The sequence below is a fragment of the Coenobita brevimanus genome, chromosome 56 (assembly GCF_032717465.1).
Source record: "Coenobita brevimanus isolate Jiangsu-jjx chromosome 56, ASM3271746v2, whole genome shotgun sequence".
NCBI classification, from domain to species: domain Eukaryota; kingdom Metazoa; phylum Arthropoda; class Malacostraca; order Decapoda; family Coenobitidae; genus Coenobita; species Coenobita brevimanus.
Genome location: NC_137009.1, coordinates 28,018,444 through 28,306,801, shown reverse-complemented (window position 1 = coordinate 28,306,801; position 288,358 = coordinate 28,018,444). Strand labels below are relative to the sequence as shown.

General features: G+C 39.6%; 1 protein-coding gene across 1 annotated transcript; it reads left to right on the top strand.

Annotated features, from left to right (window-relative positions):
* The first annotated feature begins 150,583 nt into the window (after positions 1 to 150,583).
* Positions 150,584 to 269,781, top strand: LOC145401678 (UDP-glycosyltransferase UGT5-like). The gene is made up of 10 exons (XM_080273865.1): positions 150,584 to 150,733; positions 155,684 to 155,953; positions 157,591 to 157,784; positions 161,600 to 161,695; positions 171,765 to 171,858; positions 177,241 to 177,332; positions 246,096 to 246,229; positions 246,440 to 246,659; positions 265,631 to 265,774; positions 269,646 to 269,781. The coding sequence occupies exons 1-10, from the start codon at positions 150,584 to 150,586 to the stop codon at positions 269,779 to 269,781; spliced, it is 1,530 nt and encodes a 509-aa protein (XP_080129991.1).
* Positions 269,782 to 288,358: the final 18,577 nt, after the last annotated feature.

The window sequence follows — 288,358 nt, the reverse complement described above, 5'->3', positions numbered from 1 at the left end:
GTGTACTGTAACACAACCCATTATTCTTTTCTTTAAATTTAATTAAGAAGCTCAAAATACCATTTTACATATAGAAAAAAAAAAAGAAAATCCATTCTATCTCTATTTTATTCATATTTTCTGGCGAACCGTGAAAAGAAACTTATTGTTCCAAAAACACCACGTGTGAAATGATAAAATTTTATTTGCTACTTGACCTCCATTTATCGGTGATAATTTTTAGGACTGCATTTTTTTCCTCTGAAATAATTTCCAAAAATTTAAATACAATTCCATGTTTGAAAATAAATTTATTGCTGCATATTTTAAGTTTTTACCAAAAAAAAAAAATTATCAAAAATGTTTTGAATTACTCATACAGGGGTTTCCTTCACTCATAAGTGCAGGGAGGCGATCGTTGTATTAATATAAACTACTATAACTGACCATACATAAAAAGAAAATGTAAATCTGAAGGCAAAGTAGATGTCAATGCTTTTACAATCTGAAGTTTTCTTCTGTATGTAGTGCACGAAAAATCTGCTGTCATCCAGTGAGGTTTTGAAATGTCTATTTCATAATTTTTTGACTACTATCGCCATACTATATCATTTTCTTTACACATGTTATCACTATGGGGGAAAAATTAGAAAAATTTAGAATATACCCCTGGTAGTGTCGTAAATATTTAACTGGCTAATCACTTGCACTAAACAAGACAAAAATAGGCCTACAACACTACATAATTTGTTCGGATATATATGTCTTACTCCCAGGACTCACCTGGATCGTAATGACGTGTAGGTTGTGTTCCCTACTAAGCAACTAAACGATCTATTTAAGGATCCTCAAATAAAAGCTGGAAACCCTGGTGAAATATTATTCGCCCAGTCTTTCGCCACTAAGGGTCATTTAGTTACTTAGCTTAAGAGTAGCAATGGAGAGGCTTGTAGGTTGTTGCCATATGGTCGGAGTTGTTGAAGATGTTGCTTGTTGCTAGTGCTTGGCGGATTACTGGAGGTTACGGCCTGGACCAAATACGTACTTTTTACGTAAGCATTACTATTTACACTATTTATAAATTAAAGTGAATTGATAGTGTTCATTCCCATCTAGGAGGAAGCACTGTCGTAAATTAATTAATCAGTCCAGTCTGTCCCAACCGAATTCTCTCTCAATACCACGAGAGTGGTTAGACTGCTTCCAAGCGTGACTAAAGCATGACTGGGACTGCCCCTGACTCGACTCGAGATCATCTGAGACTAAGAATCAATGAATTAGGACTGAGAGCGTGGGCGAGAGCCCGAGCAACTGAGGTCTCGAGACTCGTAATTGACCGAGGCCTAGCCGAGACTAAAACTTAGACCTCTGGAGAGAAGAACAGAGGCGATCCACCAATCAAATAACTAAAAATGCATATGTGCACATTCCATCCATGGCTGAGAAAGACTAAATTATAAACCATAGTATAAATATACGTAATCCTATATACCCATCACCCTGGGTTACGTATAATACATTATACCTCCAAAATACGACTGCCCATCACCAACTAAAATAGAAAATGGGAGGAATTATTCCTAAATTTCCGACAATCACGGCTTTTATAAGAAAATATATCTTATGGTCTCTCACGACATTTTATCGTGCAGAAATTTCTCTTTTTTTCCACTTTAACCTAGTCTCGGAATGCCATAGTACAGATTGAAATGAAATATGTTCTAGCTCTAAATTTTTCCCTTTTTTCGACGACGAAACTTTTTCTATAAACACCTCAGATGCCAGCTTTTATCGGTTGAATCGATTTAATTGCTATGCTGCTTCACCGTTCTTTAGCTGCAAGATCGTTTATTTTTTTTCTTGGTCTCATTTTTTTCATCGTCATGTTTTCTCAAGTTCAGAAGGAATTGGCTGTGTTCTGCAACAGGTTATGTGAACATTTGTCGAAGGCGCATATTAAACATTTTCACCCATCTAGAAACGCGGCTTTTAACATCACACCAGTGGAATTTTTTTCCCCCCCAATGTTTAATAATTACATATCTAGTTATCTTAAAGGTTTTGACAGTCGGTCATTTTTATTTGCTCGTCAATACTTGTTTAATCTTATTACTTCCGCCAAGGAGTCCGTTTGTTTGTTTGTGAGCAAGATTACACTAAAACTACTGGTAGAAGAATGGGCGTTTTCCCAGAATAGACAATTAAAATTTGGTGCGGATCAAGGTAAAGATGTTTATCCAAGATTTTTTGTTAACATTGCGAGACTGGAAGTTTCTAGCATTTTCGCAATATTTTCAGTGAATATTACATGTATCTTGATGAAAGAAATCAGGCATATTTAGGATACTGGTATCTATGAATTTGTACAGTTTGGCACGGATCCACATACAATTTCGGATCTATCGGATTTAAATATGCTTTAATAGGGGGGCTGTTGGGCCTTGATAGAGGTACTGGCTCAACTGTGCCACTCTAGTTATTACGATTCGGAGCGATTTTTTCTCAAACGAAACATTCTTCAAAATTTCGTTCATTAAAAACCTCAAATGTCAGCTAATTTCACAGGTGATTGGATAGTATTTTATTTGCTACGTCACATCCAATGGCATTTTTATTTTTTTTAATGCTGCATTTTTCCATCCACTGAAATGTCAGAAGTTTAAAACAACTGAGTTTGTTTTCTGATAAATATTACCGAAGATGCATATTCAGGTGTCTCGGTGAAAGAACTTTGGCTTTAACATGACTAGTAGAACCGTTTTGAATTACTTGAAAGGCATATGCAATCTCTCGTTACAAGTTCACACACTGAATTTTTCTTTTTTACTATCGTTGTATTTTTAAAAATTATACATTACTTCCTATGGTAAAACTCCAATTCTTTTCCAGCCGACATTTATCAAACATGAAAATGTGTTTGAAATCAGTAACTTTTTTGCCTCTGTCATGCATGGAAACCAGGGGACTTTCAATATTTTTTTTTTTTTTGCTATATCGAAATCATTTTAATTTGATCTGCGAATATAATCAATTTTTTTTGTAAAAGATTTGACGGATGGATTTTTTTTCAAACAATAATATTTCTTAGCGACTAACAAGACCTACTATTATGTACAGGAATTGCTCTTTCTTTTATTTTTAATCAACATTCTCAATGTCATTTGAAAGCCTTGATCGTGCATATGGAAATAAAATCCCTTTCAGCCCCTATTTTTTTCAATTTTCTCAACGACCTTATGAAACAATTTTCATTGAGCAATAAACACCCGGAGTCCTAGTTTGTATGACGTAGGAATCGATTTTACTTTACATGCAACTTCACCTCTCCACAAAAAGATTTTTTTTTTTTTTTTTTGTTCGTTTGCATTTTTTTTCTCAAAACTTTTCTGAACGTTAGAAGTATTTGGTTCCCAAAAATTTAGACTACATTTGTTGAAATGGATTATTATGTGTTTTCACCCAAATATACGTAGCTTTCAGCATCACTGCAATAGAATTGTTTAAAATGACCCCTATAACGGTCCTGTTAGGCTTAACAAATTCCCTCTTGGAATTATTGTTTTCTTTGAGATGATAAGGCAATATAATTATCATTGTCTCCACCAACTGTGAAAAAAAGAACAATCCTTGCCAAGTAAAAATTCCAAAGTATCAGATCAGGTGAATCCAATTTTTTTGTTTTAAATGATTATGCACGAAAAGTTCTTAGGGTTTAATTATTTCATATCTCGATGTTTCAGATTTGTTTAATCTTTCTCGATATCATTTTTATCTGACTGTCAATAAGATCTATTATGATGTGGTCGGGCACTGCTGCTGCTGTCACTGATTGCACTGCGCAGTTGACGTTCGAGCGTTGTGGTGAGGTGAGGATCTGTCTTTTCTCCCCTTAGGGGCTAAGATGCGAATGAATGTATTTGTATGGATGAGTAAATGGGGAGTGTGTCGTCCTGTCTCGGCTATCTCCCTTTCCTTTGGAGAAGCAGCCTAGTTATATAGATATAGTCAATACTTTTTTTTAATACGAGTTATGGTTGTTGTTTTTTTATTCTGGGTCAAATGCACTCTATTTTAATGTAAAAAAAAAATTAAATGAAAGTCATTTTAAATCCTTGGTCATACAGATGGAAATAATTATTTTTTCTTTCTTATTTCTCGACCCCCTCTTCAAACGAACCTCATCGGTCAATAAACACTTCCTTTTTCACATGTGGATAGATAACACTTTTTTTTTTTGTTACTTCACCTCTACAGCACTGTAGCAGTTAGAATTATTTTTTTCCTGACGGCATTTTTTTCGCCCCTGAATTCTCAATAAATTTGGGATACGTTTGTCGAAGGTGAATACTCAGTATTTACTGAAAACCCATAGTTTTCGATTAATCCTCAAGTGGTTGCTTTCAGTTACAACGTTCACCTTTGGTCTAGTTTCTATCATTTTAATGAGACCACCGTGGAAGGAAAAACGACGTTTTACAGTCCTAGTATTTCGATTAGAATAATCCTATTTCTTTGCGACCTTAATAAAACGCAACTGTTTACATACTCACGAAAAATCTCCGAATGTCCAATGATTTTTTACTTTCACCGCCATTTTTTTTTTCGGTCAATAGCATATTTTTTTTTTAAATCGAGTAATTGCAGTTCAAAGTGATTTTACTCAAAAAAAAAAAAAAAAATGTATTACTAACATGACTATTTCCCTGTGCAGAAATTTCTCCAGTTAACAATTTAATAAAGAAATTCAAGGTGCCAATTCAAAGCCAAATTTATACAGCTGAAAAGAAAATCCCTTGTAGCTCAAAAATTTTCAGTTATCTCCATGACCTCCTCATCAAGCAAAAAGCACTGTGCAATAAATACACTAAACGGCAGCTGGTTTAATGAGTAAATTGTAATTTATTGCTCCTTCATATAAGTAGAATTTTTCTTCATCAAATCTTTTAAAAATTTTTGAAGCAACCGGGTATGCTTTCAGACACATTTAAGGACACTTCTTGAAGTTGCATATTTAATGATTTCCCAAAGATACACAGTTTCTACCTGACTGCAGTAGAATTGTTATGAATTACTCCAATAACGGTTGCTTACAATGTTAATCATTTCCCATTTTGTAATACTTTTATCTCGGAAGTGGTCACTGCTTTGAATTAAAAAAAAAAATCAAAGAAAGGTTCCAAAGATTTTATGGGAAATTTATCATAGATCGTATCAATACTCCTGCGTTTATTTTTTTTAATGGACTTTTAAAACTTAATTATACAATTTTAGCAACTTCATATATCTGAGGTTTTCAAAGGGAAATGCTCATTTTTATCTAAATATAAATATTTCGTCATTTTTGTAACACTATTTTATCACAGTTCACTGTAATTATACCCACAGAAGTATGTATTATGTTATAACGCACCCTATATTTTTTGTTATACAAGGGGCTCAAAATTCCATATGAAATCTTTAACAATAAAAGTATTGAAATCCCATCTAACTATACCTTTTTCACATTTTTCAACAAACCTCATAGAAATGAGCTTATTTCTCAATGAAAACTACTTGCCAGCTGATTTTACGTGTGAATAAATAATTTATTTCGTACTTAACTCCTCATTATCTCAGATTTTTTTTTTTCTAGGCTGCTTTATCTTATCCTCTAGAGAGCCTTCTTAATTTAAGATATAATCGAGTGCTTCTAGCTATAAACTGAGAGATATTACTCCAAAGTTCAATATTCAGTGTTTTCAACGAAGAAACACGGTTTTATGTTTTGAATTAATTATAAAGCGGTTTCCTTCACAGGTGGCAAGTTCAAACTAGCTTTTTTATTTTTTCTTTAATTCGTTTAGTGAAATCGTTGTGTTGGAAGTAAAGAAAAAAATTAATCCCTGCCTGTAATGATAATGTAATCAGTCTCATGTATAACACTCATGCTTTTGAAATCTGCAGTTTTGTGATATTTGTCCTGCACAGGAAATCTGCTGTTTTTAAGGTTTCTACGTGATTTTCATCTAATTTGATACATCGTGGGAGGTGACTGGCCGACACACTGTTTTTTAATACGACTTATCACTGACAAGTGATTTTACCCGCAAAAATATTTCCTAGGTCTAAAACAGGGATTCACATCCTTTTTTGCATGGCAACCCCCTAACCCGTGGTCCACATATTCACTCTCTCCCCCCGCAAACACGCGAACCCATCATCGTACTATGAACCCTCCATCAATTATAATCCACAGATTTAATTTATGGCTACATAAATGATTCCCACAGGTTCAAGTGGACCTTAACTCTGTTGATTTCAAACTGCATAAGCCTGTCTCCGGCAAGCCACTGTCCTCGTTTTCAAGGAATAAGGGGGGAGTTGAGGAACATACATATTTAAACTGTGTTGGTGGTTTGTGTTGCAGAAGAAGACATTAGTTTCTTATTTTTCCTTGAAACAACCAAACTGGAAAGTGAAAAAAAGCAAGGTGATTGTGAGAAGCACACAAATAAAGTTAAATGAGCTGTGCTGGCTGAAGCAGACAAAATATGATCACTGAATATTAATCAGTGCTTTGTAGGGACACACACACACACACACACACACACACACACACACACACATTCAAACCATTCACAATTTTCTCTCTGAGTAGTCCAGTCTCCCTCGAAAGGTGTTCATGCCCCACTAGGGAAGAGGTTGTAAACCACTGCTCTAATACAACACTTATTAATCAAGAGACTCAAGATGCCATTTCAAAGCCAGCGTCGGACAACGGAAATGAAATCTTTTTGTGGTATAATTTTTTCACTTTCCTCAACGACTCCTTCATCTGGCGACCAATTCTGCAATAAACACCTGAAATGCTAGCTATTTTATCGTGTGAATCGATTATTACTGATTTATTGCTTCATAGCTCGTTGCAGGAAGTTTTTTTTTTTTTTTTGCTTCCATTTTTTCATGTTTTATGATTTCTAGAAACAATTGGCTATGTTCTCCAGCAAGTTTTGAGTACAATTTCACCTAACTATATGCAGCATTTAACTTTAGTGCAATAGAATGGTCATTTGTTACTCCTTTATCCGTCCTTTCAATCGGAAGATCTCCCTTTTTCTCTTTTTTTTTTTCCCTAGAGATGACGGCTACAATGAATGAGAAAAGTCAATGGACAATGTTTGCACAGTGGAGTAACCAGACAATCATGGTCGACATTTGTGATAGATTATGTGAAAGTTCGTGATTTTTTTTTTTTTTTAGTATATTACACAAGAAAAATATGCGGATGAGTAACCAAATCCTAGTGTTTTAATTATTTCAAAATTAGGTTATTCAAAAACGTTTTTACTTTCCCAAAATAATTTTTTTTTGATCGTCCATTCCAGGTGTTTTTCTTATACGATACATTACAGTTTGGAGTTATTATTGATTTTTTTTTTTTTAAATCAAACGGGACTGAAAATTCCATTTTAAGTTCTCAGCCATCCTTTCAAACTCTAAATTTTTCACATTCTTAGATGACACCGTCATCAAACGAAACTCCAAAGCCAGCTGATTTCACTTGTGAATCAAATTTATTTTTTTACTTCACCTCAAATTTTTCTAGGACGCATTTTTTCATTATCGGAAATGTTTCCTGTTTAAGAAAAAACTTAGTGTTCTAATAACTTTTAAGTACATATATATGAAGGCTTCGTAACTAGCGTCTTCACCGAGAAAGTAACGCCTTTTTTCGCATCGCTTCTGTCGAACTTCTTTGAATTACTCCCAGAAGTTCTTCTTTCACTCCTACATTTTGCTTATTTTTTGTCCTTTCACAATGAATAAAGTCAAACGAGTCATTTAAGTAATCGCACTTTAAGGAAAAAAATATCGATAATATTCGATCTTTATAACCCTTCATATCAGTATTAGTGGAATCTGTACTTTTTTTTTTTTTTTTTTTTGGATAGCGCACGAAAAATCTGCGGACAAAGTGGTTTTTACTTTCTCAAAGTTATTGTTACTTGCAATATTTCTATACGAGTTATTGTTCGAAGTGATTTAACCCACGGAAATGTACCTTACTCATGACCCTACAGAATACACAGATATTCCTCATTATCCATTTCTTTTAAACTGAATCTAGAGACTAAACTTGCCATTTCAAAGCCTTAGTCATACAGATAAAAAGGAAATCCCTTCTAGCTCAAACGTTTAGTCTTTTCTTCACAACTCACCTTATATCAACACCTGAAATGCTAAGACTTTTTTCAGGTGGATTGATAATTGTTTACCACTTCAGCTTTCCTCATAGCAGCATATTTTTTTTTTTTCAGGAGCGCATTTTTTTCTTGCTTTAAGCTTTTTCTTTATTTTAGAAGCAATTGGGTGTGTTTTCAGACAAATTTAGAGTACATTTGACGAAGATACATGTTTTTCCTTGAAACCCTTTGCAAAGTACGATATTCCCTCCACTTTTGTTATTTGGTGGAATGGGTCCACACGCCTCAAAGTCCTTTGTCATATAGATTAAAATAAAATGCCTTGTTAATTTTTTTTAGCCGAAGCCAGTATGAAAGTAAAATGGGCAGTTCCCACCTAAAATATCAACTTATTTCACGCGCGAATTGATGTTTTAAATATATTATTTCAAAACTATTCATAGCAGCTATTTTTTTTCCTAAACATATCACTCGCTGAAGTGTGTCCTGAATTTTCATCCTGATTGTTTCAGAACAATTTATGGTTCAATGAACGAAGTTGCATAAGTTCGTTTACTCCCTTAAGTACACGATTTTAGAATCGGTCCGGAATACTGGCTTTCAATAACTCGTACGTTGGCTAATATAAATCATTCTAGTCGTAACTTCAATATTTTTTTCTCTTATGAGTGCCATCTACGTTCAATGATGAAAGAATCATTTAAAAAGTCTTCCGTGCTTAAGTAAAAATCAAAAGTTTCAAAGACGACATTAATAATAGTTTATGAAAATACTCATGCACGATTGTATCTTCTTTTACTAAAAATATACAGACTAGCAAGAAAATTTATTTGTTTCATATCTCATTACTGGAATTGCATTTTCCGCTTGTCGATTTCATATTTATTACCCTCATGACCTTAGGTATTTTAACCAATTTATCAGAGCACCCAATGAAATAAGTTCTAAAACGACCTTGTATAATTTTTTTTTTTGTGGATGTTATTGTCACTTTAGTGATATAGATTAAAAAAATTCTACATCTACATTATTTAATTTTGTCGACGACAATAATCAATCTAAATTTATTATACAATTCGCACTTTAAATGCAGGGCATTTTCAAAAGTGAATCGATTTCCTTGTATAAGCTATTTCGTCACTCCACATAGCAGGACGTTTTATTTCAATGTAGCAGTTTTTCTTCATCCTAATGTTCCTGAATTTTACCAACAGCTGTGTTTTTCCCGACAAATTTAGATGTAGTTTGACGAAGTTAAACATTATCTTTCTCGCCCTAAGCATTTAACATTTCACGAAACCATCATGAAATTAAAAAAAAAATGTATTTAAACAAATCAAATGCCGGATGATTTCTCAAGTGAATCGACAATATTTTGTTTTGCTTCTCACATTATGGAAGTAAGGGTTTAATTTCTTGGAAGCATACTTTATTCATATGAAATGTTTTCTGAATTAAAAAAAAAAAGATTCCATCAGATTTAGAGTATATGCTTCAGAGTTTTGAAATTAGAGTTTTAGCCAAATTAAATTCTATTTTTTAGCCTCTCTCCAGAAAGATCATTCTCAATTACTTCTCTAATGGTTCCTTTCATCGTACCAGATGCAATCGTGGCTCTTTTTTTTAACCTTTTATTGAGACTACCACTGAAGGAAAAAAAAAATTAATAGCCACTGCTTGCTAAGAGAAATTCTTCCAAACAATCTCAAGGCACCATACGTCAGTACTCCTGCAAAATGTAATTTTCTTGTATCGGTGATGCAAGAAAAATGTGTGAACCTAAAGTGATGTTTTTTGTTTTTCGGATATTTTTTCTGACTTTCAATCTCAATTTTTTTTATACCAATTATCAAAGCTCTGATTCTCCAACGACAAAATTCTATTGCCTAATACATATATATTTTTTTTCAATCTAACCGAGACGCTCAGGATTCCATTATGCAGAAATGGTTCCTTTCATCGTACCAGATGCAATCGTGGCTCTTTTTTTTAACCTTTTATTGAGACTACCATTGAAGGAAAAAAAAAATTAATAGCCACTGCTTGCTAAGAGAAATTCTTCCAAACAATCTCAAGGCACCATACGTCAGTACTCCTGCAAAATGTAATTTTCTTGTATCGGTGATGCAAGAAAAATGTGTGAACCTAAAGTGATGTTTTTTGTTTTTCGGATATTTTTTCTGACTTTCAATCTCAATTTTTTTTTATACCAATTATCAAAGCTCTGATTCTCCAACGACAAAATTCTATTGCCTAATACATATATATTTTTTTTTCAATCTAACCGAGACGCTCAGGATTCCATTATGCAGAAAAAATGAAATCCATCGGCTGGAATTTTATCACTTCTTTCGACGACCTCGAGGCGTGGCTGAATCGGTAGAGAGGCGGCCTGCGGTCCTAATGGTCCCAGGATCGAATCCCGGCTGGGGCAGGGAACAGTTTGAGGATTTGAATTTCCTAAAAGCAGACTTTCCTGATCTACCAGATGACCCGCCGACATGTCGTAAAAATACCCCCGCTTAATACCAATACACCAATCCTGTATGAGACAGCCCTAGCATGTATTCAATATGGATGGTGGGTGTTAGCGCCGAAGTGGTGACATGTGGAGGTGTAGGAGGACTACTGGGCCTTGGGATAGTTCAGTGCCCCCAAGCAATAGGCTCTGAAGCCTTTGCCCAGAGTCGGACAAATAAAAAAAAAAAAAAAAAAAAACCTCGTCATCAGACGAAACTTATTGAGCAATGAGCCCCTGAAATGCCAGCTCGTTTACCAGATAAATCGATTGTTACTGATAATCTAATTTATTTCTTATAGGAACAAGATCGTTTTATTTTTTCCTGGTAGCATTTGTTCATCCCCTGAGATGTTTTCAATTTTTTTTTTTTTTTTTTAGAGAACATACCTTTTTCACCAAAGTATCCACTGTAATGTTCTTATTTCGCGTTACTCCATTAATGGTCATTTCAATCGTCACAAATTACCATTTGGCACGATTTTTATGCTCCTAAGAAGAGGCGCTACGATGAATGAATAGAAAAAAAAAAAAAGATCTTAATGGACACTCCTTGCAATGTCAAACATCTAAATAATGTCAACATTTATAATACTTTGTGAATGGAATTGCATTTGTTTTTATTTATTGTGAACTAATAATCTGCTGACGAGTAACAAGATTCATATTTTGGTGATTCAACCTTCTTTACATTTTCGGTCATTTTCATGATTACAATACCTCGTCAATCCCTGTAATAGTAGTTATCATATCTCAGAGAATTTTACCCACGATAATATATCTTTGAGTATAACACAATCGTTTAATACTTTCAATTTTTCAAGAATCAGGAGGATAAGAATGCAGTTTTAATTTCTTAACCATATAGATAAAAATAACCATTCTAACTCTAAATTTCACCTTATGTGACGGAATCTTCATCAAACAATGTTTTGTTAATTAAACACCCCTCAATATCAGAAGTGAACAAGGTGAATGATATTTTATTGCTCAAGCACTCCCTGGAAGCCCAAGGAAAGGAAGGTAGCCGAGACAGGATGAGACATTCCCCATTTACTCATCCATACAAGCACATTCATTCGCATGTAGTCCCCGAAGGGGAGAAAGGACAGATCCTCACCACACCACACCGTACGAGGGTCAACTGCGCAGTGCAATGAGTGACATTCGCTGCAGAGCCGGGCAGCAGAGCTGGTTTTCCTCTCCCACATCATAATAGACCCATCCCCTTACCCGCACCTGACCTGACTTGCTGATCAGACCAAATGCGGGAGAATATCTCCCCAGGGCTGCGTCATCGTTTATTCATTCACAATTTCTCTCCATTTATTTGTCACGCACCCTTTCTTGCTCATCAGATATCCCTCTCGCATCCAAAGCTCTCGTCACACTATCCATCCATCCTATTAGTCGTCTCCCTCTCAGCGTTACACCTCTCACATCAGATCTAGTTATCTTTTTCACCAATCGCTCCATATGCCCAAACCATTTCAATCAACTATTTCCCGAACAACTACAATTCTCCTTCGCACTTCATCATTTCTCACTCGATCCATACGCTTCACTCCACACACTCCTCAGACACCTCATCTCCAATACATTCAAACTTGTTCTCTCTGCTACACCCTTATTCCATGTTTCAGCCCCATATAATGCAGTCGGTACCATATCACCTTCACACAGCCTTCTCCTTACATCCATTCTAAGCAACGACATCTAAACACTTTTTTTTATTCCTTCCAGCACCTTTCCTACTTCATTAATTCTAAACTTCACTTCTGCATCTATTCTTCCATCCATAGCAACATGTGACCCTAAATACTTAAAACACTACCTTATCTAGCAACTCTATTCAATCCACAAATCCTACCTATCAATCTATCATACGCTTTCTCTGAATCCATGAATGCCCAAAACACATCCTTGCCCTTCGCTAAATACTTTTCACACTTGTCTCACAGCAAACACCTGATCCACGCATCGCATCCCTCTCCTAAAGCCACACTGGTCATCACCCTCTATACCCTTTCTTAGAGGGAAGATTAAAAAAAAAATAAAATCTTGGCAGCATTCTCTTATCATCTGAAATATTTTCTGAGCTTGAAAAAATATATCCAAATATAAGTTTCATATTTAACTTTTTAGATTTGTTTCTAATTACTCCTAAACGAGTTGCTTTCATTTGTACTGAGTGAACACGGCTACATTTTTCATCCCATTATTAAGACCACCAGTGATGGAAAACTAGTCTGTGGTTGATTAGAGAAAAACAATGCAAAGAATGTCAACGAAAAATTATCTATTCATATCAATACTACTGCAATCTGCATCTTTATTTATTTATTTTTTTTTGCATCTATGACGCGCGAAACATCGGACAAATGGATGCTCTCATTTTCTTCATTTCATTTTCATCTTACTATATACCCCCACCCAAGTTTCTTACTAATCATCACAGTCTGAACTGAATTAACCAACCAAAAAAAAAAAAAAAAATGACCCTTTATAATTTTCAGTATTTTTTTTTATAGCTTAATAAACGTCCATTTCTCTTGTTAGTTAGATATTATTTATGTTTTTTCACAGCTTTGTAAGATTTTTTTTCTAGGTGGGCTTTGTTCATACCTTGAAATGTTTTTTTTGAATTTTAGAAGCAATTGTGTTTGTTTCCGAAAGAATTTTTTGCACATTTCTTAAAGGCGCGTAATTTGCATCTTCAGAAAAATATGCACATCTTTTAATATTACCTCAGAAGAAATGTTTTCAATTACTCGTTTAGCGGTTAGTTACAATGGTAACTAGTTCACACTTTACCACTCTTTTACCCTTGACAGTTGAGAAAAAAAAAAAAAGTGAATTTATGACATGAAAAGAATCTCAGGCGACATTCATAATAGTTCATATCAATTCGACCACGAAAAATCTGTCATGAAACCCAATTTTTATTTTTTATTCTAATAATATTTTTAAATCCTCGAAGTTTTTCTATTTGCCTGTCAATACCTCTTTAATTTTGTTCCTCAATTGATCACCATTCGAAGTGATTCACCTCTTTAAGTATTTATGGACGATACTCATTTTTTTCAAATTAATGAAGAGCTCAAAATGCCAGTTTAAATCTTTTGTTAAATAAAAGAACAGCCATGACAACCACTAGTGGTGGCAAACACTTGTGACAAGCATTTTTTTTTTTTATCTTTCTGGTGATATCACCGTCTTACAAAAGGGAAAAGAAAAAAAAAATAATAGACCTCTCATGATAGGGTAAAAAAAAAAATCCCAAGGGGACATTTATAATGACATGTCAATGTACGGGAAATTTGCAATATTCTTGTCAATCACGAAAAGTCGTACCATGTGTTTTTTTTAAATAATTTCTAATACACCTTAATCTGACTGTCATTACCTTCTCAATGATTCTATACAAGTTTTCACAGTCCTAGGGTCTATGAAAACCAATTGTTATGTGTAGAGATAGTTCTTTCACTTTAGCCGAGTCTCGAGATGCCATTTAAAACACATGAAAGTAAAATTTCTTCTGGCTCTAATTTTCTCAGTTTTCTCGAAGAACCCGTCAAACGATTATTGCTGTGTAATTAACACCCGAAATGCTCGCCTGCTTATCGTGTGGTTCGATTATATTTTTCCCTACAGCAGCAAAGAACATTTTTTTATCATTTTTTTTTTTTAAATTTTAGTTGGTATTTTGTGTCTTCCATCACATTTAGAAATCTAACAAAGTGGCATATTTAGCGCTTTAGCAAAATATACGTTTCTTCTAACATCACTGCAATGCCTTCGATCGGAAGAAGTTCCGATTTGGAACTATTTTTATCCTTCAATTATCGGACAAACGAATGAGGGAAAGTTAGTCAGTTGAAAATGTGTGCTGTGAATAATTCGAAGAAACACAGGTGACATTATGCATAGTTAGTGTGAACAATACTTCATTTTATCGTGCCCAATAAATCTACGGACCAAAGTTTTAAACCTCATCAATATTTTTTATTCGAGATATTACTGTTGGGAGAATAACGTGTTTGCGTCTAACTCAAACCTATATATTGTTGAAGAAATGACTTTTTGTCTGATTTAATCATGAAACGTCATTAATCACATGAAAATAAAATCAACTGGCTATAAAGTTTACAGTTTTCTCGACGAACAACTCGTCAAACTATCATTGCTGCACAATTAACACCTGAAATGATAGCTTGTCTAACATGCGAATGGATTATATTTTACATGCAACTCCATTCTTTCAGCAACAAGATACATTTATTGTTTTTAAATTTTTTCGATCCCCTGAATTTTTTCCTGGAAAAGAAATTGTCTATTTTCCAACAAATTTAGTCATCTAACCAAAGCCTTTCACCCAAATATACGTTGCTTTTAATATCACTGCACTGGAATTTTCAATCACTGTTGCCTTCAGTCGGTAAAAGTTCAGGCTTGGAAGTACTTCTATCCTTGAGGTAACTGAAAAATTAATGAAAAATGCCACTCACTGGAAAATGCTTCCGGTGAATAATTCAAAGCATCGCAGGTGACAATCACAATTCATATGAACAATATTTCAATATTTTATTAATTTGTTATGCAAGATAAATGTAGGGACCTTACTAAACGAATGGACCTCATATTTTCTAGAAATTATGTCTCATTATTCTTCATACGAGTTATCACGATTGTGAGTACGTTTTATCGTCTAAACTTTTGTATTCACAGAGAATACCCTTCTTGTCCAATTTTATCAAGAATCAGATGCCGCTATAAATCATTCGTCATTGTGATTAAAACAAACTTCTATCTAGCTTTAAATTTTTCACATTTTTTGTTGACACCATTAGCAAACAAAATTCATTGGTCAATAAACAACTCTAATGAGAGCCAGTTTCACATGACTATTATTTCTGTTATGCTCTCCATAGAGTAGTTTTTATTTTTTCGGCGACACATTTTGTCATTTGTGAATTAAAAAAAAAAAATAAGGCAATGAATTTAGAATATATTTGCAGAAGTAGCATATTTTGCATTTTCATTGGAGAAATGTTAATTTTAGCATCTACAATATAACTTTCTTATTAATTCAATTTTCACCACCACCTTTGGCTCTCCTCTCAACCTGGTGAACAAACCTAAATTTTTTCTATCCTTAATGACTTAGAGCAGCTTGTACAGCACCCTACCCGTATCACTGACCCCCTTGGAGAGAGTTCCAACAAACTTGACCTCTTCCTTGCAACTAATTCTTCTTTACGCTCCTCTGATGACAACCTTATTACCTTAAGCTGTCCTACCTCTCCGGTACGGCCTGCGGACCCTCCAGAGAAACGTCGACTGTGGCACTTTGGAACTGCAGATTGGGACGCCCTCAGGTATTACCTCTTTGATTTTCCCTGGAATGGGCATTGCTTCCGTGACCGGCAGCATATTCACGAAGTCTGGAAAGGTTCGCGTTATGGGGGAAATTAGGACCAATCACAGCTCGAGCTGAGGCAAGCCAAGTTACCAGCTCAAGACGTCATCACTTACTTTATAAACATACAACTACTTTAAGTACTTCTGAACTTATCAGTAAAAGAATTTATATACAAGGCACGTAATTGACATTTAACAACATTATAGGCAGGTGAGGCAAATATGACCGTACTGGAATATAATTGAAGGCTAAGACTACCTAAAGTATCTGGTAACATATCTACACACTTGTACTTTCGGTATTCAAATTATTTAGTTCCTCCTAAAAAAGATGTATGGACTTACAAAAACATAGGTATTACATTATATATCACACGTATATCAAGCGCAGAACTGAATGAAATGGCTAAGCATATCAGTTTGCGTACTCGTGGTAATAATAGTAGCCGAACCGAAAAGCACCTAAGAAGACAATAACACAACGGCCATATTCTTAAAAATAATTCCTTCCCTAAACTTTTCCTTCTCTTCGAAGGATTTTTCTTTCCCTTCAGTATGCGTAAAGATTTCCTTGGAAGGGAAGGAAAAATGTTCAGGTTGGTAGCCCTGTTAAACTAAAATGACCCATCCTGCTGATATTTGGTATGATGGAGCGTTAAATTTATAAACTAATACATCAAAACACGCATATCTCGTGCTGGATAATGAAAGCACAACACATTTGAGACGTGGGAGGTCGCCACCACATCTACAGTATACTATTGGTTTGTATTCAGCCATAAATGCCATTCTGGCCAACACCGCAGCGTGTTCACTCCTCAAGACAATATTTTGATAAATTATATTCGAGGAATATTATTACGCTTAATGTTGTTATTAGTAAGTGTAAGAATCACTTGTTAACGTCCGTCTCGTGTACTCGCATGGCTGCGCTCACCTGTTTTTTTCCTCCTGGAAGACATGAGCTGAACCACACGTGTGACCTTGACGGCAGATTTTCCTTTTTCAGGCAAATTAACAACCAATATGTTTCTTGAAATGAATCCTCGTTTGACCCTGGCCATAATGTATAAGATTTGTCAGTGTCAGATCATAAAAGACTGGATGAATATCGGAGGTAGTACGTCGTCTGCTCTGTTTATGTCTGGCTTATTGTCTCAGCCGACATGGGTAACACTTTTAAAGAGACACAAATAGCGCTTAAACATTAGTATAGCGTTGTAAACTGCATCAATAAAATTATACAGTAACTTCTGTCAACATTTTAATTATATATAAGACAATGAACCACAACAGAAAGCACAAAATTTATGAAGGAATTTTTGAAGAGAAGGGTCAAGGAATTCCTTCAAGTTCCAACAATTTCTGCTGCCCAGAGGAAAAATCTTTCCCTTCGCGAGGCCCAGGAAGGGAAGGATTTTTTTAAGAAAACCAATTCGGCAAAAGATTTCCTTCCCATGCCTCCACAAGGGAAGGAAATGTTTAAGAATACGGTCGTTGCAATGTTATTGTCTTCTTAGGTGCTTTTCGGTTCGGCTACTATTATTACCACGAGTACGCAAACTGATATGCTTAGCCATTTCATTCAGTTCTGCGCTTGATATACGTGTGATATACAATGTAATACCTATGTTTTTGTAAGCCCATACATCTTTTTTAGGAGCGGAACTAATTAATTTGAATACCGAAAGAAGTACGTGTGTAGATATGTTACCAGATACTTTAGGTAGTCTTAGCCTTCATTTATATTCCAGTACGGTGTCATATTTGCCTCACCTGCCTATAATGTTGTTAAATGTCAATTACGTGCCTTGTATATACATTCTTTTACTGATATGTTCAGAAGTACTTAAAGCAATTGTATGTTTATAAAGTAAGTGATGACGTCATAAGGTAAGTGATGACGTCTTGAGCTGGTAACACTTGGCTTGCCTCAGCTCGAGCTGTGATTGGTCCTAATTTCCCCCATAACGCGAACCTTTCCAGACTTGGTGAATATGCTGACCGGCAGCCATCTGAATGTGCCATTATGGAGGTTATTCTCTCGGGCATGGAAGCATTCAATCCTTTCTCATATCCTTTGACAAATGCAAGAAAGCCTTGGTTTAATCGCGCTGGTTCTAATGCTGTCCGCAACAAGGAGAGGACCCATTTCCGGAATCTTGTTAAGTCTGCTCTTCGCTCTGCTGAAAATAAATTCATCCGTACTAAATTCTCTCAACTCTCAAACTCTTATTCTTCCAGCTCCATCTTGCACCATGCCAAAGGAATAAATGTGTTGGGAGAGTTGAATGATTCTTTGATCACGAAGGAGGAAGTGGAGAAGGCAGTAAAGGATATAAAAACAGGGAAAGCTGCAGGTATGGATGGGTGTGCTGTGGAATGCCTGAAGGGTGGTGGAGTGACTATTGTTGACTGGTTAGTAAGATTGTTGAATGTGTGCTTTGTGAAAGGTACGGTGCCAATTGACTGGGCAAGTGCTTGTGTGGTACCGTTGTATAAAGCCAAGGGTGATAAGTATGAATGTACTAGCTTTAGGGGTATGTCTGTTGAATGTTGTAGGTAAGGTGTATGATAGTGTCAATTATGAGAGTTAGAGGGTACAGAGGGAGTGATTGGTGATGAGCAGTGTGGCTTTAGGAGAGGGAGGGGATGCGTGGATCAGGTGTTTGCTGTGAGACAAGTGTATGAAAAGTATTTAGCGAAAGGCAAGGATGTGCATTTATGGATTTAGAGAAAGCGTATGATAGAATTGATAGGGAGGCTTTGTGGACTGTTTTAAGATTGTATGGAAGGGGTGAAAAGTTTTTATGTAAATAGTAGAGCGTGCGAAAGAGTGGGAAATGCTGTGAGTGATTGGATTCCTGTGAGAGTGGGGCTGCGACAGGGATGTGTGATGTCGCCTTGGTTGTTTAATATTTACTTGGAGGTGAATGCAAGAGTTTTAGGTGGAGGTCTGAGTCTGGTGAATGATGATGGTGGAGAGTGGAATCTGAAGCAGCTGCTGTTTGCAGATGATACTGCACTGGTGGCTGATTCAGAGGAAAGATTGAGACAGTTGGTAGAGGAGTTTGGAAGGGTTTGTGAAAGGAGGAAATTGAAAGTAAATGAGAATAAGTGTAATGAAGTGTACGAGGTTGGTAGATGGTAGGGGGATGAATATAGTTTTGAATGGCGAGTTGCTTGAGGAGGTAGAGTATCTAGGGTCACATGTTGCTGTGGATAGAAGAATAAATGTAGAAATGAAGTTTAGAATAAATGAAGTTGGTGTCACGAATCAATTCGCGACATTTCCTTTTTGTGAGAAGCCACGAACTATTAGTGGAAAACTCACTGTGTATCGCTCAGTTAACCGTTTCTCTCTCCATTTCGGGGTATACTTTTCAAATCATTCGTCACCGTTTTCAGGGGTGACCGATTTGATGCACGTCACTAAGTGCGCTACTGAGCGATACTATTGTTTCTTTATCGTTCACCTCTGCTCGCCTAAACCGTTAGCCACGCCTTCTTCTGGTAGCTTGTGCGTCCTGCCTATACATTATTTGAATTCAGTCTAGTGGTGGCATTGACGGAGAGAGGTCCTGTGCTCAGAAGTGAAGAGAGGTCAGCTAGCATCCCAAGCTCCACAGAGTATCAGTTTCTTCAAACTCCCACCCCCTGGGTGATACAAAGTATTCATCGACTGGTATTTCCTTTGTGTATTTCCTAGTTTTAAGAGTTTAGTTAAGGTGTTTTTCCTAGGCGTAAGTATTTAGCTTTTGTGAGAGTGAGTGAGTGCGTCTCATTTAATTGATTTGAAATGTAATGTTAAATTTGTTTTTGTAATTAATAAATTTAACAGTTCTATTTCTTGAGCTTAATGTAAAGTAAAAATCTTGTTTCATTTCTCCATAATTAAGCTTATTTTCCATATAGCTCCTAGCTTGCATAAACATTTACTATTCATAACTGGTACTTAGACCAGTCTTGTTGTATTAACTTAAAATCCGTTGTGCCAGGAGTTAATGCATCAGCAAGAACCTGATGTTATTTTTATTAGTATTAGTTATTTATTGTCAGGGGTGATGTAACTTTCTCCAGAGGCTAACAGTACAGTAATTCAGCAATTGTGAGTAATTAGTCTCTGCTGTGTACTGTTGAGAAAGTTTATAAATTCTCGTTCTTAGAGAATCTTAGCAAATCAGCGTAAAGTAATCGTTGCTTGATGTAGCAAGACAATCATTGTCTCTGCTCTTCAATATTATTGAATATTATTATCAATTTAAATAATATTTAAAGCATTTATATCAAAATTACCGTGATATTATAAAAACCCCGTGACAATTGGCGACCTCATTCCAGGATATTAACTCCTAGCTCTAAAGCTATTCACGAGATAGTGCTCACTCATTCATATTTAGGTATTTATCATTAAAGTTTATAGGCACAAGCTTACTGGTGTTTACCCTTAATTTAGCAAGTGAATTTTGCTTTATCAATCCATAGAGTACTTAACCCTAGTTTATTCTTGGTAACGCCAGACGATTTTATTCGCTCCTGGGAAGTCGCCGTACCATTCTGTTTATTATTGAGTCTTCCCAGTCATTTACATTTTTATTTATTCTTTGCCAGTTAACTGGATAAGACTGGTCACCACTAGCTTGTGTCTGTACTCTTTACTTGTGTTTATTAGTATTCGTCGCTAAGCAGTCAGTACTCAATTTCGGTTTTGCTTAATAAATTAGCGCCATGGCTACTACTGTATTTTTACAGGAAGCCAAAGAAATGGGTCTTTCGGACCCAACCGAAATTAAAGTATATACTCTCACGGCATAATCAGGAGCAGCAGCGCGAGAATGATGCCCGTGAAGAGCGTAAGATTCAGCGCGAATGCGAGCGAGAACAGCGCGAATACGAGCGAGAACAGCGTGAGGAACGTGAAAGAGAGCGTGCATATGAACAAGAGCAGCGTGAGAAAGAGCGCGAATACGAGCAGAAACAACGCGAGCTCGAGTTAGAAAAAGAGCGAGAACAGCGCGAATACGAGCGTGAACAACGAGACAAAGAACGAGAACATGAACTTGAAGTGCTGAAGCTCAAGCGAGATTCCTTGGCTTCAGACACGTCTGGTGCAGTTGGTCAAAGCTCCACGAGCGTTCTCCCTGCACATGTCCTGGCGACCCCACGCATCAAGCTTCCTTCATACAAGGAAAGCGAGCGAATCGAGCCGTACATAGCTCGTTTTGAGGACATGGCAGACTTATATCAACTGGATGAGGCAGCTAAGCGGCTTTCTTAGCCTATTTGAGGGCCCTGCCCTCGATATTCTCCACAGAATTCGTGGAGACAATCTCACATATGAGATGATGAAAGCTGCCCTCATTAAGGCGTATGGTCTCACAGTAGACGACGCCAAAGTTCAGTTCATGCGAGCTCGTCTCCAAGACAAGGAGACAGCTGTTCAGTTCCTTGATCGTCTCACAGCTTACTTAAATGAGTGGATGGAGAAAGATGAAACTCCTTCCACGCGTGAGGGGATAATTGACCTTATGCTGCGTACACAGCTAGAGAGGTCGTGGCCTGCTGAGCTCATAGCACAGCTTAAGATCTGCCAGGTGAAAGATGCCAGCCAAATGGCAGAAAAGGCTGACGCATTCTTTACTGCATACGGGTATCAAGCTCGTAAGCAAAACACCTGGATCAGAAAAGATACTGCCAAGTCTGGGAAGCCGTCTCAGACTGAATCCCAGCACCAAGGCCGTTCTCAGAGTAATGGCCAAGGTCCAAAACCACAGAAGGACCAGGGGCAAAATATACAGCAGCCTGCTTGGAAGCGGTACAAGCACCCCAACCAGCAGCAGTTCCCCAAGCAGCAGCAGTACAAGGACAAGCCACGTAACCCTCAGTCAGGTCAATTAGTGTATCGGAGGCAGGAGGCAAATGCAGCCTTCATTCCTCAAGTACCCGGTGGTGTCATCTCTACCAGTACAGGTACTTCCCAACAGTTCACAAGTCCCCCTCCGACCATGAACTCTCCTCAGACACCTAGTTCCCAGGGCGCCACGTTTGCTGCATCGGTTGTTCCACAGTCTCATGAATGACTGGCTGCTACCTCCTCAGACCCTTCCACCAACAACACTGCCTTTCTTGTTCAGCCAGGGTCTGTAGGAGGTGTTTCTGTAAATGTCCTGAGGGACAATGGTTCCTCAGGCTGCTCTGTTAAGCAGAGTTTAGTTCGGCCTGATGAGTATACAGGTCGACAGATCCAAGTTAGACTTATTGATGGATCAGTGAGATTGTTCCCTGAGGCACGTATCCAGGTGGCGTCTCCATTTTTCACTGGCTTGACAGCTGCAGTTGTCATGCCAGAACCTTTATTTGACCTCATCTTAGGCAACATACCTGGCATCAAAAATAGTTGTGCCGTAGATGTTGCTACTCAGACTTCGGCTGCTGCGATAACACGAGCCATGGCCAAGGCTCCAAATCGCGTCACTCCGTTGACCGTCGCAACGCCGCAAGATCTGATTCGTAGTCAAGATGTTGTCCAAGAGCAACAGACTGACTCGACACTTGCCTCAGTGCGCAAGAAGCTGGAGGGTAAAGTGATCAAGTATTCACGGGGAGGACAAGCCAGGTTTCTTCGTAAGCGAGGACGGCTGTACCGTGAGTCACAGACACCCCAGGGTGAGGTTCGAATGCAGTTTGTCGTTCCTGCAAAGTATCGCCGAGCAGTGTTTGAATTAGGTCACTGTTCAGCGATGGGAGGTCATATGGGTCAAAGAAGACCTCTGACCGCATCCATGCTGACTTTTTCTGGCCAGGAATGGGACGGGAAATAACGAGGCTCGTACGTTCTTGTGATGTGTGTCAGCGTACCACTGACCGGGGACGTGTCCGTCCTGCGCCATTGAAGCCAATGCCCATAATCTCTGAACCGTTCGAGAGAGTAGCAGTTGACATAGTTGGGCCAATCTCTCCTAGGGCTAGTGATGGATCAAAGTATATCCTCACTATAGTTGATTTCAGCACACGGTGGCCTGAAGCCGTGGCCCTTAAGAATATAGAGGCCGTCACTGTTGCTGAGGCATTAATTGAAGTGTTCTGTCGTGTAGGTATCCCTAAGGAGGTCTTGAGCGACCGGGGTTCGCAGTTCACTTCGGCAATGATGAACGAAACGTTCAGGTTGCTGTCCATCCGAGGCTTACGAACTACGCCGTATCATCCCATGTGTAACGGGTTGTGTGAGAGGTTCAATGGAACTCTCAAGAAGATGTTGAGGCGCATGACCGCCGAACAGCCAAAGGAATGGCCGCGGTTCATCGCTCCTCTTTTTATTTGCTTATCGAGAAGCCCCACAGCATTCATTGAAATTCTCACCCTTTGAACTGGTGTATGGGAGGTCGGTCCGGGGCCCACTTCAAGTCCTTCGTGAGTTATGGGACGATGAAGAACCCGACCCTGAAGTCAAGACCACCTACACCTACGTCCTTGATTTGGCTGACCGCCTCCAGTCGACGTGCGAGTTAGCTAAGGAAGAACTGATCAAGGCGCGTGAAGTTCAAAAGGCTTATTATGATAAGAAGGCAAAGCTTCGGAAGTTTAGTCCAGGCGATAAATGCTTGGTATTACTCCCCACTGCCCAGAACAAGTTGTTGGCGCAGTGGAAGGGTCCATTCGATGTAGTAGAGCGCATTTCAGACCTCAACTACATAATACAGATGGGGAATCTTCGTAAAAGGTTCCACATTAACATGTTGAAGGCTTATCATGAGTCAGACCCCGAGGAGACTGGCCTACGAGTAGCTGATGATAGTGACCAGCCACTGGAAGAAACCGGGGCAGCTGCGGTGATCCCAGCTGATGACCATGATGACGAGCCCTTAACCGCTCAGTCCCATCAGGAAGAGACTGTCGGAGATGTTTCACTTAACCCTGACTTAGCAGTAGGGGACCAGAATGCCTTATGGTCACTGCTCTGTCAGTATGCTGATGTCTTCTCAGACCAACCTAGACTTGCAAAGGTTGCGTCATAAAATTGAGTTGACCAGCAATGTTCCTATAAAGGTTAAGCCATATCCGATTCCCATGCGACTACAGGGTGCAGTAGATAAGGAAATTGCTGACATGGAGACTGCAGGCATTATCGAAAAGTCCTCATCTCCTTACTGTAGTCCGATGGTAGTAGTCCGCAAGAAAGATGGTGGAGTCAGGATTTGTGGCGACTATAGAAGGCTCAATGCAATCACCAAAGTGGATGCCGAGCCAATGGGTGACCATATTGCCATCTTCTCCAAGCTGGCAGGGTCACGATATTTCACGAAGCTCGACCTAGCGAAGGGATTCTTCCAGATTCCCCTTCATCCTGAGAGTCGTCAGTTCACTGCCTTTGCTACTCCTAGGGGGTTGTACCAGTATAAAGTCCTCCCATTTGGACTTACCAATTCCCCAGCAGTATTCAATCATGCCATGAGACAAGTGCTCCATGGTATTGTAGGAGTAGAGATGTTCGTTGACGATGTCCTCGTTCATTCCGCCACATTGGAGGAGCACCTCAGACTCTTGGAAATTGTCTTCAGTAGAGTCCAGAGTTTCAACATGACTGTGAAGCCTAGCAAATGCAAGATTGCTCACAGTGAGGTGGAGTTCCTCGGTCATATTGTTGGCAACAATCACTGCAGGTGTCAGGGTGACAAGATCAGGAAGGTTAGAGAAGCCCCGAGACCCGTGACCAAGAAACAGGTTAGGGCATTTCTTGGTCTAGTGGGGTATTATAGGAGTTTTATCCCCAACTTTGCTCTCATTGCCCAACCGTTGTACGAAGTGCTACGGAAATATGCTCCAAACACCATTGAATGGGGAGAAGCGCAAGAGAGATCTTTTGCCACCCTCAAGAATATGTTGTGCAAGGAGCCTATCTTGCAGTTGCCTGATTCCAGCAAACCTTTCATACTGCGCACTGATGCTTCACAAGATGGAGTAGGTGCCGTATTGATGCAGGAATCGGAAGGTGGAATCTTCCCAGTGGCATACCACAGCCGTAGGCTAAAACCCGCCGAGAGGAATTATAGTACTGTTGAGAAGGAACTCTTGGCTGTGGTTGATGGTGTTAAAAAATATTATTATTATTTATTTGGGGCATCATTTGTTCTGGAAACTGACCATATGCCACTCACTAGTCTTAGCACGACCAAGACAGCTAATGCAAGATTGACACGCTGGACACTGTATCTACAGCAGTTTAACCTTGTTGTGAGATACATCAAGGGAAGTGATAACGTAGGTGCAGACCTGATGTCTCGCCTACTAACTGCTGACTAACATGGGCAGTTGTTGTATGCTGGGTTCCATGATAGGCATCCTCAGAGATTTGAGTAATCCAAGGACTAGCCTGGTTCCCAGTCAAAAGTGTAGACCTGACGTCTCACTTGTTGGCCCCACAGGACACAGTATGTCCAGGGCCTGTACATACACGTGTACTGTAGGTTAAGGGGGAAGAGAGAACTCCGCAGAGGTGACTTGAGGCTATGGAAGACCCAAGTTTGCACAAGGATTCTCAGCTCCCCGATACTAATATAAGTATTGTAGGTTAAGGGGGAAGTTCGAGAGAGAACTCCGCAGAGGCGACTTGAGGCTATGGAAGACCCAAGTTTGCACAAGGATTCTCAGCTTTCCGGTACTAATAGAAGTACTGTAGGTTAAGGGGGAAGTTCGAGAGAGAACTCCGCAGAGGCGACTTGAGGCTATGGAAGACCCAAGTTTGCACAAGGATTCTCAGCTCCCCGATACTAATATAAGTATTGTAGGTTAAGGGGGAAGTTCGAGAGAGAACTCCGCAGAGGCGACTTGAGGCTATGGAAGACCCAAGTTTGCACAAGGATTCTCAGCTTCCCGATACTAATATAAGTATTGTAGGTTAAGGGGGAAGTTCGAGAGAGAACTCCGCAGAGGCGACTTGAGGCTATGGAAGACCCAAGTTTGCACAAGGATTCTCAGCTTCCTGATACTAATATAAGTATTGTAGGTTAAGGGGGAAGTTCGAGAGAGAACTCCGCAGAGGCGACTTGAGGCTATGGAAGACCCAAGTTTGCACCAGGATTCTCAGCTTCCCGGTACTAATATAAGTATTGTATTGTACGTTAAGGGGGAAGTTCGAGAGAGAACTCCGCAGAGGCGACTTGAGGCTATGGAAGACCCAAGTTTGCACAAGGATTCTCAGCTCCCCGATACTAATATAAGTACTGTAGGTTAAGGGGGAAGTGAGAACTCTGCAGAGGCGACTTGAGGCTATGGAAGACCCAAGTTTGCACAAGGTTTCTCAGCTCTCCGATATTAATATAAGTACTGTAGGTTGAGGCACAGGTTGAGGACCCGTGTGCAGTTCGAGGCTATGGAAGACCCGAGTTTGCACAGGGATTCTCAACTTGCTGACCATAATCGTGTGCTAAAATTAATGGCGACCTCGAGTGTACTTTTCATAGCATGTACTGACTGCTAGCCAGAGAGAGTAATTGTAACATAATAAGAATTTTGTCTCATTGACACTTTTGATGCTCCACCTTGATTGGTTTTGCAGGTTCAGCAATGGGTGTAGCAGTTTTGCTGTGCGGACCAGCTGATCATCTGCCGCACGCTGCTGCCTCTTCTCCTCTGCCTTCGTCGTCGCCATATTATTTACTGTGTCATTTTACACGTAGGTACAGTTACACTACAACTGTCACACCTACACCGTGTATTACATACACCACGCTACACAACAATTAGTTGTCAGTGTAAATGTAGCGAATTTTCGCTCAGTTTGACCTGAGTACAGGATTTTTCACCGTCGTCACGGAGTTTTTCCCTCAAGCTTGCTTCTATTAACGTAAATACGAGGTTTTTCACTCACTGGCGACTGCGATTTTCTCCTGTAGCAGGATAGCACACACACCACAGTGTGAATCTTGTGTGACTGAGTTAGGATTTATATGTATGTATATTGAAATCATTCTTCTGAAGGAAGAAAGATTTAATTTTCATGGGGCGTAATGTCACGAATCAATTCGCGACATTTCCTTTTTGTGAGAAGCCACGAACTATTAGTGGAAAACTCACTGTGTATCGCTCAGTTAACCGTTTCTCTCTCCATTTCGGGGTATACTTTTCAAATCATTCGTCACCGTTTTCAGGGGTGACCGATTTGATGCACGTCACTAAGTGCGCTACTGAGCGATACTATTGTTTCTTTATCGTTCACCTCTGCTCGCCTAAACCGTTAGCCACGCCTTCTTCTGGTAGCTTGTGCGTCCTGCCTATACATTATTTGAATTCAGTCTAGTGGTGGCATTGACGGAGAGAGGTCCTGTGCTCAGAAGTGAAGAGAGGTCAGCTAGCATCCCAAGCTCCACAGAGTATCAGTTTCTTCAAACTCCCACCCTCTGGGTGATACAAAGTATTCATCGACTGGTATTTCCTTTGTGTATTTCCTAGTTTTAAGAGTTTAGTTAAGGTGTTTTTCCTAGGCGTAAGTATTTAGCTTTTGTGAGAGTGAGTGAGTGCGTCTCATTTAATTGATTTGAAATGTAATGTTAAATTTGTTTTTGTAATTAATAAATTTAACAGTTCTATTTCTTGAGCTTAATGTAGAGTAAAAATCTTGTTTCATTTCTCCATAATTAAGCTTATTTTCCATATAGCTCCTAGCTTGCATAAACATTTACTATTCATAACTGGTACTTAGACCAGTCTTGTTGTATTAACTTAAAATCCGTTGTGCCAGGAGTTAATGCATCAGCAAGAACCTGATGTTATTTTTATTAGTATTAGTTATTTATTGTCAGGGGTGATGTAACTTTCTCCAGAGGCTAACAGTACAGTAATTCAGCAATTGTGAGTAATTAGTCTCTGCTGTGTACTGTTGAGAAAGTTTATAAATTCTCGTTCTTAGAGAATCTTAGCAAATCAGCGTAAAGTAATCGTTGCTTGATGTAGCAAGACAATCATTGTCTCTGCTCTTCAATATTATTGAATATTATTATCAATTTAAATAATATTTAAAGCATTTATATCAAAATTACCGTGATATTATAAAAACCCCGTGACAGTTGGAAAGGTGCTGGGAGTGAAAAAAGTGTTTAGATGTCGTTCGCTTAGAATGGATGTAAAGAGACTGCATTATATGGGGCTGAAACATGGAATATGGGTGTAGCAGAGAGGAAAAATTTGAATGTAATGGGGATGAGGTGTCTGAGGAGTATGTTTGGAGTGACGCGTATGGATCGAGTGCGAAATAATGAAGTGCGAAGAACTGGAGTTGTTCGGGAGATGGCTGGTAGAGTTGAGCAGAGGGTGTTGCGATGGTCTGGGCATATGGAGAGAATGGATAATAAGCGATTGGTGAAAAAGATTACTAGATCTGATGATAGGCGTAAGGCTGAGAGGAAGGCTACGAATAGGATGGATGGACAGTGTGAAGAGAGCTCTGGATGAGAGAGGGATGTCTGTTGAGCAAGGAAGAGTGGCTGTGCATGACAAATAAATGGAGAGAAATTGTAAGTGATGACAGCCCTGAGGGGATATTCTCCCGAATTTGGTCTGATCAGCTAGTCAGGTCAGGTGCGGGTAAGGGGATGAGTGTTATGAAGTGTTATGATGTGGCAGGGGAAAACCAGCTCTGCTGTCGGGCCCTGCTGCGGATGTCACTGATTGCATTGCACAGTTGACCCTTATGCGGTGTGGTGTGGTGAGGATCTGTCCGTTCTCCCCTTTGAGGCTAAGATGCGAATGAATGTGTTTGAATGGATGAGTAAATGGGGAGTGTGTCGTCCTGTCTCGGCTACCTTCCTTTCCTTGGGGGAAGCAGCCATGTATACAGATATAGATAGATCCTTCCCTCTTCTACTCTGAAAAGCAGATCTCTTAGCTCAGAATTTCTCCTCTCATTCCACCTTAGACGAATCTGGTTCTGTTCCTCCATCACTTCCCCCCTCTGACTTCTCATGGCTGACATTAAAATACTAACATAGCATATGGGCCTGGTGGCGTCACCTGTTCTCAAGAACTGTACCTTGCCTAAGAAAACTCTTTCGCCTTTATCAACTTGTACTCTCCCTTCTTGCTGGAAGATTCCTCTCATTCAGCCAGTCCCAAAGAAGGGTGACCATTCCTAACCCTCTAACTATCGTCCAATTGCTTTAACATTCTGTCTCAAGAGTTTTCGAGTCAATTCTTAACATGAAAATGTTAAACCTCTTTCCTATCACAAGCTTCTTTCTCATGGGTTCCGTTAGGGACGCTCCACTGGCGATCTTCTCACCTAACGTTCAGACTCCTGGTCATCCTCCTTTCGGGACTTTGGCGAAAGCTTTTCCATCGCACTATACATCTCATAGGTATGGCATAAGTCTTTAATATCCAAACTGCCCTCTTACGGTTTCTATCTTTCTATCGGTGCTTTCATTTCTAACTTCCTTTCTGGTCGTTCTATACCCGCTGTTGTAGACGGCCATCGATCTTCTCCTAAATCTATCAAGTGGTGTTCCTCAGGGCTCTGTCCTATCACCAACTCTCTTCCTTTTATTCATCAATGATTTAAGATACATATCGAACCCTCTTATGCTGATGATTCCACCCTTCACTTTTCTATTAGGTTCCTGCAACGTCCATCCCAGCAGTTACTTGAACAAACAAGGGACCAGGCTATGGCACTCATAGTGTCTGACTTGGTTCGTATCTCTGACTGGAGTAAAAATAATCTTGTTTTTAATGCACCAAAGACAGTTTTTACACCTATCAACCCGACAGAGTTTTCCACAGGAGTACCCACTAATGTTTAATAATATCCAGCTCAAGCCTGGACATGCCTGGGGTTTCATTCACTCGGGATTTATCTTGTAAAATCAGCTTCCAAGACATTAGGTGTGGTAAGTCGACTCCGTACCTTCTTTATCCCTGCACATTTTTTGAATTTATACATGGGTTTTATTCGCCCCTGCGTAGAGTATAGCTCTCATCTGTGGGGAGGCTCCCCACATACAGCTCTTCTCAATAGGGTGGAATCAATGGCTTTTCGTCCCATTAACTCTCCTCTTACTGGCTCCCTTCTACCTTTGTCTCTTCGCCGCACTGTTGCCTCTCCCTCTTTTTTTTTCGCTGCATCCATGGTCACTGCTCCTCTGAACTGTTTCCATCTCTACGACGGGCGCGTAGCACCCGCCTAGCATTAAACTCTCATCTCTTTTCAGTCCAACTCTCTAATGCAAGAGTTAACCATGACTCCCAGTCCTTCATTTATGCAACAGATCAACTCTGGAACTGTCTCCCTCTATTTGTTCTTTTACATCCTATGATCTCCAGTCTTTCAAACACTGTGTCCAGGCATCTCGGAATGAACAGATGTTGAATTTGGCTCACTCTTGAATTGTTTTTTTTTTTTTTTCTTGGAAGGAATTGTTTGTGAGCTCCTAGCCTTTTTGTTCAATTAAAAAAAATAAATTCGAAAGAAGTTATTTCATGTATCATTTTCACACTTCAATGTATTTTTTAATCATTGTCAGTCCACTGTTGAAGAAAAAAAAAAGGACGTAATAGTCTCTAGATGTAATGAAAGTCTCAAGAAAACAACTATCTGTCAGTGCTGCTGAAATCATATATATATATATATATATATATATATATATATATATATATATATATATATATATATATATATATATATATATATATATATATATATAATTTTTTTATATGCCAATGCACGAGAAATCTTTGGATGTCCAGTTATGTTTTTTCTTTCTCGAAGCCATTTTATTTGTCAGTACGTTCTCAACCAAGGGGGAGAGACCTGCACTGTAAACAGGAAAAATCATCTAGTACCAATATGCCGGGAATTTAACCTGCGACACTGTGATGTGAGCCAAGCGGCATATCTGAACATCACGACTGGTAGGCAGTTCCTGTGATTCCCAACTGATAGCCCGAGAGGATGAGACAATCTCGTAAGTGCTGGAGATACTTGTCTGAGTGCCAAGAGGTTCTCATCATCCTGGATTCACGGTTTAAAAACCGTGACCTCGTAGAACTTTCACCTGGTCATGGTGTAGTGGTATACTGCCTGGCTCTCAACTGAAAGGCCAAGGTTCAATTCCCGCCATTTTGGTTAATTACAATATTTTGAATACCGGTAATGATATTTCGAAATGATTTTACCTTCGAGAATGTCAGAGGCTAACACGACCCTTTCTTATGTGAAGAAATCTCTTTTTTTTTTTACATTTAATTATGAAAATTCAAAGTGCCAATTGAAACCTTAAGTCATACAGATGAAATAAAATCCATTCTAGCTTTATTAATTTTTTTTATCGACGACCTCATCAAACGAGAGCTACTTTTCAAAAAATACCAACAATCCGAGCAAGTTCAATGTGTCATGAGATAATGTTTTATGTTACATCTCTTTTTACAGATGATTTTTCCTGTGTACAGTACAGGTTTCTCTCTTCTCTTCTCTTCTTTTTACAGGATTTTTTTTTCTATGTTGCCTTTTCTCCTTTGAAATGTTTTATGAGATTAATGAGAATGTGTGTCTGTTTTCCAAAGAATTTTCGGTATAATTCTCGAAGTTGCATATTTAGCGGTTTCACCAAAACATTTTTTTGATATCATTGCCTAGAATTGTTATGAATTCCTCACATAACTTTTCTTTTGTAACAACTATTTTGGTGGTCCTGTTTAACGTTAAAGTGACTGCTACTTTGAACGGAGAGAAAAAGATGAACAATGCCTTCGAAGGTAAAAACAAAAAATCTTAGGCGACCTTGACGTTTTTTTTTTTTTTTTTATCATAAACGAATAATCTCGACTTTAGTGACAAAATTGTTCGCGTTTAAAACCTAAATTTCTCCTGTTTTTTTTTTTTTCCAGACGTTTTTCTTTCTGGAGGTAATATTTACCTGAATATGAATACATCGTAAATTTTCTATTATCTATCATCGACCGGAGTGATTTACCCATGGAAATATGTCTTTAGGCTACTTTAACACAGCCCATTATTCTTTTCTTTAAATTCAATTAAGCTCAAAATGCCATTTTAAGTCTTTAGCCATATAGAAAATAAAAGAAAATCCCTTCTATCCCTGAATTTTTCACATTTTCAGGCGAACATCATCAAAAGAAACTTATTCAAAAAACAGCACGTGTGAATTGATAAATTTTTATTTGCTATGATCGCAGATAATTTTTAGGGCCAAATTTTCCTCAAATAATTTCTGAGATTTAAACACAATTCCGTGTTTAATATAAATTTATTAATGCATTTTGCGTTTTCACTAAAAAATGTTTTTTTTTTTTTTTTTTATCATTATGACAACTGTTTTGAATTACTCACACTGGGGTTTCTTTCACTCATAAGAAGTGCAGGGAGGCGACCCTTGCATTAATAAAAAATACTGCAACAGACATTGCACACAAAGAAAAAATCTAAACAATCTGAAGGCAAAGTTTATGTCAATGCTCTAAAAATCTGCAGTTTTCTTCTATCTGTAGTGCGCGAGAAATATCTTGTCATGGTTTTGAAATTATTTCATAATTTTTTGACTACTAACGCCTTACTGTATCCTTTTCTTTACTCATGCTATCACGGCATTTACAATAAAATATGTTTTATGATCCATCATGACATGTTATCATGCGCAGGAATTCCTCTTTTTTTTTTTCACTTTAATCTAGTCTCAGAATGCAAATTCAAAGCCTACATTGTACAAATTGAAATGAAATCGGTTCTAGCACTAAAATTTTCACTTTTCTCGACGACGAAACTTTATAAACACCTCAGATGCCAGCTTTTATTGGTTGAATCGATTATTATTGGTATGCTGCTTCACCGCTCGTTTTAGCTGCAAGATCGTTAATTTTTTTCTAGGTCATTTTTTCATCCTCAAAGGTTTCTCAAGTTCTCAAGGAATTGGCTGTGTTCTGTAACAAGTTGGGCACATTTGTCAAAGTTGCATATTAATCGTTTTCACCCATATAGAAACGCGACTTTTAACATCACACCAGTGGAATTGTTTTTTTTCCTAATGTTTAATAATTACATATCTAATTATCTTAAAGGTTCGGACAGTCGGTCATTTTTATATGCTCGTCAATACTTATTTAATTTTATTACGTCCGCTAAGGACGTTTGTGAGCAAGATTACACAAAAACTTCTGGTAGAAGAATGGGCATTGGCCCAGAATAGACTCCATTAAAATTTGGTGCGTATCCAGGTAAAGAGGTTTATCCAAGATTTTTTCTTGTTAACTGCGGGTTTGGACGTTTCTCTCATTTTCGCAAATTTTTCAGTGAATATTACTTGTATCTTGAAAGAAATCAGGCATATTTTGGATATTGGTATCTATGAATTTGTACAGTTTGGCGCGGATCCACAATTTTTGTTCTAACGGATTTAAATATGCTTTAATAGGGGGCTGTTGGGCCTTGGTAGAGGTACTTGCCACTCTAGTTATGTAAGTTATTACGATTGGGAGCGATTTTTCCTCAAACGACATACTTCAAAATTACGTTCAATAAAAACTTCAAATGCCATCTAATTTCACAGGTGATTGGATAGTATTTTACTTGTTACGTCACATCGAATGGTAGAAAGATTTTTTCTTTTTTTATGCGGGATTTTTCCATCCTCTGAAATGTTGTCAGAAGTTTAAAACAACTGTTTGTTTTCTAATAAATGTTACCGAATATGCATATTCAGATGTCGCTCTGGAAGAATGTGGGCTTTAAAATGACTAGTAGAACTGTTTGAATTACTTGTAAGGCGTATGCAATCACTCTTAACAAGTTCACATATTCCTTTTTTTTTTTTTTAACCATCGTTTTATTTTTAAGAATCAGACCTTTCTCCCAAAGGTAAAGATCCAGTTCTTTTCCAGCCGACATTTATCAAACATGTAAATATTATTAAAATCAGTAACTTTCTTGCCACTGTCATGCATGGAAACCAGGGGATTTTTAATAATTTTTTTACAATATCGAAATCATTTTAATTTGATCTGACAATATAGTATCAATTTTTTTATACAAGATTTGACGGATTTTTTTTTTTTCAAACAATAATATTTCTTAGCGACTAACAAGACCTATTATTATGTTCCGGAATTGCTCTTTCTTTTATTTTTAAACATTCTCAATATGTCATTTGAAAGCCTTGATCGTGCATATGAAAATAAAATCTTTTTTTTTTTTTTTTTTTAATTTTCTAGACAACCCCATGAAAAAATTTTACTATGCAATAAACACCTGGAGTGCTAGTTTGTTTAACATAATCGATTTTATTTTACATAAAACTTCACTTCTCAAAGAGAAATTTTCGTGTTTTTATCCGTTTGCATTTTTTCCTCAAAACCTTTCTTAACTTTAGAAGTATTTGTATCCCAAAAATTTAGACCATTTGTTGAAATGGATTATTATGTGTTTTCACCCAGTTACATATTTTTATCCTGTTGGTCTAAAATTCCCTCTGAATTATTTTTTTCTTTGAGATGATATGGCAATATAATTATCAGTCTCAACTGACACATTCGGTGAAAAAAAAAAAAAAGAACAATGCTTGCCAAGTAAAAAAATTCCAAAGTATCATGAGCGTCGTTTATTAGTTCAGGTGAATCTTTATGCACGAAAAGTCTAAGGGCTCTGGTAACCACATTCTTAGGGTTTAATTATTTCACATCTCGATGTTTCAAAGTTCTTTCAAGTTTCTCGAATTTATTTTTGTCAATAAGATGATGGGTCTATTATGATGTGGTCGGGCACTGCTGCGGATGTCACTGATTGCACTGCTCAATTGACCCCCGTTCGGTGTGGTGAGGTGAGGATCTGTCTCTTCTCTTTGGGGCTAAGATGCGAATGAATGTGTTTGAGTGGATGAGTAAATTGGGAGTGTATCGTCCTGTCTCGGCTACGTCCCTTTCCTTAAGGAAACAGCCTAGGTATACAGATAGAGAGATAGTTAATACTTTTTTTTTTTTTTTTAATTCTGGGTCGAATACACTCTATTGCAATGTAAAAAGAATGTTCATTTTATTAATTATTCAAGAATAAGAAAATGTAATTTTCAATCCTTGGTCATACAGATGGAAATAATTTTCTTTTTTTCTTATTTTTCGACGACCCCCTCTTCAAACGAACATCATCGGTCAATAAACACTTCCTTTTTCGCATGTGAATCGATAACTTTTTTTTTTTGTTACTTTAGCTCTACTCTAGCAGTTAGAATTATTTTTTTCCTGACGGCATTTTTTTCGCCTCTGAAATGGTTTTTGAATTGGCAGTTTCCCAATAAATTTGGAATACATTTGTCGAAGTTGCATACTCTGCGTATTTACTGAAAACACATGTTTTTTAACATTACTCCAGAAGAACTGTTTTTGATTACTCCCCAAGTGGTTGCTTTCAGTTAAAACGTTCACCCTGTAATAAATTTTTTATCTTTTTAATGAGACCACCTTCGAAGGAAAAAACGGCATTTTATCGTCCTGGCATTTCTATTAGAATAATCCAAACAATCTCTTTGCGACATAATAACACGCAACTGTTTACATACTCACGAGAAATCTCCGGATGTCCAGAGATTTTTTACTTTCACCGCCATTTTTTCCGATCAATAGCTTTTTTTTTTTTTTTTTAATCGAGTAATTTGAGTTCAAAGTAACTTGACCCTCAAAAAATGTCTTACTGTCTATCATGACCACTTGCCTGTGCAGATTTTTCTCCAGTTATCAATCATATAAATTCAAGGTACCAATTCACAGCCGAATTCATACAGATGAAAACATAATCCGAATTAATACAGATGAAAACAGAATCCCTTCTAGCTCAAAAATTTTCAGTTATCTTGATCTCATCAAGCAAAAAGTATTGTCCAATAAATACCCTAAACGGCAGCTGGTTGAATGAGTAAATTGTAATTCATTTGCTACGTCTTATCTCCTAGCTACATATTTTTTTATAAGTAGCATTTTTCTTCATCGTCAAACCTTTTTAAAAATTTTGAAGCAAGTGGGTATGCTTTCAAACACATTTAAGGACACTTCTTGAAATTGCATATTTAATTATTTCACAAAAGATACACTCAGTTTTTACCTGACTGCAGTGGAATTGTTCTGAATTACTCCAATAACGGTTGCTTTCAACCGCAATCAATTCCCATTTTGTAATATTTTTATCTCGGAAGTGGTCGCTGCGTTGAATTAAAAAAAAAGTCAAAGAACAATGCTTGCAATTATTTTATGAGACATTCATTATAGATCGTATCAATTCTCCTGCGTTTTTTTTAACTGACTTAAAACCTAATTATACAACTTTGGCATCTTCATATATGGGAGGTTTTCAAAGGGAAATGCTCATTTTTTTCTAAATACCTATATTTCGTCATTTATCAAATACTTTTTATCACGGTTCGGTGTGATTTTACCCACAGATATATGAATTACATTATAACGCATCCTAGATTCTTTGTTATACAAGAGGCTCAAAATTCCAAATGAAATCTTTAATAAAAAAAAAAAAAATTGAAATCCCATTTAACTATACATTTTTCACATTTTTCAACAAACCTCATAATGAAAACCAAATGCCAACTGATTTTACGTGTGATTAAATATTTTATTTGGTACTTAACTCCTCATTATCACAGATTTTTTTTTCTAAGCTGCATTATTTTATCCTCTGGAGAGCTCTCTTAATTTAAAAAATAATCGGGTTTATTTAGCGCTAAATTGATAGAAAACACCCCAAAGTTGCATATTCAATGTTTTCAGCGAAGAAACACGGTTTTATATTTTGAATTAATCATAAAGTGGTTTCCTTCACTGGTAGCACGTTCGCACTTGCTGTTTTTTTTTTTTTTGTTTAGTATAATCACTCTTGTATTAGAAGTGAAGAAAAAAAATAGTCCCTGCTTTATAACACGCATGCTTTTGAAATCTGCAGTTTTTGTGGTATTTGTCATGCTTGGGAAATCTGCTGTTTTTAATTTTTCTACATGATTTTCATCTAACTGTCGATATATAATGTTTTTTAATACGACTTATCGCTGACTTAAGTGATTTTACCTGCAAAAATATTTCCTAGGCCTAAAACAACGATTCACATCCATTTTTGAGTGGCGACCCCCTTACCCTTGGTCCACAGATTCACCCACTCCCCCGGCAACACTCGAACTCAGGCTTCCTGCCATCATCGTACTATGAACCCTCATTCATCAATTATAATCCACAGATTTAATTTATGGCTACATAAATGATTCCCACAGGTTCAAGTGGACCTTAACTCTGTTGATTTCAAACTGAATTAGCCTGTCTCCGGCAAGCCACTATCCTCGTTTTCAAGGGATAAGGGGGGAGTTGAGTAACATACATATATAAACTGTGTTGAGGGTTTGTCTTGCAGAAGAAGACATTAGTTTCTTATTTTTCCTTGAAGCAACCAAACTGGAATGTGAAAAAAGCAAGGTGATTGTGAGAAGCACACAAAGAATGAAGGAAACTAGTTTATCACATGGGTAAACAGATAAATGAGATGTGAAGGCTGAAGCAAAGAAAATATGACCACTGAATATTAATCAGTGCTTTATAGGGACACACACACACACACATTCAAACCATTCACAATTTTTTCTCTGAGTAGTCCAGTCCCACTCGAAATCTGTTCATGCCCCACTAGGGAGTAGCGCCCCTCAGGTTGTAAATCACTGCTCTAATTCGACCCTTATTAATCAAGAGCCTCAAAATGCCATTTCAAAGCCAACGTCGAACAACGGAAATGAAATCCTTTCTTGCTGGAATTTTTTTACTTTCCTCAACGACTCCCTCATCAGGCGACCAATTTTGCAGTAAACACCTGAAATGCTGGCTCTTTTAACGGGTGAATCCATTATTACTGATTTACTGCTTCACTGCTCGTTGCAGGAAGATTATTTTTTTTTTTAGCTTGTACTTCTTCATCTAATGTTTTATAATTTCTAGAAACAATTGGCTATGTTCTCCAGCAAGTTTTGAGTACTATTTCACCTAAATATATGCAGCATTTAACTTTTGTGCAGTAGAATGGTTATTGGTTACTTCTTTATCCGTCCTTTCAATCGCAAGAAGATCCCAATTTGCTCTTTTTTTCCCTTGAGGTGACGGCTACGATGAATAAGAAAGGTCAACGGACAATGCATGCGCAATGACATCCAGACGATCATGGTCAACATTTGAGATAGATCATGTGAACGTTCGTGCAAGGTCTTTTTTTTTTTTTTTTTTTAAGTATATTACACACGACAAATCTGTGGACAAGTAACCAAACCCGTGTTTTAATTATTTCAAATTTAGGTGATTAAAAAACCTTTTTCTGTCTATCTATCTATATACCTAGGCTGCTTCCCCCAAGGAAAAGGGAGGTAGCCGAGACAGGACGACACACTCTCCATTTTCTCATCCATTCAAACACATTCATTCGCATATTAGCCCCAAATGAGAGAAGGGACAGATCCTCTCCTCACTACACCGCACAAAGGTCAACTGCGCAGTGCAATCAGTGACATCCGCAGCAGGACCCGACAGCAGAGCTGGTTTTCCCCTGCCACATCATAATAGACCCATCCCCTTACCCCGCACCTGACATGACTTGCTGATCAGACCAAATGCGTGAGAACATCCCCCCAGGGCTGCGTCATCATTTATTCATTCACAGTTTCTCTTCATTTATTTCTGCCACCCACAGCCACTACTCCTTGCTCAACAGGCACCCCTCTCACATCCAGCGCTCTCTTCACACTGTCCATCCTTCCTATTCGTGGTCTCCCTCAGCCTTACACCTTTCACATCAGATTTATTTATCTTTTTCACCAATCGCTCATTATCCATTCTCTCCACATGCCCAAACCATCGCAACACTTTGCTCAACTCGATCAGCCATCTCCCGAACAACTCCAGTTCTCTTTCGCACTTCATCATTTCGCACTCGATCCATACGCGTCACTCCACACATACTCCTCAGACACCTCATCTCCAATACATTCAAAGTTTTCCTCTGCTACACCCATATTCCATGTTTCAGCCCCATATAACGCAGTCGGAACCACAACACTCATACAGACATCTCTTTACATCCATTCTAAGCGAACGACATCTAAACACCTTTTACATTCCTCCCAGCACCTTTCCTACTTCATTCATTTTAACCACTTCTGCATCTATTCTTCCATCCACAGGAACATGTTACCCTAAATATTTAAATCACTCCTCAAGCGACTCACCATTCAAAACTATATTCATCCCCCTACCATCTACCGACCTCGTTCACTTCATCACTTGACTCCTATTCTCATTTACTTTTAATTTCCTCCTTTCGCACACGCTTCCAAACTCCTCTACCAACTTTCTCAATCTCTCCTCCGCATCAGTCACCAGTGCATTTGCAAACAGCAGCTGCTTCAGATTCCACTCTCCACCATCAACATTCACCTGACTCAGACCTCCACCTAAAACTCTTGCATTCTCCTTCCTTACAACACCATCCATGTAAATATTAAACAACCAAGGCAACATCACACATTCCTGTCGCAGCACCACTCTTACGGGAAACCAATCACTTACAGTATTACGCATTCTTACACACGCTTTACTATTTACGTAAAAACTCTTTACCCCTTTTAGTAACCTACCATCAAGTCCATACAATCTTGAAGCAGTCCACAAAGCCTCCCTATCAGTTCTATCATACGCTTTCTCTAAATCCATGAATGCCCAAAAGACATCCTTGCCTTTCGCTAAATACTTTTCACACACTTGTCTCACAGCAAACACCTGATCCACGCATCTCCTCCTTCTCCTAAAGCCACACTGCTCATCACCAATCTCTCCCTCTATACCCTCTCTTAGAAGTAAGATTTAAAATAAAAATTCTGGGCAGCATACTTTTATCATCTGAAATGTTTTCTGAGCCTGAAAAAAAAATCCAAATATAAGTTTCATATTTAGCGTTTTAGCCGAAAGACACTAGTTTAAAAACCATTTCTTTAGATTTGTTTCGAATTACTCCTAAACGAGTTGCTTGCACAAGTACTGAGTGATCACTTGGCTACATTTTTCCACCTATTATTGAGACCACCATTAATGGAAAACAAGTTATTTAATCGTCCCTGGATGATTGGATAAAATAATGCAAAGAATGCCAATGAAACATTTATATCTATTCATATCAATACTACTGCAATCTTCATTTTTTGTTTTATGCATCTATGACGCGCGAAACACCTTAGGACAAAGGGATGCTATCATTTTCTTTATTTCATTTTCATCTTTCTTTAATTACTCCCCCACCCATGTCACTTATAAGTCATCACAGTCTGAATTGAATTTACCGACAAAGAAAAATCACGACCCTTTATAATGAGCAGTTTTTTTTTTTTTTTTTGATAAACGTCCATTTCCCTGATTAATTGATTATTATTTATATGTTTCTTCGCCTCTCCTTTTTTTTTCTAGGTAGACTTTTTTCATTCTTGAAATGTTTTCTGAATTTCAGAAGCAATTGTGTTTGTTTCCGAATAAATTTATAGCACATTTCTTAAAGGTGCCTATTTTGCATCTTAACAAAAATATGCACATCTTTTAATACTACCTCAGAAGAAATGTTTTCAATTTCTCGTTTAGCGGTTTGTTACAATGGTAACTAGTTGACACTTGCCACTCTTTTACCCTTCAAGTTTAAACCGTTTTGATTAAAAAAAATATATAGATTATGAATTTGTAGCACAGCCAGAATCTCAGGCGACGTTTATAATAGTTCATATCAATTCGACCATGAAAAATCTGTCATGAAACCAAATTCTTAATGTTTATTAATGTTATTCTAATAATATTAATTCCTCGAAGTTTTCTATATGCCTGTCAATACCTCCTTAATTTTTTTCCTTCAGTGATCACCATTCTGAGTGATTCTCCTCTTTAGGTATTTATGGACGATACTCATTTTTTTTTTTTCACATTAATCAAGAGCTCAAAATGCCAGTTTCAATTTTTTTCTTTTAAATAAAACTTGTAGCTATGACAACCACTATAGGTGGCAATCGCTGGTGACAAGTTTTTTTTTTCCTTTTTTGTGATACCGTCTTACTAAAAAGAAAAAAAAAATTAATAGACCTTTCATGATAGGGTAAAAAAAAAAAAAAATTCCCTAGGCGACATTTATAATGATATGTCAATGTGCGGGAAATCTGCAATAGTCCTGTATCTGTCAATCACGAAAAGTCCGACTTTTTTTTTTAAATGTCATTACCTTCTCAATGATTCTAAACTAGTTTTCACGGTCCTAGAGTCTTTTACGTCCTGTTGTTATGTGGAGAAATAGCTCTTTCACTTTAGCCGAGTCTCGAGATGCCATTTGAAAGCCTAAGAGTACACATGAAAGTAAAATTCCTTCTGACTCTAAACTTCTCAGTTTTCTGGAAGAACTCACCGTGAAACGATTATTAATGTGTAATTAACACCTGAAATGCAGGCCTGTTTATCGTGAGGTTCGATTATATTTCTACATACAGCAGCAAAGAGATTTCTTTGATCATCAAATGTTTTTTTTTAAATTTTAGTTGGTATTTGTTGTGTTTTCCATCACATTTAGAAATCTAACAGTGGCATATTTAGCGCTTTCGCAAAATATATATGGCTTCTAACATCATCGCAGTGCAGTTGTTTTAAATTACTCCTATAACGGTTGCCTTCGATCGGTAGAAGTTCCGATTTTGAAATATTTTTACCCTTCAATTCTCGGACAAGCGAATGAGGGGAAGTTAGTGAAAAATGTGTGCTGTGAATAATTCAAAGAAACACAGGTGACATTATTCATAGTTAGTGTGAACAATACTTCATTTTTTTTTAACGTACACAATAAATCTACGGACCTTATTAAATAAATGATTAGGGTTTAATAATTTATGTCTCAGATTTTCTTGGAACGTTTTTTCTCGACGTTTTAAACCATCAATATTTTTTTTTTTCGAGATATTGCGGTTGGGAGAACTACTTGTTTGCGTCTAACTCAACCCTATATATTGTCGAAGAAATGGCTTTTTGTCTGATTTAATTATGAAATATTTCATTAATCATGAAAATAAAAACACGCTATAAAGTTTTCAGTTTTCTCGACGAACTGCTCGTCAAACTATCATTGCTATACAATTAACACATGAAATGCTGGCTTGTTTACAATGCGAATGGATTATATTTTACATGCAATTTCACTTCTTTCAGCAACAATATTTATATCATACATTTATTGTTAATAAAATTTTTGGATCTTATGAAGTTTTTTCTGAATTTTAAAAGGAATTATTATTTTTTTTTCAACAAATTTAATCTGACAGAAGAGCTTTCACCCAAATATACATCACTGCACTGGAATTTTCAATCACTCTAACTGTTGCCTTCAATCGTTAACTTGAAAGTGCTTTAATCCTTGAGTTAACGGACAAATTAATAAAAAATGCCACTCACTGGAAAATGATTCCGGTGAATAAGCCAAAGCATCACGGGTGACAGAGTTCATATGAACATTATTTCAATCTTTTATTTGTTTTTCAGCTTTTTTTTTTTTTCCTCGACGACCTCATCAGTAAATACCAATAATACGAGCCAGTTCAATGTATCATGAGATTGTATTTTATGTTACATCTCTCTTTACAGGAGGATTTTTATTTTTTTTTCTAGTTTGCCTTTTCTCCTCTGTTTTCCAAAGAATTTTGGTTTTATTTCTCGAAGTTCCATATTTAGCGGTTTCACCCATATACATTCTGATTTCATCATTGCAATATTGTTATGAATTCCTCTTATGACTTGCTTTCTCTTGTAACAACACTTTTGGTGGTCCTTTTTAACATTAAAGTGATTGATACTTAGAATGGAGAGAAAAAAAAAATGAACTGCCTTCGAAGGTAAAAATTAAAAAAATCTTAAGCGACATTCAGTAGTTTTTTTTTTTTAATTATCATAAACGAATAATCTTCGAACTTTAGTAACAAAATTGTTCAAGTTTAAAACCTATATGTCCCCTTTTTCTTTTTTGGCATTTTTCTTTCTGGAGGTCACATTTACCTGAATATCAATACCTCGTAAATTATCTAATATCTATCATCGACCTGAGTGATTTACCCACGGAAATATGTCTTTGGCCTGCTGTAACAGCCCATTATTCTTTTCTTTAAGAAGCTCAAAATGCCATTTTTATATTAAGCCATATGGAAAAAAAAAAAAATCCATCTAAATTTTTCACATTTTCTGGCGAACACCATCAAAAAAAACTTATTGTTGAAAAAACACATCACGTGTTTTGATAAAATTTTATTTGCTACTTGACCATTTATCGCAGATAATTTTTAGGACAAATTCCTCAAATAATATTCTGAAATTTCAATACAATTCCATGTTTAAAATAAATTTATTGCTACATATTTTGCGTTATCAGTTTTTTTTTTTTTTTTATCATAACTGTTTTAAATTAGTCATATAAGTGCAGGGAGACGTCCGTTGTATTAAAAAATACAACCAATCTGAATGCTCTTAAAATCTGCAGTTTTCTTCTACCTGTAGTGCACGAAAAATCTGCTGTCATCCAGTGAGGTTTTGAAATATCTGTTTCATAATTTTTCGACTACTACCTCCTTACTGTATCATTTTATTTACACGTTATCACGGCTTTTAGAAGAAAATATATCTTTTTGTCTATCACATTTTATCATGTGCAGAAATTCCTCCTTTTTTCCACTTTAATCTAGTCAGAATGCCATTTCAAAGCCTACATCGCACAGATTGAAATGAAATATGTTCTAGCTCTAAATTTTTCACTTTTCTCGATAACGAAACCTTTTCTATAGACACCTCAGATGCCAGCTTTTACCTGTTGAATCTATTATTATTGCTATGTTGCTTCATCGCTCGTTTAGCTGCAAGATCGTTAATTTTTTTCTAGGTCTCATTTTTTTTCATCCTCGGGTACTTTCTCAAGTTCAGAAGGAATTGGCTGTATTCTGTAACAAGTTGAGTATATTTGTCGAAGTTGCATATTAAACATTTTCATCCATATAGAAACGCGGCTTCAACATGACACCAGTGGAATAGTTTTTTCCTGTTTAATAATTACATATCTCGTTATCTTAGAGGTTTTGCCTTAGTGGGCCATTTTTATTTGCAGGTCAATACTTATTTAATTTGATCACTACCGCCAAGGAGTCCGTTTGTTTGTTTGTGAGCAAGATTACAGAAAAACTACTGGTAGAAGAATGGGCGTTTTTCCAGAATAGACTCCATTAAAATTTGGTGAAGATCCGGATGAAATTGCTGATCCAGTTTTTTTTTTTTTTTTTTTAACAGCGAGATTGAACGTTTTTATCATTTTCGCAAATTTTTAGTGAATATTACAAGTATCATATGAAAGAAATCAGGCATATATAGGACATTAGTATCTATGAAGTTGTATAGTTTGGCGCGGATCCATATACAATTTCGGATCTAGCGGATTTAAATATACTTTAATAGGGGGCCTATTGGCCTTGTTAGGGGTACTCGCTCTATTGTGCCACTCTAGTTATGTAAGTTATTACGATTCGGAGCGATTTTTCCTCAAATAAAACATACTTGAAAATTACGTTCAATAAAAACCTCAAATGCCATCTAATTTCACAGGTGACGATAGTATTTTATTTGATACTTTACATCCAATAGCAGTATTTTTTCTTATGCTGCATTTTTCCATCCACTGAAATGTCAGAAGTTTAGAACAAATGAATTTGTAAATATTACCGAAGATGCATATTCAGGTGGCGCTCGGGAAGAATGTAGGCATTAACGTGACTCTAATAGAACTGTTTTGAATTACTTGTAAGGCGTATGTAATCACTCGTAACAAGTTCACACATTCAATTTCTCTTTTTTTACCACCGTTATATTTAAAAAAAAAAAAAAATAGACCCTACTCCCTAAGGTAAAAATCCAATTTTTCCAGCCGACATTTATCAAACATGTAAATGTTATTGAAATCAGTAATTTTCTTGCCTCTCATACCAGGGGACTTTCAATAATTTTTTTGCTATATCGAGATCATTTTAATTTGATCTGCCAATATCATATCAATTTTTTTTATAAAAGATTTGATGGAAGTTTTTTTTTTGTACAATAATATTTCTTAGCGACTAACAAGACCTATTGTTATGTGCAGGAATTGCTCTTTCTTTTATTTTTAATCAACATTCTCAATATGTCATTTGAAAGGCTTGATCGTGCATATGAAAATAAAATCCCTTTCAGCCCAATTTTTTTTTAAATTTTCTCGACGACCTCATGAAACAATTTTCACTTGAAGTGCTAACCTGTTTAACGTAGGAATCTACTTTTACACATGCCACTTCACCTCTCCTCAATGAGAAATTTTCATTTTTTTCCAAATTGCATTTTTTCTCAAAACTTTTCTGACCGTTAGAAGTATTTGTATCCCAAAAATTTAGACTACATTTGTTGAAATGGATTATTATGTGTTTTCACCCAAATATACGTGGCTTTCACCATCATTGGAATAGAACTGTTTAAAATTACCCCTATAACGGTCCTGTTGGTCTTAACAATTTCTCTCGGAATTTTTGTGTTCTTTGAGATGATAAGGCAATGTAATTATCATTGTCTCAACCGACATATTGTGAAAAAAAGAACAATCCTTCCAAAGTAAAAATTCCAAAGTATCAAGAGCGTCATTTATTACAATTCAGGCGAATCCTATTTGTGTGTGTAACCAAATTCTTAGGGTTTAATATCTCGATGTTTCAAAGTTCTTTCAACTTTCTCGAAATCATTTTTATCTGACTGTCAATAAGGGATGTTTCTATTATTATGTGGTCGGGCACTGCTGCCGATGTCACTGATTGCACTGAGCAGTTGACCCTCGTTCGGTGTGGTGAGGTGAGGATCTGTCTCTTCTCCCCTTTGGGGCTAAAATGCGAATGAATGTGTTTGAGTGGATGAGTAAATTGGGAGTGTGTCGTCCTGTCTCGGCTACTCCCTTTCCTTGGGAGAAGCAGCCTTTGTATATAGATACAGTACTTTATTTTTATACTAGTATTTTTTTTTTTTTAAATTCTGGATCAAATACTCTATTATAATGTAAAAAGAATATTTTATTAATTAATCAAGAATAAGAAAGTCATTTTAAATCCTTGGTAACAGATGGAAATTTCTTTTTTTTTTCTTATTTTTCGGCCAACCTTTCTTGAAACGAACATCATCGGTCAATAAACACTTCCTTTTTCACGTATGAATCGATAACACTTTTTTTTTTTTCTTATTTCAGCTCTGCTCCAGCAGTTAGAATTTTTTATTCTGACGGCATTTTTTTCGCCTCGGAAATGGTTTCTGAATTTTAAAATCAATTGGCATTCCCAATAAATTTAGGATACATTTGTCGAAGTTGACTACTCTCCGTATTTACTGAAAACACATGGTTTTTAACATTACTCAAGAACTGTTTTTGATTACTCAAGTGGTTGCTCTCAGTTACAACGTTCACTCTTTTGATCATCGTGGAAGGAAAAAACGACGTTATATAGTCCTGGTTTTTCTATTAGAATAATCAAAACAATCTCTTTGCGACATTAATAACACGCAACTGTTTACAAACTCACGAAAAATCTCCGGACGTTTAACATTGGTTTTACTTTCATTGCCATTTTTTCCGGTCAATAGCGTTTTTTTTTATTCGAGTTATCTGAGTTCAAAGTGATTTTACCGTAAAAAATATGTTTTACTGACTAACATGACCACTTGCCTGTGCAGATTTTTCTCCAGTTATCAATTTAATAAAGTAATTCAAGGTGTCAATTCACAGCCGAATTCATATAGGTGAAAACAGAATCCGTATTCTTATAGATGAAAACAGAAATCTCTTCTAGCTCAAAAATTTTATCTTCATGACCTCCTCAAGCAAAAAGTATTGTGCAATAAATACCCTAAACGGCAACTGGTTTAATAAGTAAATTGTAATTTATGTCCTACGTCATATCTCAGCTACATGTTTTTTTTTTTTATGTTGCAATTCTCTTCATCCTCACTTTTAAAAACTTTGAAGCAACTGGGTATGCTTTCAGACACATTTAAGGAAACTTCTTGAAGTTGCATTAATTATTTCACAAAAGATACACAGTTTCTACCAGACTGTAGTGGAATTGTTATGAATTACTCCAATAACGGTTGCTTTCAATCGTAATCAATTCCCATTTTGTAATATTTTTTCTCTGAAGTGATGGCTGTTTAATTTTCAAAAAATGTCAAAGAACAATGGTTCCAAAGATTTTATGAGACATTTATTATAGGTCGTATCAATACTGCAATTTTTTTTTTTTATACATGCTCGAACAATCAACGGATTTTCAAAACCTAATTATACAATTTTGGCAACCGCATATATGTGAGGTTTTCAAATGTACTTTCATTTTTATATAAATACCAATAGTTTGTTCATTTTGTAATACTTTTTATTAGTTCGGTGTAATTTTACCCACAGAAAATATGTATATATTCTTTATTATACAAGAGGCTCAAAATTTCCATACCAAATCATTAACAATACAGAAAAAAATTGAAATCCCATCTAACTATATATTATTCACATTTTTCAAAAACCCTCATCAAAATAAGCTTATTTCTCAATGAAAACCACATGCCAGCTGATTTTTCGTGTGAATTAATATTTTATTTGGTGTTTCACTACTCGTTATCACAGCGACATTTTTTTTCTTTGCTGTATTAGTTTATCCTCTGGAGAGCTTTCTTAATTTAAAATACTATCTGCTGTGTTTAGCTATAAATTGATAGAAAATACACTAGACTTGCATATTCAATGTTTTCAACGAAGAAACATGGTTTTATGTTTTCAATTAATCATAAAGTGGTTTCCTTCACTGGTAGCAAGTTCGCACTAGCGATTTTTTTTTTTTTGTTTAGTAAAATCACCGTTGTAAAAAAAGTAAAGAATAAAAATAACCCCTGCTTGTAAGGGTAATAATCTAATCAGTCAACATTTATAACACTCATGCTTTTAAGATCTGCGGTTTTGTGGTATCTGTCATGCACGGGAAATATGCTATTTTTACCTTTTCTACGTGATTTTCATCTCTCGATACATAATGTTCTTTAGCACGACTTATCACTGATTCTAGTCATTTTACCCGCGAAAATATTTCCTAGGTCCAAAACAGCGATTCACATCCTGTTTTGGGTGGCGACCCCCTTACCCTAGGTCCACATATTCACCTTCTCCCCCCGCAAACACTCGAACCCAGGGTACCTGCCATCATCGTACTATGAACCCTCCTTCATCAATTAAAATATACAGATTTAATCTATGGCTTCATAAATGATTGCGACTGATTCAAGTGGACCTTAACTCTGTTGATTTCAAACTTCATTACCCTCTCTCCGGCAAGCCACTATTCTCGTTTTGAAGGGATAAGGGGGGAGTTGAGGAGCATACATATATAATCTGTGTTGGGGTCTGTCTTGCAGAAGAAGACATTAGTTTCTTATTTTTCTTTGAAACAACCAAACTGGAAAGTGAAAAAAAAAAGCAAAGTGTGGGAAACACACACAAAAAAGGAAGGAAACTAGCTTATCACATGGGTAAAAAGTTAAATTAGCTGTGAAGGCTGAAGCAGAGACAAAATATGATCTGTGCTTTATCGGGGGACACACACACACACACACATACACACATTCAAATCATTCACAATTTTTTCTGAGTAGTCCGGTCCCCCCCTTGAAAAGTGTTCACGCCCCACTAGGAAGGAGCGCCACTCAGGTTGAAAATCATTGCTCTAATACGACCCTTATTAACCAAGAGCCTCAAGATGCCATTTCAAAGCCAAAGTCAAACAACGAAAATGAAGTTCTTTTTTGCTGTAATTTTTTCACTTTACTCAACAACATCACGCGACCAATTTTGCAATAAACACCTGAAATGCTAGCTCTTCTATCGGGTGAATCGATTATTACTGATTTACTGCTTCATAGCTCGTTGGAGGAAGATAGTTTTTTTTTTTTTTTAGCTTCCATTTTTTCATCTATTTTATGATTATTTTTAGAAACAATTGGCTATGTTCTCCAGCAAGTTTTGAGTACAATTTCACCTAAAAATATGCAGCATTTTACTTTAGTGCAATAGAATAGTTATTGGTTATTATTTTATCCGTCCTATCAATCGCAAGAGGATCCCACTTTGCACTTTTTTTTCCCCTTGAGGTGTCGGCTACGATGCATAAGAAAGGTCAACGGATAATTCTTACGCAGTGAAATATCCAGCCGATCAAGGTAGACATTTGTGATAGATCATGTGAACGTTCGTGCTTGGTCTTTTTTTTTTTTTTTTTTTTTTTAGTATATTACGCACGAAATATCTGAGGACGAGTAACCAAATGCGTGTTATAATTATTTCAAATTAAGGTGATTCAAAAACCTTTTTTACTTTCCCGAAATAATTTTTATTTTATCGTTCATTCCCGGTGTTTCTCTTATACGATACATTACGGTTTGAGTTATTTTTTAGTCCTTTCTTTTTTTAAATCAAACAAGGGGCTGAAAATTGAGGTAAAATAAGATCCCTTCTATCTAACTTTTACATATTCTTAGAATATCCCGTCAACAAACGAAACATTGTTCAATAAACACCTTCAAAACCAGCTGATTTCACTTGTGAATTAAATATATTTTACTTCACCTTCTCTTACAGAAGAAAGATTTTCAAATTTTCTAGGCCGGATTTTTTCGTTATCTGAATTGTTTCCTGAATTAAAAAAAAAATTATTGTGTATTCTATGAAAGTTTTATAACTGGCTTTTTCACACAGAATGAAAAGAACGCGGTTTTTAGCATCGCTCCAGTCCAACTTTTTTGAATTACCTCCAAAAGGGTTGGTTTCACTCTTACATAGTTTAAATTTTGCTTATTCTTTTTCTTTGACCAGCAATGAAGTCAAACGAGTCATTTAAGTAATCTCACTTTAAGGAAAAACATATCCAGACAATTTCAATTCGATCTTTTTAACCCTTCATGTCAGTATTTTTGGAATCTACTTTTTTTCTTTTGGATAACGCACAAGAAATCCGCGGAGATAGTGGTTTTTACATTCTCGAGGTTATTGTTACTTGCAATTTTACTATACGAGTTATCACTTCGAAGTGATTTAACCCACGGAAATGTACTTTACACACGACCCCACAGAATGCGCTGATATTTTTAAATTGAATCAAGAGACTAAAGATGGCCTTTCAAGCCTTAGTCAGATAAAAAGGAAATCCCTTCTAGGTCTAACGTTTAGTCTTTTCTTCACAACTCACCTTATATCAACACCTGAAATACGAAGACATATGGATTGATAATTATTTACCACTTCAGCTTTTCTAATAGCAGCATTTATTTTTTCACGAGCGCATTCTTTCCTTCCTTGAAATGTTTTCTGAATTTTAAAATCCATTGGGTGTGTTTTCAGAAAATTTTAGAGTTCATTTGTCGAAGATACATGTTTTTCTTTGAAACCCTTTGCAAAGTACACTATTCTCACCTTTTCTGTTATTTGGTGGAGTGGGTCCACACGCCTCTTAAATCCTTTGTCATATGGATTTAAAAAAAAATGCATTCTAAGGTAATCTATTTTTTTTTTTCTTTAGCCGAAGCATGTAAATTGGGCAGTTCCCACCTAAAAATTTCAACTCATATCACGTGCGAATTGGTTTTAAATATATTATTTCGACTCTTTATAGTTCGTTTACTCCCTTATGTAAACGATTTTGGAATCGGTCCAGAACACTGTTTTTGAATAACTCGTACGTTGGCTAATATAGATTATTCTGATTCCCAACTTGACTTTATTTTTTTTTTTCTCCAATGAGTGACATCTACGTTCAATGTTGAAAGAATTATTTAAGAAGTTTTCCTTAAGTAAAAATAAAAAGTTTCAAAAACGACATTAATAATCGTTTATGAAAATACTTATGCACGATTTTTTCTTTTTTTAATAGAAACATACAGACGAGCAAGAAAATTTTATATTTGTTTCATATCACAGTACTAGAATTGTAATTTCCGCTTGTCGATTTCATATTTATGACTCTCATGACAGTTGCTTTACCCAATTTATCAGAGCACCTAGGTATTTTTCCCAGAGATATAACAAGTTCTAAAACGACCCTGTATAATTTTTTAAAGTGGATGTTGAAGGTGTCACTTAAGTGATATAGATAAAAAAACACTCCTTCTACCTCTACATTATTCAATTTTGACGTTGACAATTATCAATCTAAATTCATTATACAATTCGCAGGACAATATCGTGTGAATCGATTTCCTTGTATACACTATTTCGTCACTCCACATAATAGGACGTTTTATTTCTATGTAGCATTTTTTCGTCCTTGCTAATGTTCCAGAATTTTATCAACAGCGGTGTTTTTCTCGACATATTTAGATATAGTTTGACAAAGTTACATCATCGTTTTCGTCCTAACCATTTATCATTTCACGAACCCATCATGAAAATAAAAAAAATTATTCAATAAACACCTCAAATGCCGGATGTTTTCTCAAATGAATAGATAATATTTAGTTTTGCTTCTCACATTATTTAAATAAGCGTTTAATTTTTTGGAAGCATATTTTAGTCATATGAAATGTTTTCTGAATTTCAAAAACAACAGCTTCCATCAAAATTAGCGTATATGCGTCAAAGTTTTGAAATTAGAGAACCAAAATTAAACCCATCAAGATCATTCTCAGTTACTCCTCTAATGGTTCCTTTCATCGTACCAGATGCAATCGTGGCCTTTTTTTTAACCTTTTATTGAGACCACCACTGAATAATTTAATGGTCACTGCTTGCTGAGAAATTCTTCCAACCAATCTCAAGGCACAACATGTCAGTACTCCTGCAATATCCACTTTCCTTGTATCGGTGGTGCAAGAAAAATATGCGGACCTAAAGTGATGTTTACAGTTTCTCGGTCATTTTTTCTGACTTCCAATATCTCAATTTTTTATACCAATTATCAAAGCTCGAACTGATTTTTCCAATGACAAAATTCTATTGCCTAATACATATATTTTTTTCAATCTAACCAAGATTCTCAGGATTCTTTTATAAATTTTGATAATACAGTTGAAAATGAAATCCATCTTGTCAATACTACTGCAATCTCCTTTTTTTTTCCTTTTGCATCTATGACTCATGAAACATCTTCTATATTTCTATATTTCATTTTCATCTTTCTTTAATGACACCCCATCCAAGTTTTTTCACGTCATCAAAACCCTTTACACTGTAGATTTTTTATTATTGCTTATTAAACATCGTTTTCTCGGGTTAATCGATTATTATTTATATGCTTCACAAGATTTTTTTGCCTGTAGCATTTTTCCATTCTTTGAAAAGTTTTCCTAATTTTAGAAGCAATTGTGTGTCTCCGAACAAATTTATAGCTTGCATTAAAAAAAAAAAAATCCACATCTTTCATTATTACCTCAGAAGAAATGTTCTCAATTACTTGTTTAGCGATTAGTTAGAATAGTAACTAGTTCACACTTGCCACTTTATCCTTGAAGTTTAGGCTGTGCTGATTAGAAAAAAAAAAAATGGATTATCCTACCTCATCTAAAAATGCAAAGAATCTCAGGCGATGTATAATAGTTTATATGAATTCTTGTACAGGCTGATATAATTTTTCTTGAAAAATCTGAGGTTAAGAAACGAAACATTGTTTATTAGTTATATCTCAGTGTTCTAATAATATTCCTACTTCCTCGAAGTTATATTTATGTCTCTCAATGTCTTTAACTTTATTATTTAAGTTATCACGTTCTGAGTGATTCTCCCCACGGAGGTATGTCTTTAGGTATTTTATGGACTGTTCTTTTTCAGGTTGATAAAATGCCAGTATATATATATATATATATATATATATATATATATATATATATATATATATATATATATATATATATATATATATATATATATATATATATATATATATATATATATATATATATATATATATATATATATATATATATATATATATATATATATATAAGTACAAGCTATGACAATCACTAGAGGTGGCAATCACTGGTGACTAGTTCAAAACTGCACTGTTTTTTATTCTTTTTAGTTATAGTACCATTTTATTAAAAAAAAAAAAAATTAGACCGTTCATGATACGGTAAAAATAAAAATCCCATGGCGACATTTATGAGTACATTTCAATGTTTCTGAATTTTACACCCGCGAACCAAAGTTTCGGTACCCCCCTCGATGGAAGGAAGTGGAAGTCAGGGTTAGAGAGAGGGCAGGTGAACGGACAACCGTGAGTGGTACTTTGGAACTGAGCTACGAGGCGAATAGTGAGAAACCTAATGACACTGGATTCGAAACATTTCCATGCTATTCACCTGCAAAATATTATGCGTTCGTAACATACATACTGTAACATATAACATAGACTACTGTGTTATCATGGTGTCCTGTGATACTGACCCATCTGTTTCGGATCCTCATCACACAAATAAAGCATCGAGCAAGTTGTATATAAGTTGCAACTTGTCAATATAACTGGTCATATTTTTTGTGAATGTTAGCCCTGGATTGTCTATAGCTATAATAAAGAATGATTGTGAATTTAATGTTGATTTTCACAATAGTTGTGCGGATGGTTATAACTGTGGCAATTATTTTATGTAGACTAAACCACATTGTGATGGACAGCGGAGAGCATTCGCCAATAATTTACTATAACCAGATGAAATTAGATGCAAACAACACAAAATATTATGAGACAACGAAGACACAGTTGTGGTATCCTGCTCCGCTTTGTTATCAAAGCCTTAACTGGGGCTTCACCTCATACGTGCATTATTTTCCTTCAGTTTCTGCCTCTTTTATTACTCTTACTTCCCGGTATCCTCTTACAGCGAGTCGTCATATTCCTTGGAGGGCTTCTTGTCGTCCTGTCCTATAGCCCGTACTGTATTACATTATTCCTCGTATCATCACCTCCAAACAAACAACGTTAGCACAAGACTGCTGAATCTGTTAATACCATTATTGCCACTGCCACTACTATTCCCCCTTTCCCCATTGTGTCTACTGCAATTCCCCTCACAGTACTACTACTGCTACTCCTATTACTACACTATAAATCTGTATAATAATACATATGATTGTCCTTATGTCTATCTGTTAATCATATTGTCCCTGTCCCACCGTCGACAACTCGTCACTTACCCGGCACAGCTACCCCAGTTGCACCCCACCCCCCTCTCTCCCACCCGCCATGAGCTCTATTCCTCCCCCACTCCGAACCATTTTACCCCTCACCTCCTGCTTGGGCCACCAGGCCTGTTGTTCACCTTTTACCGGTGAATATACGTGACATGCATTAATAAGAATAATTATAAAATTGACAGCAACAACATACATCTGCAGTATTCCGAACATTACATAATTATAAAAGTCGCAGACGTGCCTATATTACGGAGCTCTGATATATTAACCACAGAACCGACCACAGACCGTTCCTATCATTGCCACTGGACCTTACCTGTAGCACTTCACCATAGTAATACAACCCACTGAAGTCCTTTGTGGGATCACTACACATGTTTGAGAAAAATAACTGCACAAAATGCCTACAACCCATTAAAATACACCTGTGACGTTTCACTGACATCCATTAAATTGCCTAAAAGTTACAAACAAACACACGGCTGGACCGAATGTCTTGCATCGGTATATGACAACTTGACAAAACTATTACGATCCTGCTTTGTAGGTGTCATCATAGTTAATAATAATAATAATAATAATAATAATAATAATAATAATAATCGTAGTAGTAGTAGTAGTAATAGTAATAGTAGTGGTAGTAGTAGTAGTAGTAATAGTAGTGGTAGTAGTAGTAGTAGTAGTAGTAATCACATGTTAATATCCATGATACAGAGGAGGACAAACACCATAATCTCCCTGATAAAACAATTGAAAACAGCTGTGACATAAAACCAAACAGTGCCATAATATCCTGTAATGGTAGGGTTATGGTAATACTAAATTAATGTTTGACCGCAACCCAACCTTCTGTCATTGCAAACATTCTGCATTGCGTCGACACATGCTATTCCAATGTGTGTCCTTCTCAGTATCGTGCCTAATAACGTGATTAATTATTATTATTATTATTATTATTATTATTATTACTGTGATGACACCTGCAATGCAGGATCACAAGAGTTTTGTCAGGTCGTTACATACCGATGCGAGACATTCTGCTTCTGTCTGTGTCCAGTCGTTTGTTTGTTTGTCCACTAACTTCTCCTAGGCTATTTGATGGATGTCAGTGAAACATCATATGCTTATTTTAGTGGTTTGTAGGCATGTTGTGCAGTTATTTTTCCCAAAGATGTGTAGCGATCTCACAGAGGACTACAGTGGGTTGTATTACCATGGTGAAGTGCTGTAGGGAAGGTGCAGTGGTAATGATAAGAACTGTCTGTGGTCGGTTTTGTGGTTAATGTATCAGTGCTCCGTAATATAGGCACGTTTGGGTCTGCAGTTATTAAGTGTAATGTTAGGAACACTACAGTACACATCTACGATGTTGTTGTTATTACTATATTATTATCGCCAACCTTTAGAAGGCGGAGCGATCATGTTTTTAACTGCATCTGTGTGTGTGTTTCTATTATATCTCATGAACGGCTTGAGCTATAAACATGAAGCCTTCAGCGTATCAAGATATGGGCAAAATCTTGGAGGAGTTCGAAAATGGCAACTCGGGGTCACACCAAACTAACTGCTAAAGGTCAACTAGTTTTTATTGCCTGCCTTTAGCACCATTAAATCTCATGAATAGCTTGAGCTATCAACATAAAACCTTCATGGTATCAAAATATGGCCTAAAGTTTGGACTTGGCAAACAAAATATTTTAGAGGGCGATTACCGTTTAGCTCTCAAATGCCTTCTTTTTTATTATTAATGCATGCCACATATTCACCGGTAAAAGGTGAACAACAGGCCTTCTGGGCCAAGGATGAGGTGAAGGGTAATGTGGTGTCGGAGTGGGGGAGGAGTAGAATCCATGGTGGTGGGAACTGGAGTAGCGGTGCCGGGTCAGTGACGAGTTATCGACGGTGGGACAGGGACAATATGATTAACAGATACACACATAAGGACAATCATATTTATTATTATACAGATTTGTAGTGGAGTAGTAATAGGAGCAGAAGTTTTACTGACACAATAGGAAAAGGGGAATTACAGTAGTAGTGGCAGTGGCAATAATGGTATTAACAGATTCAGCGGTCTTATGCTAACGTTGTTTGTCTGGGAGTGATGATGCGAGGAATAATGCAATACAGTAGGGATTATAGGACCGGACAACAAGAAACCCTTCAAGGAATATGACGACTCGCAGTAAGAGGATACCGGGAAGTAAGCGTAATAAAAGAGGCAGAAACTGAAGGAAAATAATGCACGTATGAGGTGAAGCCCCAGTTAAGGCCTTGATAACAAGGCGGAGCAGGATACCACAACTGTGTCTTCGTTGTCTCATAATATTTTGTGGTTTGCATCTAATTTCATCTGGTTATAGTAAATTATTGGTTATAGTAAATTATTGGCGAATGCTCTCCGCTGTCCATCACAATGTGGTTTAGTTGTCTACATAAAATAATTGCCACAGTTATAACCATCCGCACAACTACTGTGAAAATCAACATTAAATTCACAATCATTCTTTATCATAGCTATAGACAATCCAGGGCTAACATTCACAAAAATTATGACCAATTATATTGACAAGTTGCAACTTATATACAACTGGCTCGGTGCTTTATTTGTGTGATGAGGATCCGAAACAGATGGGTCAGTATCACAGGACACCATGATAACACAGTAGTCTGTTATATGTTACAGTATGTATGTTACGAACGCATAATATTTTGCAGGTGAATAGCATGGAAATGTTTCGAATCCAGTGTCATTAGGTTTCTCACTATTCGCCTCGTAGCTCAGTTCCAAAGTACCACACGGTTGTCCGGTCGCCTGCCCTCTCTCTAACCCTGATTTCCACTTCCTTCCATCGAGGGGGGTACCGAAACTTTGGTTCGCGGGTGTACAATATTCTTGTCTCTGTCAATCACAAAAAAACTGGCAGTGATGTTTTTATAATCTCGAATTCACCTTAATGACTGTCATTACCTTCTCAATTATTTTATGCGATTTTTCTCAGTTGTAGGGTCTGTTACGTGCTATTGTTGTGTAGAAATTGCTCATTTACTTTAGCAGATTATCGAGATGCCATTTGATAGCCTAGGAGTACACAAGAAAGTAAAAAAAACTTCTTAGCTTTCTCGACGAACTCCCCGTCAAACAATTATTACTATGTCATTAACACATGAAATGGTAGCTTGTTTAACGTGTGATTCTATTACATTTCTCCCTAGAACAGTGCTGATTATATATATTTTTTTGTATATATATTTTTTGTAACTGATCGTCAAATGTTTTTTGAATTTTAGTAGGTGCTGGTTGTGTTTTCCAACACATTTAGTAATTTAACGAAGGGGAATATTTGACGCTTTCACCAAATATACGTGGCTTCAAACATCACAGCAATAGATTCTTTAATTACTATGTTGTTTGCCTTCGATCAGTATAAGTTCCGATTTGGAACTCTTATTACCCTTCAATTAACGGGCAAATGAATAGGGAAAAGCTAATCAGGTGAAAACGCTTGCTGTGAAAAATTCGAAGAAAAACAGGTGACATTATTGATAGTGTGTACAAAATTTTTTTATTTTTTTTTCATACACGATACATCTACGAACCATAATAACGACATAATTAGGGCTTAATAATTTATACCTCAAATTTTCAATGAACGTTTTTTCTCGAAGTTATAAACCTCATCATTATTTTTTATGAGACATTGCTGTAGGGAGAACTACGTCTTTTCGTCTAACTCTACAATATATATTGTCATGGAAATTACTTTCTGTCTAATTTAATCATGAATCATATGCCATTATTAATCACATGAATATAAAATTAATACTAGCTCAAAAGTTTTTACTTTTCTCGATGAACCCGTCAAACGATCATTGTTGTACAATTAACACTTGAAATGCCAGCTTGTTTACCATGTGAATCGATTATATTTACCATGTAACTTCACTTCTATATATTTATGTTTTTTTAAATTTTTGGATCCTTAGAAATGTTTTCTGATTTTAGAATGTATAGTTTGTATTCTCCAACAAATTCAGTCATCTGACAAAAGCGCCTTCACCATACACGTAGGTTTTAACGTCACTGCACAAGAATTTTCAATCACTCCTTGAACTGTTGCCTTCGATCGGTACAAGTTCCGATTTGGAACTATTATTATCCTTGAATTAAAGAACAGATGCCTCTCACTGGAATATGCTTGCGGTGAATAATTCAAAGACTCACATGAGACATGGTTCATGTGAACAATACCCTTTTATTAATTTGTCACGCACAATAAATCTACTGACCTTACTGACCGGACGATTAGAGTTTGTTTCTCTCTGGAATCGAGCTAAGTCCGTTCTTCACTCTGCTAAAAATAATTTCATCCGTACTAAATGCTCTGAACTCTCAAACACGAATTATTCCAGCCCCTTCTTGCAACTTGCCAAAAACCTTTCTAACAACTTTACCTCATCATCCTTCCCTCCTCTTCTCTACTCTGATGGCTCTTTCTTCTACTGATAAAGCAGATCTCTCAGCTCAAACTTTCTCCTCTAATTCCACCTTAGACGATTCTGGTGCTGTTCTTCCATCACTTCCTCTGACTTCCTTATGGCTGACGTAAAAAGTTCTTCAGCTGGTGTATTTTCTTCCATCACTGACAATATTAACAAGGCACGTGGGCCTGATGGGGTCCCTCATGTTGTCCTCAAGAACTGTGCTTCTGTGCTTACACCCTGCCTAGGTAAACTCTTTCGTCTTTGTGTATCAACTTGTACCTTTCCTTCTTGCTGCAAGCTTGCTCTCATTCAGCCAGTTCCATAGAAGGGATCGTCCAATTGCTTTAACATCCTGTCTCTAAAGTTTTCGAGTCCATTCTTAGTAGGAAAATTTTAAAGCATCTTTCCTATTTTTCTTACGGGTTCCGTCAGGGATGCTCCACTGGCGATCTCACCTACCTTTAGACTCCTGGTCTTCCTCCTTTCGGGACTTTGGCGAAAGCTTTGCCATCGCACTTGACGTCTCAAAGGCTGTCGATCGAGTCAAATCTTTAATTTCCAAACTACCCACTTACTATTTCTATCCTTCTATCTGTGCCTTCATTTCGGGCTTCCTCTTTGGTCGATCTGTAGCCGCTGTTGTAGATGGCCATCGTCCTTCTCTTAGATCTACCAACAGTGATGTTCCTCAGGGCTCTGCCCTATCACCAAATCTTTTCCTTTTATTCATCAATGTTCTAAGCTCCCCACATACAGCTCTTCTCAATAGGGTGGAGTCAATGGTCTCATTAACTCTTACTGTCTGTCTCTTCGCCGCACTGTTGCCCCTTCATCTCGTTTCTATCACTGCTTCCATGGTCACCGCTCCTCTGACCTGCTTGTATTCCTCCATCTCTACGACGGGCGCGTGTCACCCGTCTAGCAACAAACTCTCATCCCTTTTCTGTCCAACTCTCTAATGCAAGAGATGACCGTTACTCTCAGTCCTTCATTTATGCTACAGGTCAACTCTGGAACTGTCTCTCACTGTCTGTATTTCCTACTTCCTATGATCTCCAGTCTTTCAAACTCAGTGTGTCCGTGCATCTCGAAATGAGCAGATCTTGAATTTGACTCACTTTTAAATAGTTTTTGTTGTTTTTCTTGGAAGGAATTGTTAGCGAGCTCCTAGCCTTCTTACTCGCAAAAAAAAAAAAAAAAAAAAAATCGAAAGAAGTTTTACGTAACATTTTCACACTTGGATGTATTTTTTATTCTTTGTCAGTCCACAGTTGAAGAAAAAAAGATGTAATACTCTCTAGATGATGTGAAGAAAATCATTCTCTAGAAAACTTAACTATTTGTCTATGCTCCTAAATTCTGTATTTTTTTCCTTTTTTAAATGCCAATGCACTAGTAATCTTCGGACTTCCAGTTATATTTTTTTCTTTCTCGAAGCCATTTTATTTGTTAGTACATTCTCAACCAAAGGGAGACACCTGTACTGTACAGAGGAAAAATCATCTATTACCAATATGCCGGGAATTGAACCTGCGACTCTGAGATGCGAGCCAAGCAGCATACCAGTACATCACGATCAGGCACAAGTTATCTTGTCGCTGCCTGTTAACCAGTTCCTGTGACTCCCAACTGATGGCCGGAGAGGGTGAAACAATTCCGTAAGTGCTGGGGATAGATTGTGCGTCTAATTGTCAGAGTGCCAAGAGGTTGTCCTATCCTCCCGGACACACGGTTGGAAATCGGAGGACCTCTTTAAAAGACTGTGACAACTTGGGAACTTTTACCTGGTCGTGGTGTAGTGGTATACTGCCTGGCTCTCAATTCCCGTCATTTTAGTAATATGTTAGATTACAAAATCATGTAATAACATTTCGAAGTGATTTTACCTTCGAGATAGAGTCTAACACGACCCTTTCTTATGTCAAGAAATTCCTTTTTTTTTTTTTTTTTCAATTAAGTTCAAGGTGCCAATTAAACCTAAAGTCATACAAATGAAATAAAATCCATTCTATAGTTTTTTTTAATTTTCTCGACGACATCAAAGGAGAACTATTATTCAATAAATACCAGTAATACGAGCCAGTTCAATGCGTCATGAAATTGTATTTTATATCTCTCGTTATAGCAGGATTTTTAAACATTTTTTCTAGGTTGCCTTTTCTCCTGCTTTGATATGTTTCATGTGATTTAGGAGCATATGGGTCTGTTTTCCAAAGAATTTCTGGTATATTTCTGGACGTTCCATTTAGCGGTTTCACCCAAATACAATCTCATTTTATCATCATTGCTGTAGAAATGTTATGTATTCCTCTTATAATTGTTGCTTTCTGTTGTAACAGCTTCTCTTTTGGTACTCTTTTTTAACCTTGAAGAGACTGTTACTTTGAATGGAGAGAAAAAACAATGAACAATGACTTCGAAGGTAAGAGTTAAAAAAATTTTGGGCAACATTGATTGCAGTTTTTTTTTCTCAATTTATCTTAAATGAATAATCTCCAGAGATTAGAAGCCTCTCATTTTTTTTATGCATTTTTCTTTCTGGAGGCCATATTTACCTGAATATCAATACCTCGTAAATTTTCTAAAATCTATCATCGTTGGGAGTGATTTACCCACGGAAATATTTCTTTGGGCTACTGTAACACAGCCAATTATTATTTTTTTTAAATTTAATTAAAAAGCTCAAAATCCCATTTAAATCTTTAGCCATATAAAAAATAAGAAAATCCCTTCTATCTCTAAATTTTTCATTTTTTCCCCCGAACTCCATAAAAAGAAATTTACTGTTTAATAAACACGTCACGTGTAAATTGATAATATTTTATTTGCTACTTGACCTCCATTTATCGCAGATTATTTTTTGGACTGCCTTGTTTCCTCTAAAATTATTTCTGAAATTTAAATACAATGCCGCGTTTAAAAATAAATTTATTCCTGCATATTTTTCGTTTTCACCACCTCTCTCCCAAAAAAACATTTTTTTTTTTCATCACTCTATTACAACTGTTTTGAATTACTCATAAGAAGTGCAGGGAGACGACCGTAGTATTAATAAAAAATGCTCTAACAGACACTGCATACAGAGGAAAAATCTTAACAATCTTAACGCAAAGTTCATGTCAATGCTCTTAAAATCTGCACGAAAAATCTGCTGTCTTCCAGTGAGGTTTTGAAATATCTATTTCATTTTTATTTTACTATTAACGCCTTATCATTTTCTTTATACATGTTATCACGGCTTTAACTGATTTTACACAAGAAAACATATCATGGTGTATCAGGACATTTTATCATGTGCAGAAATTCATTTTAATCGTCTCAAAATGCCATTTCAAAGCCTACACAGTACAGATTGAAATGAAATCGGTTCTAGCTCCAAATTTTTCACTTTTCTCGACGACCCCCTCAACAGACGAAACGTGCAATAAACACCACAGATTCCACCTCATCAGTTGAATCGATCATTATTGCTATGCTGCTTCGCCGCTCGTTTTAGCTGCAAGATCGTTATTTTTTTTTCTAGGTCATTTTTTCATCCTCAGATGTTTTCTCAAGTTCAGAAGGAATTGGCTGTGTTCTCCAACGTGTTAAGAGTAAATTTATCGAAGTGGCATATTAAACATTTTTCACCCATATATAATCACGGCTTTTAATATCACACCAGTGGAATTGTTTTTCCCAATCTTTAATAATTACATATCTCGTTATCTTAAAGGTTTTGACAATCGGTCATTTTTATTTGCTCGTCTATACTAATTTAGTTTCATTACTTCCGCCAATGAGGTTATGTTTTCACCTCAGTCCGTTTGTTTGTGAGCAAGGTTACACAAAACTACTGAAAGGATTTCCACGATACCTTGTAGATGAATGGGCGTTGGCCCAGATAAATTCAATTATATTTTGGTGCGGATCAAGAAAAATAGGTTTATCCAGGATTTTTTTTAACATTACGAGATTAGACGATTCTGCCATTTTCGCAAACTTTTCATTAATATTACATATATCTTGAAGAAAGCAATCAGACATTTATAATATTGGTATCTATGAAATTTTTGTTTGGATCTATTGGATTTAAATATGCATTAACTGGGGGGCTGTTCGACCCTGGTAGAGGTACTCACTCTATTGTGCCACTCTAGTTATGTAACATTACAATTCGGAGCTATTTTTCCTCAAACGATACATATTTCAAAATTTCGTTCAATAAAAATCTCGATTGCCAGCTAATTTCACATGTGAATGGATAATATTTTATTTGCTACTACACATCAAATACAGAAATATATATATATATATATATATATATATATATATATATATATATATATATATATATATATATATATATATATATATATATATATATATATATATATATATATATATATATCTATATATATATATATATATATATATATATATATATATATATATACATTATTCCATCCTCTGAAATGTCAGAAGTTTAAAACAACTGAGTTTGTTTCCTAATAAATATTACCGAAGATGCATATTCAGGTCTCTTGGGGAAAACGCGGGTTTCAACATCACTCTAGTAGAACTGTTTTGAATTACTTGTAAGGTGTGTGCAATCACTCGTAACAAGTTCACACATCCTTTTTTTTTTTTTTTTTTTTTAACCACTTGTATTTTTAAAAATCTGGGGACTTTCATAAATGTTTTTACTACGATATCATTTTAATTTGACCTGCCAATATCGTATCAATTTCTCATGAGATTTCACGGATGGAAGTTTTTCTTGCAAACAAATATTTCTTTGCGACTACCACGACCTATTATTATGTGCAGGAATTGCTCTTTCTTTTAACTTTAATCAACTGTCCCAATATGTAATTTGAAAGCCATTCTCGTTCATATAAAAATACAATCCCTTTCAGCCCCTATTTTTTTAGATTTTTCGACGACCTCATGAAATAATTTCCCCAAAGAGAAATTGTCGTTTTTTTCTAGGTTGCATTTTTTTCCTCAAAACTTTTCTGAACGTTAGAAGTATTTGGTTCCTAATGATATAAACTACATTTTTGGCAATGGCTTAATATGTGTTTTCACCCAAATATACGTGGCTTTTAGCATCACTGCAATAGAATTGTTTCAAATGACCCTTATAACGGTCCTTTTAGTCAACAAATTCCCACTTGGAATTACTTTTTCCTCTGAGATCATAAGGCAATATAATTATCATTGAATCAACCGACACAGTGAAAACAAGAACAATCCTTGCCAAGTAAAAATTCCAAAATATCAAGAGAGGCATTCATTACAATTCAGGTGAATCCTGTTTTTTTTTTTTTTATCTTTATTCACCAAACGTCTAAGGGCTCGTAACCAAATTTTTACGGATCAAATATTTCATATCGATATTTCAGAGTTCTTTCAACTTTCTCGAAATCATTTTTATCCGTCAAAAAAAGGGATGGGTCTATTATGATTTGCCAAGGGTAAACCAGCTCTGCTGTTGGGCACTGCTGCGGATCCCACTGATTGCACTGCGCAGTTGACCCTTGTGCGATGTGGTGCGGTGAGGATCTGTCCCTTCTTCCCTTTATGGCCAAGATGGGAATGTATGTCTTTGAGTGGGTGAGTAAATTGGGAGTGTGTCGTACTGTCTCAGCTACCCCTCTTTCGTTCGGGGAAGCAGCCTAGGTATATAGATAGATAGATAAATATTTTTTTTTTATACTAGTTATGGTTCGGAGTTTTCTTTTTTAATTCTGGGTCAAGTACACTCTATTATAATATAAAAAGAATCCATTTATTTTATTAATTAATCAAGAATATGAAAATGTCATTTTAAATTTTTGGTCATACTGATGGAAATCATTTTCTTTCTTTTTTTCTTATTTTTCGACAACCCCCTCGTCAAACGAACGTCATCGGTCAATAAACACTTTCTTTTTCACATGTGAATCGATAGCTTTTTTCTTTTTTTGTTACTTCAGCTCTACTCCAGCAGTTAGAAATTTTTTTTCCTGACGGCATTTTTTGTCTCTGAATTGATTTCTGGATTTGAAAACCAATTGGCAGTTTGCCAATAAAATTAGAATACATATGTATAAGTTCCATACTTCTCGTTTTTACTTATAACACATGGTTTTTAACATGACTCCAGAAGAACTGTTTTTGATTATTCCTCAAATGGTTGCTCTCACTACGTACACCTTTTGGTCAATTTTTTATCATTTTAATGAAACCACAGTGGAAGGAAAAAACGACGTTTCATAGTCCTGGTATTTCTATTAGCATAATCCAAACAATCTCATTGCGACATTAATAACACACAACCGTTTACATACGAATAATTTCCGGACGTCCAATGATGTTTTTACTTTTATCGCCATTTTTTTCCGGTCAATAGCATTTTTTTTTTTTAATTCGTTGTCTGAGTTCAAAGTGATTATACCCTAAAAAAGATGTCTTACAGTCTAACATGACCACTCCCCTGTGAAAAAATTTCTCCAGTTATCAATTTGATAAAGAAATTCAAGGTGTCAGTTCAAAAGAATCCATTCTAGCTCAAAAATTTTCAGTTATCTGGATGACCTCCTCGGTAAGCAAAGGGTATTGTGCAATAAATACCCTAAACGGCAGCTGGTTTAATGAGTAAATAGTAATTTATTTGCTACTCGATATCTCCTAGCTACATACTTTTTTGTCGCATTTTTCTTTATCATCAAATCTTTTTGAAATTTTTTGAAGCAAGTGGGTATGCTTCAGACACATTTAAGGACACTTCTTGAAATTGCATACTTAATTTCACAAAGATACACTCAGCTTTTACCTGACTGCAATGGAATTGCTATGAATTACCGGTACTCCAATAACTGTTGCTTTAAATCGTAATCAGTTCCCATTTTGTACTATTTTTATCTCTTAAGTGATGGCTGCGTTGAATTTAAAAAAAAAAAAGTCAAAGAACAATAGTTCCAAAGATTTTTTTTTTTTTTTTAACGCGCGAACAATCAACAGACTTTTTAAACCTAATTATACAATTTTAGCAACTTCATATATCTGAAGTTTTCGAAGGGACTTTGCTCATTTTCTTCTAAAATATCAATATTTTGTAATTTCTTTAATACTCTTCATCACAGTTCAGTATAATTTCGCCAAGAGATGTATGTTATAACGCACCCTATATTTTGTGTTATACATGAGGCTCAAAAATCCATATCAATTATTTAGCAAAAGAGAAAAAATATTGAAATCCCATCTAACTACACATTTTTCAGCAAACCTCACAAAAATAAGCTTATTTTTCAATGAAAACCATATGCCAGCTGATATTCTTCACTCCTCATTATCACAGTGAGATTTTCTTTTCTAGGCTACATTTCTTTTCCTCTGGAGAGCTTTTTTGATTTAAAAAATAATTGGATGTGTTTAGCTATAAATTTTTAGAAAATACGCCAAATTCGCATATTCCGTTTTCTTCAACGAAGAAACACGGTTTTATGTTTTCATTTAATCGTAAACTGGTTTCATTCATAGTGGCAAGTTCGCAGTGGCTATTTTTTCTTTTTCGTTTAGTAAAATCACCGTTGTATTAGAAGTAAAGAAAAAAAAAAAATTCATGCTTGTAAGGGAAATCCAATCAGTCTCTACATTTATAACACTCATGGTTTTGAAATCAGCAGTTTTGTGAAATCCGCTGTTTTTGATTTTTCTACGTGATTTTCACCTATCTGTCGATACCTTATCTTTTGTAATACGAGTTATCACTGTTTTAAGTGACTTTACCCGCGAAAATACTTCCTTGGTCTGTTCCCATCCTTTTTTGTGTGGCGACTCCCTTACCCCTGGTCCACTTATTCACCCCCCCCCCACGTAAACACTCCAACCCAGGCTTCCTGCCATCATCATACTATGTTTTCATCAATTATAATCTACAGATAGAGGACTTAAACTCTGTTGATTTCAAACTGCATTAGCCTTTCTCCGGCAAGCCTCTATCCTCGTTTTCAAGGGATAAGGGGGGATTTGAGGAACATACATAATTAAACTGTGTTGGGGTCTGTCTTGCCGAAGAAATTAGTTTATTTTCCCCTGAAGCTACCAAACTGGCATGTGAAAAAAGCAAGGTGATTGTGGGAAACACATAAAGAAGGAAGGAAACTAGCTGATCAAATGGAAAAAAAGATGAACGAATTGTGAAGACTGAAAGAGAAAAATTATCATTACTGAATATTAATCAGTGCTTCATCGGGACACACACACACACACACACACACACACACACACACACACACACACACACACACATTCACAATTTTTTCTCAGAGTAGTGCAGTCCTCCTCGAAAAGTGTTCACGCCCCACTAGGAGCACCTGAGTTATTATTAAAGAGCCTCAAGATGCCATTTCAAAGCCAACATCGAACAATGGAAATGAAATCCCTTTTTGCTCTATTTTTTTTTTTTCGATTTTCTCAACGACTCCCTCATAAGGAAACCTATTCTGCAATACTAGCTCTTATATCGATTGAATCGATTATTACTGATTCACTGCTTCATAGCTCGTTGTAGGAAGTTTTTTTTTTTTCATGTTTCTGAATTTTTGAAACAAATGGCTATATTTTCCAGTAAATTTTGAGTACAATTTCACCTGAATATATGAGGCATTTTACTATAGTGCAATAGAATGGTTATCAGCTACTCCTTTAACCGTCCTTTCAATCGCAAGAAGCACTTTTTTTTCCCTCGAGGTGACGGCTACGACGAATGGAAAAAGTCAAAGGACAGTGCTTGCCCAGTGAAATATGCAGACGATCATGGTGGACACATGAGAAATCATGTGAATGTTCGTGCAATTTTTTTTTCTTACACATGAAAATTCTGCGGACGAGTAATCAAATCCAAGTGTTTTAAATAGTTCAACTTTAGGTGATTCAAAAACCTATTTCCTTTCCAGAAATCATTTTTATTTAACCGTCCATTCCCGGTGTTTTTCTTATACCATACATTACGGTTTGGAGTTATTTTAGAATGTCCTTTCTTTTTAATCAAACAGGGGGCTGAAAGTGCTATCTTAAGTCCTTAGCCACTGAGGTAAAATAAAATCCCTTCTAACTCTAAATTTTTCACATCCTCAGATCACCCCGTCATCATCGAAACATATTCTTCAATAAACAAAAGCTGATTTCAATTATGATTTCAATTGTGAATCAATTATATATTGTTACTTAACCTCCTCTTACAGAAGTAAAATTTTGAAATTTTTCTAGGCCTCATTTTTTCATTATCTTAAATTTTCCTGAATAAAAAAAAAATTATTGTGTATCCTAATAAATTTTAAATACGTATATAAAAGTTCCATAACTAGCGTTTTCACCGAGAAAGAAAAGAACGCTGTTTTTCGCATCGCTCGTCGAACTGTTTTGAATTACTCCCAAAAGTATTGTTTATCACTCCTACATAGTTAACATTTTGCTTATTTTTTGTCTTTTGACCACGAATGAAGTCAAACGGGTCATTTAACAGTCATTGCACTTTAAGGATAAACATATCCAGACAACCTCAATTCGATCTTTATAACCTTTCATGTCAGTATTCTTCGAATCTGTACTTTTTTTTTTTCTTTTGGATAGCGCACGAAAAATCTGGGGACTGGTTTTTACTAGCAAATTTTCTATGCGAGTTATCACTGTTCGACGTGATTTAACCCACGGAAATGTACAGTCGTGGTCATAAATAATCACCTTTCATCCTGTACCCGGTGCCTCAGACTGGCTCCTTTATGCGCGGCAAGTCACATTGGAGTAAGAGGGGCTGAGAGGGATGGGCCAGAGAGAGAAGGGAAGGTGGGTGGGGGGACGAACAGTGGTGCTGGGGGTGGAGTGGGGGAGGGGAGGGAGGGCAGGTAGGGAAGGTAGAATGAAGTGCGAAGTTATGGCCACATAATTTGTCTATTTTCTTTCATTCAAGGCATCATATAAAGGAGTTACCATTCGGTAGATAAAGCTGCATTATTGTATAGCAGCGTCAGATAACAAACCTTAGATACGTGGTGATATCAAGGACTGGCTCGTGAGAGAAATATACTAACGTGACATTAAACATTTGTGCGGAGCCAGATATTTGTGTTTATCCGTGTATTTTGACTTCAGACCCAGAATGGAATCTGGATGGCTTTGACTTTCGTAATGTTTGTGTAAGAAACGTCCTTTACCCTTTCATGTAATTAATTTTTGGAACTAAATATTATATGCAACCACTGACATGGCTGTGTCCACTGTAAATATGATCACCCTCGCGGTATACACTCCCTCTATACAGTCACCATCATGTAAATTCAATAATTATTTAATGACATCTCTATATGAAAAGGCTATTTAAAATAAATGTGCATAAAAGGTAAATAAATTTGATGTCTGTGCTCATGGGTGGATATGATAATGGTATCTCTCATTAACTGTTAGAGGGAAAATGAAATAAGATCTTACCCAGGCTCCCAAAGCATATCTGTCAATGTTTACCGACACTGGCCAAGCCAAAGCAACCAGGAACGCCTTAGTAAGTAGTTCAGTGGCCTCATGCCTTAAAAACCTCATACAGGCTTCGCGGCACCGGGGAAACAATGTTATTGATGGTTTGCTGGTTTGGTCTGAACAGCTCCCACTCTTCTTTGGTGTGCTTGAGGAGGCAGGCCCGTGTCCTTTAGTACCCTGGCATCAACGCCACGTGTTGACAATCTGGGCCCAACTTAATATCGATGGCTCTGCACTAATATTTGATCTATCACGTCAGTATACTTCTCTCACGAGCCAGTCCTTGATATCACCACGTTTCTAAAGCTTGTTATTTGACGCCGTTATACAAGGTGTAATGCAGCTTTATCTACCGAATAGTAACTCATTTATATGATGCCCTGAATGAAAGAGAATAGACAAATTATGTGGCCACAACTTCGCATTTCATTCTCCCTCCCCTACCTACCCTCCCTCACTCCACCCAAGCACCATCGTTCGGCCCCCCCACCCACCTTCCCTTCTCTCTCTGGTCCCTCCCTCTCAGCCCCTCTTACTCCAGTGTGACTTCCTGCGCATAAAGGAGCTAGTCTGAGGCACGGGGTACAGGAGTATAGGTGATTATTTATGGCCACGACTGTACCTTACACACGACCCTAAAGAATGAGCAGATTCCTCATTTTTCATTTCTTTTAAATTTAATCGAGACTAAAGATGCCATTTCAAAGCCTTAGTCATACAAATAAAAAGGAAATCCCTTTTAGCTTTTTTCTTCACAACTCACATTATATCAACACCTGTAACGCAGACTTTTCCCGGGTTGATTGATAATTATTTACCACTTCAGCTCTCCTCATAATTTTTTCTTTCAGGAACGCATTCTTTCCGTACTTGAAAGGTTTTCTAAAATTTAGAAGCAATTGGGTGTTTTCAGATAAGCTTAGAGTACATTTGTCGAAGATTCATATTTTTCTTTGAATCTATATGAAATTAGGGTTTTAATAATTTTCATTTACTCCTATAATGGTTCCTTTCCTCGTACCAGGTCCACTCGTGGCTTTTTTTTTTTTTTTTTACCTTTTATTGAGACCACCATTGAAGCAAAACAAAAATAATTTACTTGCCACAGCTTGCTAAGAAAAATTCTTCCAAACAATCTCAAGGCACCATATGTCAGTCCTCCCGCAATATGGATTTTTTTTTTTTTTGGTATAGGTGGTGCAAGAAAAATGTGCCGACAAAGTGTTTTTTATTTTCTCGGTCATTTTCTCTGACATCCATTATCTCAATTTTTTTTATACCAAATATTGCCTAATACGAGCCTATATAGTGAACATAAGTTCCTTTATATTAATATACAATTATTTTTTCAGTCTAACCGAATGGCTTAGGATTCCATTGTTAAGATTCAATAATGCAGAGGAAAATGAAAAGTATCAGCTCAATTTTTTTCACTTCATTCGACGACCTCCTCATCAGGCGAAACCTATTGTGCAATGAGCCTCTGAAATGCCAGCTCGTTTACCGGATGAATCGATTGTTACTGATAATCTACTTTACTTCTTATAGGAACAAGATCGTTTTATTTTTTCCTGGTCGCGTTTGTTCATTCCCTGAGATGTTTCCAGAATTTTACTCTTTTTTTTTTCCAAAAATTTAGAGAACATTTACCTTTATCACCAAAATATGCACTGTAATGTTATTTCGCGTTACTCCATTAACGGTCATTTGAAACGTAACAAATTTCCATTTGGCACTATTTTTTGCTCCTAAGAAGAGGGGTTACGATGAATGAAAAGAAAAAATAAAGGTCTTAATGGACACTGCTTGCGATGTCAAACATCTAGATAATAAGTCAACATTTATAATACTTAACGTGAATGCAATTGCATGCATTTATTTTCATTAACAAGATTCATATTTTGGTGATTCAGCCTTCTTTACATTCTCGGTCATTTTCATCTATTGGCAAATAACAAGATTCATAATTTGGTGAATCAGCCTTCATTACATTTTCTGTCATTTTCATGATTATAATACCTCGTCAATCGCTCTAATACTCGGAGAAATTTTATCCACGATAATATATCTTTGAGTATAACATGATCCTCTTGTATTTTCAATTTTTCAAGAATGCAGTTTCAATTTCTTAACCATATACATAAAAATAACTCCAATCTAAATAAATTTCACCTGTGACGGACTCATCAAACAATTTTTTATTAATTAAACACCCCTAAATATCAGCAGAGAAGAGATGAATGATATTTTGTTGCTCAAACACCTCAGAATTAAGATTTAAAAAATAAAATTCTGGGCAGCATTCTTTTATCATCTGAAATGTTTTCTGAGCTTCAAAAAAAAAAAAAAAAAATCCAAACATAAGTTTCATAATTAGTGTTTTAGTCGAAGACATTGGTTTTAAAATCATTTTTTAGATTTGTTTCGAATTGCTCCTAAACTATTTGCTTTCATGAGTACTGAGTGAACACGGCTACATTTTTCGACCTATTATTTAGAACACCATTGATAGAAAGCAAAAGTTATTTAATAGTCCCTGGTTGATTTGAAAAAAAAAAAAAAAAAAAAGGGTCATTATATCTATTCATACCAATGTTACTGCAATCTGCTTTTTTTTTTTTTTTTTTTTTTTTTTTTTGCACATGACGCTGGAAACATCTTCGGACAAACATATGTTCTCATTTTTTAAATTTCATTTTCATCTTTAATTTCATCCTAACCCAAGTTTCTTTCATCACAGTCTGAATTGAATTTACCAAAAAAAAAAAAAAAATCACGACCCTTTAAAATGTGCATTTATTTTTTTTTTCATTGGTTAACAAACGTCCATTTCTCTGATTAATTGATTATTATATGTTACTTCACCTCGTTTGCAAGATTTTTTTTTCTAGGTAGGCTTTTTTCATTCTCTGAAATGTTTTCTGAATTTTAATTGTTTCCGAATGAATTTATCAAATATTTCTTAAAGGTGCATATTTTTTTTCTTCACAACGTTTACAAGTACTCGTTTAGCTGTTAGTTACAATGGTAAGTACTGCACACTTGCCACTCTTTTACCCTTGAAGTTTAGACAGTGTTGATTAAAAAAGAAAAAAAAGAATTTATAGGCGACATTTATAATTTGTCTACAGATTAAGAAATCAAATTCTTATTTTTTACTAATGTTATTCTAACAATATTTTTAGTTCCTCGGTTTTCTAATAGCCTCTTAATTTTGTTATTTGTGATCACCATTCTGAGTGATCTCCCTATTTGGTATTTATGGACTCATGATACTCATTTTTTCAGGTTAATGCAGAGCTCAAAATGCCAGTTTCAATCATAGAACTTGTAGCTATTAATACCAAAAGAGGTAGCAATCACTGGTGACAAGTTGAAACGCAGTTTTTTTTTATCTTTCTTGTGATATCACCGTCTTACCGTTTTTTTTTTATCTTTCTTGTGATATCACCGTCTTACCAAAAAGAAAAAAAAAGAAAAATTAATAGACCCTTATGATAGGGTAAACAAAAACAAAAATCCCAAGGCGACATTTATAAAGGCATGTAAATGTACAGGAAATCTGCAACAGTTGTCAATCACGAAAAGTCCGACCGTGTGTGTGTGTGTGTGTGTGTGTGTGTGTGTGTGTGTGTGTGTGTGCTTTTTTTTTTTTCTAATGCACCATAATCTGTTATTACCTTCTTAATGATTCTAGATGAGTTTTCACAGTCCTAGGGTCTATTACGTCTTATTATTATGTGTAGAAATACCTCTTTCACTTTAGCCATCTCGAGATGCTATTTGAAAGCTTAGTACACCTGAAAGAAATATTCCTTCTGACTCTAAACTTCTAGTTTTCTCGAAGAACTCCCCGTGAAACGATTATTACTGTGTAATTAACACCTGGAATGCTGGCCTGTTTATCGTGTGGTTAGATGATATTTCTCCCTACAGCAGCAAAGAACATTTTATGATCATCAAATGTTTTTTTTAATTTTAGTTGGTGTTTGTTGTGTTTCAACTCATATTTAGAGCTTTCGCAAAATATACGTGGCTCTAACATCACTGCAGTGCAGGTGTTTTAAATTACTTCTATAACGGTTGCCTTCGATCAGTAGAAGTTCCGATTTGGAGCTATATTTGTCCTTCAATTACCGGACAAACGAATGGAAAAAAATATTTGAAACTATTTTTATCCTTCAATTATCAAACGAATGAAAAAAAGTTAATCAGTGGAAAATGTTTGCGATGAAAAATTCAAAGAAACACAGGTGATATTATTCAGAGTTATAGTGAACAATACTTTTTTTTTTTTTTTTTTAGTGTACACAATAAATCTACGGACCTTTATAACTAAATGATTCGGATTTATTAAATTTATCTCAGATTTTCAAAGAATTGTTTTTTTCTCGAAGTTTTGAACCTCATCAATATTCGAGATAGTACGGTTGGGAGATCTTCGTGTTTGTATCTGTTGTTAAAGAAATTTCTTTTTGTCCAATTCAGTCATGAAACATATGCCATAAATCACGTGAAAATATAATTAGCACTCGCTATAAAGTTTTCAGTTTTCTCGACGATCTGCTCGTCAGACTATCATTGCTGTACAATTAACACCTGAAATGCTAGCTTGTTTAACATGCGGATGGATTATATTTTACATACTACTTCACTTCTTACAGCAACAAGATTTATATGTATATTCATTTATTGTTTTTAAATTTTTGGTACCTCTGAAGTATTTTCTGAATTTAAAAGGTAGTTTTTATTTTCCAACAAATTTAGTCATGAGAAAAGCGCTTTCAACCAAATATTCGTGGCTTTAAACATCACTACACTGTAATTTTCAATCACTCCTTTAACTGTGTCAAAAACAACTCTAATGAGAGCCAGTTTCTCATGAAAATGAATAATATTTCATTTATGTTACTTCACCTCTCCATAGGGCTGTATTTTTTAAATTTTTTCTGGGGCATTTTTCTTTTATTTTTAAAAACAAGTGGATATGTTTAACAAAGAATTTAGAATACATTTGCCGAAGTTCCATATTTTGCACTTTCATGGGAGAAAAGAAGATTTTAGCATCACCAATATAACTCGCTCTCGGTTGGAAGGAGTTTTTTCACTTACCATTTTCACACGGATGTATTTTTTTATCCTCGTCATTCCACCTTTGAAGTAAAAAGAGGACATTTAACACCTCTGCTTGATGTGAAGAAAATGAATCTCAAGAAAACATAACTATTTCTCAATGCTCCTTAAATCTGCATTTTTTTTTTTTTGCCAATGCACGAGAAAACTTCGAACTTCCATTTTTTTCTTTTTTTTTCTAGAAACCATTTTATGTCAATACTCTCAACTTGTGCACAGGAAAAATAATCTAAAATATCCAATATGCCTGGAATTGAACCTGCGACTCTGAGATGCGAGCCAAGCAGCATACAAGTACATCACGACCAGGTACAAGTTATCTTGTCGCAACCTGGTAACTAGTTCCTGTGACTTCCAACTGATAGCCCACGAGGATGTGGCTATCCAGTCAATGCTTTCGATATATTAAGTGCATCTACTTGTCCAAGTGCCAGGAGTTTATCTCATCCTCCAGGACTCACAGTTGGATATCGGAGGACCTTGTTAAAAGATTGTGACCATGTGAGATCTTTTTCCTGGTCGTGGTGTAGTTGTATGCTGCCTGGCTCTCATCCGAGTGTCCAAGGTTCAATTCCATTTTTTTTGGCAACATGTTTGACAATTTTTTGTATTCGAAGCTGTTTTACCTTCGAGGATGTCAGAGTCTAACACGACCCTTTCTTATGTGAAGAAATTCTTCTTGCGACCCTTTCTTCTATGCACAAATTCCTTTTTTTTTTTTTTTTCACTTAAAAGGTTCAAAGTGCCAATTGAATCCTAAATTTCTGCAGATGAAATAAAATCCCGTTTGATTTTTTTTTAATTTTCTACTAATCAAATGATAATATAATGCAATAAATACCAGTAATTCGAGCCAGTTTAACGTGTCATTAGATTGTTGTTTATGTTATGTCTCCTTTTATAGCAGGATTTCTTTAAAAAATTTTCTAGGTTGCACTTTTTCTTTCAAATGTTTTATGAGACGTAGGAGCATGTGGGTCTGTTTTCCAAAGAATTTTGGATATATTTCTCGAAGTTGTAAATTGAGTCTGTTTCACTCAAATACATATAGGATGATTGCGTTAGAATTGTTATGAATTACTCATAACGGTTGCTTTCAGTTGTAACAACTTCACTTTTGGTACTCTTTTTTAACCTTGAAGTGGCGGCTACTATGAATGGAGAAAAAAAAAGACAAGGAACAATGCCTTCAAAGGCAAATATGCAAAAAAATCCGGCCTTTTTTCTCTCTCTCTCTTAATCTACGGAATTAAGAAACAAAATTTTTCGGGTTTAAAACCAACATATCTTTTTTTTTTTTTTTTTTTAAGGCATTTATCTTTCTGGAGGTCACATTTACCCGAATATCAATACCTCGTAAATTTTCTCATACAAGGTATCATCGTTTGGAGTGATTTACCCACGGAAGTATGTCTTTGGGTCTGCTGTAACACAACCCATTACTCTTTTCTTTAATTTAATAAAGGCGCTGGAAATCCCATTTTGAATCCTAAGCCATTCATTGGTGTACACAATGAAGAGAAATTTACTGTTTAATAAACACGTCACGTGTGAATTGATAATATTTTATTTGCTACTTGTCCTCCTTTTGGACTGCATTTTTTCAACTCAATTTTTGAAACAAAAATAATTGTTAAAAAAAAATATTGCAGCATATTCGGCGATTTTACCCCCTAAAACGGGTTTATTCATCACTCTATTACAATTGTTTTGAATTACTCATACAGAAATTTCCATCATTCATAAGTTCACACGACCGGAGAGACGACCGATGTATTTAAAAAAATAACATACTGCTTGAGAAGAAAAAATCTAAATCTGAAAGCAACATTTATATCAATTCTCTTAAAATCTGCAGTTTCTTCTATCTGTAATGCTCGAAAAATCTGGTGTCTTCCAGTTAGGTTTTGAAATATCTATTTCATTTTTATCTGACTATTAACGTCTTATTTTCTTTATACGTGCTTTAACTTATTTTACCGTCCCCCCAAAAAAATATACTGTATCTTAGGGTCTATCACCACCTTTTATCATGTGCAGAAATTCCTCTTTGTTTCCCACTTTAATCTAGTCTAAAAATGTCATTTCAAAGCCTATGTCGTACTGATTGAAATGAATTCGGTTCTAGCTCTAAATTTTTCACTTTTCTCAACGACCCCCTCACCAGGCGAAATTTGTGCAACAAACACCTCACATGCCAGCTTTTATCAGTTGAATTGATTATTATTGCTATGCTGCTTCACCGCTCCTTTTAGCTGCATGATCGTTATTTTTTTTATTTCCCATTTTTTGATAAATGTTTTTTCAAATTCAGAAGGAATTGGCTGTGTTCTCCAGCGAGTTAAGAGTACATCTGTCGAAGTTGCATATTTAACGTTTTCACCCATATATAAACATGGATTTTATCATCACTCCAGTGAAATTGTTTTTGATAACTCATAACTATTGCTTTCAGTCGTAACAGGTTCAAACTCTGATCTCTTTTCTTATCCAAGCATAGACGGCTGCGTTGAATGAAAAGTCTTGTAATGGACAATGCCTGCGAAGGGAAAAATCAAAAGACTGGTGACGTTCATATCAAATCTTCTTCAATTTTTTTTTTTTCATGCATTACCTTTCGACTTCACTTAAATTCCTAATGTTTAATAATCAAATATCTCTTTATTTTAGAGGTTTTGATTTAATCGGTCATTTTTATTTGCTCGTCAATACTCATTTAATTTTATTACTTCCTTCAATGAGGTTCTTTTCACCCCTGTTTGTTCGTTTGTGAGCCAGGTTACGCAAGAACAACTGAACTGATTTCCGCGAGACTTGATAGATGAATGGGCGTTTGCCCAGAATACTCAATTAAATTTTGGTGATCTGGATGAAGACGCGGATCCAGGATTTATTTTTTTTTTTTTAACATTCCGAGAAAGTTTGTTTTCGGCATTTTCTTAAATTTTTCTGGATTTTGGCGAGGATCTATATACAATTACGGATCCAGCGGATTTAAATTTTCTTTTATAGGGGGGTATTAGGCCTTGGTAGTGGTACGCGCTCTATTGAGTGCCATCTAGTTACGTAAGTTATTACGATTCGGAACGATTTTTCCTCAAATTTTATATTTCAAAATTTCGTTCAATAAAAACCTCAAATGCCAGTTAATTTCACATGTGAATGGATAGTATTTCATTTGTTGCTTAACATCTTAGAGCATACAGATTTTTTTCATGCCGCATTTTTCCATTCTCTGAAATGTCAGAAGTTTAAAACATTTGGATTTGTTTCCTAATAATATTACCAAAGATGCTGTCTCTAGTAGAACTGTTTTGAAATACTTGTAAGGCGGTTGCAATCACTCGTAACAAGTTCACACATCCTTTTTGTTGTTGTCAAAAATTAGCCCCTCCTCAATGAGGTAAAAATCCAGTTATTTTCCAGCCGACATTTATAAAACAAGTGAATGTTCCTGAAATCAGGAACTTTCTTGCCTCTATCATTCATGAAAATCAGAGGATATTCAATAACGTTTTTACTATCTCGGTCATTTGAATTTGACCTGACTACAATATCAATTTTCTATACGAGATTTCACGATTTTTTTTTTTTTTAAAACCCAAAAACATTCCTTTGGAACTAACAAAACCTATTATTATGTGCAGGAATTGCTCTTTAACTTTATTTCAAAGCCTTGATCGTGCATATGAAAATAAAATTCCTTTCAGCTCTTTTTCAGTTTTTTCGACATCCTCATCAAACAGTTTTCAATGTTCAATAAACACCTGAAATGCTGGCTAGTTTAAGGTATGAATCGATTATATTTTATATGGCAATTCACCTCTCCTCAAGGAGAAATGTTCGTTTTTATCTAGTTTGCATTTTTTCAGCAAATTTTTTCTCGATATTTGAAGTATTTGGTTTCCACAAATTTAGAATACATTTTTGTTTGAAATAGCTTTAACATTACTGCAATAGAATTGTTTTGGATGACCCGTATAACGGTCCACTAAGTTGAAACAAAATCCCTCGGCACAATTTTTTCTTTTTGACGATGGCTAGCAATATCATTAATAAAAAAAGAAAAAAAAAATGCAAAGTAATAATTTCAAAGCCTCAGGAGCAGCATTTATTATAGTTCAGGGGCGGTATGCATAAAACTATCTATGACCTCCACTTAAAGTTACTCTTTAATCCCCAGCCAACATCCTTGCTGGGAGCTGGACATACGGCTGATACATAATTGTGGATAGGAGTCCTCCTGTGAGTTTGGAGAGTTACGACCTCTTTTAAGGATGCTAAGAGATGAATCTTTCGCTACAGATAGCAAAGACGTGTGGTAGAAAACAACCCAAATAACTTAAAAGTTTTTTTTTAATGTGCATATTTTCTAAAGATATTATTTTATTTATTTGTGAAAATAATGCTAAATTTGTAATAAAATCACTTAGAATCATTATATATTTTCCACTACATAGATTTCTGGCCGATCACTGGCTGATTGGACGTAAACAATAACATCGATAATTCTTCACACGTGAGGCTTAAAGAAGCAATAATCAACTCAAAGAAAAATGGAGTCATTTCAGCCACAACAAACATCCACCCCAAAACCCAAGCGCCAAAGAAAGGCCAACTGGACACAGGATGAAACACTTCATCTGCTGTCTCTTCTTAGTGAGAAGAAACGAATAATTAAGGGGTCATTTTCTCCACAATTGACGGCAAGAATGAAGCAGCAGGCCTGGGAAGAGATTACAAACCTCATCAACTCCACATCCTCATGCAATCAGAACCAAAGGGAAGTGTGAAAAAAGGTGGTACATGCTGCAGTCAAAGGCAAAAGAAAAAATAGCAGCATTCAAGAGGCAGATGACTGGAACAGGTGAGTCAACATTGAATTATTAAGTTTAGAAGGAATCTGTATGTCTTATACAATTATAGGTTAGGTTAAGTTAGTTTGGGTTAGTTTAACGCAAAATAGTGTGTTTTTAATTAATCTTGATCTTAATTTTGGGGGATAAACCCACTTTTGGAAATCTTACTCAAAATTCCAAAAGGGGGATTTCCCCCCCAAAATGAGGGTCAAAACTAATTAAAGCACAGTATTTTGCATTGGAAACCATAAAAATAATAATAAAAGGAAACGTTGGTTACTTCCAAAAATTTACCAAAATTAGCACAGCTAGGTTTCACTCAGGGTGGGGGGGGGGGCAAAAATTTATGATCATTCTTGCACATATCTAGAACTATATCCTTCTAGCTTTACTGAAATATGCCAACAGCATTGCAGGGACTGATGTGGTGAAATAGAGAAATATATTCATCTTCATAGTCCACTGCAAATACATGTATCATTGTTTGTTAACTGCAGAACATGCACTGTAGCTTTTTTTGTGGAATGTTTACCATGTAATGTATGTGACAATTACTTCTATGGATTTCAAAACTGATTATAGCAGGGGACGCTTGTTCCACCCTAGCTAGGCCCCTCTCCATTTTCTAGTTATGGTATATTCCCTGCTCTAACAGGGATGTTGGGGTTGGGGAGACCTACTGTAAATCATTTCACTTAACAAAATTGTTGTGGGAGAAAAGTGTTTGGAAATGTTGCTGTATAATGAATTCCAGTTGTGGCATGTGCTAGATATTATGAAAATGTATTGGGAGCCCAGCTTATGGTGGCATTCCAAATTGCAGAATGCTATGTAACAGTTTTTTTTATGTTCATTATTATATTAGGCAGTATTGCCATGACACTCTCAATCCTTTGAAAAAAAAAAAAACATTAACTGGCTAATATGAATGAAAGCTCCCCTGCATGTACAGTGTATTTCACTGGTCCATTTTTCTCGGTACACTTTAGCCTTGGTATCATTATCATAGCATTTTAATTATGGCACAGTTCTGAAGCTGTTAATTATACTGCATATCGTTATCAAATTTACACATAGACTGAGGCAAACTGGCACCAATGATGATGAACCTTAAGATTAATTAGGGGCCAAGGTTAATGTTACCATTTTCTTCCCATACTGACAACCTCACCAAGACCTGTATTTGATCCTAAAAAGTTAATTATATCAATATGATAATGGTATATTTCACTGGTCCATTCTTCTCGGTACACTTCAGCCTTGGTATCATTATCATAGCATTTTAATTTTGGCACTTCTGAAGCTGTTATACTGCATATCGTTATCAATTTTACACATAGACTGAGGCAAACTGGCACCAATGATGATGAACCTTAAGATTAATTAGGGGCCAAGGTTAATCTGTTACCATTTTTTTCCCATACTGACTTAACCTCACCAAGACCTTTATTTGATCCTAAAAAGTTAATTATATTAATATGATAATGGTATTATTTTTTTTTTTTTTATGATTATCGTTTACCAAATCCGTGCAAATTTTATTAGTCTTTATAGTCGTACACTTTGCCGTATTGGGAGCTATCCTACATTTTGTTGCCAATTTTACACCTTTATTGCATTAATTTGGGTCATATATGAGTTATAATTTGGTAACTTACTCTCAGTTGTATTGCATGAACCTCATTGAAGACCATTTTGCCACACATTGATCCAAACTAGCTTAGGTGTTCATAACAATGATTGTTATACATTTTATTGAGTGGGATCCAATAACATTAAATCTTGGATATAATTTGTGATTTTTTTGGATATACCGTAGGCTATTGTTCAAGTTGTGTCAGCTACAAAGAATACTTCTGAGTATTTATATCTGTTGTACTATCAAATGATTGGGATATTTACAGGTGGAGGTGTAGCCACAGAGGAATTAGATGTGATAACCCAAGCAGTGTGGGACATTTTGGGTGAAGGCACCATTTCTGTGGGAGGACATGAACGGGTTTCAGATACAACCTATGAGTTGGTGCAGACTATCATAATAGACAGGTAAATACCAACTGCCCAGTCATACAGTGTATCTTATAACAATGATTGTTTTAATATCAGACGACAGTATTCTATGAAACGTCAGATGACAGTCTCATTTGCTTTAATATTAGATGAAAATAAATGAGATACTTTCCAACTTTAAGCTGTATGAATCATGGTGTTGTTATATAAAATAATCATACTGTTCTTTCTGAAAAGGATGGCGTCTTGATGTGACATCATTGGAGCAATAGACAACACTGTTTCAGTGAATCCACTATAGGTGTTTTAAATTGAAGTTCATATTTTTCAGTAATGGGCAGCAACTGGAAACAATATATTTATTGTAATATACTGTGAAATTATTGTACAAAATTTCTTGAAGGAACTTCTATGAAATGACATTACACTTATTTTACATAACTATCATGTGCAATTCATTGCCTAGGTATGGTGTGCACAAGTTAGGATACATTCCTGTTTACATCAGTGCAAAAAAAATTTTTCATTTGCAATATATACACTGTAGTATATAATTTACTGAACAGATTATATTTAATACTAATGGCACTTTCATTGGTTACAGTGAAAACTCAGTATTGGATGGAACTCTCTTGGCTCCATTACCAGCAGCACCACAGTCACCCATGTCTCGACCACCACCAGCAGAGGTGGCACGTGTCTCTGCAGCACCACCACCACAACAGTCACCCATGCCTCCAGCAACACCAGTGCACACGCATCAACATCCTCTTGATGATGTTGAGGCTCTAACAAAGAAACTAAAATTTGAAATTGAAATACTTGAACTTCGTAAAAAAAATGAACTTGAAAACCATATGGCTGAACTTGAAAAACATAAGGCTGAAATTGAATTACTTGAACTCCAGAAAAAACGGTTGGAAAACCAATTGCCTAATTAATAACTAAGTTGTAAGTTTGAAAATGTGCAATGCCCACACAGTTAAGTAAATAATGGATAATTTATTCTAGAAACAATAGTGCAATAATGCTCAGACCAGAAATACTGTTATATTTTTTGGAAAAATATATTTTTGTATAAGTAGCATGTTTCATATATAAGCCTTCTAATAACATGACAGTGGGGATATATAAGAACAGCCATGATGATGATGAAGATGCATTGGGTTGACATCTTACCTGGCAGTGGGGCATTGGTGAACATCAAGATCTCTCAGCATTTCTGCAAAAACAGGAAATAGAATACATACTGTAAGTTGAACAACTCAGATCATGGTTAAGTTCATCATGTCATTACAGTACTTTATTATAATCAAATTGATGTTATATTTACAAAAAAAATCTCTGTAGTGGAGGCCATCTCGTGCATGTCCTACTGCAGCTGCCTCTGGAAGCGGCAAAGGGTTGCCACCGACTCCATCTTCAGGCTCGTGGTGCTCGTCTGGTAGGTTTATATTTCGCTGTTTGCAGATGTTGTACAGGAAAGCACAGGCAGTAATGACCTCAGGTTTTCCCAGGACAAAGCCTGATTTCTCCATGGAGGACATGAAATCGACGTTTCAGATGCCCTATACCTCTCTCAACAACCGACCGTGTCTGCTTGTGAGCTCTGAAATATACAGTACGGTATATAACCTTAACATTTTTGCTATTCATATGCACATTGCCAGGCTTAAGCTTTAAGGAAGTGGTTGCAATGACACAAAATTATGAAATCACTGTCACATAAACTGGTGCTACAGTAGTCAGCCACCTCATTCTATCCTAATGTGGCCTGACTTTACCTGAATGAAACACTACAGTGACAAGAGAATAAGCTTCCTCATGTTGATATTATCAAATCTCTCCATCAAATCATGATTGAATTGCTAAACTCAGTACAGGCAACACGATGTGGAAAAAAAAATAGAATGCCAAGGCAATTTGCTTTGGCCTTTTTTTTTTTTTTTTTTCCCTCACCCATCGTTCATCGTTCATTTTTGAAGGCACCTCTCCATGGCTCAAGCAAAAGCCTCCAGATAAAAAAAAGTTACGATTCTCTTTTCTTCCCTATACCCTATTTTTCCTCTATAATTTACTTTTTTCGGCATTATGAACTGTAGTTGAAAACCTAATCTGAAAGCAATAGGGAAAATATCACTTAGCAGTTATGACTAATTATGTGAAGAAGCAAACCTTCCTTGATAAAATTACCAGGAAGTTTTGCAAGATACAACTGCCAAATATACTGACAAATAATGCATATGCAATACAGGAATGGTATTAGTGCACAAGTTACTAATATGAATTATGAGGTAAGTTTGCTTTGGTAAATTTGGTTTTCTTGTTTTGCTCAGTTTGGTTAGGTCAATTAGGATGTTAGGTTAGGTTTTGATAGGTCTGTGGTTTGGTTGGCAGCTTCTGAAACTTTACCTATTTAGATACTTTGTTTCTTTTCTGACCTAACATTATTACTGTAATGATTGTGCGGCATTAACTTGAAACAAAGCTTAACATTTTTGTACATTTTCATGGGTTTTACGTGGATGGAATTTGGTTTGGAACTAAATGTACTTGAAACAGCTTTACTTAGTGCTGAGTTTGCATAGTATATATATATATATATATATATATATAGTGTGTGTGTGTGTGTATATATATATATATATATATATATATATATATATATATATATATCCTATGATTTCATCATCCTTTGTTTAATTTTAACGCACAGTTGCTGCATGTTTGATCACGAGCGTGTTCTGCCTCAGTCCCCCCCTTCTACCGTTATAGTAGAGTAAGTCGTTCTCTCTGTTATTCAGAGCGGGATTTTCAGCTTTTTGTCCCCATGGCTTCATTTGCGCGTCCTTCTTACAAGTTGTATCAAGCTCTCCTGGCCCCTATATAATGAGCTCAGTCTCTGCATCATTGCCACTTAGATCTGCTCCTCATTTTGTTCACATCTCTGTCCTCCCCTGTACAGTTATTATTATTGTGAGTGCTCAAGAAATCTCCAAACATCTAGCAGCTGTGTGTAATTTGAGTATAACTGTTGTTGCATTTTTTCTTGTACTGTGTAGCATAAGGTTAATTCTTAGGCCTAGTGAAGTGTTTGTGATTAATGTAGAGTTTTATATCAGTCATTTTTGATAATAGTTTGTATCTGTAATAATTTATCTGGCATTCACTGAGTATTATCTGGTATCTCATTTTATCAGGGCTGACTTAGATAAATTTACTCTTGCTAATTTCGTGTTAATAGAGGCTATTGCAGTTAACCATATATTTAACCTGTTTATTTGCCATTACATTATCCTTATGAGTCCTGAATGTTTTGTTGGTAGTTTGAGCATTAAACTTTAACTTGTAATTTTACCTAACTCTTTTGTTTTGAACCTGGAACTTTACGGGACAGTAGTGACTCTTAGTATTCTCACTTAAAGTGTACGTTATCTTTCTCTGTTCCGTAACATAAATTTGGCGACCTCATATCAGGATATTCAGGATATTATCATAAGGATATTGCTTGATATTTTGTGACTGTTACTTATTAATTATGTCTACTATTACTACACTTGATGAAGCCAAAGATTTTTTGTCAAATGTGCAAACAGTGTGTGATATAGAAAACAGAACAAAGAATGAACTTAAGCTTGTTGCTCAACAATTGGGCATTGCTGTTCGCTCTCATCATTCTAAAGATCAAATTGTTGACATGATTAATGAAAGCTTGTTTAATGTAACTCCTCCAAATGAGCAAACGCAGATTGAATTAGCTAAGTTACAGCTAGCCCTGCAGGAGGCTAAGGCTAAGGAGGCGGAGGCCCGATCTAAAGAGGCTGAGGCACAAGTTGAAATTGCTAGGATTCAGGCAGACCATGAGTATCGCATGAAACAAGGTGGAACTGGATCATCTAGCTCTGATGATTTTGATGTGGCTAAAAATGTTAAACTTGTCCCTCCTTTTAATGAATCTGATTTAACAAAGTATTTTCAGTTGTTTGAGAGGGTAGCTACAGGTTTTAATTGGCCCAAACAGAATTGGCCAGTACTCCTTCAAACTGTTCTCACCGGTAAAGCTCAAGTAACTTATGCATCTTTGCCTCAGGATCAATCTGATAATTATGATGTAGTTAAGAGCTTGATTCTTAAGGCCTATGAGCTTGTTCCTGAAGCCTATAGAGTAAAATTTAGGACAACTTACAAGCAAGATAAGCAATCCCATGTTGAGTATGCAAAAATCAAAGAAGATCTGTTAGAGCAGTGGTTAAATTCTAAGAGAGTGGATTCTGATTTTGACAAATTTAAGCAGATGATTTTGCTGGAGGACTTCCAAAGGTGTATTTATGAAGATGTAAGCCTATATCTTGATGAGAAAAGAATAGATAATTTGTCTGATGCTGCAGTTTTAGCTGATGAATATGTTCTCACTCACAAGAGATATTCTAGAGAAAAAGGGAAAGCTGAGAGTAAGTACGTTGCCTCTACTCAGAGTACAGGTAACAGGAAAGAGAATAAAGATGATGTTTCTCAGGAAGTAAATACCAGCTTCACCTCTAGATTTCAGAAAAGTAAATGTACTTATTGTAGTAAGCTTGGTCATACTACGGAGAGATGTTTCAGGAGACAGCGTGATGTGAACAAAAAGGAGTCTTTAAATATTCAGTCAATTGGTCTAGTGTCCACTCTTGAGAGTTCCCAGAATTCTTTAACTGAGTTAACTGAACCTGCTTTGAGGGGTAACTTAAATTCTCCTGATGGAGCTCCTCTTTTGAGCAGTAACGTGGGTGACACTCTCAAGAGTTCATGTGCTAATTTCCTGTCTGATGGTTTTGTCAGTCCTCTGGACAGTAATGACAGGAAATCAGTTCAAATATATCGTGATACAGGTGCTTGCCAATCCCTTATGCTGACCAGTGTTCTAGGCTCTAATGTTAATTCCTCTGATGAAACTGTAATCTTACAAGGTGTAGGGAATAATTACTTCTCTGTCCCTCTGTGCAGAGTGAATTTAGAGTCTGGTTTTGTTAATGGTTCTGTTATGGTTGGGTTGGTTGAGACACTCCCAATGTCAGGTGTAACTTTCTTACTTGGAAATGATATTGGTGGAAGTCAAGTGTGTCCAGCTCCTCAGTTGTCTAGTGAGCCAGTGGCTGTGTCCCAGGATTGTGATGTCCCTGATGTGTTCCCTGCATGTGCTGTCACTAGGGCTAAGTCTAAAGTTACTGGTGATTTAGAGGATAATGATGATGATGATGTTATCCTAGCTGACACTTTTCTTGCTAATTTGGACCACTCACCAGATGAGTCAGTACCCCGTAGTGTTGATAATTTGTCTCGTCAAGAGTTGGTTGAGTTGCAGGTTGCTGACCCTGAGTTGATAGGTCTAGCTAACTCTGCTTGCAGTGAGGAAGAGTCAGCTGGTGCTTCTACTTGTTATTATATAAAGTCAGGAGTACTTATGAGGAAGTGGAGACCCCTAACAACATCAGCCGACTGTGAATGGGAGGTTGTACATCAAGTTGTCATCCCTCGTGTTTGTAGGCAGGATATCATTAGAGTGGCTCATGATTCCAGTTTGGCAGGAAACCTTGGAGTGAGGAAGACTGTGGCACGCATTTTTAAACTTCTACTGGCCAGGTATCTTCAGGGATGTTTCCTGGTATTGTAAGTCTTGTCACACCTGTCAAGTTGTGGGGAAGTGTAATCAGACCGAAAAGGTTGCACCTCTAGTTCCCATTCCTCCTTTTGAGGCGCCATTCACCCGTGTGCTGGTGGATATTGTGGGCCCTCTTTCAAAGACTTCTTCAGGATTTTCTTATGTGTTGACCCTGATTGATATGGCTACTCGTTATCCTGAAGCCATTCCACTTAGAAATATCTCAGCAAAGAACGTGGTTAAGGAAATGCTAGGGTTCTTCACCAAGTTTGGTCTGCCCAAGGAGGTACAGTCAGACCGGGGAAGTAATTTCATGTCAAATGTTTTCAAGCAGTCTCTGAAAGAGTTGGGCATCACCCAGATCACGTCTTCCGCTTACCATCCCCAGACCCAAGGAGCGTTGGAGAGATATCATCAAACACTCAAATCGATGCTCAAGAAATACTGTTTGGAAGATCAGAAAGACTGGGATAAAGGTCTTCCATTCGTTGTATTTGCCGCAAGAGAATCTCCAAATGAATCACTGGGCTTCTCACCTTTTGAACTACTGTTTGGCCATGAAGTAAGAGGACCCCTTAAGCTACTCAAGGAATGCTGGCTGTCGGAGGAAGATGACGTCAAACTGTTGGAGTATGTGATGAAGTTCAAAGAACGGCTGTCCACTGCTTTACAACTGGCGAGAGAGAATTTAGGAGCTGCTCAGGAGAAGATGAAGACTTGGTATGATAAGAAGTCCAGGTTACGCCACTTTCAGCCAGGAGATCAGGTTTTGATTCTGCTACCAGTGCATGGGCAACCACTTCAAGCCAAGTTTAGTGGTCCTTATTTCGTGGAGAAGAAACTCGGTGATGTCTACTATGTCATCGCCACACCAGATCGTAGAAAGAACAAGCAACTTTGTCACATCAACATGCTAAAGTTATATCACAGGCGGGACGAAAATAACCCAGTCTGTACTGTAGCTGTTCCACCCGAGTCTGCAAGTGAAGTTCTCCCATGCAGCACGAGCCTGAGTGATAGTTTGGGGAAGAATCCTGATATCATGAATGATCTCCAGACTAAGCTTTCTCATCTAGCTCCCGAGGAAAGGCAGGAGTTTTCGGCATTACTGCAGGAGTATCCGCAAGTGTTCCGTGCCACTCCAGGAAGAACCACTGTGTTGATGCATGATGTCGATGTTGGAGATGGAAAGCCAATTAAATTGCCTCCTTACATTGTGAACGCAGTGAAAGTTCCTCTCATCCAGAAGGAGCTTGGCTACCTGTTGGACCACAAGATGATTGAGCCCTGTCAGAGCGAGTGGAGTTCTCCTGTCACTCTAGTCCCTAAGCCAGGTGGGTCACAGCGGCTTTGCATCGACTACAGACGTGTTAATCAGATAACCAAAACAGACACTTACCCTCTCACTCGTGTGGAAGATTGCATAGACAAGATCGGAAAGGCTAGGTACATAAGTAAGTTTGATTTGTTAAAGGGATACTGGCAAGTACCTATGACTGAACGTGCTAGGGAGATCTCATGTTTTGTAACACTAGGAAAGACTTTTGCATGTTCAGTAATGCCATATGGTATGAAGAATGCACCAGCCACCTTTCAGAAGCTCATGAATGTTGTAACAGAGGGTTTGGCAAGGTGTGTTGTTTATATTGATGATGTATTAATCTTCAGTGACAACTGGAAAGATCACCTATGCCATGTCAGTAAATTTCTTGAGCGTTTGGTTCATGCTAATCTTGTAGCTAATTTATCAAAGAGTGAGTTTGGTCAAGCTAAAGTTCAGTACCTTGGGTATGTAATTGGTGATGGACATGTTGCACTACCAGGAGCTAAGGTTCAGGTTATAAGTGATCTTCCCAGACCTAAAAGTAGGAAGGAGCTACAAAGATTTTTGGGAATGGTAGGTTATTACAGGAGATTTGTTCTTAACTTTTCAATTCTTGTATCACCACTTACAGACCTACTGAAAAAGGGAGTTAAATTTGTCTGGACTGATAACTGTGAATCCTCTTTCAACAAACTTAAAGCTATTCTATTAAGTCAGCCAGTGCTCGCTACTCCAAATTTTGCTAAGCCTTTTAAGATGGCTGTTGATGCAAGTGATACAGGAGCTGGGGCTGTTTTGCTGCAAGAGGATGATCAGGGTATTGAACATCCTGTATCTTATTACAGTAAGAAGTTCACTCCACCTCAAAAGAACTACTCAACTATTGAGAAAGAGCTTTTGGCCTTGATTTTGGGTTTACAGCATTTTTCATTTTATTTGTGTTCTGGTTTTGACCCCATAGTCATTTATACCGATCATAACCCACTGAAATTCCTTAGTAAGTTTAAAGATAAAAATCAGAGATTGACAAGATGGAGTCTACTTCTTCAGGAGTATTCATTAGACATACAACATGTCAAGGGGAAAGAAAATGTTATTGCAGATTGCTTATCTAGACTTTAGACAGATTGTTTTAGAGTAATAAGAAATTTCCTTTGTAAATTTCTTTTTCTTTGTGGGGAGGTGTTACATAGCCTATGATTTCATCATCCTTTGTGTAATTTTAACGCACAGTTGCTGCATGTTTGATCACGAGCGTGTTCTGCCTCAGTCCCCCCCTTCTACCGTTATAGTAGAGTAAGTCGTTCTCTCTGTTATTCAGAGCGGGATTTTCAGCTTTTTGTCTCCATGGCTTCATTTGCGCGTCCTTCTTACAAGTTGTATCAAGCTCTCCTGGCCCCCATATAATGAGCTCAGTCTCTGCATCATTGCCACTTAGATCTGCTCCTCATTTTGTTCACATCTCTGTCCTCCCCTGTACAGTTATTATTATTGTGAGTGCTCAAGAAATCTCCAAACATCTAGCAGCTGTGTGTAATTTGAGTATAACTGTTGTTGCATTTTTTCTTGTACTGTGTAGCATAAGGTTAATTCTTAGGCCTAGTGAAGTGTTTGTGATTAATGTAGAGTTTTATATCAGTCATTTTTGATAATAGTTTGTATCTGTAATAATTTATCTGGCATTCACTGAGTATTATCTGGTATCTCATTTTATCAGGGCTGACTTAGATAAATTTACTCTTGCTAATTTCGTGTTAATAGAGGCTATTGCAGTTAACCATATATTTAACCTGTTTATTTGCCATTACATTATCCTTATGAGTCCTGAATGTTTTGTTGTTAGTTTGAGCATTAAACTTTAACTTGTAATTTTACCTAACTCTTTTGTTTTGAACCTGGAACTTTACGGGACAGTAGTGACTCTTAGTATTCTCACTTAAAGTGTACGTTATCTTTCTCTGTTCCGTAACAATATATATATATATATATATATATATATATATATATATATATATATATGAGCACTTGTGTGTGTATATATATATATATATATATATATATATGATCAGTAAAAAAAATTGATAAGCCTAACCTAGCAACTTAACCAAACACCCTAAGCAAACTAATAAATAATAAGGAAGTTACCTGTTGTATCTCTCCTGAGCGTTGGTTTGAGGCAGCAGATATGGTGTCAGAAGCCATCGCTTGGACGGATAGGCAGAGTCTCCCAGTAGATGGCATCAGGTACTAAATTTCTTTCCATGAGCATGTGCAGACCACTCTCACGTAATATCCGGGCATCATGGGTAGCTCCAGGCCATTTTGCCACAAGATCAATTATATTGTACTGTGCATCAAATGCTATTTGTATATTCATGCTGTGAAAAATTTTCCTGTTTACTTACTCATGCTCATAGTCTTTGGGAGAAATTATTCTGATGTGGGTCCCATCATTGACTCTAACCACACCAGGAAAACCTGCAATAGCCATAAACTCTGCCTGATTCCTTTGAATATCTCTTGGATGTATAGGGAAGCGGATAAACTCTCACAATATTTGGTCTTGATAATGCATGTACTGTTTGTGTTATGGCTCTGCTGATGGTTGGCTGAGTTGGCCCAAAATCATCACTACTACAAAGTTGCATTTTTCCTGTTGCTAGGTATCTTAAAGTCAACATCACTTTCAACTCAGCAGAGAGGGCTTTGTTTCTGGATGTAGGGCTGGTTATGGCATCTCTGATCAAGTCAGTCACAAACAGAATTCCAGCATGATCCAGCCTATACCTTATAAGTTCACGGTCGTCAAATAATTCAAGTGGGTTTTTTCTTTCCTTGAAAGTGCGCTGGCGCCTTTGTTGTTGTTCCGCCATGATCACTAGGAGTAGATCGTAAACAAGTTAGGAGTAAGTAGGTTGGACTCCCGCTGTTCTGAGATTTATGAGTACTCTTAACTCGGTAGGACATTACGACTTGGAACCTTCTCTTAGCGAAGTTAGGACCTGTTTACAGCTCTTAGGAGGTTTAGAAGGTGAGTCCTTTGGTTAGCCTTTTTTTTTTCTTTTTTTTTTTTTAATTTCATGCACGAAAAGTCTATGGGTTCTAGTAACCAAATTCTTTGGGTTTATTATTTCATATCTCAATGTTTCAAAGTTCTTTCAACTTTACCGAAATCATAGTTGTCAATAATTCTTTTATACGATATATTGTTTTTATTTTTTCCAATTCTGCGTCAAATACACTCTATTATAATGTAAAAAAAAAAAAAAAAACGCTTATTTTAATCAAGAATATGAAAATGTCATTTCAAATCCTTGGTCATACAGACGAAAACAATTTTTTCTTTTTTCTTATTTTTCGACGACCCCCTCGTCAAACGAACCTCATCGGTCTATAAACATATATTTTTTTTTGTCAGTTACATTTTTATTTATTCCTGACCGCCTTTTTTCTCCTTAAATTGGTTTCTGAATTTTAAAATCAATTGGCAGTGTACATTTGTCGAAGTTATATACTCTGCGTTTTTACTGAAAACACATGATTTTCATTACTAGAGAACTGTTTTTGATTACTCCTAAATTTGCAACAAGTTCACCCTTTGGTGTGTTTTTATCTTTTTAGATTACTAACACGCAATTGAAATCTGTATTTTGTTATATTCACGAAAAAACTCCAGACGTCCAGTGAAGTTTTTGCTTTCGCCACCATTTTTTTCTGTCAAAAGCATCTTAATATTTATTTGAGAGAGTTCAAAGTGATTTTACCTTCGAAAGTATGTCTTACTGTCTAACATGACCATTTGGCTGTTAACTCAAAAATTTTGTTAACTTGACTTTCTCATCAAGCAAAAAGTATTGTGCAATAAATAACCTTTAAGGAAGCTGGCTTATTGAGCAAATTTTATTTTATTTACTAAATCATTTCTCCTAGCTACAGAATTTTTCTTATATGATCAGTTTTCTTATATGATGTCGCCTTTTTTTTTTTTTTTTTCATCTTCAATCGTTCTTTAAATTTTGAAGTAAGTGGGTATGCTTTCAGATATATTTGAGGACACTTCTCAAAGTTGCATATTTAATTATTTAACAATTCATAGAATTGTTATGAATTACTCCAATTACGGTTGCTTTCAATCGTGATCAGGTTCTCATTTTGTTCTATTTTTGTTCTTGAAGTAATGGCTGCGTAGAATTTTACAAAAGTCAAAGAACAATGCTTCAAAATATTTTATGAGATTTACTGTAGTTCGTATCAATACTCCTGCAAATTTTTATCTTTAACATGCACGATCAATGAGCGGACTTTATGAACTTAATTATACGGTATTAGCAAATACATATGTCTGGGATTTTCAATGACACTTTGCTTACTTTTATCTAAAACTATTTTTTTATTTAGTACTTCTATATACGGTTCTGTGTAATTTAACCCACGGAAGTATTTTTTTTCCTTATAACGCAACCCGTCTAATGTCCTTTTATCTTTTATCTTTGTTATACGAGGCTTAAAATTCCATTTGATCTAGAAAAAAAATTGGAGTACCACGTAACTATAAATTTTTTCAAAATTTTCAACGAACCTTATAAAAAATGTTTATTGTTCAATGAAAACCATATGCCAGCTGATTTTACGTGTGAATCAGTATTATTTTACTTAGTACTTCAACCGTCCTTATCAAGGTGAGATTTTTTTTTTCTAGGCTGCGTTACTTATCCTCAGCAAGACTTTCCTACTGTAATTAAAAAGATTGGGTGTGTTTAGGTATAAATTTATAGTATATACTCCGAAGTTGCATATTCAGTGTTTTTAACGAACACGGTTTTAATGATAGGAAGTTCGTCCTGCCCTTTATTTTATTTTTTGTTTTTGTTTAGTAAGATCACCATTGTACTAGAAGTAAAAAAAGCTAGAACAACATTCAATAATCTCTGCTTGCAAAGATAATAATCTAATCAGTCTCAAGGCAATATTTATAACATGCTTTTGAAATCTACAGTTTTGTGGTATCTTTCATTCATGGGAAATCTGCTGTTTATAAATTTTCTACGTGATTTTCATCTAATTGTCGGTACCTTATCTTTTTTAATAAGAGCTATCACTGATTTAAGTTATTTTACCCACGAAAATATATCAGGGTCTAATACAGTGGTTCCTAACCCTTCTTGAGTGGAGCCCCCCGTAACTTTGGTGCACATATTCACCTCCCCCCTTTCCGCAAAAAAAAAAAAAAAAAAAAAAAAAGAAAGCAATCCAGGCTTCTTGTCATCATCTTACTCTGGATGAATTATAATCAGTGGATCTCTATGGCTACATAGATGATTGTCACAGGTTCATGTGGACATTAACTTTGTTGAATTCTAACTGCATTAGCCTGTCGCAGGCAAGCCACTATCCTCGTTTTCAATGGATAAGGGGGGATTTGAGGAACATACATATTTAAACTGTGTTGAGGTCTGTCTTGCGGACGAAAACTAATTAGTTTCTTATTTTCCTTTGAAACGATCATACTAGAGAATGAAAAAAGAAAGGTGATTGTGGGAAACACACAAAGAAGAAAGAAAACTAGCTTATTGCATGAGTAAAATAAATAAATGAGGTATGATGGCTGAAGCAGAGACCATATATGATTAAGGAACATTAATCAGTGCTTCATTGTGACACACACACACACACACACACACACACACACACACACACACACACACACACACACACACACATTCGAACTATTCACATTTTTTTCTCTGAGCAGTCCATCCCCCCCTCGAAAAGTGTTCATGTCCTCCAAGAAAGGAGTGCCCCTCAGCCCGGAAACCACTGCTCTAATACGACCCTTATTAATCAAGAGCCTCACGATGCCATTTCAAAATGAAGTCCCCTTGCTCTAATTTTTTCACTAGTCTCGACGACTCCCTCATCAGGTGACCTATTGGGCAATAAACACCTGAAATGCTGGCTCATTTATTGGGTGAATCGATTATTGATTTACTGCTTCATAGCATAGATAGTTTATTTCTTTTTTCCAGGTTGCATTTTTTCATCTGTTTTCTGTATTTCAGGAACAATTGACTACGTTTTCAAGCAAATTTTGAGTACAATTTCTCAGAAACATATGCGGCTTTTTACTTTATTGCAATAGAATTTTTATTAATTACTTCCTGAACAATCCTTTCAATCGCAACATCCCACTTCGCACTTTTATTTTTTTTTTTGATGAATGAGAAAAGTCAACGGACAATGCTTGCGTAGCGGTAGACATTTGCAATAGATCATGTGAACGTTTCTGCAAGATGCTTTTTTTTTTTTTTTTTTTTAGTATATTACGCACGAGATTGATTTCAAAATTAGGTGACAAACATTTTTACTTGCCAGAATTCATTTTTATCTGACTGTCCATACCTCTTTTTTTATTATTATTTTTTTTTTATTTTTTAATACGACTACTGGAGCGTCAGTGGGAGACAGCCGAAGGCCTCAACAAGCATTGGCAACTGGTGGTTCCAAAGAAGATGAGGTCCGACATCTTGAGTCCCATAACCAGATCACTAGTGGGCATCTGGGAGTGAAGAAAACTCTAAGCCGGCTGCAACAGAGGTTCTACTGGATTGGCATGGGTGAAGATGTTGAAGAACGGTGTCAGGCCTGTGATGTGTGCTGTGCCAAGAAGGGACCCAAGAAACGTGGTTGCGCCCCTCTCCAGCTGTACCAAATGGGTGCACCCATGGACAGAGTCGCGGTGGACATTGCTGGACCTTTGCCACTCACTGAGAGAGGAAACCGGTATATACGTGTCGCCATGGACTACTTCACAAAATGGCCAGAAGCTTATGTTATCCCTGATCAAGAGGCTGCGACTGTTGCTCAGGTGTTGGTTGGTCAGTTTTTCTGTCGTTTTGGGATGCCACAAGAGCTACATTCAGACTAGGGTAGAAACTTCGAATCTGCTGTGTTCCGTGAGTCCTCCAAGTTATTGGGGATCAAGGAGACCAGGACGACCCCCCTAAGGCCACAGCCAGATGGGATGGTGGAGAAATTCAACTGGACCCTGGGACAAGAACTGGCCAAGTACTGCGTTGATGGACAAACAGAATGGGACCAGAAATTGCCTGCATTGCTGATGGTATATCAGTCTCCATCCCGTGAGTCTACTGGCTACACTCCTGTAAAACTGAATTTGGGCCACGAGTTATGTTTACCCATTGCCTTGTTAATAGGAAGACCACCTGGTGAAGAGCTGCCTACAGACACCACCGGCTATGCAAAGCACCTTCAGGAAAGGCTGGCTGATGCACATCGTGTGAGGAGCCCTCAAGTTTTCAGGAGAGGTGATGAAGTGCAAGTATGATGCCAATGCATGAGGTGAGCTTCAAGGATGGTGACCAAGTTTGGTTATTCAATCCTCAACGAAAGAAGGGACAGTCATCGAAGCAGCAAAGCCCATGGGATGGGCTTACACTGCGTTGGACCGTCTATCAGATGTAACATATCGGATTTGGGGAGGCAGGAAGTCTCACCCAAAGGTGGTACACGTGAATCATCTGTGGCAGTACCATGGGCCAGGACAGTACAGCTGGGATGTCTCCAAGGAATTGTGCTCTCCCGCAGCCGATGATGCTGAGGAGGACCAAGGAGCTGAAGTGCGAGAGGATGGTGACAGTTCTCCAAGAGAAGAAATGAATCAAGAAGACAAAAACATTCCTGGAGGAGTGGACAGTGTGGAGGAGCAAGGATTCTGTCGGAAGTGGAATAGAAGAAGACCTAATAAGATGAAGGATTATATTGTGTATGGTTAGATGTTCCATTAAGTTTAAGGTTTGTGTTTGTCAATACTGTGTAGTTTTGTTGGGACAACAAAGAACTAGGGAGGAGGTAGTGTTAAGAAGCGAGATTTGCCAGTTAGGTAGCCGAGATTTTTCTCGAAGTTTCCTGATGTTTACGGTAGCTAGTTCTGGTACGATCCAGTTGCCAGTTTACCTGCTGTTTGTGAGCGTTGTTATTTCGTACGTTGTACTTTAATTTTTGCGCTCTTTTTGTTTATAATGTTTTATTTAAGTGATTGCTTGTTAAATTGTGTATTTCAAGTTCGTATGGTAAATGATTTAGAATGTTATGAAATGTAAGACAACTCTGGCATGCTTTGATATCTCTGAGTTAGCAACCGTTGTTCTCGTAGAATGTAGAAGTTTCTCGAATAATGCAAGCTTATTTAAAGATGAGGTAGAGACTAGAACAAGTTCAGTCAGTTCTTGGTTCAGTTTGAGTGTAGTGCAGTGTCAGTGCAGTGTCAGTGAAGACTATACTTTCGGTACTTGTGAAAACAATGGTGTTGTCAAGCATTAAGTGTAATAACAGTGAAGTGTTGACAAGTATTAAGTGTAACAATAGTGGTGTTAAACATTAAGTGTAACAGCAGTTAGTAAGTCTGTATGGTTCCAGTGCTTGTGAGAACAGTGACGTTGGAAAGCACTAAGTGGATTTATTTGGAAAATAAAGAGTGAACTTTAAGATGCCAGTGTTTATTTTCGCCTCAGCAGATATTGTGTACTGTACACCTAAAGGCTGCCTATAGCAAGAACAACTCATTGGGCAACGTCCTTCCTGTACTGAATGACTGCTGTTGGAGCCTGTGGCAGTGTACGACGGGGACGTAATATTAACGTCGGCCATCTTGCGTGGCGCCGCCCTCTCGCCCTAGCAGCCATTAGTAATTTTGGATGTAATGTTGGGGATATCTGACCAAAGAAATACTGCATAATAATTTTTATTATATTTATACCTTTTGCAGAAACTTTACATTAATCGCCCACACCTCGTCAAAAAGTAAAACGGGACTGTTGATCATAAACTCAGGAAGCAATTTTGCCACCCTCCCAAAACTGATACTCGAGAAAGTTGCAACCCCCCACTCCCACCCCCTTACTATGCCACTGTATATAGCGATTTTCATTTAAATCTTCCTTAGGGACTGAGAACTAGTTTTAGTTTCTATTAGCACTGGAATATAATGGCGTGCTATTGTTCACTGTTATTCATTTTTAGTATAACACTACAGAAATAAACAAGACATGACTTACGTTGGTCCTGAAGGCTGCCACTCTCCACTCATCTCTGTATCCATTTCATCACAGATTTTGTAGTGAGGCCAAGCTGCTGCATTATTGCCCTGATGTAAAAAAACATTATCACTTAGAGTGATAATTTGACCTTGTACTAATTTGTCATCTCGCCAATTCACGACGACTTGGTGGGGCACGTGAAGGTATTGATTTCTCCTATGAGCACAGGGTAGCCAAATCATCTCGATTGAACCCGCCTCCCCCCACCCACACACAGAGAGAGAGAGAGAGAGAGAGAGAGAGAGAGAGAGAGAGAGAGAGAGAGAGAGAGAAACCGACGGTTATGCATTGGAAACATGATATAAGTTACTTCATCTTAAAACATATGAATTCCATTATTCCTTAGACTCCACCAATCTTCATCTAGTTTTGAGTATGAACATGAGTTTTAGCTATTCAGATATTTGGTAAATATTTGAATATCTTGACTGCATACATATTATTTTTGGTAGTTTTGATTTTCCTTGAAGTAGAACTGTTCACAGATACTGAGCTAAGATGGTTAAGTGAAATACGATCCGTGTCTAGGGATTAAGGCACGTGATAACTCACTAGCTCGCACAATCACACTGATTCATAACCGACCTTCTTACACTGTTATGTGCTTTTCTGCAATTATAATTGTATTATATTTTCTAAAGCAGGCAAATATAAACATACTTTCATCATTTAATCTGCAGTGAGATGGACTGATATCTACGATTATGTTAGTAAAATTCTAATTTCATTTGATAGTTGATGAGCGAATGACACTGCTTCGATACTAGCTAAATTCTGCTTGTTTGTGAGAGCTGTAATCTGTCATCCGGGAAAGAGAGGCCGAGACTGGCGCCTCCAATTTGGGTGTAATACGAACTTCTGAACGGAACTGTACCACTTACACAATATGCAACATCTGGCGTTCAGGTAGAGACGTACACATCCTCTGGCCTGAATGCAAACACATAACATTTACCAGACGATCAAGAATCCCATTATGTAGCAAACATGTGGGAAAACTGACGGAAAAGTACTTGACATTACACACCCACCCACCAGGTAGTATATATTTCTAGTAATCAGGTGTAGCAGTCAGGGAGCCAGAGAGAACCAGAAAAGACAGAAGGAGACCTTAAAGGCATACGTTGTTGGACCTGTCTTGTATGACATACGTTGAGTGTAACCAACTCCTTTTTTGAAAAATCAAAACACATGGTTGTAATCAATTTTTATTGGGTTTCTGGCCATGAAAAGAAAGAACAACTCTTCTACTTTCCTGTGATATACTTACTTTAGTAATTATTGAAAAATAAAAATGTTTTATGGGTGACTAAAGGAACCTAACCAAAATTGCCTTTTTTTTTGACGTTACTGAATAAAAAATTAATTACTCGGCCCGTATGAGGATTTAAGATCTGAGATTATATATGCTGCTTCTCAGGTCCCGTGGCCGTATCCTGTAAGTGGCTCACACTTCTGGCTCATGAGGGTCACTGTGGGAAGACACCCTGAAAAGGGCTAAAAAAAAAAAAAAAAAAAAAAAGGGAAATTTTCACTATACAAATTTTTTATGACGTTATGGTTCCCTGTATATACACCCTAATGACTTTGTAAATTTCGTTTGACACTAAACTATTATTTTAAGACCCAAATGATGAGGACTGATACTTTATATGACGATAATATGACGATAATATAAGACACAATGTTTAATTTTCTTTTACTGACCTACATCCCCTCACAATCGGTACACAGGGTTTAGCTGTGGCTGAGACACACTGAGAGGTCACACTTGATGCACTGGTGTTCACAAGAGTCTCTAGTTCTATGTCTGACAGCAGTGTCTTTCCTTTTCCTTTTCCTTTGTCCTTTGCCTTCGATATATTCTTTATATTCACTTTAGTCTTCACTTTAGTCTTTTGTTCCACTTTTATCTTAGTCTTTATATAATATTACTTATAATCAGCAAAAAAAATAAAAAAAATAAAAGGAAAAACCCAATAAAATAATATAGTACATAAAGTATAATACAAAGTGTAATATATTTAGTATATATATAGTATTTCTATAATATATAATGTAAATAATATATATAATATATAATAACATAAGATACATAACAAAAAACAGTCATACACATATATTTCCAAAAAAATAATGGCACACTCCTATAGTAGTTATACTTGTAGAGCATACGCTAAGTCCTAAAATCGTGTGTCCTGCACAGCATACGATAGGTCTGATGGACTAAAAACGCAAATAAATCCCACAATGGGAAAACAAGAGGGAGCACACTTACTTCACACAATAGGCCTAGGCAAACACTTCACATACCTGGACGGCCTGGCCAGCATCTTCAAAGGAAGACAAGGTACCACATGTTTTACAAAAACAATATCCCAAAGTGGTGAAGATATGCCTTTAAGGGTATTAAAGAGATGATAGAAAGAAGCTTAAGAGATAGGGTAGTGTAGGAGGTTCGCCATCATGCTGCCAATATGTGGGTAACATAACTCTGTTCATCACACCATCAATGTAACTGGGTCTCAATAAAAACCCTGTAACACAAAAGTGTCTATTGCTCACCTCCACTTATGATACAACACAGACAGAGGGGCAAGTGAGACAGGGAAAAGACCCTATCTATCTATATACCTAGGCTGCTTCCCCCAAGGAAAGGGAGGTAGCCGAGACAGGACGACACACTCTCCATTTACTCATCCATTTAAACACATTCATTCACATCTTAGCCCCAAAGGGGAGAACGGACAGATCCTCACCGCACCACACCGCACAAGGGTCAACTGCGCAATGCAATCAGTGACATCCGCAGCAGGGCCCGACAGCAGAGCTGGTTTACCCCTGCCACATCATAACATACCCATCCCCTTACCCGCACCTGACCTGACTAGCTGATCAGACCAAATGCGGGAGAATATCCCCTCAGGGCTGCGTCATCACTTATTTATTCACAATTTCTCTCCATTTATTTCTGTCACGCACAGCTACTCTTCCTTGCTCAACAGACATCCCTCTCGCATCCAGCGCTCTCTTCACACTATCCATCCATCCTATTCGTGGTCTTCCTCTCAGCCTTACACCTCTCACATCAGATCTAATTATCTTTTTCACCACCTGGAAAAGACCCACCTGAAGATAAAACCCACAACAAGCTATCCAATGCCTCATGACTTTATAGGGGTGGCAACAATTCTCAACATCATCTACAGTATCGACTTTGGTTTTTCCCTATCTACCTGGCTACGTACATACCTTCCAGTCTGTCCTATTAACAACTTCTCATGCAAAAGCTGCTTCCAGGAGATTGGATGTGCCAAGCTGACTCTATGACTTCTTTACCCCAGCACAGTAGTTGACTTTATATACGAGTTTTATTCCCCCTTGTGTAGAGTATAACTCATGTGTGGGGAGGCTCCCCATATATAGATCTTCTCAGGAAGGTGGAGTCAGTGGCTTTTCATCTTAGTAACTCTATTTCTCCTACTGGCTCCCTTCAGCCTTTGTCTCTTCGCCGCACTGTTGCATCTTTGTTACTTTTTTGTCGCTAGTTCAATGGTCACTTCCTCAGAACTATCTGCTTGCACCCCTCCACCACTATAGTGGGCGTGTGGCACCTGTCTGTGAACACTCATCCCTTTTCTGTCCAACTCTCTAAAGCAAGAGAACCGATACTTCCAGTCCTTCATGAATGTAACAGGTCAACTCTGGAAATGTCTCTATGTATTTCCAACTGCCTATGATCTCCAGTCCTTCAAACGTAGTGTGTTGGCATCTCGAAATTAACAGATCTTGAAATTGGCCCTCTGTTACCTTGTTTTTGTATTTTCTTTGAGGGAACATATAGCAGGCACCTGGCCTTTGGTAAAGTTTTCCATTTACCAAAGCATTAGAAAAAAAAAATTATGGAAGAAAAGACCACATTTACCAGAGGGAGGCTGGGTTTGCCACAGACTACCGAAGTCGTCTACCATTACCTACTGTGAGCTACAGGGACTATTGTATGCAGTTAGGGTCCCCACTCAGCAAGGACTGAATGGTGTAGTTATCTGTTATTCCCAATCTGCCTTTCAAACTATCTCGTCTCCAAAACCCACATGCCACTGCATAGTTCAACATGTCAGTTCGTTTGAGCTCATGAAAATTCACTTACCATACTGTTCTTGTGGATACCTTCGCATGTCGGAACTGCAGCCAATGACACTGTTGACCTCGTGAAAAACTGGAAACTGTCATATTTATTGTTTTTAATTTAAGATTTTGAATTTTAAAAGTGTTACCAACTGTTTTCCGAGCCTACCCACACGAAGGGGTGTGCTCTCCCGCTTTCAAGATAACCACTTACGTTGAAGGTGTGAGCTTCCACCTCGAGCAGGGTGCGGGAAGGGTAACTCCTGCCTTTAGTTTCAAGACTACGGGCGTAAGACTACTGCAAAGACATTGAAATAAAATGGGTAACATTGATGTAGTTATATATTTCAATGTCATTATTTTTCTGGAGAAACATGAAATACCTAACCATAAACGTAGGAGTAAATCAATAAACGAACGATAATGCAGAATTCATATTCTGTGAAAATGTCACGAGGCACATAATTCAGTATTTCTAGTGAGGTCACCTGGAACTCTTAGCCTAATACAAGTATAACTTTCATCTGTATTTTAGCAGCGAACTGATGTTTTAGTTAAAGCTGCATCATTCCCACGGTAATATATTTTATCCAGTAATGTCATAAAATCGGATATAGATTGTGCATCAAATAAATTTATTCTTCTGACGAGGTCATCGAGATTACAGTTACTTTAAAAACCTCGTCAAAACAATGAAACCTTAATAATGTCAAATACGCGTCCCAATTTCGCCGTGGTGTTGTAGCCTACCTCGAAATTACACGTGAAGACAAGCAGCCTCATGTGAATGACCCTTATTTTTTTAAGCCTCAAGTTTATAATGTGCGGGTCCGTGCAAAATTAATTATTGATCTTTCCGGGACGTGTACCGACATAACAACTCCCAGTCGGTAATGTGACACTAAATTTTTATACATAACGTCACAGGTTAGGCTACTGGATGAAAGTTATAACAACTACTTCAACGGATTGCTTTGAATTGTGTGGGGAATAGTTGGAAATCACTGGTAGATATGACATCATAATTACTGTTTTTGTGCATCCACTCATGTTTTAATCATAATGTGAATGGCAGATGCTACATTAAGAAAGTGTTCAACATTAGACTACCTACTGAGGTCGAAATATTTGCCGTTTGCACTACAATATGATGTGATTATTTGATATACAAAGCAATATTATCATGAGCATTTTCGTACACGGCATAGCTACGTGTACATTAGTTCAACAGGAAGTGAAACGAAATTCTAATCGGGGTTCACTCAGGCATAGTATCTCTATGCCCAACTCGAATCACCTGAAGTTGTCAAGGTTGCAGTGTTACCACACGAAAGGAGGAGGGTTTGACTAGCGATGTACCACTTATGAGTGACTATACACCTGTCACAGTCAGCGCTGTCAGTTCCGCTTTTCCGTGAAAACGAATTCAAAGTTAAACGACTCACATTTCGAGCAAGCAGTGGTGATATATATATATATATATATATATATATATATATATATATATATATATATATATATATATATATATATATATATATATATATATATAGGTTAGTTGGTGTTTTATTGCTATCCCTCATAATGTGGCCATGAACCCGGTCTAAAAATAAAAGCAAATATATACGGTCCATATGCACAGGACATTGGGTACAGGAAACAACAGATGACAGATACAGAAGACAGTGGCAAGGAGACTGATGGTCGATGGCTGGCTCAAACTGTAGTTGAACTGGAGGCAGAGTCTGAGTTGTGATTGGAAATAATTATGAAACTGCACGACCTCAAGGGCATAAGACAGGGTCCGATACACATTTGGGTCTGTGATAACCTGGATGAATCCCCGGCGCAGCTCGGTCAACGAGATCATAAACATCCGGAAGACTCCCTTGCTGATCTCCTTACTGGATCCCAGATGCGCCGAGTTAACATAATGGTGCAACTGGGTCTCCAATTGGTCGAGACCAGACTGAGGTAACGAGGCAAAATTACCCCAGGTGAGTCGCGGGGCTGAGCCAGAGGGACACTCCGAGAGGTGAGGGGGAAAAGGGAGTCAGGGGAATTGTAGGAAGATACAGACTGTGAAAAGTAGGGAAGATGACGGGGTTTGGTGCTTGGGGAAAGGAAATAGCCTACCTGAATAGGAAAAGCCAAGAATTTGCATACACAAAGATACGCAATAAACGCGGTGAAACACGAGAGAGAGAGAGAGCCTATGAGGTATAACATAGGATCTTAATAAATTTTACAATCAAGAAAATAGGCTAAACCAGAACACCATTACTATGCTTGCGCGCGCGCGCACACACACACACACACACACACACACACACACACACACACACACACACACACACACACACACACACACACACACACACACACACAAATATAAACATACACATATGCACTAACATATTTGAATATGAGTATATATATATATATATATATATATATATATATATATATATATATATTTGGGAGGTGGCCAGGCCATGTAGCAAGAACAAGGGATAATCGATGGAGCAATAGATTGACTGATTGGACACCAAGAGGTTGTAAACGTAGCAGAAAAAGGCCAGACAGGAGGTGGAGGGATGATAGAGAAATTTGCAGGGAAAACATGGCAAAGATTGGCTCAGTAAAGGAATTCGTGGAGAAGGCTGGGGGAAGCCTTTGTTCAGCAGTGGACTTGTAATGGCTGATGATGATATATATATATATATTTGGGAGGTGGCCAGGCCATGTAGCAAGAACAAGGGATAATATATATGCAGTGCGTGTGGATAGTGAACTTAGTGAATTCTTCTATTTGAGGGTGGGAATGAAACAGGGATGTCATGTCTCCATGGTTGTTTAATCTGTAAATGGATGGAGATACAAGGTAGGGCAGTGGATCTTGGAGCGACCCTAGTGAGAGAGGGCACTGTTTGGAAACTCTCTGTACTGTTGTTTGCAGATGATACTGTGTTGTTAAGTGAAGACGAAGGGGAACTGCAAGGCTTGGTGGATGAGTTTGGGAGAGTAAGAAATGGAATCTAAAGGTGAATATAGGGAAGAGTAAAGTTGTGGTCTTCGAAAGAAGTGAAGTCAGTGAATGTACAGTGAGGCTGGATGAGAAGGAAATGGAAAATGTAAGTGCGTTTAAGTACTTGGGTAGTGTGGCGTAAGGAGAGAGAGGCGAACCGTTAAGAACGATAAATAATTTTTCTCATCAATTTAGCTGCCTGTATAGGGTCTAACCCTAGACCACACTCTGTTTACTTAGCGATCAACTTTTGCCTTCTGGGCAGGTAAATCGAGCTGTTTTTCCCAGAAATTACGAAGAATCCTTTTTGTCGTTGACAAAAATTGGGTGTGACATAGCGTAGGTGGGGCAAAATGAGAGTATTTGCGAATAGACGTCCAACAACGTTTGCTTGGTCGGTAGCTAATGGTTATGTGTGAGTTTTGCAAGGCTCCCATTTGTAGCAGGTGCCTCCATCGTTTGTGAATGGCTGGAGATTGCATTTAAGACAGCCTAGTGGCTAGTTAGCTGGAAGAGGCGGAGTAAGGTTTCTTTATAAGCTCGGGAACTAGTAGGACCGGTACTACTTTTTAGTCACTCTTTAATCACTTTGTCACATTACACTTTTGTCATATTTTGTTACACTTTTTCTCATACTTTCACACATTACTCAATACATTACATTGATTACAAAACACACTGTTTGTACACCATTTCCCATATGTGGTTCACTTCTCCATTTACACCAGTGTGTGAATTACATCTGAATTATACCACCAGCGAGTTCTCCTAGTTCCTTGAGTTCTGTGAGTACGTAGCTTCCACTTATTGTAATCTAGTTAGGTAAGAAATAACTCGTTTTATATTTGTACTGTGCAGCCTATGTGAATTACCCTTTGTAAAACGAATCCTGGATTCTTCTTTGGGTGTGTATGTTATAGTGTAAAGTTGTTAGTTTTCTTCTGAGCTTTACCTTACCCCTTTTGGTGATTAATTAAGGGTTAAGAGTGCACCGTAATATATACCCCAATAACAGTTGGGCGACCTCCTGCCAGGATAGCTCTGTAACATAATATTGGCAACCTTGGCCCCATACACAGTGCTTATTCTTACCTACTTACTATAACTATAATCAGTAATCATGGCCATAATGAGTGGTAGTGATGTGAAAGCATTTTTGGATTCTAAGCCTTCCCCAACCAGAGTGAAAACACTCACGAAACACGAGCCCATATTGCTTGCCCAGGCCTGACATTTGAGAGTTTCTGCCTCAATCGGTAAGTTACCTGATCGAATTCTGGACACGATGTTTCAGCAGTGACACCGCAATAGTTAGTTCTGAGCCATCTGATACTGCTCAAGGTGTTGACTCTGAGGTTTTGGCGTCGGAGATACCTGGCCCCAGTAATTTTTCTGCTCATGATGCTGGTTACAAAGTGCAACCTGAGCTAGCCAGAATTAAGCTAAGGGAACTGGAAGTGCAAGCCATAATGAGAGAACAATAATTGAATGCTAAAATGAGTTAATTAGAATTACAAGCTCAAATGAGACAAAAAGAAATGGATCATGAAATCAGAATAAAGCACTCTGAAAGTTCACCTCTAGCTAGTAGCAGTTCATCTTCCGGGGAATCTTTTGAAGTTGCTAGGAACATTAAGCTAGTACCTCCCTTTAATGAGCAAGACGTCACTAAGTATTTCCATATCTTTGAAAAGGTGGCAGGTTGTCTCTGGTGGCCAAAAGACTCTTGGTCAGTACTGCTGCAGAGTGTTTTGAAAGGAAAGGCTCAAGAGGCTTATATTTCTTTAGCAGCTGATCAAAGTGCTAACTTTGTTTAAAAGATGCCATTCTCAAAGTATACGAACTCGTGCCAGAGGCTTACAGGCTTAAATTTAGATCTACCTTTAAACAGAAAGATCAGACTCATGTGAAATATGGTAGAGTACTCAGAGACTTATTTGATCAATGGTTACATTAAAAGAAAGTTGATGATTTCTCAAAACTAAGAGAATTAATGATATTGGAAAACTTCACTGATAACATAGATATGGATGTTGGTACACACCTAGTAATGAAAGATTCAGATACCATAGCGAGGCTGCTGTTGTAGCAGAAAATTATAGTATAATTCATAAGCATGAACGTAAGCCTCAGTCATTTGTTAAGGGTAGGAGAGTGAACCAACCAGTTTCTGTGAACCATTCTTCTGGTAAAGGCAAGTTAATGGCAAGTTAATGTCGTGACAATATTGAAAACACTGCTACCCAGAGCATGTTAGTTCCACAAAAGTAAATGAGGACAGTGTTGCCAGAGGGTCAAGAAAAAAGTGTCAGGTTTTGCAAGTACAGCCAGAAAATGGGCCACTTGGAGGATTGGTGCTGGAAAAAAACGAGGGAAAAGTTCCAATGTGAAGCCTATTATTTTGGTAAACCCTTGGGGATCTTTTGACACCAACAGAGAGCAGCCACCCACAGATATTGTTAGCGGTAGTCAGACATCCCCAGCAGGTGCATATTGTTAACAAGGCCAGAGTGGAGCCGTCAGTGGTTGATAGACAGACTCCTGTAGAGCCATTGTTAGACAGTAGTAAGACTGGAGCAGTGCAGCTATCAGGATCAGGTGAGAGTGGTAATAAGACTCCATCAGAGTGTCCTCCCCCAAGCAGTACACAAAGTGACTCCTTCCTAGATCATTTATTTGCTAACTTCATATCTAAGGGGTTAGTTTCACTTGATACAAAAGGTGGTAAGGAAGTTACTATACTTAGAGGTACAGGAGCTTCACAGTCACTAATGTTAAAGGAGATTGTTGATGTAGCTGACCCTAATGAATGCGTCTTGTTGCAGGGTATAGCTGAGTTTGTACAGTATCTGTTCCCCTAGTTGAGGTGAAGCTCTAATCAGAGTTTGTTACTGGTTCAGTATGTGTGGGTGTGGTTAGCCAGCTTCCTGTACAGGTGGTCACTTTCCATTCGGGTAATGACTTGGAAGGAGGACTGGTGAGTGCTGTTCCCTGCGTGTCAAAAACTCCCCTGAGTGAGGATAAGACTGAAGAGTTAGAAAGCGTATGTCCTAAATTGCTTCCCTCATGTTCTGTAACTATGACGGCAAAAGCCAGCCATGAGAATGTTGACTAATGGCACTGGCAATGCTGCTGATGATATTGGGCTTGGTGACAGCTTTTTTGCCCAGTTAAATGACTCAGAGGTTGATGATTCCCCCAGACTGATGTAAGTGCAAAGTTAACCAATGCGCAATTATTCGATCCAGAGATTACCACTTTAATTAACTAAGCAGTTAGGGAAGATGAAAGTGAGTCTGAATAGACAGAATGTTATTATTTAACGCCAAACAACGTGTTAATGCGAAGTTGGAGACCTCCTAGTGTTGCTCATGATAACGAGTGGGAGACTGTACATCAGGTGGTGGCTGCGAGACCCTATAGGCAAAAAAATGTCCATTGCTCATGACTCTTCTTTAGCAGGTCATTTTGGTGTAAGGAAGACTTTCTCCCGCATCTGGCAGCATTTTTACTGACCTGGAATCTGTCGAGATGTCTCCCGGTTCTGTAGGTCATGTCACACCTGTCAGCTAGTTGGTAAGAGCAATAAGCCCATCCCTGTGTTTGAGGCCCCATTTACTAGAGTCCTTGTGGACATTGTTGGTCTTTTGCCTAATACCTCCTCAGTACATCCTCACATGGCCACTAGATACCGTATATCGATACCATTCCCTTGTCAAAGAGATTCTGACCTTCTTTCCCTGTAAGGAAGTTGTCAGATCAAGGGAGTAATTTTAATTCCAAACTGTTCAGGCAAACCCTTAAAGTGTTAGGAATCTCACAGATCGCTTCCTCAGCATATCATCCTCAGAGTCAGGGTGCATTCGTAAGGTATCACCAAACTATGAAGAGTATGCTAAAACAGTTGTGGTGATGAAATGGAGTGGGAGAATTGTTTGCCTTTCCTGCTTTTCGCAACCAGAGAGGCACCGAGTGAGTCCGTGGGCTACTCCCCATTTCAGTAAATCTATGGCCATGAAATAAGAGGTCCTCTTAAACTCCTTAATGAACAATGGGTCAAGGATGATGACCAAATTAATTTGCTGCAGTACGAGTCAAAATTTAAAGAAAGACTGGCCTATAGTATGGAAGTAGCCAGGCCACACTTGGAGTCATCTCAGGAGAAGATGTAGAGGTGGTATGACCATTCTAAGAAAGAAAGTGTTTCATCCAGGCGATCAAGTTCTTGTCTTGCTTCCCATTCATTGTCATCCTCTGGTTTTGCACGCCCTTATGTAGTAGAGAAGGGGGTAGATGAAGTCAGTTATGTCATCTTAACCCTGACCAAAGGAAGGAACAAAGATTGTGCCATGTAAATTTGTTAAAGGAGTACCACAGGTGAGACGGTGGGAATTCCCACCGTCACTAACTCAAGAGTTGGCATTGATCGCCAGCTAGTTCAATATGGAAGTCGGGCTACTCACGCAGAGACCACAGAAATAGCATATCTTTAAAAATCTCTCCCGTGATATTTAATGATATACCGTACTTAAGTTCTTCATGATATTATTCTTTAGTAGTTATACTAATTTCCCAGATATACTTTAATGCGGTAAATACAGGAAAATGTTACTATAGCCGCCGTGAAAGCACACCGGGTGTGACAGCATTCATCACATATTTACAAGTCTCTAGGTGCACATTTTGTTTGCAATCCATATAATTTAGCTTTCTAAAAGAACAATGCTTCATCTCCAAAATGCTGAAGAAAATCTGCAAGGTTTTTCATATGAAAATTGTACAATGTTTAAAGCCAAAATCGTGCTGAGACGAAACCGCCGGTCGAAATCCGACGATGCCGAGGGCTCCAAAATACCGTACAAAAAGTCAAAACAACACACCAGTGGTGTAGGAAATACTTCAGTCTAGGCACTCTATTTTTCTCTGCAACGGTTTGCCATGATCTTTGTACAGTAGGTCCAGCGGGGCAGTAGACACACGTGAGTTTGTTATTGTTTATAATCGTAACGTACGATCTTCAGCCGTGTCGTGCTAATATTTCTTAATGAAGAATCGTTACATGTTTCTCATATCACTGTTTACTTTTGTTTTGATTGACAAATACATGAAATGGATGTAAAATAAACCTTATCGATATTTAAGGAAGGAAAGAATAATAACCGTCCCCAAACCAAGATGGTAGACTCAGCCCACCATTTCTTTATATTCTTTGACTATAATACAGCCTCCCTTCCTTGTAGCAGTGACTAAGATAATGTTATAATTTCTCCATTTCTTCTACTGACACGGAGGGCACATAAAATGAACGGAGTTTAGTAGACCGACTTTGATGTCGAAAATTAAATAATCTGGTGAAGTGTGGGAGTTTTTCCTTGGTTAGTGACATGGAGAAATGGCGGGCTGTCTGGCTGACCTGTTCTATATGGATCTTGGATTATAAATACCCATTGGTCTGCTGAAAATAGGGGGGTATACGCCCCCCACCCCGCCCCTCCTTACCCAGAATCCGTGCCTGGTGTGTGTGTGTGTGTGTGTGTGTGTGTGTGTGTGTGTGTGTGTAAAAGACTACAGAGACTATTGCCACCAAATGTAGGACAGGGGGGGGCAAACTGAACCAGTACACAAATACTGTATGTCCTCCTTTCATTTAAATTTGAGGCTTCTGAAATTCGTCTGTGCCCTGCTACGGTAGTGCATGAACTTGTATGTGACAGAGATGTGACCAGGTTAAGGAGTAATCAGGCATTATCATTTTCCCTCATTTATGCATATGTGACAAAGATATGGCCAGATTAGTATGTGATTTAACACTGACACGTCCCTGCACTCATGTATATGTGGTAGAGATGTGGCCAGGCTAGCTATCCCTTTGGTTGTTATACACAGCCCCTCAACCCATACATGTGAAGTATGGATGTGGCCAGGCAAGCATTCGCTTTGGCATTATCACATCTCAACCCAAGTGTATATGGTAGAGACCGGCCAGGCTAGAGTTTGCACTCACTGGAAGTGACGCATATGTTGTAGAGATGTAGACAAGCTAGCGTTTACTCTGGCGCTGACACAGCCCCTCACACTCAGATATGTGGTAAGCTACAGGACAAACAGCTTCACGCTTTGGGATCATAGTCCACGACGGAGATTGCCACCTCTGAATTCAGTGATATCTGTACAGTTATCGGACAGGAAAATTACGGTATCTCGTGAAGGACAGTTATAATCTATGAAATTCGGGCATTGAGATGATCAAGGGAGTATTTGCATTAGAACGCAACTCGGACAGTGATACGTAACTTAGCTACTCTAAAAACGCTTCTTGTACTGCATGATCATTATGGAGCCAATAATGAAATGCCCAGAAGACTTATTGCAAAAAAAACATAACTTTGATATAATTACACATTTCAGTGTTATACTGTTTTTTTTCCTGGAGAAACATGAAATACGTAACCATAAACGTAAGAAAAAAATCAGTAAACAAACGATACTGCAGAAATTCATACTCCGTGGAAAAGTCACAAGGGACGTAATTTAGTATTTCTACAGAAGTGATCCGGAATTCTTAGCCCAGTAGAAAAGTAACATACAATTTTATATTAGCAGTAAACTGTTGTTCTAGTTATAGCAGCATCATTCCCACGGTAATACATTTTATCCAGCAGTAAGTGTTAATATCGGATTTAGATTATGCATCAAAGAATATGTTTCTTCTGTAGAGGTCATCGATCAGTTATTTTACAAACCTCGTCAAAACAATGAAATCATTGTAATGTCAAAGAGGTGTCCCTATTTCATCATGGTGTTGTAGCCTACCTCTACATTACACATCGTGAAGACATGCCGCCTATAAAATTGAGCTGCATGTGAATTATTATTATCATTATCATTATTATTTTTTTCTTTGCATCAAGATGTTTATAATGTGCGGATCAGTACAAAATTAATTACTGGTCTTTCCGGGACAACTCCCAGTCGGTAATGTGACATTAAATTTTTATACGTAACGTCACAGGTTAGGCACCGGCGTGAAAGTTATAATAATTATCTTCAACGGAATGCCTTCATTTGTGTGGCGAATAGTTGGAAATTATTAGGAAATACATCGGAATTGTTTTTTGTGCTTCCACTCATGTTTTATCAATGTGAATGATAGATGCTACATTATGAAATTGTTCAACTTTAGATCATCTGCTGAGGTCGAAGGATTTGCCCTTGCAATATGATGCGATTATTTAATATACAAAGTAATATTTTGAAGAACATTTTTGCACACGGCATAGCTACATTTGTTCAACAGGAAGTGAAACTAAATTCGAGTCGGGATTCACTCAGGCATAGCATCTTAAACTTGATTCACCTAAGTTGTAAAGGTTACAGTGTTTCCACACGAAATACGGAAGGGTTGGCTAGCGGGGTACCACTTCTTTTATAAGTGACTGTACCTCCGCTAGGTTGTACTCAGCTCACTCATTCTACCTACCAATGCAGAAAGAGTGGATGGACACCCGAGTCGAGTGGCACCACTTCATCACTATCACTCTCAATGGCATATCTTCATTATCAGCCTCAGTCAGTCCATCAACATCAATCTCTCTCGCTCTCTCTCATTTGTTTCTCCTTCGCTCTCTCGCTCAATTAATCCATCACTATTCCGTAATTCTTACTCAGCTACCGGCAAGTTTCACCGTCACTATTACTCTCATTCCACCTCTCACTTGCTACACCGTCTTTCATCGTGGTGAATGACATCAATAAAGAAAACAAAGATAACGTAAATGATAACCTTTCCCTGATATGCTTCAGCAGCTCCGGCCCTGTGACTACATGCAACTTATATAACATAAAGCGACTGAAACTTACAAAACAGTTTATTACCTTCAGCCCCAAAAGGTCTTAACATTATACGATGTTATTAAACTAAAAAATAGTCTCGAGAGGTGATGGGGTGTTATCGTGGCTACTACATTCTTCTGCACCAAATGGGAAAACCTGCCATCACTGAATAAAATCATATGCAGGTAAGCAGATTAAAAATAATAACGAACAATGCATCATTGGAGTGAAATGATTGAATTACAATGTGTTCCTAGGAAAAAAAAATATATGAGTTTGGGACCAAAAATATATAAATACACATTTGTCATTCTTTTCCTTTGCCTTCCAGCACGATGTCTTAACCCCTTGAATCCAGTGACGTACTTCTTACTTTATGCTTGCAACTACCAGGCGATTTTATTAAGTTTACCAGAGATTTCTCATACTAGAGAATTTGATATAGGCGTCATTACCCCCTTCACCATGGGGTGTTCTCCTAAGCTAGATTGAAAAATATCGTCTTTTAGCAACAAGAGTAGAATATGACGGCCTGGGAGTGAAGAGTTAAAGTTGTGAGCCAACACCCAGCAACGAGAAACGTTCAGAATATTAAAACAATTTTGTTGACGCTAGTTAATAAAACGTCATATATTCCTTAATTTGGTAGAGGAACTGTTAAAAAATAATATTTTGGCAATAAAATTACGCTTTCTTGTCAATAAGTAACTGTTAGTGTGTGGATGTAGTTGTCTGGTGTGGAATAATAGTAACCGTCGTATTTCTAGTATTGAGATTTTCTACGACTAGGCTAACTGTGGCCTTGAAGTAAATATGTGTGTGTGTGTGTGTGTGTGTGTGTGTGTGTGTGTGTGTGTGTGTGTTGGTCAGGGGTGGGTGAGGCTGGGGCACAGGTAAGTTGGTACGGATACTGGTTGCCGTTGTAGTGTGTGTGACGGTGCGCTGTGAGGACAGTAGCGCAACATTGGATATCACAACAAACAGCGATCATATTTAGCCTACATATTATCACAGTAAGTTCTTGTTCTTAATGATACCTGTAGTTGCGATAATATTTTTTTCTTACTTTCACTCTTCGCAAACTGATACACACTTTACTCCTTTAACCCATTAATATGTCGAGTAGATGTTTTGGAATTTATTACTGTTATCTCTTGAGGATTTTTAGACTGTAAGACTTAGAGGGAGCCTGGATTAACACCATCGAAATCAGGCATCTCCCCATAAGCATTATATAGTAATGGTAAGAGTAATTTGGAATACGTCCTGGGACTGAAGAAGTTGACATCATTATCGGAGAGGCATTGCCGAACTTTGGTTAGTCAAATCAGTAACAGTAGGTTTCATATCCTCATAAGCTTGAAAGGCAGTTACCATTTCTTCCATAGCGATTTATTTTCTAGATTGCACGTTAATGTCATTTCAGTTTGAACAAAAATATCATATTTACCTTACAGGGAATTACTAACAAGTCATAGCCAGATATATATATATATATATATATATATATATATATATATATATATATATATATATATATATTGGTATAAAAAGTGCAAGCGTTTCATCATCCGACGAGAATATGACCGTAGGAGGCTGTTGTTATGAACACTATGACAATGTTGTTCGATCACTTCATACAGTACAGTCGCTTCAAATTTCTTCACCTTTTTCTGCCCGAAGGACAAGGCAGTAAACATGCAGATTCGTCCCGACTGCTGTGTTCCTGAAAAATAAATAAGTCAATGAATTAATTAATAAAAGGTAAAAGATCATTTTATTACAAATATCAATCAAGGGATTCAGAAATGAGAAGAAAGGCTTCATGAGCTAGATATTTACTTTGTCTTTAGACAGACAACGAGGATGTAAACAATGTACAGTTGGCCACAATGAAGACGTCACACATTTTTCACAAGTTGTGGATGGCTGCGAAGGTCGGCATCTCCATACTAGGATGTCGTATTTGTACCCGTCCCCACCCCGGAGGGGCTTGGGTATGGGTATTGTTTTCACTTGGTTTGTCTTTGTCTACCGGTATTTGTCTGTCTGTTAACAACTTTACGCGAAAACTACTGGTGCGATGTTGATTAAAATTACAGGGAAGATTGGCTATAACCTGATCACATTATTAAATTTTGGGCCAAGGGCTGTGCTGTAGGCCACAAAAATATATATATATTTTTTTAAATTATTATTTCGCCATAACTCCTTTCAAGTTCGTCATATCGACATGAAACCAAAACCTAAAGGTGCATCTTTCAAATCTGCATCCTTTAACATGCCTCATTACATCAGAGGGGTCACCTCCTAGTTAGTGGTAGGGTGGTCAATGTCAGGAGGGTTGGACATAAAATTTCAAACGGGCATAAAGTCGTCAATTTTCTTCCGATTTACTCCAAATTTGCTGTGACATCGTTGACTATATATCCCGTTATGTTTATACGTCAGCATTAAAATGACTGCCGAGGACAGGTTTGCTGTGCTTTGGCACCGCTTCTTGTTTTATGAAACTCCACCACTCACTTGGTAGAGATGGTGATTGGCTGATACACAAGTATCCGTTTCTGCTATTTTTTTTTCAACTTTTGGTAACATTAGCATGGAAACATGTTTATTGAATATTTCCATGCTAATGTCTATGTTTGATAATCGAAATCAAAATACTTAATACAAAACATAAGATGGATACAACGATAAAAATACATAATATTTATAGCAAACTCCACACTGGAATAAAACATTCATCAACCCCGACACTGCCTGCCCAATACCTCAGGATCAGCTGCTCGAAAGAAGCCTCGAACTCAGTGATAACATTTGGTTAAATAAATGGGTTATCAAGTCCTACCTAAATGTATTTATAGCAATAATGAATATTATGAGACATTAATTAAAGGAATCTCAAACATTCAACTCTTAGAATAGTTTGTTCATGCAAGGGAAAATTCGATAATACGAAAACATCGGCAGAAGTCCTCCTACAGAATCTGAAGCCTATTTCGAGTCTTTTTCTGGTGATGTGAGGGTTCGAGTCGTGTGTATCGCAGTAAAGTTCCCTCTCCCCACACACCCCTAAGGATTACCAACCTGACGGTGGAAAATATACTTTACTTGTTCTCTGTGTTATCTGTAGTATGTTAATGTACTACAATTAAGTTATTACCCACAGCAATGAAAATATTAAGAAGCGAGATTTGCCAGTTAGGTAGCTGAGATGTTTCTCGACGTTTCACGTTGTTTACCGTAGCTTCGGTACGAGTCAGAGTTGCCAGTTTGCCTGCTGTTTGTGAGCGTAGTTATTTTGTAAGTTGTACATTAATTTTTGTGCTCTTTTTCTCTGTACTGTTTTATTTATGTGATTGCTTGTTATTTATGTACCGATAATTAAATTTAAGCCAGTATGCTCAATAATTTACAGAGTTAAGTAATGTAAGAAAACTCTGCCATGCTTGGGTTGTCTCCGAGTTGGTAACTGTTGTTGCTAGGGGCAGGTACAGGACTGGCACGTCCTAGAATGCTGGAGAAGTAGATCATTTTCGAACAATGCAAGCTCATATAAGGATGAATAAGAGACTAGAACAAATTCAGTCAATTTTCAGTTCAGTTTGAGTGTAGTGCAGTGTCAGGGCTGAGGGCAGTGAAGTTTGTATTTTTTCAGTACTGATTGTGAAAACAGTGAAGTCTTGTCAAGCATCAAGTGTAATAACAGTGGTGTTGTCAAGCATTAAGTGTAATAACAGTGAAGTGTTGCCAAGCATTAAGTGTAATAACAGTTAGTAAAGTTTGTATAGCTCCAGTGCTTGTGGAAAGCATTAATTGGAATTATCTGGAAAATAAAGACTGAGCTTTAGAAGCCAGTGTTTGTTTACAACGCCTGAGCTGATCCTGTGTACTGTACACCTAAAGGCTGACCATAGGAAGAGCAACTCACTGGGTAACGTCCTTCCTGTGTTGTATTATTGCTGTTGGAGCCTGTGACAATGTGAGACTGCGGACCTAACAATATTAACATTGTGCATAATAGGGTAAAGCTAACTGCTGCCATAAAACATGAATACCAATACACCAGTCATGTATGAGACAGCCCTAGCATGTATTCAATATGGACGGTGGGTGTTAGTGTCGAAGTGGTGACATATGGAGGTGCAGGAGGACTACTGGGCCTCGGGATAGGCCACTGGCCCGAGAAATAGGCCCTGAAGCCTTTGTCCAGAGTCGGATACATTTAAAAAAAAAAAGAAAAAGTACATTGCAGCCAACCCTTGGGGCGCCCGCCTTCCCACTTCAGTGACACCCATAATTTCATGTCAGGAAGATAATCTGCGCTAAATATTGTTTATTTCTCCTTTAATGTTAATGCTCACCGATTATCAAATTACATCTTTTCAATTACAGTGACTTGCACACATTATGCATAGCTCGTGACAGATGTTACAGTAATTGATTTCACTGATATTCAATGAACAATGTATAGCTCGATCTGCACAATGTCATGATCATTCATACATTACTTATCAACTGTAAAGCAGTTTAATAGACAACAGCTGTAAAGCAATTTAGTAGACAACTTCCGATTCTCTCAGTGCGTTTCCACAATTATTTTTCAACAGTTCAACACGGTCATATGGTATATAATATTTTGCATAGGATGTAGGTAAAGATATCCATAAAAAATTAAATTTCATTAACTTAAAGTTAATCAAGTAAACATGCTGGAAAAATTAATGTTTTGTAATTAAATTTTATTCATCAGTTATATTCCCTACACCATTAACAAAGACATGTAAGATAAACATGATGTGCTATGTGTTTACCTCGATGGGACAAGGTAGTAGGCATGAAGGAGGGAGGGAGAGTCATAGCAAGTGAACTCTGAATATATCGCGCCACTGTTTATCATTGATATAGTGAGAGAAAATAGGTGGTAAGAAACACAGCTGTATCTTTCGCCAACGTTGTGACAGTAAGATATGAGCTGCATCTTGAAAGTGTCGGGTGAGACTGTTAGACGAAGGATGCTTTAGATGGGGTATCACCATCTGACACCGGCCAAGACGTAGTAATTAAACGACTGACAATGCTAGTTTCACCTTCAGTTTGGCCAGCAACACGTGACCTCTGGGCTTGACCTCTGGGGAACAGTTATGTTCTCCCACGAGTTGCCTAGTATCGTGGCCATCCACCATCGTTCCCAACGATGCAGCCGCTGTGGTAACGGGGCATCGTGGTTGTATACTACTTGAGTCTTCCTTTTCATCACCGCCCACTCCTTCATCATGTGAAGCATTAATTGCTGTGTTCTTTCCTGTAATGGCTCCCACACTTTGGCGATATTAGCCCATACCGGTATATTTTCAAGGTGGGTGAATACCGGTATATTTTCATGGTGGGTGAGGTCACAGCTGTTACTGGGCCAGTCTAGTAAATCAATCAGTCTCTGTTCCTCAAACCACCTTCTTATAGCCCTGCGGGTATGAACTTTATTTTTTTTTATGCAAGGAAGAAGGAGGCAAAGGCCAGGAGCCCACAAACCGTTCCTTCCAAGAAAAAAACAAAAACCATACAAAAGAGTGCCTAAATCAAGATCCATTCATTTCAAGATGCCTGGACACACTGCGTTTGAAAGACTGGAGATAATAGGAAGTAGAAAATACAGACAGAGGGAGACAGTTCCAGAGTTGACCTGTTGCATACATGAAGGATTAGGAGTAACGGGTAACTCTTGCATTAGAGAGTTGAACAGAAAAGGGATGAGAGTTTGTTGTTAGGCGGGTGCTACGCGCCGGTCATAGAGGTGGAGGGATGCAAGCAGACAGTTCTGAGGGGCACTGACAAAGTACCGATAGGAAAGAGATAAAGATGTAACAGTGTGGTGAAGAGAGAGAGGTTGAAGGGAGCCAGTTAGAGGAGAAGAGTTAATGAGACGAAAAGGCTTTGACTCCGACCTATTGAGAAGAGCTCTATGTGGTGAGCCTACCCACACATAAGAGTTGTGCTCTACACATGGGAAAAAAAAAAACGTGTATAAAGTCAACAACTGTGCTTGGTCAAAGAAGATACGGTGTTGACTTAGCACACCTGGGAAGCAGATTTCCAAGAGATGTAATATGACCTTCCAGGTTAAGTCCTGAGATAATGAAACCCAAAGTATGTTTAAGGATGATACAGGATTGAGATGGGTATTATTAACCCCTAAAGTACTAATAGGATCGATCAATCCTTTCCCAGAATTTTGCTAGATGCCTAACGGGATAGATAGAGGAGCCTTGTAAAAAACTGCGGACACTAGACTTCGGCCCGATTGTGATGTATATCGATACAAACCAATGAGAACTAAGTCCTGAATAGGGAGGGGAGAGCATCCATGCCCCTACCCATGGTGGGGGGGGTGATTCCCCCACCGCCCTCTTGCCCAGTGTTGCCAAGCAGAAATCTTCAAAAGCTCTATGCTCAACTTTAAAACGCGCTAAACTATAGGTAAACAGTTCAAATTTTCGCGCTAAATTGGACTTCAAAACGCGCTAGATATAGAAGAAAATCTAATATTTTTTGGCGCTAAATTATTACGAAAAGCGCTAAATCTAGCGCCAAAAGCGCCAATTTGGCAACTCTGCTCTTGCCACCTTCCTCTACCCCAATACCTTTGTTCCCTCTCCCCCTCCCTCGCCTCTGACCGCCTGCTGCTCCACCCTCCCCCTCCCGTTCCCCCACCATCCTCCATCACGCCACCGTGGCTCCCTCCTCTTTCCTCCCTTTCCTTTCTCTCTGAGGAGGGTTATTTTTTATTTATTTTATTTTTTTGTCTGACTCTGGGCATAGGCTTCACAGCCTGCTATCAAGGCCCAGCAGTCCTCCTACATACCATACACCTCTACATGTCACCACTTCGGCACTAACACCCACCGTCCATATTGAATATATGCTAGGGCTGTCTCATACAGGACTGGTGTATTGGTATTAGCGGGGGTATTTTTACGACATGTCGGCGGGTCTTCTGGTAGATCAGTAAAGCCTGATTGAATGAAATTCAAATCCTTAAACTGTTCCCTGCCCCAGCCGGGATTCGAACCTGGGTCCGTTAGGACTACAGGCCACCCCTCTACCGATTGAGCCACCGCCTACCCCTACACACCCTCCACACACCTGTACTACCTCTCTACCTTTCCTCTGTCTTGAGGTGTCTGTCTCCCACCTCTATACCCCAGTACCACCCCTCCAGGCATCTCCCCACCCCACCACCACCCACCACCCCCTGTAGCATGCTGTCCCATCACCCCCTGTAGTATGCTGTCCGCTTACCTTCCCCCCCCCCCCCCCGCCTACTGCCTAGAGTATTATACGTCATTATTACTGTTTATGTCGTGTGTTTTCATTCAGTACCAGATTATTGTTTGTGTAATTGCATACGCCGATGCACGTATCATAGAATGTGTGATTTTTCGTGCTTTTTATGAAATGAATCTCCATGTTTTTTGCATGTATTTTTTGGGGAAAAGCATGTTATTGACACAATCATGTGCATGTATATGCTTATCCTTTTGATGTATTTATTTGTATTTATTTGTATTATTTCGTTTATCAAAGCGTATGATAAGTCACTCATTATATGGTGTAGAGTTTCAGCTGCACGAATCATAAAATGTGTTTTATCATTTTTAAAAAATGAATATCCATGTTTTTTGCATGTATTATTCGGGGAAAAGCATATTACTGGCACAATCATATGCATGCATATGCTTATCCTTTTGATGTATTTCTTTGTATTTTTTGTTTATCAAAGCATATGATGTCATTCTCTATGTGGTGTAGAGTTTCAGCTGAGCCTCGGGTAATCTCAGCTGTGATTAGCACCGATGTAATTATCTCCCTTGAACCGCGACCCTTTCATTGCTTGTGTCAAAAGTTTTGCAGCTTGTCTCAGGCTTTTCCTGTTAGGTTTGTCATATTTTGCTGTATTTTTTATGTTGAAGTCTATTGAAATACTTTTCCTAGTATTGCCTTGCTAGTTCAAGACAATTTTATTGATATCCAGCCTCCGAATAGTCCCGCCATCGTTTGTGTGGGAGTTGGAAATCTTTTGCCGTTACTGTGGCTCGCCTCATGGCTAATCCTCCCATGAGCCGACAATTTTTCCCATGCATTATTTTTTTTTTCTACACTACCCACATCGTTATTTGACATACGTAGACTGTATATATATATATATATATATATATATATATATATATATATATATATATATATGCTTTTCTTTGCAATATCGTTGCATTTGCCATATTTTACATAGGCCATGCGGCCATAGTATATGGCCTGTGTCAATAGTGCCGGCTATTTTTAACCTGACCCTGGTGTCCCAGTGTTTCGGAATAAAGGCTTGTACGCTAAATTGCTGTTATTTTCATGTCCTTTACAGTGAGTGAGGAACACTGACATAATATTTTAGCATGCTGTTGTTAAAAAAAAAAAAAAAAAAAACTGAAGGGTTGGGTGGGGTAGGAGGGTAGAGGGGACGGGAGGAAGAGAGGGGGGGTGACGGGAGTGGGTTGGGTAGGTCATGGGAAGTGAGGAATGAGGGAGGGAGGGGTAGGAGCGCACAGAAAACTGGAATTGCCCTGCCTGGAATGGTAACTTTTTCAACTGTGACAGGGTATAGCTCATGAACCAGCAGGTCTAAAATGCCCTGGTTTGCGGTATAAGGTGTGTAAATTCAAGCTCTAAACCTTGGACAAACATTTTTTTATTTCTGTAAGAGTTGAAAAATCGGCTCCATATACAGTACAGGTTTTCAGGGAAGTTCGGTCAATCGAACTGCTTATCTTGGGGGTTAAACATTGGCGGGTACTCCCAAGGAAGATTTTCTTTGGTTGACAGGTGAAAGAACTGAGTCTTTAATGCATGGAAAACAAGATTATTTTTACCCCAGTCAGAGATACGAGCCAAGTCAGACATTAGGTGTGACATAACCTCATCACTTGTTTTTTGAAGTAACTGCTGAGATGGACGTTGCCGGATCCGAATGGAAAGGTGAAGGGTGGAATCATCAGGGTTAGTTGTAAAGTTTAGAAGGTCATTGATGAATACAAGGAACAGAGTTGGCGATAGGGCAGAGCCCTGAGGAACACCATTGTTGATAGATCTGGGAGAAGAATGATGACCATCTACAACAGCAGCTAGAAAACGACCAGAAAGGATGCTATAGGTGAAGGCATAGATAGTAGGATAGAAACCGTAGGAGGGCAGTATGAAAATTAAAGATTTATGCCAGACTCGATCGAAAGCCTTTGAGATGTCAAGTGCAATGGCAAAGCTTTCACCAAAGTCCCGAAAGAAGGATAACCAGGCGTCTGAAATGTAGGTGAGAAAATCGCTAGTGGAGTGGCTCTGACGAAGCCCATACTGATAATCAGAAAGCAGGTTGTCATAGGAAAGATGCATTAAATGTTTTCTGTTAAGAATAGACTTGAAAATTTTCGAGACACAGGATGTTAAAGCAATTGGAGGATAGAGGGTTGGGAATGGTCCCCCTTCTTTGGGACTGGCTGAATGAGAGCAAACTTCCAGCAAAAGGGAAAGGTACAAGTTGACAGACAAAAGGTGAAAGAGTTTACTTATGCAGGATGTAAGCACAGAGGCATAGTTTTTGAGGACAACAGGAGGGACCCCATTAAGCCCATACACCGTGTTAGTACTAAGGCCAGTGATGGCAGAAAATACATCAGCTGAAGACATTTTAATGCCAACCATGAGGAAGTCAGAGAGGGAAAGTGATGGAGGAACAACACCGGAATCGTCTGAGGTGGAACTGGAGAAGAAAGTCTGAGTGAAGAGGTCTATTTTATCAGTAGCAGATATAGTTACAGGGCCATCAGAGTAGTAAACAACAGGGAAGAATGGTGAAGTGAAATTGTTAGAAAAGTTTTTGGCAAGGTGCCAGAAGTTGGAGAGCTGAGAGCATTTAGTATGGATGAAACTATTTCTAGACAGCACAAATCTGGACAGAACCATAAAAAATATGTAATTCACGGATGGGTTGGCTCCAGTACCTTTTATAGGCCACCTCATGGTTGTGGACAGCATTAGAACAAGCGTGATTAAACCAAGGCCTTCTTGCATTAGTCAATGCACAGTACATGAGAAAGGAAAATATGTTTCCTTCCCCTACAGAATAACCTCCATAATTTGCAAGGCACACTCAGATATCTCCCTCCCATGGAAGCAATAATCATTCCAGAGAAAATAAAAGAAGTATTGCCAGCAGCAGCTCCAAAGTGCTACAACCAACATTTCATTGAAGGGTCCACAAGCCATACTGGAGCGATAGGACAGGTTAAGGAAATAAGATTGTGATGGGGGGAGCCCAACAGAGAGAAAAGACTAACAGTGTAAGTAGAAAGATTATTTGTAAGGAAAAGGTCAAGTATGTTGGAATTCTCTCCAATGCGGTCAGGGATACAGGTAGGGTGTGTACAAGCTGCGCTAGGTCATTAAAGATACAAAAGACGTAGGCTTGTTCACCTGGTGGATCAGTGAAAGGAGGGAAGACCCAAAGGTTGTGATGAACACTGAAATCTCCTAGAATGAAGATTTCAGAGAAAGGAGATATGGATTGGATGTGTTCCATCGTAGAAGTAAGATAGTAGAACAATTTTTCATACTCAGTAGAATTATGGGATAAGTAAACAGCACTGATATATTTAGTGAGAGAATGACAGGAAAGCTGAAGCCAGATAGTAGAGAATTCAGAAGAATCAAGTTCAAGAACAAGAGCAAGATAAGTCGTTGTATACATATACACAAAAGCCACTTTTGTCTTTGAAATGTGTAGAGAAAGTACTAGGATACAGAAAAGGGTATGCTCTCAGTTGCCTCAGACAGCTGTCTTAGTTCAGAGGAGAAGGTGAGGTTTAGAAAAGGAGAGGTAGTGCTCAACAGAAGGTTAGAGGAAAGGCCGTGGATGTTGCAGAGATTTAGAAGAAGTGAGTCAGACAGTCGTTCCAGGCAGCAAGGTGAGTCGTCACCGGGAGAGGGCGAATGGTGGGGGCATTTATGGTCCCCTTCCAGGGGGACTCCAAGGCTACATTATTAGACACCATAGTTTTTTTTTTTTATTATTTTGAAAAGGAAGTGTGGTGTGTAATGTGCATGTAGTTTGGTGCTGGCAGTTACAGAATTTTGTATTGGAGAGCATGCGGGCCTACTCTCTGTGTTACTGAAACACTGAAAAAGTTCTGTAAAGAGTGATGGTCAGGAACTTTTCCCGACGGCTGATGAAACGGAAGGTTCAACTCTCCCTGTTATCAACTTTCCATCCACCTTGAGAATACTGCCCTACTCGACTGGTGCTACACTCTACTCCCTCGCCCTGGACAGTTGTCATGCCGAAACTGGATTCTCTCAGGAAAAGGGAGTGCATAAGCCCGCACACTGGGTAACATCACTTCCTTTAGTATTTATAAGCACTGGTCCATGTTAAACCTTCCCTCAATCTTTGTCACCTCTGCAACGCCATACAGTCCGATCCAACCCTGTACATTGCAAGTAACGTGACCACTCTTTGCTTCCTCGTAGATGTTTTGTCTGGCATACCTGTGAGGCACGAAATATTGTTTAACATAAGACAAAATCTATGTAAATGGAATGAATGTATTGACATAGGTTATATAACGAGCCAGTAAACTGAAAATTTTAACCACAAAACAGTTTTAATATTGAATCACTTCTAAATATATGAATGAATGAATCATTCATTACTGGATCATAAACAGTGAAGATTTAGCACATTTGCATTTCAGGTCATGGAGATTTTCAATACTGATCACAGACTGCGAATCTGACTGGTGGCAACCTGCGATGATTGTAGGGAACGAACGTGGTACCCTGATGAAGAAAGCTCAACACTTAACCCACCCTGTAGGCTATCGACTAACTTATTACAAAACCCACCCTTAAAACATGACATATTTTCGATTTTTTTTTTTTTTTTAGGCTCAAATCTCTACTTTTTATGAGAAACATTGAAAATTCATAGAGAAATCGCTCACCTGAGGTTTAAAATCCCTCTGCAGGTAACTGCACCCTCACCTGGCTCTGTTTTCAATGGGGTCTGGCTCCAGAGAAAACGAGTTCTATGGGAAGGGTAGCTATTCCAAACCACTCATAATTGGTATTTAATTTTTTTTTTCGTACGAATTTATATGTAGTACAAGAGTATATTGGTTTTCACACAGTAATATAGGTGATATAAGCATTGTTTCACTCACCAAACACATCAACATACTGCACCTTTTTTGGCGGCATTGCCTGATCATCATTTCTGACTGTTTCTTCCTCTAATGCTATGTAAACTTTGTCCTCCACATTGTCATCGATTGGGGAATCACTCTGGCCTTGAATTTCGTATCGTGGCGCGACATGTCTTTACTGGCCAGGTCACTGGTAACAGGAGTTGCCGAGACAATGGCTCGCGGGGGGGGGGGGAGGTCACGCGGGGTATGGCATTTCTCCATCTGACATTGGGTAGAGGAAGGTGTCCTGTGTATACGTACCAAAAATTACGCACGAAATTTGAAAAATGTGCAAACGACGGACCTTGCAATAGCAAAATGTTCTTTGTACATTGTGGGGACTGAGCATGAAATAAAATTGCAATGTGCATCGTACATCGTGGGTAAGGGGCGGGTTAACCATTCAGCTACTTGTTGATAGCAAAGGGTTGGGCTTTCATCATCAGAGTACCACGTTTGCTCTCCTCATCTCCAGTACAATTACCACAGGTTTTCACAAGCCATGATCGCAGTGAAGTTGTCCTCAACCTGAGGTGAAAATGTGCTCAATCTTCATTATCAAGTATATGATCCCGAAGTGAGTGATTTATTACGTCCTTTATGTTGAAGTGGGTTGATATCAGGATAGGTTTGTGGTAAAAATATCGTCCACGAATGTTTTTGTTTTTTGGGCAGAACAACAAAGACAGAACTGCCCACTTGTGGCTATGCCAGGAAAAATGAAAGGAAACAAATGAAGTAGTTACCATCCAAACAATAACACATGCTTCTTGCTGGAAGGAAGATTGTATAGGGATAAGGGGGGGAATATAGAGCACAAGAGGTCATTTCACAGTCTTGCAGTTGAGAAGAATTATTTCTAATGATGTGCTAGTCTGTGGTTGCAGTGATTCTTTCTTCTATTAGCAGAGGTTGCCGGACCAAAAAGGCGAACACTCTAATCCTATTTGTTCTAGTTCAATATTTCTTTCTACTCCAGAAAGACCATGGAGTCACTCATAAAAGAAAAGACCCCCCCTGCGTTAGAGGCAATATAACTCGGGGTATTCAGTGTTGGTAACAGTGTATTTGACGTCAGCCATATGGGGGGATGAGGAGGGGTGTTTGAGAGGAGGGCGGAGTTAATCTGCACGAAACACTTCTAGTCAAACATACATTATATCTGATTTGGTATGTTGTCCTTCACACAAAATTAACTTTATGCTACAAGAACAAAGAACTTTCAGGTGAAAACACAATCCCATACCCGAAACATTTATGCATTAATGCCGCACACCTTCATAAATCCCACCCTCTCATTCTCACCCTCACCCACTCTCACCTTACTCTCACCTTCACTCTCTCTCACACTCTCACACTTTCAGCCTCACTCGCACTCTCACCCTAACTGTCACTGTCACTACCACTATCAACGTCACTCTCTCTCTCTCTCTCTCTCTCTCTCTCTCTCTCTCTGGTCCGTTTAGCCGACGAAGCACAGTACTGCCATCACACACATGATCACACATTAATGAGGTGTGTGGCCACTGCAGATGTGCAGTAAAACTGTCAATCATATAAAGATAAACCTGGTTCTTAATAAGTTGATAAGGTATCACTTTAATCTATCCCAGACATTGTTTGAAACCAGATATTGGGAAGGGAGGATTAGAAGGTACGGAGTGGTTCGTGGCAACCATGTCTGTTATCAGATTCTAGGTTGTTGGATTCTGGGTTATCAGATTCAAGGTTTTATTTATAATGGCAGGCTACCTTGGTTATAGATATACCATTATAATGTATAACCACATAATACTCAGTGTAATCTATAATTGTGTGTGTGTGTGTGTGTGTGTGTGTGTGTGTGTGTGTGTGTGTGTGTGTGTCACTCTTTATATGGTAGGTATTACTTGGTTATTTATACACAAGTCCAGTAATAACACACTATGAGGAAATAATGAAATAAAAATTATGACAAGTGTTATAGAGCCATAAATTGCACCATATAGTATGCTATACGGAACAGTGAACTATTAATTATAAAGAATGAACGACTTTACCAATACAGTAAAAGGGATGACTTAAGTCGAGAGTATACTGCATTCCTGTATTCCTCAACATTCCTCCACGGCTCGGAAATCTCCCCCCCAGTACACACACACACACACACACACACACACACACACACACACACACAATTATAGATTACACTGAGTATTATGTGGTTATACATTATAATGGTATATCTATAACCAAGGTAGCCTGCCATTATAAATAAAACCTTGAATCTGATAACCCAGAATCCAACAACCTAGAATCTGATAACAGACATGGTTGCCACGAACCACTCCGTACCTTCTAATCTTCCCTTCCCAATATCTGGTTTCAAACAATGTCTGGGATAGATTAAAGTGATACCTTATCAACTTATTAAGAACCAGGTTTATCTTTATATGACTGACAGTTTTACTGCACATCTGCAGTGGCCACACACCTCATTGATGTGTGATCATGTGTGTGATGGCAGTACTGTGCTTCGTCGGCTAAACGGACCAGAGAGAGAGAGAGAGAGAGAGAGAGAGAGAGAGAGAGAGAGAGAGAGAGAGAGAGAGAGAGAGAGAGTGACGTTGATAGTGGTAGTGACAGTGACAGTTAGGGTGAGAGTGCGAGTGAGGCTGAAAGTGTGAGAGTGTGAGAGAGAGTGAAAGTGAGAGTAAGGTGAGAGTTGGTGAGGGTGAGAATGAGAGGGTGGGATTTATGAAGGTGTGCGGCATTAATGCATAAATGTTTCGGGTATGGGATTGTGTTATCACCTGAAAGTTCTTTGTTCTTGTAGCATAAAGTTAATTTTGTGTGAAGGACAACATAACAAATCAGATATAATGTATGTTTGACTCGAAATGTGGATTGAAGCAGTGTTTCGTGCAGATTAACTCCGCCCTCCTCTCAAACACCCCTCCTCATCCCCCCATATGGCTGACGTCAAATACACTGTTACCAACACTGAATACCCCGAGTTATATTGCCTCTAAAGCAGGGGGGGTCTTTTCTTTTATGAGTGACTGTACCTCTTATGCTTCTGAAGAAGGATTATAAGAGGTCTAGGAACTTTCTAGTTCAGATTTCACAGACTAATGCACTGTATTTGTGTGCACTTATTTAGTAATACCAGTGGCTTCAAATGACCTCTGACTGGTGACCTCAAATGGCCTCAGAGGTCAACCTCACATAGCATATGTCTGAACTGGAGGTCATGTGAATCTCCATGCAAAAAATTGGGCTGCGAAGTCCAGTTGTTCGAATGCATATTACCGATGACCTCGAATGACCTCTGACCGGGGACCTCATATGGCTTCGGAAGTCAACCTACATAGCCAATGTCTGAACTGGAATTATGTGAGCCTCCATTACAAAAATTGGGCTGCTGGGTCAGGTCATTCGAGCGTGTATAACCAGTGACCTCAAATGACCCACAGCCAGTGACCTCAAATGACCTCAGAGGTCACCCTCACATAGCCTATGTCCGAACTGGATGTCATGTGAGTCTCCATGCCAAAAATTGGGCTGCAGGAGTACCCGGCGTTGCCCCGGCCAATAAGTAGAACACTCTACCAGTGACCTCAAATGACCCAGATCCGAATTTGGCCTCCCTAAAACCATCCTTGGGTCATTCTGATTCAGAATATGTATGGGTCTCTGGCCCTAGGTTTAGGCATGATTGAAGAACAAACAAAGCTCTTATATATATATATATATATATATATATATATATATATATATATATATATATATATATATATATATATATATATATATATATATATATATTGCAGGGGTACCCTGAGTTACCAGGCCAAAAAGACAAACACTCTAATCCTATTATTTTGTTCTAGTTCAATCTTTCCTCTCCAGAAAGACCATGTACATTTTATGCTTTTCAAGAGGGCTTCTAAGAGCTCCAAGAACTTTCTTTTTCAGCTTTTGTAGAGTAACGCACAGCATTTGTACACAGATGTTTACTGGAGACCTCAAATGACCTCCAACCAGTGACCTCAAATGACCTCGGAGGTCAACCTCACGTAGCCTATGTCCGAACTTGAGGTCATGAGAGTCTCCATGCCAAAAATTGGGCTGCTGGATCCAGTCATTCGAGTGTGTATTAAAGGAGACCTCAAATGACCTCGGAGGTCAACCTCATATAGCCTATGACTGAACTGGAGGTCATCTCCATACCAAAAATTGGGCTGCAGGGGTACCCGAAATTGACCGGGCAAAAAGGTGAACACTACCAGTGACCTTGAATGACCCAGATCTGAATTATGACCCTCCAAAAACCATCCTTGGGTCACCCTGATTCAGCATTCATACATTCCTAGGGGTCTCTGGCCTATGGTTTGGGCGTGACTGAAGAACAAAAAAATGAACAAAACTATGTGGCTGTCATATATATATATGTATATATATATATATTTCTATATATATATATATATATATATATATATATATATATATATATACATATATATATACATATATATATATATATAGATAGATAGATAGATAGATAGATATGAGGCGCATCGAGTCAGAAGGGCGCCAAATGTCATTTTTTTAATTTTGAGAAAAACCCGATCAAAGTTTGGCAGTGTTTAAACATGCGTAACTTGTAAACCTGGCGAGGTGCCCTCTTCAAATTTGGATTGAAAGTAGCTGAAGGACTAATATTTCGTCCCAATAGAGCAGTTGAGGGCACCTTGTCTGGTTTTTGTGCAATAGCATCAACATCCAAATTAATCATGATTAGGAAGATAAAAAAATAGGCAAATAATAACATTGCCAGCACTTTGAATGCAAGTATTTTGTTACAGTGATTTTAAAACCTCACCAAGTGCTACTGTACGTCATGGTGAATCATTCCCAACCAAACCCCACCACGTTTCACGTTCCAGGTAAGTCAGTATTATGCAGGTAGGTTTATGGCTACAGGTATAATTTGTTTTAATGATTTTAAAATCTCACCAAGTGCTATTGTACGTCATTTTGCATCATTCCCACCCAAACCTCACCACGTTTCACATTCCAGGTAAGTCGGGCAAGTCACAATTAATCAGGTAAGTTTATGAATACAGGTAAAATTTGTTTTAATGATTTTAAAATCTCACCAAGTGCTACTGTACGTCATTGTACATAATTCCCACCCAAACCTCATCACGTTTCACATTCCAGGTAAGTCAGGTAAGTCACAATTAATCAGGTAAGTTAATGGATACAGGTAAAACTTGTTTTAATGATTTTATAACCTCACCAAATCTGAGGAATATACAGTTGTGTCCATTCCAAGGAGTACGTTTCATCTCTTGGTTGCATCATAAAATGAACGGCTCTCAATATTGCACCTATAGGGGCCAGGCTGGGGTTCGTCTGGCTCTGTATCACTGCTATGCATGATGGCGGGTCCTTGTACTATCCAGTGATTTTGTATCACCACTATCACTTGTGTAAATCCTCTGGAAAGAGCAATAGAATGAAGCACAATTGCTGATTTGCAGACACGTAACGGAGTGTAGGAGGAAACTGAATGTTATTGTGTGTTAACACAGGCCCAGGAATGCGGGGAGCCAATGGGAGAGTAGTACGGGTGAAGCAAGAGTTTTCATTGGCTTACGCGCCACCCACCACTCACCACACGGATGCTATCGGGTGGCCCCACTCTCTCTGGAGTTGGCAACCTTGTGATCTGTGGGAACCTTCCTGAACTGGTTGTAAGCCTGGCTGCAAGGTAAAAAAATCACCTTTACGTTCGCGACTCTCAACCCTACAATTTTTGTCTAATGGGTATGAAATCCATACCAACTGAAAAAGGAAGAGTTGCTCTACTCAGCCATGCAATAAGTGTTTTTTTTTTTTTTTTCCAAATTGGCGCTTGGCACCCTTCTGACTCGATGCGCCTCATATATATATATATATATATATATATATATATATATATATATATATATATATATATATATATATATATATATATATATATATAGGTGCTACCTAAAAGTTCCATTAATTTGAAGAGAGGGAGCCAACCGTTTGCAGTTTTGCCTTTTGCTGCTAGGAGGAGTCAGCAGCACCCTTGTGCATCAGTGTGACCCCGGCCGTGTCTGTGAGCAGACGTGCTGTTGAGCTACGCTTACTGTTGTAACGTGGTGTGTAGGTGGTTTGGCTGTTTTGCAATGGCGGACCAATGGTGCAGCAATGTCAAGTGTTTGTTTATGATTTTTGTTCGATATCCAAGGGATTGTTCATAAGGAATTCATCCCACATGATCAAACTGTCAACGGAAAGTTGTATCGTGAAGTTTTGCAGCGTCTGAGGGAGAACATCCTCCGCAAACCTCTTTGCCGCACTGTTGCATCTTTATCTCTTTTCTATCGCAACTTCAATGGTCACTGTTCCTCTGAACTGTCTGCATGCATTCCTCCACCTCTATGACGGGCGTGTAGCACCCGTCTAGTAGCAAACTTTCACCTCTTTTCTGTCCAAATCTCTAATGCAAGAGTTAACTGTTACTCCCAGTCCTTCATTTATGCAACAGGTCAGCTCTGGAACTGTCTCCCACTGTCTGTATTTCCTGCTTCCTATGATCTCCACTCTTTCAAACGCAGTGTGTTCAGGCATCTCGAAATGAATGGATCTTGAATTTGGCTATCTCTTGTATTTTGTTTTTCTCTTGGAAGGAACAGTTTTGAGGGCTCGTTGCCTTTGGTTCCTTCTTCCTCACATAAAAAAAAAGTCCAGAACAGTGGAAGAACAAGGACTGGGTCCTACATCATGACAACACCCCCGCCCACATCAATTGTTGTCTTGCATTTCCTGGCTTCCACTAACACGGTAGTTATTCCCCATCCACCTTATTCACCTGACCTTGCCCCCTGCGACTTTTTCCTGCTTCCCAAACTGAAATTGTGACTGAAAGGGCGTTGATTTGACTTGGTTGGGGAGATCCAGACAGAATTGCAGGAGGTGCTCAAGACCATCAAGCCTGAAGCCCTCCAGAGATGCATGGACTTGTGGAAAAAAAGCTGGGACCACTGTATAAGTCCCCTCATCGTTACCTACTGAAAAAAAAAAAATCTATTAATTAGCTAATCCAGTCATGTCGTGGTCGATGATAGTTATGATGTGCATTACAGCTGGCTTATAAAGAACAATAACTTGCCTGTTGTTTCACTTATAGAAGGATTTTAAATCGAAACTTGGATCATGTAAATGCTGTATTGAGGCATTTGTAGCAACAGTTGCACCTATGTTTGTTATGCGATCTTAATTTATTTTTGTATTGTTGTCCTCTTGATTGGTTTCATAGGTATTGTTCGTTTTTTCGGCGGTGTCCGAGGTTGTATAATTGCTGGCTAATTCCGTTGAGACCCTTTTTAAATGATAAACATAAATTTGTTTTTCTTCGCCACTCAACAGTGACCTAATTACTGCCTTGTTTGCTGTCTTCTGAATTACTCTGTATGAGCCTTCAAATTTCGGTTGTAGTTTATTGTCTCTAGTATGAATGATACCACAGACAATGTCTCCTAAGCTGATAGTTGATCCTTTTGCCTTTTTATTGAATGACTCCATTATTTCTTCCTCGGACACTGATAATTGTTTTTTCACCTCTTGTGTATATCCTGAAATTCACACAAACGGAGGTTAGGATAATCATCATAGTTATATATAGGCAGGTTTTCACCTTCGAGAATTTCGTAAGGTAATTTTTTATCTGTCACGTAGATAATGAAATGTGGCGTGTCTCCTATAGACTTATTTATAGATCCATTGATTGATGCTTCTACTCTGGGAATCCAATCAGTTCAGCATGCATATTTTTCATTGAGAATGTGTCGTAGCACATCCAATACTTTTTTGTTTTGTCTCTCTACTAACCCATTGGATGCTGGGTGATAGGCTAAAACATTAACCTTTTTGATATTGTATTGTTTACATATTTCTTGCAAAATTTCAGAATTAAATTCACCTCCATTATCGCCTATTAGTACCTTTGCGGTCGTGAACCGACATATGATGTTAAGTATTATTGGTTTTGCCACTGTTTCTGCTGTCTTATCCTTAACTGGGGCTAAAATCACATATCGTGAGAAATGATCTGTTGCAACGAATAGGTATTGGTTGTTATTGTATGATAATGGTAACTTGAGTATATCAACCGTGACAACGTCCCATGGTTGATGTGGTACAGGGTATTTACCTATAGGTGCAAGTGTTAATGTGTAACCTTTGTGATTTGCGCATGACTCGCTTCTTTCTATATGATTGTATATATCTTTTCATAACAATGGCCAGTAGTATAACATCCGGGCTTCTTTAAATGTCCTATCATTTCCAGGATGTCGTGCATGTGGACTATCGCGTATCGTTCTTAATACATGAGGTATCATATCATTAGGTACTACTGTACTTGTTTATTATTTCTTCGGTGTTTCGGTTGTCCTGGGTTGATCCTGTATAAGGCATTATTGACTATGTGAATTGTTCCAGTGATGTATGTAGCTTTGGTAATTGTATGTCCTCGCCACTTTCCAATTTATATATGACTTTAGACCATGTTGGATCAAGTCTCTGTGCTTTTGTAGTTTCATCATGGTTTGGGATGTTTCCCTTGAGAGCTAATGTTGCAACATGAATAGTCGTCGGGTTCCTAGATAGTGCATCAGCAACTAAATTTATTTTGCCTTGTATGTGGTGAATATGTATATTATAGTTTTCAATGGTGCATTTCCATCTTGCTCTCCCCCCAGAGAGGAGTTTTTCTTAGAATATGCCCACGAGCAGTTTATGGTCGGTAAATAGGTGAATTTCGTAACCATATACCAAATCTCGAAACTTTTATAATGCAAAGATGACTGCAAGTGCCTCCAAGTCTGTAGTGCAATAATTTTTCTCTGCACCTTTGTCTGCTGGTGAATGCAGTTGGCTGATTTTTTCCTCGCTTATCTTCTTGCATCAATACAGCCCCTAATCCTTTAAGAGATGCATCTGTGCAAATTATAAATAGTTTTGTGACATTAGGATAAGCCAAGCATGGTGCACCTGTAAGTTTATCTTTTAACTCATTAAATGCTAGTTTTTGTTCCTCTCCCCACTGGAATATAGCATCTTTTTTGAGTAGTTGGAACAGAGGAAAAAGCTATACGAGAGAATTGTTGGATAAAAGATCGATAATATCCCGCCAGACCTAAAAATTTTCTTACTCCCTCTATATTTGTGGGTTCAGGGAAATCACTTGCTGCCTGTATTTTGTCCTCAGACGTATGGATTCCTTCTGCATTTAGTTTGTGGCCTAAGAATTTTTCCTTAAAGCAAAATTGCCATTTAGACAGCTTAATTTTTAAACCAGTATCACAAAGCTATTGTAGGAGCTGGTCTAATTCCTGGAGATGTTCATCTATGTTGTGAGTTGCAATAATGATGTCGTCAAGATATACAGATACTCCTTTCCCTAGGATTCCAGACAATACATAATTCATGTCTTTGAAATGTTCCTGGCGCTGTCCTTAATCACACTGGCATTCGTTTGTATTGGTAATGCCCTGTATTTGTGAAGGCAGTGTATTTACGTGACTCCACATCTAAGGCTATTTGATAATAGCCATTAAGAAAATCGATTGCGGAAAATACATTATTTTCTGGTCCAGTATTTTGCAAGACGTCACTTAGCATGGGAAACCAGTCAGGGATTGTGCGATTATTTAGTTTAAGGTAATCTACAACCGCACGCATTTCTCCGTTTTGTTTTGGCACGAAAAATAATGGGTATTCCACGGGGGGACTGATGGCTCAATAATGCCCAGTTTTAGCATTTCATCAACATGCTGGTTTGCAACGGTATGTTGTGACTGCGGAACTCTATAGGCAGGTACAAAAATAGGTTATCTGTCTGGGTGCACCTTAATCTTGTGATTAATCAGGTTAGTACACTGTAATTGTTCTCCAGGTAATGCTATCGTTTGATGATGTTTTTGTAATAAATCTAAGAAATCAGTTTCATTAAATTGTCCTGAGTGAACCAAATTTTCGTTTATGCTTTCTCTGTCCACAGATTTTATCTTACTTGTAGTTCCAGCTATAACTATTTCCATTATAGGGGCAGGACATTTCTCTATATTGACTCGACAAGTCCCCTTTTTCATCTGTGCTTCTCCATTCATGTGATTAATTAGGAACACCTGAGTTTGCCCATCATTATCCACCTGATATAATGCTTTTTCTATTGACACTCCTTTCACTTTATATAATTCCTCTAAGACAAGAACAGTACTATTCTTCAATTTGCTCTTTATGGTAACTTTCATGTATAAGCTAGGCGGAATAACTACATCATTGGTGAGAAGGGCGGGAAAAACCGATAAGTCAGTACTGTTACCTCAGTCTCTAGTCAGGGAGGCTGTGGGGGGTGGTGTGAGTGCATTTGTACCCTCATCTGCTTGTGTATGTCTGTTCAGATGTTTAATATTTCCAGTTCTTTTTGGTTCTCTGCTATTGATGGGTGAGAAATCTGATGATAATTCCTCTATGAATTCATTATTAAAATCTATCCCATTCATTTGTGAGAGTAAAATTATTTTCTCTGTTCTCATTGTTCTTAAAACAAGCAACAAATTAGCTCTTATTTATAGAAAATAGCAGAAACTGGTCTTGTTGTCTCTGTAAAAATGATCTAACCATAATATGCATTTTACTGTAATTTGTTTGCCATCTACCAGATATAAGTCTAAATCAGATTCTTTTAGGAAAGTTAGTTTCTTCTTATTTCTAAAAATCCTATGTAAAACATCTTGTGTTATTAAATTCACTGGAGAGCCTGTCTCTAAGAATAATGAAATGTTTTGACCTTCACATATCAAGATACACTCACTTTCCAACATGCCTCCTATGTGAATTTTTGACTTGGCTTTATCTATGATTGGTTGTTTTTTGTCGTGGCTTGCCCTTCCCCCAACTTAAAAATGGAAATTAGTTTTTCCACTGTCTTACAGTTTGGGGTCCAATGACCTAGGGACTTGTAATGTCTGCAATATAGGTCACACCCTTGTGCCGTTTGTCTATCTTCTTTTGTTTTGATAAAGCATTCTTTCTTTGTATGCCCAGGATTCTCACAGTAATAACACAGAGTGGACCTATTTCCCGAATGTGATCCTCAAGATGACTTCCCATATTTAGGTTTTTCTGTGGCACGGCTTCTGCTTGGACTGCACACAAGCTTTTGTGATTGCCTGTGGCCTGGTGTCTGTGATCACTGTCTCGAAGTTTGTGGCTGTTTGTTCTGTCTGTTTTCGGGTCGCGACGGGTTTTGTTCTTTGTTTAGGGTAGCTGTTTTCATGGCTGGCACTGTGTCTGTCATTCTCATTCTGGTAATATTCGACTGTGCTTCAGTCACCCCTGCTTTGCTACAATTCATCTGTACCTTGTTCATGAAATCTAGCAAGCACATTCCTGGGGTGTAAGATACCATCTTCGTTATCTTCAGAATCCTACCTGGTAATTTACACAGTTCAGCTACATAACCAATGATGTCTACGACATGCAATGGTGTCATACTCCCTTCAGATATAACCCAATCTGAATGCTCTATGATTGCTAATAATGTTCTCTTAACTGTGGATACATCTGCCATTATTTCACCTAGGACAGGATTAGTTGTGTGTTCTCTCATAAGATCCACAATTTTATGTAATTCCGGAAATACCTGGCGAAAAGTTTATACCTCCAGAGAATTTCTTCAGAAATTATGTCTTAAACTCCTCATACGTCTTAGCTCGTAGGAGTTGATCGGATCTAAGTAAGTCATCTGCTGGACATCTTTCCTGGTTAATCCATGAGGAAAATATTACTGTTTTCTCATTTTCATCTGTTACATGTCTCTTAACAAAGAGTTGTTCGCACTGGTTTATGTGAGGCATTACATCGATGCGATCTTTTTCTGTGCCTGAGAATTTTAGTATGTTTTTATCCTCATGATAAACGTAAACATGAGGTGGGGATGTTTGAGTTGTGTTATTGCCTTCGTTAGCCATTTTGGTTGGTTGTGTTGTTAAGTTCACTTGGAGTTCTTTGTCGTTATGTGAAGGATTAGTTGCAAATGTTCTTCCTGACCTGTGAACTCTCTTGAGTAGGTTTTCATAAATACGTATTGCAGAGCTAAAGTCTTAACTTTCTACATCAGAGGGAGGTTCCCAACGATCATCACCATCAAAAAATTAAGTATTTGTTTCTTTATCTTTACTTTGTGGAGAATTTTGTTTGATTGTTATGTTTTCCCGTTGTTCTCCTAATTATGAATTGGCATTCGATGCCGTGTTTCATCTGACACTAAAACTGGGTGTGTTGAAAATATTCCCATCATATCACTCAGCTAAAATAAACTCATTTTGCTGAGGAATGGTGTTATGAAACACTTACTTTTTGTATGTGTTAACTATATATGTGAAAAAATGAATATTAATAAATGGAAGGTATTAAGTATGTATATGTATATATAAAAATAAGTAAAGAAGGTGTTTGTACCTAATTTTAAGCTCTGGGAAGAAATAAGTTAAAAATATACTCACCCACTTAAAAGGTAGATGATGTCACTCTCAGAGACTCAGGGCCGTGCTGATAGATGATGTCACTATTGGAAACTCCAGGGCTTTTTGATAGATCAGGGTTGATTGAAGTGCGGAGAAACCTTAATCATATTCGAACCTCACAGTACAACGTCGACTTTTCTCTTCAGTGACTGTTGAGAGTAAAGGAGTATGAGTATGAATACATGAGTAACGATGAGTAACAAGTGGTGAGTAAGACGCTTGGGTCAGAGGTGCTTGATGTTTTTTTTGCTAGCGTTGTCTGACCTCTTCACCTCTACATCAGCGTGGTGGTGATGGAGACGGAGGGTGGTTTGTGAGTTGTGGGTTGTAAGATGTGTCTTCTCGCTCTGTTTGCTTGTTCTGTAGCAATCCGCCCCTCTCCCGGTGACGACTCTTTGAGCTGCCTGGATCCACTGTCTGACTCATTTCTTCCTCATTTCTGCAATACTCGTGGCCTTTTCTCTAACTTTCTGTCTGTTGAACACCACCTCTCCTCCTCTAAACCTCATCTTCTCTTCCTTACTGAGACTCAGCTGTCCGAGGCAACTTCTCTGTATCCTCCTATTATCTCTAAACATTTCAGAGCCAAAGGTGGATGTTGCGTATATGTACGCAATGACTTATCTTGCTGGTGTTCCTGAACTTGAGTCTTCTGAATTCTCTACTCCCTGGCTTCAGCTCTCCTGTCATTCTCCAACTAAATATATCTGCGCTGTTTACTTATCTCCTAATTCTACTGACTATCAAAAATGCTTCGACTATCTTACTTCTATGATGGAACACATTCTATCCAATTCTCCTTTCTCTGAAATCTCCATTCTAGGAGATTTCAATGTTTACCACCACCTTTGGCTCTCTCCCTTCACTGATCCACCTGGTGAACAAGCCTTCATCTTTTCTATCCTTAATGACCTAGAGCAACTTGTACAGCACCCTACCCGTATCGCTGACTGCCTTGGAGAGATCTCCAACATACTTGACCTCATCCTTACAACTAATCCTTCTGCATACACTGTAATCTTTTCTCTCTGTTAGGCTCCTCCGATCATAACCTCGTTACTTTAAGCTGTCCTATCGCTCCGGTACGGTCTGTGGACCCTCCAAAGAAACGTCATCTGTGGCACATTGGAGCTGTGGACTGGGAGGCCCTCAGGCAGGACTTCTTTTATTTTCCTTGGAATGATTATTGCTTCCATGGCTGGGAGCCATCAGAATGTGCCTTGCGCATTACGGAGGCTATTCTTTCGGGCATGGAAGCATACATTCCTTTCGCTTATCCACTGACTAATGCAAGAAAGCCTTGGTTTTATCACGCTTGTTCTATTGCTGTCCACAACAAGGAGAGGGCCTATAAAAGGTACCAAAGCCAGCCCATTCGTGAATCACATATTTTTTATGTTTCTGCCCGGAATCGTGCTAAGTCTGTTCTTCGCTCTGCTAGAAACAATTTCATCCGCACTAAATGCTCTCAACTCTCCAACTTGAATACTTCCTGCTCCTTCTGGCACCTTCAAAAAAACCTTTCTTACAACTTTATCTCATTATCCTTCCCTCCTCTTTCCTACTCCAATGGTTCTGTAGCTATTTCTTCTACTGATAAAGCAGATCTCTTTCCTCAGACTTTCTCCTCCAATTCCACATTAGATGATTCCGGTGCTGTTCCTCCATCACTTCCCCCCTCTGACTTCCTTATGGCTGACATCAAAATATCTTCAGCTGATACATTTTCTGCCATCACTAGCCTCTATACTAACAAGGCATATGGGCCTGATGGGGTCCCTCCTGTTGTCCTCAAGAACTGTGCTTCTGTGCTTACACCCCGCCTAGGTAAACTCTTTAGCCTTTGTCTTTCTACTTGTATCTTCCCTTCTTGCTGGAAGTTTGCTCTCATTCAGCCAGTCCCAAAGAAGGGTGAACGTTCCCTCTAACTATCGTCCAATTGCTTTAACATCCTGTGTTTCAAAAGTTTTTGGGTCCATTCTTATCAGAAAACATTATAGCATCTTTCCTATTGCAACCTCCTTTCTGATCATCAGTATGGGTTCCGACAGGGACGCTCCACTGGCGATCGTCTCACCTACCTTTCAGGTTCCTGGTCATCCTCCTTCCGGGGCTTTGGCGAAAGCTTCGCCATTGCACTTGACATCTCAAAGGCTTTCGATCAAGTCTGGCATAAATCTTTAATTTCCAAACTGCCCTCTTACGGTTTCTATCCTTATATCTGTGCCTTCATCTATAGCTTCCTTTCCGGTCGTTCTATAGCTGTTGTTGTAGACGGCCATCGTTCTTCTCTAAAATCTATTAAGTGGTGTTCCTCAGGGCTCTGTCCTATCACCAACTCTCTTCCTGTTATTCATCAATGATCTTCTAAGCTGTACATCTAACCCTATCCACTCGTACGCTTATGATTCTACCCTTCACCTTTCCATTCGGTTCCCGCACCGTCCATCTCAGGAGTTACTTCAACAGACAACGGATGAGGCTATGGCACACCTAATGTCTGACTTGGCTCGTATCTCTGACTTGGGTAAAAATAATCTTGTTTTTAATGGACCAAAGACTCAGTTTTTACACCTATCAACTCGTCATAATCTTCCACAGGAGTACCCATTCATGTTTAATAATATCCATCTCAATCCTGCATCATCCTTGAACTTGCTTGGGGTTTCATTCACACAGGACTTATCTGCTTCCAAGAGAGTGGGTGTGTTAAGCTGACTCCGTGCCTTCTTTACTCCTGCACAGTTGTTGTCTTTATACACAGGTTTCATTCACCCCTGTTTAGAGTACAACTCTCATGTGTGGGGAGGCTCCCCACATACAGCTCTTCTTATTATGGTAGAATCAAAGGCTATTCGTCTCATCAACTCTCCTCCTCTTACTGGCTCCCTTCAACCTTTGTCTCTTCGCCGCACTGTTGCCTCTTTATCGCTTTTCTTCAATGGTCACTGCTCCTCTGAGCTGTCTGCTTGCATCCCTCCACTTCTACGACGGGCGGGTAGCGCTCGTCTAGCAACAAACGCTCATTCCTTTGCTGTCCAACTCTCTAATGTAAGAGTTATCCGTTACTCCCAGTCCTTCATTTATGCAACAGAGCAACTCTGGAACTGTCTCCCTCTGTCTGTATTTCCTGCTTCCTATGATCTCCAGTCTTTCAAACACAGTATGTCCAGGCATCTCGAAATAAATGGATCTTTAATTTGATTCTATTTTGTATTATTTTTGTTTCTTTCCTGGAAAGAACGTTAATGCGGGCTCAGCCTTTGGTTCCTTCTTCCTCGCTTTGAAAATAAATCATTGATGTTTGTCGTTCGTTGGTTCGTCGTAGAAATTGGAAGACTGTTTGTAACAATATTTTGTCAAACTTTTGCCGAGGCATCGTGTAGCTCGACTTGTAGTATTGTTTGGTTTCTATCTTGATAATGTAGAATCAACTCTAGAACTGAAGCTGATTTGGTTACCGTCTCGCTTGCTTTTGTAGAACGTCACTGTAGATTTGTAGACGAGGTTCGTAAGTTTGCTGCCACCATCTTTTGTGGACACTTTGTAGAGGTTGTAAGTTTTGTAGAACATGTATGTGTATATTGTACTCGTGGACGAGCCGTAGTTATACGTGAGTAGGAATGTAAGTAGATAATCTTAGTTCCCTTTGTCACGCAATGACTCGAGAGGTAAAGATGAGTATAGGACTATTTAGTTTTATTCTCTTGAAAAGCATAACTAAAGTCTATCACACGAGTGAAGTATGTGAGTAGTATCCTGCTTGCTACCTCTCAGCCTGCCCTCTCTCCTCACACTCTCTCTCGGCAACCTATCCCCCCCCCCCATCTCGCTCTAATTCCTCCTCTCTTGTATAGGAGAGCTTGTGTCACGTGTACTGGACGTTCAGTAGAATCTTCTAGAAGCCTGTGTGTCTCTATGAATGTAGCATTTCCGGTGAAACATTGCAGTCTGGCATTCCTCAGAGAAAACTGCAAACGACAATTCCTTTGCACCCTTAGGTTGACTTTCATTCAACCTTCAGACTACACATTTATGTTCTTATCTGTTATGCATTGTATTATGATAACTTAGAGTCCTGACAAGACAGGCTGTGGCACAAAAGAAAAAAGCATGTAGTGAGTCGATGAGAAACAGTGGCGTGGAAGAAGTTGAGAGACAGAAGAGAGAGGTATATGTTGAGAGGAAGAAAGAAATGAAAAGATTAGTTGAGAGCGTAAGAAGGGAGTGGATGAGGAGTTTGGAAGGAATTTGAGTGTAAAGTGGAGGGAGTGTAAGAAAATGTTCTGGAAAGAGGCAAAAAGAGTCAGACAGGGTGGCAACGAAATTAGTAGGGAGTGAAAGATAAAAATGGTAGATTACTTTTTGAGAAGGGAGAAAAAGTGAGAAGATGGAGTAAACACTTTAATGAGTTGTTGAACATAGAGAATTAAAGTAATGTAAGTATAAGTGGCTGGGCAATGGCTGGGAGAAGGAGGGAGGTGAGAAGACAGGAAGAAATCAGTAGGATGGAAGTTGTGGAAGCAATGAAGAAAGTCAAAATGAGGAAGGCCCAAGGAATTGATGGAGTGTGTGGTGAAATGGTGAAGCATGATAGAGAGATAGTAGTAGAATGGATGTGGAAGATGTGCAGATTGGCCTGGGAGGAAAGTAGAGTCCCAGAGGATTGGAAGTGAGGTATAGTTATTACCCTGTACAAAGGAAAAGGGGAAAAAGAAGTGTGTGGTAATCATAGGGGCATATGTGTTCTTACAGTAGAGTAATAGGAAAAGTATATGGTAGGATACTTATAGACAGAGTTAGGGAAATAACAGAGAAAATACTTGGAGAAGAACACGGAGGTTTCAGGATGGGAAGAGGTTGTGTAGATCAGATATTCATTCTTAGATCTTTAGTGGAAAAGTTTCTAGAGAAGGGAAAGAAGTTGTATGCGGCGTTCATGGATTTGGAGAAAGCACATGACAGGGTGGATAGACAAGGATTTTGGAATGTATGAAGAATATATGGAGTAGATGGATAGTTGTTAAATGCTGTAAAGAGTATGTATGAGGATGCTAAGGATGCAGTGCGTGTGGGTATTGAACTGAATGAATTTTTCTCTTTGAAGGTTGGATTGAAACAGGGATGTGCCATGTTTCCGTGGTTGTTCAATCTGCATATGGGTGGGGTTATAAATGAGATAAAAGGTAGGGCACTGAATGTTGGAGGCACCCTAATGAGAAAGGGCACTGTTTGGAAACTCCCTGTACTGTTGTTTGCAGATGATACTGTATTGTTAAGTGAAAACAAAGGGGAGCTGCAAGGCTTGGTGGATGAGTTTGGGAGAGTCTGTAAGAAACGGAATCTGAAGGTGAATGTAGGGAAGAGTAAAGTTATGGTCATCGAGAGAAGTGAAGTCATTGAATGTACAGTGAGGTTGGATGAGGAGGAAATGGAAAATGTAAGTGCGTTTAAGTACTTGGGTAGTGTGATGAGTAAGGATGGAAGTTTGGAGGGTGAAGTGCTTGAAAGGGTACAGCAGGGAAGAAAGGTTGCTGGTTCCTTGAAAGCAGTGATAAGAAACAGGGAAGTGAGCAAGGAAGTGAAAGAGTTACTGTATGACAGTATTCTGATACCAACTCTAACATATGGAAGTGTGGCTTGGACCTTCTTGGAGGAACAGAAGTCAAGAATGAGAGCAGTGGAAATGAGTTATTTGAAACGAGCCTGTGGGGTCACATGGAGAGACAAACTGATAAATGGGGTTGTGAAGGAGCATTGTGGTATGGATGTAGATGTGATAGGAAGCTTTAGGAGAAACACACTGAGTTGGTTTGGCCATGAGGAGAGAATGGAGAGTGAGGGACAGACGAAGAGAGTGTATATATATATATATATATATATATGTATGTATGTATATATATTCATTTATGCGAGGAAGAAGGAACGAAAGGCTGAACCCGCAGAACAGTTCCTTCCAAGAAAAAAACATAAGCAATACTAAAGAGAGCCAAATTCAAGATCCGATCATTTCGAGATGCCTGGACACACTGCGTTTGAAAGACTGGAGATCATAGGAAGTAGGAAATACAGACAGAGGGAGACAGTTCCAGAGCTGACCTGGGAGCAACGGTTAACTCTTGCATTGGAGAGTTTGACAGAAAAGGGATGAGAGTTCGATGCTAAACGGGTGCTACGTACCCGTCGTAGATATGGAGGGATGCAAGCAAACAGTTCAGAGGAGCAGTGACCACTAAAGTACCGATAAAAATGATATAAACAGGCAACAGTGCGGCGAGGAGACAGGTTGAAGGGAGGCAGTAAGAGGAGGAGAGTTGATGAGATGATAAACCTTTGACTCCACCCTATTGAGAGGAGCTCTATATGGGGAGCCTTCCCACACATGAGAGTTGTACTCTGGACAGGGGAGAATAAAACCCGTGTATAAAGTCAACAACTGTGCAACGGTAAAGAAGGCACGGAGTCAGTTTAGCACACCCAATCTCCTGGAACCAGGTTTTGCAAGAGATGCAGTATGATCTTTCCAGGATAATTCCCGAGTGAATGAAACCCCAAGCAAGTTCAAGAATGATGCAGGATTGAGATGGATATTATTAAACTTTAGTGGGTATTCCTGTGGAAGATTTTGATGGGTTATTAGGTGTAGAAACTGAGTCTTTGATGCATTATAAACAACAAGATTATTTTTACCCCAGTCAGAGATACGAGCCAAGTGAAACATTAGGTGTGCCACAGCCTCATCCCTTGTTTGTTGAAGTAACTGCTGAGATGGACGTTGCGGAAACCGAGTGGAAAGGTGAAGGATGGAATCATCAGTGTACGAGTGGATAGGGTTAGATGTACAGCTCTGAAGATCATTGATGAATAAAAGGAAGAGAGTTGGTGATAGGATAGAGCCCTGGGAAACACCACTGTTAATAGATCTTGGGGAAGAACGATGGCCGTCTACAACAACAGCTATAGAACGATCAGAAAGGAAGCTATAGATGAAGGAACAGATACAAGGATAGAAACGGTAAAAGGGCAGTTTGGAAATTAAAGATTCATGCCGGACTCGATCGAAAGCCTTTGAGATATCAAGTGCAATGGCAAAGCTTTCTCCAAAGTCCCGAAAGGAGGATGGCCAGGATTATGCAAGGTAGGTGAGAAGATCGCCAGTGGCGCGTCCCTGATGGAAGTCATACTGTCGATCAGAGAGAAGGTTGTGATAGGAAAGATGCTTTAAATGTTTAATGTTATTTATGGACTCAAAATCTTTTGTGACAGGATGGTAAAGCAATTGGTCAATAGTTAGAGGGTTGGTAATGGTCACACTTCTTTGGGACTGGCTGAATGAGAGCAAACTTCCTGCAAGAAGAAAAAGTACAAGTTGACAGACAAAAGGCGAGAAAGTTAACCTAGGCAGGGTGTACTGTAAGCACAGAAGCACAGTTCTTGAGGACAATAGAAGGGACTCCATCGGGCTCATATGGCTTGTTAGTGTTGAGGCCTGTGATTGCAGAAAATACATCAGCTGAAGAAAATTTAATGTCAGCCATGAGGAAGTTAGAGGGGGGAAGTGATGGAGGAAAAGCACTGGAACCGTCTAAGGTGGAATTGGAGGAGAAAGTCTGAGTGAAGAGATGTGCTTTATCAGTAGAAGAAATAGCTACAGAGCCATCACAGTAGAAAAGAGGAGGGAAGGATGATGAGGTAAAGTTGCTAGGAAGGTTTTTGACAAGGTGCCAGAAGGAATGGAAAGAATTCGAATTTTTAGCAGAGCGAAGAACTGACAGCACGATTCCGGGCAGAAACATAATAAAGATGTGATTCAGGGGTGGGTTGGCTCTGGTACCTTTTATAGGCTTTTTCCTTGTTGCGGACATCATTAGAACAAGCGTGATTAAATCAAGGCTTTCTTGCATTAGTCAAGGATATGAGAAAGGAATGTATGCTTCCATGGCCGAGAGAATAACCTCCGTAATGTGCAAGGCACACTCAGATGGCTCCCGGCCATGGAAGCAATAATCACTCCAGGGAAAATGGAAGAAGTCCTGCCTGAGGGCCTCCCAATCTGCAGCTCCAAATTGCCACAGACGACGTTTCTTTGGAGGGTCCACAGGCCATACCAGAGCAATAGGACAAGGCAAGGTATTAAGGTTATGATCGGAGCCCAACGGAGAGAAAAGATTAACAGTGTAAACAGAAGGATTAGTTGTAAGGAACAGATCAAATAAGTTGGAGCTCTCTCCAAGGCAGTCAGGGATATGGGTAGGGTGCCGTACAAGGTGCTCTACTTCTTTAACCCGCCGCATGCCAGTGTCGTTTTAAAACGGTCTGACATAATTCTGCGGCCAGTGTCAGTGCCGTTTTAAAATAAAAAAAAAAAAAAAAATCACTGTGACCGCATTTTTCAAGAGTCGCAGGTAAAAATTGGCAGACATGTGTGGTAACTGTTCCTTTACCATCCACCAGCCTGTCTAGGCCATACACTTACTCGCTCCCCCCCTCATGCTCACTCTGCCTCACTCTGCCTGTGTGCCTCACCCTGTGCTGTACATAGTGAAGGCATTTTGTAAATATTTTCATGTAAGTGTAAGTTGTAAATATTTCCTTGTAACTGTAAGGACTATATAGTGAAGTCAATTTGTAAATACCTTCTTATAAGTGCCAGGACTGTACGTAATAAAGTCAGTTAAGTGTAAGATAATGCATTCACAGTGAGAAGGACAAGCAAATTGTGATAGATGCTGAAGTAATAAGTAATCACAAAAGTGTACTGAATATTGCTATACCTTCCCAGCATAAATACCTGAGTATACCTTACATAGAAAATGGCTTTCTCTTACGTACGTGGTGAGCGTGAGAGAGTGGCTATACCTGTACACGAGTATGCAGGATTCAATAAAACCAATTTCCGAGCCTCGGTGAGCATTTTAATGGCAAAATTCGTTGTTTCGACATCAAAATCTATCGTTTTACCAAAAAAAAAAAAATTATATATATATATATATATTCAATCATTCATTGCCAGACGCCATTATCCCAAACGGGGTGGCCAACGGCCATAGGCAGGTTCGGATAGTGGTCCTGTCTGGATATTGGGCCCCAGCTTATGGACTTGTACTTATGGACCCTAACTCAGAGAAACACCTATACAACTCCCTCTGGACATGCATAGCACCTATTTAAGACCGAAATCACACGAATAAGACACATAAATGACTGAAATAAATGCAAAAGAACCATAAAATGAGGGTTTAGAGGTAGGTTCATACAATATTAAATATTCTGGTTACTGGCTCCTGGACCGGTACTTATGGACCCAAGCCTAGCCTAACTCAGAAAAACACATTCCTACTGCACATGCATAGCTCCTAACACCCTATTCACACCAATAAAGGACATTAAAGAGTGAAATGAGGTGTTTGAGGTAAGTATAGTATGGAAAAAAGTAGAGTATGAAACATTCTGCCTACTTACACCAAGTCCATGGCCATCTCGATGAATAACCGCCTCCTCTCGGACTCTGACAGTAAGAAGGATTTCCTGAAGCACATCCGGTACACTGTTCATGAAGTCTTGCACTGAACTTAGTCAATCGCACTCAGAAGTCCGTTCTCTTCACAGTACACACTCTTGTCTAACTTATGCTCCATTGTAAGTTACTAAGTGTTGCACTCTGCACTTTAACTTTTCCCACTTTTATAACCATTTTCTAAAGCAAAAACAAACAAGTCTATTTACGTAAAATTTTGTTCCAAATTTGTCTTTTCACTCACAACTGTAAATCCTTAACACAACACAGTTTTTTTCACTGCACAACACTGTAAATTCCCGTGTGGTCTAGTGGGAAAGTTCTTGCTGTTTAATCACTGTCAGAGTCTGAGAGTATCACTGGCAGGTGACCTAGGGGTGCGTTGCTGGGTCGTGGTGATGGCGTACCCACTGCAGATGACTCTGAAGATAGACGCAAACTCACGTCGAGTGGTGACTCCACCGTGGCTGATGTGCTGGGCTGTGGCTCGGAGCATGAGGGCCTGTCTTGGGGAGGCAACGGAGTGGAGCCAGGGCTGGGCACAGCGGGGGTCACGGGCCTGAAAAAACTGTCAATCGTTGATTGACGCAAGGACCGACGATTCTGATGATTGATGATGAGCTGCCTGAAAGCATGCATTTCCTCCACAAGTCCCAAGGGCCCCATCTCCCTGTCGCAATCCGGGTGTTCCAGGTAGTCGACAACGAACTCTACGTGTTCCCGGAGTGCACTCAGCTTGGGGATGGCTGGAGTTGTGTCATGCTGAGAGGAGTCCGCATCATCGTCGTCGTCCTCGTCGGAATCTTCAAGCTGGGTACTGACACCTGCAACTAAAGACGCAATCTCGATATCAGACAATGTCTGATACCCAGGATTGCCCTCGTCGTCATCCAACCACTCATGCTCATCGTCCACATCAACATCGTCGCCATGCGTAAGTAGCCCCACATGGAAGTCATCCATGTCAAACCCTAGAAAATCGTACTCCACATCCGTTCCGAGAAGCAGATGAGACCAACCATTTTCTAGAGTCTTGACAGGGACTTCCTTCCATGCACTGGCCCAGTTGTAGATTGCAGACTTGATGTTGTAGCGGCGAAGGTTTTCCAAAGTCCATTGGCCTCGCGTGTCCCGTCCCTCCCTGCGCTCGTCCTCGTCCTCGAGAACAACCATCACCTCATCCAGGAACTTCCGTCGGTATAGGCGCTTTGTTGCCACGATCACTCCTTGGTCCATTGGTTGGATGAGAGCAGTCGTATTAGGTGGCAGAAACATGCACCTAATCCGGCCATTCTCAGCCACCAAGTCCTTGTCGCACGGGTGGGCAGGTGCATTGTCAAGGAGAAGGAGGGCCTTTACCTGGTCGCGTAGGATTCCCAGTGTCTTCGTCTGGTAATTGATGACCTCCTTGACGAAGTGGCGGTGGAACCAGTCTTTGAAGATCTGGGCTGTAAACCATGCCTTCAAAGAATGGTACCAGAAGACAGGAAGGACATCCATCACCCCACGAAGACACCGAGGCTGTTTTGCACGGCCAACAATAACGGGCTTAAGCCGGTGCATGCCGTTAGCATTGGCACAACACAAAGCAGATATCTGTTGCTTGAAGAGCTTGCGTCCAGGTACACGCTTCTCTGTCTCCTCGGCTAGAGTGTTTATTGGCAAAGAGCGATAGAATAAACCAGTTTCGTCAGCATTGTAGACTTGACCGAGAGTGAGGCCCTCCCTGTCGATCAAGCCCTTCACCTTGTGCTGAAACTCGTCAACTCCATCCTCGTTAGCGTCCAAAGCTTCGCCATGAGCTTTACGTTTGGTAAGGCCATGCCGTAACTTGAAGGCGAAGAGCCAACTCTCGGATGCCTTCAAGTCTAGGGCGTCATGAAGCCTGGCGAACTTCTCAGCAGCAGCTTTCAGCTCCGTACCACGTACCATCACCAGCAGCATGTTGCTGTCAATACCAAATCAACATGGAGCAGTCGATTTCAGCAAACTTGGGAGTAAACATCACCTTCCTCTCCACGTTGCGTTTGCTTCTCGACGAGAAGTCAGCTGTGTACTGCATGAGTTTGTCTCGGGATCTCTTGATATCGAACAAAGTAGATCGGGCCAGGTTGAACTCGCAGAGGATGCGGGAAGAAGACCACTCCGCATCTACTTTCTCCAATATCTCCCGTTTCTTCTCCAGAGTCAACACCACTCTCTTCCTCTTCTCAGGCAGCGGGGCCATCATCACACACACTAATAAGAGGCCCGAGAGCAGCGGAGTGCCTGCAGCAGGTAAGGAACCACCACAAAAACGAGCACGTGGGCAGCCATGACGACGAGCGTGCACTCGCGGCGAGAGACAGGTGGAAAGTGGGGAGGATGCAGCGGCGCTCTGTCGGACATCGGAGGAATGATGCGCCACAACAAAGCTGTCCCGCGCCGCGCGCGGCAAGTTCAAATTACGGGCGGGAAATATTCGTTTTTTTTTCAATTTTTTTGTGGTTTTTGGACCATTTTTGGAATATTGGATCCCGGGATGATTATGTCCAGTTAGTGGGGATGTTTGGATATTGGGCGTTTGGATATTAGAGGGATTACTATATATATATATATATATATATATATATATATATATATATATATATATATATATATAATACAAATTTATTTCATCTGGAAAACTGGCAACATCTTTATGGTTTCATCCATTACAACGCATCTTTCGGAACTACAGTTTCTCGAAAGGGCAAAACTTGGCAACGCGGCCTTGAAAGACTCAGCACATATATATATATATATATATATATATATATATATATATATATATATATATATATTTTACAAATTTATTTCATCTGGAAAACTGGCAACATCTATATGGTTTCATCCATTACAACGCATCTTTCAGAAATGCAGTTTCTCGAAAGGGCAAAACTTGGTGATGCGGGCTTGAAAGACTAAGCATATATATATATATATATATCTATATGTATAGATATATATATATATGTATATATATATATATATATATATATATATATATATATATATATATATATATATATATATATATTTATGTATTACAAATTTATTTCATCTGGAAAACTGGCAACATCTATGTGGTTTCATCCATTACAACGCATGTTTCGGAACTGCAGTTTCTCTAAAGGGCAAAACTTGGCGATGTGGCCTTGAAAGACTCAGCATACGCCACCTGTCTAACAGACAAAAAGAATGGAAAAGGAGTCTTAGGGGTTACGTGAAGAAGCAGTCGATTATAGAAAGATGACCCACGACTGGTTTCCCGAGGGCCAAAGAAATATGAACATTAAGCCTGAGCTTGCTGGCTGATGTTTTATCATTTGAAGTAATCAACATGATACGCAGGTTAGCCAAATCCTAGAATAATAACAGTCATATTGTACATTTAAAATAAACTTTATTGTATGCTTTATGTGACGAACAGTGCAACTCACACAGAAATTAAGTCATGGGGGTTCTCAGAGGGAGACCAAAGATGAGCCTTTTTGTTTAATTTAACACACACTAAACTTTCTTTAAGAGGTTATTTGGCAGAACGGTCCATATTCCACTACAATAATCAACAGGAGACATGACCATAATGTGAACCAATGTTAAGAGGCCAGTCCTTTTAGACAAGAGACCACTTTTATAGCCACCTAACCACCAGCTCCCCTAAATGAACATTGTCGTGTGCAGATGCGGGTGTGGTTGCTGCTGGTGGCTGCTGTGGCGTGTGTGTCATCTGTGCAGGCAGGTCGTATCCTCTTCCTCAGTCCTGTTGCGCCAAAGAGCCATAAGAACTTTTTTATGGGCATCATCAACGCACTGGCAGACCATGGCAATCAGGTGACTTATTACACACACACACAAACACACACACACACACACACACACACACACACACACACACACACACACACACACACACACACATACACACACACACACACACACGACAACTGCGCCTCATACTGGCCTCTTCACGCACTGCTCCGGAACCTTATAGCCGTCGGGAGCACACACACACACACACACACACACACACACACACACACACACATATATATATATATATTGCTCACTTCCCTGTTTCTTATCTATCTATTTATCTATCTATATCTATATCTATCTATCTATCTATCCATTGCCAGACGCCTCAATCCCGTTTGGGGTGGCCACAAAGAAATCTCCTCCAAGTTTCCTTGTCCCCCGCCATTTCACTGCCCTGCTCCCAACTCACACCCCCCTTTCTCATATACCCCTCCACCCCAACCCTCCATCTCATCCTCGGCCTCCCCCTCCCCCTTCCCCCCTCCACCTCACTCACATACACTCTCTTCGTCAGTCTTTCACCCTCCATCCTCTCCACATGGCCAAACAATCTCAGTGTGTTCCTCATAACGCTTCCTATCACATCCACATCAACACCACAACGCTCCTTTATATCCTCATTCGTCAAACTGTCTCTCCATGTGACTCCACAGGCTCCTCTTAAATAACTCATTTCCACTGCTCTCACTCTTGACTTGTGTCCTTCCAACAACGTCCAAGCTTCACTTCCGTACGTTAGAGTTGGTATCACAATACTGTCATGTAGTAACTTTTTCACTTCCATGCTCACTTCCCTGTTTCTTATCACTGCTTTCAAAGAACCAGCAACCTTTCTTCCCTGCTGTACCCTTTCAAGCACTTCACCCTCCAAACCTCCATCCTTACTCATCACACTACCCAAGTACTTAAACGTACTCACATTTTCCAATTCCTCACCATCCAACCTCGCTGTCCATTCACTGACTTCACCTCTCTCAAAGACCATCACTTTACTCTTCCCTACATTCACCTTTAGATTCCGTTTCTTACACACTCTCCCAAACTCATCCACCAAGCCTTGCAGCTCCCCTTCGTCTTCACTCAACAACACAGTATCATCTGCAAACAACAGTACAGGGAGTTTCCAAACACTATCCTCTCTCACCAGGGCCACTCCAACATCCACTACCCTACCTTGTACCTCTTTTATTATCCCATCCATGTACAGATTGAACAACCATGAAGACATGACACATCCCTGTTTCAAACCAACTTTCAAAGAGAAAAATTCACTTAGTTCACCATCCACACGCACTGCAGCCTTCGCACCATCGTATATACTCTTCACAGCATTCAACAACTTCTCATCTACTCCATATATTCTTAACACTTTCCACATTCCTTGTCTATCCACCCTGTCATATGCTTTCTCCAAATCCATGAAAGCCGCATACAACTTCTTTCCCTTCTCTAGAAACTTTTCCACTAAAGATCTAAGAATGAATATCTGATCTACACAACCTCTTCCCTTCCTAAAGCCTCCCTGTTCTTTTCGAACTAATTTCTCTGTTCTTTCTCTAACTCTGTCAATAAGTATCCTACCATACACTTTTCCTATTATACTAAGAAGACAAATGCCCCTATGATTACTACACACTTCTTTTTCTCCTTTTCCTTTGTACAAGGGAATAATTATACCTGACTTCCAATCCTCCGGGACTCTACCTTCCTCCCAGGCCAATCTGCACATCTTCCACATCCATTCTACTACTATCTCTCCCCCATGCTTCAGCATTTCACCACACACTCCATCAATTCCTGGGGATTTCCCCAATTTAACTTTCTTCATTGCTTCCACAACTTCTATTCTACTGATTTCTTCCTGTCTTCTCACCTCCCTCCTTCTCCCAGCCATTCCCCAGCCACTTATACTCGCATTACTTCCATCCTCTACGTTCAACAATTCCTTAAAGTGTTCTCTCCATCTGCTCACTTTTTCTCCCTTCTCCACTAGTAATCTACCATTTTTATCTTTCACTCCACTGCTAACTTCACTTCCACCCTGTCTTACTCTTTTCACCTCTCTCCAGAACATTTTCTTACAGTCCCTCTACACTCAAATTCCTTCCAAATTCCTCATCCACTCTCTTCTTACTCTCTCTTACTAATCTTCTCACCTCTCTCTTTCTACATATAACTCTCTCTTCCGCCTCTCAACTTCTTCCATGCCCCTATTTCTCATCCATTCATTGTATGTTTTCTTCTTTTGTGACACAGCCTGTCTCACCTCTTCAGTCCACCACGCTGTTCCTTGCACCCCCCTCCGTCTTCTCTTTCTTCCACACACCACACCACATGCTGCACATATTTCTTCTGTAAATATGCTACACACACCTTCCACGTCTCCCATCTGCTCCAATTCATATTTGCCCAATCGTTCCTCCACTTCTCTCTTATACTCTGCCTTTTTCTCATCCTCTTGTAACCTTTCCACTCTCCTTGCAACTACTCCTTCCTCTCGTCTTTCCCTTCTTCTATTCCTCCATCTTACTTGAATTCTAATTCTGGCCACCACCAAGTAGTGGTCAGAAAGTCCACTCCCCCAACCTCTATACACTCTTCCATCCTTTACACATCTTCGCATCCTTTCATCCACACACACATAATCAATCAATGCCTTCCTTTCATTCAGTTCACCACCCACCCTTCTCATCACTCGCCATGTATACCTGTGGATCATTTTATGCCTGAAGAGGGTATTGGCTATCACCAACCCCCTCCCAGCACAAATGTCCACTAACGCACTCCCATTTTCATCTATCGCAGCAGGCACACCCCACTCACCATCCATTCCATCCACCTTCACATTCCCAACTTTACCATTCATATCACCAATCAAAAACACTCTCTCATTCCTTCCAAACTTTTCCATGCACATTTCTACATTTGTCCAGCACTCTTCTCTCACTCTTCTAGCACGATCTTGTGTTGGTGCATACTCACACACAATCGCCCACATTTGTATTCCAACTTTCAACTTTACCCACACAATCCTTGACTCAACTGATCCATACTGTCTTATGTTCCTCTTCCATCTTTTACTCACAGCTATACATACTCCTTCCTTTGCCCTCTCATTCTCACCTACTGCACATATACCCCATCCATACTCCCATTCTCTCACACTTTCTCCTCTCCATTTTGTTTCAGTTATTCCACATACATCCACTTTCGCACCCTCAAGCACCTGGACAGTCTCTCTCTCTTTCACCTCATTCGCTCCCCTTACATTCCAAGTTCCAATTACCACATCCTTTGTACGTCATCTTTTGGTCAGTCCTTGTCCGAGGCTTATTGTTTGTTTTTTTAGTTAGTTGTTTTCCTGGGAGGGGCACTAACCCTCCGCCAACCCTTTTAGTCGCCTTTTACGACAAGCAGGGATACTGGTGGAGTATTCTTGAAAAACCCCCCTACCCCCAGGGGTAGTTTTTTTTTTTTTCAAGAACCCAAACCTATTAAACATACATCTCATGAAGCAGTGGGTGGGGGTGGATCACTTTTATAGTGAGAAATAGTCACGGTTCAGTTACCTTTCATATCCAGTAATAAACTACGCTAGCATGTGCAGTTAAGTTGTCCCCATATTTGAAGCATATGTAAGGCACCCATTGCAACAGATATTATCGGCACATACACATGGCCCGCCACAAAATGCCCCCCGTCATATACACTCTCCTTATATAATCTATTTTATACCTTCTCATACATTTAGCTGTATAACACTCACAAAACATGGTCTTATAAATGCTAATGCAACTGAGTTAATATAAAGTAAAAGTAAATTGCGACACAGAAATACATTATTCATATAGACGTCCTCACTGTATTGTAGGTGTAGAATAATTACCGGTACTATTCTTTTAACGTCACTATCTTGATGCTAATTAAATGTAATTTTGTTGCCTTCAGATGCTTTATAGTTAGCTTTGGAAGGATTTCTCGCAGTGAAAATCTGATTGGAAAATAAAAGTATCTAATCCATTTAATCTAAAAAGGCAATCCTGGTCTAAAAAAAAAAAAAAAAAAAAAAAAAAAACAGTGCCAGGCGCAGCAGTCGTTTAGTGCTGACGTACAGTATAAACCCAACAGGATATCTAGTCAAGGACGTCACGTGTAAAATCTGGAGTACATAAATCGGGTGAAAATTTACGATTTTATGCCCACTTGAAATTCTAGGCCCATCCCTCCTGACATTGACTCTCCTACCGCTAACTGAGGGGTGACCCCCCCTGATGTAACAAGGTATATTATAGGATGCAGATTCGAAAGATGCACCATTAGGGATTGGTTTCATGTCGATATGACGGATCTGAAAGGAGTCATGGCGAAAAATGATTTTTTATGTTACATTTTTTGGCCCTACAGCCTGGGTCTTGGCCCAATTTGGGCCAAAATTTAATCAGGTTATCAGAATTTCATAGCCCATCATCCTAGTAACTAGTCAAAATCGCACTTGTAGATTTCGCGTAAACTTAACAGACAAACAGACAGACAAACAAAGAGACAGACAAACCAAGTGAAAACAATACTCGTCCCCGAGCCCCTCCGGGGTGGGGACGGATAATAATAATGGTGTGAATGGGTTAATCAAGTATATATAAATCTTCAGACCTTCCCCTATCAGGAACAAACGATACTTCTATCTTCTTTCTATTTTGTTACGGCCTTCCAGATTTATTGTCTCATCAGTAGCCTAAGTGTCCAGGACCTAACATGTATGGAGAAAAATAATCAGTTACAGGGCCTTGCGAGACGTTATTTAAGCAAGAAGCCACAACCAGCTCTTAGATTTGATAAGCACTACGGAGTAATGACAACATATTGAAAGGGGAAATAAAATCTGTGCTGCCATTTAGACATTTTTCTACCAGGAACGAAATACATATATAATGAATGAAATTATTCAGCAGTGCTATTATTCTGCAGATCACAATGGTGTCCGCTTACCAGCCGTCAAAGCTACGTGAGAATGTGCGAGAGGTTGTGCTGCCAGACATGGATATTTCGAGGATCCTTCCCAACGTGTTTGAGGGGAAAATGACGGCCACACTTACCGTCATGCAGGAGGCACCTGGATTCTGTTCTGATGCTTTAGAAAAAGAAGAAGTGCAAAATCTTTTGTCCGAGGAGTTTGATCTTATTATGCTTTCTGCAACTTTCTCTGACTGTTTCCTCTCAGTTGTTCACCGAATGAAGGTAATCTTTCCTACATGGTTTCTTATGTATCTTCTTATTGTTTGTGACTTTTTTTTTTTATAACTGACTGAGCGCCATAGATTTGTTCTTGAAAATCCCCATGTTAAGTAGAGATCAATGAAAATGAGGAATATGTTTCTGCCACAAAAGATACTCTCTGAAATATTAAAAGATCATATTAAGCAATAAGAATTAAATTCATATTACCTAAAGTGAATAAATTTCAAAATGTACTTAGCGGTAAGGCCGCATTCAGCACCTTAGAGAAGGGCGGGGGATGGGGGGAATGTGATTAGTGGCTGAATTACTACAGCTTTTAAACCATGATAAATCAATACCCAATTCCAATAACATCTTAGCTAAACCCCTCTTTTCATTGAAATGCTACTATTATATATACAGTACGGTAATTTGTTTAAATATGCCTTTTTCATGAAATATGGTAAATAATACCAGTCTATAATAATATTATAGATAATGGTGGGTCACCCGAAAATAGTAGGCGGCTGTAAGCTCGTACTGATGTAAATTTTGAAGTGTGTATATATTAAATAACTATTTTTTACTGAGATAAATGTGGTGTTTTATCAAACATGACCCTTCACTGCACATCTTAGCCACTTCACAATAAACAATCAGATTCTTTGCAGATTGTTCCGGTCGTGTTTAATATTTTTACAGTAAAAAAAAAAAGTGTCATGAGAGCAAGTTAACCCAATTGTGCCGACGGGCCTTTTTAAAGGCATAATTGGACATTTTAAAAAGTTTATCAAGGTTCGATCCTATAAGCTTTGCAACTGCACTATAAGCTGGAATTGTATGCTAATTACAGTACCATTCCAGTATAAGTCTAAAACCATCATTCCTGGGCTGCAAGTCGTTAATCAGGGAATTGCTGCATAAACGGTATTGAGTGTAGTTCACCGGTGAATCAGGATTCAACCACTAATGGGTAAAACAATGTTAACTAGAGTGGCCTATTTTTACTGCAGTGTTGTCATTCTTTCTTTACTGTTGTCATTTCACTTAATGCGTTTTAAGATACAAGAACATTTACTGGAGTGACTCTGTCCGTCAGCCACTCTGTTAGGTTTTTCGGTCACGAGGTGCTTCACTCCAGGAGATCTTTGTGAAGCCTCATGCTACGGCCCTGATGGTCCCACATCTATGAAATCCTTTTTATGTCCTTGAAATCTGTGGTTGATTGTCTTCATTTTTACACTGACCACACAGCACATACATTTTCATATCCAGTCTATATTCATTACAGTTCTCTAATGCATCAGTTAACCAATATTCTCCCTCATTCCCGAATACAACTGTACAAAACTGGTACAGGATTCCTCTTTTTTTTTTTTTTTTTTTTTTGTGAATTTAAAAAACAGATTTTCAAGCAGACAGATATTGCTAACTTTCATCTTCTGACTCCATATTACTGTAGAAGAATAAGACAACATAATGTATTATACTATAGCATGTCGTGGTGATTGCCAGATTTGTCCGAGATTCATAATTATTATTACTGTATATATAAGATCCTATACAGAGCAATTGCTTTGCCTCGTTACTATGCTCAACCGTTGTATTGGATTATTTTAATGACACTACTCATACTCGTATGTTTATTTCCTCCACAGGTGCCCTTCATATATGTTTTTGCAAATGGAGTGATGAGTCCTTACTCGAATATCATAGGAAATCCAAATTTCCCTTCCTTTATTGCTGCCAAGGTGTTTACTTTCAAGCATCCAATGACTTTTACACAGCGCTTTATCAATACCCTCTCAGAGGCCATGTTTGCGATTGTAACAGACGATTTTATTAGTCAGAGGTAGGTGGCATTTTTATTCTATTTGTTCAGGTTTACTGTTGAGTCTTGTATATAATGTTAGATGTTGGACTTTCAACGAGTTTTTCAAGATTTTACGAGTTAACTTCATATAACAAGTTGTATGGTTCAGTGATCTACAGGATAATGTATTTTGTTGTACTGAAGAAATGCATTCAAACACAATTTTGAAACAAAGTAATGAGATATGTTGGTAGTCTGTTGTAGGAACGTAAGATGGTGGTTATAGCTGGTTGTTGGTCGGTTGGGGCACCCATCATCCACTCAGTCGATGTAGTGGTACTCTATTTCAGGGTGACGCTGTACTGAATGACAAGCCAAATAATTTCCTGTAAGCCAGGAAATCATTTAATATGCTGGTTGGCAACCTTATTACCAACCAACATGTGTTCCCTACGTGTCAACAAGTGAGTTGGTGGAGAGTTAGTGCCTCTCCCCGGAAAACAACTAAGTAAAAATACAAACAAGAAGCTTCGGACCAGTACAGATAAACTGGTGACAAACAAGGACCGGACAAAGGACAGGGTACGGATTGCAACACGAAAGGAGTGCGAATGATGAGGTGAAAGAAAGTGAGATTGTCCAGGTGCTTGCCTGTTAAAGTGGACATATGTGGATTAACTGAGACTAAATGGTGAGGAGATAGTGTGAGAGAGCGGGAATCTGGATGAGGTATTTGCTGGGGAGAAGGTAACAATGACAGGGCAAAAGAAGGTGTATGAATTGCTGTGTGGAAGAAATGGAAGGAGAATATAAGATCACTTAGTTCAAGGATTGTGTTGGGAAGATTAAAATTGGGAATACAAACGTGGGCAATTGTGTGTGTGTGTGTGTGTGTGTGTGTGTGTGTGTGTGTGTGTGTGTGTGTGTGTGTGGGTGTGCCAACGCAAAATCGTGCAAACAGAGTGAAAGAAGTGTTCTGGGCAAATGTGGAAGCGAGCATGGAAAAGTTTGAGAGGAATATGTGTTTTTGATAGGGGGTATGAATGAAAAGTAGGGAATGTGAAGGTGGATAGAGTGGATGGTGAGTGGGGTGTGCCTGCAGAGATGGAGAGAATGGTAGTGCTTTAATGGACATTTCTGCAGGGAAGGGGTTGATGATAGCCAATACCCTCTTTAGGCACGAAATAATCCAAGGTGTGGCGAGTGATAAGAAGGGTGGGTGGTGAAATGAATGTACGGAAGGCAGTGATTGATTATGTGAATGTGCATGACAGAATGAGAAGGTATGTAATGGATGCAAGAACATCCAGAGGTTGGGGAAGTGGACTTCCTGACTTCCACTTGGTGGTGGTAAAAGTCAAAGTTCATGTGCAATGGAAGAATAGAGGGAGGGAAGGACAGGAGAAAGCAGTCCATACAAGAAGGACAGAAAGGTAAGAGGCTGGAAAAAATGCAGAATATAAGAGAACAAGTGGAGGAGTCATTGGGTAAATATATGATTTGAAGCAGATAGGGGAGGTGGAAGGTGTGTGCAAGATATTCACCTAAGAAATTTGTGGAGCATGTGAGGTGGTGTGTTGAGCGAAGAGAAGACGAAAGGGGGTGCAAGGAACAGCATGGTGGAATGAAGACATAAGACAAGTTGTGGTGCAGAAGAAGAAAGCATACAGTAAGTGAATGGGAAGCTGAGGCATGGAGGAAGTTGAGAGACGGAAGAGATAGTTATATGTAGAGAAGAAGAAAGAGATTAAACGATTAGTAAGAGAGAGTAAGAAGACAGTGGATGAGGAATTTTGAAGGAATCTGAGTGTACTGTAAAGTGGAGGGGACGTAGGAAAATGTTCTGGAAGGGGGTAAAGATAGTCAGACAGGGTGATAAAGAAGTTAGTAGGGGAGTGAACGATAAAAATGGTAGATTCATAGTGGAGAAGGAGAAAAAGTAAACAGATGGAGAGAGCACTTCAAGGAACTGTTCAACATAGAACATGAAAGTAACGTGAGTTCAAGTTGCTGGGGAATGGCTGGGAGGAGGGAGGTGAGAAGGGAGGAAGAGATCAGTAGGATGGAAGTAGTGCAACCAATGAAGAAAGTCAAAATGGGGAAAGCCCCTGGAACTGGTGGAGTGTGTGGTGATATGATGAAATATGGGATGGAGATAGTGGTAGAATGGATATGGAAAATGTGCAGAGTAGCCTGCGAGGAAGGTAACGTCTGGAGGACTGGAAGTCAGGTATAATTACAGAATTCCCCTCTACAAAGGAAAACAAATAAAAGAGTCTGTGGTAATCATAGGGGCATATGTCGTCTTAGTGTAATAGGAAAAGAATATGGTAGGATACTTATTGAGAGAGTTGGGAAAATAGCAGAGGAATTAGAGAAGAACAGGGAGGTTTTAGGAAGGGAAGACGTTGTGTAGATCAGATATTCATCCTTAGGTCTTTAGTGGGAAAAGTTTCTAGAGATGGGAAAGAAGTTGTATGAAGCCTTCACGTATTTTAAGAAAGAATAAAGAATGTGGCCTAGTGGAGAGACAAGGGATGTGGAAAATATTATGGATATATGGAGTAAATGGGAAATTGTTGAATGCTAGGAGGAGTGTGTATGAGGGTGCTAGGGCTGCAGTGAGTGTGGGTAGTGACCTGATTGATTTTTAAAAATCTGAATGTTGAACTGAAACAGGGATGTGTCATGTCTCCATGGATATTGTCAGTATATGGATGGTGCTATAAAAGAGGTTATACTGTAAGGTAGGGCAGCTGATGTTGGAGTGTCCCTAATGAGACAGGGCAGTGTTTGGAAACTTCCTGTACTGTTATGTGATGATGATACTGTATTGTTAAATGAAGGAGAAGAGGAACTGCAAGGCTTGGTGAATGAGTTTAGAAGAGTGTGTAAGGAACGGAATCTATAGCTAAATGTTGGGAAAAGTAAAGTTACGGTCCTCAAGAGGTATGAAGTCACTGAATGTGCCACAAGGCTGGATGATGAGGAAGTGGAAAATGTGAGTGCATTGAAATACTTGGCCAGTGTGATGAGTGCAGATAAAAGTTTGGAAAATGAAGTACTTGAAAGAATACAACAAGGAAGAAAGGTTGCTGGTTCTTTCAAAGCAGTCATAAGAACGAGGGAAGTGAGCATGAAAGTAAAAAAGTCTCTGCATGACAGTATTATGATACCAACTCTTACATTATGGAAGTGACACTTGGACCTTGTTGGAAGGACAGAAGTCAAGTGTGAGAGAAGTGGAAATGAATAATTTGAGAGAAGCATGTGGAGTTACGTGGAGAGACAGACTGACAAATAAAGAAGTGAAGAAGTGAAGGAGAGTTGTCGTGTGGATGTGGATGTGACAGAATGCATTAGGAGAAATGCAATGAGGCACTTTGGTCATGTGGAGAGGATGGAGAGCGAGAAACTAAAGAAGAGAGTATATGTCAGTGAGGTGCAGAGGGGGAGAGGGAGGGGAAGGCTGAGGATGAGATGGAGGGATGGAGTGGAGAGGAATATGAGAGAGGGGGTTGTGAGCTGGGAGAGGGCAGTGAAATGACGAGGGACAGGGTGACGTGGAGGAGATTTGATTTTGGCCACCACCCCTTAAGGGAGTAAGGTGTCTGCCAATAGATAGATAGACAGAGAATCTCCTGCACTGAAAGGAGTAAAAACAGTATATATTAACCCGTTACTACTATGAAGGTTTCTCCTGTGACAAATAAAACTATCATTATTTTAACAAAACCAAAATTTCATTAAATTGAATGAGCCATAAGCGAATTGATATTGTGAAAGGATGAAAAACTAGTTGTACTGTGTTGTTCAATGTAGATTCATTGTTGTTTTAATTTGGGGGTTTGCAGTTATGAGAATGAGTGTCGCCGTCGTGGTCTTTGCCCAGAAGATATGCCCAGTATATCCACCCTTCGCTTCAACTCCAGTCTCGCACTCTTTAACAGGTAGGGTTTAATACCGTTCATCAGGGAAGTATACTCTCTTTCTGGTTACCTATACTCTTTTCCCTTAAACCTGTTCTAAAATTACCACATATCAAATACTGAAAGCAGAAGTGTAATGAGAGTTTAGGAATAATATACTGTGTTAGTCTGTCCTGAAGAAGTTCTGTGGAAAGCATATTTTATATATATATATATATATATATATATATATATATAGAGAGAGAGAGAGAGAGAGAGAGAGAGAGAGAGAGAGAGAAGTAATCCCTCATTTATCCGGACATTAATAGAGCCAAAGGCATGTCCAGGTAGAGGTAACATCAGGATAATGAACACTATTCCTCTACCACACCCAGATCCTACCTATACCCACTAGGGTGGAGTGAAAAAAAAAATGTAGGTACCAAGCATTGACAAACATGTCAAAACTAGAGAAAATGCCATTTTGGGGGCGTTGCCATCTTCTGCGTGCCAGCAACTCTCACTTTTTTTCCTGTAGAAGGTCTGTTTTTGATGATTACGGGTACATTTGGTCTCTGGTGATAAATTTATGCTTGTGGTTCCAATGGTACAGCGAGTTCTGTGATGAAATTTATGTTTTCTTTCAACTTCTAACTAGTCGTACTACAATACATACATGAGGAATGGAAACTGACATCCACGTTTGTCGGAAATCAGTGATTTATTCGACGAACATCGACACTTTAACAGATGACACAGTTTTAATACAAACTGATTCTTCATATCAAATTTCTTCATAAGTTTTTGTGATTTGATTCTTTGATGGATGAATACGTCTTTTCTCTCGAACCCAGCCACATTTGCTGAAGCCTCCCTCACTAGCTTAACATGCCACTCAATCAACTGATTATGACATGAGTGTTCGAGTTTGAGTGGTCGGTGTAGGATTTCTTCAGTGTCTGAGCCTGAAAAATTCCTGATGGCAGGTGGATGTTGTACGTCCGGTGAGTTCATGTTTGTAATGATGTGATATGACTCAGCTTCGACGTGTATCTCTGGTGTGTTGAAATTCTTCACTTCTTCAGCTTCCAGGTTCTTGTTCCGAAGAGTTTTTATGAGTTCCACTGCTTCTCTGCAAACCTCTTCATTGTCGTCGCCCAGCTAGCCAGCAGGACGTTCTCGGGATGTGTGAAGAATGAGTTCCTTCTGACCACTTTCAGAGTGACATCCTGGACCCCCACGTTTGGTAAGTTCACAGTCCGATGGACACGTTCCTCGCTCCACCAGTCAGCCTGCAGTTGCACTTGATGTTGAACCATGTGGGAAAGTACACCAAGATATAAAACTCTACCAGTAGAACCAGACCAACAGAGGGCTTCTCAACTGACTCATAGTGCTCTAGGATTCGGCACCCAAGAGTCAACCATCGTGAGTGTACAATCGGACAGACTTCAAGGAGCCAAAGTTCATTGTCCATCAATCCTGAAATCACAGCTCTGCAGATTCTGTAGCCGTAGTGTTGGTCTGTGCTCAGATCATCAACCACAGACTCAGGTAATTCAGGGAAGTTTGGATTGGGCACACTTTGGAACCCCACAACTGCCCAATCAGACACTGTCCATTCAGTTGTTTGCCGATAGGGCCTGCAAAGCTGTCTGGACTGTTTGTGGTGCTGTCGATGTAGGCAAATACATGTCATAATAGCAATTCATTTGTATGCAGTAGACAAATATATATGTACGAAACGACTTATCTTGCTCTCGTGTTCCTGAACTTGATTCTTCTGAATTCTCTACACTCTGGCTTCGGCTTTCTTGTCATTCTCTGACTAAATATATCTGTGCTGTTTAATTATCCCCTAATTCTACTGACTATCAAAAATTCGTCGACTATCTTACTTCTACGATGGAACACATTCTATCCATTTCTCCTTTCTCTGAAATCTCCATTCCAGGAGATTTCAGTGTTCACCACCACCTTTGGCTCTTCTCTCCTTTCACTGATCCACCTGGTGAACAAGTCTACATCTTTTCTATCATTAATGACCTAGTGCAGCTTGTACAGCATCGTTCCCGTATCCCTGACCACCTTGGAGAGAGCTCCAACATACTTGACCTCTTTCTCGCAACTAATCCTTCTGCTTACACGGTTAATCTTTTCTCTCCGTTGGGCTCCTCCAGTCACAACCCTATTACCTTAACCTGTCCTATCGCTCTGGTATGGCCTGTGGACCCTCCAGAGAAACGTCGTCTGTGGCACTTTGGAGCTGCAAATTGGGAGGCCCTCAGACAGTACTTCTTTGATTTTCCCTGGAATGATTATTGCTTCCATGGTCTGGAGTCATCTGAGTGTGCCTTGCGCATTACAGAGGTTATTCTTTCAGGCATGGAAGCATACATTCCTTTCTCTTATCCTTTGACTAATGCAAGAAAGCCTTGGTTTAATCACGCTTGTTCTAATGCTGTCCCCAGTAAGGAGAGGGCCTATAAAAGGTACTGGAACCAGCCCACTCCTGAATCGTATCTTTTATATGTTTCAGCCTGGAATTGTGCTAAGTCTGTTCTTCGCTCTGCTAAAAATAATTTCATCCGTAATAAATGCTCTCAACTCTCCAACTTGAATTCTTCCCACTCCATCTGGCACCTTGCCAAAAACCTTTCTAACAACTTTATCTCATCATCCTTCCCTCCTCTTTTCTACTCTGATGGTTCTGTAGCTATTTCTTCTGAAAAAGCAGATCTCTTCGCTCAGACTATCTCCTTCAGCTCCACCTTAGATGATTCCGGTGCTGTTCCTCCATCATTTCCCACCTCTGACTTCCTCATGGCTGATATTAACATTTCTTCAGCTGATGTATTCTCTGCCATCAAAGGCCTCAATACTAACAAGGCATATAGTCCTGATGGGGTCCCTCCTGTTGTTCTCAAGAACTGTGCTTCTGTGCTTACACCCTGCATAGGTAAACTTTTTCATCTTTGCCTATCAACTTGTACCTTTCCTTCTTGCTGGAAGTTTGCTCTCATTCAGCCAGTTCTAAAGAAGGGTGACCATTCCCAACCCTCTTAATATCATCCAATTGCTTTGACATCCAGTATCTCAAAAGTTTTTGAGTCAATTCTTAATAGATAAATTTCAAACATCTTTCCTATCACAACCTTCTTTCTGATCGTTAGTATGGATTCTGTCAGGGTCACACCACTGGGGATCTTCTCACCTACCTTTCAGACCCCTGGTAATCCTCCTTTCGGGACTTTGGCGAAAGCTTTGCCATTGCACTTGACATCTCAAAGGCTTTCAATTGAGTCTGGCATGAATCTTTAATTTCCAAACTGCCCTCTTACGATTTCTATCCTTCTATGTGTGCCTTTATCTCTAGCTTCCTCTCTGGTCGTTCAGTAGCTGCTGTTGTAGACGGTCATCGTTCTCCTCCTAGATCTATCAACAGTGGTGTTCCTCAGGGCTCTGTCCTATTACCAACTCTGTTCCTTTTATTCATCAATGACCTTCTAAGCTGTACTTCTAACCCTATCCACTCGTACGCTGATGATTCCACCCTTCATCTTTCCATTCGATTTCTGCAACGTCCATCTCAGCAGTTACTTCAGCAGACAAGGGTTAAGGGTATGGCACACCTAATGTCTGACTTGGCTCGTATCTTCGACTTGGGTAAAAATAATCTTGTTGTTAAGGCATCAAAGACTCAGTTCTTACACCTATCAACAGGACAAATTCTTCCACAGGTGGATCCACTTTTAATAATATTCATCTCAATCCTGCATCGTCTTTAAATGTGTGTGGGGTTTTATTCACCAGGGACTTATCTTGGAGAGATCATATTACATCTCTTGTAAAATCTGGTTCCAGGAGATTAGGTGTGCTAAGCCGACTCCATTCCTTCTTTATATCTGAACAATTGTTGACTTTATATACAGGTTTTTATATCCGCCCCTGTATGGAGTACAACTCTTATGTGTGGGCAGGCTCCCCATATACGGCTCTTCTCAACAGGGTGGAGTCAAAGGCTTTTCATCTCATCAACTCTCCTCCTCTTACTGGCTCCCTTCAGCCTCTGTCTCTTCACTGCACTGTTGCATCTTTATCTCTTTTCTATTGCTGCTTGAATGGTCACTGCTCCTTTGAACTGTCTGCTTGCATTCCTCCACCTCTACAATGGGCATGTATCACCTGTCTAGCAACAAACTCCCATCCCTTTTCTGTCCAACTCTCTAATGCAAGAGTTAACCGTTACTCCCAGTCCTTCATTTATGCAACAGGTCAACTCTGGAACTGTCTCCCTCTGTCTGTATTTCCTACTTCCTATGATCTCCAGTCTTTCAAACGCAGTGTGTCCAGGCATCTCAAAATGATCGGATCTTGAATTTGGCTCACTCTTGAATTTTGTTTTTTTCTTGGAAGGAACAGTTTGCGGGCTCGTGGCCTTTGGTTCCTTCTTGCTAGCATAAAAAAAAATAATAACCCACTCTAGTGGCTTCTCCATCATCTCCTCAAGAGCCTGTATGCAACCATTATGCTGTTCTGACGTAGTAGCTGTTCCATAATTACCAACAACTGCCAATGTAGCTTCCAACTTGGTGCCTTTAACAGCATCGTAAACAGCCTGAGCAACTGTCTAACCTCTTCCATCACTAGGTGATAGGTGAGTTAAGTAATAACTACCAGGTTCTCCAACTACGGTGTAATGTTCCTGCAACTGAACTGTCCTGTACTTCTCATTTGTTCCTTCCAACACCATCAATGTAGCGTTTTTTTGGCCGTTCAGAAAAATGCTGTCAACAAGCTTGAAATCTGGTTGTTCTCTTCGTATATGGTCCCTATATTTATCACATTGCCTGCACAACCTGCTGTGGTTAATGACATGTCGTCTTTCCCATTCAGATATGATGCTGATGCACATGCCTTTCAACACGCTATTAGTGATTGCAGCAGCAGCTCTGTCAGACACCTAATTTCGCTCACACATCATTACAAGGTTCTTCCACTCTCTCCAGTTCTGCTCGCTGCATTGCGCAGAAGCACCTGGTGCTATTTCTGAAATTATTGATGTTTTCGTTGCCGTTGTAGATAGTGAATCGTCAGACAAGTAACCAGATTCTGATGGTTGGTCCTTTAAGGAGAGGGCAGACATCTGGGCAGATCCAGACACAGTTGTCAAGCGTTCAGTGCAGGAACAGATGTAGATGCACATGCATAACATGACCTGTGGATAAATGTTTCATCAGATGGAGTCAATGGCACTACAACATCCAGGCATCAACTGATGCAAGCACTCTGCTGGTCTACATTGAAGGTGAAGTCTTCGTCAGTCATTCTCAGTTTGTATTCCTTCTTCAAATTCTTCTGTTGCTTTTCATCCTTACAAAATATGAAAAGAGATCATCAATATCCTTCATAAACTCTGTCTCATTCGTCAAAAACATTCTGCTTCCTTTCTTCTTGGGCCATCTTCCAAGTGAACTGAATGACTATTAGTTTCTGGATCTTCTCTGATATTTTCAACTGATGAAGAGGGTAAACATTGCACCACACCCATCGATCGTGAAGCTCGTTTGCAACACTATCAGCAACGTTGACCATCCTGAGGTTCTTGGACTGCAAATATTCTCTCATTGACTTGCCTCGTAGTGGGGAGGATGGCTGGTGGAAAACTTTCGATGCTGCTGAATGTAGGACCACTAAGGAGTACCTTGAAAATCATTACATTCTTCCTAGTCTCCATTATTGCATACCAATACAGATAACATTGGCATATACGAGCCTTTGATGAACAATAGCATTTATCTCACTAGTACCTGCAAGACAAAACAACACAGTATTTAGGATGAAGCCCAATATATTATGCAATTGATTTCATTTGTGCATATTTTCAGCTGAAAATCACAAGCCCAAAGCAGTTATTCTGATTAACACTATTTTTAAAAATTTCCCATAGTCGACAACTCTTCTGGAGGAATAAAGTGAGAGTTGCTGGCACGCAGAAGATGGCAACGCCCCCAAAATGGCATTTTCTCTAGTTTTGACATGTTTTTCAGGGCTTAAGACCTACAATTTTTTAAAACTGAAGGAAAAACTTTTTTTTCACTCCAACCTAATACCCACCTCCAACCTATACCTAACTTATTTGTACAGTACCAATGCTTAATTTGGCAGTGTTTTCCGGTCATTCAGGCATATTTAGACATCAAAACCACATAGGCATATCCAGAGTAATGCTTAACACCAAGAAAACCATGCAGAAAAACCACTGAAAACCATAAAACACCCTACCTAAACACTACTGTATGCACAGTACCCCTCTTTATTTTGGCAGTGTTTTCCGGTCATTCTGCCATATTTTGACATCAAAACATACATTGGATTATCCAAAATAATGTTAAAACCAAGAGAACCATGCAAAAAAGAATGAAAACCAAAAAACACCCTACCTATACACCACTGTATGTACAGTACCCCTCCTAATTTTGGCACTGCTTTCAGGTCAGTCTGTCACATTTAGACATCAAAACTCAGATAGGAACGTCCATAGTAATGCTAAACACCAAGAAAAACATAAAGAAAAAAAAACTGAAAACCAAAAAACACCCGACCAATACACGACTGTATGTACAGTACCCCTCCTAATATTGGCACTGTTTTTAGGTCAGTCTACCATATTTAGACATCAAAAGACACATAGAAATATCTAAAGTAATGCGAAACACCAGGAAAACCATGAAAAAAAAACATTGAAAACCAAAAGACACTCGATCTATACACAACTGTATGTACAGAACCCCTCCTAATTTTGGCACTGTTTTCAGGTCCATCTGCCATTTGTAAACATCAAAACACGCATAGGATTATCCATTTTAATGCTAAACATCATGAAAACAATGCATAAACAACAAAAATCCACAAAAAAAAAAAAAACTGACGAAGGTTTGAAAATCTGGTGTCTGTGATGAGTGATTGCTCCCTGGGCTAAAAAAGAAGAAGTCAAATATGCCACCGTAAATTGGTTATATTGGTATAAATCGTTTGCTATCATCTTCGCTGGTGTTTATACTATAAGATAAGCTATAAAAACACATAAAATTGACAAGTAAGAGTGCAAAATTCAGGCAAAACTTACATTCATATAAATTCCCACAATCCCAGTTCAAAATTTTGCCAGGATCTTCCAAGAGTTAAGCATATATCTAGATGCAGAATTTCATGAGCTTTCTGGTGGTCACCTCAGAATTTCCATACGACCAACAGTAGTCGAACAAATCGCAAAAAAAACTTTGAAACTCACGAGTCAATGCTATCACCATGGAAAAGGGTAAGGGCTGAGGGAGTGAGAGGAGGGGTTGGGAGGGTATGGAGGAGGGACGGAAGGGGAGGGGAGGGGAGAGGCGAGGGTGTGGGCAGGATTCTCCCCCTTCTGTCAACAGACGGACTGGCGCTTTGCCGTACATTTACTCATGGCTTGTGGTCTGTTAGACGCTGAGTGGCCATGCGGAAACACAACACACCATAACTGGGGACCTTCGACCTTTGATAAAGAGGCGGACGGACGCTGTCGCGGAACATGTGCCCATGGCTTGTGGTCTGTATTTGATGGAGATGGCAGCTGGGAAAGACTTAGTCCCCATGGCTGTGTGATATTAGACATTCGGTGGGGAATGCACACGGACGTTTTGACATCGCCAGTGGGTTACAGTCTTATTACTCAGGTGCTGGAGGTTCGTTGAGAGTGATAGGACCAGCACGTGATTTTGACCATTCAGTACAGGGGTAGACGGATATTTTAAGCTCTAGTTGTCGGTTACAGACTACTTCCAGCTCACGTCTCGAGCCCAGCAACCACGATACTGACTGTTTGGACATGTCGGCTCGGCCAAAGTTCTTGGGCACTTTTATATCCAGATAATAACAAGTAAATTCAGATAACGGTTTAAAAGAGCCAAGGCCAAGCATCCAGATACCGAACAATCCGGATAATGAGCATCCATATATATATATAATGGCTTTATGGGACACACATCCTGAATTTTTGTATATTGGTTCACCAATACCTAACCCTAACTAAAATGCAAAAGGAAAACTTACAATAGAAACATGCAAGAGTGATACTGTATATTTATTAAGAAACTTCAAGACCTTACCAGCATTGTACAGAGGGAAGATAATGGGAATTGTTGTTGTGGTACCCGAGGCTGTACCACGGAAGCTGAATCAAAACACTCACAGTCGTTCTGCATGGCTCTCATCCCATGCCTCACTATCACCCTCATCACTACTGAAGGAGTTTTGGGTTTTCTTTTGAATTGTTATTTTTTCTTGGAAGGAACAGTTTGTGGGCTCTTACCCTTTGGTTCATTCTTGCATCAAAAGAAAAAAAAAAAACATATTCCACCGTCTCCATCCTCGGTACACTCATACATGTGAAAAATCCTTTTGGTAATGAATCATTCTGAATCATTACCGATCGAATTTCTCTTTACCAGATCGCCCCACATTTGATAATGAAAAATACCAAATGGCAACTCTGATGATGATTGCACCAGTGATTAACAAATGCTCTTAAAGCACAATTTTGTTTGGCCAGTTTTATGGAATGCACATCTTAGTTTGCACTAGGTTAGGTGCTGGCTGTTGCTGCTCCAGGAAACCCTCAAAGTCCAGGTCAGACACTACAGACATCCTTACCCATTGCACGCTACAAATTATGCTCACGAGTTGCGAGAGAATACCCTATTTGCCTTAATTTTTCATGGCAGACGCACATTGCAAATAGCAAACGCACTTTCTAAATAATTTATTATTGTCAGTCCCCTGTTGCACATTGGGAGAGACGCACTTTGCGAAGATGCACTTTTGGCGAGATTATATATATATATATATATATATATATATATATATATATATATATATATATATATATATATATATATATATACACACACACACACGTCACGTTGCATGTTTGTTTGTTTGTCCTTCAGTCACGCCTAAACCATGGGCCAGAGACCCCCAGACCCATATTTATTCTGAATAAGGATAATCCAAGGATTGTTTTTTTGGGGGTTCTAAATTCAGATCTAGGTCATTTGAGGTCATTGGTAGTGTTCGTCTTTTTGGGCCGGGCAACGCCGGGTACCTCTGCAGCCCAATTTTTGGCATGGAGACTCACATGACCTCAATTTTGGACATAGGCTATGTGAGGTTTACCTCCAAGGTCATTTGAGGTCACAGGTTGGAGGTCCATTGAGGTCACAGGTAATATATGCTTGAATGACTGAACTCAGCAGCCCATTTTTTGGCATGGCGACCCACATGACCTCCATTTCGGAGATAGGCTATGTGAGATTGACATCCGATGTCATTTGAGGTCATGGGTCGGAGATCATTTGAGGTCACCGGTAATACATGCTCTAATGACTGGACCCAGCAGCCCAGTTTTGGGCATGGGAACTCACATGATCTCCAGTTCGGACATAGGCCATATGAGGATGACTTCCGAGGTCATTTGAGGTCACCGGTTGGAAGTAAGTTGAGGTCACTGGTAACAGTAAACAAGTGCACACAAATGTTGTGCGTTAGGTTGTAAAAGCTGAAACAGAAAATTCCTGGACCCCTTATAATCCCTCTTGAAAAGCATACGACGTACTTGGTCTTCCTGGAGAAGTAAAGACTGAACTAGAACAAATAGGATTAAAGTGTTTGCCCTTTTTGGACCGGGCAACTCCAGGTACCCCTGCCAGTTGAACTATAATTCTGTCTTCTCTCACCATGAAGCATGAAATAGGCTAGAATGTATAAAATCGTCAGCAAACTGTACATTCTTAGAGAGCGCATACCTCTGTCAATGGATATTGAATTTGTGATTTTTTCTGCATCAAAAGCTAAGCCCAGAACAAAATCTAACTTGGTTTTCCTTGACCCTGTGCCCATTTTTCCACCAGATTTAATTGAAATCTGATAACTTTCTATTATATACTGTACACTAAGAGACACAAGTGAATAGATAACCTTCAACGAACTTCTTTTCAGGGATAATAAATACAGAAACCACGCATCGAAGTAGTAACTTCTTGGGCAGGACTTAACACATGTTCTGTCTTTGCAGTGTAAAAACAGTTGACTTGCCACCAAGGCCATTTGTCCCAGCTCTTGTACATGTAGGGGGCATCCACTGTCAACCTCCACAGCCTCTCCCTGAGGTAAGAAGGATTCAGTATATTAATGTTACTAACAGTTTTTTTTTTTTCTCTCTCTCTCTCTAAGTGGAAAACAAAAATTATTTTGGTATTTGTGCAGATTTTGTAACAATGAACAGCATAAATAGCTCAAAGAGTTGTGTAATAATTTAGCTTCTAAAGGAACATATTACACCTTCTACAGCTTATTGTTTTCTCTACAATATGAAGCCCACAATACTCCGGGAGATTTATTTACAAGGTTCTCAGCGTTGATATTTTATATGCATGTGATCCCATAATCTCAGGCCTGTGAGACAAATTGGTAAAAAACTTGATAGGCACTGCTCCCACCTTTTTACTTCCTCAGCATGACGCCAGCACTCACTAATTTTTGTTGAACGCAATTACTGGTCGCCATCTCTGTAATATTAAAGCTAGATATGAGTTACATATATTTTGGATTTGCTGATCCACTTTTCCTTTATGCTTTACTTTTTGATCCCTTTATGGTTACTGGAACGTAACAACTCAAGGTTACGGTACTGTAGTTAAGAACATTTTAACCCATTCATTGTTATGAAGTCTCTTTCATCAGTTTTGGATACTATCCAACGATTTCATTGACCTGTACGGTGCTAGCGACGTACATAAAGTATATATCCCCTTCAAAAGCACCGGTGATGTGTCAGGACTCCATATTATAATAATACAAATCATAATAGATACCCTGATAGATAGATATAGGAAACTATTTTATCATAACACAATTCATAATAGATAGCATAATAGATAGGAACACCAGTCAAGCTAGGTGTGGGAAAAGGAAATAAGCTTGCAAGATTTTAGTGAAGGAATGCTAGAGGTGCACTGGAAACGCTACATACACACAGACATACAGACATCTAGAAACTTCACACGCGGCCATTACACGTGACACTAGTCCTCCTAGAGAAGGAAGGAAGGAGTAGAGAGTCAGAAAGGGGCTAGCCATAGAACCGAAAGGTTGTGGAGAGAGGAAGAGAGAAGAGGGGTCCAGCGAGAACTAGAACGTAGCTAGTAAATTACGTTCCTGTGTAATACATATACTGCTCAACTTAAACTTTTCCTTGAAGATAATAAACTACGATAAAGAGCCTGTATGTCTGTGTGTACGTAGTGTTTCCGGTGCACCTTTAACATTCCTTCACTAAAATCTTGCAAGCTCATTTCCTTTTCCCACACCCAGCTTGACTGGTGTTCCTATCTATTATGTTATCTATTATGAGTTGTATTATGATAATGTAGATTCCTATATCTATCTATCATGCTATCTATTATGATTTGTATAATTATAATATGGAGTCCTGACAGATGTAGATCTACATCCTGTAGTACTGAGAAGTCATTGCAAGAAACCGTAGTAAAATGGAAGGTAATATCGTATCTCGCTAACTTCAGACAGTTCTCTGCTACACTTACAACACTGATTTATGAGAGCAGAAGACGTGTGAGTCTTCACAGGCTCACAGCTGCTCTGCTCTGTCTGTAACCTTGAAGATTTCAGAGCTCGAGTGGCACCAACCTGACTCGATTAGACTTATTTTCTGGCTTTGGTGATTACTTTTATTAGTGCCAGGGATCTTATATTGATGTATTCAGCCCATTTAGGCAGAAAAAAATCCCAAATCGGTTCACATACTCAGAGATGCTTTGATCTCTCAGTAGCCTCGAAGATCTCAGAGGTAAGTGGCATCAACCTGACTCAATTCAACCAACTTTCTGGCTTTGGTGATCCTCAGAGACTTCAGAGGAAGAGTGGCACCAACCTGACTCAAATCAACCAACTTTCTGGCTTTAGTGATTACTTTTGTTAGTGGCAGGGATCTTATATTGATGTATTATGCCCATTTAGCCGGAAAAAATCCAAAATCGGCCGGCATAGAGGGGTATATATATAATTTTTTCCCAGCACGGTATGAGTTAAGCTCGATATAGCAGTGAAGGAATTCATGGAAATGGTTGATAACACCTTCATTGCCAAATATCTCCCAGATGTGAGTAAAATCTTCAGCAGGACAAAGGTCACTGTAGTAAATGGGTTAGGGGTATCATGTGACTGACTTGCGTTAGTGATGGCATGTCGTGATTAAAAAAAAAAAATCTTTTGCGCCTTAGACGACTATCTATCAATCTATTTATTGCCAGACGCCTTAATCCAGTACGGGGTGACCACAAACAAATCGTCTCCACGTCGCCCTGTCCCCCACCATTTCACTGCCCTGCTCCCAACTCACACCCCCCTCTCTCATATACCTCTCCACTCCATCCCTTCCTCTCATCATGGGCCTCCCCCTCCTCTCCCCACCTCCACTTCACTCACATACACTCTCCTCGTCAGTCTCTCACCCTCCATCCTCTCCACATGGACAAACCACCTCAGTGTGTTTCTCCTAACGCTTCCTATCACATCCACATCCACACCACAACGCTCCTTTATATCCTCATTTGTCAGCCGGTCTCTCCAAATGACTCCACAGGCGCCTCTTAAGTAATACACTTCCACTGTTCTCACTCTACTTGTGTCCTTCCAACAACGTCCAAGCTTCACTTCCATACGTTAGAGTTGGTATCACAATAGTGTCACGTAGTAACTTTTTCACTTCCATGCTCAATTCCCTGTTTCTTATCACTGCTCTTAAGGAACCAGCAACCTTTCTTCCTTGTTGTACTCTTTCAAGCATTTCATGCTCCAAACTTCCATCCTTACTCATCGCACTCCCCAAGTGCTTAAACGTACTCACATTTTCCATTTCCTCACCATCCAACATCACTGTACATTCACTGACCACCTCTTTCAAAGACCTCCACCTTACTCTTCCCTACATTTACCTTTAGATTCCGTTTCTTACAGACTCTCCCAAACTCATCCACCAAGTCTTGCAGCTCCTCTTCATCTTCACTTAACAACACAGTATCATCTGCAAACAACAGTACAGGGAGTTTCCAAACACTATCCTCTCTCACCAGGGCCACTCCAACATCCACTGCCCTACATTGTATCTCTATTATTACCCCATCCATGTACAGATTGAACAACCATGGAGACATGACACATCCCTGTTTCAACCCAACCTTCAAAGAGAAAAATTCACTCAGTTCACTATCCACATGCACTGCTGCCTTAGCACCATCATACATACTCTTCACAGCATTCAACAACTTCCCATCTTCTCCATATATTCTTAATACTTTCCACAATCCTTGTATATCCACCTTGTCATATGCTTTCTCCAAACCATGAAGGCAGCATACAACTTCTTTTCCTTCTCTAGAAACTTTTCCACGAAAGATCTAAGAATGAATATCTGATCTACACAACCTCTTCCCTTCCTAAAGCCTCCCTGTTCTCCAACTAATTCCTCTGTTATTTCCCTAACTCTGTCAATAAGTATCCCACCATACACCCTTCCTAGTACACTAAGAAGACATGCCCCTATGATTACCACACACTTCTTTTTCCCTTTTCCCTTGTACACGGGAACAGTTATACCTGACCTCCAGTCCTCCGAGACTCCAACCTCCACCCAGGCCAATCTGCACATCTTCCACATGAACTATGCTACTATCTCTCCCTCATGCTTCAGCATTTCACCACACACTCCATCAATTCCAGGGGCTTTCCCCAGTTTGACTTTCTTCATTGCTTCCATAACTCCTATCCTACTGGTTTCTTCCTGTCTTTTCACCTCCCTCCTTCTCCCAGCCATTTCCCAGCCACTTATACTCGCATTACTTTCATTCTCTATGTTCAACAATTCTTTAAAGTGTTCTCTCCATCTGCTCATATTTTCTCCCTTCTCCACTAGTAATCTACCATATTTATCTTTCACTCCCCTACTAACTTCACTGCCAGCCTGTCTTACTCTCTTCACCTCTTTCCAGAACATTTTCTTACAGTCCCTTCACTTGACACTCAAATTCCTTCCAAATTCCTCATCCACTCTCCTCTTACTCTCTCATACTAATCTTTTCACCTCTCTTTTCCTTTCTATATATAACTCTCTCTTCCGCCTCTCAACTTCTTCCACGCCCCTATTTCTCATCTATTCATTGTATGCTTTCTTCTTTTGTGCCACAGCCTGTCTCACCTCTTCATTCCACCATGCTGTTCCTTGCACCCCCTTCCGTCTTTTCTTCACCCCACACACCACATCACATGCTGCACATATTTCTTCTGTTAATATCTTGCACACACCTTCCACGTCCCCCATCTGCTCCATTTCATATTTTCCCAATCGTTCCTCCACTTCTCTCTTATATTCTGCCTTTTTCTCATCCCCTTGTAACCTTTCCACTCTCCTTGCAACTACTCCTTCCTCCCGTCCTTCCCTTCTTCTATTTCTCCATCTTACTTCGATCTTGATTCTGGCCACTACCAAGTATTGGTCAGAAAGTCCACTCCCCCAACTCTATAAGCTCTTGCATCCATTACAAATCTTTGCATCCTTTCATCCACACACACATAATCAATCATTGCCTTCCTTTCATTCAGTTCACCAACCACCCTTCTCATCACTCGCCATGTATACCCTTGGATCATTTTGTGCCTGAAAAGGGTATTGACTATTACCAACCCCCTCCCAGCACAAATGTCCACAAACGCACAGCCATTCTCATGTAGCTCAGCAGGCACACCCCACTCACCAACTATTCCATCCACCTTCACATTCCCTACTTTACCATTCATATCACCAGTCAAAAACAGTCTCTCATTCCTTTCAAACTTTTCCATGCACACTTTCACTTTTGTTCATAACTCTTCTCTCAATCCGCTTACACGATCTTGTGTTGGCGCATACACGCACAATCACCCACACTTGTATTCCAACTTTCAATCTTACCCACAGAATCCTTGAGCCAACTGAGCCATACTCTCTTATGTTCTTCTTCCGTCTTTTACTCACAACAATACACACTCCTTCTTTTGCCCTCTCATTCTCACCTACTCCTGCACATATATCCCATTCATACTCCCATTCTCTCACACTCCTCTCCATTTAGTTTCAGTTACTCCACATACATCCACCTTTGCACCCTCAAGCACCTGGACAATCTCTCTCTCTTTCACCTCATCATTCGCTCCCCTTACATTCCACATCGCGATCCGTTTCATGTCCTTTTTCCTGTCCATGGTCGTCATCTTTTGGTCAGTCCTTGTCCGAGGCTTCTTGTTTGTCTTTTCAGTTAGGTGTTTTCCGGGGAGGGGCACTAACTCTCCGCCAACCCCTTTAATCGTCTCATACTACAAGCAGGGATACTGGTGGAGTATTCTTGAAAACCCCCTACCCGCAGGGGGGATAGACGACTACCACAATATATTTTCTTAGCTTACTGAAAAAACAACACGGTATTCCGTCTCTTCAGGACTTGGATGCTTGGGTGAAGGATGCTGGCAGTAATGGCTTTATATTCTTCAGTCTGGGCTCTGCAGTGAAACCGTCCAGCATGCTAGAGAAGTGAGTCAAATGTTGTTTATGCCTATTCAGTAGAAGAGATATATTTAGCATCACCATCATCAGCATTATCATTAGTTTTAGCTACGTCATTAATTCATGTTGCATGTGCTTGACAGTTTCGTCCAATAGTACTCTTCCAGCTTGCTCTGTTTTGCACCAGTTTTGTAGTAGTGCTGTACCTGTAGATCTAAGGTCACCACACACCTTGTCCAGTGTCTTCTGTTGACATCACTGTGGACGGCCCGGTGTTTCTATACTTCTACACACCCTCATTCAGCTCCCAGTGGTCCATTCTCTTGACATGTACAAACATCTCAGTATCTTCTCTTCTACATGCTTCCTGATGTTTTTCACTCTCATCATTCAGCTTTACTCCACATAAGCATCAAACATTCTCACGGAGTTTTGTTTCAATCTCTCTATAACAGTGCTTCCCAACTCAGGAACTGCGGCTCAACGTGAGGTCGCTAAGCATTTTTACTGGGATCTGAAATCAGTCAGACTATAAAATGTGTACACTTTCCAAATCTGTTATGATGATAGGCTATATTTACATCTTTTTATTGAAACCAGTATTTGGTTGACTTTTAGCTACATAAAATACAGTCGAACAGTGTTTAATGCGGCTGTATTATTAAATACCGTTGATAACCTTGCTAATTTTGTATCTAAATATTACTCAAATATAGTTATTAAGAATCAGATATACAGACATGTTGCTTCTTATACGTCTCATTGGCAGCCAGTGCGCCATTCGAGCCGTTTTATGCAGCGTTAGGAAACGCAAGTCACTTGTTGATCCTATTCTTGTAAGTTAATGTATATTTGCTTCCACATTGCACTGAGAATATTACCACAGGCTTTAGCGCACTGAGTTGGGAGTACAGTTTTCCATACGTCCAGCGGTTCGTAGTCCAGCAGCTCCGATTATGGATCTTTTTTGACGTTTGAAATTATAAGTGACTCCACTCCACCTGACGGTGTGGCTTCATCGCAATGGCCAACACGCTTAGAGCAACGGGACACAGTGACCAAAAACGTCTGCATTTAGCAGAGTATAGGCACAACATTGGTATCAGTGGAAAGGGTGTAAAGAGTGCAGTCATTTATGCCACTATCACAATTTCCATACATCCTTTTAAAAACAATTAAACTGCAAAAACCCTTTCAATGTCCATCTATGTTGTTAACTTAATAGATGGTTGGAAAAGGCAAGATAATTAGGTAGGCGGGGAGTAGGCTAATTAGGGAGGCAGGCAGGCAAATAAAGAAGGTAGGTAGGTATGTAGGCAGGTAGATAGGTAGGGAGAGAGGTAGGCAGACGATAGGCAAGAAGGTAGGTAGGGTGTCAGGTAGGTAGGTATGTAGACCAGGAGAAATACAAAGAAGTAGGTAGCCAGGAGGTAAGTGGGGAGGTAGCAGGGAGGTACAGTGGGTAGGAAGGTAAACAGGGAGCTAGGTAATCTGATAGGCACAAATGTAAGTATGTAGGATCAAAGGTAGATAGGGTGGCGGTAAGCGGGGTGGGGAGGTAAATAGGTTGCTAGTAAGGTAGGGAGGTAGGATGGTAGTTAGGTGTCCAAGGAGGGAGGAAGGCAGGAAGAAAAGTAGGGGCCAGGGAGGAAGGAAGATTGGAAGGTAAGCAGAGGAGGTAGACAGGTACGCAGATAGGTAGATAGGCTGGTAAGTAGGGGGCAATATGAAGGTCGGTACATAGGTAGGTAAATAGACAGACAGGGAGGGAGCAAGGAGGGAAGGCAGGTAGAGAGATTAGTGGGCTTGGATGGAGACAGGTAGGTAGGTAAGTAGGTGAGTAGCCCGCGAAAATTGTTATCGTAGCTGTTGCCAAGGTGTTTCCAAAAATGTTAGGTTGTAGGGATTTTAAGAGGAAAGAATGGTCGTCATTCTTGTCATGGATGGCAGGAGAAAGATAAAGATGAGTGTGGGGTTCGATTGCAGTTTTATTCTCAAGAGGAAGTTATCTTGACAAGAGCAGTACAAAGACGAGAGCAATTTAGGCTAGTTAACTCCGTGCCCTCTATTCCCGCCTTTTCCACTGTGCATCTTGTCTCACTTATCGCGTCCTAACCCCTTCTGTCCTGTCTCTCCAATTTCCCCTGTATATGACTGGTTGAGTCATGTGTGTCAGCACGTGCTGTTTCCCCCAGCTTTCTCGAGCTTAGGCACGACTTTTTTCAAACCTCTATATTACATGTTAACAGCATATATATCACTAGCTATTATGTAGTGTGTTATGATATTTTAGTGCCTTGACATCACTCGGTCATGCCAAGCTGTTGTACCTACGACAGCATGTAGTAACAAATTTCATATTTTGTCATAACCTATTAATACATGATATTCATCACAATATAGTATAGACACAATAATATTGTAGAAACATAACATATTCTAAGGAATAAATAAATGGTGGTTGAGTGAACATAGAACATTGCATTGTAGTGATGTAATGTATATGTGCATTTATACATTGGTAATATAATGGCAGTATCATGCCAAGACAGTAGTAAGAATCAGCTATATGTATTGCAGAGATGGATGAGAATGGCAGTGCTTTAGTGGACAATTGTGTTGGCAGGAGGTTGGTGATAGTCAATACACTCTTCAGGTACAAAATGATCCATAGGTGTACAGTAGCTCCCAAAAGTATCTTTAAAAAAAAGTACTATACATTCTGACACAATGGACGATGTATCTGACACGTGTTGCGTGAAGCGGCAACAAAATTGGTAGACCTGCATGCTGGGGAGTGGTTGCTATACACCCACATATGCCCTGGGATTGTATATACTGTTTTCTAACTGACATAATACTAATCACTTTGTCATATGTAGATATATTTGATGTTATTATGGTGACAACTAGTTCGTTTTAACATAATCACGGTTACTCTTTCTGTGGTTCATCTGTAATGCTTTCACGAGTGCCAGCACAAGGTTATCAGCACTCTAGATAAATAGTATACAAGCTTTCCCAGAACTGATATATTTTGAGAAAGTGTTTATATAATATCTGTGATTATGACTGGGAGACATATGACACCCAGTGTAATGTGATCGGCACAAAAATATTAGAGACAAGTAGAGGTAATCGAAATGTAAAGACAGTAAATTAACTTATCAGAACCTAATCCCCAGAGCAGCGTATAAACCCATTTGTCACTGATACACCAGCCGTATTGTGGAGGTGACATGCGAGATTCATTCTTATATTGGACATTATATGTAAAATAAATACAAGGTAAGGTTAAACACACTTTGGGGGGCTCCTTTTATTCATTTAATAACCACTGTATCCACCGCCTGCATCCAGATCTCTGTTCAATCGACGCGACACCTACTATGAAGCTGTGCCATTCACGTAACGAAACACCACACCTCAATACCTTCCGACACCGAGATATCGCCACATTCGGGTAGTATGTATAAATAATGGTGTGGTTAAAATTGTCCGACATGCAGACCCTATAGGCTATAATTAACCTCTGCATTGTTAATCTATTTGTAGTTGTGATAACGAAGGAATTGTGATGGGTATTTTTCTAATGCTGTTTAATAATCTGAGTTTCACTTATATTCAAGGGGGGCTGGGTGACTCAATGGTGGCGTGCGTAGCTCAAGACCGTGAGGTAGTGAGTTCGTGCCCCACCCAAGTAGCTACTCAGCTGAAAGTTAGCGCTCTCATCACCCTATCAGGGCTATATGGCCTAGCTCGGAGAATTCATTCCTTCACTTATATTCGAACATGACAACTCAGCCCATCGCAGCCAGTTTTCGAACATGGCAACTCTGCCCGTCGCAGTTACTATGTTTCCCAAGATACATTTATCACAGTATAATGTGTGTAATGGGTTATATTCTTTAACACAGAGGTATAAATATCGCTGAACTGTTACCATTTACAAGTCGATGGATGTTTGCAGTCACATAGTGGCGTTGATGTGTTTATTAGCAGTACCACCCACGATACCCAACCATGCGTACCAACCGCACCGAGACGACAAGTGGCCGGGAATAATGTTTCATTCTGTTCATTCTGCCATTCTTCGCACCACACTTTAAAGATACTTTTGGGAGCTACTGTACGTGGCGAGTGATGAGAAGGATGGGTGGTGAACTGAATGAACAGAAGGCAATGACTGATTATGTGAGTGTGGATGACAGGATGAGAAGGTGTGTAATGGATGCAAGAGTATATAGAGGTTGGGATAGTGGACTTTCTGACCACCACCAAGTGGTGGTCCGAATCTAGGTCCAAATGAAATGGAGAAATAGAAGAAGGGAAGGACGGTAGGAATGAAATTACAGAATGCACAGTGAGGTTGGATAGTGAGGGTATGGAGAATGTGAGTGCATTCAAATACTTGGGTAGTGTGATGAGTAAGGATGGAAGTTTTGGAGATGAACTGCTTGAAAGGGTACAGCAGGGAAGGAAGGTTGTTGGTTCACTGAAAAGAAGTTCATACAAGGAGAGTAGAAAGCTTACCGGAGGAAAAAAAGGCAGAATATACGAGGGAAGTGGAGGAGAGATTGCATATATATGGATTGGAGCAGATGGGGGATGTGGAAGGTGTGTGCAAGGTATTCGTAGAAGAAATCTGTGCAGCATGTGAGGTGGTGTGTGGGGTGAAAAGAAGACGAGAGGGGGGATCAGGGAACAGCATGGTGGAGTGAAGATGTGAGTTAGGCTGTGGCACAAGAGAAGAAAGCATATGGTGTGTGGATGAGAAACAGGGCCGTGGAAGAAGTTGAGAGACGGAAGAGACAGTTATATGTAGAGAGGAAGAGAGAGGTGAAAAGATTAGCATGAGAGAGTAAGAAGAGTGGATGAAGATTTTGGTAGGAATTTGAGTGTAAAGTGGAGGGAATGCAAGAAAATGTTCTTGAAAGGGGTAAAGAGATTTGGACGGATGCCAAAGAAGTTAGCTGTGGAGTAAAAGATAAAAATGGTAGATTACTTGTGGAGAAGATTAAAAAAAAAAAAAAGGTGAGCAGATGGAGAGAACACTTTAAGAAATTGTTGGACGTAGAGAATGAAAATAATGCGAGTGTAAGTGGCTGGGGAATGGCCTAGAGACGGAGGGATGTGAGATGAAAGGAACAAATCAGTAGGACGGAAGTTGTGGAAGCAATGGAGAATGTTAAAATGGGGAAAGCCCCAGAAATTGATGGAGTGTGTGGTGAAATGCTGAAGCATGGGCGAGAGATAGCAGTAGAATGGATGTGGAAGATGTGCAGATTGGCCTAGGAGGAAGGTAGAGTCCTGGATGATTGGAAGTCAGGTATAATTATTCCCCAGTACATAGGGAAAAAGAAGTATGTGGTAATCATAGGGGAATTTGTCTTCTTAGTGTAATAAGAAAAGTATATGGTAGGATACTTATTGACAGAGTTAGAGAAATAACAGAGGAATTAGTTGCAGAAGGAAAGGAAGGTTTTAGAAAGGGAAGAGGTTGTGTAGATCAGATATTCATTTGTAGAACTTTAGTGGAAAACTTTCTGGAGAAGGGAAATAAGTTGTATGTGGTCTTCATGGATTTGGAGAAAACATTTACAGGGTGGATAGACAAGGATTGTGGAAAGTATTAAGAATATATGGAGTAGATGTGAAGTTGCTGAATGCCATGAAGAGTATGTATGAGGTTACTAAGGCTGCAGTGCGTGTGCATGGTGAACTGAGTGGATTTTTCTATTTGAAGGTTGGCTTGAAACAGAGATGTGTCATGTCTCCATGGTTGTTCAGTCTGTATATGGATGGGGTTATAAAATAGATACAATGTAGGGCAGTGGATGTTGGAGCGGCCCTAGTGAGAGATGGCATTGTTTGGAAACTCCCTGTACTGTTGTTTGCAGATGATACTCTGTTATTAAGTGAAGGTGAGGGGGAGCTGCAAGGCTTGGTGGATGAGTCTGGGAGTGTAAGAAACGGAATCTAATGGTGAATGTAGGGAAGAGTTGAGTTATGGTCTTCTGGAAAAGTGGTCAGTGAATGTACAGTGAGGTTGGATGAGGAATAAATGGAAAATGTGAATGCTTTTAAGTACTTGGGTAGTGTGATGAGTAAGGATGGAAGGTTAGAGGGTGAAGTGCTTGAAAGGGTACAACAATGAAGAAAGGTTACTCATTCCTTGAAATCAGTGATAAGAAACATTGATGTGAGCATGGATGTGAAAAAGTTACTACATGACAGTATTGTGATACCAACTATTATATATGGATATGAAGCTTGGACCTTGTTGAAGGGACAGAAGTCAAGAGTGAGACCAATGGATATGAGTTATTTGAGAGGAGCATGTGGAGTCACATGAAGAGACAGACTGACAAATGAGGAGGTGGAGTCTTGTGGTGTGGAAGTGGATGTGACAGGAAGCATTAGGAGAAACACAATGAGGTGGTCTGACCGTGTGGAGAGGATGGAGAGTAAGAGACTGACGAGGAGAGTGTATGTGAGTGAGGTGGAGGGGGGAGAGGGAGGGGGAGGCCAAGGATGAGTTGGAGGGATGGAGTGGGGAGGTATATGAGAGGGAGTGCGAGCTGGGAGCAGGAGTGTGAAATTGTGGGGGACAGGGCGACATGGAGGCGATTTGTTTGTGGCCACCCCTTACAAGACTAAGGCTTCTGGCCTTTATATATATATATATATATATATATATATATATGGAGCCTCTGTGGTACAGTGGTACAGTGTGCGTTTCGTACACGGGTGAGCCAGGGTTCGCGCCCCGCCAGGGTAATAAACTTTGGGAGTGTTCACCCGGCAACATACTACGTTGGCGGACACCAGGGCCTGTGGCTGAACCAGTGTCGCTTACTATAAAGTATGTTTGCACCCAGTCGGCTTGCACGGGCCGATTACACTTGGTTCACTGACACACACATCCAAATCCACTCCAACATTACAATTACACTTACAAGCACTTCTCACCCTTGTCACGTAGCTTTAGTTCTGAGCAGACACCGGCTGATCCCGAACAAGGTGCGTAACAGAACCCACAAAACAAATCTAGTATCAAATCATTGGTTAGGAATCCTTGTGTTCCTTTTCCTTCAAGCTACATTAAAAATCCTCATTCCCTAAAACCTGTATTTACTTTCACCAACACTATTTACCACAATAAAGCATGAATCACATTACACACCGAATAATAAACATAACATAGAAATATACAAAGTTCTGCTATATGGGTCAGCAGATAATATCACTCACAAATACAGATAAATATATATATTGATGTAAAACCACAACCCGGCTCCGCCGACCACCGACCAGCCCTCGTCACCCTCTCCCTTCACAGTCCAAGGTAGTTCTGCTCATTCCCTCTTCACCAGCTCCCACTACAAATCTGTTTAGAATTCGAATGAGTCCGAATCCTCAAGCCCTGGATCCACAACCCTTGTCAACATAGCAAGTGCTGCAGCATGGTCCAGTCGTTCGGTCTTTGTCCCAACAGCATTCCGAGATCGCTAGTGAAGGTGGTGACATTACATGTAAAGATCAGGCACTTGTAGGTGGTCGGGTGAGCCGTGCCGTGTCATTGCCACCCACGTAACACCCTACATACAATTTCTACTAGACAGCCTAAGCCACTGGGTAGAGATACATTGGCTGTATCGTCCTTACTTCGGTCGGGATAGGCCGGTCCTGCAGCGGGCCTCAACGGCTGCTGCTGCTGCTGATGATGATATCTATCCATCTGTCTATCTATATAAATTACTATTGTTATATAAAATGGATACATGTATTTCAGTTTATCGTTTCGGCTATGCATAGTGTTACGGAACAGAGAAAGATAATGTACACTTTAAGTGAGAATACTAAGAGTCACTACTGTCCCGTAAAGTTCCAGGTTCAAAACAAAAGAGTTAGGTAAAATTACAAGTTAAAGTTTAATGCACAAACTAACAACAAAACATTCAGGACTCATGAGGATAATGTAATGGCAAAAAACAGGTTAAATATATGGTTAACTGCAATAGCCTCTATTAACATGAAATTAGCAAGAGTAAATTTACCTAAGTCAGCCCTGATAAAATGAAAATACACTGGGTAATGCTCAGTTAATGCAAGATAAATTGTTACAGATACAAAATAGTATTAATGATGACTGACATAAAAACAAATAAATCTCAAAGACTTACTAGGCCAAAGAATTAACACCTTATGCTACACAGTACAAGAAAAAATGCAACAACAGTTATACTCAAATTACACAGCTGTTAGATGGTTGGAGACTTCCGGAGCACTCACAACAATAACTGTACAGGGGAGGACAGAGATGTGAACAAAATGAGGAGCAGATCTAAGTGGCAATGATGCAGAGACTGAGCTAATTATATAGGGGCCGGCAGAGCTTGATACAACTTGTAAGAAGGACGCGCAAATGAAGCCATGGGGACAAAGAGCTGAAAATCCTGCTCTGAACAACAGAAAGGACGACTTACTCTACTATAACGGTAGAAGGGGGGGAATGAGGCAGAACATGCTCGTGATCAAACATGCAGCATACTGTGTGTTAAAATTACACAAAGGATGATGAAATCATAGGCTATGTAACACCTCCCCACAAAGAAAAAAGAAATTTACAAAGGAAATTTCTTATTACTCTAAAACAATCTGTATATGGCATTACAGAACATGAAAAAGTCTTTCCTAATGTTACAAAACATGAGATCTCCCTAGCACGTTCAGTCATAGGTACTTGCCAGTATCCCTTTAACAAATCAAACTTACTTATGTACCTAGCCTTTCCGATCTTGTCTATGCAATCTTCCACACGAGGGAGAGGGTAAGTGTCTGTTTTGGTTATCTGATTAACACGTCTGTAGTCGATGCAAAGCCTCTGTGACCCACCTGGCTTAGGGACCAGAGTGACAGGAGAACTCCACTCGCTCTGGCAGGGCTCAATCATCTTGTGGTCCAACAGGTAGCCAAGCTCCTTCTGGATGAGAGGAACTTTCACTGGGTTCACACGGTAAGGAGGCAATTTATTTGGCTTTGCGTCTCCAAAATCGACATCATGCATCAACACAGTGGTTCTTCCTGGAGTGGCACGGAACACTTGCGGGTACTCCTGCAGTAATGCTGAAAACTCCTGCCTTTCCTCAGGAGGTAGATGAGAAAGCTTAGTCTGGAGATCATTCATGATATCAGGATTCTTCCCCAAACTATCACTCAGGCTCATGCTGCATGGGAGAGCTTCACTTGCAGACTCGGGTGGAACAGCTACAGTGCAGACTGGATTATTTTCGTCCCGCCTGTGATATAACTTTAGCATGTTGATGTGACATAGTTGCTTGCTCTTTCTACGATCTGGTGTGGCGATGACATAGTTGACATCACTGAGTTTCTTCTCCACGAAATAAGGACCACTAAACTTGGCTTGAAGAGGTTGCTCATGCACCGGTAGCAGAATCAAAACCTGATCTCCTGGCTGAAAGTGGCGTAACCTGGACTTCTTATCATACCAAGTCTTCATCTTCTCCTGAGCAGCTCCTAAATTCTCTCTCGCCAGTTGTAAAGCAGTGGACAGCCGTTCTTTGAAGTTCATCACATACTCCAGCAGGTTGACGTCATCTTCCTCCGACAGCCAGCATTCCTTGAGTAACTTAAGGGGTCCTCTTACTTCATGGCCAAATAGTAGTTCAAAAGGTGAGAAGCCCAGTGATTCATTTGCAGATTCTCTTGCGGCAAACACAACGAATGGAAGACCTTTATCCCAGTCTTTCTGATGTTCCAAACAGTATTTCTTGAGCATCGATTTGAGTATTTGATGATATCTCTCCAACGCTCCTTGGGTCTGGGGATGGTAAGCTGAAGACGTGATCTAGGTGATGCCCAACTCTTTCAGAGACTGCTTGAAAACATTTGACATGAAATTACTTCCCCGGTCTGACTGTACCTCCTTGGGCAGACCAAACTTTGTGAAGAACCCTAGCATTTCCTTAACCACGTTCTTTGCTGAGATATTTCTAAGTGGAATGGCTTCAGGATAACGAGTAGCCATATCAATCAGGGTCAACACATAAGAAAATCCTGAAGAAGTCTTAGGAAGAGGGCCCACAATATCCACCAATACACGGGTGAAAGGCGCCTCAAAAGGAGGAATGGGAACTAGAGGTGCAACCTTTTCGGTCTGATTACACTTCCCCACAACTTGACAGCTGTGACAAGACTTACAATACCAGGAAACATCCCTGAAGATACCTGGCCAGTAGAAGTGTTTCAAAATGCGTGCCACAGTCTTCCTCAATCCAAGGTGTCCTGCCAAACTGGAATCATGAGCCACTCTAATGATATCCTGCCTACAAACACGAGGGATGACAACTTGATGTACAACCTCCCATTCACAGTCGGCTGATACTGTTGGGGGTCTCCACTTTCTCATAAGTACTCCTGACTTTATATAATAACAAGTAGAAGCACCGGCTGACTCTTCCTCACTGCAAGCAGAGTTAGCTAGACCTTTCAACTCAGGGTCAGCAACCTGCAACTCAACCAACTCTTGACGAGACAAATTATCAACACTACGGGGTACTGCCTCATCTGGTGAGTGGTCCAAATTAGCAAGAAAAGTGTCAGCTAGGATAACATCATCATCATCATTATCCTCTAAGTCACCAGTAACTTTAGACTTAGCCCTAGTGACAGCACATGCAGGGAACACATCAGGGACATCACAATCCTGGGACGCAGCCACTGGCTCACTAGACAACTGAGGAGCTGGACACACTTGACTTCCACCAATATCATTTCCAAGTAAGAAAGTTACACCTGACATTGGGAGTGTCTCAACCAACCCAACCATAACGGAACCATTAACAAAACCAGACTCTAAATTCACTCTGCACAGAGGGACAGAGAAGTAATTATTCCCTACACCTTGTAAGATTACAGTTTCATCAGAGGAATTAACATTAGAGCCTAGAACACTGGTCAGCATAAGGGATTGACAAGCACCTGTATCACGATATATTTTAACTGATTTCCTGTCATTACTGTCCAGAGGACTGACAAAACCATCAGACAGGAAATTAGCACATGAACTCTTGAGAGTGTCACCCACGTTACTGCTCAAAAGAGGAGCTCCATCATGAGAATTTAAGTTACCCTCAAAGCAGGTTCAGTTAACTCAGTTAAAGAATTCTGGGAACTCTCAAGAGTGGACACTAGACCAATTGACTGAATATTTAAAGACTCCTTTTTGTTCACATCACGCTGTCTCCTGAAACATTTCTCCGTAGTATGACCAAGCTTACTACAATAAGTACATTTACTTTTCTGAAATCTAGAGGTGAAGCTGGTATTTACTTCCTGAGAAACATCATCTTTATTCTCTTTCCTGTTACCTGTACTCTGAGTAGAGGCAACGTACTTACTCTCAGCTTTCCCTTTTTCTCTAGAATATCTCTTGTGAGTGAGAACATATTCATCAGCTAAAACTGCAGCATCAGACAAATTATCTATTCTTTTCTCATCAAGATATAGGCTTACATCTTTATTAACACACCTTTTGAAGTCCTCCAGCAAAATCATCTGCTTAAATTTACCAAAATCAGAATCCACATTCTTAGAATTTAACCACTGCTCTAACAGATCTTCTTTGATTTTTGCATACTCAACATGGGATTGCTTATCTTGCTTGTAAGTTGTCCTAAATTTTACTCTATAAGCTTCAGGAACAAGCTCATAGGCCTTAAGAATCAAGCTCTTAACTACATCATAATTATCAGATTGTTCCTGAGGCAAAGATGCATAAGTTACTTGAGCTTTACCGGTGAGAACAGTTTGAAGGAGTACTGGCCAATACTTTTTAGGCCAATTAAAACCTGTAGCTACCCTCTCAAACAACTGAAAATACGTTGTTAAATCAGATTCATTAAAAAGAGGGACAAGTTTAACATTTTTAGCCACATCAAAATCATCAGAGCTAGATGATCCAGTTCCACCTTGTTTCATGCGATACTCATGGTCTGCCTGAATCCTGGCAAGTTCAACTTGTGCCTGAGCCTGTATCTGTGCCTCCTTAACGCGAGCCTCCTGCAGGGCTAGCTGTAACTTAGCTAATTCAATCTGCGTTTGCTCATTTGGAGGAGTTACATTAAACAAGCTTTCATTAATCATGTCAACAATTTGATCTTTAGAATGATGAGAGTGAACTGCAATTCCCAATTGTTGAGCAACAAGCTTAAGTTCATTCTTTGTTCTGTTTTCTACATCCAACACTGTTTGCACATTTGACAAAAAATCTTGGGCTTCATCAAGTGTAGTAATAGTAGACATCATGAATATATCACAGTCACAAAATATCAAGCAATATCCTTATGATAATATCCTGAATATCCTGATAAGAGGTCGCCAAATTTATGTTACGGAACAGAGAAAGATAATGTACACTTTAAGTGAGAATACTAAGAGTCACTACTGTCCCGTAAAGTTCCAGGTTCAAAACAAAAGAGTTAGGTAAAATTACAAGTTAAAGTTTAATGCACAAACTAACAACAAAACATTCAGGACTCATAAGGATAATGTAATGGCAAAAAACAGGTTAAATATATGGTTAACTGCAATAGCCTCTATTAACATGAAATTAGCAAGAGTAAATTTACCTAAGTCAGCCCTGATAAAATGAAAATACACTGGGTAATGCTCAGTTAATGCAAGATAAATTGTTACAGATACAAAATAGTATTAATGATGACTGACATAAAAACAAATAAATCACGAAGACTTACTAGGCCAAAGAATTAACACCTTATGCTACACAGTACAAGAAAAAATGCAACAACAGTTATACTCAAATTACACAGCTGTTAGATGGTTGGAGACTTCCGGAGCACTCACAACAATAACTGTACAGGGGAGGACAGAGATGTGAACAAAATGAGGAGCAGATCTAAGTGGCAATGATGCAGAGACTGAGCTCATTATATAGGGGCCGGCAGAGCTTGATACAACTTGTAAGAAGGACGCGCAAATGAAGCCATGGGGACAAAGAGCTGAAAATCCTGCTCTGAACAACAGAAAGGACGACTTACTCTACTATAACGGTAGAAGGGGGGGACTGAGGCAGAACATGCTCGTGATCAAACATGCAGCATACTGTGTGTTACTCGTAAAATTACACAAAGGATGATGAAATCATAGGCTATGTAACAATAGTTAGATTAATATTATGTATGTTACCCAACAAGAAAAAGATTCCGAATATAATGATTTCTAATCTTAAGATTAGAATTCATTATACTCCTTTATTTTCTTTTTCTTCTTTGTATATATAATTTACAATATTTACATAATATACTCATTTCACTCATCGGGTCTCACCCGAATGTTTACTCTTCTTCCCGTTAATACTGATTCCAAGTTTGCAATCCTTGAGTGCATTCTGTGCATAGCTAATAATTATATACTAATTACAATGGAGAAGTTTATAAAGACAACTGGAAATGGGCTATACACATAATATGAACTGAATATTACTCAATTATTCCCAGGGTTTCATTGTTTGATTGATTAATTTCACAGTTTGAGACTTAGGTGATGTCAACTTAATATTCGTGCTGATGTTTAAATCCATCATAGGCAGTGGTTGGAAGTGTTTGTGTGTGTGTAATTAAGGGTGGCATAGTGATTGTTTGTAGTTAAGGTGGACGAAGATGGTGTAAGTACAACACAATAGTCAGGTACTATATATAGTCCTGATGCTGAAGTATGAGATGGTGGTGTATGTGGACAAATTATGAAAACTGATGTGTTATGAGTTAAAACCGTGAATGCCTGATGCGCTGATGGTGGGTGAGTTTATCTGGAGCAAATGTGAAGTTGCAGTGCTGATGAATGTCATAGTTTCTTATGATAGCCATTTCACAAGGGATTGTTCCAGTTGGCTGAAATGTGAAACTGTACGCAGGACAAAGGTGATCAGCATGTCAGGATGTGCGGCACTTTCGTACAATCGTTGAGTCACTAGCGAAAGTGACAGTGTCCTGTCTCTTGGAGGCCATGATAAGTTCGGTGTTGGTGTTGATGTTGAGGGTGACCAAGGTGTCCTTCTTCTTAGAAGGAAAAGGGTATATTTGATAGACTGTGAAGAAATTATCTATTATGAATGGTACATGAGCTATTACTGTTGCTGGTATTTGAGTCGCTTCTACGTATGGATAATATACCAAGGGATTCCTGTCCTGAACAAAGGCTTCAAACAGTGTTTATGTATGCTTGATTATTTGACGTCGATCGTGAACTGGAAGTAAGGTAACAGTGATCTTGCCATTACCAACATTTGCAATACCTTTCATCAAAGCTTGATAACGAACCCTGCTGTTGTCTAACTGAAGTATAACAATGTCAATATGTTCCATGACTACTGTGACGTGTTGAAAAAGTGTCATGTTTTGTCATGTTTCTTTCCACTGCATTTATTTTCTCAACACTCTGTTGAGTCATCTTTTCTGCATTTCTGAGATTTTTCACAATCATCATCATTGCCGTGTTTTGACTGCCAACTAGCTTCTGTTGATATGTTAATACCTGAGCTATCTTATTGAATTTGTTGTTTATTTCTTGTAGAGCTTTTCCCATAGCTAATCCAAAAATATTCACTGGAATTGCACCACCAAGGTCGAACAAACCGCGCCTCTCACGTGTATGTGTGATGTTCTTCATGTTCCTAAGTGTCTCAACTCTACGAGATGGGATATCTTGGATCATGATGAGCATGGTTGTTTTTGCTTGTTCTGATTTACATTTTGCTAACTTCATCAATTCAGTCACTTCCTTTGCGTTATGACCTTCTGAAGCAGAATTTCTTATCAGTGCTTCCAGTGTCCTCAGTGGCTTAGCAATGGTCTCCATCAATACCAGTAAATATAAGACATCCAAACTGATTTCAGTAATCATCATATCTTTCACAATTGCTGTCGAGGCCATTGGGGCTGTAAGGCATCCTTGTTTTATTATAATGTTGAGGGTCTAAGTGAGCTGATCCTCATGATATATAGATGAGAATCCATGGTATAAGTCCCCTCATCGTTACCTACAAAACAAAACAAAGAAAAAAAAGAAAAATCTATTAACTCTTAGACTCACCAATGACGACCTGGGTCGTCATGCATTTGTCAACCTCTGACGTCAGTATGACGACTTTGCCCGTCATCCTAGGTAAGCTCTAAAGAAATATTCAGGGAGTCCTCATTTTTGTTGGATGATGGGCAAAAGTGGGTGGAGCTAAGCCTGCCACAGCTGGTGGATGCGTGCCCAATTAGTTTGCTTGGCTCAGAGTGGGGTGAGGTTCGTCACGGGTGGGATGTACACCTCTTGACTTCCCGCCAAACATTTACGCTCCTTTTTCTCACGTATATATGCGGCGTTATTATTTAAGAAAATACAACAAATGATGCATTATTGGAAAGGAAATTTATTCTGCTACGTATTGAAGCAAAAAAATTTATTACTTCTTGAATAGTTTTTTTTGGGGGAATATTTTTTTAAAGGACAGTGTAACTCTTTAGCATGTCAGCTAACTTCTACTCACATTTTTTGCATTTTATTATGTATATATTGTCTTTTTTGAACAATGTACGACAGAGCAAAAATCTTCATCTTCAAAATGAGACCAAAGTGGCCTTTCTATGATGAATAGTAACTTTCCTATGAGCGTTAGTAGTAAAATATTTCTACGCGACTGTTCTGAAAGCTCTCGAGCAAGAGTTACGCCCCACATCCAGAATTTACGCTCACCCCTTTACAGGGTCATGCTGAGGTCGATGATACTGATGATGCACATTATGAACCGGCTCTTGGAGAACAATAACTTTGCTCATTGTTTCCCTTATAAAAGTTTAAATCGATACCTAAATCATGTAAATGCTGTATTGTGGCATTTCTAGCCACAGTTGCACCTATTTTTGTTATGCAATCTTAATTAATTTCTGTATGTGTCAATTTCTTCTAGTTTCTTTTCATCATTTGTGTTCATTTTTTTTCGGTGGTTTCCTACGTTACATTATTGCTTGATAAATTCCTTGAGACCCTTATTATATGATCAACATGTATTTGCATTTCTTCGCCACTCGACAGTTACTTCATTGAGTACTTTATTGGCTTTTTTTTTTTTTTCATTACTCTGTATGGGCCTTTAAATTTCGGTGATAGTTTACTGTCTCTAGTTGTAAATGATAGCATTGACAGTGTCTCCTATGATGATAGTTGAATCTTTTCCATTTTCATTAAATGATTCCATCATTTCTTCCTTGGACATCGATAATTATTACTTCACCATTTTGCGTATCTCTTGGAATTCACGCAGAGTTTTTGGATAATCGTCCTAATTGTTTACAGGCAAATTTTCACCTTCCAGATTCTCGTACTGTAACTTTTTGTCTGTCTCGTAGATAATGAAATGGTGTGTGTCTCCTACAGATTTGTTTATTGCACAGATACTTGACGCTTCCACTCTGGGAATCCACTCATCCCACTTTGCACAATTTTCATTGAGAATGTGTCGTAGCACATCCAACACTTTTTCTGTATGTGTCAATTTCTTCTAGTTTATTTTCATCATTTGTGTTCATTTTTTTCGGTGGTTTCCTACGTTACATTATTGCTTGATAAATTCCTTGAGACCCTTATTATATGATCAACATGTATTTGCATTTCTTCGCCACTCGACAGTTACTTCATTGAGTACTTTATTGGCTTTTTTTTTTTTTTCATTACTCTGTATGGGCCTTTAAATTTCGGTGATAGTTTACTGTCTCTAGTTGTAAATGATAGCATTGACAGTGTCTCCTATGATGATAGTTGAATCTTTTCCATTTTCATTAAATGATTCCATCATTTCTTCCTTGGACATCGATAATTATTACTTCACCATTTTGCGTATCTCTTGGAATTCACGCAGAGTTTTTGGATAATCGTCCTAATTGTTTACAGGCAAATTTTCACCTTCCAGATTCTCGTACTGTAACTTTTTGTCTGTCTCGTAGATAATGAAATGGTGTGTGTCTCCTACAGATTTGTTTATTGCACAGATACTTGACGCTTCCACTCTGGGAATCCACTCATCCCACTTTGCACAATTTTCATTGAGAATGTGTCGTAGCACATCCAACACTTTTTTTTTTTTTTTTTGGCTCTCTACCAGTCCATTGGATACTGGGTGGCAGGCTAAGACAATGACCTTTTTTTTATATTTTTACATATTTCTTGTAAGATTTTTGTTACTTCTATGATTTGGTTGTCCTGGGCTGTCAACTATTGTGAATTGTTCGAGTGGTATATGTAGCTTGGGTATTTGCATGTCCTTGCCACTCTCCAACTTGTATAGAACTTTAGACCACACTGGGTCAAATCTCAGTGTTTTCGAGATTTCGTCATGGTTGGGGATTTTTTCCTTCAGACCTAATGTTGTGACATGAGCCGTCGTCGGGTTCCTAGATAATGCGTCCATGGCTAAATTTATTTTGTCTTGTACGTAGTGAATATGTACATTATAGGTTTCAACCGTACATTTCCATCTTATTCTTCTCCCAGAGAGGTTTTTTCTTGGAACATGCCCATGAGTGGTTTATGGTCAGTGAATTGGTGAATTTCGTAATCATATACCAAATCTTGAAACTTTTGCAATGCAAAGACCACTGCAAGTGCCTCTAGGTCTGTAGTGCAATAATTTTTCGCTGCACCTTTTATTTTTCTGTTAGCGAAGGCAATTGGTTTATTTTTTCCATGTTTATCATCTTGTATCACTATGGCCCCTAATCCTTTAAGAGATGCATCTGTGCAAATTATAAATGGTTTTGTGAAATTAGGATAGGCCAAGCAAGGTGCACATGTAAGTATATCTTTTAATTCATTAAATGCTAGTTTTTGATCCTCTCCCCACTGAAATACAGCTTGTAAAGTAGGTGGAGTAATGATTCTGCTATGTGACAGAATTGTTGTATGAATGATCTGTAATATCTTGCAAGTCCTAAAAATTGTTTTACTTCATCCACATTTGTGGATTCAGAGAAATCCCTTACTGCTTGTATTTTCTCATCTGAGGTACATATTCCATCTGCATCAAGGCTGTGGCCTAAGAATTTTATTTCCTTAAACCCCCCTACCCCCTGGGGGTAGGGGGGTTTGTCAAGAATACTCCCCCAGTATCCCTGCTTATCGTAAAAGGCGACTAAAAGGGTTGGCGGAGGGTTAGTGCCCCTCCCCGGAAAACAGCTAACTAAAAAAACAAACAATAAGCCTCGGACAAGGACTGACCAAACGTTGACGACCAAGGACCGGACAAAGGACATTGCAATCGGAACGTGGAATGTAAGGGGAGCAAATGATGAGGTGAAAGAGAGAGAGATTGTCCAGGTGCTTGAGGATGCGAAAGTGGATGTATGTGGAATAACTGAAACAAAATGGAGAGGAGAAAGTGTGAGAGAATGGGAGTATAGATGGGGTATATGTGCAGGAGTAGGTGAGAATGAGAGGGCAAAGGAAGGAGTATGTATAGTTGTGAGTAAAAGATGGAAGAGGAGCATAAGACAGTATGGATCAGTTGGATCAAGGATTGTGTGGGTAAAGTTGAAAGTTGGAATACAAATGTGGGCGATTGTGTGTGTGTATGCGCCAACGCAAGATCGTGCTAGAAGAGTGAGAGAAGAGTTCTGGACAAATGTAGAAGTGTGCATGGAAAAGTTTGGAAGGAATGATAGAGTGTTTTTGATTGGTGATATGAATGGTAAAGTTGGGAATGTGAAGGTGGATGGAATAGTTGGTGAGTGGGGTGTGCCTGCTGAGACAGATGAGAATGGGAGTGCGTTAGTGGACATTTGTGCTGGGAGGGGGGTGGTGATAGCCAATACCCTCTTCAGGCATAAAATGATCCACAGGTATACATGGCGAGTGATGAGAAGGGTGGGTGGTGAATTGAGTGAAAGGAAGGCAATGATTGATTATGTGTGTGTGGATGAAAGGATGCGAAGATGTTTATTGGATGCAAGAGTTTATAGAGGTTGGGGGAGTGGACTTTCTGACCACTACTTGGTGGTGGCCAGAGTTAAAGTTCAAGTAAGATGGAGGAATAGAAGAAGGGAAAGACGAGAGGAAGGAGTAGTTGCAAGGAGAGTGGAAAGGTTACAAGAGGATGAGAAAAAGGCAGAGTATAAGAGAGAAGTGGAGGAACGATTGGGCAAATATGAGTTGGAGCAGATGGGGGACGTGGAAGGTGTGTGTAGAATATTTACAGAAGAAATATGTGCAGCATGTGATGTGGTGTGTGGAAGGAAGAGAAGACGGAGGGGGTGCAAGGAACAGCGTGGTGGACTGAAGAGGTGAAACGGGCTGTGGCACAAAAGAAGAAAGCATACAATGAATGGATGAGAAATAGGGGTGTGGAAGAAGTTGAGAGGCGGAAGAGAGAGTTATATGTAGAAAGAAAGAGAGAGGTGAAAAGATTAGTAAGAGAGAGTAAGAAGAGAGTGGATGAGGAATTTGGAAGGAATTTGAGTGTAAAGTGGAGGGACTGTAAGAAAATGTTCTGGAAAGAGGTGAAAAGAGTAAGACAGGGTGGAAGTGGAGTTAGCAGGGGAGTGAAAGATAAAAATGGTAGATTACTAGTGGAGAAGGGAGAAAAAGTGAGCAGATGGAGAGAACACTTTAAGGAATTGTTGAACGTGGAGGATGGAAGTAATGCGAGTATAAGTGGCTGGGGAATGGCTGGAAGAAGGAGGGAGGTGAGAAGACAGGAAGAAATCAGTAGGATAGAAGTTGTGGAAGCAATGAAGAAAGTTAAATCAGGGAAAGCCCCAGGAATTAATGGAGTGTGTGGTGAAATGCTGAAGCATGGGGGAGAGATAGTAGTAGAATGGATGTGGAAGATGTGCAGATTGGCCTGGGAGGAAGGTAGAGTCGCGGAGGATTGGAAGTCAGGTATAATTATTCCCTTGTGCAAAGGAAAAGGGGAAAAAGAAGTGTGTGGTAATCATAGGGGCATTTGTCTTCTTAGTATAATAGGAAAAGTATATGGTAGGATACTTATTGACAGAGTTAGAGAAAGAACAGAGAAATTAGTTGGAGAAGAACAGGGAGGCTTTTGGAAGGGAAGAGGTTGTGTAGATCAGATATTCATTCTCAGATCTTTAGTGGAAAAGTTTCTAGAGAAGGGAAAGAAGTTGTATGCGGCTTCCATGGATTTGGAGAAAGCATATGACAGGGTGGATAGACTAGGATTGTGGAAAGTGTTAAGAATATATGGAATAGATGGGAAGTTGTTGAATGCTGTGAAGAGTATGTACGATGGTGCGAAGGCTGCAGTGCGTGTGGATGGTGAACTAAGTGAATTTTTCTCTTTGAAAGTTGGGTTGAAACAGGGATGTGTCATGTCTCCATGGTTGTTCAATCTGTACATGGATGGGGTAATAAAAGAGGTACAAGGTAGGGTAGTGGATGTTGGAGTGGCCCTGGTGAGAGAGGATAGTGTTTGGAAACTCCCTGTACTGTTGTTTGCAGATGATACTGTGTTGTTGAGTGAAGACGAAGGGGAGCTGCAAGGCTTGGTGGATGAGTTTGAGAGAGTGTGTAAGAAACGGAATCTAAAGGTGAATGTAGGGAAGAGTAAAGTGATGGTCTTTGAAAGAGGTGAAGTCAGTGAATGTACAGCGAGGTTGGATGGTGAGGAATTGGAAAATGTGAGTACGTTTAAGTACTTGGGTAGTGTGATGAGTAAGGATGGAAGTTTGGAGGGTGAAGTGCTTGAAAGGGTACAGCAGGGAAGAAAGGTTGCTGGTTCTTTGAAAGCAGTGATAAGAAACAGGGAAGTGAGCATGGAAGTGAAAAAGTTACTACATGACAGTATTGTGATACCAACTCTAACGTACGGAAGTGAAGCTTGGACGTTGTTGGAAGGACACAAGTCAAGAGTGAGAGCCGTGGAAATGAGTTATTTAAGAGGAGCCTGTGGAGTCACATGGAGAGACAGGCTGACGAATGAGGATATAAAGGAGCGTTGTGGTGTTGATGTGGATGTGATAGGAAGTGTTATGAGGAACACACTGAGGTGGTTTGGCCATGTGGAGAGGATGGAGGGTCAAAGACTGACGAAGAGAGTGTATGTGAGTGAGGTGGAGGGGGAAAGAGGGAGGGGGAGGCCGAGGATGAGATGGAGAGATGGGGTGGAGAGGTATATGAGAGAGGGGGGTGTGAGTTGGGAGCAGGGGAGTGAAATGGCGGGGGATAGGGCGACTTGGAGGCGATTTGTTTGTGGCCACCCCAAACGGGATTGAGGCGTCTGGCAATAGATAGATAGATAGAATATTTGCATGTAGACAACTATATTTTGAAGGCAGCTTTGGCCAACTTGTGTAGGAGCTGGTTTGATTTCTATAAATGTTCATCAGTTGTGTGTTGCAATTATGATGTACAAGTACACAAAGATCCCATTTCCTAATATTCCTGATAGCACACCATTCATTAATCATTGAAATGTGCTTGGAGCTGTCCTTAACCTCATCGGCATTCTTTTATACTGATACTGCCCCGTATTTGTAGAGAAAGCAGGGTATTTGAATGACTCTTCATCTAACTGGATTTGATAACTATTAAGCAAATCAATTTTGGAAAATACATTATTTTCTGGTCCAATATTTTGCAAGACGTCACATAACAATGGCATAGGACACAGGTCTGGGATTGTGTGTGGGTTTAATTTGTGATAATCGACGACCACATGCATTTCACTGTTTCGTTTTGGCACGAAAAATAATAGGGCATTCCACGGGGAGACTGGTGGCTCAATAAGACCAATTTCATATCATTTCATCAATATATTGATATGCAGGGGTACATTGTGTGCTACCCTGTATGCTGGTACATATACTGGCTGTGTATCCTGGTGTACAAAGGAGTACAAAGGATGGCAAATAGCAACAGACCTTGTGGTCCTTTCGAGGCTACTTGTTACAGAGTAGACTATGACTGCAAGATATATTTCTACATGTTGAAGGATAAGGATAGGAAAGCAAGAAGGCTTCCCTTGCCTCCAAACCCTCCAGTTAAAACTGGCAAGAAAAAATAAGAAAACCCACCATGCAGCATGGAAAAACTGACATGGATATTTTATAGGAAAGACTGAATGGAAAAGTTACATTCTGTAATTAGAGCTGCCAGGTCTCCAGTTTTGGGTCAGAGTCTCCAGAAATTGAGCAGTGCCTCTGGTTCTCCGGTCAGACAATGAAGATCTCCGGATTTTTACTGATTTATTTATTAATTTGTTCACTTATTAACATCATCTAATACTATAGGAGAAACTACTGGAGGTTTTTAGTATATGACAGACTATTTTCACGGATGACCTATAAAACGGCCCGTAACGACGGTATTGTGTGTACAGTGTGATCACGTACGATTCCTGTAAGGCAGTGGGGACTGCTTGTTCTGTTGAATGTTCCCTGATCCTTCAGACGCCAGTACACATCATTCATTGAGACAGGAGTGACATGTGGTGCGATGCTCTGGTGTAATCTGTTTTTAGTGATTATGCTTTGTTTATAAATACTATTACCGAGCTTAAGCTGTTTATTATATTTTCAGAAATAGCAGATAAGGTAGCTAGTCCGGTAAAGAAAAGAAAAGAGGCAAATTTTTTGTCCAAATTCAACGAAATTGGACAAAACAGAAGGAATTTAGTGGGTGGCTACAGAAATTGGATAAGTCAACTGCTCGGTGTAAATTGTGCCAAAGTACTTTCACAGTTAAGCATGATGGCTTTAGTGCAGCGAGGAAACATCCTAACAGTACCACTCATGTTAATCGTGCGAAGGAATGTTCACAGAGCAGTGCAATCGAGACACTCTTTCCTCACAAATTCTTACCAGACTCTTGCAAGGCTGCCATTGCTGAAATAACTCATGTCTACCATACTGTTAAACATCATCAAAGCTACTTAAGTTTGGATTACTCAGTGAAGCATCATCCCAAAATTTACAATGACTCAAAGATAGCTAAACTTGTTCATTGTGGAAGAACAAAGGCAGAGGCCATTTTAGAAAATGTGCTGCTTCCTTCCTCAATTGAAACTGTAGTTAAAGACTTGCAAGGTGTCAGTGATGATTATGGGGTAAAACCTTTCTCGATAAGTATAGATACATCAAACAAAGGAAACAAAAAAAAATATTTCCCATAGCTTTTAGATACTTTTATGCTGGGATTGGGGTTAAAAATATATATGAAGACGGTAATGAGAGTGCTGATGGAATTACAGAGAAATTATTGGAAACTATTGATATGGCTGGTCTTGATGCTAACAATACATTGCTTAGGGTGCTGATAATGCTTCGTTCAATTATGGCAAACACTGTTCACTATTTACAAAGCTTAGGGACAGTAATCCACAACTCCTAAAAGCTAATTTTTACTGTCACATACTTCATAACGCTGCAAGACACGTCTGCAAAACATTGTCATATGAGGTAGCAACACGTCATACAAATCTTCAATGAATTTTCATCTAGTGTTAAAAAAGCAGATAGGCAGTGCCTTGAGTCTGTAGAGGAAGAATATGACAATTTCCTTCGCCATGTATGCACAAGGTGGTTAACCCTTTTCCCAGCAGTGAAGAGAGTGATACAGTGTTGGCCAGCTGTAAAAGTTGACTTCAGAGAAGATGACGCCCCAAATTAAAGTGGAAATTTTTGCGTGATGAGGGGCATTCTCTAAATAACGACCAAAATCTTAGAGGAGAAACGACCGTTGGGGAATGTTATTTGTATTTTATGCTTCATATTATGTGCATTTTTCTTGAGACAGTTCTTTAGATGAGACCTGCATACATATTGTAGTCACTTACATGATATCATGGTAGAAACCAGAAGTAAAATGGAAGAGAAAATTAAGGACACATTCCTTGGGACAAAAACAACCAAAGGCCTGAAGCATCTGAGCTCATCACAGAAGGATCTATTCTTGAGGGAAGCTCTTTTAGTTTACCAGCGTGCATTTTCGTGTCTGGAAAAGTGGTATGATTATGAAAATTCACCTCTGTAAAAACTCACTGTGCTCAACTTGAAGCGTGATCAGGAGCTGATTTATCAAGACTTCGTTTGTGCTGCCAAAGTTCTTCATGCATCAGTTGATAAGGATAAACTGTACGATGAAATTATGTCTCTCAGAGGCGTTATCGCAAAACTGAATGAGAAGCAAAAATTAGATCAGAAATGGGGATCACCCATCCACTTACAGTATATATCTATATCTATCTATCTATCAATATATATATATATATATATATATATATATATATATATATATATATATATATATATATATATATATATAGTGTGGTGTGTGTGTGTGTGTGTGTGTGTGTGTGTGTGTGTGTGTGTGTTCTTACCTAATTGTATCTTTGCAGGAATGAGTCAAGCTCGTACTGTCCCGTGTCTTAAACCATATTTATCGTACATATCCTTAAAATTGTGAATTGTTTTGGCACACACTATTTCATTCGGTAGTGCATTCCACTGATCAATTGCTCTATTTGGGAAACTAAATTTCCTTACGTCTTTATCACCTCTTTTTTATGCAGTTTTTTTGCAGTGTCCTCTTGCTGATGCTTCCCCTTAGGTTAAGTAATCATTTATGTCTATTTTCTCCTTCCCTGATATGCATTTATATAGCATAATCATGTCACCTCTTTTCCTTCTTTCCTGTAGTGTTGGTAGATTCAGTTTATTTAGTCTTTCTTCGTAGCTTAGATCCCTGAAGCTTGGTACCCATCTTGTAGCGGCCCTTTGAACTTTTTCAATCTTGTCTATGTGTTTTTTGAGATGAGGACTCCAGACTACTGATGCATATTCCAGGGTTGGTCTGATGAATGATGTTATTATCTTTCTTAGCATGTCTTCATTTATGTATGTGTATGCTATTCTCATATTTGCAAGCAGTGTATACATGTTCCATACCTTCTCACTGATGTGGTCAGCCGGAGATAGTCTGTTATTGATAATTATCACACCTAGGTCCTTCTCTCTTTCTGATGTGTTTTGGGTTTTATTTTCTAACTTATAATCCTAATCAGGTCTTTTTCCACTTTTACCAAACTTGATTACATGACACTTGTCCATATTGAATTCCATTTGTCATGTATTACTCCATTCATGAAGTTTATTTAATTCTTCTTGTAGCTCTTTACAAGTGTCTGTGTTAGTAATTCTCCTTTGTATTTTTGCATCATCTGCAAACATATTTAGATAGCTTTCATTTCCAGTGTTACTGTCTATATCATTTATATACACTAAAAACATCACCGGTGCCAGCACTGAGCCCTGTAGTACTCAACTAGTCACTTCTTTCCATGATGAGTAATTTCCCCTTAGTACTGTTCTCATTTCTCTTCTTATGAGAAAATCTTGCATCCAACAATACAGTTTGCCTCGAATTCCTCCTTGATGGTACAGTTTCCATAAAAGTCTTTGATGTGGTACTGTGTCAAATGCTTTCTTGAAATCTAAATAGATACTCTCCACCCATCATTCTCTTTCCTGTAATGTATTTATTACTCTGTCATAGTAGTTCAACAGATTAGTTCCACATTATTTTCCTTATCTGAAACAAAACTGTCTTTCTTTATCATATTGTGTTCTTCTAGATGATTTACCCAAGCTTTTCTTATAAGCTTTTCTAATACCTTGCTTACAACACTGGTTAGTGATACTGGTCGGTAGTTGAGTGGATTTTGTCTATTCGCTTTCTTGAATAAGGGAACAATGTTTGCTTTCTTCCAAATATCAGGTAGTTTACCTTGACTCAAGGATTTCTTGAAAATTAAAAATAATGGTTTACTTAACTCCTTTGCACATTCACGTTGTACCCAACATGAAATTTCATCAGGGCCATTTGCTTTTCCTTTGTCTAATTTACTTAGCTTTTGTTTTCTGATGTTTGTATATCTGGTAGTATGTGTGGGCATTCATGTTCCACATAATCCCTCTCAAATTTTTTTTCCTCTTAAAACTGATTGGAATTTCTTGTTTAGTGCTTCACAAATATCTTTCTCTTGTGTATAGGTGATTCCCTCGTCCGTAATGGATTGTATTTTATCTTTTACTTTGGTTTTGCTTCTGATGTAGCTGTAAAATAGCTTCGGTTGATCACTACTTTTATTTATGATATCCTCCTCAAATTGTTTTTGGGCTTCCCTCCTTATTCTTGTATAATCGTTTTTTGCCTGTTTGTAATTACTATATGCCCTTTTACTATTGTGTCTTCTATATCTATTCCACAACAAATTTCTTTTTTCTTTTGATTTTTTGCATTCTGTATTGAACCATTTCTTTATTTTCTTTTCTGCTTCTTTGTGCTTTAGCTTGTACTTCTGGACTCCTATTTCATAGTGTTCGCAGAATTTTTTATATATAGCATTTAAATCTTGTCCTCTAAGCTCCTTTCCTCAATCAATTTCTAAGATGTACTTTTTTAGGTCATGATAGTTTCCCTTTTTATAGTTTAGGCTCTTTTTGTAACTTTCATTGTTGTTAACTGTCATATGCAATGATGAAGTTGGAATTTAGTACTGCATGGTCGCTTTTGCCGAATGGAGGCTGGTATATTAAATTGTCAATATCGTTTTCTTGCCTAGTAAATATGAGATCTAGCATAGAGGGTACATCGAGTCCTCTTTTTCTGGTGCTTTCCCTTACATGTGTGTGTGTGTGTGTGTGTGTGTGTGTGTGTGTGTGTGTGTGTGTGTGTGTGTGTGTGTGTGTGTATACGCGCACGCATCATCATCATCATCATCATCATCATCAGTCATTGCAAGCCCACCGCTGACCCCCAGACCCCTCCACGAATTCCTTGACTGAGTGAATCTCTTCCAGAATTTGCCTGCAAACTTCTCTAAGTCATCTCTTCACCTCGTGTTTGGCCTTTATCTACTACGCTTACAATTTCTTTAAGTCCAGCCAGTCAGAATCTAGATCCATTGATTATCCCTTGTACTTGATACGTGACCTGCTCACCTCCATTTCTGTTTTTTATAACTTCTCTAATGTCGTTGACTATAGTCTGTTCTCTCCCTTAATTTGATCTCTTCCTGTATCCCAAAGATATTCCTGACAATGACCTTTCTACTCCTTTTTGAGAACGGATTAGTTTGATTTTCAATGATTTTGTCAATTTTTAGGTCTCCCACCTGTATGTTATAGCTGGCATTATACATTCATAATACACTTTCATTTCATACATTCTGGTAAGCTACTTTTCATAAAGTTTTGACCCGTATTTTACCTGAAGCTTTCCACTCAATTATAATGCTCTTTCTTATATCGTTTACATGATCTGTCGTTATTTTTAGCATTTGCCTCAAGTAACTGTACTCCTCAAATATTTCAAGAATTTCTTCATTTATTTTGATGAAGCTGTTTGATCATCATTATAATGAAATTGTTGGATGGTCGTCAAGTAACTTTTTTGATGTATTTGGATTAAACATCATTTCAGTGTTACAATACTTCATCTTTAGTCTTTAGTCTTTCATCGAGACTTTCTCTGTTTAGGTCATTTAACATTTCTTGTAAAGTCTCTGCTGTTTCTGAGATCTTAAATGGCTAAAGTTTTCTCATTCTATGTTTACTCCTTTGTTGTCCCATGCTAGCGTTCTGAAAATGCATTGAAGGCATGTTGTAAATAACTGCGGTAAAATTGTATCACCAGGATGTATGCCTTTCTCAATATTATTTTCATCTCAGCCTTTATATTACTTAACTGTAGCAGTTCCCGCATTGAAAACGTTTTCGGGCAGTTTTACATTGTTCTGGTTTACTCCTTGTTGTCGCCGTGAATTTATAATTGGTATGTGCTGCACTGAGTCGAAAGACTTTTCATAATCGCCAAACCTAAATACAGTGGTTTATTTTATTGTGTAGTTTTCTCAGTTGCCTGATTCAATGGTTATAGATGATTTGTTTTTGAATAAGCTTTTTGGAATTTCTCCTGGTCTCGAGTTTTCCCCTCGAAATTTGATGTTATTCTATTCATAAGAACTTTAGTGAAGAGTTTTAAATAACTGATAATAAACCAATATGTCGATATTTACTAAGATCCTTTAAGTCACCTATGTTGTAAAGCAAAATGACTGTTCAAATACACCATATTTTAGAATTCTTCTCTTTTCACTGAGTAAATACGTGGCCGACAGTAATGGACTGGTTGACGGTATTTTTTTTTTTTTCAGTAAACATTTATCTGGGTGATAAATGTGCTGAATTATCCTATGATAAAGCTAATTTGACAAACCAAAGAAAAAAATTAGATATATAAGCCTTCAAATTGGACAATGAGAGGTTGATGGCAGCGCGAGCCTCGAGTGGCCATGACGTCATAAACCACAAAGTGCCGAGGCAAAACAAGATTATGATTCTCAGTTCAGTTGTGCGATTGTGGTTCTGCTGATTAAGCAAGCTTTGCTTCGTCATGGCAAAGTCAGCAAATAACCACCATTGGTGCTTTGTTCCACTGTGCAAGAACACAAGTAGAGTCACATTAGAAAAAAGAATCATCACTGTTCAAAGAGACATGAAAACCAGGAAGCTGTGGTGGCGAGCAGCACATCTGAAGTACCCCATCACAATGGGCAACTACTGTTGCATAGATCACGTTAATGTGAGTATTAATAATTTTTAAGTTGTAAAAGGGTGCGATTTAGCTGGGGATAAGCAAGTGAATAGCATAATTTACAAGTGGAATAATAAAACTTATATGAAAAAAGTGGTTAAACCATACTTTTGTACCTTTACTAAAACATACGTATTGTAAGTATATAGTTCCGGTGCCGTGATCTATAAGTAACAATAGGCTAGAATTGTGAGTTGTGGTGAGTAGGTCTGTGACCAGATCATGATTAGTAAAAGTTTGGTGTACTCATGAGCCTTTAGCCTAACAGACTGGATGTTACAGAACTGAAATCAAACATCACCAGTACACTAGACCAAGAAATCAGATAACCAAATACTCCATAGAGATCTAGCTGTCTACTGTCAGGCCTATCTAGGAGGAAAAAACATTGAAATATTTCAGCCTTTGTTACATCATCCCCATGTATTACTGCCCATACTCAAGGCTATATGCCCCTTGAGTCAGGACCTTCATATACTTAAACTGACTCAGTTCATAAATCACTTCATTATGACTTTAACAAATCTAATCTTTGTGCTAGTGAGTTGCCCTACACGTACTTGGATGTCGCAACGTTCCCCGTCACTACTAGTGTCACTAAAACCAAAAAATCTCTTCAGTAAGGCACAAACATTGAAAACTTAATCTTTAAGAGCGCTATCGCACTAAGTCTTACATACCTAGCATGATAATAACAGCTAAATATCACAGTAATCTTACGGGTACTGAAGTATGATTCCCACACATTGTTGAGTGGTGGTCAGCTGTGGCCCTGGCGTGGTTTGTGACGCCATAGCGAGGGTGCATCTGTTTCGCGCAAGGTGCGATAATCTCCAACTTTAGCTTTTTTTTTTTTTTTTTAATAAATATTAAATCAGAGCGAAAAAATAATGATATTCAGGTGATTGCGAGTGACCATTTTATTACTTTCTGTAACTTGTACAGTACACGACAACCAACCAGTCCATCCTGCTACTATTGGATATTCTTCTTGGTACTTTCCTCTTTTCATACTTTTAAGATAAAGTTTGTTTCATCTGGCATTACCTGTGATATTTCACTTGAGTCAGCTGAAAAGTCCATAAATGGTACTATTATGCATATGGTTCTCTGTAATATTCTTCAACTCTCTTCACCATCTTCTGTTTGCATTGGATGACATTTCTGTTTTTGTCTTTCAATGATATAATTTTTTGCTCTACTAGTGCCATTTTGCTTGGGATCAGTTTCAGTCTTACTCCATTTTTTATGGTTTCATTATTGAGAACCATATATCTCTTTCCTATTTCTTTTCTTTGTCTCTCACTGATGAACTTAATTCTGTGAATTCTATTTGATCATTCTTTGTTTTTTACTCTAATCTCCTTTGTTCTTTACATGAGCTCTAGCAGCGTTTTTAATACTTTTTGGCTTTGGTTCTATTAGCTTTCCTCCTGTCTCGGCCGATTTCCTTGTTGTTGTTGTTATTATTATTATTATTATTATTATTATTATTATTATTATTATTATTATTATTGTTGCTGTTGTTGTTATTGTTGGTATAATAATAATAATAATAATAATAATAATAATAATAATAATTATTGATTATTATTGTTGCTGTTGTTGTTGTTGTTGTTGATGGTTATTATTTTTAATCATTATTATCATTATTATTATTCTTGTTATTATAACAATAATAATAATAATAATTAATTATTATTATTAATATTAATATTATTATTATTATTACTATTATTACTAAAAGGGTTGGCGGAGGGTTAGTGCCCCTCCCCGGAAAACAACTAACTAAAAAAACAAACAATAAGCCTTGGATAAGGACTGACCAAACGATGACGACCAAGGACCGGACAAAGGACATGGTTATCGGAACGTGGAATGTAAGGGGAGCGAATGATGAGGTGAAAGAGAGAGAGATTGTCCAGGTGCTTGAGGGTGCGAAAGTGGATGTATATGGAATAACTGAAACAAAATGGAGAGGAGAAAGTGTGAGAGAATGGGAGTATGGATGGGGTATATGTGCAGGAGTAGGTGAGAATGAGAGGGCAAAGGAAGGAGTATGTATAGTTGTGAGTAAAAGATGGAAGAGGAGCATAAGACAGTATGGATCAGTTGGGTCAAGGATTGTGTGGGTAAAGTTGAAAGTTGGAATACAAATGTGGGCGATTGTGTGTGTGTATGCGCCAACGCAAGATCGTGCTAGAAGAGTGAGAGAAGAGTTCTGGACAAATGTGGAAGTGTGCATGGAAAAGTTTGGAAGGAATTAGTGTTTTTGATCGGTGATATGAATGGTAAAGTTGGGAATGTGAAGGTGGATGGAACAGTTGGTGAGTGGGGAGTGCCTGCTGAGATAGATGAGAATGGGAGTGCGTTCGTGGACATTTGTGCTGGGAGGGGGTTGGTGATAGCCAATACCCTCTTCAGGCATAAAATGATCCACAGGTATACATGGCGAGTGATGAGAAGGGTGGGTGGTGAACTGAATGAAAGGAAGGCAACGATTGATTATGTGTGTGTGGATGAAAGGATGCGAAGATGTGTAATGGATGCAAGAGTTTATAGAGGTTGGGGAAGTGGACTTTCTGACTACTACTTGGTGGTGGCCAGAATTAGAATTCAAGTAAGATGGAGGAATAGAAGAAGGGAAAGACGAGAGGAAGGAGTAGTTGCAAGGAGAGTGGAAAGGTTAAAAGAGGATGAGAAAAAGGCAGAATATAAGAGAGAAGTGGAGGAACGATTGGGTAAATATGAATTGGAGCAGATGGGAGACATGGAAGGTGTAACTTGCAATACTTTGGTAATAGAAACTCCGTGTACAAACAGCTAGATAAGGAGTTTGTTACAAGCTCACAGTAAAATAGTCTGCCCTTCTCCGTTGTCTGCTATCAACTGATGCAATAACGCCGTCTTCAGGCGTGGGAAAGGGTGCTGACCTAGCAAGATTAGTGGGGGCATGTATGCATTGGGGGGGGACATATATACATCGGGGGTAGACATATTGTGGAGGGGGTACACTACTCCCCCGGGTAGCTGAGACGGTGTCTCCTGACACCGGGAGTTAAATGGTGGTTGATTATAGTAGTAAGGCAGGACCGGGAGGTTTGGACAAGGGATGAGTATGATACAGGGGCAGTAGGGGAGACATGGCCATGTTGAGGGGAGGGCATTAGAAAGATATATACATATAAGATAGACAAGGATTAATAGGTACAAATCCAGTAAGGGTCGAAGGTATACATAAACATAATGGGAATTACACAATAATAGTTTGAGACATGATAAACAAGGAGTAGATATGAGAGTTCTATTGTTGTTCTTCCTTCATGTTTTTTTTTCTTTTTTTTTCTTTTTTTTTTTGTTCATTTGTATTTTCTGTAGGATACACTGTCACTCAGTAATGCATGAAAGAAATACCATCATTTTCTAGTAGGCAGAGTGCTGTTCACAGTTTGGTTAATTGTTAGATGGCAATGGAAGTCACTGAATGTGAGGGCACTAAGTACGGGGAGTTTCTACGTCGTGTGTAGGGCGTACTATGCCTGTAGCGACTCTGATTTCCTGGAGTCGACATTCCATTTTTCTGACACAACAATGCACTGCACAGATGATGAGTAGAAAACCTATGAAAGCGATAACCACAGGGGGAAACACAACTGTTGGATGAACCCATGAACGGCTGAAGGCCAGAGAGAATTGATCCATAATGAAATCACTGTCATTGAGGAAGGTTAGCATGTGCAAGTTAGGGGAGGTGATGGTAATGTTGGCAGATGGTAGGGTAGAAGGCATGTCGAGTGGTTGAAAGATGTCAGAGGAGTGATTACGAACAGCCTGGTGATAGTGAGTGGCGTAAGTGATGACGGACTCTGATTTGATGGTACAATAGTCAGGTGCTTTGTGGAGACCACTAGCGGGGACGGAGCGAACGGAAGAACCAGGACACATGATTGTGACAGAGATGGGAACAGCAAAGAAGAAGTACTGGACATGGTTGAGGTGAGCATGGTGGACCGGGAGGTCAGGAGCTGGGACAAAAGAAGAGGCTGAGTAGATGGAATGGTTGCGAACTAAAGCAGACTCACAGGGTGTAGCACTGCTAGGGAAGATAGCGAAAAGGTGGGCAGCACAGAGACGAGAGGTCGGAGTAAGGGAGGAACATTGCTGGAGGTCTGTGGAAGAAAGGAAGGCAACGGAAAGATGATCATGGGAGAGGAGGAAATATTCTGAAGGAACAGATACCTGTAACAAGGAGTTATTGAGGCGGAAAGGGAAGGAAGGGAATGATGTGGAAAAGGTTAAAGGTTATGGCAGAACGGAGAGGAATATGGACGACGACGTATGTGGTGAGAAGAGTGGCTTCGAGAACAGGATAATAATATTCAAGGGAGGAGTAAGGGAGGACTGGGGAAAGACCGAAGTTGGAGTGAGCCCATTCCAGGACAGAACGGAGAGCTGAGACAGGTACTAAGTCGGCAGTGACACGTCCATTGATAGCATCGACCAGGATACGAATCAAGATAGAGACTTGAGACAGGAGAGAGTCAAAGGCCAGTTGGAGATTATCCATGTTCATTTTGAGGTAGAAGAACTAAGAGATAACGTGGAGATCGGAAAGGTGGCGTAGTAAGATATCGGTGAAATGGTGTAGAGTGGACGTGACGTCATTGAGTTGGGTTTCAGTGAATCTGTGACTTATGTATTGCAAATGCCAGGAGAGTGGGAGGAAAAGGTTATAGAGATACTCATTCGGGTTGTGTGTCCCCATGAGGGCCATGAGATGGTTTCTGATTCCGTGGAGCTGGTGCGCGTAGGCAGGTAGGGCAATGGCTACGTCGGCCAGGGGCGCAAGATCGTAGCGCAAGGAGACCTCATCTCCTGAGCCGACCAAGGCCCCGGGACGTACTCCACCATCGTCCTGATCTGACCCAGACCCCAGGAGGGTCAGCACTGCCAGCAGGGAGATCGCTAACATCGTACCTAGAAAATCAGGGTAGAGTTAATGGGGGAGGTCGTGAAGAGGTTGATGGGCAGAGCGCAGTTTGGACCGATATTGATTGATTGATGAATGAGCAGGTGGAGGTGGAGAGGAAGGAGACTGAGGGATAGGAGGAGACAAGGTAGACTGAGGGATGGGAGGAGGGGAAGAGGGGGCTGGAAGTTGTGTAAGTGACTCTTCCAACACGAGGCCACGGGGTGCTCGCTTTAAGTCATCGACGTGGACCCATCTGGTGTCCCTAGTGGACAGGTCCTGGAGGTGAAATTTGTTGCCTTGTTGAGTGAGGACGCGGTGGGGCCCTGTAAATTTGTCATCCAACTTAGAGGAACGTGTATGGGAATGAGCAAAGACAAGATCGCCTACATTGATGGTGATAGGAGAGGCGGACTTATGTTGGCGCTGCAGCATGTCCTCCTGAGAGGAAGCCAAAGTGGATTGGACATACTGGTGGATTGTCTGGAAGTTGGCCAATTTTAGTTTAACATAATCATCCATGTTGTAGATGGGTTCTGGCTTTGAGGATAAGAGAGAGTATGGGAGGTCCTTGTCAAAACCAAAAAGGACGAAGAAGGGAGATTCAGCAATGGATGCATTGATGGAACTATTGATGGAAGATACCACTTGGGGAATCCAGTCATCCCAGGACGAACTATGGGAGCCTAGATGTCTGAGGCACTCTAAGATTTTTCGGTTGTGGCGTTCGACAAGGCCATTGGAAGCCGGATGGTTAGGCACGACATTGCACTTACTGATATGAAAGTGGCGACAGATCTCATCTAGAAGGCTATTGTTGAACTCTGTACCGTTGTCAGTAAGAATGGTATGAGGGGTACTGAACGGGCAAATTACATGATCTACAAGGGCACGTGCAACACTCTTCGCGGTCTTGTCGGAGAGGGGTACGAGGACACAGTAGCGGGAGAAGTGGTCGACCGCTACGAACAAGTACTCAGCGCCAGATTCTGTGAGAGGTAGTTTTAAGAGATCGATTGAGACAGTTTCCCATGGTCGTGATGGGATTGGGTATTGTAAGAGAGGTGCTGGTAAGCCGGTTGATCCTTTGTGGCGGTGGCAGGAGAGGCAAGAGTCACAGTGGGCATTGATATCACGGCGCATGGTAGGCCAATAGTATTTGAGACGTGCTTGGCGCAAGCATCGGTCTTTACCTGGATGGGAAGCTTGAGGAGTATTATGAACAATATGAAGAACCTTTGGTATCAAGGCAGTGGGGACAACAAGTTGGCGTACTTCACGATTGGGCATATCTTTGCCTGTTAGCAGTGTTTTCCTGTACAAGAGATCATCATCTAGCATGAACTCAACTAGTGATACTGGCAGAGTAGGTAAGGTCGAGGCATCGCCAGATTCTAGGAAATAAATGACTTTGGACCACATAGGGTCTTGGCACTGAAAGTTTCGAACAACTTCTGACGTTAGTGTAGTATTTTCAGTTACTTCAGGCTGCAGTGATGTTATAGCTGCTGCTACGTGACGTGAGAGTGCGTCTGCAACTACATTCAACTTGCCTGGTACATATTGAAAAGTGGGATTTAAGTCCTGGATGATGACAGACCATCTAGCTAGTCTACCTGTTAGGTTGTGATTCTTGAACAAATCACATAGTGGAAGGTGGTCTGTTTGGATATGCACTGGATAACCATAGACTATATCTCTGAAATGTTTCAAGGACCAGATTAAAGCTAGCGCTTCGAGATCTGTGACACTGTAGTTACGTTCAGCGGTTGTAAGGGTGCAACTAGCATACGCTATTATGCTTCATCGACTTGCATCAAAACGGCACCAAGTCCAGTGCCTGAGGCGTCTGTGCAGAGAAGGAAGGGTGTGGTATAATCAGGGAACGCTAGAACAGGGGCATTTACAAGAGCTGTCTTTAGCTTTTGGAAAGCCTGTGACTGGTCGTTAGTCCAAACAGAGGGCACATTCTGCTTGAGTAAGTTGGTCAGAGGAGCGGCGATCTGTTCATAATCCCGGATAAAGCGACGATAATAGCCACTGAGGCCCAGGAAACTTCGTACAGCGTCGGTAGTGGTAGGTTCTGGGAAGTTAATGATCGCCTTAGTTTTATCCTCATTAGTATGAATGCCTTGTGCATCTACGACATGGCCTAGGAATTTGATTTTCTTTCGCAGGAAGTCACATTTACTGAGATTGATTTTCAGGCCTGCGAGCTGGAGGCGTTCAAAGACTTGCTGGAGTTTGGTAAAATGATCAGGGATGGATTTACTCACAACAATGATATCATCTAGGTAAGCAAAAAGAGAGTGTCCCATCATACCGCTGAAGACTGAATGGATAAGTCGTATGAACACGGAAGGAGCATTTCTCAGACCAAAAGGGAGTCTCTTAAACTGAAAATGTCCGGAAGGGGTGCTAAAGGCTGTAACTGGGCGAGAGGACTCTTCCATTTCGACTTGCCAGTACCCGCTGAGGAGGTCTAAAGATGAAAAGACTACGTTATTTTCACCAAGGGATTCTAGCAAATCAGTGAGGACAGGTAACGGGAAACGGTCTGGAACGGTGACGGAATTGACCTTACGATAGTCGACTACTGGTCTAAAGTTGCCGTCCTTCTTTGGTACTAAGAAAAGTGGGCTATTCCATGGACTGATGGAGGGTTCAATAATGTCCTGGTCTAACATGTTCTGTACCATTTGATCTGTTTGCTTTCTCTGGCTGTGAGGCAATCGATACACTGGTATGTAAATCGGCTGAGTTCCTGGGAGTAGTTCAATCGTATGTTTGACAAGGTCTGTTCTACCCATCGGTTCACTGGGTAAGGCAACCACGTTTCTGTACGAGGTCAGAAGGTCGAGGAGTTGAGGCGTATTTTCTGGGAAATCTGTGCAAGTGAGATGTGAGAGCATATCGGGTGAATGCGTCGGCGCAGATCCCGTAGAGTTAATAGTACATACACCGATTGGCGTATCATCAGTCTGAATAGTAGGAATTGAGGAATCCTGGCACACCTTTACGGCCACTGGGTATACTAGGAAGTCTCCAATCTTTACACCACTTTTAAGTTTTAGTAGGGCATTTGTGACATTGAGCAAGTACAGGTAGCATAAACTGTCCTCTAAGACTGTACACCACGCTGACTCATAAGTCAAGCCATTCACACAACACGTCTCAGGTAGGGTTAGTACATCCACTCCTTCTTTCGCACCGGCAACACAAACAGAGACTTTGGTGAACTCATGCGGTAACAAAATTGTGCACGTATTCGTTACTGCACGTTTCGTCTTCTGCGTGTTGGAGAAGATCATTCAGACTGTGTGAGGTAGGTAACTGAGACATGTCTGAGTCAGCGATAGTGTTGTCGGGAGAGGATGTAAGAGCCATGTTTGAGGGCTGAGATGATGTATCAGGAGGCATTGAGGAATTTAAGTCCTTGCTCGCAGTCAGTAAAGGAATGATCTCTGTATTCTCAGATGATGATAGTGGTGGTTTGGGCTGGGTTGGACTCTTTGGTAGTGATAGAGACAGAGGTAATTGAAGGACTGATTTGATCGTAAGAACAGGACGGGGACATTCCATAGTGTAAACCGGGAATCCAGAAATGTCTATACTACCACAAGCAGGTAATAATGCAATGGAATGTTGTGCCATGGTGGAGAAACCAATAAGGGCATCTGCGGGATACTGCAGGTCATTAGTGACATGAAATTCAATGAGGATAGGGGGCAAAGCTCTGTGGAGTTTGACTTCAAGGATGACTCTTCCCTTAACCTTAAACTCTGAGCCATTGACACCACATAGGCGAATGTCTGGTGGTTCTAGGAAACTGACGTGGCTGTGATGGCGATGAATACTTTGTAAGGAATTTTCGGAGATGAGATTTACTATAGATCCTGTGTCCAAGAAGAATGACGTTGGTATGTCATGACTGCTTCCGAGAATGACTAAACCCGAGGATGTTATGGGACCTACATGGCGGATGGGGAGTTGGGTTTCTGGTTCTACGTGATATTGGTCCGATACGGGCGCGGCGCTTCCCCTGACTGTGGGCGGTTGAGGTAACGACATTCCTCAGTGGTGTGAGTCGTGCTTGATTTGTGGTATTTGCAGTGTGGACGACGTGAGCGGGAAGGCGTACGCTGTCTGGTTTGGGAGTGAGGACGTCTGTATGTACGGTCGCAACTGGATGCTCGATGTCCAGGATGACCACAGTACCAGCAAAGAATCGAAGATTGTCTGTTCCGTCGGGCGCTAGATTGATGACGACCTGCGGTAGGAGAGCGATGTGTGGCAGGTCTGCCGCGTGTGGTGGGACGGGAGTGAGATTGGTCTGGGGTAGTGGAGGTGTGACAGACTGAGGAGGCCAAGGGTTGGGTGGTGCCCTGATGCGTGTAGTTCGAACCTGTTCTTTCATGAATGGCTTTAGTGACCTGAATAATTTTATCTCCTGGATTGAAACCGATTTCCAAGGCTAGCTCTTGCTGTTTAGGAGTAAGCAAGTGAAGGAATCTGAGGTAACCAATTAAGTCAGCAAAGTTGGTGAGTGAAAGCATTGGAACGCCGTTCTTGTCTTCTAACCATTTCGTGCCTACCAGTAATTGGAGCATCTCGCTACTAGTTGCTTTCATGGCGGCGGCAGCTTCGCGGAGCTTGGCATATTGCGCTGGGACGCGCAAGTCCTCATCTAGTTGGTTTAGGAGATTAATGAATCCCATGAGAGACGCGGTATTTGAATGCTGGCAACAAAGGCTGATGAGTTCCGTACGAAAATCAGCAAAGGTACGAATGCTATCGAAATGTCCTGCATGGATCGCGGATCCGATGTCTGATTTACCGTGGTGCAAGTGACCGAGGAGGTAAGCTACTTTGAGCGATTCCTCGGTAATTTGTCTATTGTTTATTTCTGTTTCGACTTCTCTGAGGAAATCATAGACAGACCAAGTTGGGTCCTGGCTGGTAAATTTGGGACGATTGGCATCGTCGAGATAGATAGACTGTGGAGGGTTGGCCATGGTTGGAAGTGCAGAAGTGGCGGCAGGAGAGGTGTGGGAGAGAGAGAAGGTAGTGGCAGTGAAGGGCGAGCAAGACGGGGTATGAAGGGAGGCAGGAGAGGGAACGACAGGGGAAGGAGTAGAGGAAGAAGTAGGGAGTGTAGAGGCAGGAGTAGAGGAGGAGGTATCTGGATTTACGAGGGTAGGACGGGTAGTAAGTGATTCTGCAGGAAGTGAAACGGGAGTCTCAGGTACAGGGCGGTGGTACTCTTTGCCACTTCGTAAATGAGTGATTGTGTTAGAGTCGGCAGATGGGGTATGAGCAGGTGATGTTTCCGGGTCGAGAGGGCTGGTGGTAAGCGGTTGACGTGGAAAGTATGACATTTAATGCGGCAATGGAAGATGAAAGGATGAAGATGGATACGTAGGTGGAAATGTATAAATAACAATGAGAGAATGGAATACACGAGTAGGCGTGAAAATGAATGAAGGTGCGGGCATGGATGGTTTAAATAAAATGCGAAGGATGAGATGCAGTAAAAATAACGTAGGTGAAGATGAAAACGGGGTAATGAAAATGAGATGGAATATTTACAATAACCAATCTGTAGAGAAAATCGAGGATAATCTCTATAGAAAGGAGAGATATACTATAGTTACACAGTAGAGATGGGAGTGTTGAGATGTATGATGTGCAGGGTGGCTGGGCGTAGCTGGGCTGGGGCGGGGCGGGGCGGGGCGGGGCGGCGGTGGAGAGACAGCTGGGCGGAGAGGAGAAGAGACGCCGCGATGAATCACCAGCAGGGAGTGGCGGTCTTAGGAGGCTCCGTAATGCAGACCAGATGCGGGCGATGGCGGAGGCCGGTGGTGGGTGGTGAGGGCAGATGTCGGCGCAAGGCAGGTGTAGAGCTGGTGAGTTGCAAATGCAGAGAATGGTGGTGGGCAGGCAGCGGGCAGACAGTGATAAGTGGCACCGTGGGGGCAGGAGCTATGATGAATTCGGAACAGGTGCTGGGAACAGGTGCAACAGGTGCGTAGGTCGGCGACGGTGACACGTGCGGTCAGGAACAAGGCGTATGGGTGCGGTGGTTTGAGAGGTGAGCACTGGTGAGAAAAATGGTACACTCAAAAAGCACAGCCAAGGTATAGAGGCACGGAGGAGGGGCGAGGCTGGCAGATGCTGGCAGATGCGAGTCGTCGTGTATCTTGTTGTATCACTAAAAATCCAAGAAGGCGGTCAGAATTGATGGTTCGAAACACCGCTGCCACCAAATGTAACTTGCAATACTTTGGTAATAGAAACTCCGTGTACAAACAGCTAGATAAGGAGTTTATTACAAGCTCACAGTAAAATAGTCTGCCCTTCTCTGCTGTCTGCTATCAACTGATGCAATAACGCCATCTTCAGGTGTGGGAAAGGGTGCTGACCTAGCAAGATTAGTGGGGGCATGTATGCATTGGGGGGGGGACATATATACATTGGGGGTAGACATATTGTGGAGGGGGTACAAGGTGTGTGTAGGATATTTACAGAAGAAATATGTGCAGCATGTGATGTGGTGTGTGGAAGGAAGAGAAGACGGAGGGGGGTGCAAGGAACAGCGTGGTGGACTGAAGAGGTGAAACAGGCTGTGGCACATAAGAAGAAAGCATACAATGAATGGATGAGAAATAAGGGCGTGGAAGAAGTTGAGAGGCGGAAGAGAGAGTTATATGTAGAAAGAAAGAGAGAGGTGAAAAGATTAGTAAGAGAGAGTAAGAAGAGAGTGGATGAGGAATTTGGAAGGAATTTGAGTGTAAAGTGGAGCGACTGTAAGAAAATGTTCTGGAAATAGGTGAAAAGAGTAAAACAGGGTGGAAGTGAAGTTAGCAGGGAAGTGAAAGATAAAAATGGTAGATTACTAGTGGAGAAGGGAGAAAAAGTGAGCAGATGGAGAGAACACTTTAAGAAATTGTTGAACATAGAGGATGGAAGTAATGCGATTATAAGTGGCTGGGGAATGGCTGGGAGAAGGAGGGAGGTGAGAAGACAGGAAGAAATCAGTAGGATAGAAGTTGTGGAAGCAATGAAGAAAGTTAAATCGGGGAAAACCCCAGGAATTGATGGAGTGTGTGGTGAAATGCTGAAGCATGGGGGAGAGATAGTAGTAGAATGGATGTGGAAGATGTGCAGATTGGCCTGGGAGGAAGGTAGAGTCCTGGAGGATTGGAAGTCAGGTATAATTATTCCCTTGTACAAAGGAAAAGGGGAAAAAGAAGTGTGTGGTAATCATAGGGGCATTTGTCTTCTTAGTACAATAGGAAATGTGTATGGTAGGATACTTATTGACAGAGTTAGAGAAAGAACGGAGAAATTAGTTGGAGAACAGGGAGGCTTTAGGAAGGGAAGAGGTTGTGTAGATCAGATATTCATTCTTAGATCTTTAGTGGAAAAGTTTCTAGAGAAGGGAAAGAAGTTGTATGCGGCTTTCATGAATTTGGAGAAAGCATATGACAAGGTGGATAGACAAGGATTGTGGAAAGTGTTAAGAATATATGGAGTAGATGGGAAGTTGCTGAATGCTGTGAAGAGTATGTACGATGGTGCGAAGGCTGCAGTGCGTGTGGATGGTGAACTAAGTGAATTTTTTCTCTTTGAAGGTTGGGTTGAAACAGGGATGTGTGATGTCTCCATAGTTGTTCAATCTGTATATGGATGGGGTAATAAAAGAGGTACAAGGTAGGGTTGTGGATGTTGGAGTGGCCTTGGTGAGAGAGGATAGTGTTTGGAAACTCCCTGTACTGTTGTTTGAAGATGATACTGTGTTGTTGAGTGAAGACGAAGGGGAGCTGCAAGGCTTGGTGGATGAGTTTGGGAGAGTGTGTAAGAAACGGAATCTAACGGTGAATGTAGGGAAGAGTAAAGTGATGGTCTTTGAAAGAGGTGAAGTCAGTGAATGTACAGCGAGGTTGGATGGTGAGGAATTGGAAAATGCGAGTATGTTTAAGTACTTGGGTAGTGTGATGAGTAAGGATGGAGGTTTGGAGGGTGAAGTGCTTGAAAGGGTACAGCAGGGAAGAAAGGTTGCTGGTTCTTTGAAAGAAGTGATAAGAAACAGGGAAGTGAGCATGGAAGTGAAAAAGTTACTACATGGCAGTATTGTGATACCAACTCTAACGTACGGAAGTGAAGCTTGGACGTTGCTGGAAGGACACAAGTCAAGAGTGAGAGCAGTGGAAATGAGTTATTTAAGAGGAGCCTGTGGAGTCACGTGGAGAGACAGGCTGACGAATGAGGATATAATGGAGCGTTGTGGTGTGGATGTGAATGTGATAGGAGGCGTTAGGAGCAACACACTGAGGTGGTTTGGCCATGTGGAGAGGATGGAGGGTGAAAGACTGACGAAGAGAGTGTATGTGAGTGAGGTGGAGGGGGGAAGAGGGAGGGGGAGGCCGAGGATGAGCTGGAGGGATAGGGTGGAGAGGTATATGAGAGAGGGGGGTGTGAGTTGGGAGCAGGGCAGTGAAATGGCGGGGGACAGGGCGACTTGGAGGCGATTTGTTTGTGGCCACCCTAAACGGGATTGAGGCGTCTGGCATTAGATAGATTGATAGACTATTATTGTTGCTGTTGTTGTTGTTGTTGATGGTTATTATTTTTATTTATTATCATTATTATTATTATTGTTATAATAATAATAATTATTATTATTATATTATTATTATTAATATTATTATTATCACTACTACTACTACTACTACTACTACTACTACTATTACTACTAGTAGTAGCAGTAGTAATAGAAGAAGCTGCAGCAGCAGCAGTACTAGTCTCTAGAACGATCTTAATACAAACGAGTAAGCAGAACAGTCTTACATGCCTGGGCGGGAAGGTTATCCCACATACTGAAGGAGCAAATCCAGAGAAAATACAGTAACCTGGGTGAACACAACATCATTATAATGAAACTGTTGGATGGTCGTCAAGTAACCTTTTCGAACCTCCCATATGCCATGCTGCAACTGACATTATCAAGGAAATCACTGCCATAATAGCAAATTACAATAATAACTCTCTCATTGTCTCATTCTCTCTTAAGGTTCTTGTGCTGATATCACATCTCTTCCTTAGCAAGTCCCGGCCCAGTGCAAACATTGCAAAAAATATTAAGACCATCTGAACGGGGGTTGAAACATGGAAAAGAGGTGAAATTGACAACTTACTTGAGGAAGCAAGGGGCTTGCAAATAAGAAGAAGCAACCCAGGCAGAAGAAACCAGGACACTAACAATGAGGCAACGATTTTTGGCAGCAAGATGAGACAAGGGAAGGTATCGATGGTGATAAGAGCCTGTCAACTGAATAATCAAAAGGAGTACTTGATGTGACAAAAGAATTAATGCTACAACTAAAGGTAAAGCACTCGACTGCATGATAAGCAAGTCCTCAGCTAAAGCTTGATGGGAACAGTACTACACTCAGTCCCATCATATACAGTACAGGGTGTCCACAAAAACACTCCCTGATTTCAAACAGGTATAACATGTAACTTTATTGTAATAATCTTTCACAGTTAGTAGCTTCAGATGCACGATTTCATTCAGTTTCATGTGGTATAGGGTAGCATTAAAGGCACTCAATGTGCGCCCCTCTGGTTGCTCGGCAAACATCGATGCGATAGTCCAGTTCGGTCCAGACGGTCTGCAGCATATCTGGAGTTATCATGCGAACTGCTTCAGTGATCGAAATTTTCAGCTCCTCCAGGGTTGCAGGTAGTGGTGGTATGTAAACTGTGCTCTTCACGTACCCCCAAAGAAAGAAGTCACAAACAATTAGGTCCGGTGACCTCGCAGGCCACTTGCAGAACACCTGATCATCTCGTCCAGCACGACCAATCCATCTGTTTGGCAGGTGCTCATTGAGAAATCTCCTGACAGCGAGATGCCAGTGCCTTTAATGCTACCCTATACCACATGAAACTGAATGAAATCTTGCATCTGAAGCTACTGTGAAAGATTATTACAATAAAGTTACATGTTATACCTGTTTGAAATCAGGGAGTGTTTTTGTGGACACCCTGTACAGTATGACAGGATAACTGTAGATGTGGTTCGGAGGAAGGCCATGCACACACAAAGAGGGGCAGGACAGTCAGGCCTGGATGCAATATCTTGGCGAGTAATCCTCAGTAACATCAAGTTTGAGAAGGCAGCAACGGATCTGTGTAACACCATTGCCTCACTGGCGAGGAAGCTGGCTTCAGGTCAGTGGAACTAGGTTGAAGCACTGACCGCTTGCAGTAAATCCCCCGTGATAAGAACCCAGGATGTAAGCCCATCGGGGTGGGTAAAGTCATAAGACGGATTACCGGTATAGGAAAATGAATCAGGGAGATGGTTAAAGATGATGTTAAGCAGGCGGTTGGCAACCTCTATGCGAGTGCAGGCCAGCAGTTAGGAGGCAAAGCAGTAGTTCACTCCATGAGGAGAATATATGAGGTAGAGGACTGTCATACAGGGTTGCTAGTTGATGCCTCAAACACATTTAATTCCATCAACCGAGAGGCTATGGCACAACATCAAGTTTAATTACCCAGTTACCCAGCATTTACCCAATGTGTGGAAAACACCTACAAAGAACCAGCAGAACTAAATTGTGGGTAAAACAGCTGCTCATGATGTCGGTATAACCCAATCCAGAGAAGGAACCACCCAGGGGGACCCCGTTGCCATGGCAATGTATTGTACGCCCTGGCTATGACAGTGCTTCAACAACAGATCAAATATGAGGATATCAATGTAAAACAAGTAGCCTGTGCAGATATCTCACAGGTGCTAGCAAGATGAAAGATATGAGGAAATGGTGGGACCTTGTAACATTTCATGTCCCTGAAATAGGTTACTACCCTATTGCAAGTAAGTCCTCCTTGATCGTGAAACCAACTTACTATCAAGATGCACAGAAGGCCTTTAGAAACACAAACGTGATTGTGACCAAAAAGGTCAGAGGCATCTAGGTGCTGTGATTGGAACTAAGGAATTCAAAGGCCAATATGTGAGACCAGAGACAAGGTAAAGACATGGGTAGAAGAAATACATGTACTATCCAGCCACGCAAAAACAGAACCCTATGCAGCATACAGCGCATTTACATATGGTGTAAAGCACAAGTGCACCTTCGTGATGCAGACCATCCCCGACATCGAGTTGCAGCTACAACCACTGGAGGATGCAATCAGGGTATCATTTCTCCCCTCTGCCCAGAGTCGGACACGTAAAAAAAAAAAAAAAAAAAAAAAGGTCCACATCCCAACACCAGAAGACAGGGATTTTCTAGCACTACCACCCAGGATGGGAGGCCTTGGCATTATGAATCCAGCAGCCATGGCAAGCTACATACCCATGAACATAGAAATTCACTTAGGCTCACTGAATCCATGCCACAGAAGATTTGCTCCTGAGTTGAGACGAGTGATATCGACCACCAAAGATAGAAAGATTTAATGACACAGATAAGCAAAGAGTGAGAAGCAAGACAAAAGGACCAGCTGCACCACATAATCGAACATCTTATATCAATCTGGTGCAGAGGAGCTGAAATGTCACAAAAGACTCGGGCATCGAACTGCCTGGCAACCCTGCCTCTCAGGGCAAAAGGCTTCCACTTCAACAAACAAGAATTTATTGACGCCATAGCCTTGAGATATGGATGACCATTAGAGAACCTACCTCAACACTGTCTGTGGTATTGTCTTTGATGCAAACCATGCAATGGTTTGCAAGAAGGGAGGCTTTGTTTCCATTCGACATGACGAAATACGCGACCTCACTGCGAAATTGATACAGGAAATATGCCATGATGTCACCTTAGAGCCGGGTCTGCTACCTCCATAGAACAGCATATACATCAAATGATGCGAGAGTGGATGCCAGTGCTCAAGGTTTCTGGACACGTGGGCACTGGGCTTTCTTCGACATTAGGATACTTGATCCTATGGCAGGATGTGAACTGTCTCTCGAGGCTGCACAAAAAAAAAAAAAAAAAAAAAAATTATCAAGAAAGAATCCAAAGTGTGGACCACGATTGATTCATTTCCTTTGTGTTCACAACATCAGGTGGGATGGGTCCAGAGCCGGTAAGATTTTACTCGAGACTGGCAGAGGTTTTTTCTGAGACGAAGCGTCAACCCCAGAGTTCATTTATGGTCTGGATGAGATGTCGATTGTCATTCTCCCTTGTGAGGTCTGGACTCCCATGCCTCAGAGGCACAAGATCATCATCCCTCAGGCCTGTCTCTCTGCCGGGTGTGGATTATGACGCTTCTGTGGTCGAGAATCGCATAAACCAGCGACTCCAACAGATTAATGTCTTTATTGACACAATAAGGTTTATGAATAGAAATAAAGTTATAAAAGTAGTAGTAGATGGTTGGTAACCACGGCCTTTGGCGTGCTTGGGGCCAACGGATTGTAATATGTGGGTTATTGTTAACCTTCACATTACACCTCCAAATGGTGAACTGTATTATGAAGATTGGTTTTGATCTTCATAATATAATTCCCAAATGCATGGAAGTGGTTTTGTCTTTAAAAATTAGTAGTAGTAGTAACAGCAGCAGCAACAGCAGCAGCAGTGGTAATAGTAGTAGTAGTAGTAGTAGTAGTAGTAGTAGTAGCAGTTGTTGTTTTTGTTGCTGTAGTAGTAGTAGTAGCAGTTGTTGTTTTTGTTGTTGTAATAGTAGTAGTAGCAGCAGCAGCAGCAGCAGGAGAAGCAGTAGTAATAGTAGTAGTAGTTGTAGTAGTTGTTGCTGTTGTTGTAGTAGTAGTAGTAGCAGTAGTAGTAGTTTCTGTTGTTGTTATAGTACTAGTAGTAGTATTGGTTGTAGTAGTAGTAAACTGAATATAGCCAGTGAAGCAGGAGGAATTCAGACACTATATTAAGCTGCTGGGCTCAGTCTCTGCCCATCTGAAACATCGAAAGGGAAGAAACGAAGAGAGGAGGTGGAAAGAGAGAAAGAAAAAAAAAACTGTAAAGCAGATGGAGAAAATGAAACTGTTTACCTGTGAGTTGCGATTGTATATGACGATTACATGAGTTTTAAATCATGGTCGTATATTTGCTGTAGTCAGTGTTGAGTACTTGTTAAACACCTGACCGTGATAACAATCAATATAAAGCTCTATGCACTAATTAAAGATAAACAACGGTATAGCAGACAAGAAATTATAAACACCTAGATGAATAATTGTAACAAACTACTGCCCAGAAAAACAATTAATGTCGTTAGAGCTATAAACAAAAAAACAAAAATGGCCTTCACCTCGAAAACTTGAACACTGTCTGCAGCACAAACTTCTCCATCCAGGGAGTCCCAAAAGTGTACTGTGTTAGGAAGGAAGCAGCACTGAAACTGGCTGGCACATGACCTAACCGGCTGGAAAGACAGCAGATGCACCGGTGATGATAGACATATGGTCATAAAAGACTCAAACTTCTGAGCAAGGCAGCAATGCATAGGGTGAGCAGCACTACTTATAGCACGAAGAGGTTTAAGACTGCACAGTTCTTCACCAACGCACAGAAACTTCGCAGTGTAAAAGACCTAGTTGATCAGATGAAGATGGAACTCTGTGGATGATGCCCACACCGGTGCACAGTAATCAAGGAGCGGTAGAATGAAACAAAGACAAAGGCAATTAGCAGAAACAAAAGCATCAGCAAACACTTTATACGCATTCCTCGGTATTCAGAGCTTACGAGATGCAGAATAAATCAAATAACGGATATGGCTTTCAAAGGACAATTTCTAGTCGAATTTAAATCCCAAATATCAAGTTTTAGGTACTGCTAGAACTGATTCACTCAGGAGGGGGAGGCGATGGCTGAATCGGTAGAGTGGCTGCCTGCAGTCCTAATGGACCCAGAATCGAATCCCGGCTGGGGCAGGGAACAGTTTAAGGATTTGAATTTCCTAAAAAGCAGACTTTCCTGATCTACCAGATGACCCACCGACATGGCGAAAAAATACCCCCGCTAATACCATTACACCAATCCTGTATGAGACAGCCCTAGCATGTACTCACTATGGATGGTGGGTGTTAGCGCCGAAGCGGTGACATGTGGAGGTGTAGGAGGACTTCTGGGCCTTGGGATAGGTCACTGCCCTTGAGAAGTACACCCTGAAGCCTTTGCCCAGAGTCGGACAAGTCAATCAATCATTTCCTGTGGCACCCCACGGGATGCATAGGGCCTTAATGAACTCTCTCCACCAATATTTGTCTCTTGCCATCTCCTTCAGGTCCCACCAACACTCCTCTCCTGCTTCTTTTTTCATTGTCTTCAACCAGGTTTCCCTCGGCCTACCTCTACCTCTTCTTCCTCTAGCAGTCCACTCTGGCACATCCTGTATTAAACTACCGTCTTTTCTGTATATGTGCCCCAGCCACTTCCAGCGAGACAGTCTCACATATTCATTAACTGGTTCCACTCTCGTAATATCCTTCACTCTTGCATTTGTAACTCTGTCTTGCCACTTTACCCCAAGAATCCTTCTTAGTATTTTATTCTCAAATCCTAATACTTTCTGATCTGTTGCAATTGTACTGTACCATGACTCATGCCCATAAATTAAAACTGGTCTAACCATGGACTTGTAAATTTTCACTTTAGTATGTACCGAAAGCATATTATTATTCCAAACAGATTTCAACATTCCATCTGCTCGCCAAGCCTGTCTAATCCTGTCCTCAATTTCATTGTTTAATGATCCATTAGATCCATTAGATGGTGAGTGTAGCCTATACACTGTATATACACTGTATATGGCTAGTGAGGGAGTGATCGCCCTCTACCTACACAGATCAAAAGCCCTCGGGAGCAGGGGGGTGGTTGCTTTCTCAGGCAGAGGAACTCCTTGAGAGTGTGAGAGTGAAATGGCTGGGAAGCATGCCTGCACGTGACTGGCTACAGCATAGCTGGGTCTTTCGGGTGTGGGCAATCAGGCAAGTTAGCTGCCTACTGCGACTGCAACACAATGGCGAGGTGTTCAGGAAGTTAGCCAAAGAAACCTTGATGGACTCTGAAAGAACAATAATGGCCCCCAGTCCCGTGCAGCCCTTAAATGGGCAGGGGGTGCTAAGAATCTCACGGTTGCCTCAATTACAATCTAATTCCTTTGTCAATGCAAAAAATACAATTAAAATTGGTAACTGGAATGTGAGAACGCTAAATCATGACGGTAAAATCGATGAGTTAGTGAAGGTTTTTCAAAATTACGGACTTGATATTTGTGCTCTGACAGAAACTAGATTAACTGGAGTCGATAAGTTGGATTTGGAGGATGGTATACGTTTATTGATATCTGGCCGACAGGACGGAATGCATTATCAGGGAGTAGGATTGTTGCTGGGTTGTAAGGCAAATAAGGCTTTATGTGAGTGGGATCCTATAGATGAGCGATTGTTATACGCACGGTTTAAATCAAATCATGGCAACATCAGTTTGTTTGTGTGTTATGCACCTACTAATGATGCACTCGATGAAAGGAAAGACACATTTTATGAAAAGTTGCAAGAAGGAGTAGGAAGGGTACCTAGACATGATGTTTTGATCTGCGTTGGAGACTTTAATGCAGTAATGGGCTGTTCAAATGAGGGATTTGAGGCATGTATGGGTAAGATGGGAGTTGGTAGTAGGATGAGTGAAAACGGAGTGAGGTTTGGAAGCTTCTGTCTAGCAAATGACTTAGTCATCGGGGGCACACTCTTTCAGCATTGCAATATACACAAGACAACTTGGGTGTCGCCGTGTGGAAAATATAAAAATCAGATTGATCACATCGCTATCAGTAGGAGGCATAGAAGTTCTCTGCTAGATGTTCATGTTAAACGGGGAGCGGATATTGGTAGTGACCATCAACTCAGCATTGCAAAAATAAGGTTTAAACTTAAAAATCAGAAGAAGGAAAAATCTGGTGTTGGTAGATACGATATTGTTAAGCTTAGAAGGGAAGGAGAAGAAAAGGAGGAATTCAGATTAGAATGCAGAAATAGGTTTTTGGTGTTGGAAACGTTGGAAGAGGGGAGAGAAGTGTAGATGAGATGTGGGAGGATGTGAACAAAGTTTTGCATGAGACTGCTGAATGTACGATTGGAAGGAGACATAGATTCAGAAGAAAGAAATGGATATCAGAGGAAACGTGGGATATGATAAAAAAGAGAGGTGAGGCTAAATTGAGGAGTGAGATGCAATGCGTTGATGAACGAGAGATTGAATTAGCAAGAGCTGCGTACTGGAGTTTGAATTCAGAAGTAAGAAGGTTAGCTAGGAGAGATAAAAGAAGATGTGTGGATGGAAAGGTTGCAGAGACTGAAATCTTAATAAACAAAAATGATGGACAGAGTCAAAGAATAGCATATGAATCGATTAGAGAACTGAGTGGTAATGCAGGTAAACGCAAGGAAATACCAGTTAGAGACAGGGAAGGAAATTTATTGACAAAAGATGGAGATATTAAAAATAGATGGAAAGAGCATTTTGAGACAGTTCTTAATAGACCAATACCACCAGAAGAGGATATACCGTCTGCTCAGGAAGATTTAAATATAGAAACAGGAGAGTTGAGGCTTGCAGAAGTGGAGAAAGCAGTAAAACAGTTAAAGAATAATAAGGCACCAGGGGAGGATGGTTTATTTCCGGAAATGTTTAAAGTGGAGGGGGATAGATTAATAATGATCTTGACCAAGCTATTCAATAAGATATGGGTGACGGGGTTACTACCATCAGTTTGGAAGAATGGTGTAATTGTTAAAGTTCCGAAGAAGGGAGACCTGAGTGAATGTGGTAATTGGAGGGGAATCTCTTTGTCACCGATAGCTTTGAAAGTTTTCAGTAGAGTGTTGTTAAATAGGTTGGAGCCGGTGGTTGAGGGTATTCTGAGGGATGAACAGGCTGGTTTTAGAAAGGGACGTGGTTGCAATGATCAGATCTTTATAGTTAGGCATTTGATGCAGCAAGTTAATGAAATGAGAGTACCGTTAAGTCTTTGTTTTGTTGATTTTGAAAAGGCTTTTGATAGTGTTTCGAGGGAGACTATGGGGAAGATCATGAGACATTATGGAATACCAGAGGAGTTTGTGAGGGTCATTATGAACATGCATGAGGACACATTTTGTAAAGTGATGGTTGATGGTTGTCTGAGTGATTCGTTTGAAGTCAAGTCCGGAGTAATTCAAGGTGGTGTTCTATCGCCTTTACTATTTATATTGGTCATTGATTACATTATGAAACGCGTTGGAACAGAAACCGGTGCAGGTATACTTTGGGGAGAGAACAGGAAACTTTTGGGTTTAGATTATGCAGATGATATAGTTTTGATTTGTGATGGGCCAGAAGAGATGCAGAGAGTGTTGGACTGTTTGGTGAGTGAAGGTCGCAAGGTGGGTTTGGTTATTAATTGTGGAAAAACTGAAATAATCAATATGAATATGGAAAATGCGCAGGAATGTGTAATTGGAGGTATGGTTGTAAAGCAAGTTGATAGGTTTAAATATTTAGGTACTTATTTAGCCAAGGATGGTTCTTTGAACTTTGAATTCGAGGAAAGGTTAAAGAAGGCTAATCAGGCAATGGGAATGCTTAAAAATATTTGGAATAATAACAATTTTTCTGTGCATACAAAAATCAAACTTTATAAGGTAATGGTTAGGAGTATCTTAATTTATGGACACGAGTCTTGGTACAGCACAGTGACTATGGAAAATAAATTCTTGGTGTTTGAAAACAAAGCACTTAGAAGAATATTAGGAGTTAAGTGGTGGGAAAGGATACCAAATAGTAGAATTAGAGAAATAACGGGAGTGCAGCCGGTCGATGAATATGTTAGGTTCTCACGATGGAAGTGGCTAGGACATTTGTATAGGAGACAGGGAATAGTACGAGGTACACCAGGGTGGGTGGCACTTGGTAGGAGAGGTAGAGGAAGGCCAAAAGAGACGTGGGTGAGGACAATGAGACGGGAAGCTGGAGATGAGTGTTGGGGAGATCTTGAGGAGTTAGCACAAGATAGGATGTGGTGGTGTGAGTTCATCGAGGCCCTATGCATCCCCGAGGGTGCCACAGGAAGTGATTGATTGAGATGTTACAATCGTTCCCAAATATTTAAAGTTTTCTACATTCTTCACCACATTATTCCCAATTACACAATCGATTTGGTTCTCCACGTTCATATTAATAATTTCAGTCTTTCCACAATTTATTACCAATCCCACTTTTTCTCCTTCCTCCACCATACAATCAAGCACCCTCTGCATCTCGTAAATACTTCCGCAAATCAGTACAATATCATCAGCATAGTCCAAATCCATCAGCTTCTTAGTTTCTTTCCAGTTAATTCCTGCACCTGCTCTCCTTGCAACCTTTTTCATAACATAATCCATAACCAAAACAAACAACAATGGCGAAAGAACTCCTCCTTGAATCACTCATGATCTAACTTGAAACGGATAGCTCAAAGAACAATCCACCATTACCTTACAAAAAGTACCTTCATGCAGGCTTCTAATAATATTTACAAACTTTTCTGGTATACCATAGAATCTCATAATTTTCAACACAGCTCCACGTGAAACACTATCAAACGCCATTTCAAAATCCACAAAACACATACTAAGTGGCATTTTCATCTCATTAGCTTGTTGCATTAAATGCCTTATAATAAAAATCTGATCATTACAACCTCGACCCTTTCTAAATCCCGCTTGTTCTTCTCTTAAAATTTTATCAATTACTGGCTCTATTCTGTTCAACAAGATTATGGAAAAGACTTTTGCAACTACAGGTGTCAAAGTTATCCCCCTCCTATTGCCACACATACTTAAATCTCCCTTTTTTGGTATTTTGATAATCACTCCATTTTTCCTCTCTTCTGGAATTCCATCATTGTCCCAAGCCACATTAAAAAGTTTCAAAAGCGCATTCATCAACTCGTCATTTTCCACCTTAAGCATTTCAGGGAATATTCCATCCTCTCCTGGGGCCTTAAAATTCTCTAACTCCTTTATAGATTTTGCTACCTCTTCCAAAGTTATATCCTCTGGTTCTATCTGCAAATCTCTCTCGGCTGGCAAAATGTCCTCTTCAGCTGGGATTGGTCTATTTAGAACAGATTTAAAGTGCTCTTTCCACCTTCCTTTTATATACAAATCTTTAGTCATCAAATTACCATTTCTATCTCGTACAGGTATTTTCTTCCTTCTCTTTTCAGTCCCAGTTAACTCCTTTATGGCCTGATACGCTGCTCTTGTCCTCTGACCGTCATTTTTACTTAATTTAATTTCTGTCTCTGTCGCCTTTTCATCATATAGCCTCCTCTTATCACGTCTAACGAGTCTTTTTACTTCAGAATGTAAACTCCAGTACTTTGCTCTAAGTACTTCAACTACCTGGCCATCAACATGTTGTTCTTCACATCTTAACTTAGCCTCTTTCCTTTTCTGAATTGCATTCCATGTTTCATCTGACATCCACTTTTTCCTTCTCTCTTTCCCTTTTTTCTTAATAGTAACCTAAGCACCCTCATGCAAAACCTCTTTTACCTCTCTCCACATTTGATTAATATCATTGTCTTCAGATTCCATCAAAGTAAAGAAGAAGAAGAAAAAAAACGATCATGGGTTCGAGAAGGAGAAACAGCAGTTTTGTCTTCGAAGGGGATATGTTAATGTCCCACTTCTGCACCATGGCGAAGCGAGAGCCAAATCTTCACTGCTTGACTGGCAGGCAAATAGTCGCAACAGAGCAGATGCAATGGTAGTGGCTAATGGGGCATTGTCGTCGTAACAATACTGCTTTTTTTTTGTTTTTTATTATTATTAAGCTAAAGCAGATCGGTCCAAGAATGCTACCATGAGGTACGCCTGACTGGACATTATGCCAGCTCCTGTAACATCCATCTACGCAAACACGATGCTTATGACCCCTCAAAAACTGCATCAGCGTGGACAGAAATAGATCATCAATGTCGATGCAAGGCAGCTTCCACAACAAACCATCATGGTTCACACGATCAGTAGTATCAGAGAGGTCCAGTTGTACGATTTTGGCCTCAGAACCAAGTCAAGACAGTTTGCAGGACGTGGGAAGTCGTAAGCAATGGATCTGTAATGCTCAGATACTTCCGACTCGTGAAACAATTAGAAGAAAGCAAACCAGAACATTTCAGAAAACCCAATAGATGAGATGAAACGAGACGCTCGAAAACCTTTGACAGAATGGGCGTAATGGAGATAGGCTGATATAATTCGTGACATACACGTACAGAGAAGACAAACCATTTGGAACAGTAATGATGTTAGCCACTCGCCACCAAGAAGGAAACGATCAAGAGCGCACGAGAATCTTGAATATTACATTTAGTTTTGATGCCAAGAATTTTGATGTTTCATGGAAGAAAAGAGAGAACATACCAAAAGGGTCCGTACTACTGTGACGATCCTGCACATTCAGCAGCCTTTTAACTTCCTTAGATTGAAAAGCATTCTAACAGTACAATGGATCAGCTTGCTGGCATTTACCAATCAGAAATATAGAATGCCTGAGCTTGGAGTCAACATAAGATATTAACATATTGGCCTTGCCTTTAAGATCACTCACAAGGGCCTCCAGAGTCAAGCAAAGGATACAGGGATGGAGACATTACAAACATGGCCGTCTTCAGAATGGACCACCAATTATACGGTTCAGAAGCGTTCCACAGAGTGTTCCGGACCCAGCTGAAGAACTCTCTCTCTCTCTCTCTCTCACACACACACACACACACACACACACACACACACACACACACACACTGCATCGCAATAAGTGCATTTAGTGAAAGAGATGGTCTGAGAAAAGCATCCCACCCATTGAGTAGTCCTGCACTTGCTCGTAATCCTTTCATCAGTGTCACAATGGGTATAACTTTGAGCCTGAAATCTGCTCTTTAATCTCTCTGAAAGAGAGCTTTCTTTACGCTAATTTTTACTTGGTATACCTTTCTGCATTCAATCTGCTTCTTTCTTTCACTCCTGAAATTGAATCTGGCTTTGTATCCCACCATCCAATGGTCATTTCCAATATATACTTTGTAGGTAACTGTGACATTGGTGACTGTTCATATCTGCAATAATGAAGTCGAATTCATTCTTTGTTTCTCAAGTTCGGCTTCTTGTCCAATTTCTCCCAGTTCTTTTGTCATGTTAAACATTTCAGAAAAATTTACCATCATGTCATCTTCTTGCATTCCTCTCTCCTTCTCTGAACTTCGATACATGCTTCTCCATTTTGCGACATGCCAATATATGCAGTGAGGGCCCTTCTGAGTATAGTACATCTGATCTTTTCTTCCACCATATTATAGGAGATGACATCATAGAATAGTTCTGTTTATTCATCTATGCTTTGAGAAGTGGATGCATACAACTCTCATATGTGGGGAGGCTCTCCACATACAGCCCTTCTCAATAGGGTGGAATCAAAGTCTTTTCGTCTCATTAACTCTTACTGGCTTCCATCAACTTCTGTCTCTTCGCCGCATTGTTGCCTCTTTATCTCTTTTCTACTGCTACTTCAATGGTCACTGCTCCTCTGAACTCTTTGCTTGCATCCCTCCACCTCTACGACAGGTGCGTAGCACCCGTCTTGCAACATACTCATTCCTTTTCTGTCCAGCTCTCTAATGCAAGAGTTAACTGTTACTCCAAGTCCTTCATCTATGCAACAGGTTACCTCTGGAACTGTCTCCCTCTGTCTGTGTTTCCTACTTCCTATAATCTCCAGTCTTTCAAACGCAGTGTCCAGGCATCTCGAAAGGATTGGATCTTGAATTTGGCTCTCTTTTGTATTGTTCTTTTTTTTTTTTTTTTCTTGGAAGGAACTGTTTTGTGGGCTTAGCCTTTGGTTCCTTCTTCCTCGCGTTTTTATTTTTCATGGTACACTTCTGCCACTCTAATTACTATTCATGATAGTCTTTCAGACACACTGCTGAATTTAACAATGGTCTCTCAAACATTTATGTTACTTAGAAATTCTGCACCACTAACTCGTTCCTTTTACTATCGTCTGTAGTAAAATAGCTTGTTATTGTTGCAGCTGAATTAGATTTCCATCTTTTTTGTAGATATTGCTCCCAAATAATTCTTTCTAGTTCAGTCATTAAGGTTATGTAATTTTCTTCAAGGCATGTTGCAAAGTGCGTGTAAATATTCATGGATTTCAGCAGCAGGATTCACCAGCGACAGCATCCCACTGTTACCTGTTGCATCCCTGGATGATAAATAAGGAAATGCCTCATAAATATTCGAGTTATAGGGAGAGGACCATGAGCTTCCCCCCCCCCTTTCCTTTAGCCGTAGATATACAAGGATCTACCCAATGTACTGAATTAGGTGGCAAAAATCAAATTTTACCAGAAACTATGTGCCAGATATGTAACAAGTATATCTATCTATCTATCTGTCTATCTATCTATCAATCAATCAATCAATCTATCTATCTGTCTGTCTATCTATCTATCTATCTATCTATGTATATAATTATATATTCTATCTCTCTCTCTCTCTATCTATCTATCTATCTATGTATATATATATATTCTATCTCTCTATCTATCTATATATGTATATATATGTATATATATATTCTATCTATCTATATATATATATGTTCTATCTCTCTATCTCTATCTTTATCTATCTATCTATCTATCTATCTATATATATATATATATATATATATATATATATTTATATTTATAATTTTGTATATAGATAGATAGATAAAGATAGAGACAGAGAGATAGAACATATATATATATATATATATATATATATATATATATATATATATATATATATATATATATATATAGATAGATAGATAGATAGATAGAATATATATATACATATATATACATATATAGATAGAGAGATAGAATATAAATATTGTTACGGAACAGAGAAAGATAACGTACACTTTAAGTGAGAATACTAAGAGTCACTACTGTCCCGTAAAGTTCCAGGTTCAAAACAAAAGAGTTAGGTAAAATTACAAATTAAAGTTTAATGCTCAAACTAACAACAAAACATTCAGGACTCATAAGGATAATGTAATGGCAAATAAACAGGTTAAATATATGGTTAACTGCAATAGCCTCTATTAACACGAAATTAGCAAGAGTAAATTTATCTAAGTCAGCCCTGATAAAATGAGATACCAGATAATACTCAGTGAATGCCAGATAAATTATTACAGATACAAACTATTATCAAAAATGACTGACATAACCCAACAACAATCAAAAGCCTCACTAGGCCTAAGAATCAACCTTATGCCACACAGTACAAGAAAAATGCAATAACAGTTATACTCAAATTACACACACAGCTGCCAGATGTTTGGAGATTTCTTGAGCACTCACAATAATAATATCTGTACAGGGGAGGACAGAGATGTGAACAAAATGAGGAGCAGATCTAAGTGGCAATGATGCAGAGACTGAGCTCATTATATAGGGGCCAGGAGAGCTTGATACAACTTGTAAGAAGGACGCGCAAATGAAGCCATGGGCACAAATAGATGAAAATCCCGCTCTGAATAACAGAGAGAACGACTTACTCTACTATAACGGTAGAAGGGGGGAACTGAGGCAGAACACGCTCGTGATCAAACATGCAGCAACTGTGCGTTAAAATTACACAAAGGATGATGAAATCATAGGCTATGTAACACCTCCCCACAAAGAAAAAGAAATTTACAAAGGAAATTTCTTATTACTCTAAAACAATCTGTACATGGCATTACAGAACATGCAAATGTCTTTCCTAATGTTACAAAACATGAGATCTCCCTAGCACGTTCAGTCATAGGTACTTGCCAGTATCCCTTTAACAAATCAAACTTACTTATGTACCTAGCCTTTCCGATCTTGTCTATGCAATCTTCCACACGAGGGAGAGGGTAAGTGTCTGTTTTGGTTATCTGATTAACACGTCTGTAGTCAATGCAAAGCCGCTGTGACCCACCTGGCTTAGGGACCAGAGTGACAGGAGAACTCCACTCGCTCTGACAGGGCTCAATCATCTTGTGGTCCAACAGGTAGCCAAGCTCCTTCTGGATGAGAGGAACTTTCACTGGGTTCACACGGTAAGGAGGCAATTTAATTGGCTTTGCGTCTCCAACATCGACATCATGCATCAATACAGTGGTTCTTCCTGGAGTGGCACGGAACACTTGCGGGTACTCCTGCAGCAATGCCGAAAACTCCTGCCTTTCCTTGGGAGGTAGATGAGAAAGCTTAGTCTGGAGATCATTCATGATATCAGGATTCTTCCCCAAACTATCACTCAGGCTCATACTGCATGGGAGAGCTTCACTTGCAGACTCGGGTGGAACAGCTACAGTGCAGACTGGATTATTTTCGTCCCGCCTGTGATATAACTTTAGCATGTTGATGTGACATAGTTGCTTGCTCTTTCAACGATCTGGTGTGGCGATGACATAGCTGACATCACTGAGTTTCTTCTCCACTAAATAAGGGCCACTAAACTTGGCTTGAAGAGGTTGCCCATGAACTGGTAGCAGAATCAAAACCTGATCTCCTGGCTGAAAGTGGCGTAACCTGGACTTCTTATCATACCAAGTCTTCATCTTCTCCTGAGCAGCTCCTAAATTCTCTCTCGCCAGCTGTAAAGCAGTGGACAGCCGTTCTTTGAAATTCATCACATACTCCAGCAGGTTGACGTCATCTTCCTCCGACAGCCAGCATTCCTTGAGTAGCCAAGGGGTCCTCTTACTTCATGGCCAAACAGTAGTTCAAAAGGTGAGAAGCCCAGTGATTCATTTGGAGATTCTCTTGCGGCAAACACAACGAATGGAAGACCTTTATCCCAGTCTTTCTGATGTTCCAAACAGTATTTCTTGAGCATCGATTTGAGTGTTTGATGATATCTCTCCAACGCTCCTTGGGTCTGGGGATGGTAAGCTGAAGACGTGATCTGGGTGATGCCCAACTCTTTCAGAGACTGCTTGAAAACATTTGACATGAAATTACTTCCCCGGTCTGACTGTACCTCCTTGGGCAGACCAAACTTTATGAAGAACCCTAGCATTTCCTTAACCACGTTCTTTGCTGAGATATTTCTAAGTGGAATGGCTTCAGGATAACGAGTAGCCATATCAATCAGGGTCAACACATAAGAAAATCCTGAAGAAGTCTTGGGAAGAGGGCCCACAATATCCACCAACACACGGGTGAAAGGCGCCTCAAAAGGAGGAATGGGAACTAGAGGTGCAACCTTTTCGGTCTGATTACACTTCCCCACAACTTGACAGCTGTGACAAGACTTACAATACCAGGAAACATCCCTGAAGATACCTGGCCAGTAGAAGTTTCAAAATGCGTGCCACAGTCTTCCTCACTCCAAGGTGTCCTGCCAAACTGGAATCATGAGCCACTCTAATGATATCCTGCCTACAAACACGAGGGATGACAACTTGATGTACAACCTCCCATTCACAGTCGGCTGATGCTGTTGGGGGTCTCCACTTCCTCATAAGTACTCCTGACTTTACATAATAACAAGTAGAAGCACCGGCTGACTCTTCTTCACTGTAAGCAGAGTTAGCTAGACCTTTCAACTCAGGGTCAGCAACCTGCAACTCAACCAACTCTTGACGAGACAAATTATCAACACTACGGGGTACTGCCTCATCTGGTGAGTGGTCCAAATTAGCAAGAAAAGTGTCAGCTAGGGTAACATCATCATCATCATTATCCTCTAAATCACCAGTAACTTTAGACTTAGCCCTAGTGACAGCACATGCAGGGAACACATCAGGGACATCACAATCCTGGGTCGCAGCCACTGGCTCACTAGACAACTGAGGAGCTGGACACACTTGACTTCCACCAATATCATTTCCAAGTAAGAAAGTTACACCTGACATTGGGAGTGTCTCAACCAACCCAACCATAACGGAACCATTAACAAAACCAGACTCTAAATTCACTCTGCACAGAGGGACAGAGAAGTAATTATTCCCTACACCTTGTAAGATTACAGTTTCATCAGAGGAATTAACGTTAGAGCCTAGAACACTGGTCAGCATAAGGGATTGGCAAGCACCTGTATCACGATATATTTTAACTGATTTCCTGTCATTACTGTCCAGAGGACTGACAAAACCATCAGACAGGAAATTAGCACATGAACTCTTGAGAGTGTCACCCACGTTACTGCTCAAAAGAGGAGCTCCATCATGAGAATTAAAGTTACCCCTCAAAGTAGGTTCAGTTAACTCAGTTAAAGAATTCTGGGAACTCTCAAGAGTGGACACTAGACCAATTGACTGAATATTTAAAGACTCCTTTTTGTTCACATCACGCTGTCTCCTGAAACATCTCTCCGTAGTATGACCAAGCTTACTACAATAAGTACATTTACTTTTCTGAAATCTAGAGGTGAAGCTGGTATTTACTTCCTGAGAAACATCATCTTTATTCTCTTTCCTGTTACCTGTACTCTGAGTAAAGGCAACGTACTTACTCTCAGCTTTCCCTTTTTCTCTAGAATATCTCTTGTGAGTGAGAACATACTCATCAGCTAAAACTGCAGCATCAGACAAATTATCTATTCTTTTCTCATCAAGATATAGGCTTACATCTTTATAAATACACCTTTTGAAGTCCTCCAGCAAAATCATCTGCTTAAATTTGTCAAAATCAGAATCCACATTCTTAGAATTTAACCACTGCTCTAACAGATCTTCTTTGATTTTTGCATACTCAACATGGGATTGCTTATCTTGCTTATAAGTTGTCCTAAATTTTACTCTATAGGCTTCAGGAACAAGCTCATAGGCCTTAAGAATCAAGCTCTTAACTACATCATAATTATCACATTGATCCTGAGGCAAAGATGCATAAGTTACTTGAGCTTTACCGGTGAGAACAGTTTGAAGGAGTACTGGCCAATACTTTTTGGCCAATTAAAACCTGTAGCTACCCTCTCAAACAACTGAAAATACTTTGTTAAATCAGATTCATTAAAAGGAGGGACAAGTTTAACATTTTTAGCCACATCAAAATCATCAGAGCTAGATGATCCAGTTCCACCTTGTTTCATGCGATACTCATGGTCTGCCTGAATCCTAGCAAGTTCAATTTGTGCCTGAGCCTGTACCTGTGCCTCTTGGATACGAGCATTTGCCTGAAATTCAGCCTCCTTAGCTTTTGCCTCCTGCAGGGCTAGCTGTAACTTAGCTAATTCAATCTGCGTTTGCTCATTTGGAGGAGTTACATTAAACAAGCTTTCATTAATCATGTCAACAATATGATCTTTAGAATGATGAGAGCGAACAGCAATTCCCAATTGTTGAGCAACGAGCTTAAGTTCATTCTTTGTTCTGTTTTCTATATCACACACTGTTTGCACATTTGACAAAAAATCTTTGGCTTCATCAAGTGTAGTAATAGTAGACATAATTAATAAGTAACAGTCACAAAATATCAAGCAATATCATTATGATAATATCCTGAATATCCTGATATGAGGTCGCCAAATTTATGTTACGGAACAGAGAAAGATAACGTACACTTTAAGTGAGAATACTAAAAGTTACTACTGTCCCGTAAAGTTCCAGGTTCAAAACAAAAGAGTTAGGTAAAATTACAAGTTAAAGTTTAATGCTCAAACTAACAACAAAACATTCAGGACTCATAAGGATAATGTAATGGCAAATAAACAGGTTAAATATATGGTTAACTGCAATAGCCTCTATTAACACGAAATTAGCAAGAGTAAATTTATCTAAGTCAGCCCTGATAAAATGAGATACCAGATAATACTCAGTGAATGCCAGATAAATTATTACAGATACAAACTATTATCAAAAATGACTGACATAACCCAACGTCAATCAAAAACCTCACTAGGCCTAAGAATCAACCTTATGCTACACAGTACAAGAAAAATGCAATAACAGTTATACTCAAATTACACACACAGCTGCTAGATGTTTGGAGATTTCTTGAGCACTCACAATAATAATATCTGTTCAGGGGAGGACAGAGATGTGAACAAAATGAGGAGCAGATCTAAGTGGCAATGATGCAGAGACTGAGCTCATTATATAGGGGCCAGGAGAGCTTGATACAACTTGTAAGAAGGACGCGCAAATGAAGCCAATGGGACAAATAGATGAAAATCCCGCTCTGAATAACAGAGAGAACGACTTACTCTACTATAACGGTAGAAGGGGGGAACTGAGGCAGAACACGCTCGTGATCAAACATGCAGCAACTGTGCGTTAAAATTACACAAAGGATGATGAAATCATAGGCTATGTAACAATATATATATATATATATATATATATATATCGCCTCCATGTCGCCCTGTCCCCCGCCATTTAATTGCCCTGCTCCCAGCTCACACCCCCTCTCTCGTATACCTCTCTACTTCATCCCTCCATTTCATCCTTGGCCTCCTCCTCCCTCCCCCCCCCTCCACCTCACTCACGTACATTTTCCCGGTCAGTCTCGTTCTCCGTCCTCTCCACATGTTCAAACCACAGTTTATTTCTTTTTTCCTAGCGTTTCCTATCACATCCACAACCACACCACAACGCTCCTCCACTTTCTCATTTGTCAATCTGTCTCTCCATGTGACTCCACATGCTCCTCTCAAATAACTCGTTTCCACTGCTCTCACTCTTGACTTCTGTCCCTCCACCAAGGTTCAAGCTTCACTTGCGTACATTAAAGTTGGTATCACAATACTGTCATGTAGTAGCTTTTTCACTTCCATGCTCACTTCCCTGTTTCTTATCACTGCTTTCAAGGAACCAACAAACTTTCTTTCCTGTTGCACCCTTTCAAGCACTTCACATTCTAAACCTCCATCCCTACTCATCGCACTACCCAAATACTGAAACACACTCATATTTTCCATTTCCTCTTCATCCAGCCTCACTGTACATTCACTGACTTCATTTCTCTCGAAGACCATACATTTACTCTTCCCTACATTCACGTTTAGATTCCGTTTCTTACACTCTCCCAAACTCATTCACCAAAACATGCATCTCTCCTTCGTCTTCACTTAACAACACAGTATAATGCAAACAGCAGCACAGGTACTTTCCAAACACTGCCCCCTCTCACTAGGGCCGCTCCAACATCCACTGCCCTAACTTGTGTCTCATTTATAACTCCATCCATATACAGACTGAGCAACCATGGAGACATGACACATCCCTGTTTCAATGGAACCTTCAAATAGAAAAATTCACTCAGTTCACTATCCACACGCACTGTAGCCTTAGCACCCTCATACATACTCTTCACGACCTTCAACAACTTCCCACCTACTCCATTTATTCTTAAGTTTCCACAATCCTTGTCTATTCACCGCCGCATACAACTTCTTTCCCTTCTCAAGAAACTTTTCCACTAAAGATCTAAGAATTATATCTGATCTACAGAACCTCTTCCCTTCCTAAAGCCTCCCTGTTCTCCAACTAATTCGTCTGTTATTTCTCAAACTCTGTCAATAAGTATCCAACTATATACTTTTCCTATTACACTAAGAAGACAAATGCACCTATGATTACAACACAGTTTTCCCTTCTTCCTTTGCACAGGGGAATAATTATACCTGCCTCCAATCATCCGGGACTCTACCTTCCTCCCAGACCAATCTGCACATCTTCCACATCCATTCTACTACTATCTCTCCCCCGTGCATCAGCATTTCACCACACACTCCATCAATTCCTGGGGCTTTCCCCATTTTAACTTTCTTAATTGCTTCCACAACTTCCATCCTACGGATTTCTTCCTGTCCTATCACATCCCTCCTTCTCCCAGCCATTCCCTAGCCACTTATACTTGCACTCCCTTCATTCTCTATGTTCAACAATTCCTTGAAGTGTATTCTCCATCTGCTCACTTACTCTCCCTTCTCCACTACTAATATACCATTTTCAACTTTCACTCCTCAACTAACTTCTTTGGCACCCTGTCTAACTTTCCTTACCTCCTTGCAGAACATTTTCTTACATTTCCTCCACTTTACATTCAAGTTCCTTCCAAATTCCTCATCCACTCTCTTCTTATTCTCTCTTATTAATCTGTTCATTTCTGTCTTCTCTGCAGAAAACTCTCTCTTCCGACTCTCAACTTCTTCCATGCCTCTGTTTCTCATCCACTCACTATATGTTTACTTCTTTTGTGCCACAGCCTCTCTCACCTCTTCGTTCCACCAGGCTGTTCCTTGCACCCCCTTTCGTCTTCTCTTGACCCCACACACCACCTCACATGCTGCACAGATTTCTTCTGTGAATATCTTGTACACATCTTCCACGTCCCCCATCTGCTCCAATCTATATTTACCCAATCGCTCCTCCACTTCCCTCTTATACTCTGCCTTATTTCCATCCTCTTGTAACTTTTCAACTCTCCTTGTACGTACTACTTCCTCCTGTCCTTCCCTTCTTCTATTTCTCCATTTTATTTGGGCTATAATTCCGACCACCACTAAGTGGCGGTCCTATAGTCCACTATTCCAACATCTATATACTCTTGCATCCGTTACACACCTTCTCATCCTTTCATGTACACACACAATCAATCATTGCCTTCCGTTCATTCAGTTCACCACCCATCCTTCTCATTACTCGCCATGTATACCTGTGGATCATTTTGTGCCTGAAGAAGGTATTAGCTATCACCAACCCCCTCCCGGCACCAACTACTTCATCCACCTTCCCATTCCCTACTTTTCCATTCATATCTCCAACAAAAAACACTCTCTCACTCCTTTCAAACTTTTCCATGCACGCTTCCACATTTGTCCAGAACTCTTCTCTTACTCTGCTTGCACGATCTTGCGTTGGTGCATACACACATACAATCACCCAAATTTGTAGTCAAACTTTCAATCTTACACAATACTAGAGCCAACTGATCCATACCCTTCTCTGTATCCTCCTACTTTCTCTATACTCATTTCAAAGCCAGAGGTGGATACTGCGTATATGTACGCAACGACCTATCTTGCTCTTGTGTTCCTGAACTCGATTCTTCTGAATTCTCTACTCTCTGGGTTCGACTCTCCTGTCATTCTCTGACTAATATATCTGCGCTGTTTACTTACCTCCTAATGCTACTGACTATCAAAAATTCATCGACTATCTTACTTCTGCAATGGAACACATTCTATCCATTTTACCTTTCTCTGAAATCTCCATTCTAGGATATTTCAACATTCACGACCACCTTTGGCTCTCCTCTCCTTTCACTGCTCCATCTGGTGAACAAGCCTTCATCTTTTCTATCCTTAATGATCTAGAGCAGCTTGTACAGCACCCTACCCATATCCCTGACCGCCTTGGAGAGAGTTCCAACATACTTGACTTCTTCCTTACAACTAATCCTTCCGCTTACACTGTTGATCATTTCTCTCCGCTGGGCTCCTCCGATCATAACCTTGTTACTTTAACCTGTCCTATCACTCCGGTACGGCCTGTGGACCTTCCAAAGAAACGTCGTCTGTGGCACTTTGGAGCTGCAGATTGGGAGGCCCTCAGGCAGTATCTCTTTGATTTTCCCTGGAATGACTATTGCTTCCGTGGCCAGGAGACATCTGAATGTGCCTTGCGCATTACGGAGGTTATTCTCTGCGGCATGGAGGCATACATTCCTTTCTCATATCCTCTGACTAATGCAAGAAACTCTTGGTTCAATCACACTTGTAATGCTGTCCACAATAAGGAGAGGGCCTATAAAAGGTACCAGAACCAACCCACCACCGAATCACATCTTTTTTATGTTTCTGCCCGGAATAGTGCAAAGTCTATTCTTCGCTCTCCAAAAAATAATTTCATCCAATCTAAATGTTCTCAACTCTCCAACTCGAATTCTTTCCGCTCCTTCTGGCACCATGCCAAAAACCTTTCTAACAACTTTACCTCATCATCCTTCCCTCCTCTTTTCTATTCTGATGGCTCTGTAGCTACAGTATTTCTTCTACTGATAAAGCAGATCTGTTTGCTCAGACTTCCTCCTCCAGTTCCACCTTAGACGATTCCGGTGCTGTTCCTCCCTCACTTCCTCCCTCTGACTTCCTCATGGCTGACAATAAAATTTCATCAGCTGATGAATTTTCTGCCATCACTGGCTTCAATACTAACAAGGCATATGGGCCTGATGGGATCCTTCCTGTTGTCCTCAAGAACTGTGCTTCTGTGCTTACACCCTGCCTAGGTAAACTCTTTAGCCTTTGTCTTTCTTTTTTTTTTTCTTTTTTTTTTTTTTATGTGTCCGACTCTGGGCATAGGCTTCACAGCCTGCTATCAAGGCCCAGCAGTCCTCCTACATACCATATACCTCTGCATGTCACCACATCGGCGCTAACACCCACCGTCCATATTGAATACATGCTAGGGCTGTCTCATACAGGACTGGTGTATTGGTATTAGCGGGGGTATTATTACGACATGTCGGCGGGTCTTCTGGTAGATCAGTAAAGCCTGATTTAATGAAATTCAAATCCTTAAACTGTTCCCTGCCCCAGCCGGGATTCGAACCTGGGTCCGTTAGGACTGCAGGCCACCTCTCTACCGATTGAGCCACCGCCTTCCCCTAAAACTACTTGTATCTTTCCTTCTTGCTGGAAGCTTGCTCTCATTCAGCCAGTCCCAAAGAAGGGTGGCCGTTACCAACCCTCTAACTATCGTCCAATTACTTTAACATCCTGTTTTTCAAAGGTTTTTGAGTCCATTCTTAACAGAAAAATTTTAAAGGCTCTTTCCTATTACAACCTTCTTTCTGATCGTCAGTATGGGTTCCGTCAGGGATACTCCACTGGCGATCTTTTCATCTACCTTTCAGGTTCCTGGTCATCCTCCTTTCGGAACTTTGGCAAAAGCTTTGCCATTGCACTTGACATCTCAAAGGCTTTCGATCGAGTCTGGCATAAATCTTTAATTTCCAAACTACCCTCTTACGGTTTCTATCCTATCTGTGCCTCCATCTATAGCTTCCTTTCCAGTCATTCTATAGCTGCTGTTGTAGACGGCCATCGTTCTTCTCCTAGATCTATTAACAGTGGTGTTCCTTAGGGCCCTGTCCTATCACCAACTCTCTTCCTTTTATTCATCAATGATCTTCTAAGCTGTACATCTAACCCTATCCACTCATACGCTGATGATTCCACCCTTCACCTTTCCATTTGGTTCCCGCAATGTCCATCTCAGCAGTTACTTCACCAAACAAAGGATGAGGCTATGGCACACCTAATGTCTGACTTTGTTCGTATCTCTGACTGGGGTAAAAATTATCTTGTTTTTAATGCATCAAAGACTCAGTTTTTACACCTATCAACCAGTCAAAATCTTCAACAGGAATACCCATTAATGTTTAATAATATCCAGCTCAATCCTGCATCATCCTTGAACATGCTTGGGGTTTCATTCACACGGGACTTATCTTGGAAAGATCATATTGCATCTCTTGTAAAATCTGCTTCCAAGAGATTGGGTGTGCTAAGCCGACTCTGTGCCTACTTTACTCCTGCATAGTTGTTGACTTATTACAGGGGTTTTACTCTCCCCTGTTTAGAGTGCAAGTCTCATATGTGGGGAGGCTCTCCACATACAGCTCTTCTGAATAGGGTGGAGTCAAAGGATATTCGTCTGATGAACTCTCCTCCTCTTACTGACTCCCTTCAACCTTTGTCTCTTCGCCACGCTGTTGCTTCTTTATCTCTTCTCTATCGCCACTTCATTGGTCATTGCTCCTCTGAACTGTCTGCTTTCATCCCTCCACCTCTAAGACGGGCGCGTAGCACCCATCTAGCAACAAACTCTCATCCCTTTGCTGTCCAACTCCCTAATGCAAGCGTTAACTGGTACTCTCAGTCCTTCATTTATGGAACAGGTCAACTCTGGAACTGTCTCCCTCTGTCTGTATTTCCTACTTCCTATGATCTATCTTTCAAACACAATGTGTCCCGGCATCTCAAAATGATTGGATCTTGAATTTGGCTCTCTTTTGTATTGTTTTTGTTTCTTTCTTGGAAGGAACGTTAATGTGGGCTCAGCCTTTGGTTCCTTCTTCCTCGCATAAAAAAAAAAACTCTTATATTCTCCTTCCATCTGATACTCACAACAATCCACACTCCTTTTGCCCTCTCATTCTCACCTACTCCTGCGCATATACCCCATCCATACTCCAATTCTCTCACACTCTCACCTCTCCATTTAGTTTCCGTTAACACACATACATCGACTTGTGCACCCTCAAGCACCTTGACAATTTCTTTTTCTTTCACCTCATCATTTGCACCCCTTACATTCCAAGTCGCCATCCTTATCGTGTACATTGTTCGGTCCTTAGTCGTCACCTTTTGGTCAGTCGTGGTCCGAGACTTCTTATTCGTATTTTTAGTATATATACATATATATATATATATATATATATATATATATATATATATATATATATATATATATATAGTTGTATATATATACGGGTATATCGATACGGTTGTATCGATTAAAGTCTTTCATTAATGCTGGGGCAAAAATGAAATAGAAAATATTTTTTTATAATTGCAAAAAGCCATGAAACAGTGTTTCTGCCATTTTCAGTTTCAGATCAACTACAGTAACTATAAAATAGTCTTTAGTAAAGATAGTAACTACACAGTATCCTCTCGGTGTCAAAATCCATGAATGCTGGATGCCAGGAAAGTACTATGGGTCACAAAATTATTGGTGCACAGAGGGTCCACTGCCTACCGAAAACATTCGAACTACTGCTGATATTTACCAACGTCTCATTGTGTATGAACAGTATCTATTTATATTAACATAACATTTGTTATATGTTTGGAAAGGTTATATGACACCTCCCGACATCAGGGCTACGAGCGTGTGGTAAGTCAGACATTAATATTTCAGTGACCTTCGTTGTATGGTCCCAAATGTTCCACACATATTGTGCACAGATGCTTTGTGACTCTTAGTACGTTAGAGTACAGTTATTCTGAGATTAAACTTTATACTGTTTTGCTGAACTGACAAATGTCTGTATTTCTACTGTGTTTTGACTAGGCATCGAAAGACCTTTGTGGAGGTGTTCAGGTCACTGAAGCAGAGAGTCCTGTGGAAGTGGGACAAGGACACAATGGAGGACCTTCCCCCCAACGTACGGCTTGGCAAGTGGCTCCCCCAGCAGGATATTCTTGGTAAAAACTTTTTTGTTCAAATGAAAGTTAGAGTAATAAACTCTGCTGGTCTGAAGCTGTTGCAGTCTTGTCTGCAAAAACAGTCTTGAATGTTGCACCATTGTAATAATAATAATAATAATAATAATAATAATAATTGTTGTTGTTATTGCTGTTATCTTTTTATATATTTGCTTATATACAAGCAAGGCTTATTGACCATTTTCCTAGGCGATTCTCGGCTGCGATTGTTCATCACTCACGGGGGACTGCACAGCACCATAGAATCCATGTACCATGGGGTGCCGGTACTGGGAATACCTGTGTTTGGAGACCAGGAGACTAACATGTGGGAGGTAGAGAGCGACGGCTGGGGTAGTGTGTTGCGCTGGGACGACCTCACCCCAGACACACTGAAGGAGAAAATACAGTTTGTAATGACAAACAATGAGTAAGTTTCTTGATACTCCTCCGTAATGAATTTTTTACTCTTTTAGGCGTTATTATGTCTCACACGTCAGATTGTTGTGAAATTTTGAGCAATACTTTTTCATATCATTCACGACTTAGGCAAAGGAGAAAGGAGTCTCCGTTTCTTAATCCTCTCCCCTGTGATAGAAACAATGACGCTGTTTGAAGTATAAGTCTTGCAATTATTTTTAAGCTGTTACAAAGAAGATTTTTCCCATGCTCCTCTGAATCTGGTTATAATAACTTTTAACAAAGCACAGTATATGCAAGTGCCACAGTTTTCTTTTCTTTTAACACTATGTAACTATCATCTTACTATCTTCGCCTAGGAGGCTATGTTTTACCCCTGTTAGTTGGTCTGTTTGTCTGTCAACAGGAATACTCAAAAAGGTATAAACTGGTTGTGATGAAATTTTGTGGAAGGGTGGGCCATTGGCCTAGGGAAGAAAGGGTTAAATTTTGGGGTGCATCCGGATCCGGATCCGGAGTATTGCGCACGATACCTCCAAAAGATCTCAATAAATTTCAATGAAATTTTGTAGAAAGGTGGGCCATGGACCAAAAGAGAGCTGATTAAATTTTGGGGCGGATCCGGATCCGAATCTAGATCTTACATCCACGGATCTGGATCCGGGATTACCCCGAAAGTTGCCAACGGATTCTGATGAAATTTTGTGGGGGGGATGGACCATGAACTAAGAATGAAATGATTAAATTTGGGAGTGGATCCTGATCCTGATCCGGAGTATCCAAGACATTATCTCCAAAACATCTCAATGAATTTTAATGATATTTTGTGGAAAGGTGGTCCATGGACCAAGAAAGAACTGAATATACAGAGCGTAACGTGACGTATGACAATAACTTACACCAATGACCCATCATGTAATTTTGAGGATATTTTGCTCTATAAACATTTGCTCTCTGCGACCCCAGTTCAGTAGTCAGCATTCGGTTATTTAAGTGTAAAAGTTTTGTGTCTTGAATGTGTCGTCGGGTGGAAGTTGCGCAGGGTGATGGGAGACGAATATTAATAGCGTACAGGCCTACTGTGTTGTACATAAAAATCCCATATCCTCTCAGTACAAACGAGTTTTAAGAAGAAACTTTACATAGTTTATTGATTCTTTGATATAAAGTCATGCATTCCTGCAGTTTTTTTTGCACAAATCGACTGTAATTAAGGATTTAATTCAAATCTCAAGGATTGCAAGGTAGTAGGGAGGGAGGAGAGGCAGGTGTGTTGTTGCCAGTTATGTAATGTTTGGTTTGTAGGATATTACTACTAGCATTATCATAACACCCAGAGCTCATTCAGTGAAGATGCATTATTGTAATGCGTGATTAGCGTCATTTTAAGTCAGAAGTAATATTATTATTTATTACAATTGTTCTGCTGCGAGTAAACGTGGCACCATTCCCTTCATCTGATGGTGACGAGGGAATAGCCATACTTATTCAGTGAGGAAACATTATTAGTTTTTTTTTTTTTTTAATTGGAATTGGTCATTTTTTTTTTTTTTTTCGAAATCTATGTTTATCTTTTTCCATTAATCAGTTTTCCTTTTACTTAGTGATTCATTACATAAATCAACTCAGCCACACAACCTACGAAAGCTGTATTAATATTAGGGTACGGTAGTGAAAGTTTTATCTTATTTTTTAATGTTTTGCTTTAACTATTGATTATGTACAGTGGTAAAGTAAGCAATACGCAGTAAATTTGGAACAAGTGATCTCTCTCTCTCTCTCTCTCTCTCAGTGGTAAGGTTTACAGCGGTTTAGCTGATTATTTACAGTATTCATACATTGTTTATTGTATAAACTTGATGACTTCTTAGATGCAGCCTTTCTCCCGGCACCCATTGGTTCTTGTTCTTCTCTGGTTTGAGTGATGTTACATGATGAGGCCAACATCAAATGCTCAAAGTGCCCACCACCACTTTCAATGCATAATCTTGGATTCTTCATCACTGATTGGGTCGCCTTCCTTATAACTGCTGGGTTGTTCTTGATCACATGTGCTGCTTCCACTGCTCTTGCAAGAAGTTCTTGTTTGGTGTTGCTTTTCCTTTTGTACACAAGTGCCTTCATATGGCCCCAGAGGTAAAAATCAAGTGGGGTCAGATCAGGTGATCTAGCTGGCCGTGGGTGGGGTCCTCCTCGACCGATCCAGTTATTGGGAAATGGTTAATCCAGGTACTCCCTAACCTGTCTGCCGTAATGTGGAGGTGCACCGTCATGCTCGAAGATCATCAGTCGTCGTTTAGCCAGAGGAACATCTTCTAAGGGTACAGGAAGGTCATTCATCAGAAAACTTACACAGACATCCCCAGTCAGTCTATCCTCAAAGATGTAGGGTCCAATCAAATGTTCATCTACGATGTCACACCAAACATTAAGAGAAAATCGATGTTGGAAGTTGATTTCTGCTGTTTTGTGAGGACTTTCTCCTGACCACCAGTGTTCATTGTGTGTATTACGCAGGCCAGCAACGGTAAATATCGCTTCGTCGGTATACAGGATGCACTTCACGATCTGGGGATTATTTTCTATCCACGTACAGTACACAAGGCGTCTATCAATATCTTCAGGGTTAAGATACTGAACAGCCCGTAAATGATATGGTTTCAGACCTTGCCTTTTGAATGTCCTCCAGACTGTTGTGTGAGAAACACGGAGACGTGAGGAAAGTCTTCTTGTACTTACGTTAGGGCTCTTTAACACAGTATGCATTATCTGTCTTTCTTTATCTTGTGCGTCTATGCGTTCTGCCCTCAGATTAATTCCAGGGACACTACCTGTGTCGCGAAGATGCTGGTAGACACTGCAGAAAACTCGAGCACCTCGACATCTGTTTCGGTATCTCCTCCTGTATTCCCTGGCTACAGCACTAGCATTACCATCGCAGAATCCGTAAAAATAGACGATATCTGCATATTCTTCATTGCTGTATGTACGGGGCATGCTGTCTGATGAACAAGTCAAGCTGAACCCAGTAAACAACTGAACCTGGAGCACAGTATTACAAGTGTGCCTCGCCTGCAAATTTTCCCGCTCAAACGACACCATGGACGCAGGGTTGCCAGGTCCTTATCACCAATCTCGCTAGTTTAGTCCTCAAAACTTGCTAGAATGTCACTAGATAGTAAGCACTGCAAAGTAGCACTAGAAAATACGATTAAATCTCTAGAATATCACCTAAAATGGCCAAAATATCCAGAATGAAGCTATATTTCATGTTGCCAGATTTTTATGAACAGTGTCGCTAGGTAGAGGCAAAAAAATAGCTCTAGCTGCAGAGTCGTTAAATTGACAACCCTGCGTTACATTTCTCTCACCATCAAGTGAAGAGAATGGTGCCACGTTTACTCGTAGCAGAACAATTGTTATAAATAATATTACTCCTGACATAAAGTGACGCAAATCAGTCATTAAAATAACGTTTCGTCATTGAATGAGCTCTGGGTGTTATGATAATGCTAGTAGTAATATCCTACAAACCAAACATTACATAACTGGCAACAACACACCTGCCTCTCCTCCCTCCCTACTCCCTTGCAATCCTTGAGATTTGAATTAAATCCTTAATTACAGTCGATTTGTGCAAAAGCATTGCAGAAATGCATGACTTGATGTTAAAAAATCAATAAATTACATAAAGTTTCTTCTTAACCCTTTCATGCACGGAGTCCAATCGAGTCAATAAATAACATCCTGTACAATGCACCATGATGCACATCGTGTCAAACAAAGGACACAAGTTTCCCGGAAAATGTGTCATATATATATATATATATATATATATATACCCGATTCGTGTCATGGTGCGCTTTACAGGTTGTTATACAATCTAACGACTCAAACCACCTGCACCTGAGAGGGTTAAAACTTATTTGTACTGAGAGGATATGGGATTTTTATGTACAACACAGTAGGCCTATACGCTATTAATATTCGTCTCCCATCACCCTGCGAAGTTCCCACCCGAAGACAAATTCAAGACACAACACTTTTACACTTAAATAGCCGAATGCTGGGTACTGAGCTGGGGTCGCAGTGAGCATATGTTTGTAGAACAAATTATACTCAAAATTACACGATAGATCATTGGTGTAAGTTATTGTTATGCGTCACATTATACCCTGTATTTTGTGGTGAATCCGGAACCAGGATCCCACATCCACGCATCCGGATCCGGATCCTTTTTAATGTCAATGGGATTGGCGGAGGTATGTGCTTCCAGAGAGCTTTCTAGTTTATATATATATATATATATATATATATATATATATATATATATATATATATATATATATATAATAAAAGCGCTCTGGGAGCACATACCTCCATCAATCCCATTGACATGAAAAAGGATCCGGGTCCGGATCCGTGGATATATATATATATATATATATATATATATATATATATATATATATATATATATATATATATATATATATATATAGTGAATAGCATATAATGTGATTCGTGGAAGACGTGGAGTGAGGAAGTCTGTGGACTCCAAAATCGACGAACGTGTACTGAGATGGTATGGTCATGGGGAGAGAAAGGATAATAATGGAATGGTGAAAAAGGAATAATATACCATTTTCACCACTCCATTAGAATGTGCTGAATGTTTTTGGCGTTATCAGATAAAGCCAGGATTCCGGAGGCTTGAATGATGAGTGAATGGAAGCGTGGCCCATTTGGACTGGGCAAATTTGGGCTGTCTGAACTTGGTTGCTCCTCACCCTGCCCTAGGGTGGGAGAAGAGGTCCAGATGATATATATATATATATATATATATATATATATATATATATATATATATATATATATATCATCATCATCATCATCATCATCATTATCCTGCCCTCCTTTCCACCCTAGGTCATGATAAGGAGTAGCAACGTCCAGACAGCCCAAATTTGCCAAGTCCAATGGGCCACGCTTCCATTCACTCACCAAGCAAGACCCTGGAATTCTGGCTCAATCTGATACGCCCCCCATATGTACCACGTTCTGTAGCTTCACATAAACGTATCCGATAGTCAGTCCGGATCTGTCGCGTTGAAAACGGTTGCCAAATCCCTGAACATGTGTTTCTCCTCACAATATTCATCCAGCCAGCTTGATCTCTAGTCAATGTCCTATCCTCACTGGCTTCCAAACCTCTCTTCCTCACCCACTCATCTAGCATATCCCTCCACCTTCTCCTTGGCCTACCTTGCCTCTTTCCTCCTTCAAATTTGCTCAGATATACCTTTTTCACCACTCAATTGTTATGCATTCTCTCCTCATAATCACACCATCTCAGCACACTCTTCTATCCTGGTTTCCACAGACTTCCTCACTCCACATCTTTCGAGACTCTCATTATTTTGTATCCTATCCACTTTCTGTACTCCACATACATTTCTCAGCAGTCCCATCTGCATTGCTCTTACACTTGGCTTTTCATTTTCACGCCATATCGTAGTCTCACATCCATATGTTAAAGTTGGCACTAACACTTCTTCATGTAAGCCTCGTGCAGCTTCAACACTAACGCCTCTGCTTCTTATCAATGCCTTCATTGCACTAGCTACTTTCCTTCTTTGTGTCACCCTACTTTCCCCTTCATTTGCTCATTTTCCTCTCTTTTCTCTCACAGTACCCAGGTATTTGAACTCTCTCACCAATTCCAGTCTCTCTCCATTCATTGTAACATCACACTGGGAGTTACTTTCTCAATAACCATCACTTTACTCTTTACTACGTTTACTCTCAAGGCAAAACGCTCGCAGACATCAGCAAAACACTGCACTAGTCAACAAAGTTGTTGTCCGGTATTTGCAAGTGGTACTGCATCGTCAGCATACAACTTTTGAGTCATATATATATATATATAGTTACGGAACAGAGAAAGATAATGTACACATTAAGTGAGAATACTAAGAGTCACTACTGTCCCGTAAAGTTCCAGGTTCAAAACAAAAGAGTTAGGTAAAATTACAATTTAAAGTTTAATGCTCAAACTAACAACAAAACATTCAGGACTCATAAGGATAATGTAATGGCAAAAAACAGGTTAAATATATGGTTAACTGCAATAGCCTCTATTAACACGAAATTAGCAAGAGTAAATTTACCTACGTCAGCCCTGATAAAATGAAAATACACTGGGTAATGCTCAGTTAATGCAAGATAAATTATTACAGATACAAACTATTATGAACAATTGCTGACAATAAGAACCTTACATGAATCACAAAAAACCCACTAGGCCTACAAATTAACACCTTATGCTACACAGTACAAGGAAAAAATGCAATAACACTTATACTCAAATTACACAGCTGCTAGATGGTTGGAGACTTCCGGAGCACTCACAATAATAACTGTACAGGGGAGGACAGAGATGTGAACAAAATGAGGAGTAGATCAAAGTGGCAATGATGCAGAGACTGAGCTCATTATATAGGGGCCGGCAGAGCTTGATACAACTTGTAAGAAGGACGCGCAAATGAAGCCATGGGGACAAAGAGTTGACAATCCCGCTCTGAACAACAGAAAGGACGACTTACTCTACTACAACGGTAGAAGGGGGACTGAGGCAGAACACGCTCGCGATCAAACATGCAGCATACTGTGCATTAAAAATTACACAAAGGATGATGAAATCATAATCTATGTAACAATATATATATATATATATATATATATATATATATATATATATATATATATATATATATATATATATATATATATATATATTGAACATCCATGGGGACATCACACAACCTTGTCGAATGCCCACACAGATCTTGAACCATTCACTTAAATGTCCATTAATCCTTACACATGCCCCACCACCATCATAGAAACACATGACGGCACCAAGCAGCTTACCATCTACACCTTACATGCACAAAACCTTCTACAATCCTTCTATGCCTACTTTTTTGTATGCTTTTTCTAAATCCATCAATGCCATAAACACCTTATAGTCATTCTCACAAGCTTTCTCCACTATCTGTCTTACTGCAAATATTTGATCCATATATATATATATATATATATATATATATATATATATATATATATTCCCACTGTGGCGGGGGGGACACAACCTGGCCACACTATGGGGTGGTACTACTACTCTGCTGCCAGGTTGTGTTAGGAAGAATACTGCCACCGTATTCCCTGCGTGTCGTAAAAGGCGACTAAAAGGGGCGGGGTGAGGGGACTAGGGACCCCCTCCTTTTGTTTTTTTAGTTCCTAAAAAGAGACAGGCCAGAGAAAGGGATGGGGGATGGAGTTATCCCCGTACCCTGAAGATTGGGTCTATGAATGTGCGTGGATGTAGTACGATTGAGGCTAAAAGGGAGGAGATTGGGAGAATGTTTGTGAGAAGAAAGTTGGATGTGTTAGCTTTGAGTGAAACGAAGATAAAAGGGAAGGGGGAATCTATGTTTGGAAGTGTGAATGGAAGATTGTCAGGTGTTGATAGAGGAAGGGCAAGAGAAGGTGTGGCCTTGTTAGTGAGTCCGGAAGTACAGCAATGTGTGATTGAATGGAAGGAGGTGTCATCGAGACTGATGTGGGTGAAAGCGAAATTTGAACGTGAGTTGTGGGTGTTTGTGAGTGCATATGGGCCTGGTAGTGAAAGGGATGAACAAGAGAGGGAGTCTTTCTGGAACGATGTTGATGAGTATCTGCAGAGTTTCGGAGCGAATGTGAATGTGGTAATGATGGGAGATCTGAATGCTAGAGTGGGCAATGTAGCAGTTGAAGGCGTAGTTGGTATGCATGGTGTGCCTGGAAGAAATGAAAATGGAGAACGAATGATAACGATGTGTGTTGAGTGAGAGATGGTGATTGGGAATACGCTGTTTGAGAAGAAAGATATTTATAAGTATACATGGGTGAGACAGGAGGGTGGAAGGGTTGTTGATAGAGCTTTGATGGACTATGTGGTTGTGTCTAGGAATGTAATAGGAAGATTGTTGGATGTGAGAGTTCTAAGAGGGGAGGGTGGAGGTATGTCTGACCACTACCTGGTGGAGGAAAAGTTAAGAGTAGGTAAGAGATGGGTGAGAGCTAGGAGGGTTAGGTGTGGCAGGGAGGTTTTGAAAGTGATTTGGATAAAAGAGAGAAAAAAATAGAGTATCAGGAGAAATTGAAAGATGAGTGGAACGCAGTGAAAGATCGGGAAAATGGCAGCGTGGAGGAGGAATGGCAGTTGTTTAAGAGTGCTGTGGTGGGGCATGCAGAAGAGGTGTGTGGTGTGAGACGTGTGGGTGGTGGTGTAAGAAAAGGAAGTGAATGGTGGTGCGAGGAATTAAGTATGGCTGTGGCTGAGAAGAGACGTGCATATGAAGTGTGGCTGCAGAGGAAGAATGAAATGTCATATGAAAGGTATAAGGAAAAGAGGAATAGAGCGAGAAGGGCTGTGCATGATGCTAAAGTGGCAGCAGATGAGAGGTGGGGTAGAGAATTTTCAACAGAATTAGAAAATGTTTTGGAAGGAGGTGAAAAGGGTGCGAAAGGGAGAGTCTGGGAAGGAAGAACGAGTAAAAGCAGAGGATGGAAGGATGTTAATTGAGATGGATGCAGTAAGGAAGAGATGGGCAGAGTATTTTGAAAGATTGTTAAATGTAGAGGAGGAAAGGAAAGGAATAAATGTGCTGGGAGAGTTGAATGATTCTTTGATCACAAAGGAGGAAGTGGAGAAGGCAGTAAAGGAGATTAAAAAAGGGAAAGCTGCAGGTATGGATGGGTGTGCTGTGGAATGCCTGAAGGGTGGTGGAGTGACTATTGTTGACTGGTTAGTAATATTGTTGAATGTGTGCTTTGAGAAAGGTTTGGTGCCAATTGACTGGGTAAGTGCTTGTGTGGTCCCGTTGTATAAAGGCAACGGTGATAAGTATGAATGCACTAGCTTTAGGGGTATAAGTCTGTTGAGTGTTGTAGGTAAGGTGTATGGTAGAGTGTTAATTATGAGAGTTAGAGAGGGTACAGAGGGAGTGATTGGTGATGAGCAGTGCGGCTTTAGGAGAGAGAGGGGATGCGTTGATCAGGTGTTTGCTGTGAGACAAGTGTGTGAAAAGTATTTAGCGAAAGGCAAGGATGTGTTTTGGGCATTTATGGATTTAGAGAAAGCGTATGATAGAATTGATAGGGAGGCTTTGTGGACTGTTTTAAGATTGTATGGACTTGATGGTAGGTTACTAAAAGGGGTGAAAAGTTTTTATGTAAATAGTAGAGCGTGTGTAAGAGTGGGAAATGCTGTGAGTGATTGGTTTCCCGTGAGAGTGGGGCTGCGACAGGGATGTGTGATGTCGCCTTGGTTGTTTAATATTTACATGGATGGTGTTGTAAGGGAGGTGAATGCAAGAGTTTTAGGTGGAGGTCTGAGTCTGGTGAATGTTGATGGTGGAGAGTGGAATCTGAAGCAGCTGCTGTTTGCAGATGATACTGCACTGGTGACTGATTCAGAGGAGAGATTGAGACAGTTCGTAGAGGAGTTTGGAAGGGTGTGTGAAAGGAGGAAACTGAAAGTAAATGAGAATAAGAGTAAAGTGATGAAGTGTACGAAGTTGATAGATGGTAGGGGGATGAATATTGTTTTGAATGGTGAGTTGCTTGAGGAGGCAGATTGTTTTAAATATTTAGGGTCACATGTTGCTGTGGATGGAAGAATAGATGCAGAAGTGAAGTTTAGAATAAGTGAAGTAGGAAAGGTGCTGAGAGGAATGAAAAAAGTGTTTAAATGTCGTTCGCTTAGAATGGATGTAAAGAGAAGGCTGTATGAGGGTGTTGTGGTACTGACTGCGTTATATGGGGCTGAAACATGGAATATGGGTGTAGCAGAGAGGAAAAGTTTGAATGTAATGGAGATGAGGTGTCTGAGGAGTATGTGTGGAGTGACGCGTATGGATCGGGTGCGAAATGATGAAGTGCGATGGAGAACTGGAGTTGTTTGGGAGCTGGCTGGTAGAGTTGAGCGGAGGGTGTTACGATGGTTTGGGCATATGGAGAGAATGGATAATGAGCGATTGGTGAAAAAGATAACTAGATCTGATGTGAGAGGTGTAAGGCTGGGAGGAAGACCACGAATAGGATGGATGGACAGTGTGAAGAGAGCGCTGGATGCGAGAGGGATGTCTGTTGAGCAAGGAAGAGTGGCTGTGCGTGACAGAAATAAATGGAGAGAAATTGTGAATGAATAAGTGATGACGCAGCCCTGAGGGGATATTCTCCCGCATTTGATCTGATCAGCTAGTCAGGTCAGGTGCGGGTAAGGGGATGGGTCTGTTATGATGTGGCAGGGGTAAACCAGTTCTGCAGTCGAGCCCTGCTGCAGATGTCACTGATTGCATTGCGAAGTTGACCCTTGTGCGGTGTGGTGCGGTGAGGATCTGTCCGTTCTCCCCTGTGGGGCTAAGATGCGAATGGATGTGTTTGAATGGATGAGTAAATGGGGAGTGTGTCGTCCTGTCTCGGCTACCTCCCTTTCCTTGGGGGAAGCAGCCTAGTTATATATATATATATATATATATATATATATATATATATATATATATATATATAATTTCCTGTGGCACCCCCCCCCCCTGGGGAAGGGGGGATAGAATTCTTCCCCAGTATTCCCTGCTTGTCGTAAGAGGCGACTAAAAGGGACACTTTTACCTACATTCTCTTTTCTTTCTTTCTTTCCCTTGTACTTTGTCTGTCCAAACTCTCTGCATTTTACTCTCATTTAGTTAATTTCCTCTCTCCACTGTCTGGTTCCTGCGAGTCACTGGCATTGGCTCCAGGGTAAAATATTTTTCTGCCTAAGAAATCTTTATATATATATATATATATATATATATATATATATATATATATATATATATATATATATATATATATATATATATATATATAATTATGGGGCACATTGCAATTATAAATTCATTGCCAGAACATGGAGTGAATGAGAACACTGTAAAACGACTCGAAAACATTAGTAAAGTGGGAACTGCTACAGTTAAATTACTTAAAGACCTTGAAAAATATAAGATTGAGAAGGGTATGCATCAGGGAAATACAATTTCACGAAAATTATTTATAGTATGCCTTGAAAGTATTTCAGAACACCAGATCTTGAGAAGAAATGAGTAAACATAGATGGAGAAAAACTAAACTATTTAAGATTTGCAGATGACATTGTCCCAATCTGAGAACAGCAGAGACATTGCAAGAAATGTTAAATGACCTGAACAAGGAAAGTCTCAAAGTAGGGCAGAAGATGAACCGGAGTAAAAATAATGTTTAATCCACATTCACCAAAGAGAGTCATCAGAATAAGTGAAGAAATTCTTAAAGTCGAGTGCAATTACTTGGGCAAGTACAAAATTAACGAAGGGCCACGATAGCAAAATAAAAAGACGAGCTACAATTAGATGGAAAGATTTTGGTAAACATAAAGTCATTATGAAAAGTAGTTTGCCAATTTGTATGAAACGAAAAGTATATAACGAATGTGTAACTCCAGCTATTCCGTATTGTTGTGAGACCTGGAAACTGATAAAATCGATGGAAAATAAACTAATCCGTTTTCAAAGAGCAATGGAAAAGTTAATGTTGAGATTATCCTTAAGAGACAGGAAAATATAAACTTGGGTGAGAGAGCAGACTAAAGTCAAAGACATTTTACAAGTTATAAAAGAACAGAAATAGAGGTCGGCAGGCCATGTAGCAAGAATAAGGGATAACCGAATGAGCAAGAGGCTGACTGACTGGTCACCAAGAGCCTGTAAGCGCAGCAGAAAAAGACAAAGGCCAGACAGGAGGTGGAGAGATGAGATAGAGAAATTTGCAGGGAAAACGTGGCAGAGATTGGATCAGTAAGGAATTTGTGAAGAAGGTTGAAAGAGGCCTTTGTTCGGCAGTGGGCTTGTAACGGCTGGTGATTATATATATATATATATATATATATATATATATATATATATATATATATGACGTGTAGGACTGGGTAACCTTACACTCCGATATTCCGCTAATTATGTCCTGAGATGCTGATGGCAGAAGAACGACATAGTTGGTAATTTGGTAATTTAAGCTGACGTATGAATATAGTGTCATGGCACCATCTCATTCTCCAGTCAGTCTCAATCCAATCAAAAGAGCTACACAGTCTCATCTTTCCATCCTCCAGCTAAGAAAAGACGGGAACAGCATTGTTGTACTTTCAGTGATGCTGAATGATTCTGTAGCAAGGTCTTTTTAATATACAGATTTTATGATTTATATTGCTGATGGTCATGTCACTCAGGAAATTTTATTGACATACCAGAGTACTGGATAAAACTCTGCCTCCATTAACATAACATTATACTTATCCCCATGGAGTTGTCCTGGTTACCATCTCCTCAGAAACGTTCGTGACATGGGTGGCACCTGTTGTTATATCAAATCCGAATATGTAGTTGACACTATCTTGAAATTCACCTCAATTATTCATTATACAAACTAAATTACTTATTAAACAAACAAAATAACCGAAATATAATAGATAGACGCCTCAATCCCGTAACGGGTGGGCACAAAGAAATCGCCTCCATGTCGCCCTGTCCCTAGTCATTTCATTGCCCTCCCCCCACCTCACACTCCATTTTCTCATATACCTCTCCACTCCATCCCTCTATCTCATCCTCTGCCTCCCCCCCTTCTTCCCACCTACAGTTCACTCAAATACATTCTCCTTATTAGTGTCTTGCTCTCCACCCTCTCCACACGGCCTAACCACCTCAGTGTATTTCTCCAAACACTGTCTATCACATACACATCCATACCACAACGTCCTTTTCCTTCCTTATTTGCCAATCTGTCTTTCCATGTAACTCCACATGCACCTGTCAAATAACTCGTTTTCACTGCTCTCACTCTTGACTTTTGTCCTTCCAGCAAGGTCCAAGCTTCACTTCTATACATTTAAGTTGATATCACAATACTATCATGCAGTGATTTTTTAAATTTCCATGCTCACTTCCCTATTTCCTATCACTGTTTTCAAAGCACCAACCACCCACAATCCTAGCTATACCTTTTCAAGCAGTTCATCCTCCAAACTTCCAACCTTACTCATCACACTACCTAAGTACTTAAATGCACTCACGTTTCCCATTTCCTCATCATCTAACCTCATTGTACATTCAATGACTTCATTTCTTTCCAAGACCATAACTTTACTCTTCCCTATATTCACCTTTACATATCGTTACTTACACACCCAAATTCATCCACCAAGCCTTGCAGTTCCCCTTCGTCCTCGCTTATCAATACAGTATCATCTGAAAACAACAATGCAGGAAGTTTCCAAACGCTGCCCTCTCTCATTAGGGATGCTCCAACATCCACTACTCTGCCATTCACTACTTTACTCTTCCCTATATTCTCCTTATGATATCGTTACTTACAGACTCACCCAAACTCATCCACCGCGCCTTGCAGTTCCCCTTCGTCCTCGCTTATCAATACTGTATCATTTGAAAACAACAGTGCAGGATGTTTCCAAACGCTGCCCTCTCTCATTAGGGATGCTCCAACATCCACTACTCTACCATGTATCTCTTTTATAACCCATCAATGTACAGACAGAACAACCATGTAGACATGACATATCCCTCTTTCAGTCCAACACTGAGACAGAAAAATTCACTCTGTTCACTATCCACACGTACTGCAACCTTAGCACCCTTCATAGCATTCAACAACTTCCTATTTACTCCATATTTCTTAGTAGTTTCCACATTCCATATATATCCACTCTATCATATGCTTTTCCAAAACCTTGAAGGCCGCATACAACCTTTTTCCCTTCTCTAGAACCTTTTCCACTATAGACCTAAGGATGAATATCTGATCTATGTAACCTCTTTCCTTCCTAAAACCTCCCTTTTCTTCTCCAGCTTATTCCTCTTTTATTTCACTAAGTCTTCCAATAATATTCTACCATTAACTTTGCCTATTACACTTTGAAAAGAAATCTCCCTATGATTTCTACACTTTTCTTTTTCTCCCTTTCCTTTGTACAGGGGAATAATTATACATGACTTCCAATCCTTCGGGACTCTGCCTTCCTCCCTGGCCAATCCGAACATCTTCCACATCCATTCTACTACTCTCTCTCCCCCATGCTTCATCATTTCACACCTACATCATCAGTTCCTGGGGTTTTCCCCATTTTGATTTTTTTCATTGCTTCCACTACTTCCATCCTACTGATCTCTTACTCCCTTCTCACCATCCTTCCACTCCTAGCCCTTCCCCAGCCACTTATACTTGGATTATTTTCATTCCCTATGTTTAACAGTTTCATAAAGTGTTCTCACCATCTGCTCACTGTTTGCCTTTCTCCACTATCTATCTATCTATCTATCTATCTATCTATAGCCCGACGCCCTAATCCCGCAAAGGGTGGCCGCAGACAAAACGCCTCCAAGTCACTCTGTCACCCACCATTTGACTCCCCTCCCCCCAACTCACCCCCCCCTCCCTCATATACCTCTCAACTCCATCCCTTCACCTCATCCTCGGTCTACCCCTCCCTCTCCCTCCCTCCACCTCACCTACATACACCCTCTTAGTCAGTCTTTCATTCTCCATTCTCTCCACATGTCCAAACCACCTCAGTGTATTTCTCCTAATCTTTTCAACCACATCCACATCTACCCCACAACGTTCCTTCACTTCTTCATTCGTCAACCTGTCCCTCCACGTCACTCCACATGCTCCTCTCAAGTAACTCATTTCCACTGCTCTCACTCTTGACTTGTTCCCCTCTTGCAAGGTCCACGCCTCGCTTCCATACGTCAGGGTAGGGATCACAATACCATCATGCAGTGACTTCTTAACTTCCATACTCACCTCCCTATTTCTCATCAATGCTTTCAGTGTACCATCAACCTTTCTTCCCTGCTGTACCCTTTCATGTACTTCATCCCCCAAAGTTCCATCCTTACTCATCACACTACCCAAGTACTTGGATGCACTCACATTCTCCATATCCTCACCATCCAACCTTACTGCACACTCTGTGACTTCATTCCTCTCAAACACCATAACTTTACTTTTGTTTACATTAACTTTCAGCTTCCTCCTCCTACACACTGTCCCAAATTCATTCACCAAACCTTGCAACTCCCATTCATCTTCACTCAACAATACTGTATCATCAGCAAACAGCAACACCGGAAGCTTCCAAATCTCACCCTCATTCATTAGGGCCAGCCCCACATCCACTGCCCTACCTTGCACCTCCTTTACAACCCCATCCATATATATATTAAACAGCCATGGAGACATCACACACCCCTGTTTCAGTCCCACATTGAGATCAAAGAACTCACTCAGCTCACCATCCACTCGCACCGTAGCCCTAGCTCCCTCGTACATACTCTTCACAGCACTCAACAATTTCCCCTCCACTCCATATATTCTTAATACCTTCCACATACCTTGCCTATCTATTCTGTCATAAGCTTTCTCCAAGTCCATGAAGGCAGCATACACTTTCCTTCCCTTCTCTAGATACTTCTCCACTAAACATCTTATAACAAATATCTGATCTACACACCCTTTTCCCTTCCTAAATCCCCCTTGTTCTTCCCAAACTAGCTCCTCTGTCATATGCCTAACCCTATCAATGAGTATTCTACCATATATTTTACCAGTCACACTAAGAAGGCAAATACCCCTATGGTTACCACATACTTCTCTCTCCCCTTTTCCTTTATACAGAGGAACAATTATACCTGATTTCCAGTCCTCTGGAACCCTTCCCTCTTCCCAAGCCAATCTACACAACTTCCATATCCACTCCACAACAATCTCACCCCCATACCTAAGCATTTCACCACACTCTCCATCAATTCCTGGGGCCTTTCCCAGCTTAATCTTCTTCATCGCTTCCACTACTTCCGACCTACTGATCTCTTCCTCCCTCCTCTCATCTCTTCTTCTCCCAGCCATTCCCCAACCACTTATACTCACACTGCTCTCACTCTCTACATTCAACAAATCCTCAAAGTGCTCCTTCCATCTCCTCAATTTCTCTCTCTTCTCCACCAACAATCTATTATTCCTATCTTTCACTCCCCTACTATTTCCCCTTTCACACTGCCTTACTTTCTTCACCTCCTTCCAAAACAATTTCTTACTCTCCCTCCATTTCAAACTCAGATTCCTCCCAAACTCTTCATCCACTTACTTCTTACTCTCCTTCACCAGTCTCTTAACCTCCCTTCTCCTGCTCACATATACGAGTACCTCTCTCTTCTCTCTCTCATCTTCTCCCCAACCTCTACTCACCAACCATTCACCATATGCCTTCTTCTTTTGTTCCACAGCTCGTTTCACCTCATCATTCCACCATGCTGTCCCTTGCACACCCTTGCTTCTCCTCCTCACTCCACAAACCGCCTCACACGCTGCGCTTATCTCTTCCGTGAATATCTTACATACGTCTTCCACCCCTTCCATCTGCTCTAGCTCATACCTTCCCAATCTTTCTTCCACTATGCTCTTATACTCTGTCATTTTCTCACTATCTTGCAATTTCTCCACTCTTCTCACAGGAGCTGCTTCCTCCTGTCTTCCCCTTCGTCTCCTCAACCACTTTCTTTGCAGCTCTACCTTGGCCATCACTAAATGATGGTCCGAGACTCCATTCCCCCACCCTCTCCATACTCTTGCATCCAACACTTGTCTTCTCATTCGCTCATCCACACACACGTAGTCTATCATTGCCTTTCGTTCAACAAGTTCACCATCCATCCTCCTCATTACTCTCCATGTATACCGGTGGATCATCTTATGACGAAAGTAGGTGTTGGCTATTGCCAACCTCTTACCAGCACAGATGTCCACCAAAGCACTACCATTCTCATCTACTTCAGCTGGCACACCCCACTGACCAACCACTCCATCCACTCGTACATTCCCAACTTTGCCATTCATGTCTCCAATCAACAACACTCTCTCGCTCCTCTCAAACTTGTCCATACATGCTTCTACTCTCGGCCAAAACTCATCTTTCACTCTTGCCACTCGATCCTCTGTTGGAGCATACACACATACAATCGCCCATGCTTGTATACCTACTTTCTTCCTCATCCATACAATCCTTGCATCCACTGTTCCATACTCTCTTATATTCCATTATCAATCTACCATTTTTATTTTTCACTACCCTACTACCTTCTTTGTCATCCTGTGTAACTTTCTTTACGGAAACCTCCTTCCAGACAATTTTAATACATTCCCGCCAGTTTACACTTAAATTCCTGCCAAATCCTCATCCACTCTCTTCTTACTCTGTCTTACTAATCTTTTCACCTCTCTCTTCCTCTCTACAAATAACTCTTTCTTCCGTCTCTCAACGTCCCCCATGCCTCTGCTTCCCACTCACTCACTATATGCTCTCTTCTTTTGCGCCACAGCTTGCTAACCCCTTCATTTCACCATGTTATTCCTTGCATCCCCTTTCCCCATCTTTTCACCCCACACATCAGCTCACATGTTGCACAGATTTCTTCTGTGAAAATTTTGCACAAACCTTCCACCTCCCCTATTCGCCTCAAATCATATTTACCAAGCGCTCCTCCACTTCTCTCATATTTTGTGTCTTTTTACCATCCTCATGCAACCTTTCTACCCTTCTTGTTTGGACTACTTTCTCCTGTCCTTCCTTCCTTCTATTCGTCCATTGCACTAGAACCTTGACTTTCACCACCACCAAGTAATGGTCAGAACGTCCACTCCCCCAACCTCTGTATGCTCATGCATCCATTACATACCTTTTTATTCTCTCGTACACACACACATAATCAATCAATGCCTTCGGTTCATTCAGTTTACCACCCACCAATCTCATCACTCGCCCCAATAACTATAGACCCGTTTATGCCGAAAGAGGATACTGGCTACCACCAACCCCCTCCTCACACAATTGTTCACTAGAGCACTGTCATTCTCATCCACTTCTGCAGGCAAACCCCACTCACTAACTTCTCCATCCACCTTTGCCTTCCCTATCTTTTCATTTATATCTCTAGTCAAAAACATTCTCCCATTCCCTTCAAAATTTTTCATGCACGCTTCCACATTTGCCCAGAACTCTTCTTCCACTCTGCTTGCACGATCTCTTTTTGGCACAGACACAGTCGCCCATGTTTGTATTCCCACTTTCATTCTTATCCATACAATCCTTGAACCATCTCTTGTTGGCACATACACAGACACAGTCGCCCAGGTTTGTATTCCCACTTTCATTCTTATCCATACAATCCTTGAACCATCTCTTGTTGGCACATACACAGACACAGTTGCCCAGGTTTGTATTCCCACTTTCATTCTTATCCACACAATCTTTGAACTAACTGATCCATACGCTCTTTTATTCTTCTTCCATCTTTTGCTCACAGTCCATACACCCTCTTTTGCACTCTTATTCTCACATTCTCCCACACATGTAACCCATCCATGTTCACACTCTCTCACATTCTCTCCTCACCATTTGGTCTCAGTTAATCCACATATGTTCATTTTTTCACCCTCAAGCACCTGGGCAATCTCTCTCTCTCTCTCTCTTTCACCTCAGCATTCGCTCCCATTACATTCCATGTCGCAATCCGTACCATGTACTTTGTCAGGCCATTGCTCGTCACCAGTTACAAATTTTTTATGGATGGAGGACACTTATAATTCGGTGTATGAAGTGGTTTTTCTTTTCATTACATTTATTTTTCCTTACTCCGTTGATCTGTTAATAAAAAGAAAAAAAAAAGAAAAAAAAAGAAGCTTCTAGTTGCTGTGTCAAAGCACTTTGTGGTATCCCTAGTGAAAATTATGAAGTGCCTCCATGAAGCGATATTTTATGGCTCTTAATATTTATATCACCCTCAGACTTAAAACACGGGTAGCACACCAGTCTGCGGTGATGAAGGACCAACCCCAGCATCCCAGTGAGGTGGCAGTGTACTGGGTGGAGTATGTCATGAGGCATAATGGAGCTGCACATCTCCGCTGCCCTACCTTAGATATGCCATGGTATGAATTCCATTGATAATACAGTAATTGTCAGATCCCCCAATGATCCTAGTAATGTAGTGACCTTAATAGGTTTCTTTTAACCTACCATATTCAACGGGTGTTATTTATATCTAATCCTGGAATCATTGTAGTATTACCTGTTCACACAGGTGATGCAAAGGTATTTTTGTAACAGCTTTACGGAATTCTGAAAGAACGTATGATACTTTTTGTTATAAAGACACATACTAATGAATATAGCTACGCTATATTGACATGAAAGTCTTCCACATTTAAAAGTGAATGTTTCACTGTCTGAGCACAGACCTGTGGCGAACTATACTGGCTAAGAGATTATCACCTACTTTCTGACTGACCTGAGGGCAGGAGACACAGAAGAAGAGTGCTTGGTCTGTGTACACCGAGATTCCATGCTAAATAATGTGTTGCAAATACATAATAGTTCGGGTCTATGCTAACCTTGATTTTGTATCTTTGATCTGAATTTCTTGAGCACAGTACCTGTATTTTCTTCAAACTAAAAACAGCTGATAATCCTGACAGACAACATTTCCTTTCTCGTTTGGTGCCAAATCATGGATGAAACCAAATATAGGCTACAGTAGTCGGTAGTTCTGGTCAGTTTAGTCATAGGAGACTACCGTACATTCCTGGCAGTATTTTTTTTTTCACTATACTCATATCTCAATAATGCCCGAGTATGCTGACAAATATTTGTTCAGTTCGTGTAACATGTGGATAGATCATATTAATAATTACTGTTAATCCCCTCACAGCGATGCAGCACTATGTATATTAATGAATTTATTTTCATTTTGTTGTTGCTGAAGAGAGCTGAGGAGCATTCCCTCTAAATAAATGGCTAGATGAAGCCTACCGGTATGTCAAATGTTTTCAGTCCAGCTACTGAAAATCTGACTGTTGTAAATAATCTGTTGGTAGAAATAATGAACTATCAATGCCTAACGTGGGCTGAGGGGCTAAATGTGGTCCTGACAGTCACTATATACTACAAATAACATAATTCTGAATGAAATTTATCGATACATTTCTACGAGAAAAAAAAAGTAGATACTATGGAAAACAGATAAATAACGGAGGCTAAGCAACCTAAATACAGAACCATACCAGCAAACTCGTCACCCTCTCTGAAATCAATTTTCTCTCTCTCTTCCAAAAATTCATTTACTCTGCTATCTGATTGTTAGTTCGCCACTGCGGTGTTCAGTATTTGTGCTACCCAGTTTTTGTGGATAAGTTTATGGTGTAAAAACCGCCTGATCAGCCGCTTTCTGTAGTGAATCTCGGAGTCCGTTGTTGCACCATAAAGGCTAACTCGCCTCCGGCCCCCTGACCAATCTCGTAACGCAGCACATTCCCCAGCCACTCAGCAACCGCGACAAGCCATAGCAGCCAACGAGCACCTCGCCCACAAACTCTCTCAGCAGAGTGTTTACATCGCCCACGTGTGACACAAATGTGACAGTTGGTGCTGTATTTTCGGAGATTATTTTTCGTGGTAGGTGGTGGGTGGTGGTGATCATCATCCACTCACTTGATGTAGTGCTGCCTACTTCTTCCTTAGCTTTTATCATTCTTTTTCTGTGCCTGCCCTCCTCTCTTCCTAATTCTCCCATCTTTCCTGTCACTTCTTATTGCTCTTCTTTCCTTTACTGGTGGCTTTACATTGAGTGACAAGCCAAATGGTTTCCTGTAAGCCAAGAAACCATTTACAACGCTGGGTGGTAACCATATAACCAAACTATACGTGCTTCCTACGTGTCAACAAGTGGGTTGGTGGAGGGTTAGTGCCCCTCCCCGTAAAATAAATAACTCAAAGTCAAATGGCCACCCCTTACGGCATTGTGGCGTTTGGCAATAGATAGATAGATAGATAGAAAAACGCTTGGAATAGTGAGTATCAGTGCTAGTGAGACAGATCAAGTACCTCGGGGAACATGCGGAAAAGGGTACGAAGAGTAGGCGAGTGCCAAGAGGAAAAGAAATCTTGGCAAAGCCTACACATCTCTAGACCATGAACCTCTTTGAGTCTACACACTACACAGAGTGAGTATTGCCATTGTCTTACCATTTATTATTTAGTTTTCAATCATTGTTAAATATATTTTTGTGTATGGTCCGATATTTTAAAAATTTATACGCATTTAAATTTTCATTATGTCAGCATCATAATCGCGATTGCGTAAAGCATCCTTATTACCACCATCTTGTACATTACCAGTCATTTTCATAGATACTTCCTTTGTTGAAACTGATGAATATTTGGTGGAGATATGCAGTGCTCGAGGAAGCAAAACTTTAAACTCATTTCTCCAGGAACTTGATAATGGTGAGTTTGGCCTTGTGGTTTGATACACCTCTGTGGCTTTTTCCTGTGGATTCAGAGAAAACATGGAAACTGAATACCGAGTCCTGTGATATGCATTTCGATCTGGGAGAATTACTAAATAATATTACTGTATCATAAAGCATGTATGTGGCACTTAGGCATAATGAAATATTATCTGTTAGGGGTAAAGAAATACACTTGTTGTGAAGGGGTGATATCCCAAGATACACCCAGTTCATTGTCGTCATCGTAATAGCAGCAGCAGCAGCAGCAGCAGCAGTAGTAGTAGTTGTTGTTGTTGTTGTTGTCATAGTAGTAGTTCACGGGTGGGAGCCTATTCAATAACATGTACTAAGATATCAATACAATGTTTGCCATCCTTCCCATATTTTGTATCCTTAATAAGTTTTGGAGGACGGCTGACCTAAAATAACGGTGGGAGACTTTAATTAGTGGACGATTGATTGACTGAATATAAAAATCTGGCTGCGCAACTGCCAGGTTCATATGCCGCCGATATAATGGAAGACATTTTCAAGGAACCTGATGAAACAGCCTGTGAAGTTTCGTTGAAATCCATGTGCCCATTTCCCGAGTTTTCTGATAGTTTTTATTTCTGGGACGGGGCAGGCCTTTCCAAGAATCACAGGGAGGGTGATGCTTCCCAGATATTGCATTACGAATTAAGGTCCGTCGTATAACATGTACTAATATATCAAAACCAAACCTACACTCCATTCACCACTTAAAAAATCATGACATGAAAATTGTATTTAGCGAAAGACCTTCACCGTAACCAGATAAAATTACCTGGGAAATTTCATTCAAATAAATCAAATAGCCAAGTAGTTCACACACACACACACACACACACACACACACACACACACACACACACACACACACACACACACACACACACACACACACACACACACACAGGCTAAGTCTTGTGCAACGGTATAGGGCGAGTTGCCGAAAATTATGCCATTCCACTTTGCAGGACTAAAAATAAACAAACAGATAAATATAATCAGTAAGCTTATGTAATTTTATAAGAATAATTAAAAACATTATATTTGCACTGTAGTTCTAGTCATGGTCAGATTCTTATTACATGCTAATAACATGTTCCAGGATATTGCAAACTTCATTGACAACAGGCTCTGTCAATTTTCGTAAACTCCTTAGGGTATCAATGGAGTTATTATTTTCTGATAATTACTGTGGACTTAATAGAAAATATATGTTAACGTAATTAGAAATGTCTGCATTTAGCCGTAATAATTATTTTCATACAATAGTAAATACATGAATAGGGTTTGGCAGTCATTAAAATTAGTATTGCTCTTACTGTGCACCACTACAATTTCCATATAGTTATAATATTTTTGCATATATATATATATATATATATATATATATATATATATATATATATATATATATATATATATATATATATATATATATATATATATATATATATATATATAGTGTTGTATATTTCTGTCTCAGGTACAAGTTGTACAATGTTGATGTGTGGGCCAGCGTGGCAGGCGTGGTGCTGCTGCTCTTCTGGCTTCTCTGCCATCTACTGCGAACTCTTTTCAGATGCCTCTTTTCATCGGGAGCCAAACGCAAACTTGAATAGCAGTGTATTTTTTTGTGTTTTCCTGCACAGACAATCCTCACTATATGTTAGGGGTGTTTCCAGAACACTGTAAATATTTCCATACAATAGAAACCATGGAAGTCTTCAGCCCTCCCTTCTTTTCACGGTAAGACATGCAGTCGAAATTTAATTTTTCAACTGAGCATAGGAACTTAAGAACAATTAACTAAGAAGTGACGACAGTGCTATTTTACAGCTGAGGTAGCTGCCCACAGTTTACATAAAAAATGCTGTTTAAATAGCAAAAGAGGTACTTTTGGTAGCTTTCGTGAAGTGAGAGATACTTCGAAAAATATTCAGTATTTCGTGTCCAGCCCTATCTAAAAAAAACTTGCAATAGTCACACTGGCACTGTCAAATGGAAGAAACTGAGGAATTATTTTGCAGCCATGCAATGGATCTTTAGAAGGCTTTTTTTTTTTTTTTTTTTTAAACTGTAGCAAAAAAATAACCAACATGGCAGCACAAAACTAGTACTTTCTTATAGTACTCTAGATAACGAAGGCTCATATTGCAAGACACTCATACAAGCACAATATATGCTGATGTTAAGTACCTAATATTATTATTTCATCTTCATAGCTTTAGAGCATATTTACCCATCATGTCTTAAGTTCATTACTTTTCTTGCCTATCATTAACTAGAACAGTGCTTAATAAATTAACCAATCAATCAAACAATCAATACACACACACACACACACACACACACACACACACACACACACACACACACATATATATATATATATATATATATATATATATATATATATATATATATATATATATATATATATATATATATATACGCAGGATTTTTTCAATGACTTAAGAGAGGAAGGAAAAACTTATGATTAAAAAAAAAATAATAATAATCCATACATCAGATTACTGGTGTCCTCCATCATTAAAAAATCTGTAATAGTTTGATTTGAACAGCCGTAGGTTGAAGTCTGGGAGGAAACAACTCTGGGGAAGCGAGTTTCAGAGAGATCCAGTTCGGGAAATGAATTCTGATAGGCAGAAGTTCTGCAATATGACTCTGTGACATTCCAGTCATGAGCATTACCAGATGCCTGTGTAGTGCGGGGAAGGCATGGACAGGACGCACAATGGATGCAACTTCGACTGAGCATTTGCCATAAAAGTATCTGTAAAACAATGCAAGGGAAGCAACATTCCTTCTGACTTGTTGGGGAGGTAGTTTATTTGTAATAGCAGGGTTATTAATAATTCTAACGGCTTTGTTCTGAATTTTGTCTAGTTGTTTTAGCGCAACCTCTCCATATCCATTCCACAAGAGTGAGCATTATTCAAGCTGAGAGTGCACATGACTTGTACAAATTATAGCTAACTGCTCGTCATTGAAGGCGTGACGGAGTCTGTATAATAATTCAAGTTTAATTGAGGCAGTTCTAGCAGGTGATCTGACAATGAGAGGTCCAGCTGAGGGCATTGTTAAGTGAAACGCCGAGAATTTCAGTACTTTTAGAGATAGAAATATAAGTAGCACTGAAGGTACTGTAGGACCTGGCAATATCTGTCTATTAGTAAACTGTATATATTGGGTTTTACTGCCAATAAAGGAAACAAGGTTATTTTATTACCATTCAGTGATCTTAGACAAGTCTTGATTTATGGAGATTGCTGTAGTGAGTTGTGAGCTACATATTAAAGTTTGAAAATGGGTATTTAATGGTGAATGAAGTGTGGAGTGTTGAGTCATCTGAATACAAGTATAAATGGATGGGACTATGGGTAAGAGATAAGAGATTATTAATATGAATTAGGAAAAGTGTTGGAGCCTTAACTGATCCTTGTGGCATGCCAGCTTTAACTGAGTGGAAATTGGAATTTACATCATCTACTTTTACTATTATCTTCCTGTCACTGAGCTATGAGGAAATCAGAGGAACAAAAGACGTTAGTCCATGGCAAAGGAGTTTGGACACCAGGGAACGGTGCCATACTATCAAAAGCTTTAGAAATATCAAGGATGAGTTTCTTCATGTTGGTCAATTGTTTGATAGATGGTATGAGTCAGGAGATTGAGTATATCAATGGTGGATCTTTTGTGTCGAAAACCAGACTGTTTATCACTAATAAACTTGATGGATTCAAGATGTTGAACCATATTATTTACCAAGAGAAGATGTGATAGTTATTGGTCTGTAATCAGAGGGGTCAGAGGAACGTCCTTTCCTTGGAACTGGGTGGATATTGGGATCTTTCCATGAATTAAGGAATGAAGAAGTACGTATGCATAGTCTGAATAATTTAGATTGAAATGAGGCAAGTTCTGGGGAGCACTTTTTAAAAACAATTGGAGGAATTCCTTCTGGCCCTGCAGCTTTGTTGGCTGGTAAGTTGTTTAGCATGGATTTTACGTATGTAGTCTGTGTCTTAGGTGGAGCATTTCAGGAGAGTCAAGTTCTAGTACAAGGACGTCCTGGCTGTCTTCCTGTAGGGAAGAATTTCTGGCAAATGCACTGGCCAAGATATTAGCTTTACCATGCAGGTCATTTATAATGTTATCATCCGAAAAATTTAGTGAGAGAATGGGTAATGGCTTGTTAAAGTTATTGAAAGAATTGAGAGTTGACCAAATTATTCTATTGTTCATTAGGATTGTTTGATAATTTAGATGCTTGGTTGTGAAGAACGTTTGATTTAGCAACATTTATTAGTGCTTTTGCATGGTTTCTAGCAATTGAAAATTAACTGAGTGATTCAGACGTTTTTTATTTGTTGTTTGCAGATGATACTGTGTTGTTGAGTGAAGACGAAGGGGAGCTGCAAGGCTTGGTGGATGAGTTTGGGAGAGTGTGTAAGAAACGGAATCTAAAGGTGAATGTAGGGAAGAGTAAAGTGATGGTCTTTAAGAGAGGTGAAGTCAGTGAATGTACAGCGAGGTTGGATGGTGAGGAATTGGAAAATGTGAGTAAGTTGAAGTACTTGGGTAGTGTGATGAGTAAAGATGGAGGTTTGGAGGGTGAAGTGCTTGAAAGGGTACAGCAGGGAAGAAAGGTTGCTGGTTCTTTGAAAGCAGTGATAAGAAACAGGGAAGTGAGCATGGAAGTGAAAAAGTTACTACATGACAGTATTGTGATACCAACTCTAACGTACGGAAATGAAGCTTGGACGTTGTTGGAAGGACACAAGTCAAGAGTGAGAGCAGTGGAAATGAGTTATTTAAGAGGAGCCTGTGGAGTCACATGGAGAGACAGGCTGACGAATGAGGATATTAAGGAGCGTTGTGGTGTGGATGTGGATGTGATAGGAAGCGTTATGAGGAACACACTGAGGTGGTTTGGCCATGTGGAGAGGATGGAGGGTGAAAGACTGACGAAGAGAGTGTATGCGAGTGAGGTGGAGGGGGGAAGAGGGAGGGGGAGGCCGAGGATGAGATGGAGGGATGGGGTGAAGAGGTATATGAGAGAGGGGGGTGTGAGTTGGGAGCAGGGCAGTGAAATGGCGGGGGACAGGGCGACTTGGAGGCGATTTGTTTGTGGCCACCCCAAACGGGATTGAGGCGTCTGGCAATAGATAGATAAATAGAAGAGTTATATGCTAATCACATTTGGGGCTTTGCCCTGGCAGAATTGCTATCATACCATTTTGGGGGGGCCGATCTTGTAGTGAACTGTTTACTTGGTATGAACAATTCCATACCAGTTTGTAATAAGTCATTCATGTGGGACTTGGTAGAATAGATATCACTAGAGAAGAAAGACTGCCATGGAATGTCGGCAAGATAATTTCTAAATCCATCCCAGTCTTCCCTATCAAAGTGCCATCGGGTCACCCTGACAGGTTCGAAACTCGGAGGTCTGGGGGAATCGATTAATGAGGCTATGATGAGATTGTGGTCAGAGGATCCCAGTGATGACAGTGCTTCTATCCTCTATTGATCTGGATTATTTGTCAGGAATAGATCGAAGAGATAGGTGTTATGGTCAAGATTATTTGGTATTCTGGTTGGTTGCTTTACCAGCTGCATGAGATTAACTGACTGCAAACAGCTCGCACTGTAAACTACTATCATCTGTCCTAGCAGAAGGCAATAACCATTCTACATTATGAGCATTAAAATCACCCACAATGGTAATTTCAGTGCTAAGGGTGAGGTTAAGGTTAGTCAACTGTGTGGATATGGAGTCAAATACACTTGGTTATTCTAATTTCATATATGCTTAGACTAACCATTTTTAAAATTATATTTCATTCTCTACCACGCTCATTATTACATTAGTTTTCAATTAACAGCTGGTCTTCCTTTTTTATTTATTTTTTATTCTTTTTGCCAGTTACTGGATTCCTTTTGCAATTTATGTTTTTAAACTTGGATTTTTAATTACTATTCTCATCTCAATCTTTATAACTCTTTGTTCATTGTTATATCACTCAATTTCCATGTGTCTGGAGCCACATGAGGCGTGACCGAGCGTTGTTACCATCATTTTATACAATTTCATAATGTTCATATTACATATACCCCATATATGTGGCCATGTCTCTATATGTGTAGTATGAATGTGATATGCTTGATTGACTTCAATATTCCACTGACTATATATTGAGTTACTGATGTTACAGCTGCAAAAGAGTTTTTGTTTGTAATGACACTGCACTTCAGACCCATGAAGTGACACCAGTCTAAAGCCAGTCCCTAGAGGAACGTCACCCAGCCAGGAGTATATCACTAAATTGCTGAAATACTACCCAGGGTAAAGAAGAAAGTGGGACTTCTACACTTCAATAATACCACCATATCTCTTGGCTGGACATAGATTTAGATGTGGAGACATTTGAATGGGCATAACTTACAAGTGGAATACACCACTCTTGGTTGTAGCTGTAGGCCCGTTATCACCTGTCATCTAGCCCATTCATATACTCGCATATGTGGGCAGGTTCAGCCGAATTACAAAATTTGTGAATCACACAAAGCTAAGAGTTAATATTTCCTCTTAAGAAGGTGGAGCTGCACAGAGACTTGCTTAGGAGAGGGAAAGGGGCTCAACTTTTCTCTTGGAGGGAACTGTTACTGCGGGCTCATGGCCTTTGGTTCCTTCTTCCTCGCATAAAAAAAAAAAAAAAAACTGCTGTAAATGTCATTCAGTCTGGACAAGTAGAAAATATTGCACAGTGGTCATGGAAATCCAAGAACCAATTACACTTCCTTAGGAAGTGAAGTCACCAGCACTGACTTGGAAAAACAAGACCTAGGTGCACTACAATGCACTGGTCCCAATTACTCTAAAGCAGTGGTTCTCAACCTGAGGGTCGTACCCCCCGAGGATGACATGAGCAATTCCAAGGGAGGCGTGAGGTCTCCAAGAATATATAGTGTCTTGAACAAGTGTGTGTGTGTATGTGTGTGTGTGTGTGTGTGTGTGTGTGTGTGTGTGTGTGTGTGTATGTGTCCCGATGAAATGTTTTTATATAACCTTTATTCATATTGATGAAAACAGGGAAAGCTGCAGGTATGGATGGGTGTGCTGTGGAATGCCTGAAAGGTGGTGAAATGACTATTGTTGACTGGTTAGTAAGATTGTTGAATGTGTGCTTTGTGAAAGGTATGGTGCCAATTGACTGGGCAAGCGCTAGTATGGTCCCGTTGTATAAAGGCAAGGGTGATAAGTATGAATGTACTAGCTTTAGGGGTATAAATCTCTTTAGTGTTGTAGGTAAGGTGTATGGTAGAGTGTTAATTATGAGAATTAGAGAGGGTACAGAGGGAGTGATTGGTGATGAGCGGTGTTGCTTTATGAGACGGAGGGGATGCGTGGATCAGGTGTTCGCTGTGAGACAAGTGTGTGAAAAGTATTTAGCGAAAGGCAAGGATGTGTTTTGGGCATTCATGGATTTAGAGAAAGCGTACGATAGAATTGATAGGGAGGCTTTGTGGACTGTTTTAGGATTGTATGGCCTTGATTGTAGATTACTAAAAGGGGTGAAAAGTTTTTATATAAATAGTAGAGCGTGTGTAAGAGTGGGAAATGCTGTGAGTGATTGGTTTCCCGTGAGAGTGGGGCTGCGACAGGGATGTGTGATGTCGCCTTGGTTATTTTTTATTCATATGGATGATGTTGTAAAGGAGGTGAACGCAAGAGTTTTAGGTGGAGGTCTGAGTCTGGTGAATGTTGATGGTGGAGAGTGGAATCTGAAGCAGCTGCTGTTTGCAGATGATACTGCACTGGTGGCTGATTCAAAGGCGAGATTGAGACAGTTGGTAGAGGAGTTTGGAAGGGTCTGTGAAAGGAAGAAATTCAAAGTAAATGAGAATAAGAGTAAAGTGATGATGTGTACGAGGTTGGTAGATGGTAGGGGGATGAATATAGTTTCGAATGGTGAGTTGCTTGAGGAGGTAGAGTGTTTTAAATATTTAGGGTCACATGTTGCTGTGGATGGAAGAATAGATGCAGAAGTGAAGTTTAGAATAAATGAAGTAGGTAAGGTGCTGGGAGGAATGAAAAAAGTGTTTAGATGTCGTTTGCTTAGAATGGATGTAAAGAGAAGGCTGTATGAGGGTGTTGTGGTACAGACTGCGCTATATGGGGCTGAAACATGGAATATGGGTGTAGCAGAGAGGAAAAGTTTGAATGTAATGGAAATGAGGTGTCTGAGGAGTATGTGTTGAGTGACGCGTATGGATCGAGTGCGAAATGATGAAGCATGAAGGAGAACTGGAGTTGTTCAGGAAATGGCTGGTAGAGTTGAGCAGAGGGTGTTGCGATGGTTTGGGCATATGGAGAGAATGGATAATGAGCAATTGGTGAAAAAGATAACTAGCTCTGATGTGAGAGGTGTAAGACTGAGAGGGAGACCACGAATAGGATGGATGGACAGTGTGAAGAGAGCGCTGGATGCGAGAGGGATGTCTGTTGAGCAAAAAGGAGTGGCTGTGCGTGACAGAAATAAATGGAGAGAAATTGTGAATAAATGATGACGCAGCCCTGAGGGGATATTCTCCCACATTTGGTCTGATCAACTACTCAGGTCATGTGCGGGTAAGGGGATGGGTCTATTATGATGTGGCAGGAGTAAACCAGCTCTGCTGTCGGGCCATGCTGTGGATGTCACTGATTGCACTGCGCAGTTGACCCTTGTGTGGTGTGGTGCGGTGAGGATCTGTCCCTTCTCCCATTTGGGGCTAAGATGCGAATGCATGTGTTTGAATGGATGAGTAAATGGGGAGTGTGTCGTCCTGTCTCGGCTACCTCCCTTTCCTTGGGGGAAGCAGCCAAGGTATATAGATAGATTATTCATATTCTGTCTCCTTCAACCTTCAAAGCACCTGCTTCTTTGTATCCGTGAAATAAGTTCGTTTCTTTCGTTCTTGCTTATTGCCTGGTCGCCTTCTTGTTTTTTCCTCTCTCTAATCTAGTCGTTTTTAGAGAAAATTAAGGATACCAATAAGTCTTATTTTGCAAGACTGACCAAACCCCAGTTAATATATATACACATCCTTCAACTTCTCCCGTATCTCTTTGCAGAAGGGCTAATGAACCATGTAGTTTTTTATGCAAGGAAGAAGAAGCCAAAGGCCAGAAGCCTGCAATATTGTTCCCTCCCCCCCAAAAAAAAAAAAAAAAGATAAAAGAGAGACAAATTCAAGATCAGTTCATTTCGAGATGTCTGGATACATGTGTTTTGAAAGACTGGAAGTCATGTGCAGTAAGAAATACAGACAGAAGCAGACAGTACCACGAATGGCCAGTTGCATGCTTGAAGGACTGATAGTAGTGGCTAACTTATGCATTAGAGAGTTGAACAGAATATGGATGGGAATTTGCTGCAAGACAAGCATTAATGTGCCCACCTAAGTGGTGGAGGGATGCCAGCAAACAATTCAGAGGAGCAGCGATCACTGAAATTAGCGAATGAAAAGAGATAAAGATGCAAGGGAGACAGAGGTTGAATGGAGGCGGTAAGAGGAGGAGAATTAATGAAACAAGATACCTTTGACTCTACCTTGTAAAGAAGAGCCGTATAGGGGGAGCATCCCCACTCATGAAAGTTATACTCTACAGAGGGGCGAATAAAACCCATGTATAAAGTCAACAGCTATGCGGAATAAAGATGGCAAGGAGTCGGCTTAAGACACTTAATTTCTTGGAAATAGATTTTACAAGAGATGTGATATGAACTTTCCAAGATAAATCCCGAAGAGAATGAATCCCCAGATATGTTTAACGATGATGCATGATTGAGCTGAATATGATTTCAAATTTACCGATACTTCTGCAGAAGATTTTGACAGGTTGAAAAATGTAAGAACAGTTTTTGATGCATTAAACTACAAGATTACTTTACCCCAATCCAAGATACATTAGGTGTGCCATAGCCTCATTCCTTGTTAACTGATGCAAATGCTGAGATGGACGCTGCAGGAAGTAAATGTTAAGCTGAAAAGAATACAAAGGGTCGAGTCATTGGCGTAGGAGTGGATAGGGTTAGATGTACAGCTTAGGAGGTAATTGATGAACAGAAGGAAGAGAGATGGTGTCAGGAGAAAACCCTGAGGAGCCACACCATTGGTATCTCCAGAAGAAGAATGGTGACCATCTACTACAACAGCTACTGAATGACCAGAAAGGAAGCTAGAGGTGAAGGCACAAATAGAAGAATAAAAACCGTAAGAGGACTGTTTAAATTAAAAACATCCCAGACCCAGTCGAAAGCATTTGAGATGTGAAGTGCAATGGCAAAACGTCTGCCGTAGTCCCGAAAGGAGGATGACCAGGAGTCAGAAAGGTAGGTGAGAGGATCGCCAGTGGAGCGTCCCTGGTGGAACGCATACTAATGATTGGAAAGAAGGCTGTGATGTGAAAGGTGCTTGATTTTTTTTTATTAAGAATAGAATAAAATATTTTTTAAACACAGGATGTTAAATCCATTGTGGGTTAGTTAGAAGTAAATTAGTTAAAGAATTTTACATGGTCAGTAGAATTAAGGGAGTAACAAAGAGCAAAGCTATATTTAGAGGATGACAGGATAGCCAAAGCCAAAGAATAGATAATTCAAAAGATTCAAGTGCAGGAACACGATAGCAAGATTTGCTGTGTACATATTATACACAACAGCCACCTTTGGCTTAGAGGTGAGTATTGAGAAAGTAGGAGGATACAGAGAAAGGTTTACCATCAGTTGCCTCAGACCGTTGAGTCTCGGTAAGGAAGAGAGGGTGAGGATTAGAGGAAGAGATATGATGTTTTATAGAGAGAAAGTTAGAAGAAAGGCTGCAAATGTTACAGAACTGAAGAAGTGAGTCAAACTGTTGTTCCAGGCATCTCGCTTGGTCGTCACCATGAGAAGGTAGGTTGGTGATGGTTTTCATATTCCCCCATCCCCCCCGGGGAATCTGAGGCTTGGTGTTGAGGTATCATTTTATTTAAAAAATTATGATAAGGAAATGTAGTATATACTGTAATGTGCATGTAGTTCGGTGTCGACAGCTAGAGGAACTTGTATTGGAAAGCATGCTGGCTCATGCTCTGTGTTACTGGAACACTGAAGTTCAGCAAATAGGGATGGTCAGAAGCTAGTCCCGATTGCTGATGTCTGCTCTAGCTCTCCCCATCATCTGCTTTCAATCCACCTTGAGAGTACCTCCCTGTTTGACTGGTGCTACAGTCAACTCCCTATGCATCTGAGTTAAGGTCCACTTGAGCCAACGGCAATAATGATAATTTTGGAATAAATTTTCATAGTCAGATGACGGCAGAAAGTGAGGAGGGGTTATGTGGTTGTGTTGACCAGTGCTATTGAGACTACAGGGGCACTAGTGGGGAGCGTGAGGTTGAGCGAACGCGACTCGAAAAAGATTAAGAACTACCGCCCCAAAGAATTCCGTGAAGCAGATATGAAACCAAAGAGAATTCTGTATTACGTAAAGCGGCAATCTAGATGCAGAAATAATGAGATTTTCCTCTTTGTATGGATGCGTCTCTTATGCAATATTGTTTTGCTCGCTGACCATGAAGAAAGATATTGCGATCCGTGGGAGAGTTCAGGTTTGCACCACTAGAATGAACTCATCCACCAGGCACATAGGACACCAAAGACTCTGCAACTTATCGTTACAGTCTAAGTGTTTGCACGAGCAGTTACACAACTTAAGTTTTCAAAATCCTTCATGATTTTGATAATATAGACTACCAATACATGTTTAGTTTAAAACTGTGTATAGTAATCATTTCGCTATTATTAGACTGGGGAACACGAGTGCAGAATTTTCCTTCCTCTCTCTCTCTCTCTCTCTCTCTCTCTCTTTCTAGGCCGCGTACAAAAAAAAAAAAAAAGAATAAAGAAGAGTATGACTGAGCCGGTCGTGAAACTCAGGTCAGTAGTAGAGACAAATCACGTAAGAACTTCTGTGAGGAGTAAACTGTAGCACCAATCGAGCAGGGCAGTACTCCCAAGGTGGATGGAAAGCTGATGACAGGGAGAGCTGGAGCTCCAGTTTCATCAGCCCTCGGGACTAGGTCCCGACCATCCCCCTTTGCTGAAGTTTTTCAGTGTCTCTGTGACTCAGAGAGTAGGTCAGCATGCTCTCCAATACAAGTTTCTCTAACTATCAACACCAAACTACATGCACAGTACTCACTACACTTCCTTTTCCAAAATTAAAAAAAAAAAAATCATTGCAGCAAAACACATGGCCTTGGAGTCCCGGGGGGGTGGGGGACGATAAATGTCCACACCTCCCGCCTCTCTCCCGGTAACGACTCGAGCTGCCTGGAACCACTGTCTGACTCTCTTTTTCATTTCTACAACATTCATGGCCTTTCCTCTAACTTTCTCTCTGTTGAGCACCACCTCTCCTCCTCTAAACCTCACCTTCTTTTTCTAACTGAGACTCAGCTGTCTGAGGCAACTGACAGCAGACCTTTTTCTGTATCCTCCTACTTTCTCTATACTCATTTCAAAGCCAAAGGTGGCTGTTGTGTATATATTCGCAACGACTTATCTTGTTCTCGTGTTCCTGAACTCGATTCTTCTGAATTCTCTACACTCTGGCTTCGGCTTTCCTGTCATTCTCTGACTATATATATCTGCGATGTTTACATATCTCCTAATTCTACTGACTATCAAAAATTCTTCGACTATCTTACTTCTACGATGGAACACATTCTATCTATTTCATCTTTCTCTGAAATCTCCATTCTAGGAAATTTCAACGTTCACCTCCACCTTTGGCTCTCCTCTCCTTTCACTGATCCACCTGGTGAACAAGCCTACACCTTTGCTATCCTTAATGATCTAGAGCTTGTACAGCACCCTACACGTATCCCTGACTGCCTTGGAGAGAGCTCCAACATACTTGACCTCTTCCTTACAACTAATCCATCTGCTTACATTGTTAATCTTTTCTCTCCATTGGGCTCCTCCGATCAGAACCTTATCACCTTAACCTGCCCTATCGCCCCGGTACGGCCTGTGGACCCTCCAAAGAAACGTCGTCTGTGGCAATTTGGAGCTGCAGATAGGGAGGCCCTAAGGCTGTAATTCTTTGATTTTCCCTGGAATGATTATTGCTTCCATGGCCGGGAACCATCTGGGTGTGCCTTGCACATTACGGAGGTTATTTTCTCGGGCATGGAAGCATACATTCCTTTCTCATTTCCTTTGACTAACGCAAGAAAGCCTTGGTTTAATCACGCTTGTTCTAATGCTGTCCGCAACAAGGAGAGGGCCTATAAAAGGTACCGGAACCAACCCACCCCTGAATCACATCTTTTATACGTTTCTGCTCGGAATTGTGCTAAGTCTGTTCTTTGCTCTGCTAAAAATAATTTCATCCATACTAAATACTCTCAACTCTCCAGCTCGAATTCTTCCCGCTCCTTCTGGCACCTTGCCAAAAATCTTTCTAACAACTTTACCTCAACATCCTTCCCTCCTCTTTTCTACTCTGATGACTCTGTAGCTATTTCTTCCACTGATAAAGCAGATGTCTTCGTTCAGAATTTCTCCTCCAATTCCACCTTAGACGATTCCGGTACTATTCCTCCATCACTTCCCCCCCTCTGACATCCTCATTGCTGACATTAAAATTTCTTCAGCTGATGTATTTTCTGCCAGCACAGGCCTCAATACTAATAAGGCATATGGGCCTGATGGAGTCCCTCCTGTTGTTCTCAAGAACTGTGCTTCTGTGCTTACACCCTGCCTAGGCAAACTCTTTCGCTTTTGTCTGTCAACTTGTACCTTTCCTTCTTGCTGGAAGTTTGCTCTCATTCAGCCAGTCCCAAAGAAGGGTGGCCATTCCCAATCCTCTAACTATCGTCCAATTGCTTTAACATCCTGTATCTCAAAAGTTTTTTAGTCAATTCTTAATAGAAAAATTTTAAAGCATCTTTCAAATCACAACCTTCTTTCTGATCGTCAGTATGGGTTCCGTCAGGGATGCTCCACTGGCGAGATTCTCACCTACCTTTCAGACTCCTGGTCATCCTCCTTTCGGGACTTTGATGAAAGCTTTGCCATTGCACTTGACATCTCAAAGGCTTTCGGTCAAGTCTGGCATAAATCTTTAATTTCCAAACTGCCCTCTTACGGTTTCTATCCTTCTTTCTGTGCCCTCATCTCTAGCTTCCTTTCTGGTCGTGCTATAGCCGCTGGTGTACACGGCCATCGTTCTTCTCCTCGATCTATTAACAGTGGTGTTCCTCAGGGTTCTTTCCTGTCACCAACTCTCTTCCTTTTATTCATCAATGACCTTCTAAGCTGTACATCTAACCCTATCCACTCATATGCTGATGACTCCACCCTTCACCTTTCCATTCGGTTCCCGCAACGTCCATCTCAGCAGTTACTTCAACAAACAGTGGATGAGGCTATGGCATGCCTAATGTCTGACTTGGCTCGTATCTCTGACTGGGGTAAAAACAATCTTGTTTTTAATGCATCAGAGACTCGGTTTTTACACCTATCAACCTGACAAAATCTTCCACAGGCATACCTACTAACGTCTATTAATATTCAGCTTAATCCTGCATCATCCTTGATCATGCATGGGGTTTCATTTACTCGGGACTTATCTTGGAAAGATCATATTACATCTCTTGTAAAATCTGCTTCCAAGAGATTGAGTGTGCTAAACCGACTCCGTTCCTTCTGTACCCCTGCACATTTGTTGACTCTATACATGGGTTTTATCTGCCCTTGTGTGGAGTACAACTCTCATGTGTGGGGTGGCTCCCCGCATACAGCTCTTCTCAATAGGGTGGAGTCAAAGGCTTTTCATCTCCTTAACTCTCCTCCTCTTACTGACTCCCTTCAACCTTTGTCTCTTCGCCGCACTGTTGCATCTTTATCTCTTTTCTATCGTTACTTCAATGGTCACTGCTCCTCTGAACTGTCTGCATGCATTCCTCCACTTCTATGACGGGCGCGTAGCACCCGTCTAGCAGCAAACTCTCATCCCTTTTCTGTCCAACTCTCTAATGGAAGAGTTAACCGTTACTCCTAGTCCTTAACTGTTTCCCTCTGTCTGTATTTCCTGCTTCCTATGATTTCCAGTCTTTCAAACGCAATGTGTCCAGGCATCTCGAAATGATCGGATCTTGAATTTAGCTCTCTCTTGTATTTTGTTTTTCTCTTGGAAGGAACAATAATTGCAGGCCCGCAGCCTTAGGTTTCTTCTTCCTCGCATAAAAAAACCCACAACTTATTTAATTTCTTCATTATAGTGTCGTCTATTTAATCTTACTCATACCATCTCCAGGTCATTTTATATAGTTTGAGAGAGACTTTCCAAGCTGGATGGGTTATACGTGGCCATAAGCATCTCCTTTCCTACTAGAGTTTAGTATAATCATTCAGTTAATGAAGTATGGTTGTGTAATTAAAATGAACAATAAATGTACAGCAGTATGACTATACAAAAAAAAAATATGTTTCCTGAATTTTCCTATAATCGTAGGACATATTTATTTTATCCATGTAGCCTTATGATGGTTTTATTTAGCTTCAGGAAAGAAGTTAGCATGTAATGAGATTATTACCTCCGCCAGCGAAGTTGGAAGAAGTTACGTATTTACTCCCGTCTGACCTGATTATTTGCTTATCAACAAGATATCTAAAAAAAAAAAAAATTGATGGATTTTATTTAAATTCTGTGTATCATGATGAAATGTTGGTGGTGCTCTGAGTTGTCTGGTATAGACGCTGACGGAGGTATGAGATCTCTGAGCGCAGTGTTATTCTTGGAGACTGTAACCCCGTCACTACAAAATTCTCTGAACAAAGTAAAAAGATCGTTCTGAAGTAGCAAGAATAAAGTGAAGATAACATCTCTCTGAAGATGATGCTACATCTTGTCCTATCCTGTAGTTCATTCTAAATAATACTTTCACTCTGCTACAACTCACACTCTTTCACACCTGCCCATATTCCTTCACTTTAACTCCACCACATGTAACTATAATCCATTAAGCTAGAATCACACCCAGTCTCAATTCACTACCTACCACAACTACTCATACTCAATCACTCTCATTGGCATAGCCAGAAAGGTGCCACTGGCCGCCCCTAAAATTTGTCTTGCCACCCTAGTTGCCAGCCTATATTTCCATGGAATTACTGAATAGCTCTGCCTGGGACACTTTCATAACTGGGTATGGCCACCACTAGGCCAACCCACTAATAAAATTCTAGTTATGCCCTTGCTCACTGTATAACTTTACAAATAATGGAGTATAAATAAGGGATATGGGTAGGCGTGGTAGGGTGTTTCCGTGAATCTGTGCACACTATATCAATATGGCATTAGGTATTAGCAAGATAAATGGGTTTATATTTGTGATTTGGGCAGACTGTAGATATTTGACAACCTGTGTTGGCATGAATGGTGGATGGGTACGTGTCTACAGTATATGTGCACAAAGAGCAAACTGACAAACGCATTGGCATGAAGAATGAATGAATATTTGTAGATTACTGCATACTTCTCAACCTTGACAGACTATGTTGGCATGAAGGATGGATGGATATTTGGAGACCTGTGTACAGTCGCCCAAAAAAGTATCCTCCCAAAGGTGCCGTGAGTCAATCTGACACAACGAACGAAGAAATATGGAGAATATTAAGTGAGCGTGAGATCTGTTAGTAGCCCCGGTTTACATACGGCGTAGCGGTGTACGAGTTAGAGTGTCGTATGGAATCATTATGCCCTTGTGAAATATAATAAGGGAATTATCTCGGATATATGAAATGGAATTATTCATGTATTTCCGATGCGTAGCCTGTATGAGTAGAACAGAACAATATAGACTCTGTATCGGATATCTGAAATCCTCGACTCAAACTTCGAATCTAGATATGAGGTACCGAATCTATCGTGATATTTGAGAGAACCAGGCTTGCTAACAATACCGACACTGCCTCAATCGCCCGACACATTGTGAAGTCCTGGGTTCATATGGGAGGATACTTTTTTGAGCGACTGTACACTGTATCAACTTGACAAACTACTGTGGCATGAGGTTAGGAAGGATATTGTTTCCCAGCTAAGGACGACTGTCAAAGACACTATCTTCGTGTCTGTTGAGAAAACAGTAAAAAAGTTGTACTTGTGATGGAATAATAGATAAACTATATATCAACCATGAAAATGTGGTTCTATGTATACTTTTATGGATAATTGCTTAATTCATTTGCCGAAAATCTACAGTATGTTCAGTAACGAACACATTTTTTTAGAATACCATTAAAAGTAAGTATGTGCATTGTATAAATTTAATGTACTGTAATATGAGCAACACAGTAATTTTTCTTGTAAATCATTTACTAAAAACACTTCAGTTTATTGATGATCAGTGTTAAGCCAGTAAACATATTCTGGTGATATACTGAACAAAAACCTTCATTTTATAGGAGAACTTTTTAGCTATATAGTAACTAGAAACAAAGTTTAATATACATAATATGCAAATAAGTTTTCTTGAACTTAACAGGATCTGGCAGTATTATTCTTAAGCATTTATAATGAATATGAAGTGCAGGGGAGTCAAGGGTCCATCCAGTATCAACATTCAGGCTCTAATCATACTGGAAATAAAGGAATAGAAGACCACTAATTATTGTTGCTGATAATTTGTTCATAATATAGACTCAGACTAAACACAAACAAGTGAGTCTGTTTAGCCCCTTCAGTCTGGGGACACATTTTAGCTGCCAACAGACTATTTTATTTAACTTCAAGAAATGAAGGGGCTAATGAAGTCTGTATGAATAATATCGCCCATTACTAGTAATACTACAAACGTGAACTTAGGTGCTGTTATTGTTTTTGTTGTTGTTGTTCAACCCCAATCTGTCTGAGCAGGATTACAGGAACCCATCAGACATTTCACTCAGTGTAGAGCCGTCTGAAGTGGAAGAAAGAGTAATAAAAACTTACTAGAAGGAAAGGAAGCAACGGGAAGAGAAGTGGGCGGACAAATAAAATGAAAAAGGTGAAGGCAGCACTGAATCAACTTAGTGGAATAGAAAACGAAAATTTTCTTCAAAAATGATTGTTAAGAAGTAGGGATGGCAAAAGTACACAGACAAGAGGTGGAAAAAGCACAGAAAAAAGAAGCGGTACCATGGCACAGCAAACACGTCCCTGGCCGTCATTTTACTGCTGACGTATAAACACAACAGGATATCTATTGAAAGATGTCACATAAATTTTGGAGTAAATCGGGTGTAAAATGACGATTTCGTGCCCATTTGTAATTTTAGGCATGGCCCAAGTGACATTGACCCCCCCTACCGCTAACTGGGGGATGACCTCCCTCATGTAGTGAGGCATGTTATAGGATGCAGATGTGAAAGATGCACCTTTAGGTTTTGGTTTCATGTCCATATGACGAATTTGAAAGGAGTTATGGAAAAAAAAAATCTTTTTGCCCGTCCCCATTTTTAAAAAATTTTCTTCGGTCTACAGCCTGGGCCGTGGCACACTTTGGTCAAAAATATCATCAGGTGACCTGAAGGTCATCGATCATCCCGATAATTTTAGTCAGAATCGCAACAGTAATTTTCGCGTCAAGTTATTAACAGGGAGACAGGCAGACAAAAACAAACAAACAAATAGACAAACCGATTGAAAACAATACCCATCCCCGAGCCCCTCCGGGCGGGGACGGGTAACAAGAGAGCATTCAGGATAGGAGAAGATTTTGAGACCCATACCCATTACTACGTTCCATATTTTTGCTACAGACTTGTAGCTGGTGGAATGTAGTAATGGGTATAGGTCTCCAAATCTCCTTCCATCCTGCATGGTCTCTTGTTTCTGTGCTTTTTTCATCTATGTGCATTTTTGCCATTCCTACTTCATAACAATAATTTTAAAATAAAATTTTTGTTGTCTAGTCTTTTATCTTTCCGTGGAAGTATAATTATGCATAAGATAAGTGTTAGATTTGGATTGTTACATGCATAGCATACTTACAGACTGAAATGAGGGTGCCTTCTCGTGCAAGAAGTTTTTTTTTTTTTTTTTTTTTTTTTTTTTTTTTTCCTATCGACCATTGAGGCCGAAGCCTCTGGTCATTAAGGCAAATATATATATATGTATATATATTGACACATATATACATATATATACAAACATATATATATACATACATACATACATACACACATCCATGCATATGAACATACACACTTTCATGCACACGTACATATATATATAATAATTTTTATTTTATTATTTTTTTGTAGTTTTATTTTTATTATTTTTATTTATTTTTTTATATTTTTAACCTTATATTACTTATAAACAAAATACCTAATCTAAAGACCCTAAAACTAACCACCTAACAGACAAATCGCTAACCTATACTAAATCCTAAGAGACAAATAACTAGACCTACACTAATGTTCAAAAAGCCTCGACCAAGAGAACACCATCGACTGCAGATATGTAATGCTTTTCTACATTACATACCTGCACTCATCACCTGATGACTGTCAGTCGAGGCACAACCTAATATAGGGGACATCAATATATGAAAGGGAACCAGACGAGTCAGGAACATTTCCATATACGTCAGCTGTCGTCCCTAATTAGAATAACTTAAGCAAGATAATATAATGTATTTACATAATTTATACAAAAATTGAAGAACCTCGCCCAGCAGACTACCATCGACTGCAAGTGCCCAATACCTTCCTATATTGCACACTTGCACTCATCAGCTGGTGACTGTCAGGCAAGGAATTATGCAAGAAGTGAGCTGTAGCCAGCCAATATTGCGCAAAATGGCGTACTTACGGGTGACCGTGATGCTGTTTTCAGTCACTCGGAAACCGTAGCATGAATGTTTTTCTAAAAATGAAAACAAACATTTACATTTGACAAAAAGCATATGCCTTTTTGTTTTGAAGTTATGACTGATGAAGAAGAAAGAAAAGATAGAACAAAAATCCAAATTTTTGCAACTTGATTTTGTGACTCCTATAAAGGTTAGCAAGTTTTTGCGAGTAGTTTTGCACTTGAATAGCGAAGATCGTTTAGTTCATAAGCTTAGACCTGGGCTTTGCAACCGTT

Excerpts from the sequence above, each read along its gene's own strand:
- LOC145401678 (XM_080273865.1), top strand. The coding sequence starts at position 150,584 with ATGCGGGTGTGGTTGCTGCTGGTGGCTGCTGTGGCGTGTGTGTCATCT. Across the intron at positions 150,734-155,683 it reads TGGCAGACCATGGCAATCAG|ATCACAATGGTGTCCGCTTA; the intron begins GTGACTTATTAC and ends ATTATTCTGCAG. Across the intron at positions 155,954-157,590 it reads CAGTTGTTCACCGAATGAAG|GTGCCCTTCATATATGTTTT; the intron begins GTAATCTTTCCT and ends TTTCCTCCACAG.